This window comes from Triplophysa dalaica, chromosome 20 (assembly GCF_015846415.1).
Source record: "Triplophysa dalaica isolate WHDGS20190420 chromosome 20, ASM1584641v1, whole genome shotgun sequence".
Classification (NCBI taxonomy): Eukaryota; Metazoa; Chordata; class Actinopteri; order Cypriniformes; family Nemacheilidae; genus Triplophysa; species Triplophysa dalaica.
The window spans coordinates 2,414,704-2,703,061 of NC_079561.1; the positions used below are offsets into that span (position 1 = coordinate 2,414,704).

Consider the following 288,358-nt stretch of genomic DNA (forward strand, 5'->3'; position numbering starts at 1 on the left):
ACGAATGGTGTTGATAAAATATTAAGGGTTGAGCTTTAACAAATTGAAAGTACACTTAGATCCATATGTTTTATCGAAGATGAAAATAAAGCAAGAAGCACATTTCAACCAGATTTTTTTCAAAAACACACTTTATTTACAAGGCAGTTAAAAAGGTCTGTATAAAAACGTATGAAAAGTTCAAAATCAATGTAAAAAAGTGTTTGTACTTGAAGCTAATACGAAAAGGCAGCGAATAACAAAAACGTTATTGCTAAATGCATTTGATTGGACACTGCAATCTTAGTATCAAAGGCTGATTGTAAAAACAAGCTAGGTATAAAAGCAACAATCAGTGTTTTAAAAACTAGAATGTAAATCAGATTAGAAATGACATAAAAAAGTGTTTATGAAAAACGATAAAGAAAAGTTTCATGCTCTCAAAGGCAAAATATAACCATTTAAACCCTTGATTAAAATGCTTGGTAAACGTATTTTATATTTAGCACGTACAAAAATTGTTATAAAAAACACTTTTTGTTCTGTTGAAATCTGCATGGTTGATCAAAATTTTGAAATAGTGCTCATACAATAAGACATTGTGGTTTCGATCTTAGACTCTTTTGAAATGGAAACACAACTAAACTTGAAAAAGTACCTCTGTACACTACACATATCACCTAATGTCAGAATTCGGCAAGAATTTTCAAACTTGGCAAAGTGATTGGCATTGGGCACAAATAACAAACAGTCGACTTATCCTCATTTTGGAATACATGTCAGCAGTTTTGTTGACATTATTGAAATACATATTCTCTTTTCAAGGGCAGTTCTGTTTGACACCCACAGATACACGGTACAAATCTGATTTAGTTTTTTGGGGGGGATGTATGATTTTGATAATGCTAGGAGCACACACACTCCTTACAATTAACACACACTTAACAAATAAGAGACGAGCAGGAAGCCCAAATACTGGGGTCAAACACTGACAGATATGCCCACCGTAGTTAATTATTATTCTTAATACAAAATAATAAATTACTGCAAATTGTTCCTTATATTAAAATCCATAAAATTAGAACCCACATAGAAAATTCATTTCCCATATAATACAAAATATTATCATACAAAATACAATATTATTAAAAACGAAATAAAAAAGTAGAAAAACAACATTTCAACATGAATAATGTCTTTGGTTGGTTAAATCAAACGAAAGACGGCACAGCTTAAACGTTGGCAATTAACATCGACTGTGCAGTCTAAAAAATGGCTGTTAGCCTCTCCCAAATTATGTACCATAAGTGTTTTTTTACATCTTCTCAGAATGATTGTCTCGTCTCCACCTCCTCATGTTTTACATGACCAGTGCTCGTGAAGAATAATTGCTGAGGTATTTGTGTGTGGGTTCGGAGGGCATTGCCTGGTCCTCCGCCTTCCCACAAAGCACTTGTTCCCATGTGCTCAGCTGCTGCAAGAGAGGAAAGAGTGAGGAAGTACAGGAGAGAGAAGTAGAGAGATTCAAAGAATACGGTTGGTCAGGTTTTGCATAGCCAACTATCCTGTGTCTAATAAAATTATAATTTTATAATTTTATGGGGCAATCGAGCACCTGCTGCCATAGAGGATCTATAGAAGTTATAATCACTAACTATTTTGCTAATGCAAAACAGCACTATGTTTCAAAGCCACGGAGACTTGAGTGGATATGTAAGGTCGACTGAGGACCTCAACTATTTGAAATGAATATATTGGATCTTGATTTTATTGTCTAACAAAACATCGAAACAAGTGGAATTTATTTTTAAATATAGAAAATTGAAAACAATATATATGACGTATTTATAATGTGCTAGATATTGTGAGCTTATAGAAATTCAATTAAAAAACAATTGAGTATTTTAACTCAAAGTGGTTTTAAAAACTCAACAAACTTTTAGCACCACTTAAATGTGCACCTGTGAGAAAGTTTTTGAGAAAAAGATCAAGATAAGCATCATCGTAAGATGCCACTTGGTTTGATATTAGGTTATACATGCCATAAAATTCAGACATTTTCAAGTGTGACTTGAGTGTCTAAATACGTATTAGAGCCAAGCAGGACGGGTATTGTATATAAGGGTATGACGGTAGATGTGTACCTGCAGAGGGCTTCCCACAGGTTTACGGGGCAAGTGGGCACTTTTGTGTCCACACTCAGTTTTCTCTGCAGCAGAAAGCATGAGCACAGAGCTTGTCAACAGATCCTACAAAAACAGAGAAAAGAAGGGTCAAACATCAGGCAAAAGAAAGGAAATTATCGAAAAACTAACTTTGCTATCATGCTAGCAAATGTGCATAACACGAGGGTACTCACGGGTATGTCATGGCTGGAGCCGTTAGAAGAAAAGAGCTGGGTGTGTAGATCTTGTCCCTCCCACTGTAGACAATGTGACTCCACCTACCAAAACAAATGTAATCCATTACCTACTGCACACAAATGCACCATGCGTGGATTGCTGCGATTTACGCAATGTTGCCCTATTTAAGGCCAAACGTATCATTTGTTCACATTCATCACCCTTGATGTGCCTGAATAAAACAAGTTTGACTGCGAACTGATATTACTAACAAATTCAAACGTACAGCAAGAAAGCTTTTACATTTCGGGCATTTGAATATCACAGGGAGATGTATTCAAATGTTGGAGCACAAAGAGCCCACACGAGCAACTAACCTCCTGTTTGATCTTCTTTAGGGGGGGCTGGTCCAGGTGCACCCCGGTGACACTGATCTCACACTCCTGGGGTTCTTGCTTGATAGTACCGACCACACCGGAGTCCAGTGAAGGGCTGTGAGCCTGGAACAGAAGCAAAACGAAATATTCAATATGCATTTATTTATTTTCAATATATATTTATGTTACATGAGGCCTCAGGGAATCAAAAGAGTCTCACCCTTTTTAGTGGTACGTATTTCGTGTCTTGAATTGTCAGTGCGGACTTGAACGGAGTAGGTGTGCGAGTGGAACACTCCATGATAGTGCGCCTCAGATTTGCGGTCCGGAACCTGAAATGTTACCCATACACAGGCACTTATGAATGATGTAATCGCATTAAGACATGCACAGATCAAGAAGTCTTTTGCTTAGTATGTTTACTGGAAACTGTGTTTACAAATCGTATCGCTAGGACACGTGGCTATGGTACATTCTAACAGAATGGCAAATGCAAAGTGAGCTCAAAGGGCCCTTACAGCTCATTTTCCTTCTGAGGTCGGAGAACAAGGTCATGCTGCAGTGCTTTCTGGGAACAGGCAGGTGAAGGCGTGATAGGTACATTTTGACTGTGTGCATTTGGGCTCACTGAGGCGTTGAAGAACTACAATGGAGAAAAATAACAGCTCGATTAGATGCAAGCTTTCGTTATATTTCAGTACAAGCAAGGAAAGAAAAAATCTTTTTTTCTAGACATAATCTTAGATGTGATATTCTATGATCAGAGGAAAGACGAGCCTCGGAGATGAAATCATTTGCTAAACATGAAATTTACAAATACTGCATACAAAGAAGTCAGAGGAATTAAAAGCATTTGTATGCAGAGAACTGTGTAACCAACATAAAAGCGATTGGTTCGAACCCCAGGGAACACACATACTAACAAAAAAGTATAAAAGACACTTTTGATAAAAGCATCTCCCGAATGCATAAATTAGAGAAGGCAACGCTACATTAAAATATAGAAGTTGATTGACATCACTCTTTTAATAAAACCAACCAAACATAACATAAGCAAAATCAACAGTGCTGATTAAACACCTAATCTCAAGCGCTTTAAAGGGTGTTATAAAAACATATTAAGGTAACATTAACCAGAATAACCGGCCATGAGACGAAGTAACAACCTTTCTCCAACCCACACAATGTAACACCTCATGGGTGCTATAAGTATGGATCTACACTGCAAAAATGACTTTCTGAATTAGTCTTTTTTTCGTGTTTTCCAGTACAAATGTCTAAAAATTCTTGAATCAAGAAGCATTTTCTTGATGAGCAGACTGACCTCAGAAAATAAGTCTCGTTTTTCGTCGAAAAATATGAAATTTCAGTGAACTTGTGCTCAAAACAAGCAAAAAATCTGCCGATGGGGTAAGAAAAATAATCTTGAATTTAGTACCAAGAAAAAGGTAAATGTTAATTTGTTGATGGTTTTAAGCACAATTCACTGAAATGTCATATTTTTTTTTGACTAAAAACAAGACTTATTTTCTAAGGTCAGTTTGCTCATCAAGAAAATGCATCTTGATTCAACAATTTGTAGACGTTTTAACTGGAAAACAAGTGAAAAAAGACTAAGTAAGAAAGTCATTTTTTGCAGTGTAATGACAATGTGACATTTATGAAGCCTACACACGTTGACACATTTGTATTAATGTGCTGTGATTGACCACAAGGTTTAGAAAATCAACACTAATGATGATTAGGTGACTCATTTGGAGAGATTATTGAGCATCATGGGGGTTCTAGGAGTCGGTACCCGAGAAGGAGAAAAAGACAGTTGTCTAAAGGGCGAATGTTTGGGCGTCGAGCAAATGTGTCGACAATGCTGTCAGAGCTGTGGGTGGGCGAGACGCAGCCCGATGAACCCTGATTGGTTTGACCCTTGTCCGTTTTAGGCAACCTCCTATCAGAGTGTATGTTGGCCCAGATAGGCCTCACTGACGGACCATTTCAGGTGTTGGTACGACATACTTTCTGATCTCTTACCGAATCGATGGCGTCGATAAACTCCGGTAAGGAGGAGCTGTTGTCATTGTTAGGGCTGTTTGTGTTGCCATGGGCGCTCTCTTCTGGAAGGCAGCCCTGCTCCAGGGATGGGGCGGGGACGGAGACGGCCACACCCACGGAGCCGTCCGTCAAAGAACCTCGGTGCCATCCACCATAGCTGGTCATGGAGATCTAAAAAAGGCGAGAAAGACAATTTCAGAGAAAGAGAAACTGTGTGTACGCAAGGCATAGAGGCAGAAGTGGAGCGAAATAAAGAGAGGGATGCGTGGAGGAAGAACGGTCCGAGAGAAAAGGAACTTGTCGAGTTGAATGATGTGATGCGTTTGGGAGGGGGTCTGAGTTGCATAAGGAGTTCAACAGAGCTTGTGGTGTGATAAGGGACAATTGCATCATTCAGCCAAGCAGTTAGAATGTGAAATAGACCCCCAGATGCTTCCTCCAATCAATCACACACAAGCACACACACACTCACCGGTAGTGCCTGTTGTCCCTTCAGCTCGTTTTCTGTTGACATCAACAGCATCTCAATCTCCTTCACTCGTTTCTCTTTCTCTGGGTCTTCTTCGCTGTAGTGTCTCTGCATCACGGGAATCAAAACGAATCAGATTAATACAACTCTGCATACAATGTGACGGTGTATTGTGATTCATGTGAATCTTTTGAGACGATTCTCTTAATGAATCAGTTTCAAACTCTGAGGAATTGGATTGAATCGATCTAATAAATGGAAGAATCTTGATTGTACATTAAAGCGGATGAGGCGGCCTTGCTTAATGTCTAGATGGTTATCTGACAATAATATGTTCAAAAATATATAATAGCATTTTTTGGACATCAAAAACAGAACTTTATAGACGGTTTTAGCTGCAACATGTGCCCCAAACCTAATTTCCGGTACCAAAGAATCAATAACTGTCGAGTATGTTGAGTATGGAGTATTTTAATAATTGTGAATTAACATACAATCAAACATGAATATAAATTCAATATGAAATAAATTGTTATATTATAACCAAACACAGGCTGGATTCGCTGAAAATTAACTTTGGGTCAAGCGCGTGCGTCCGATGAAACCGTCTAAGGAAACACCGTATATATAACAAGGTTGTAAATGAAAAAGTAGGATTATCGATGACAACGTTTTCGAAAATGTTTCTTGTAAATCAATGCTGGATTACCTGGATAGCAGCCGTCCCGTGTTGTGGAATGTTCAAGATGTTCAGCTGTAGAGCAAGTGGAAATGGAACCTGTACAATAACATTCATATTAATCTCAATAACTTAGTATGTCCAAGAATATGTTGGTTTTAATAGTTAAACAACGGTTTATTGATCTTACCCGCTGCGAGTCGGACATGTAGTACGGGTACTGACTGCTCATAGAAGAGGGGGGCATGGATGTGCTGCTTGGTGTCTGATTATAACTTAGGAGGTGCGGAGGTTTTGCAAAGCCGTTGTTTAGCGGAGTTGAGCTAGCTTTAGCGGCCAGCTGCAGGTAGCCCTCCTGTTCAACCTTCCGCCGCATGGTGGAGTTCCAGTGGTTCTTTATGGCGTTATCAGTCCTGACAAAACAAATTATGTTAGACCCTCATTTTGCACACATATACGCGGAATAGAAGTAGCATGTCATCTTACCTTCCAGGAAGCAGCTTGGCTATCTCAGCCCAACGGTTTCCAAGTTTCTCATGAGCCTGGTAGATGATCTGATCTTCTTCTTCGGTCCATGAGGTCTTTTTCACCTCAGGGTTCAGGTGGTTGTGCCAACGTTCTCTGCACTGCTTTCCAATCCGACCTTTTAAGTGCTTGGCGATCACAGACCAACGTTTCGGCCCGTACTTCTGAACCAGCTCGATTACCTAAGACCAACAGAGAGAGAGTGAATGTGAGCAAAAGATGTACACGGATGCATAGGAAGGGTACAGAAGATGCCTGCACAAACCCAGTGAGAAAGGGAACTTGTGTTGTGTAAGGATGTTAATACTGCACACAGATACAGATAGTGGCACTGCACAGAATATCAGTGGAATACACCTGCTAATGACGGGTGGGTCATAAAAATGAGCAGAAATGGAGAAACACCTGGTCTCAGGTTAATCATTACAACATGGATCTTCATTCTCCCTCTTAACCAGGTTTTACTTTTTAACTTGTGTTTTGCGTTATGGCATCGTATGCTGTGCTTACCCGTTGGTCTTCTTCTTTAGTCCACGGTCCTTTGATGAGTTCAGGGTTAAGAACCTTCTGCCAGCGATGCTGACATTGAACATCTGTGCGACTCTGTAACACACACACACACAGATGGAAAAATATGGTTAGTATTATTTTTAGGTCCTCTATTTAGTGTGTAACTGAAATGTAGTAAATTGTGTTTATTTTGAAGTTCTCTGCATGAAATTAACAGGTGTTTTGGAAACCCCACCGAGTGATTCAGAAATGAAACAACTACAGTTTCTGATTCATGTTCGTGTGCCGAGGTTTATTTATGCGTTGTGATCTATATCAGGATTTCATCATAATGAATTTACAGTATCCGTGCGTGTCCTCCTTGGGTGTTTGCGTAGTGTATTTTTTACCCAAGACGTTTTTGCGTTTGTGCGTGTGAATTTGTGGATATGTGTGTGTTTGTACATCCGTGTGTGTATGCAGGTGCACAGAGGATTCTGAAACCCTGCCATATCCCCCCCTTTGACTCTGTTCCAAACTAGGCCAACCAATGAGGAATGCCCAATTATGCAAAATTCTCCAAAACGTGCACTCACTTCTACACTACCTGATCCTTTGGCTATTCACATGCAAATGCTTGTATCTAAACAACCACACCTAACATAACCTAACCTAACCCCCTAAAGCCTGAACACACAAGCCGCATGTAAACACACACACACACAAATTAAAACAATCATGGATACAATCTTTCACAAACAGACACTCACGGGCAGAAAGCTGGCGATGACTTTCCAATCTTCTGAACCGTGGAGCTCCACCAGCCTCTTCAACTTCTCGTCCTGTAAAGGCAAAACATTTTAGATCTGAATACATAAATATATAATCGAATAACCAACGCATGCTGCACTCAACACACACATCACAAAAGGTGCAGCACATGAAGTGCGAAGAGGTCTCAGATAAATGAACGTGCTTTTGTATGTAAGAACATTGTTCGAAATCTTAAAAAGGTGATTTGTTATTTCTATCTATAATTGAAACATGGGGTGCAAGACCACAAATTATTGATTTATTAAAATAACAAAAAGTTCCCAAAACATGTTCGCAATAAATTGTGTTCTTTTTATTATCATTTGTGTCAGGTATGTAATAAAAACAAACATACCTCCTCGCGGGTCCAGCGTGTCTTGCCAAGGTGACGTTTTCCTGTCTTGGCATGTGCACCATCATAGTCGTGATCGTAAATCTCCAAATCGTCGTCGTCTTCATCACTGCTGTAAACACTGGAGGAACGATAAAGAGATCAAACAGGGTAGCGTAAGAGGAAGAGACAGAAATGTGGAGGGGGTACAGTAAATAGTGGAAGAGCAAACAGTAAAGGATGAGGAAATAGAAATAAAGGAGTGTGGGAAGACCGAGAGGATCCTCATTAACATGCGGGCATTAGATGTATGTTGTTGACATACATAAAAAACACCCTTTCACCCCCATACATCTATCGCACATTCTAGAAAAATTAAGCGATAACGCTGCCAACATAAAACTATAGTGGATGAACCAGTACAGCCAGAAGGTTAGGGTGCAGGGGGGACTCGCTCAGTGAAACCTGTTCTGATGTTTTTGGTTTCCACAGAAACGGCAAGCGTGTGCGTGGACTGGCACTGTTTCATGATGGAAGCGTGTTCAGACCTGCTCATGTTCTGTCAAAACCATCTCACCTGGCCGGCTCTTAGCCAATCAGGATACAGCACGGGCTGATGAGGAGAACAATGTTCTTTCTGCCTTTGTGCCACAGGTGTATTACCTGTGTTCTCTATATGTGTAAACGCGTATGCGTGTATGTGCATCTGTGTGCATCTGTCTGCTTTTAAACTTTTATGTTTTTCGCCTTTCTGTCTGGCACTTAAATCAAAAGATAAAAGATTACTCACTTCCTTCGCTTTGACGAAGCATTTCGCGAGAAATGTGAAACTCAAAACGCACCTACTCTGCTAAAATAAAAATGTAGTCAAACAGATACAGTTGTAGTTTATTCTCTCTTAGTAGCAGTGTGCACGTGCGACTTCGTATGTTTGTCAAAATTGTATCACAGAATTGTGTCGCTAAAACTTATTTTAATTTATTCAAAAAATAATTCGGTCTGTCGCCTAGTTTGTCGATACAATGCGTTTAACAAACTCTCCGCTTTGTCTTTATAATCGGAGCCCGGACTGCCTCTCAACATTCAAATATGTTTTAATAAATACTTAGAATTTGGGGTTTCTGACATTATGCAAATAGTAGCGGACTGCATGACTGTATTTCTCTACCGCAAGAAGTTTCTTGCTCGCTCGTTTAGTCATTTGCGAGTCATTTGCGGGGCTAAAGCGAACTGTGTAACAAGTGCACAAGTGACAGACGCGTTGCGTGACTTTTCTGGACCCCGCAGCTTCTCTAAATACTTAAAAGTCTTACAAACCGCGAGATATTTTTGCATAATGCTTCTGCTACATGAAATATGAACCTAACGCTATTACAGATATTTTCAACTTTCAGTAATTTTTACATTTCAGCATGGCGTTAAAACGTAATCCATCCCGCTCATACGCAATCGTATTATTATAATCCAGCTATATAAATGAAGTGCGTAAACGCGTTTAAAACAATGAATCACGCGCATTTTAAAGGATTACGCGTAAACACAATGAGATGTATTTGCGATAGGCTGCTGTTTTTCAAGCACACCGCTGTGGCACCATCGCCGCTGTCATTGTGCCTCTCAACCAATGTTTCCGAATCACAATGTGTGTCATTTTTGGGGGGAAGCACCGAACCTCGTCGTAACCTGCCCAGTGAACCAGCAACCGCTATCTGCGCGCCCGGTGCGTGAATTAACATTTAAATGAACGTGAGCGCGATACAGCCGAGCGCGCGCGAGCCGGAGAGCGCACATGCCAGATGTCCACCTGTTCCGCGCGGCGCTGTGCACTGCGCGCCACCACTCGGGGAAATAACTATTCCGCGCTGACAGATGCATGTGGTTCAATAAAAGGCGTGCAATTTTATTAAAAAGCATGCATTTAAGTTACATTTAGTAAATATGATGCTTTCCGGCCAGAACTGTCAAACCTTAAGTATCAACAACCCCATATGGAATGAATGAATATAAGTGCGGCAAAACTTCCCATCTATATATATATATAGATATATATATATGTACATGTATATATTTATTTCTCACCTGTGTCTAGGCCGCCTCGCCATCCCGCTGCTCAAGACGAGGGAAGAGTGATGATGGTGAACACGCTCGGCTCAAAGTTGCTGAAGTGAAGTGCTGTCAGTTCCTACGGTCCACTATGAGGAGGAAGTGCCGATATTAAACTCTCTTGCGTAGTGTGCGATAGTGTAAACAGATCCATCAGACAAAGCTGGGACTGCCTCTCCCTCCCGCTGAATTTGGCGCCTCGGGTCGTGCGCATGCGCAGAGTCAGAACTTCTTGACGCGTCTGAGCGCCTTTGCGCGAAAGAGTCCGCGCTAATCTTCGGCTGTTTTCCCCCAAAAACAATCATATTGTGTTTATGGGTGTTAAAAGGGAGGGAGGGGTGATAGCGCGTTCTTGGAGGACAATGTGGACTTTGATTGGGAGTAAAAGTTTGGCAGAGATGAGGGGTCCGGGTATCCATAGTGTTGGTCCTGCGTTACTGTGCATGCAGGTGTTCACTTAGGGAGACACATAAATTAACTCCGAAAACAAGAAGTTAGTTTTTAATAGTTGAAATTGAACTGGTCTGTTACTTTCTCATGTCATTTTCTTTTTTCTCGACTAGTTTAATCGGATATTCTCTCACTTTCATGCACGCAGCGCAATACTTTCGGTTTCCTTTTGCAGAAATCTACCACCTTTGGGTTACTTATCTTTTCCTTTTGCGACAGGACAGAAGTTACGCAATACAGATCTGGATATTTTTTTCTGGATTGAAAAGTAGTGGAGCTTGTTTAAGTTCACCTACATGTTATACCTGTTGCCATGTGATAGTCTTTGTAATTGCATAATCTTGTAGGTTAACCAGCAAACTCCCTTTCTCTCCGCCACACACCCACATCTGATCGGAGAATTATTGAAGGTTGTGTTCGGCATGTTTTGTTTTTGTCTCTCTCTGGTCGGCGTATTGTGCCCGTCACTTATTATATCGGTCAGGGCGAGCCATTGTTTTTGACCAGTGACGCTCACGTGCTCAGCAGAGCCAGCAGCTCGGGAACGCGCCTCTGTTGTGTCTGCTCGAGAGCGTTTGCATTGCAGAACAAGGAGTTGTAGGGTTAATTTAAAGGAAACACTTTTTATTTTAGTATTTTACTTCCCTATACGATAATTGCTTGAGAGTTATGACTCACACACTGTGGGCCTATATAACACACAAACAGTCAAAATGATCTCACCTTTAGACTACAATCATGGAATTAAAGTGAGAGTTTTTAGCCTATATATTTTAGCGTTGAGGCAATTAACCCTTTAAGGAAGAGAACAGAGAAGTCTTAAATATATCAGACAGCAAAAAGTCATAAACTTATGGAAGTAATAATGAAAACTGCCCAGCTGCAAGCTTCTATGAAGTCACCACTGTTTCTGAGTAAACCGAGTAAACGTTTGAATTGGGGTTTTGGAAGTGCCCAGAGGTGAATGACTTGGATTTTACCACTCTCCACATACCCGCCTCTCAAACTGTAGGGTTCTTCAAACAGACGTTTCTAACATGTGTGTGGAAACATCACAAGGAGAATCATTTAATATTAAATTAATGTGAAAGTGCACAGGTTTCCATTGCATCATGTTTTTAGCTTTTGTGACCTCAGAATATTTTTGAGTATATAGACACACACACACATATTATCTGTGGACAGTCCAGGTGTAATGTTTTGTATATTTTACCCCTAAACCTAAAGATCATAGAAAACTATGCATTTTTAGATTTAAAAAAAATATTGTTCTGTACGATTTATAAGCTTTTTGCCGATGGGGCCCTCAATTTTGGTCCCCCGGTGACACGAGTCCCCATGAGTCGGTGCGCATTCAGTTTTAGGTCCCCACCGGGATTTAAAAATAAGGCAACTACACCCACACACACTTTACTCACAGTGATGCACCGACTGAGTCTGAACTACGTGTTTAAGTTAAGTAAAATTTCTCTTTTGTTGTGTTTGTCTTCTGGCATCTCTCTTCCTCCCATTATACCCAGTCACCCGCATAACCTGTGGGTAACACTTTTTTGAAAGATACAGTGAATGTAAAATCCCTCACCACATCCATACCACACAGAAGGTGAATGGTGGGGCAATGTTTATCTCCTGCATTGGTCTGCCCAAAAACTTCGTCCTTCAAAACGTCTCAATGATAATAACAAGAAAACACAAATTAATTGTGCAAATATGCGTCATGCTCTGAAACTTTCTTTCTGCACGTAGAAAACCCCCTTCCACTGAAAGCCTTTGCAACCCACTGTCTGTCGAGGCTTGCAGGTATATATCTGGGTCACTGTAAGAAAGTGTGAAGCAATGAAGCATCTGTCTATCTGAGGCTTGAGTTTGTTTTTAAGTTAAATTTAGACATGCACTTGAAGTTCTAAATGTCATGTAGATGTGAATGAAACTGTATGAGATTAGTGACTGGTAAAAGCTCTTGTTCTCACTCTCTCTCTTTTTCTCACACACCTAGAACCTATTGTTTCTCTGCACATCTCATACACGCCAACCTAAAGGTCAATAATCGTAGACGAATTAACAGGATACTACTATAGATTGTTTTTTCTCTTCAAATCTCAAATGAAACATGTGTAAAACACGGCCTTCTTATTGGTAGACGTTTGTAAAGATTCCACGTGGACCTGGCCATTATTCAGTATGAGCCACACTGTGAACATACCCAAGAGTCTTAAGTACAGAAAAGATTAAGATCCTAAAAATCTGATACAGCAGGGAGGAGAAAAGAGACTTAAGGTTATTTCCAGGAGTTGGTTGAGCAGCTGCAGAATCTTACACCAAGGACAGATAACCATTACAGGGGATTTTTCCTGCATCTGTGAACCTGATGGTCCAAAGATATTAAACAGGTTATACGGCAATATATGGACTATTTACACATTATCAATCCTTTTATTTGTATTTAAAGAACACAATGCATATTTACACACAATTTTGTTTCCGTTTCTGCCATAACGTCATAGATAAACAAACAATAAACTACTAACCACCACAGTCCTAAAAAGTTAGTTTGTCAGAAAGGCCTCTAAATGGTTTCCTGTGGTCTTTTATATATATATTTATATATATATATATATTGAACAGTGTTTGCTATGCTGAATTGATATGGATAAATATATCAAATTACATTAAACGGTCGAACTTACAGTTATTTAGCATTTCTTTAGCTTTAAATTAAAAACTAAAACCCGTCTTAATTATTCCCATGTCGAGTGAGCTGTTTTACTTACTGCGCATGCGCATCCCTGATGAGCACCAGATGACTGTCAACATGGCGGGTCTGGAGTGAGACGCACGCCTAAACTTTACATTGAGAATTGATTTCTGACTCTATTTATTCTTTTCAAGTGCAAGAAATCCGTCGAACAAAACATGTCCCGCCACAGGAATGTACGAGGGTATAACTACGACGAAGGTAGATACGTAAAATAGTATATAGTCATCGGGTTTTACGCGAAGGGGCCTAAATGTTTCTTAGCTAACGTTAGCTGCTTTATTTAGTAGCCTAGCATGTAGACTTATCAGACTGCTGTCGTGTCACATTCACATAGAAACAGCTGGACATGCACCTGTTCAAATATAACATAACACGTATAATACAATATGTATGAACTTGAAATTAACAAATAATTATTTACATGATATCTATTATGACCAAACATACATAGCCAACATGATACCTTATTTTAATATTGCTGTATTATTTCGTGTTTGTAATTCCGAAGTTTTGTCATTGTATCAAGTATAGCTAATACAAAGTTTGGATGCAGAATGTTTTTTCACTTTAAAGATACATAAATTAATTATTTCTTTCTTTTAGTATTAGCATTTTTGTATGCTGGCAGTATTGTTTGTAAAAGCTGTGTTTGTGTGTCTATCTAATGTTAAGCAAAACGGCGTTTGTCCCCATTAGAGCATTTGTGTTTGTTGTCATAGGTGTTTCAATTGTTTAAACTAGCCTATATGGTTTGAGTATAACAATGTTCTTCATATCTTCCTTGCACAGATTTTGACGATGACGACATGTATGGACAGTCGGTGGAGGATGACTACTGCATTTCACCTGCTACCGGTTTGTGCTGACTTGTGATGTGACTTATTAAATGAGTAAAGATTCTTATAAGCTCACGGGTCATTTATTATCATCCTTCATACATGTGCAAGTTCAACATCCCTTGCATAGTTCACATGTTGTTTATAACTGTATTAGCAGATGCAGTAAGGTGGAATGTTATCAACTATAGTTTTCATGTATTAGATCTTTCATTTTCTTGTTTATATTTGATAATATTGTTATCTCATAGCTGCACAGTTTATCTACTCGCGTCAAGACTCGAGACATGCACGGCAGGTGGAACCGCTGGAGGAGGCAGAGTTTGAGGAAGAGGAGGAGATGCCAACCATCCCCACCATCACAAACACTCTTGACCCTCTAGAACAAGGTATGATTTTACAAACTTGGTTTCTTTGTGCGCATGAACATTTTTGTGTTGATTTGCATATTCATAAGCCTCTTTGTACAGTGATTGCAAGGAGGATGTTATGTCAGGTGACTATATTTGATTATAATTGGATTGTGTTTGGACAGGTCGGTTGTTTTCCTGTTTGGATCACATGAGAGCGGTGCTGGGAGACTCTGTTCCAGACGCCACATTAACACAAGCAGCTTTGAAGTACGACTACGATCCTCAAAGAGCCCTTGACTTCATTCTGTCCGAAGAGAAAACCAATGGGCACACCCCTCCAGCCAGTACCAACCAGAAGCCGGAGCCTACCACCACACCAGTACAAAAGAAAGGTACAGACACACCTCCTTCCATTCATGACGAAACAAAATCACTACACAAAATGAACCTCTTCCGCTTAAAAATACGCCCACTTATAAATATGAAATAATAAAAACACGCTCAACCGCAAAAAAAGACCTTAGAGTTAAAAAGACATGCAATGTTGGTTTGAGGTCTCAAGGGAAAATGCCAAACTCCAGGGTTTTTCCAAAACTGGGGAGAACCTAAAGCTTTCAAACCTGTTTCAGTTTCACATGCCAAAATAGTTTAGTTCTACAATTTAAGCTGCCTTTTAAAATAGAATTTGAGACTTAAACTGTTAACATTTGAGCTAGATTGTGGTTTTCATCATCACTTGATATCATCAGTACTAACATGAGTATAACATATTGCCTTTTTTCTCTCTCTTTCGGCTAACCAATGAACTTGTCCACCAACCTCGCCCTCTCAAAAATTGTCTCTGACTACATTTGGCCATCGCAAGGTAAGGAGCCATATTTGTTTCATCACTCAATAAGACAAAGACTGAAAAAAATACACACTCGACTGGCAAACCCCAGAAACGGGTCCCTGTACCATCTTATAACCTCAGTGATTTGTTAGCCACGTCTGCAACGAACAAGATCAGGACTATTACACAAAATTTCCCCTCTGGTCTGGGGAGCTTGGCTAATAATAGTTTGAAAGCAGTTTCAAGTCAGTCTTTGGAAAAGTCAGTTGAGGGACAATTTTCAGGACAAAATTCACTGGCCCAACTTATAGCTCAGCATGAACAGAAATGTACTAATATCCCACCCCTGGTCTCCTCTACTGGTATCTCACTGGATTACATTATTCCTCTGACTGCCAGTCTCACACGAGGTCCTGAATATCCTACTGGTTCTTGTCCTAATCCAACTGCCCCGCTATCTGCAGCTCAGGGCCCTAGCGTCCCACCCTTGTCTTTGTTTTCTCTTGGTTCTGGTGCAAGTTTCTCTACTGGCGTGTCTTTGGGAACTTCTGCCTCTAGTCTGTGTGTAACATCCAACTCATCTCTTCTCCCCTGCTCGCTTGGTAATCTGACGTTGCAAGACCCTCGGGTATCCACCTCTCTTCCTGTCTCATTGCAAAATTTGAGCTCTGGCTTGCAAAGCAGCAGGCCACTGGGAATACCTCCCAAACTAAACTCCGTCTCCAAGATCCATGGGGTCGAAAATGATGGAGGGGGCCTGTCACTAGCCGACCTTATTCAGAAGCATCAGGGCAGCAGTCCTAAACTGTATGATTCTTTGCCAGGACTCCAAAATACACACAATTTGCACACCAACAACACTCAACCCAATACAAACCTCATAACATGCAAACATCCCCCTCCTGGCTTCTTAGGGACACCGTCCCTTTTTGACCTCATATCCCAACACCAAGCTAATGGGCAGCAACTCCCAGCATGCTCCGCGTCACGTAAAACTAGCCACAGGACAACAAATAGCAAAACTTCTGTGTCTAAGCCCCACCCACTAAGTTTATATCCGAACGTTGACCTTAGCACGCTCATGTCCCAGACATCTCCGAATGCTTCTCCAGGTTACCAAGACAACCACTCACCCACCCACTTGAGTTTTTCCAACATGTCTGCTTGTCACAAAAAACGTGTATGTGCAGACCCGTCCGTGTTTGCATTAGCCATGTGCATACGCGTAGGAAAAGATAAGAGTTTGCCGAAAACTGTGAGACATAAAGCTTTCTTGTATAGCAAGCAGATGGAAAGAGTCAAGGAACGAGTGCAGTGCGGACCCCTCCATCACATCACTCCGTTTTCGTTCGACACGCCCTCTCCGGATGACATAGTCAAAGCGAAACAACGAAGAGCTTTTACTCGGGAATGAGAGAGTCAGTGGATCCCACTTTTTTTACACTTGTCACTAAGTTATGTTTTAAAGGTAAACACTGCAGAACATTTTAAGCTCTGAACTCTGACAAGTCTGATTGGGAAGGTTCAAGTCTTAGGGTTATTTTATGTCCCTCTATTAAAGCATTTAACATTTGAAAACGCTGCCGACATGGGCATAATGCGAGCATGCAGGCAGTTACAATAATATTAAAGGGACAGTTCACCCAAAAATAACAATTCTGTCTTATTTACTCACCCTTTGAGTTGTTCCAAATCTGAATAAATGTCTTAGAAGTCAGTGTTCATTCAGAAGAAAGAAATGTAAACAGATTTAGAACAACTTGATGGTTAGAAAATGAAGACAGAATTTTCATTTTTGGGTGAACGTTCATTTAAGAACATGCTGCACTTTGTTTGATTGTAGACTTGCATTCAAGAGCTGAAATTACCTTATAAATAATGGATGCTGAAGAGCAGTGAAAATATAAAGACCATGACACTTGATGTTAACAAAGGACAGTCTAAATGTATTAATCAAAAAAATGGACTACTCCTGTCTGACTAGTATTATTTTTAAGATTTATTGCTTGCAAATTTTTAATTTTGATGTTTGGTGTACATATTTTCAAGAGCGCAACCTTTTTTATATTTTTGTACTTGATTTTTCTAGTTTCATTATGTTTTGATAAATTAGTGTGAGAATAGAGAGCAGAAGATATAGGAAGACTGAAACGTTTCTGTACAGCTGTTCTGGTGTATTTTGAAATGAGGAGCAGCTCTGGTTTACCACACATACAGAAACGGGAGACATTTGGGTTGGGGGACACCTGGAGTCTTTCCCTTTGCGTCTTTTGACACACCCAGACACAACCCTCCCCCTCCCTCCCCCCTGTGCTGTAAAGGTGCTTTTAAATATTATAATGTTATGTTTACTAAACGATTTTCTACAATGTTCATTTCAATTATCTGCCTCACTTTTTAATTTTTTTTTAAAGCACTGATATTTGTAACTTGTATAGATTCTAAAATAAAACTTTCTTGTTTCATTTCTGAGATTGATGAGGGAATGTGTAACATTGGGGGTAGATGCATGCATGCATGGGTGTGTTAGCTTGTGGTGTGTGTACCACTTACGTTTGTGTACGTTATGGAGACATAAAACAGAGAATCTTTGTGGCCGCATGAAGGTGTTAACACACCCAGAGTGTATTGGATTAGATTTAACTTTGCTTTCATTGTGGTTCACATTTGTAGGCGACACACAAACGCATGCACAGTTCTTAAGTTGGCATTAAAACACACGAAATAAAGAAAATTATTTGGTAGCACTTTCCCTGAAGTATGTATGTATAATGAATTATAAAAGTAGTTTTAAAGCATTTTAATGCACCCTTTAGTGCATTGTAATGTCTTATAAATAATTGTTATTTACAGTTAATACATTATGATCCTTTGCAATATGTTGTTACACTACACATTTTAAATTGGTTATACTTCTTTACAACTACATGTAATGCATTAGAATACACATTATGAAGAATTATAATGCATTTACCCTTTTTAATAACTCTTTAAAGTGCATTTTACATGCTGTTTCAAGGAAAATGTTACCCATAATTCGAAAATTCATCAATTATTTGGGATTATTCTGGATCGGAAAAAGTAAGTAATTTGAGCCAGGAAGGAAGTACAGATTGTAACTAAAGAAGATCCAGTTTTTCTTGATAAATGTTCATTGCATAGTATTAGGACATAAGTGGTTAATTAAAACACTGAGTGTTTGTTTAAGCTCTCCATTGACCTCCATAGTAGAAAAAAATGCTTTAGAAGTTCTGTTGAACACAAAAGAAGATATTCTGACGATTGTAGGAAAGCATGTCATTTTTTTCCACTGTGGTAGCCAGAACTGTTTGGTTACAAGCATTTTTCCAAATATCTTTCTCTGTGTTTATCGGAACAAAGGGGTTTATACGGATTTGGAACAACTTGAGGGTAAGTAAATGATGACAGGATTTTTATTTTTTTTTATTTTCTGTTTAAATGATACAATTGCAGTTTACATCACAAATTTACCTTTACATGGGATAAAGTCAGATGATTCTAAACTGACATTTTCAACAAAACGCAAATGATAAATAGTTATTATAAGCGTTTTTAAAGGTTTTAACACTAATTATTGAATATTTATGTATTGCTTTACCCTTAAAAAAAATACAGATTGCAGCTTTAACTTTATTGCACATATATGTCATAGCGGTTTCTAAGGCAAGCATTACTATGTCTCATGTCATGGGTTAGGGCTTTTTCAAAATGCTTCCCACAACATTTTGTAGCAGCTTGTTGAGGATAGATGTGCTATTTTTTCTTTGCAAACAGACTACCTACTTTCCCTGGTGGGCAATGAAGCGGCTAAGACATCCTATAGACTTGCACTGAAGGAGAGACCCAAGCTATGTACAGGGACCAACATCATAGAGACCACAAGCATATCATAGAAACGCACTAAAACGTGTATTCGGCACGGTGATGGCCAGTTTCGCACATGCTCATTATTAAAAAGAAACAAAACGCTGCTAACTGTAATGATGTTTTAACTGTACAACTTGCGTTTCTTTCTCACTCGCACATGCTTGTTAACTCTCTGTTTGCCGAGCCAAACGTGGGTGGAAAAACACGAAAGCTTGCTGTTGAAAAGCACAGCGTCTTTAACTCCCTCCTTTCTTTTAATTCTCTCTTTCTACCATCTGACCACCTCGAATCTTCTATCCCCTTTTCCCCTCATCTCTTTTTATGCCTTTCTTTCGTCGCCCACACAGGAAAGAGTGACTGGTTTACAGCTGGCCCTGTTACTGCTCTTTGACGTTTTCTCCCTTTTTTGCACTTTGTGGCTTTTGCAGAATCTGTGATATGTCATTGTGCCTGTAATGCGAATGTGCATCACTACATAGATTGGTCAGAGAGCGAAAAAGAGCGAGGTTATTGGCCCGATTATCACATCATCGATAAAGTGTGCTAGTTTCTTTTTCCCTTCTGTAAATTTAGAACGGACACAAAACACTTTATAGTTTCAATTTTATTTAAAAAAGTGGTTCTTACTTAAAAAACTAAGTTATCGTGCAGAACTCGCCAGCACAATGCTAAGGTGTTAAAAGCATTTTCTATGCATTCACCAACCCCTCCCTTAGGTGTCTTGAATATTCATACACAAAATAATACCACATCTTTCCTTAACAAGTCGCATGACTTAAGTTGCATAAACGGTGTAGGATGAGGCCTTTGTCAGCTTGTCTTTCTCTATTTGTGGAAGATTAAATAAGACCGATCAGATCGGATTGTGTGCATGCATCTGTCTGTTCGTGTGATGACCTGTTGCATGTGCCCGTCCGTGAGTGTGAAGCTTTTCAGAAGCATGCATTGTTTTCCAGAGGTGTGTATGGGCTCGGCCGTACGTGTGAAAATCCGTAATACCATAGTAGTTGTTGAGGTGTCATTGTCAAGTGGGGATATCTGAATGGTGGTAGAGAAGTGAATGTGTGGGGATTCCCCGGTCGATATGGGACAACCTAGTCACACTCGGCCCCTTAAAAAATAACAGGTTGTGGAAAAGCAGGGGATGAACGGGTTATCTGATGAAGAGACTAATGTAGGCTGTTTGTGTTTTGGAAAAAAAGTTTTGTTTTTGGTTTCTTTGTTTCATCAGCACCTGTTGCGCTAGCGCCCCCTGATGAATATTAAACATTTTGGCTAATCAGAGTGATAGTGCAGTTGTGCTTTAATGATTTATTTTTTTATCCTAAGTGACAATGCATGCATTTACATCTGTATGAACATGCAGGAGAACATTACATTTTTTGTCACTGTAATTCTGTTGAACACAGACATCCAGGAAGGTTTGATACGTGTAGCACACAAAGGGTCCCTGGGGGTCCAGTTCTCAGGTTTGGAAACGTGTGCACATAGAGATGTGCTTGTTGACTTAACTGCGAGTAAATGAGATCAGGTAGGGTCATGTCGCTCCAGTGTTTGACTAGCCCTGGATCCCGTTTTTCTAGGAAGGGCACATTTACATATCCTGAAGGGTGTGCAGCAGTGTTTTCGCGTGCATTTTTGTGCCTGTTTTTTGTTGTTGTCACAGGTGAATGATGCCCCATAGTAAACATCATTTGACACAGAGTCAACAAAGCTTTCTTGGCACCATTGTTTAGATTTACAATTTCGCCAGACCACTCAAAGTAAAACTAGTTTTAGTGATGAAATTCATCCATCATCTGTGTGTGAGCGCATGGAAAACATTTTTTAACTTTTGATTTTTCTTTGTCTTAATGTTTATTATGACTCTCTTAATTAATGAATTCTGTTGCATTAGATTTTTTTTTAATATTATTGAATTCTGTTTCCTACTTTAGGCTGTCTTTTTTCGAATATCCTTTTAGAAATGACAATTCAAATATTTGTGAAAATGAAAAAAAATTCTGTCATCAATGACATACGGGTGTGAAATAACAAGACGGGGTTTTTCCTGGCTCAAATTTGAGGCGGAGGTGGTGCCATCCTGATCTTGCACACACATTTACGCTTTGACCTATGAAAAGTTCAAATAAAATTAGATTAAAAATGACAATTATTACGATATATAAAACATTACTTTAATTCAATCAAACAGACTTTTTCTTAATCAAATAAAGCTTTTCATCATTTTCAACTAACTTTTCCACAATAGACAAATGAATCAACCAGCCTTACAAAAATGTTTTGAGCAAAGCTCATTCACATCTTGCATTCTCTGTGGTTCACTTTAAATGATTCAATGATCTCCTACATTCGCTAGTGACTGAAAAGTTCAACTCTTTTGCGTCTCAGTGTGCTGATAACGAAACAGCGCCTCCACTGTGGCGTAATGCCACAACTGCATTTACAAATGACAATGTTAAATGCACGCACGCAGTATTTCTTGTGAAGACGGCATCACATTTGACGGAGGCGGCACCACATTTGACGGAGGCAGCCGCCTCCAATTTCTCTATGCAGGATAAACCCTGCAAGAGAGTGAGTAAATGTGGACAGAATCTTCATTTTTCACTTTAATAAAACATATTTTTGATAATTGCACATACTCGCCTTTCTGCATTGTGAGTGCACACAGTTATTTGTTCCTATCTAAGAACATGTTTTTGAATTTGGCAGCGTACGACTTTCTGGTGGCTGTGTCTTAAGATATGTTGCGTGGGTGTGGTTTGTGTGTAAAGTGTTGTTGAGTGTGTTCAGATGGGAGATATTTTGTTGGTGTGGCTTGATTGTCTGTGTGTGTAGGAGGGGGGGGGGGGGGGGGCAGGTGAACTGATATCTATGCTCCCCAGAACTTCCTGTCCCCGTAACAGGTGTGTGTATGTATATGTGTGTGTGAGTCCGTGTTCATCTATGTGCACATAATATCAGTCTACATGTCATTATTTATATTTGTGTATTTAATTACACCAAGCAAATGTACATACAGTTGCATGTAACTATATTTAAAGAAAGATCAAGATCACTGTTTACCCCCGGATGAATTCTCCCTAAGTCTAAAGAGTGCTTCCCCTGGTGTTTTCCCTTCAATGTTCTGCAATGCACCATTTTGGCATGATCTATTCTATAGGTTGCAGTATTTTAACATTAACCCTGTATGTGCTGTTAGTGCACAGTCAGTGTGGGAGTACGACTGACGTGCCGAAGTTAACCCTTTCCTGGCCAGACCGTTCATCGCGCCGAGCGAGATGACTAGCTGTGGCTGTTGCCACCGAAACGGCTCTACTGCTATGACGAGACACTGTGTTCGCGTTAAAGCCATTTACCTTACAGGGACAAAAAGAGCCGTCTCTCATCCTGCGTTTGTTTTTATTTTCCCATCCCCCCAATGAGTTGACTCATGAATTTCAGACAGGTAGCGAAAAAGCGAGGCTCAGCACTGACACACACATCTGCTCGTCTGAAAATGAGTAACGTTTAATACTGTACCAAACAGGAAACCTGCTTTCATGAAATATATGCTGTCACTCATTTTCAAGCAGCCATGAATGTCAGAATGGCACGCCACAAAAATGCTCGGTCATTGCGCATTTTATGTTAAATGTTTACAAAATATTATATTATAAATTCCTTCTCCATTCACTAACTCTTTTCTCAAACATGCATGACTTTCTTTCTTTTGGAGAACACAAATGAAGATATTTTAAAGGACGTTGGTAACCGAACAACTTTGGCCCCCATTGACTTTCATTGTATGGACGCATTTCTCAAAATATCTTCTGTAGTGTTGCACAAAAGAAATAGACGGGTTTTGAATGACATGGGGATGAATAAATGATGATCTTTGTGAACTATCCCCTTGTTGCATAATAGTTGTAAGAAATGGTAATTTCCTTCAGTTTTATAGTACAAAAAGGATGTAAACATTTGCTATACTGAAGTACTAATTTGTCCGTGTTGCAGTTCTCCTTTGCTTTGTTTTTGATGGAAAAACATGTTTTAGTGTATGCATACTGTTCTCTACATTCTAGCCAAAGCACGGGATGCACCAGAAAGTCGAGTCGAAACCGAGGTTGTTCCAAAGGTTGCTCGGATGACTGTATCGGGCAAGAAGCAGACCATGGGCTTTGAAGTGCCAAGGTAAGCAAATCAAAGTAACTTGTTTTGGTTTAGCAAGGTGGATAAAGATCTGGACTCATAACTGGAAGACTGTAGGTTCAAAGCCCGGGACGATTCGTAGTTGTTAATCTATCACCATTGTGCTCTTGAACAGCGTGCAACCCCAGGGTGTTTATTGGGGACTGCCCCTGAAAAAATGTATTGTAAGTTGCTTTGCATGACATTATCAGCTAAATGAGTAGTTGAAGGGATACTCCATACTCTTCATTCACTCACCCTCAAGTTGTTACAAACCTGCATACGTTTCTTTGTGCTGATCAACACAAAGATATTTGTGAAAATGTTAGCAACCGACATGTCTGGGATATCATTGACTACCATAGTAGGAAAAATTATTGTATCGTTTTTGTTCTGTTGAACACAAAATGAGATACTTTGAAGAATTTAGGAAAGCCAACCCTTGGCTGACATTTTGGTACCACTATGGTAGTCAATGATTTCCCAGAAATGTCAGTTGCTAACGTCTTTCCTTATATCTTTCTTTTCCACAGAACAAAGACATTTATCCACGTTTGAAATAATTAATGACAGAGTTTTCATTTTTGGGTGGAGTATCACTTTAAGTAAAGCAATAAAAACCTGTAAATTTATGAAGCTTTCCATCCAATCCGAATCGGAATGCGTTTTATTCATCCAGTGTGCACACAAGCACAATGAATTCGCCGGAAACCCCATTGTAATACTGAACTATCCCTTCTGTATTGTGTGTCCAAATTCTCACTTTGTGCCAATTTCACAGTACAGCGTTTCATTCTCTATAACAGCCCTGTGTTTGCTTGCAATGCATTCTGGGAAAATAGAAAACCACAGAGCTGGCTGGTTTTTGTAGATTAATCTAACACTCACAAACATTAACCCGCAGCCTATCACTCCCTCTCCTTAAGCCACAGACCACACCCGTTGAGCTCAATAAGAAGGGTTTTGGATTTTCTGCAGGTGGGCAAGTCATAGTGCTTTTCTGTTCAGTAGTTTACATAAAGTTTAAATGAGTTTAACCGGTTACTAATTGACTAAGTTTTAACATGATGTGTCCATCTGAAGCTTTGGGCAAAATTTGTTCATTTTGTGAAGCACAAAGAGGTTTTTGTGTAAATCGTTCAAAACATCTCACTTTTAGTCGATGGTATTTATTTGGACAAACAAATAAAGCTAAATCAATAAAAATGGCTTCTTTTCTAACTGAGCTCTCTTTACAACTTACTTTGAAATCAAAGATAACGCTTGCTGTTGTATGTCTGCATAGTGCGGAAGAAAACGGCGTTGTTCCCTCATCAGTCCGAAGAGGGCCGAGCCCAGAGGTCATCGCCCCCCTGCCGGCCACCGAGACCCCAACCAAACCAGCGTGTGTGTCTGAAGACTCCGCCACCCCGAGTCAATCCCGCTCAGCTGGAAAGAGCAAACGACAACTTGACATCCGGGCCGAATTGGAGAAGAGACAAGGAGGAAAGCCGTTGCTCAACCTGGTCGTCATAGGTACCACATCGTCTCTCTCCCTTTACTTGATGTAGTGTGATGCTTGATGTTTAACTGATGGTTTTGTGTTTGCTCAGGTCATGTAGATGCTGGTAAAAGCACACTAATGGGTCATGTGTTATATCTGCTGGGAAATGTTAACAAGAGAACCATGCATAAATATGAGCAGGAGTCCAAGAAAGCTGGCAAGGCGTCTTTCGCCTACGCGTGGGTCCTGGATGAGACGGGAGAGGAGAGAGACAGGTCTGTTTAACACGCATCAAATTAGTTTTTTGTGTAATGAACTAAACCAAATGATGACAATTCGTTCCTCATCTACTTCATCGATCACAGAGGGGTGACCATGGATGTGGGCATGACAAAGTTCGAGACAAACTCGAAGGTTGTAACTCTGATGGATGCGCCTGGACACAAGGACTTCATTCCAAACATGATCACAGGGGCTGCACAGGTACTTCCATCATGACGCCCTTCATTCATCCATTCGTTTCGGCACACGAGGTTTCCGAAGGGAGTGCTATGTCTGCGTATAATTTCCTGTGAAAGTGTCAATGAAACCATCGCATTTCGGATTTGGTGGCTGCCACCACGAGTAGTCTGAATATGAGTGTGTATGTTTAGATTTGGCTGATGCTTACAAATCAAATGAATGAAATTAGTCACCTTGTACGGGCCGGATTTACTCACTTCCTGCTCACGGTATGCTGAGAAAGGGTTTATGGTGGTCAAGAATGTGTGTGAGGGTGTGGCTTGTGGGTGGGCGTCTGATGTTGAATTGAACGTGACTAAGCAATATTGATGTTGAAGTTTGAGATGTTAAATGTTTCTCAAAACTATATTCACAGTATGGTGAGCACTCACTGTATGCATTAAACTTTAAACATTAAGATTGAGATTTTTTTTTACGTAAAATAGATATTATACAAGGGGGGGGGTGAAGACGTTATTTGAAGTAATGATTATATCTGCTGTATTCTTTGTTGCCACGTATTGCTAGGGGTTTAACGATAAATCGTGGTATGACATATCGCAATAGAAAAACTTCACAGTATGTGTCAGCCACCAGTTGCACTGTTTATAGATTTAAATTATCGTCTAAAAACCCTATTGGTTGAGCTGCCAACATGTGACCTACATCAACAAATACAGGGCCCTATTTTAACGATCTAAGTGGGTGGTCTAAAACACACACACAAGGTGCAAATGCACCTTTCCAATCCACTTTTTTTAGTTTAAAGACGGAAAAAATGTCTAAAAGGGTTTGTCTATTCCCCTCTCATGGGCGTGTGAAAACGTGCAGTAAACCAATCAGACTCTCATCTCTCATTCCCTTTATGAGCCAGTTGCGCCCGTGCCATGGCGGATTCTCTATTTATTTACACGGCGGAATTTGAAAGAGCCAAGACTGGACGATTCTACACAATAATATTATTTTACATTGTAATACATTTATTTTTAATATTTGCATGTTTCTGTGCAGCTGCGCGTTCTTCTGTGTCTTATAAACAGAATGTACATGCACTGTGCACCCTGCTAAAGGCACATATTACTAACACACTCTGTATATGACAACGCTCCAACAATGCACCTCAACACAGACCAGCACGCCCATTGGTGCACAAATGTGCGCACATGCATTTGCCATTTAAACAATGTGGCGCAGGACTTGAAAATGAAAACAGTGTCGAGATGAAACTAGCAACTTAACGCATACATCGCGCCTGCTGCCCCATTGCACCAAGTGTGTAATAGAACCCACAGTATTTGTTTTCTCGTAGGGTTTAGCACTCTTTAGATTTCTTAAGACTGTTTTCTTTCAGTGACCGATGTATTCATTTTGTATCCTATTACATATAGAAGGTTTGGTTAAACCTCAAACGTTGTCAGTTTTTTTGTGTATTGCTGAGTGTATTGTTACATTCTTACTGATGACACAAAAATACACGCCTTACCTTTAAAGGGAACAAGAAAAAAGAATATATATTCAGATGTGCTCAAATTTGATGTTACCCCTCCACAATAAACGAAGAATGCACAATTTTCTTTGAATTAACTTCCACCATTGTTTATACCATATTTAATAGAAATCAGACTTAATAATTCAAAACATAATAAATGCGGGTGGTGCGATCAGGGACTGACGTGCCTTCACCTTGGAGTTCAGCTTGTATCTCTTTGGCAGTTATCCTTGGTTCTTTCTCCACCATTCGCACTATCCTTCTGTTCAATCTGTGGTGGATTTTCCTCTTGCAGCCGATTCCTACAATTCCACGGACCTCAAACTTCTTAATAATATTTGCAACTGTTGTCGCAGGAACATCCAGCTGCTTGGAGATGGTCTTGTAGCCTTTATCATGCTCGTCTGTTATTTTCTTTGAGCTCCTCAGACGACTCTATCCTTTGCTTTCTCTGGTCATGTTCAGTGTGGTGCACACAATGATACCAAACAGCACAGTGACTACTTTTCTCTGTTTAGATAGGCTGAATGACTGATTACAAGATTGGATACATGTGTGATATTAAATAAACAAATTAGTTTGAAATATCACTATAATCCTATTATGTTTATGATTATCAAGAAATGTGTCCAGGCCATTTTAGAATATCTTTGTAGAATAAGCAATAATTCGTCTCTATCCACAGCTTCTTTGCTTTATTCTATGACATGCAATTTTTCTTTTAACTACCTGTCAAGTAGAAACCATTAAGTTTTCTTACGAAATTTGTATGTCTACTTCAGTACACTACCTACGATTACGGTTGTGAACATTGATAGGTAGTGCCATTTCATTTTTTGCTTTATAGAAATGCACACGCGTATAAAGTTTGATTGTTTTATGTATGAGCTTGAGGTACTTTCATTGTAACGTGTATGTCTTTGTGTAAATGGTAGGCGGATGTTGCCGCCTTAGTAGTAGATGCCAGCCGTGGGGAGTTTGAGGCCGGGTTTGAGGCAGGTGGGCAGACCCGCGAGCACGGCCTACTGGTCCGATCCCTCGGAGTCACACAGCTTGCCGTCGCTGTCAACAAGATGGACCAGGTGGGTAACCATGGCGACCACAAGAGCACCACGGGAATGTCAATCTTTTTTGATTCATGTCTGAGAACTCTGCAATTGCTTCTCTCCCACCACTCGCATCATGATGAAGTTTTGTGTGTGTGTTGTACAGGTGAATTGGCAGCAGGAGAGGTTCAAGGAAATCGTCTCTAAGCTTGGTCACTTTCTGAAGCAAGCTGGTTTCAAGGTAACGTGGATGTGCGCACTAGGTGGTTCATACGTCTTTCCACTCGTTCATTACTTCCCTTGTTTAATTTTTCCCAGAAATGTCTTGTTTCAGAAGCAGTAGGTGTTACTTTCCTTTAAGTGTATGATCGTCACAGTATTTTGTGTGGAGATATCTGTCTGTGCATTATGATGAAGTGAGATTTTTATCTGATCATCAACGTACTGATCAAATCCAGGTGGAGACTGCAAAAATGTAGTTTTTCAGAACACTTTTTAGATGACATTGTTAAATTAAGCACAGCTACTTTCTCTATATCTATGTACCGTAACTGTGTTTTAATGGAATAAGTTGGCATCCTTTTTCACCCTCGCGTCTTTCCAAACCTATGTTAATAACTTTGTATGAAAAGAAGCTGTGGTCTCATAAAATCTTAAATGATTATAATTTATCACATTCATGGCTAACAACACTTTATACCAGAATTATGCAACACATAAGAAATGAAGAACAAAGTAGGTCACTTTGGATAAAACTTCGGCCAAAATTAATTTTCTTGCTTTGCATATGTCTATGCATATTATTTAGTATGTTCTTAAATATGTTACATTTTATAGAGTTAAAGTACTTGGCTGTAAATGGATGCTTTTGCAAATTTACGGTCTACTATTACACCTCCACAATGGCAACGTTAAAGACAATCATACTTATTCATATTTAGTATCTTTATAAAACTTCTATACTCTGTCCGCAGGATTCTGATGTCTTTTACATCCCTACGAGTGGCCTTTCAGGGGAGAATCTCACTACCAAGAGCAAAGTACCAGAACTTACCTCCTGGTACACTGGACCATGCCTGCTAGAACAGATAGGTGTGTACACATTAAAGTGATGTTTTGGAATGTAAAAAAATTATTTTATAATTATGCATATAAGAATTTATGGATTTTAGGTGTAGTGTAGATCCTTTGAAGACAAGTAACGTTTTGGGATTTTATGGAATGTGAAGGATGTTTTAAAGTTTTTCTTTTATGTATGGAATGATGAATGGGTTTTGAATGTTGGATGAACCATACGAAGCTTAGCAATGCTTCTTGGCAGAGCTAATGGGGAGCCAAACAAAAAACATGTGCTTTGGAACATGGAGTTCGTTGAGGAATATGTAGGGGTGTTTGTGAAGCCTCTGCTGTGATGATTTTCACAGTAGCACTTGTGTCATGATGTTGTGATGTGATTGGCGACTGAGTTGTGAGAATCCTCAGCAGTTTTATTCTGACTCGCAAAAACTTGATAAGGGAAACGGAAAACCTTCAGACTGCTGCATGTTTCTTCATCTCTTGTCCTTTTTCATCTGTTTGCAGATGCGTTTAAACCTCCTCAGAGGTCAGTGGAGAAGCCGTTCAGACTCTGTGTATCAGACGTCTTCAAAGGTCAGCACGGGAACGTCAAAAACGTTTACTGCCGAATGTACTGTATGAGTATTAACACCGTAGATCTATGTGATGAACAAAATTTACTTAAATGCAAACAAAATGGACATAGATTGCTTGCATTTGTATATTTAAAAAAATTAAGCGACGCTTATTTCCTCTCTGGTTACTCATTCATGCCCCCCCACATCATTTATTTTGAATCTAATCTCGCTGTTTTCAGATCTGGGCTCTGGATTCTGTGTGACGGGGAAAATCGAGGCTGGATTTGTTCAGACTGGAGATAAGATGCTGGCCATGCCGCCTAATGAGACCTGCACTGTTAAAGGTAAACACGCATCTGTCAGCATCAGCACCTTCCAGAAATGCACAGGTGTATGGAGCATGTTTACAAGAAATGCGATGGCTCCCCCTGCTGGTCGTTTTACTTGCAGGATCTTTTTTGTTCTCTCAAATAATCTCCTCGGGTTTATTTTGATTTACACCCGATTACTTGTTATGGTTGTGTCGAAGAGATTCTGAATGCAGATTTTTATCTCCGCAGGCATAACTCTCCACGATGAAGCGTTAGATTGGGCAGCTGCCGGTGATCATGTCAGTCTGACTGTAACTGGCATTGATATCATCAAAATAAAGTAAACATGCAATGTGGATTCCAAATACTATATCATGATTATATAATATTTTAGTAATTTGACATGATTGCATATCACTTGATCAAACGTGTTTCTCCAGGCTGTGTCCATTCTCTATGATCAGCATGTATTCAAATCCCCTATTTTGTTCTCTTCATAGTATTGGATGTATATTCTGTAATCCAAAAGAACCAATCAAAGCATGTACGAGATTCCAAGCCAGAATACTCCTATTTAATATAGAAGTTCCCGTTACAAAAGGCTTCCCGGTGAGTCGTTTTTTTATGTAACATATTTCCTCGTTTTTTTATGTGCTGTGTCAATGTTTATGCATTGCGGATGTTGTTGACAGGTTCTGCTGCATTATCAGACAATAAGTGAACCAGCTACTATAAGAAAGTTAGTGAGTATTTTACACAAGAGCAGTGGAGAAGTTCTCAAGAAGAAACCAAAGTAAGTGTTTTAGTAAGTTACTCATCCTTGTGTCGTTCCAAACCTGTAGGATTTTCTTTCTTCTGTAGAACACATAGTTTATGTTATCGGCTATACAATGAAAGAACATACAGTAGTAACCAGGAGATCTCACTTGGTCATGTGCACATCGCTAATGTCCTTCTAAAAACCTCAGATGTCCAAATTCTCTGTTCTTTTTAAAGCAACGCTATAGACCTTTTTGTCACGGGCCCCCCCTTGTGGTTGATAAGCGCAATTGTCTGTTAACAGTTTTCGAAGTAATTTTGCAGTATAAGCTTCCCTGTGGGCAACGCAACACACGTGGATTTGTTTACTAAGCTGATGGAAACCTTATCGCACTCCGACACGAACACACCGTTTTAATAGTTGAATAAATCTCAATACTTGGTTAGATATTTCCAAGACCCAGTGACAAACATAAAGGGTGACTAGTAAGAATTATTTATGGCAAAAAATCACACAATATGGAGATGAACATCAGCAATAGTTAAGTTTCAAGAAAGCAAGGTTTGATCTCAGTGATATACCGTTGGAGCTTATGTCATATATGTGTACATGCATATATAACATCATAATTATGTTGAATGCTACAGAAGAGGAAAAATGTTTTGAACAGACATGAGGGTGATTTGATTGTTTTTAACTTTAAATGAAGCGCACCTTTAATACAGCTGAATAAATGTGGTTTCAATGTTGTACAGATGTTTAAGCAAGGGACAAAATGCAGTGGTGGAGATTCAAACACAAAGACCTGTGGCTCTGGAGCTTTATAAAGATTATAAAGAACTGGGTAGATTCATGCTCAGATATGTGGGTTCAACTATCGCTGCCGGAGTTGTCACTGAGGTATTAAACCGTACAACCCCTCCCATCGGGTACACAATGTTTTGTGCTCTTCAGCGTATTAGATATTGCGTTGAGAAAATGTAAGTGAACATTTATTTTGTTAATATTCCTGAGTCTTATCTTGTAGATCAAAGAGTGAGAGCCAGTTGAAAATGGATCCTTCAGAACGTACCGGACGAAGAGAAGTGCAATTCCCCATCTTAACACACACTTGCAGACACATGGTGTCACATAACCACCGGACCCTATGAGATAAAAAAAGTTCCGGCTCATTTTACAGACAAGTAAACTGTGTAATAATCTCCCTGACATTTCATCTCAAACCGTCCACGCGCACATACATGCAGAATGTTTACCTGCACTTTCCTTCCATTCATCGATCACATCATGATCAAGAACTGAAGCAATTTTCTTTTATGTGATATTTTATTTAGGGATGCTGTAAATGTCAACATTTCGGACTTAAATATGGGCACAAATGATGGACATGTAACCTTGAATCATTGCAACGTTTTTAAATTGAATTAATTAAGGATGTGTACATTAGCGAAGGGAAACCAAGAGAATATATGGAACAGCCGGCTGCCCGCATCACCTCCATCTGTTTCTCATTAGAGATTAACAAGTGTGTAAATAATGCCGGCCGATCCTGTTCAATTCTGGAAAAGTGATGATAAACCAGGGGCATTGAGAAACTCATCCAGGTGTCTGTATACATACAATCATAACTCTAAGGACAGTCAGTCGATCAGTGTACACGAGTCATGTGTTCTTGACATAAATATTAAGGGGTTTTAATTTAAGTTAAATTTGGGTGTGTTGAGGATGAAGTTGTTCGATCCGGGGAAGAGTTCTTCATCTGAAAAATAAACATTTCGATCACTGTGGAAAGCACACGTGTCTGTTTGTTACATGTATGGAATCTCCCAGGCAATATTAATTGCGAAATGCAGAGCAAAGCTGGTTTATAGTATGTGAATGATGTACATTAGTGTAAATACTTGCGAGAGAGCACTACTTATTATTTCCATTACCTACTCAATCACAAACATATCCATTACACAGGGTACATTGTTTTATTGACGTGCAAATGTTGTAACCTGTTTAAAGTGGTCATATGGTGCGAATATGTGTGTCTTTGGTGTGTTGCCCGTGCATGTATTAGACACAAAATATTGCAAAGGTCTGCTCACCCAGACCTGCCTGTAACACCTCGTGTAACCACACCCCCACAAAACGGTGGTATGATTTGACTAAGACCACCCAAATGTATACGCAAGTAAGGTGGGCGTACCTGTCAGTACAATTGCTTTGGAACCTAATGTTCCAAATATGGTAAGAGGCGTTACATTTCCGTCACACGCTTGCAGCAACTGGCCAATCATAGCACACCTCTTTTTTCAGTGCAAAGAGCAAAGAGAAGATGCAAACATGCACTGTTTGTGGAAAATACAGCATTTTTTAACCTTAAATTGTGTATACACATTGCATTTCATCTTAAACAAACAATAATATTCGTTTTAGTCGTGTCATTTGACCCCTTTAAATGTGAGCTAATGAGAGGTTTTCTTAAATGTGTGTAGCAGATATTTTGTACTCCACACCGTGATTCACAAGACTTGAATGTAACTTTAAACGACAATGAAGCACAGATACAAACATTGTTTCCTTTAAGCCTGTCACACATAAATCTTAAGTTCACACTTGGTAAACATATAAGACCCTGTCCACATGAATGCATTTTCCTTTGGCCTTCGTCCACACAGAGATGGAGTTTCATTGTGCTTTTTACAAATTTCACAGTAATTTTACTAATGGATCATCTGTTTAAAACATCCCAGGATAATTGGCTTTAGTTTTCTGAATCAGTGCCTTTTCTCATCCTGTTAATGGTCTGTATAAATGTGAGGTTCTTGCTTGGCTAATTTTCATTGGGGGCTTTCGCACTTGCAGAACGATTTGACGGAAATGCACAGTGTTCGCACCACAGGAACCGGCTAGAATTGTAGTTCAGGAACGCCATTTTGGTTGAAACAAAATTGATGGTTTGTTCCACTATTGTCTTGAGAAATGGATGCTTTTCAGAGGTGCACGTATGAAAGTTTGCCTTTTGAAATGTAGGGACCAAAGTCTCACAGAGTCTCTTGTTATTTTAATGTTTCTCTTGATCAGTAAATGTTTGTTAACTTGGTTACATGTATCTTGATTTCTATATTTACGTTAAACAAATAATTTTTCTTTTTTTGTCAAATAATTTTTTCTAATCCTTCTGGTGTTTTATCAGTCTCAGGGATTCATGGTTTAAGGCTATAAGCTAGTCACAGACTCGAGCTGTCTTAACTAAAAATTACTTGACATTACTTAAAATTGGTCGGTGTAGCCTAATTATTTTGGCTCGGGATGTTTTTCTTTTAGTATATTTATATAAGCGACTTAAATTTAATAAGGCATTGTCCTGTCTTAAACAAGTCTTGTCTGTGAAATTAGGAATTAAATGGAGGATTCTTTTCAAAACTACACTTCAATTCTTGAATCTGAATTGAAATGGGATGATATTGTGTGGGTTTTGTAGAAGACATTTTGTGGCGATGAATTGTGAAATCTTTGCCGTGTTGATTTTTTGTGGCTGTTTTCTGATGATATCGTTTTTTCAGTTTAGAGAAATTGAAAGTCATTTAAAAACCTGTGGTGAGCTCTTGTGAGTCCAAGTGTTGTGAGAATAAGAAATTGGGCCTCTTTTAAAATGAAAGTTTAGATGACTTGTCAGTGACTTTTTTGCAGTATTGTAAGAGCTCTGTGTCTTGCAGTGTGTATCTTACCAAGTAAAGTAGTTGGACTGCCTGTGACAGATGTGTCTGCCCTCTTTGGCTTTTTGGCCTGTCTGTCTGCATCTTCTTCCTAACCCCGGATTATTTTGGGCAAGAGGTGTTCAGGACTTACAAAATATCTTCAACACAATGGACTGCACTGATAATATGACGCATCTATCTGCGTCCACACCTGTAAAAAATATTGTTCCTCATGTCTTTAGGACATTCCTCCAACAGAAACATTGTCCTCTAAAACAACTCTTTCTCCCAAATGAGCATTTTGGTAAAAGCATTTTAAACACTTTATAAGGGTTTCTTGTGGAAGTCTCTATATGTATTTTACTGTAAGTTGGGCTTTGTGAAGAATTGTGTCAGTGTGGGGCAGATACCTAGTCATGTGTTAAACCTGTCCTCCTGTCACGAGCACATACTGTAATGCTTTGTTCACACCGGACGCGAATTAAGCGTATGGCGCGAATAATTACATACAAAGTCAATGCAAAGCTGCATTGCAAAATTTCAACTCGAGCTATCAATTCGCGAAGAGTTTTTGAGGCACTCGCACGAAAATAAGGATTTTCTTTCCTGCGAGTAATAAAGAGCGTGGAACGCGATTGCTTGCGTTTTATCTGAACAAAACACAGCAAAATTATGATTAACCCCAAAATCAGTCATCACCTATGAATTTTTTTTTAAATGGCTACTACAATTTTACACAAGGTGGCAGTATATACTCTGTGTTATTTAATACAAAATGACAGTAATTCATTAATGCTACTGAAGTTATCCACGTTGAGGTACATTCAGTCCTGGATTCAGAACAAGAAGAAACTTTGAATTTAACTACAGTTTAAATTCTGCTTTTATAAATATTTAATTCAGTATGTCCATCAACTATTTTGTGCAAACATTTTAATAATGTACATGTAAAAATAAACACATATGAGCCACAAAGCAACTACTAAATCCTGTGAGCTTCACATCTGCTGAAAGAGCGTGTTCGTGTATACAGCCACTCGCTTGCGTAAGTAGCTATTACAGAAGAGTCTGGTTAAAGCTCAACTGCTGTCGACTGGAATACACACATTGTAGTTTCTCCTTTAGTTTGTAAAACTTTCATTCAGAGTTCTCCATAATGTCTAAAGAATCAAAACACACAAATTATCTAGTGCTGGAAAACTACATCGGAGGGAAGTTTGTGCCATGCGGTAAGCATTTAGACTCCTTCGATCCATCAACTGGAGAGCTTTACTGCAAAGTTCCAGACAGTGGACCAGAGGAGGTGAGACATTTCTCTTGAAACGTATATTTTTCATTTCAATACAAGGATGTAGGCCTAAACAACTTTGACTTATTATTAGTAGTAGTAGTATTACTTCAAGTTTTAATTGTAATCTTGTTTTTGCCAAAGTGTTACCTTTAAGAAATATATAACCAGTTACACCATTACATGGCTGAAGATACAAATTCCAAGTATGGAGTAATAGGTTATGCAAGTCTGCTGAAACAGACTAACTTACCTTTGGACCCATATATTTCTCAACGTAAACAAATTAAAAAGTAGTGGCATGATGCTCAAAGTCCATTTGATAATTATTAAAGGGATACGTCACCCAAAAATGAAACTTCTGTCATCATTTACTCACCTTAGTTTTTCCAAATCTGTATAAATGTCTTTATTCTGATGAGCACAAAGAAAGATATTTGGTAAGCTTGTAACCAGACAGATTTTGAATTTCATGCTTGGAAAAAAACAATGGAAGTCAAAAGTGCCCCAGAACTGTTTGCTGTCCTACATTCTTCAAAATGTCTTCTTTTGTGTTCAACACAACAACAGAAAAGATAATGTTTCATACTATGGGAGTCAAGGGGGGGCAAGATCTGTTTGGTCATAAGCATTCTTCCAAATATCTTTTCTCTGTGTTCATCACAACAACCTTTCATTTTTGGGTGAAGTATCCTTTCAAACGAAACTAAGCAAGAGCTCACACGACAAGAACTTCTCTGAGGTCAGTGGAACAATCAAAAGTCTGGAAATGTGTCCCATCAGTGCAATATTACGCTACATACAGTGTCACCAAAATGGAAGGCAGTTAATAAATCCAGCTTACTTCATAGCCTCAAATAACAAAAACACCAGTTAGATGCAATATCCAACTCAATTTCCCGAATGTTAATACTGTAGGTGGATGCTGCTGTGAAAGCAGCCAAAGACGCATTTCCCGATTGGTCGGCGAAGAGTCCAGCAGAGAGATCTCAAGTGCTGAATAAACTGGCAGACCTGATAGAGGCCCGTCTGGAGGAGTTTGTTCAGGCTGAGTCTAAAGACCAGGGTAACTCTACTGTACCGCACTACAGATTTAATGGATTTAGCACTTAACCCAAACGGAGGGATTAACTTTTCCATCGTAACAGGGTCTTGCATCATCTGTTTATTCTGGACTGGCTGACTGTACATGATCAGTTATCTGTGCATTATGGTACACAAACGCAAAATGAATGAGGCTGTCGATGTAAAAAATGTAATCCTATGTTCCCATCTCTCTCGCTGTCTCAGGAAAGACTGCAACTTTTGCTCGAAATGTGGACATTCCACGTTCAGCGTACAACTTCCGTTTCTTTGCTTCGTCTGTTCTGCATCACCTTACTGAATGCAGTCAGATGGACCACATGGGTTGTCTCAACTACACAATACGCTGTCCTGTAGGAGTGGGTATGTGGGTTTATGCATATTACTTCATCTCAAAATGCGCATAATTTTTTGAAATATAGTTAAAGTAGGAGTTTGCTTCACATTTCTCTCTTAATTTTGAACGGAAAGATGACCAGGACACGATTTTGGGTGTCTTTTCTCTGTAGCTGGTCTTATCAGTCCGTGGAACCTGCCGCTTTATCTCCTGACATGGAAAATTGCCCCGGCTGTTGCTACGGGCAACACAGTGGTGGCCAAACCCAGTGAAATGACCTCGGTCACTGCCTGGATGATGTGTCGGCTGTTGGAGGAAGCCGGTGAGGCCTTTGTGTGTTTATCTGGGTGTGTGACATAAGAAGTTTGCAATATGACATATCCTTATTGAGTGCATGTTTCTATGATACAGGCTTTCCACCTGGAGTGGTTAATATCGTGTTTGGGACGGGCCCATGTGCTGGGGATGCCTTGGTGTCCCATCCTGATGTGCCTCTTATTTCATTTACGGGCAGCACGGCCACAGCAAGACTGATAACCGAGCGTAGCGCACCATATTGTAAGAAACTTTCTTTGGAACTTGGTGGGAAAAATCCTGCTATTATATTTGCTGATGCTGATATGGAGCAATGCATCAGCACTACCATACAATCCAGCTTCTCCAATCAAGTGAGTTTATTCACATGGACCAGTCAGGGTATATTACAACATTTCCGGTGGGCAAATCTGATTGGATGAGAATGGGGTAGTCAATTTCATTCGCGTTAGTTCGTGTTCCTAACAGCATAATATTTTGTTATGTATTTTTATTCACAAAACAGTAGCTCATAAGTCCTGAGTATAGGCTAATTCTAAGTTTGTAAACATTCGGGATGAGCGCGCATCTTGGTTGCAGAAAAACCCGGGAGAGATTATTAACGACTTTATAACGACTAGAGAATTACATGGATACGGTCAACAAAAAAGTTCAGATTTAGAAAGATTATTGAAAACCTTACCTGAATAAAATTAGTCGAGCCTGTTTGTTTAATGACTTGTTTTGCTTAAAATGGCATATTCAACGACGGTATTTCAAAGGAAATAATACCATCATTTTTGCAAATCCGATTCTGACATTCAACAACACAAAAACATGTTTTTGAAGGAATTGTCTCCTCCGTTTCACTCATTGCTGCTTTGTTTCCAGTGTTGTTCTGCAACCAGTATGCGCGCGCAGCCGACAGATACGTAACCGTAACGGCGACTCCAAATTGGTCTGCATTGTGTATAGCCTTCTCAAAAATAGCCCTATATTAAACAAAAAAATTGGCATAAGGATTTTTTTCACTAATATTTGTGGAAACATGAAAACATCTTTTAAATTTGCCTCCTACCGCGAAAATAACCAATCATGACAAATTTGTTGTCAGATGTTAGCGATTAAACCAATCAGCTTCAGCCGCTTTGTCGTTTCATCAGACAAAAGGCTTGTTCGACTTGATGCTGCGCCGCAAGATCCGACAGTCGGATGACATCAACATATCGCGAGAGCGAATCGAATCGAAAAACCATAAAACGTTTGCTTTCGAATCGCTCTCGCGATACTTTGATGGGATCCGCCTGTCAGATCTCGCGGAGCTGCATCAAGATTGAGGCGATGCAACACAACAGGTGAAAGGCAGCTTTTAAAAACACATCGAAATAAAATAACGAAATAAACCTATACGTCCGAAAGATTGAAGGATTTAAAACAATGGACAGGGTCATAAAATACATTCGTGTTAATAACAAATCACAAGACGACATTCTTAAGTAAATTGCTACTTATTTTTATAACGTTAATTACCTTCATTACGTCATTTCTTTATACACTGTCGAAAACGGAAGTGTTGAGTTGGTCATGCAAATAGGCTAAAGTATCTTTATTTTGAAGATATTAACGTTTGTCCTGACTAAGGAAACATAACAGGTATGATAAACTTGTAGTTCTGTTTTCTACCACACCGTGGTGCTCAAACTGCACAATGTGAATACAGCCAGGAAATACTGTTCTATCTCTTCTCGTTTGCTCTCTCTGTGCCATATACATCACAGACACCCATACTGTTGTTATCAAGCGTGTCTTAATTTAATACGTTTTCAAAGTAGAATCATACTTATGTGCTTTAACTTAGGGATGTTGTAATGCTTCATCAATAGGTGAGGTAGGAAGGAATAATTCACCTCTTTCACTTTTTTCTTTCACTCTCTTCCAGGGAGAGATCTGTCTCTGTACCAGCAGAGTTTTTGTTGAAAGGAGTATTTATCCAGAATTTCTTTCTCGCTTTGTGGAGGCAGCTCGGCAGTGGAAAACCGGAGCGCCCTCCGACCCCGCCAACAACAATGGTGCACTCATCAGCAAAGAGCACTTGGAGAAGGTCAGACAACAATCATGAATCTCAATGACATGTTTCTGTATATAACATGTTGTTTGAAAAGTCCTATAAGGTGAAATATCACCCGTCACAAACAGATTTATTGGACTACAGATACAGACAACATGAAATAAAAACATAGAAGCAAACACTGCCAAAATTCACTTTTGCACGACAGATGCGTGTTAAATGTAAAGTCATTCTCTACTGCGAAAATAGACTGAAAATGTTGATCATGACTACTATGGAAATTTCGGTCTAATCAAATATGAATGCTACCTTATTATTCCAGGTTTGTGACTTGAACTTTTTAAATATCCAAATAAAAAAATGGCCAAAGACCAAAATGAGGTGCCTTATACCAATACAACCCAAGTAGACAAAACAAAAATGCTTATTCCAACATTGAGAAAGGTCGCGTGTGGCCAAATCAGTTGCCTTTTTTAGTTAAAAAATATATGTCGTTTCTCATCATCTTTCTGTCCCTTTTTAATGACCACAAACTCCTTCCACAGGTCAAAGGTTACGTTGCTTTAGCGCTGGCAGAGGGTGCTCAGGTGCATTGTGGGGAGGGCGTGGACAAACTTACCCTTCCACAGCGAAATGCGGGTGGCTATTTTATGCTGCCCACCGTCATCTCTGGGGTTACGGATTCTTCCGCCTTGATGCAGGAAGAGATATTTGGACCCGTTACCTGTGTGACACTCTTCGATAAAGAGGAGGAAGTGATATCCCGAGCCAATGGTGTACGCTACGGCTTATCCGCCACGGTGTGGTCCCGAGATGTGGGGCGAGTGCACAGGGTTGCTAGGAAACTGCAAGCTGGGTTAGTGTGGACCAACTGCTGGCTGGTCAGAGACTTAAATCTTCCGTTTGGGGGTATGAAAAGCTCTGGAATTGGTAGAGAAGGTGGAAAAGATTCGTACCACTTCTTTACAGAGGTTAAAGTGATCGCCGTTAAACACTAATCTGGCCTGAAACGTTCACACGCAAGATGAAGTAATGCATGCTGGGAGAGTGAGTCACAATGTCAATAATGTTTTATTGCGAACCTGTGTACAAACTATATAGAGGAAGCATCTGATTTTTGTCTTGGATGGTTGTAAATAAAGTTCAGAATGATAAAACGAAGTGCATCCTTTAATTTTAGAAAAGTGACTTAAAACGATCAAGCATGTGCCATGTAAGGAGACCAGGAGAAAATTTGTGTTGTCCTTACAAGGCTCAAGAGACCTCAGATATGTTTCTGTGTCAACTTCGTCTCTGACGTTCCTCCTAAGGTTCTGTAGGAAAAATAAATATAGACACAAAATAAAGATTGTTGACATGCAGAAAGAGTTTAGGGCTGTAATATTTGTCTGTTCTTAAATTCATAGCTGACTAGGACAAACGTGTAAGATTTTCAAGAAATGTGGAAATTTCCATTTTTTCTCTGGGACACCATATGGGTACGAGACCTAGATTAAGGCTCCAGACTCATGCATGTTACCTTTCTACATCTGGGTGTGTATTAACGTGTCATTTCCAAGAAGTGTCAAAACTGTGACTTTTTCCAAGTGTGGGAAGTGTCTATCTGACACACAAAATCTTTCTACAGCCCACGACTGTTGTGTGCTTCACAAACACGCTGTGCTTCAGAAGCTTCAATAGGATTCAGAACCAGCTGGACCTTAACACTAGTGATAGACACCGTTAGCATGAAACTGACCTCTGAGTTTCACATCTTTGTTCTTGGCTTCTCTGTTCTTGAGGTCAAATTTTCTCATTCTCATTTACTTAAACGTAAGAAATTGAAACAACAAATAGAATCATGAAACTACTTTAAGATATGGTATTATTTGTAGTAGCCTACCCTAAAGTGCTATGTATACACAGTTTATCAAACCGTATAGTTTTACACACCCCTTGCACATTCTGTAAGATGTTTAGCTTTTTTTACAATGAGAATATTGGAATAAAGATCATTATGTTTTGGGGTTTTATGTAATCTATTGCTGCCCTTAGGTAGTTGCATAACAGATATTTGCATATATTCCACAAGAAAAATAACTTATTCATGCACAACCCTCGCTTAAGAGTGCAAACAATCATTAGTGCTTGAGAAAGCAGAGCACAATATTAAAAACTGAAGGTGTAAATGGGATATTTTGTGTCTGGTTATAATCACATAACTCTGTTATTCTATCTTGTGGAATATTTGTCAATATGTCAAACAGCTGCATGCGTTATATTGCATAACACTAAATATTTATGACTGTAAATCTAACAATTTTTAAATGGTATACTTTTAATTTACATTCACTGTCATTGTACTACTTGGTATAAAGAACCATGACACAACCTGTTGTCGTCATTGCACGCCAGGGCCCTTCAAGGTTGCGCCATCATGTTTTGTACAGAGAACCCAACAACAATGAAAACAAATGTTTATCTATGACTAATGTATGGGTCCCATAGCCTTTACAAGGCCTCTGTGGATACCCTGTAAAAAATGAAATGATCAACAAATCTTGGCAACATACAGTTTTTATTTTAATTTAACTTATTAACTAAATTACAACACATCTAAATAGCATTTTCTGAATCATTTGCTTGATGATTTGATGTTTACAGACATGTCACAGGGGCATTTTATGCTGAGAAATCTTTTTTTTTCTTCCGTGAAGCATTAAATACATGCGTGTTTGACAGATTATTATAGATGTGTGTTTCATACACTTAATTTGGTCCATTGTTGATCTTTCGCTGTGTCTAATATTGGACTTCTATAAACCCTTTACAGATTATATGTGAACCTGCACAACAAAACCAGATTTATGGGTAGATTTTTTTTAATCTGAAAGCTGAATAAATAAGATTTCTATGGATGTATGTGTTGTTAGAATAGGACAATATCTGTCTGAGATAAAACCGTTTAAAACTCTGGAATCTGAGAGTGCAAAAAATAAAAATATTGAGAAAATTGCCCTTGAAGTTGTTGATCAGGGGCACTGTGGCAGGCCATCCACTCCCAAAAAGAAAGTTTTTAAATTTTTAAGGTAGGAAATTTACAAAATATCTTCGTAAAACATGATCTTTACTTAATATCCTAACTATTTTTGGCATAAAAGAAAATATCTATAATTTTGACCCATACAATGTATTTTTGTCTTTAACTAAAAATGTTCCCGTGCTCCTCAAGACTGGTTTTGTGATCCAGGGTCACATTTGTAGCCTAGCGCAGGCATTTGATGCATAGCGAGAATGGTTTTAATATTCATTATCATCATAACTTTCACTTTCTATAACTGTGAATGCCCAGCTAAGGGAAAGAACGGCGAAATCTCTTGGAGGGCTCTTGGAGGTAACTGAACCCGGGGCCCTTTGAAGTTATAATCCGTCCCTGCACGCCACAGTATATTTTTGTAAGGATATTGGTCCCTACAGTATAAAAGCTGTTCAAACAGACACAGACATAACAAAAGAGTACGTGTTGGTGTGTGCCAAACTCTGGTGCAGAAAACACAAAATGGCCAATTCAAGAGAAAGTCTAGCTGTGATATCTTGGATCTGTATTGAAAGCTTTTGTCGGTTAATGAGGGGTGTGTTGCCATTTGTGTGAGAAACTAAAGGAAACTTGAATGTGTTCTGTCACGTCTCTGTGCGCTCGTGCTCAAAGGGCGGAGCCCTAATTGGCAGCTTTTATTTTGCTTTGACCACAGGCGATGCCCTTGAACCATCCTGTGCACACACACACATTCATGTATGCAGTTTTGAGGATATCACCCATAATAACCCTGAGCTTATGACCCATCATTCTCATTTGATAGCAAGGCATAATTTCAGAGCCCAGATCATTCATTTAATTTATTCATGTGTGGGGGATTTATGCATTGATTTTCTAGAACAAGGTTAACAAGTGATACATTTTCGTTGATTCAAAATGTTTTTTAAGGGGTGGTCAAAATGAACATGATTATAAAAAAGCAGGCGTCTTTGGCGTGTGTGTGAAAAGAACAGCAGGTCATATCAGGGAATTTTCCGTTGTGGCCTGCGTGGGGAGGTGGGGATCCAGTACTCGGATGAATACTGCTGAGTCGTGAGATGTAATTTAAGTGTAATCAGGTTAAATAAACCCAGGGAAACAGAAGGAGAAATGTAAAATGTCCTGTTTCCCAATCATTCGTCTTGTCTGTGTGACCCAGAAAGAAAACTGTGGATGATCACGTAGCTTCAGCTTGTATAACTTCCTCCAAGTTAATGGAATACGTGTGTTTGTGTGTACCACCCTACCGGTCCACCCTTCTTGCCAACAGAAGATTGGAAAGAGGCGGAGGAGAGAATTAAGGACGGAAGCCGTATGGGTGGGCAGTGACCACTGCTTAAAGCACAGGTGTGGAGGAGCATGTATATACCATTTTGCAAGACGTGAACAAACTGGTCTCCCGTTGTTTTCTTGCTCATGTCATTAGATCATACACAAGATGTTTCTTTCTGAATCTGTGTTAAAAACTGAAACAGGAAGTGATTCTGGACCAGTTTTGTTTGGATCTTGCGAAAGGGTCCATTTAAGTATCTGTACTACATTCGAGTGTATGGTGTAGGTGTTAGAGATGGTCAAATAGGTTACAATAGCTGCACCGTAAATTATAATTTAATGATGATGATACAGGCACTTCAGTGATCTAAAGCAATAATTTTCCGAAATGCATGAATCTATAAAAAGATGTGACTCAGGAACCCACAGATACACTTCAAATGTGTTTTTACCTTTTACAGATCAGGCGTAGAGCTATCAGGCAATTACTGTCCAGAAATAATTGACTTTACTAATAATATGATGCAGTATTTTTAAAACAGTTATGAAACTCATGACTAGGCCTCATGCTTGGCAGATTTCAAATACCTGCTATTCTTAAAATGTTAAACATCACAAATTTGAAATACTTAGTTCCCTTGCCAAACATTGTAAACAATATTTATCTTAAATATATGCTTTTAAAAGGAAATGCTTTTTTTCCAATCAGAAGAATGGACTTTTCTAAAATCACGCTCTCTAGAATGGTTCATGGCGTGAATAAAGGTCACATGACTAGACTGCCGTTTAATAGTCTGTCTCTGTTGGAATGCAAAATTTAATCTGACACAATTTAAATGCCAACAAGTTAATGATTTTGTGTCAAACAAATCAAGCATAAACATTTTCTCAATTTGAGTTGTGTTTGCAAAGCTGTGTGTGTTTCAGTTTTTTGATGTCGTGTGTCTATAAAATAAGTATAAAAGTCGTGTCAGGACCAATCTCATTGAGCCCAATGTTAAATGACATAAAAAACATGTTTACAGCCTGTCTATATATCGTATTTTACCTGTGAGGATAGTATTTTTTTATAACTCACCCATTTAACTTCTATTAAGCCTTAAAATTATTCAAATTAGGCACGTGGCCACTTGAGTGACAAGTTGTCTCAGCAAACCAGGCGCCTCAGCTCTTACCACGTCCAACCTTTTTGCCCATTTTCGATTATACGGGAGTGACACGCGATGACGCAATGACAAGATGGCGATGAGCGTCTCCGCCTACTTTAGGCTTCAATATTACTCTTCGTAAACCTATGCGTGACATCACAGACACTACGTCCATATTTTTGATCTATGGTCAGGACACATTGATTCCTCCCTGTATATACAAGAGTGAGGGCATGTCTCAGTGTTGTATACAACTAACCCGCCCCAACATAATCTTTCTCAGACTGAAATGCATTATTTGTCAGTAAAAATACCATTTTCTAGCACACAGATCGTCTTGTGTGAGCCACAATCCTCAACATGACAACGGCTCTTGTGACATCACTGGGGGTTTTTTGGAGCCCTTTTTGCTGACTAGTGTTTTACCACATATCCAGATGGTCTCGCTCCATGGTATCAACACACAGACACATGATGGTGAAAACTCAGTGTTTCTGTTTTTATCTATGTTAAGGGGATAAAGAGAGAGAATGCTGTTGGAAATAGAAACAAAAGGAAGCTTTCAGAAATTATAATATTAGTTGTTTCACATTATAAAATTATAATTTGAAACTTTCATTGCAGTCTTCAGTGTCTCGGTGGTTTCAATCACAATAGACCGTAATTTTCTTGGAAGATCGATGGAATCTTGTCACAATCCTCAATTTTTTTTTCAATCTCTTTGATGCTTGGAGATCTTTTAAAGATCTTATAAAGAACCCATTTTTGTGATTTTCCTCGCAAATGGCCTCAGCATTACGATGTCATTAACTGGTTTGAGCTCTTTGTTCATTTTTCAGAATGATCATTTGAGGCCTCAACCATCACGAAATCAATGTCATCATTTAGATTACGGTGGTTCGAAACTGTTATGAGACGTGGTAGGCACAGTCGCTCACGTTTAGCATTCAAACTCTGTCAACCAAGCCTCATCTGAGAGCCAATCAGCATCAGGAAATGCATAAACTGAGTTATCGAACCACTCGCAACTCACATACTTTTGTTGAATGGATATTTGTCCCGGAGTGTAAACAATACAAGGATTTATCATATGATGAAATGATAACTTCAATATTATTTACTGTGGCGTATGATCCTTCAAAGAGCATTCACTGAACATAAACTAACAGGAATACAAATTTAATTCTCTCAGTTACGCTCAGAGACTTGTGAAGAAATGCAGGCGGCTGGAGGTGAGGCCTGTCCTCTCTCTGAATTGGTCGACAAGGACACACCTTCCATTTCCTACACAGACACACACACTCGCACAGTGCAAACAGTAGAGGGACTGACCTTGTCCTAGATACTTTGTGCGTCAATGCTTTTATTTACATTCTGTATTGATTTTCTCTGCTCATTGGTTACCACTTGCATCACAACACTGTAGTGATTTACTCATGATCAGTATGCGGGATTAGATAGTTTGTAAAATGTCGTACCTGTGTGACATAACATCATATCACACTAAAGGAGTTCGTTCTTTACTGGTTATGAAATTAGAATAATATCATTGTAAAAATGATGGAAAACTTGAAATAGGGGCTGGAAATTGTGTAATCGCATCAAATCATGTCCAAATATTTGAACTAATCGGTGTCTGTCAACATCTCAGTAGCGGTCAAAGTGGTCATCGTATTCTGTCTTCCTTTAAGAGAATCGTGGTTAGATTTTGCTCTTTTAGGTCAGCTTACCTGACCGAGTTCTCATTTATGTTTTTAGGTATCAGGTTAGGTATCCATCTTTAAGGTAAAATTGAAACAAATGAGACAAATTTTGACCTAGTAGAGTGAAAGGATATAGCAATGAAATAATGTGAATGTGTACAAAAATAGTTAAGGATCAAGTTGTGTAGAGGTTCCTTAAAATCAAAAAAAAGTTTTGATTTTTGTCAGTTTGTGACATCGAGTCTTTATGAAACTTTGCTTTCCACATAACATTGTTGCTGTCTAGGAAAAGTTTATAATTCATTAATAGTTGTTCATTATTGTAGTATTGGCCCCGGTAGGAAGTTCAGAACTAGTACTCTTGACCAGGGTGATGTGATGGATAAAGTATCTTGAAAACTCCATTGTTATGGGTGTGTTTAGGTGTGTCTTTACTGAGACGGAAGGGAGACATCTCCACTCAGAAGACTTCAACTGCGGTTCCCTTGTGTCTGCTTTGTGTTACTGCCTCTTTCGGCCCATTATATTCTTTCCGTCCCAGACAGGCGCCTGTGGCGGCCATTGAGGGCCGTACGCAAGTACATATGTCTTTGTGTGTCCGTATTCAGTGAGCATGCAACAGCTGATTTCCTCTCCTGAACAAAGCGTTCAGAGAAAGCTGCATTTCCTCAGATTCTTCATTGTCTTTCTAACAGCAGATAGATGATTATGACTCCGAGCCACCGCAGGGAAAATTGTAAATTGTCATCAGATGTCAATAGCTAAAAAAGGAAAGTATACTTCTATTGTCATCTGCGCTGAAACATCAAAGCTGATGTTATTCACGTTTTTTGGTGTTCAGATTTCCATCTTCCAGTATTACGAACAAAATGCTATGGAAGGACGAATTTGCATCTGTCCTGGAAATGAAAATTCGGAAGAAGTTTAAAAGTTCAAAGTAAAGTTTAAAAGGTCGTAACCAACGCTATAGTGCGTATGACCTTAATGTGTGTGAATATCTATGTCCCATAACAAAGCTGATATTTGCCTCGTCAGTAGTTTACTCTGCAAACTGAGATTGTCTCATGGAAATAAGACAACAGTGAACAATAGAGACCTTGTTTGACTCAACAACAAGCAGCAGACCAATATGTTGTATAATCAGGCATCCCACAATCAGACGTCAGACTGACAGAGTTATGTCTGATCATACTCAAATTTCTTGCCATTTTATAGGTGTTTTTCCAATGGCTTATGCTATTACGGCGCCATTTATGCAACTTTGAAACTAAACTTTGTCTGTCAAGCAAAGATCAGTATTGTTTGTGTGTTATTGTCATTTTTAAATTCTCCAATACTCTGTTTTGATCTTTTGCTAGTCATTAGGTCTGTCCTTATATTTGTTTGTTTTTATGTTTGGGTGCATCGTCATGCTCCGTGAATTACGTTTGTCACTGGAGTTCACAAACACATGCAGTCACTTCGTCTTCATCTGTACGTGAAAGTTGTTGAAATGTGTGTGTTAAGCTGGAGTATGTGTACCTAAACGTGCGCAAATACACTTATGTAACCTTATGCACAATCTCTGGCGATTTCCCAAAAGTTGTTTTTGTGCCATAGGGGGTTCTGAAGGCTATTGGAGGTCACAAGTATGCACAACCTGTCATATGTGACGGGAAGAGACACTCCATTGGTTCAATCTCAAAGTTAATTATTTACTCAACTTCATGTTATTGCAAATTTATATGACTTTGGAGACACACTTTTAGAAGTTATAGAAGTAAAAACATTGAACGGTTTGGTCTGTTTGTTAAACACAGCTCTCGGAGTGGCTTCAGAAGACTTACAATGTAATGTAGGCCAGTGCTCAATTGAAGGGGGCTGGGGGGCTCCGGGATCCCCCATAAGGCATTAAGGAATAAAAAATTGACTTTGGGGGGTCCCTCAGATATTTGTATTTGAGTAAAAATTATGATGACAAATGTGATTAAATTCATGCAATGGATGCGGTAAATTTGGTGAATTAATTATTTACAATAATTTATATTAAGTTTGTTTATGGGCTAGTTGTCATGTCTCTTTAAATGTGAAACGCCCGCCCCACGTCTAAAGGCCGCTAAGCGCAGGACAGTGAAAGAAGCCTGTTCTTCTTTGTAAGCCTAATAGCATATAGTTATGCATATTAAAATCAAATTTATTGTGTTTTATATCAATTGTATATTGCGAGACTAACCCCCACCAAAAAAAAAGTCTTATGAGGGGGACCCACCATAAGAATTGGTTCAATTCTAGCAATGTTGTAGGCTACACATTTAACAGACCGCTTTTATACCTTTTTATATTTGCTTGATCTTTTTGCAGTTGGACATCATCTTATCACGCCAGTAGAAAAAACCTTCATTAAAATATATTTGCATATTGTTTTAAAACATGACGTAAAGGAAATGATGACAACTTTTTTGTTTCAGGGTGAACTCTCTTAAACAAGCTTATTATTCAGGTAGAAGCACATTCGTATTCTGCTTACAAAGAAGGTTAACCACTAAATGACCCCTGATGTGCTTTGACTCATTACACACAAAAGTCTGATGTTGCATATGTGAGGTTATCAGAGCTCTCATAAATCTGACAATAGACATTCAGCTGTCAAAAGCATCACAATAAGATCCCAGAATAACACACTGTCAAACTTTCTCTCTGCACAATAATAATGAGATGCTAAAAATAAACAATTGTCATTGAGAGAAATGAGAAAGAATGATTTACCAAAGATCTATTTCAGTGTATTACATACATTCTATGACTAACATGTGTGTTTGAGCTATTATTTGGTACTCGTGTGCAAAAGTTTGGCCCAAAAGTCATAAACCACAATGAAAATTTAGGATTTAAAATGTCATTTCATCCTAAAAATAAACAGATTATTGTCAGATTTTTATTTTCTTCGTTTACTCCTTTTGTTTAGTGCATGCTGTCATTTAAGGAAACATTGTTTATTTCATTTTTTAACTCACAATTCAACATCTTAAAGGGATGAAAATTCATTTTCTCACCCTCGAGTTGTTCCAAATCTGTATACATATTTTTGTTCGGATGAGAAAATGATATTTTCGGATCAGAGAATGATATTTGGAAAAACAGTAATAACCAAAATATTATTGGATCCCATTGACTACCATAGTAGGAAAAATTACTTTATTTTACTTTTTTTAACAAAATAAGATATTTTGAAGAATGTAGGATAGCAAACGGTTTGGGGGCACTTTTGACTTCCATTACAATTTTTTGGCTCGTTTTTTCTTGCCTCGTAATCATAGGGGAATGACTTTAGTGCTATATAGAACCTTATTTTGGTACTTCGGCGGTTCCTCAGCGGTTCTTTTGGAAGACTGAGGTGCTATTCAGAACCGCTGAAGAACCATACATGGGCTTCACAGGTTCTTTATACGGAAACGGTGTTATATAGCACCCAGGTCACCCCGAAGAACCTATTCTCCCTGATTTGTAAGTTGCGTTACATGTGTTCATGTGTTAAATAAAAAAGTGTAAGTATAAATGACATCATCATTTCTGCCCCCAAAAAAACATTTTTTACGTTCGTGCAAGTGGTATCAGACTTGGGATGGACCTGTACATCCTTTCTCTCTTTCCTGCTGAGTTGTGAGTATATGTTGTGTGTGACTCTTGACCCTGAGCTGTGCAGTGCAGACAGCCGTCTCCAGCTCCTCTCAGCTACTTCCTGTACATACACACCCCACTTCCTGTCCAGAGAGGAGCTATTTTAAAGCTAGTGAGGACCAGGAATGCCATAAAAGAAGCTAGAGTGGAGACACACTGGCTGTGTGTGTGTGTGTGTGTGTGTGTGAGTGCGTGTGTGCGTGAGAGAGAGAGGAAGGATTTTAATCATCTTTATGGCCATCATGATTGAGGGAATCAGGAGAGCATGAGAACAGTGATCTCACCGTCCTTCCTCAATCCTCTTCTGAAAAGGAAGTTTCATTTTATTATTAGTTGACACAGTATGAATAACTGAGATTTTTTGCAGAAAAGGATTTCATCTTTTATCTCAAAGAAATTATTATTATTTAATATTTCTCAAAAAAGAAATGCGTCTTAAAGACTAAAGAAAGTATTTGAAATACTTTCAGTAGATCAGATGCATGCCACGGCCTTGCAGCATCAGATAAAGATAGCAATTGTCAGTGTTACATAAACCAGAGAATCAGAGACAGAGAGAGAGAGAGAGAGAGAGAGAGAGAGACTGTCTCCTGCTTCACGGCCCTGAGGGCTGGTGGAGGGTTGTTATGTGGTGATGAGGTAACTTGCATCTCTTCATTCACCCCATCTCAGGTTAAGTGAGGATTTTCTCCGGCAGTGAATCACGACAGTAAATCATCTGTTATTAAGACCAGCTTTCAGCCCTAAATCTCTTCTCTCCTCTAGAATTTTACATTTCTTCAATTCATCTTTCAGCTTTAATTTGAGACGGCGAAATAGAATGAACCACGGCACATATATCCTTATAGGAGGAAAAGCTGCTGGCGCTTTATTTAGAAATCAAACCTGGTAGTGGAAGTAGTCTTTAACTCTTGCAACTAATGTAATGTTCAATCAGTGCATAACAAAAAATAGGAGATGATGATGTTGAATGAAGAAAAGTTTCCCTTTTCCGGATGCTGTTGCTGGGATGTGGTTGCTTGGATACCATTCGAAGTGTGTCCTGTATCTTTCTGTGGTCAGACGAGCCGCTTACTATTGGCTTCCTTGATGTCAAGTACCAGCCAATCAGCATGCAGAAAAAGCTCAGGGACGCTTACGCAATGGGGAAAGTGCACACGGCGCGCATACAAATGGTCACAGAGCGCACACAGTCTGAATACTGATCAGACCAGGACACGATTCAGAGCTGCGCTGAATTGGAAATGTTAATTTGAAGCTGCTGTGAAAGAATCAAATAAACAAACTAGCTTTCATTCATTAAAATCAGGTTTTCGGTCTGATTGTATGCGAGTGTGGGTGACAGGGAGAATTGACTTGTGTTTTTATTAGCACATGAATGACCTTTCAAGCCCTCAGTTCATTCATTCATTGTAAACAAACAACTGACAAACTCAGAGAGGTCGTCAAAAATGCAGAAAGCCATTTAATATCCCCTCATCCTCTTAAAATCATGACCAACAGCATTTTGTTTGACACAATGCATAAAATATACCTTTAACTCTTGCATGTTGTTTCGGCCATAATATCACACACTTGTCTATGGAGTTCTGAGACTATACTGAGATTCTGCAGAACAGAAAAGAATATATTTTGAAGAACATCGACGATCGAACAGCACCGGCCCTCATAACTTCCATTGTATGGATGCTAAACCACCGAGACATTTCTCAAAATATCTTATTTTGTGCTCCACAGAAGAAAGAGTCAAATGCCATTTTTAAACAACACGAGGGTGAAAAAATATAAGCGTTTTTATTTTAAGGTGAACCATTACTTTTATTTCAGGCGTGTCTCATCAGATACCGCCTGCTGTATATTTTGGGGGGATTAAAAAGACCGGTGGTGCTGACACTTGGGGAGGCGGCGAAGGGACACTGCATAACAGTTTTCCGATTCTATATAGCTGAAATGCCCTAATCTTGGATCTGCTGAGAGATACAGGGTTTGGGTCTGATTAAACTAGACAGACATTCTCACATCAGCAAATCTGCCCTGACTGTGCGGGTAAAGTCTTGTAGAGTCCCAGCTGTGCATATAAAGTGTGAATCAAATGTAAAACTTGCATGCACACGTTAGCAACCATACACGCTCATTTAAACATTTCAAGATTAAAATGTTATCTAATTAACATCTTATCTTCAAGTGGCGTGTAGTTCCTAACACAGGTGTGTGTGTATGTGTGTGTTGAAGGACACTTTGAGGGGTTGTGGAATGTTATCAGTGCCGCTCTGAACGCCAGGAAGACTTTTTTTAAGTTATGTAACGGTACAATAGCATTCCACACACAGGACAATAAATAACCACAAAGCCTCAGGAAATAACGCAGTGTGTGTTCCTTTACATTCTTAACCTGGTGGTTTAAAATCGCAGTAGCGAAGCAAAACTAGGTTAAGACCATAGACTGTATAAAATAGGTTAAGACCCAACCTCAGGCTCTAAAGGTATAAAGCTGACAAGGAAATGTGAAAGCAACATTTCTCCTTGTACCTGTGTGTGTGAAAGCTCTTGAGAAGATCATAACTTCTATCAGTATGTGCCATTAACATCCTCTCTCAATCTTTGTCACCATTAAGCGCCCGTGGAACGGTTGAATTGGAGGTGGATTTGGACCAAACATACTTGTTTCACTTTGAGAAACCAGGCTGTGTCCTTTGGGATCTCTGCGCTCATATCCAATTCACTTTAACACAAGACGTCTCTTCGACTCAAACTTACTGTTTTCATCTTGGTGACACATCTTTCGCTCTCTCTCTCTGTGTCTGCAGTCTTCTCTTTTGCGCTGTGTTTGTTAAGTATTCTCTTTGGACGGTCTGTCTGGGTAGTGAGGGACTGTCATTAGTCCAGTGTCATTAAGTCAATGGAGACCTTTCCCCAATTTTGGGATGAATTTATAAGTCCTTCTGACTAACATTGGACATAACATACTGTATAACGTGATGTTAAGTGCACACAGAAAAAAAACATATATATAGTCTAAATACATACACACATTCAGCTGCTAAATTTTTTCAAATTATTATTCGTTTTTCTGAATTTACTAGGCTATTTATAGGTATGAAAATTATCAGTTTTGTGACATTCTGTGAACTAACAATATTTCTCAGAAATTTCAAATAAGTGTGCATGTGCATTCTGGCTTTTTGATGATGTGTTTTTGTTTGGGGTCTATGTTCTTTGCTGGCTATCTTGACCAGGACTCTCTGGTGGAAGAGATATCGTATCTCAATGGGAAAAATATATATATATATATTGTATTTGCAGAAAAAAACAACTGGAGAAACAGGTCAAAATAACAGATGCTCTGTATTTTCCAGACCTCAAATACTGCTAAATATTTATAATGAATATTAATAGTAAATCTTCACTTTTAAGCGACACAACAGCAATACTTGTACATGTATTGAGAAAAAGTTCAAAAAACATTTTTTTATGTGATTACCCAGAATTTTATCACTGTTTTCATATGTCTTGCTATAATATCAGTCTTTCACATTGCTATTGTATGTCACTCCTGAGGTTTGATTTAGTTGAAATTTAACAGACACTGGACTGGAATGACAGCAATACATCCAGAAATGCTGATTAAATTAAAATTGAAATGAAAAAAAATCACAAGTGCTGTGTTTTTTTGTTTATTTATTTAAAGCGTCTGTGACCACCAATAAAATGTGATTTTCCTCGCCGTGTCTCCGCTGCTTGAAATCATTCATACTTCCTTTCTTTCCTTCCTCCCTATCTTATCTCACCTTGCTCGCCGTTTGACCTTTTCAGAATTGAGGAGTTTAAAGTCTCCTAGAAAATAAAAGACGCACATTCCTCAAGAGATGCTTGTGTGTGTGACACAGAGAGAGAGAGAGAGGCTCTGTGGAGCAGGATATGTTTATGGCTTAACCTCATGTCATATGTGATATGGTTGCTTTCACGGTCTTAAGCGTGAAATGCACTTACACAGACGCATACACACTGTGTCCGCCATGTGTTGTGCTGTCAGTCAAGGAGTAATCGATTTGTCCCCAATCCTTTGCATTATACATATGCTTTAATTCAAGCAAGACTAGGTTTGGTTTTAATGAGTCTAAATAGAATAATCTATTAGTTAATGAAAGTTTGGGTAGAGCGAGGTTCTCTACAATACTACAAATATGTTCATTTACACTAAATTTGGCAGAAGCTTTTATGCAAAGTGAAAGTATCTGTATTAATCATATGAGCTTACATGTCTAATGTATATACTGTAGGTCTTATTATAGAAGCAAAGCATACAAGGACACGTAGTTTGCCATAGTTTCCCTTATTAAAGCATCGTGGTGTGTCTCGACTGTTTCTACACCCCCGCTCCTCTCGTTCTACCGCAGGAGTTTGAGGAACACTGAATCCTGGGAGATTCAGAATCTCAATGACTCATCATGTTTGAGAATCTGAGGCACTGACACATTCTGGCTTTTCACTTTTCAACTAAAGAATCTATGCTTATCTCACAGTTTCGATCCGTTTCAAACCAGACTGTTGTCTTTTTTGACAAGTACCAGATTTGTATACACCAAAATGTACATAGTGTGATGGTGTAAAGATTACTAGTGTAAATTCCTTTTGCCAATGGCCTTGAAAATACCCAAACACACACACTGGGTACCAAGATGAGCTAATGCATCACTCATCTCTGCTCCTCCCACTCCACCTGTCAACCTTACATTCTTGCCATCTCTCTCTCTCTCTCATTTCATGCTGTTCTTCCTTTCTGTAATTGTGTTTGTGTCAATCTATCTGATTTACTTTTCTCTTAGATACCATTCATTTCATAAAGTGATTTCATACTTTCACAAATAAGTTTATATTCTGTCTTTTTGGGTATTAAAGATTTCCATCATGTGAGCTGAAGCTAAGGATGAGAATAGAGAGAGATTGTGTCCCCAAAGATATCTTGCCTTCACTGTAGCACAGAAAGTCGAAGAGAGAATCATGTTTATTTTATAATGCTTACAATCTTTCTTTAATGTGTGTGGGCCTGTGAAAAGAAACTGAAAGTAGGGGAGAGGAGAGGGGCGAGGAAAGAAAAGAGAATGATTTGATAAATTTGTCAATTGTTATGATTAAACTAAATAGGAAAAATTGAGATTTTTTATACCAACAATGTCAACATCTGGTCCCTGATTTATCTGAAATTTGTCAGAAATTATTAAGATTAAATTATGTTCTAGTTTTATTTTCACATTCATATTTGTAGGAAGAGAGAAAAGATGGTTTGGTTGTTCACTGTGTGCCCGACAGACTTAATTCGTTGGACATTCTGTTGAAGGATAAACTATTCTATAAATAATAAATTCCCTCTGCTACTATGTGCTTTGATTACTTTAAAAAAATGATTTCAGAACATTTTACTTGAGGTACAATAAAATGTGGAGCTCAGACTCAACCATCCGAAATTAAGGTACTTTCCATTTATCAAATCACTAAAACACTGAAGAGTGAAAACATTGCCTTTCTTACAAAAGTTAAAGACCAGGAAAGTTAGAAACCAACCTCTCCTGAATGCAGTTAGGATTGTTTCTATTTACCAAAATGCAACTATTACTTGAAGTACAGCAACAAATTATGCATATGTCGATGTTTATTGGAATTATAAATATTTAAAAACAAGAAGTGTTGTAGTCACCCGACTTATTCTGTATCAGACAGATTGTATGTGACTTCTTTCCCTTTGCAAACTGATGCAATACTTTGATCGCAGTCTTTAATGAAAAATGGAGAGGGTGAGCCGTGAAGCGCATGAATTTGTTTCAATAGCAGTTTATTCCACCACGTCTTCTTGCTCTTTGCGAGTCATTATGGGATTGATTGGACTGAGCAGATACCAAGATCAGTGATGTGCATAATATGAATCTCTTTTGTGTGGGATGAAAGGCTTTTATTCCTTTCTGTCAGGTTGCCTCTTAAATAAGAGAATACAGTCGGCTACAGTAAAGCGAAAGTAAAGGAGACAGATAAGATAGAGAATGCATTTTATCTTTGTGTCACATGCACAATAATGTTGGGTTTGTTTTGTGTGATGTGATGTGGGGTTGAATGCAGGGTCTGAGCTATGAGTCACAGGCACTTGTCATCCACACTAATCAGGTAAATGACCATAGATAGATTTTGCTCAATTATTTTGGCAGCTGTGTTTACATGATGAATAACAATAAGTCAACACACACTTGAAACACTGTGAATATGCCAAAAAGCTCAATTAAAACTAGGCCTTATTTATATTTTCTTGTTTATTTATTTATTTATTTATATTTGCATCAAACAATCTCGTAGGAGTAAAATCCCAATGTTTGTGTATTTAATAACAAATATCTTTTGATTGCCGTATCGCCACAGTTTGGGATTCAGTATTGACAAATACTTTTTAAATTTTTTACTTAAAACTCTTGATTGCTTTCTTGTTTATTATTGCTTGATGTGATATAATATGATATGATATTTCAGATATATTTATTAAATTACCTTACATGTAAAATTAAATACAATTAGATGATATTCAAATAAAATCAAATAAAATAAAATAGAATAAAATCAATTCATTTCAATTCAATTATTCATTTCAATTCAATTTGATAATGAAACAATGCAAATTGTAAAAAAAGTGCTAGAAAAATATTACAGAAATATATTTATTTCTTGACCAAATATTGGAAAGTTGGGTAGGTTGGAGTGTATATCTATTGTGGAAAAATCCCAAATGTCCATTTCATTATGTTAAAGCTCAATAAATATATATAAATAAAAATCTGTGAGACACACACACAGCAGTCTTGAGTCAGAGATGCTGATCTAATGCATCCTTAAGGACTGACTCAGAAGGACAAGGGGAAAGATCTCTTCATCATTATGCCTCTGATTGTGAAGTATTGATTCTCTCCCCGTCTCTCTTCTATCACCTCTCATGTCCTGTGCAGGTGTCTCGCATTTGCTGCTGGGTGATGGGATCCTGTTGACTCATTCACCGCTGAAACCGCTGTTCATTCATAAGTGATTCCTCACAAAGACAATTCAAGTGATATGGTGAGAGAGAAAGGCACACCAGACGCATGAGAGATGCTCTGTGAGCGTGCATGTGTGTTTAATATGTGTCCATTTCTGAAGCTGTTCCTGTAACATCCGTGGTCATGAAAGCATACCTATCAAATACATCAGCCTTCATTCATTCTTCAGCTATCCTTCCATTCAAACAACGAAAGCTCTGGAGAGGGAGGGATTAGAGAGAGAGAGAGAGAGAGAGAGCATCCACTGCTGCAGATATCGGAGGGAGGTGGAGGAGAGAGTCAGAGCATCAGAGCTGCGGGAGGAGAAAGCGTGAGAGACGTACCGAGCGAGAGGGGGTGTGTGTCTCTTCGATTGCAGTAGTCTCTCTCTCACATTGAGAAGGTGTTTGTCCTGATCCATCTCATTATATACATCTCTCTCTCTATCTCACATACACTCTCCGCCGTGGTGCTGCGGATACACAGAGGCACGCTAAGGCATTAGGACGAAGGCACTACATCAGCGCGGTCTCAATATCATCGGTCGGCAGTGACAGTGATAACAACCTGGACCAGAGAGGACAACAACACAGGTATGACCACAGGCACAGATGATGTCATGTAATTCTAGATACAATGAAATTGTCAGGAAGGAGATTGTATATCGTCCATCTGATTTTGTGTCGTATTTCTTCCAGGCGACACGAAAGCCTCCATAATCTTGTTTTTACTTCTCCTGTCCCTCACGGGCATCACGCTGGGGTCCACAGAGTGTGCGGGCCGGCCAGAGGCCATGAAGTTGGTCCACAATGCAGAGAAACAAGCTTTCTCCTTTAAGAAGTGCTCTGCGTTTCAGTTTGTCAAGAGGAAGGTGAGTGCAAATCGGTTGCAGAAGTTAAAGCTTTGCATTGGAGTGTTGTGTGCAATGTTTTCGATGGTGAAATATTTCATTTATATGCAGAGACTATTAGTAAGCCATTTGTGGCTGATGCTGTGGCAGTCATAAAATATTTTGTTTGAGCATGAGGCACTTTGTTTGTTTTGTTTTGTTTTGTACAAATAAACCAGCCTGGAACAGCAACATTTCCTCAACCAATCGCATAAGCTGCATTATCTGGCACCGTCTGTTTGGCTGAAAAATTGGCAAAAAGGTTGTGTATTTATGGGAAGATGAATTTACGGCAAAATCCAAGAAGCCCATAATTGATATTTGCCATGGTTGAAATTTGAACACATCTCAAAATTTCAGTGCAGTGTTTGTTTTGTTTGTAAGCGACGAACTCGCGTGTGTGTGGTTTTGGTTGAAGTCCAGATTCCAGCATATCCAAACACACACACTTGTTTTCTTAGCAGATGGAGTGTCGGGGTGTGACTCGGTGAGAAGGTTTGGTTGGATTATTACGTATTTATGTGTGACTGAGTGAGACAGAAAGAATCTTCTGGAGCGCTAAGGTTGACGTTTGTTTTTTATTGTTTGGCTTGTAGTTTCATTATCCTGTGTGTGTCTGTACACAGTACACACACAGTGATTTATTCTGGTGAAGTCATCAGTTATCCTGCGTTTGGAGTGGCGTGTGTTTGAGTTTACTGAGGTGCTGTCGCCTCACTTTGATTCCTGTAAAGATGATTCACGCTGTCTGTCTGACAATCCACTTCATAACAATGACACTCTAAGATGGCTGGTGCACACAAAGTGAAGCATGCGAGGCAGAACGTGTCAAAAGAGAAGCGGCGAGATGAGACGATATAGAGAAAAGAGAACAGAACGAAGGGATAAGATGAAGACAGAGAAAAGGGGGAGGAGAGGGTCTTTGGAGAGTCTTAGACTACTGTTACACAGTCACAGTGACAATTCTGGTTGAAAAAACTTTGAAAATCCAATCAAAGTGCAGAGAAAGAGGGAGAGGGTGGAGAAGATGAGAGCGGTGAATTGTTGGGATTCGTGACTAGTGTCATTGTAGAGGAAGTGTTATCAATTATTTTGGGATTTTTTGTACCATTACCTCCCTTGTTGCTACAAAAGACCAAAGATTTAATCATGTAGAACTTTGAGATCTTGTGCGGCTGACACGCTGAAAGACATATGACCCCACAGCAGTGTATTTTATTCAATCCTACCGGTGTATGTAAGGTTTTATTAATTTGTTAATAATACTGACACAAGTATGTTGCTTGGAAATTCATTCATCAAATATGAAATTCGTTCCTGACTGTCTGAAACAGAATGATTCAAGGTGTTATTAAGTGACAGATCTATGATAGTCTATTTACATTCATTGTTGACTTTGTGGTATTTGGCCGCAACTAAGCTGCATCTCCCTAAAATATAAACTACAGATTAATGTTTTGTGTTTTGTTTTCAGGTGCGCAGGTGGATGAGAAATCCAAAGGTGAATGTTGAGAAAGTCCAGGCTAAAGGTTTCCTGTCTCCGTGTCCAAAATGTCAAGAAGGGCAAGATCTGTGGTACACGCACTTCCCAGCTCCTTATGGCTGCTCTCACTACAGTCCTGGAGGATGCTATCTGCCACACCCCCCCAGCCCTCTGTGTCAGCCCAGCGCCCCATGCACACCGTGCCAGCCGGACAAAAACAAGACATGCAAGGTCGGGAAACTCTGTGACTTTGGTTTTCTTTGAAACCAAGATCTTAAGTGTGCTATTAGTATACAATCTAATTTTTATGTATTTCTTCAAATTCAATTCTGGAAAAATGTATTTAAGGTTAACTACTGTTAAACTTAAAGCATACTTTAATATTTTTATATGTATATCAAGTACACATTTAAAAAACAGAAAGTGAGCCAATTTAGTCCCAAGGATTGAATTTGTATGCTAACAAGTATGCTAGTAGCAGTAAGCCTACTTATTACATACAGTAATTGAGTTTAATAATGTCTGAATATATACAAATACATTGAACTACAAAGCACTTGCAAATATTTTAATTTTTTGTTTTGTTACACAAAACTGTTTTTAAGTGACTTTTTAGCAGTGCTCGAATTGAACCAAGTCTTATGGGGTCCCCCCATAAGACCTCTTTTGGTGGGGGTCAGTCTCGCAATATACAATTTATATAAAATACACACTATATTTCAGCATATATTTTCAGAACTATATACTACTTTTTTAAAACAGGGCTACGTTTTTGGGCGGGTCGTTTCAAATATAAAGCGACATGAGGACTAGCCCATAAACAAACTTAATATAAATTATTGGGAATAATTAATTTACAAAATTTACAATATCCATAGCATGAATTTAATCACATTTGTCATTATCATTTTTTTGTCAAATAAAAACATCCAAGTGACCCCTAAGTCTATTTGTTAGCTCTTATGGGGGGTCCCGGATCCCCCCTTCAATTCGAGCAATGCTTTTTAGTATTAAACCAAATTTAAATTAATCACATGTTGATTTAAACTCCATTTTAGATCATTTTTTTGCCTGAAAAAAAAGAGATTATATAGAATTGACTTTTCAATAACTTAATGCAATGCTGGCCAGAAAAGAGATGTTTTATAGCTAGGATGTATATACCTTTATGGACAGCTTTCATGTGCCCTCACTGTATAATTACTTACAATCTTGCCTGTATAAGCCACTTCATCATTTATTCATGCATCTATCTATACATTCATCCATCCCGCAGGACTTACAAAAACACTCAAAGTAATATTTTTACCCGTTACGTCTGTTTATTCTGATCCCTCATTATGCATGCTTTTAATCTCAGCATTCCGGGAAGACACATAAAAGGCAGGGCGTGTTGTTCTCTCCATTTAGCAATGCTAAACAGCATCTTGAGCTGGCCTAGGGAGCTGAGACCTCTGTGTCTTGCTATCTCACTTTTGCCCTGATGATTGCTCCACCGCGTTGTCTGATGGGCTCTCGGGGGTTGTGATTATTAGAGAATCGGCTCAGAGGAACGAGTGTGTATTTCAGTCATGCCTACAGAGAGCGAGAGAGGGATCAAACAGGACCGTCTCTGCTTTCTGCATGCAGCTCCTGTGATGTTAGGATTTACTCCAATTGAATCATTTGGACGCTCAGGGATATGAGATTTTCTTAGCATTTTTTACTTTGTTTGTATGATGTTATTTGAGGGAGAGAATGTTAAGCCTCTGCTCTGATGTGGGTTGGATTGTGTTTATTGCTGATAACCTCTTGTCTAGTTATACTTTGCTTCACCACAAAGCGTTCTCAAATAATCAGCTGTATTATTCATGAATTTTGTGTAGAAGCAATATTGGGCGGCTTGTATACAAAGGTTAGGTATGGTTATAAATATATGCCCTTAAACTGAGGTTTCAAGATGAGTAGAGGAAATAGAGAGAGACTGAGAGAGAGAGAGAGAGAGAGAGAGAGAGAGAGATGACACATCATTTTGTGTGCAGTCTCTGTCCTGAGGGTGATGTTATGTAACATTTATCGGGTGAATATGATGGAAACAGACTGAATTCATTCACCAACCGATCCATATCTGAGTCTACTCACTCTCATCCTCTGCCTTCATCATCGCTGTCAGCTCCAGCATCCTTTCAATTATCACTGCTAAATTACAACTGGATGCTTTGAATTCTACAGCCCCTCCAAACCCTGACGACGCATCTATGTTGTATTTCACTCAGTTTGTTGTATCGAAGAAACACCATAAGGTTTTACAGGAAGAATCACCTGGAAAGGACCTTTATTCCTCAACCTGTGAAAATATGGAGTGCGACGGGGGTCGTTCTCGCGCCGTGTGTTGTTTGTGTGCGTGTGAAGCTAATGTGGCATGCAGAAAGATGCAAGGAGCAGGGGGGGGTGCCGATGACTCATCGCTCATGAGGTCTGCGGAGCACACAAATACACACACACGCAGTGAGAGTTTTTATAGCACCCGTTTTCATGGGGTTGAACGTAAAGTTTGATGGACCACATTGCATTCCACAGCAGATGAGGAGGGGGCTGCTTGAGTGTTATGGCCTGTAGCGAGATCTACTGTATGTGCTTGATAAATTGAAGTCTATGGACAATAATTATTGTCTATAAGGATGCTGTCATGGCAAAATACAACGCATCTGATTGGTTCGTACCATCTCCTATGTTTGAACTAATGAAGGTAGAGGATAAACTTAGTCGATATAAAGCATATACACACACTCACAAACATACTCATCTGTTGGAGAAAAAAATGACAAGTGAAATCTCAATTGATTCTCAAGCACATCGATGAGAAAATCTGGAGAGTTTTGGAGATCTGGGCAGTTATGTGAAAGTATCGTAAGACAATAAAATCTGCTCTCAAAAGTCAGAGATTTCAATATGAACGGAAATATTTTTTGAAATTAGATGATTATGTGTATTCTTTTGTTTTCATTTAAAATACATAAAACATACATTGAACTACACATAAATATGGACCTTTTTGACAAGCCTGTGATGATGTGTTGAACAGTCATCAGCATCTAAAAAACCCTCCAAAGTTATTTTATATAAAAAATCTATTTAAAAAACTATGACGACTTCGGTTACTGAGAAACCCGGAAACGTGAAAAAGGTCTGTTGGTTAAAATAATGAGTTTTTTTTTAATACATTTTGAAACTTTTTTTATGTTGTATTAAATGAAATATCAAATAATTTTAAATAACATATTGATTTAAAATACATTTTAAATTTATTTTTACTGCCTGTACAAAAGGCCTTATGGGATTGATCTGTAATTCTGTAAAAACTTCTCTCGCTCTTTTTCCCAAGAGCACTCGCTGCCTTAAAGGGGCAGATGCACAAAATAGCTTTTTAGCTAAAACATATTAAACTAGAGTTCAACATAAATTTCTCTTTAAAATAAAATAGAAAAGAAATAAAGAAATCAAATAATGAATTCACAAAATTAAGGTTACACAATGTTGGCCTAAGATGTGGTCGTTCTGTTGTTCTATTGACATTTATTAAGCCTATTAAGGAATTACAGAATACAATTTTAGACAGTGCTGTTACTTGAGAGCTCCTTGACATCTGAGTCATTGAGGATCAACTTTGAGACATAGATTTTTCCTCTTACAAAACACAACCACAAAAACTCTCTAACGCACTTCTCCCATGCTACGTCCAAAATCTAGGCCGTGTGTCATTAGTTCCATTAAAATCAAAGCTGTTTTAAAGTTTGCCACTGATATTTAAGAGTTTTGACTCCTCTTTTTTAAAGACAAGCAGATTTTCTTCACCCTGCTGAGCTGTCTTGGACTTTGCCTTTAATAGCAATCGTTTTCTCCAGCACAAAACAAAAACAACATTTCTTGCTTATATAAGTCAGTATAATTTTACAGCCTCCAGGCTATCGTATACCCATAGAGCACAACCTTTTTTTATCTGTTTGTTCACGCTTCTCATCTCTGGTATTGCGGGCCTTTGTCCCCTGTGAATCTCTGCTTTGGGTTAATGAGGCCAATGGTTACTAGGTTCTGAGAAACACACACATACCATCCATCCACATAGAACCACTCTCATGAAGACTTTATATTGCGTTTGGTGTCGCTTTCACAAAGACCAGTTTCAGGTTCTTTATCGCTGTATCGGGCCCCAGCGTCTTTCTGTGTTGCAGAACGGTGCTGTTGCATGCTAACTCTGGTGCTGTGCCAGTCAAAAGTTGGCTCACAGCCACGTTCTCTTTCACCTTCCTAGCTGGGACGGCGCTGTCAGCTGCGCAGAAGAGTTGTTTTAAGGGAGTTTGTGACCTTCACCTACTTTATACATTTACTGCTGTCGTGTTGAAGGAGGCAATATATTTACAGTAGACAATATGTTGGGAGTTTGGGATGTAATGTTTATGTTGTGGGAATGGAATTTAATGCCCCGGTTTAGAGCGAGTTTGCTGTTATTATTCTTACTAGATGCAAGGTGTCTGTGCGGTTTCTTTTGGAACGCAAAAAAATATATTTTGAGAAATGTCTCAGTGGTTTGTGTCCATACAATGGAAGTCAATGTTTTTTTGGTTACCAACATTCTACAAAATATCTTCTTTATTGTTCTGCAAAAGAAAGAAAATCATTTTCGACTCAACTTTTCATGACTGTTCGTTTTCGGGCAGACTGTCCTTTTAACAAACAAACATTTAAACACATTTATGTGACAACAAAAGTGAATTGTAACTTTTTTAGTACCCATTCATATAATATAACAAGAACCAAATCATATATATATAGATTCTGCTCACCTGTGCCAAACCTTATTATTGTGGGTGGTTGCCAGGGCATTTCTGTGTGCCTGCTATGGTACAAAGAGCAATATAAAAGCAATTTAGCAACTTCTGTAATAATACGTTGGATTGACTGGAGCTTGTTATTTGATTTCTTGAAAGATCTGGGAACATGGGAACTTCATGTAAGCTGACCCCCCACACCAAGGATGCTATTCTAATCTCTTCATAGAGAGTGAGATTTACTGTCCTTGGCAACGCACACACATACATAAACAGACACAAACACGCACGTAGGCTTTAAAAATGAATGGCTTTGTATTGACATGAAAATCTCTGGTAAACACTGTCTAGAAAACAATAAAATGACTGTGAACTGGCTTGCAAGAGAGATGCCCGCTCACACACTCTTAAGAGTTGAGAAGAGAAAGGAGAGAAGTTGCTGATTCATTATCTTAACATTTTTCTGTAAGTGCACTTACATAATCGCCAGCTTTTGATGTTGAAATATTTGGCACCGGTTGTGTGTCTGTGTGTGCATGCATGCGTGTGCTCAGGACGCTATAAGAAGAAGGTTGCTGCAATTCCAAGATCAGCTTTCTCTGGAATTTTCATTCCCTAAAGATCAAAGTGTGTGTGTGTGTGTGTGTGTTTGTCTGTCTTTTTATGATTATTGTAGACTACAGAATAAGCTTGAGTCTGTGCAATGATGTCATCGCTGACCCTTGAGCGTTTATGAGCAGAATTTCATTAACCCTGATGTTTGACCTTTAAACCCTGAGATGATTTACTTATTTCTCAGCTCTTTACAGTACTGGGAACTGCCCCAGCAGTCCTGAGAAAAGCATATGACTAAAAGTCACTAAAAAGAGGAAGCAAACGGTTTGATTTTATTTTTATGACGTAGGCTGACTCTATTGATGAGGTAGCGTGATTAAAAGGTAGCGGTTTAAGTTCTCAGCCGGTCGGATGTTGGTTCAAACCCCATGCTCACCTCTATTGTGTTTTTTAACAGGTAAGAAAATGGAAGATGCTTAGTAGACATCACAATGATAGCAAAGTGAAAGAGGCGGAGTCAGATGTGCATGTGATCTGTCCCTGGACAATGTCACCTCTACTAGGAAGCCCAGTGCTGCTGGAATGTTGCATCTGCAATGGTCCTTTCATCACTTATGGGAATGAAGAGGCATGGCAACCACGCCAACGCACACAGGTCAGCGCATAAAAACAGACGTCAACTGTCATACAAAACCAAACGTTGGACTGGATAACAAATATCAAACCAAGTGGCATTATTTCAAAGAATGTCACGAACACAAACCAAAGCAGCATATTTCACAAAAAGTTTGTTCGATTTATATCAACAGCATATACAAATATTACAGTGTAGGTTAACAATGTATTCTAATAATAGAATCTGACTTATTTTTAACTTTGTCTTCATTGGTTGTGGGCTAATCTTTCTATTTCCCTTTGAAGTGAAGTTGTGTTTGCTGTTTCGGGAAAACAGATCTGTGAAACAAACACATGGTTTGGGTTTGTAGTGTAGGTGCACGTGCAGAGATATTAATACTCCCGCTTCACGTAGTTGAGCATTCCATTAACTAAGTCTCTAGGGAAGTTACTAAAGCAGTGGATTAAGGTTATTACTCTTTCTCTAACACCCTCTGTTTTTCTTTCTCTCTTTCTCATCTCACACGTAAAAGCAGCACCTTGGGTGCAAAACTGTATGCCAGATGTCACATGCCTTCACTTTTGCTAGCTCTAGATTAATCCAGTCCGTCGGAAAGTCATCATTTAGCTGTGATGTGTGTGAGTTTGTGCCTGCGTGTGATAAAATAATGAGATTCTGAGAGTTTGAAATCCTTCCCGCTGACTCATTTCTTTCAGCAAGTAAATCTGGAGTGCGTTATTGAGGGAGCAAAGCACCACTTTTAATATTGTTATAAATGCAGTTACTTTAAAAAAAAAAAAACATTTGAAAACTAAAGAATAAGAATAGAATGGAACTGAGGTAGGAAACAGGAAGTGACATAATAACTTAAAAAATGAAAGTCCACATCAAACACAGACCGGGTCGTGACAATGGGTCAATAGAGAAATGCAATACTAACACAACAAAAGTGATTCATCTCAAACACATTGCACTTACGTACATTACTCTTTATTTTATTTTTACAGGCAATGGACCTCTACTACCATGGTGACCCTGAGTCTGATTATTGCTGTCCCTCTGACAACAGTAAGTGCTTCTGTCTTTTTTCTCCAGCAGTCTTTTCTTTCTATCTTTCTTTCATTCATTACTTTATTTCTATAGTAAATGTCTTATTAGTCATTGCTATTCTTTCTCATCCTGTTCGAGTTGTTTTTATCCCTCCCTCCCTCTTTCTTTCTTTTTGTGGGTATAAACGAAACTTGTAATCATCTTGAACCACAGGGGCTCATTGTTAAAACCTTAATAAGTATTTTGGGCCAGTGCTTCGAACAGCTGTCCTGGTAAAACCACTCCTCTCCTAAACAAATAAAAACATTGAATATAACCTGCTTGTTCTACAAACTTACAACACATATTTATTACACGTGCATTGTATTGGTTGAACAGCTCTCACATAATGTGGATGAGTGGAAGATTTCAAATAAAATTTCCTAAGCCTGAAGTGTCTGTACATTGCAATATCATGCAAAGGTTATAGTGATATGCTTATCTCAAAAATATGGTACATGGGAAAGTAAATAAATATAATCAATATAGTGCCTTTATCTTATTTACATAAGGTGATATTTCCTACGTTTTCATAGCTCTTTTAACACTGAACCCCGGTCTGAGATATCACACAAAGTTGAAATCGTGTTAGAGTCCGTTTTTCAAGTTTCTTGACACATTTTAAAAAGCATGTCACAAAAAATAATATCATTTGAAAACTTACTCTGTTTCTGAAACTGTTTTCCTTCTTGTCTGATGTCATATAACGTTTTATTAACACTGACTATAGCAGCACCGGCTTTTGATTAATAAAAGACAGATTTAATAACCACCTCAGTAATTTCTTCAAATCTTGAAGAATCTTTCAAAACTATTCATGTTAACATTAACAGCTATTTTACAACAGTTGGCGTTATGTAATCAAAGTTGGAGCAATATTTGACTTTAACAACACATTTCCAAATGAACCATTTCTCTTGCGATACAGCAAAAGGCCTTGGAGGGTGAACTTGACCTTCAGCCTCCATTTGCTGGTTCATAGACTCCTTAAATGGTGACATCAGGGGGGTTAAAGTTGTCCTCTCTACAGTACCTTTAACATCAGAAGAATCTCTCTGTTTCACAAAAGTTTCTTTAGATTATCAAAAAGTAAGAAAGAAATGGTTAATAAAAGAAAAGTCAACTCTTTGGGAAAACAAAACCGGTTCTTCTATGAGATCACTGAGAAGAACCTTTGGAAGCAGAGTGAAGGTGTGGTTGTGTTCTGGTGGGAACAACCACCTTTTAAAATCAAATCAGTTTTCAGTAGATAAGTCACGACCCACCCTACATTTTGTTTCTCATTATAAATGTTCTTTCACTTAAAATTACATAACAGTATAATAGCTTGCTGTAAGATTTAGAAATCTTGTATATGTGTCATGCAGTACAACTCTATGAGTGTAAAATAAGCTTCAGTTGTGGTGCATCTTTAATGTGTGTATTTGTTTGTGTACGTTGTTTGAATCGTTACTCATCCACTAACTTTTTGTGTAAATGATCTCATAAAAGTTATTTTTGGTTGAAGAAAGGTCTGTTGTGATGTATTTATCTTGTTGTGATGAAACTTTATCTTAAGAGGGTCATCAGGTTTACATGTGTGCACGAATGTGTTTGTCTGAGGGAAAATGCATAATGCTGCTAACCTGCATATGATCCAAAACAACATTAGTATGCATTGTGTTTGGGTGCTGTATTCAGTGGTCAGACAGACCTAAAGAGGATTACATTTGACGTAATCCTGACCTCAAACATAAATAAACAAAGTGTTTGGAAGCTTAAGACAGATGCCATGTTGATCTCGGTGTGCTCTTCAGCTTTTTACACTTCCTTCTTACCCAAAGAATGACAGGCAGAGAGGCGAGAATCTGAATGAGAGGAGCACAAGAAGATTTAGAAGTGGGAGAGAATTAAAGGTCTGAGAAATGATCTGACAGCTGGAAGTTATTATGTTTGTAAACCTGTTGTGTGAAAAATGGAGAACTACACAAATAATATGCTGCTGAATGACAGGAGAGAGGACCACTAACCACTATATTTCATGTCAAAACAAAATGTTTTAAAAGTATGACAAAGAACATGGAGAAGCCTGAGGGAAGAAAAATTATATAGTAGCCTAACTTCTCGTCTGCATATATATGAAGATATATATATATTTTTTAAGATAATGCTTAAGAGTGTCTGTAGCTGTATATTTTTTTGCCCTTTTTTAAATTCTCATCCTACACGAATGCTAATGTGTATTGATTGTGTATTATAGTTTTGAACCGTTCATAATGGGATCAAACACGAGTTCTCAAATGAAGAAGAAAATACAAAAAAAAGTTCCAGTATCCAGCACTTTCCTTAAAGCATATAGACTACTGTATAATGCATTATAAATATAAATGTAAAGTTTAATTTATGCCTTGTAATGCATCTTATAATGCATTGTAATGTCTCAATAATAATTGTGTTAATACATTCAGTGCCGGCCCTCTCTATAAGCGAACTAAGCGGCTGCTAAGGGCCTCGCCGCTACTAGGGGGCCCCCAAGAGCACATGAAATTACAGCTTTTTTGTGATATATTCACAAAACACATCCATTTTCTCACGTAGGGCTGTACCAACTATTTTTTCTGTTTTGTGTGTCAAAATTACGTTAAAGAATAAATCATCCTCCAGACTTGTGTGTCTTTAAAATGGGTTTTTTAGGTTGTGGTTAAATTAATTTGTAAAATGAAATCTTTGAGCAATAAAGTCCACAAGCTTTGTACGGTCTGTTCTCAAAATTCAAAGGGACAGTTCACCTAAAATTGTAAGTAATGAAATTATCAAATGTTTTGACAATCACAATACACGTAATGCAAGGTTCATGTGTTGTCGTTTTTATCATATTATACATCGCAAACACATCTAACTAATCAAATTGGGTGTGTTAGGTCTAAACTGTGTGCAAATAATCAAACACTGATAATATAGACTGTATTGGGGCCCAAATAATATTCTGCCTAGGGCCCCTTAAAGGCTTGAACCGGCCCTGAATACATTATAACACATATCAGTTCATTTGGATTTGTATCTGGTATAAATCTGTACAACAACATTTAATGTATTAAACACACATGGATAATTATAAATCGTTACCGAATAGTTTCGTGTTAGTTTGAAATCATTTGCATTCTCTATTGTTGTAAGCATTGCTGAGCATATATACTCAAATAAAGTGCTGTTAAGTGCGGTAACTTTCCTTCGCTCCGGCTGTCGGTTTTATTGAAGTCAACGACATTGAAACAGTGTCACTGTTGGAGGTCTCGGGTAGCTCCGCCCCTCAGATATCCGGTGTTAGACCAGCAGGGATGGAAAACGGCAGAAAAACTCTTTCAGCTCCATACTTCCTCATCGACCGGGTCTGCCGCACTTCTCTTTCATTACTTTCATTACTGACCCTATGAAAGACAAGACTTCACCATTTACGTGTAAGTGAACTTGTTGAATCTCACCGTATAACTCGGAAGGTTTGTGTTCGGGATCTGTTTTTGAATGATGTTTGATGGTGGTCTCCTCATAGTAACTGGACAGTGTGTTAATAAACCCTTGTGCCAGGACATGCGTGGGCAAATGTTACCGGGTTTCAACTCCACCGTTTAATCTGTTTATTCACACTGATAAGAGCTTAAAGTTTATGGAACTCTTGTTTCGGCTCAATAAAGAGGGCGCAAGGGTACGGCATGAGAAGCACTGCACAATAGAAAGGTTTGACTTATGCTTTTTCTCAATAATTTAAATTACATTAATGGAATAAACCTCAGTTATATGTTTTAAAATATATATAATATACGCTGTGAATTGTACGTAACTCTGAGCGTGACTGTGGTTTAAACTTTATCTAAATGAATCACATCCACTTATTTTGTGCACTCTTCATTGGGTTATTACAAAAACGTGTTTTCAATACCAGCTGTATTTGTGTATTTGCTAACACGGACACTAAAAGAGAAAGATTGTTTATCACGCGTGCATGATGCATCTTTACTTGATAGTTTTCGTTTCTATTTAGTTGGTAACTTGTGACTCATGTTTTGTTGTTAAGCTTCATGCGCTCGTGAGTCAGTTCAGAATTCATCATGTAACGTTAATCTCAGAAAGATGCTTTCAAGAATTGTACCTTGAACTTAAAACAGTGTTTGACTTTATGAGTCTTTAAGAGAATTAACTTTCTGAAATGTTATCGTAATCTAAAGAGCATTAGTTCTGAATTAGTTTGCTGGGGCTTTGCATAACTGTCGCAAACGAGGACATTACATGTAAATTTTCCGACATTTCTTGTCCTAAATGACAAGGAAGGAAGGAGTTCAGGAAAAAATGCTTGAATTAAGTTCCTAGATGTGTCAGCTTTTAAAGTCACCGGTCAGTACTTTTCCAGTGAGGACTGAAGTTTGGCTCGAGTCCTGATGCTTTTGTCTCGCTGTCTTGCGTCACGAGGGTTCAAGCGGAGCTTTGGAGAGACGCCACGGAGAGAACCTAAGAATCAATGAATGATGTGCGCTCGTGGATGGCTGTGGCTGTTTTTGGATGCGTTTACCCGTTTGAATGAGTGAAGGGGTTTTCCTGCTTTATCTTGCTATGAGTAAACTGTACTGATAAAGCTTCCTCCCCTCAAGTCATTTGCTGAACATTTTGATGGTACATACAGTACGTGTAGTTCTGCTCTGCTTGCTGGATCATTGAAAATCTTGTTTTCAATTTTAAGAGCAAAGTTTGAGGTGTGACGCGCTCACAGACGTCACTGCTGACTGTGAACTCGAGACTGTCAAATACTCCGATTACGCCCCCCTCAAGGCAAGGCTGCGCGTTGTGGCACGCCCCTCGGCTAGGCCACGTCTCTTAGCGGAACGCGCCTCTAGACTCCTCCTCCGGACTGTTTAATAGTTGGAACAGAAGCGCTCGGAGTTCAGAAGCGCGTTTCGGTTTCGACCTCACAGTGGAAAACTACAGCAATGACCATACAAACGGAGACCGATCTGACCTACTCTAAAACAAGAGGACTAGTCGCTAATCTCAGTGGTAGGCTTTGATTTTAAATGAATGGAGGCACTCGAGCCAACGTCAGTGAAGAGGAAGAATATTAAGTGATGGTTCTTTTAACAGAGTTTTCTTTCTCTTTCACGTGCAGCGTTTATGAAACAGAGAAAGATGGGACTGAACGACTTCATACAGAAACTTTCCGCCAGCTCTTATGCATGCAAGCAGTAAGTTGATGTCTCTTTATTTTATTTATATATTTTGTTAGGGCATGAAGTATGGTAGAATGATATTTATGCTATTACCTAAATACCATGTATAATTTAAAACACTCTGGCATTAGCATCTGACTTTATTAAAGTATCATGGTACATCCATAATGCATTTTATTAGAGAATAGAAAGTATAAAAATGTCTTATCTAAACGTTTTCCAAATACGTGCATGATTAATACATTCACATTTTAATGACCGTCAACGTGTGATCTTTTCTTGCTGTAGTCCTGAGGTTCAGTCCATCTTGAACTTAACACCTCCACAAGATGCCGAGCTGATGAACAGCAACCCTTCCCCACCGGTAAATATTTGCGCATTTGTGTGCGTTATAAATGTTAACAGTGATTTACATAAGAGCCAGATTTGACTTAACATCTCTGTTTCTTCTCCAGCCAAGCCCCTCTCAACAGATAAACCTCGGTCCCTCATCCAACCCCACCGCCAAACCGTCGGACTTCGACTTCCTCAAGGTCATCGGAAAAGGCAGCTTTGGCAAAGTCCTGCTGGCCCGACACCGGAGCGATGAGCTGTTCTATGCCGTTAAGGTTCTGCAAAAGAAGGCTATCCTGAAGAAGAAAGAGGTAACTACTGCCGACTCTAATTCACATCACATGTGCTTCAAGCCCTATCCTATGACCTATAACCTTTCACCTTTCCTTCTCTGATGTTCAGGAGAAACACATCATGTCCGAGCGAAACGTGTTACTGAAGAATGTAAAGCATCCTTTCTTGGTGGGCCTGCATTACTCCTTCCAGACGGCTGATAAACTCTACTTCGTACTGGACTACATCAACGGCGGAGAGGTGTGTGATTTCATTCTCGTTGTGTGTCAAATGTGTTCACGGAGCATTGGCTTAGCAACGCCAAGGTTGTTTACATTCGGACTGGAAAATCCAAACACGCGCTGCAGGAAGAAGAATCGAGTGGGAGGAAAGATGGGAAGACGAGAGAGTGATTAAAAAATAGAATTGTAAACTTTGTAGGAGACAGTGAGGTAGATGCAGACAGAAAAAGGAAATCCTGTCATGAGGAGCGGCTGGGCTCCGAATAGGAAACTCTCCTCAGGAAACGCTTGGGAGGGGAAAGTCTGTGCGAGGGGAGCCAGATTTAGCAGCTGTGGAAGTTTAGGCTCAGTTTAACCGAGATGTCTCTTCGGGTCGGGGCAGTACATTCTCATTTCCTTCCATTGTTTGGTGTCGAAGGGTCCAGAAAGCCTTGATTCATTATGTCATGCGGGATACGGAGCTCATGATCTGTTTTCTTTGTCTCTTTCTGTAGCTGTTTTATCACTTGCAAAGGGAGAGATGTTTTCTGGAGCCGCGTGCACGGTTCTACGCTGCTGAGATCGCGAGCGCTTTGGGGTACTTGCACTCGCTGAACATTGTGTACCGAGACTTGAAGCCGGAGAACATTCTGTTGGATACGCAAGGACACATCATCCTCACCGACTTCGGCCTGTGCAAGGAGAACATAGAACCTAATGGAACGACATCTACGTTTTGCGGAACACCGGAGGTTAGCCCTTTGCTACATTTGATAGAATCTAGTATATCGGTGTGGTCTTTGAAGTCAATAAACTCAATGTTTCTCTGTCGATCTTCCAGTATTTGGCACCTGAGGTGTTGCATAAGCAGCCGTATGACAGGACGGTGGACTGGTGGTGCTTGGGTGCAGTGCTGTATGAAATGTTATATGGCCTGGTGAGTTGGCAAGAATTTTCTTTGCATTACTAAATGCTGATTTACACAATCTCGATAAGTGACGTTTTGCGGTCGTTCCACAGCCTCCCTTCTACAGCCGCAACACAGCAGAAATGTACGATAATATCTTGAACAAGCCGCTGCAGCTCAAACCCAACATATCAAACGCTGCAAGACATCTGCTGGAGGGTCTGCTCCAGAAAGACCGCACCAAGAGACTGGGCTTCACGGATGACTTTGTAAGTGTGTTTTTCATATTTGACGTTTATATTGGTTTGCCTTTTCTCAGCCTTGTATCTAAAACATATTTCTTTTTCACATGTAGACTGAGATCAAGAATCACATGTTCTTTTCTCCAATAAACTGGGATGACCTGAACGCCAAGAAGCTCACGCCTCCTTTCAACCCTAACGTGGTACGTTCCATCACGCTTCTTAGTTGAACTCCATTTATCGCACCACATATGAGAGATGATAAGAACAAGTCATGCTGGCTTATATGAGAGGCGCATTTTATACTCCAGTGATGTAATTTTGACGCTTTTTTTGTTTCAGACTGGACCTAATGACTTGCGGCACTTTGACCCCGAGTTCACCGATGAACCGGTGCCAAATTCCATCGGCTGTTCTCCAGACAGCGCTCTGGTCACGTCCAGCATCACAGGGGCGACCGAGGCCTTCCTGGGTTTCTCTTACGCTCCCGCCATGGATTCCTACCTGTAGCGCCCATCGACGCATCTCATAGACTTAATACCTGTAGCTCATTACCATGGAAACCCTGTCCCATGGAATCTCACATGTAGTGCATCACTATGAGAAAGAAAACCCAGTCTCATTTTAACCCGTCCCCAGGAGGGGGCATTTGCACACGGCGTACGGCAGCTCGAAGCGCCTTTGTTAAAAAGGCTTGAGTTTTACACGTATTACAACAAAAGACTCATCTGCATCGTCCGCATCCAACTGCACGATTTCTCCTCCGCTTTCACTCCAAGTTGTATCAGACTGACAGAAGGTGAAAGATAGAGGGAGAAGATTGATGCTGATGGACTTTTATTATATATTTTTGGCCATCTTACTTTTATAGAAATATGGATGAGTGCGAGATGTTTTGGATGGGTGCGTGTGTTCATCTTAACACCCTTGGTTTCATTTTTCTTTCTAAATCATGCGATCTGGCAGGTCAGTCAGATATAAATATAGTCGTAATGACGCTAAAACCACTGAAATATATCAGCATCTGATGTTAATGTGATTTATCGGTTATGCATCTGGGATCAAAGTTGCACATTTCGTTTTTCATTAACGTTTTAATTTAAAGAGCACTTCCCTAGTTTTTTGTTGTTGTTCTTTTGACTCGAGTGGGAGGTGCTTGAGGCGGGATCTGCTGCTACTGTGTGTAGATAAGCAGCTGGACCAACGAATCAGACGCCTCTGTCTCACCTTAGTCTTCCAGCCTCCTAGGATGGACTGATATGTTCAAGCATCATTCCATTGAATAAGACTGTATTGCTATTTAAGTTCGTTTGTATATTTTATGTGTATGTATTAGTTTTAATGTATATGGAACAAAAAGGTATGCTTATATGTAACAATACATGTACTGTAAAGTTGTCAAATGTTTCAATTATGTGACCTTGTTTGGTTCGCAATAAAACTTTGGTTATTTTCCCCAAACAACCTTTGTGTCTTTTGATCTGAAGAAATTATATAGTTATGAAAGGTACAGCAGCGTATATACACTATGTAGGGCATGTTGCTATGACGACAACATTGGTTACCTCAGCCGGTCAAAAGTTGGACTTTCAGCTGTATGCTGTCAGCAGACAGCTGAAAGTTTGTGCGTCAGTGCTCTCTTACCCAACCAAGTGCTCAAACCACCCGCACATTGAACCCGTCTTTAACCAGACATCATTTGCATTTTTATACAAGCTGTCAATGGTTGTGTGTATTAACTTTGGCTCCAGGAACTGCTTTTCTGAGATAAGTTGTAATTGTCATGGTAAGTTCCTCAGAAAGGCTGGACCTTAGGCCTTAAACTTAGTCATCCATCAAAGAGATGACTTGTCATTTGTTAAAGGTAAACCTTTTCTAAAAAAATTGAAAATAAATGCCACGCAGAATAAATTATTATTTAGAAAATGCACTTTGACTCTAGAATTATTCTGACTGTGACAAAGGTTAATGGATAGAGTTATAAACAACCGCTGTTTATGCAAAAATAAGTACCACAAAGTATTATGGTAATGCATTGTGTTGGCAGTGCAAATGTTGTGGGTTTGAAACCAATGACGCACACATAAGCAGATTCTAATAAAAAAGTGTGTGGATAAAATGCAGTAATGTTAATATATGGAATGGTAAAAATTATATTTAAGTGATTCTTTAATTTAAATGGATTCCTGTGTAAATGAGTACGGCCATCATTTTGTACACCAGAGTCAGACCTCCGCGTCGCACACACGCGCACACGCGCGCTCAAACACACACAGAGGCGCGCATAATGCAATTTAAACTATTTTATTAACTTATGACTGAAAACATGAAGAGAAAATATAAACGAGAAAGGCTTTATTGTGCATTTAGTTGTGGTAAAATGATCAAATACTGTACAGCGCTGTATGTTACCATTTAAAGAGTAAACGCAAATACGCAATGACATCACGCATATGCTAATTAGCACTGCTGGACAGGTCAAACTTTGTCCCTTATTTCATAATGACAAAGTTGACAACCCTACACAATATGTAGGAAAGTACCATCTCGTTTAAAACAACATCCATGCGTCAGCATTTCACAGCGTTAACGTTTTCTTGTAGATTAGCGCCCCCGAGCGTTTGGAAACACGCTCTCGTTTTTTTCAATCTTGTTCTTATACCAAACGTCTCTAGAATATTTAATACTTTTATTCATTATCATCTTCCCACTTATTTTCCACATTTACCAAATCAATCCGCCAAATTGATTTAAAGAGCTATTTGTTTTGCTTTTTGTCGCCTTCGTGTAATTGCACCTCCCTGGCCAGTAGGTGGCACTAAATCCTTGAGAAAACGAGGCTCGTGTTTTTTTTAAATAGTATAAATAATACCCGTCGACCTTTTTCTATCACTTATACAAGCATGTTAATACATTTGCACTGCAGTTCATCACATCTATTAATGTGAACCCTTGAAAAGCCTGTTACTTTGCCACTCACGTAACGTTGGCCTATACATCCCAGCAGTTTACGAATGGTGCCTGCACGTTACACAACCACCCACCACATTATTCAATAAAATTATACATCGTATGAATAATAAACGGTTCCTTATACACAAGATAGGGTTACATACATGAGCGCAACTCTCGCGGTTTTCTGATGTCATAACGGGGACAATCTACGCAAGGGCGCATGAGATCGAATCACTACACAGACTGACAGCGGAAGTGTTTGTATTCCATCCCTTTGTTCACAACTTAACACCTTGAATATACAAACACGTTACGTGAACAAATCACGGCGTATTTTATTTAAAAAAGCACACTTTGCACCGTTCCTGTCGTTCACTGCTGATGTGTTTTGCAAAAAACAAACGAGACACGCAGCTGACAGCATGCGACGCGCCGGCTGTTATAAGTCCGAACCAATGTACCGTGGAAAAGTTAACGCGTTTCAACCTTTACGTCATTACGAAGACACACGCGTTGAAAAGTTGTTCGGTTTCTGCTTACTTCACACTTTCTGATTCTTTGGGTAACGTGGGCGGAGTTTAAGTCGCTGCCGTCCAAAACAAGAAGCGTGTGTCGATCCAACAACGTAACAGTTACTGCCCAGCGGGTGTAGAGACAGAGGACCGGTCAGCTGAGATGATATCATAACGTTAAAGACGCTGAAGAGGTAAAAACGGGACTGTCGCGTCTTTAATGCGCTTGTTTTATGATCTTTAGCGCTTTTACTTGCTTTGCGCCTATACAGTAACAGCACTTAAGATCCAAGATGGTCTATAACTTTGTATTTAGTTATACTTTGATATGTTTACAGCAGAAGATAAGGTCTTCAATGCATGTTAGGTTTGTTGCTTAGTATGAGTTTATTTAACTTGTGTACACATTGTTATTGGTGATGCATTTCATTGCAGATCTTATTAAAAGGTATATTTTGACAAGTGTTCCTAATGGAAAATTATTGTAGAAGTTGACGTAAATGTTGAGATATTTGATTTATTCGTAAGATTTTTATTGCTATCATCATCATGCAAAAACAGCGCAATGTCACCTGAGAGGTGATGAATGAACAAGAAATGTTAAAGAGCTTTTTGTCTTTAAACGCTTCACTTTGATTGTAGTTACATCACAAGAAGGACATGGATGCTTCGGAAGAGTCCATAAGGATGACCTCTGACCCCCAGAGCAAGGCAGCTGTGCAGAGTACAGACGCACACATTCATCTAGTGAAAAGCTCATCTGTGCAGTCAGGTAAGAACAGCAAGTGGATCCGAAACACCACCATGGAATTATAAGGTTCTTTTTGCATTCTGAGTAGCAAATTGAGCCTCATAAAACACATTAAAGTATTGACTTCTTTGATAGAACCTTTATGTTTTCTGAAATACATCCCTTAATGTACACAACGTAACGAAACAACATCTGTAAATGGAAATACATAATGTAAATGTCACAGAATAAGAATAAGTGAATAACTACATTTTGACTAAAATGTCGGATAGAACCTATTTAAAGGTGACGATTGATAGGTGATATTAATACGTTGTGATCTGGAACCATATATATTCCTGTTGCTAAAAAGCGATTCCTGTGGTAAAGCATGGTGCTAGCCACGCCAAGATCATGGGTTCGAGTCCAAAGGAACACAGAAGTTACTGTGTACATTGATTCGACTTTAAATTGTTTGGGAGTTATCTGCCAAATCCATTGTGTTGTAATAATAATAAAAAATAAGTCTCAAGGAATATGTAACTCGTCTATAATTCGTTTACTTATGTCTGTTCCCTCAGGCGTCAGGAGAACATGTCAAGGTTTGTTTTCTGAATGAACGGTATTCATCCTCAGACATGCATTCTTTTATTCTACAGACTTTGAAAATGCAAGAATGATTGGATTTACTTTCTGGAAATAATCAGATTCTCTGAATTCCAAGTCATACATATCTTTTATTTTTAAATCATAACTTATAAAAATGAACATACTTTCATTTATTCAACCTCGTGTTGTTAAAACCAGTATGTCTGTTTTATCTGGGGACACAAAAGAAGATATTTTGAGAAATGTTTTTGTGTCCATACAGTGGAAGTCAATTAGGGCCAGTGTTGGGTGTAAATAGTTACTAAGTAATTAGTTTCTGTCATTAAATTACTTTTCCCTTGTAAAGTAAAGTAAGGGATTACTCTTATTTTTTCTTTAATTTAATTACTTTTGATGTAATTAAACTAAATACTTTGTGTAATATATGTGTGAGCAATAGTGGAATTTACATCAAACGTCTAACTTTAATATGCATGCTTTAATTTATACTTCTCACATTTGTAATACTTTGGTCAGTTAATGAGCGAACTTTATGTAGTTTAATATTATTTATTTGAATGAATTAAGAGCCGTTTCATGTCCATCCTTGAATCACTAAACTAGTCAAGTATAGGATACAGAAAGTAATTACTAATAGGTAATTAAATACTTTTTGGAGAGAGTCATTTGTACAGTAATCTAATAACTCTATTGAATATGTAATTAGTAACTAGTAATTCAATACTTTTTCAAAGTAACTTTCCCAACACTGATGAGGGCCAGTGTTGTTCGGTTGGCGACGTTCTTCAAAATATCTTCTTTTGTGTCCATCAAGGTTATCAGACCGAAATAAGTTTACTATAACACTTCGGCTAAGAGCGTCTACTGACTTCTTAGTGTTATAAAGATGAATTGTAGTTTGTAGTCTGAACAGACGGTAAGGTGCAAAAGTTTTGAGTTATTTTAAACCAAATTACACGGTGTCTTTAAAGCAAAATAACAATTTATTCCAGAGAACTGTGTAATAAAGGTTCTTCTCTCTTTCTCTTTAGGCAATGGTGCGGCGCTGGTGTTGTGTTCTGTATCCGTGGCATGCCTGAGTGGGTTGATGATGGGATACGAGATGAGTCTTATATCTGGAACTTTGCTTCAACTCAGGGACGTTTTGACTCTCTCGTGTCCCCAGCAAGAACAGGTCGTCGGGTCTCTGCTGCTCGGAGCCTTCCTTCTGTCTTTGGTTGGAGGCACCATACTGGACCGCTACGGCCGTCGCTTTTCCATCATCCTGACAGCACTGCTGTGTGTCCTAGGCACCCTTCTGAGCGTGTGTGTAGTGTCTTTCTGGACATTAGTGACCGGGCGAATGTTGGTAGGCATGGCCGTGGCACTTTCGGGCACCGCATCCTGCCTCTACGCGGCCGAAGTGGCACCCGCCACCTGGCGCGGGAGGTGCGTGTGCGTGTACGAGCTCATGGTCGTGTTAGGGATGCTGTTGGGTTTTGGGTTGAGCTGGGCGTTCGCCGGGGTTCCCGACGGGTGGAGATTTACGTTCGGTGGAGTGCTGCTCCCCGCTCTACTGCAGGCCGGCGTCATGCCTCTGTTGCCGATGAGTCCGCGTTTTTTGCTCACTCAGGGACGTGAGAAAGACGCGCACAGCACTCTTCTGCGTCTTCGCGCAGGTATCAAAGGATTGGACGCGGTGGATGAGGAGCTTCGGGCCATTCGCGTGGCCCTGGGGGCGGAGCGTCAACACGGCTTTCTGGACCTCTTCCGTTCGCGTGACAACATGATGCACAGACTTCTTATCGGCGCTGCACTGGTTTTCTTGCAGCAGGCTACCGGACAGCCCAACATTTTGGCGTACGCGTCGGCTGTTCTCAGCAGTGTCGGTTTCCATGGCAACGAGGCAGCGACTCTCGCATCTACAGGGTTTGGGATGGTTAAGGTGGGAGGGACCATTCCCGCTGTGTTTCTGGTGGACAAAGTGGGACCTAAAGCTTTCCTGTGCGTCGGCGCTGTTGTCATGACGTTGGCGACGGCAACGCTGGGGGCGGTTACCATGCAGAGCCACACTCACGTGACTAGCCTATGCACGGGGCCCATTAGTAACTCAAACCTGACTGTTTTGAGGATGGGAGACGAGACTGACATTCAGACATACACTCCGCATGGTTTATACCAGAATGGACAATCCAGTCATAAAAGTAATCATTTTCTCATTAGCATTAATGACACGAAGAGTTGGATTTTGAATCATACGTTCGATCAAAGGACAGCATTACTCAAGCACGCCAGCTCTCATGCTGCTCAGCGTTCAGAGGACGAAGGTTGGAAAATTGCACTTCAATCTGTTTCGGCTAATGAGGTATCGCCCTCTCTGAAATGGATCTCTCTGGTCAGTCTGCTGGTGTATGTAGCTGGATTCTCCATCAGCTTGGGACCGAGTAAGATTAAGCTGTATTGAAAATGAATTTAGAACACAGAAAATTGCGCACATTCTAGAAATAAGACTTATGTACAAAGAGGAAACACTTAATGAAATTGGCAACTAGTCAAGAAGTGAAACATTTCCAGCAATACCAGAATAGAAAAGAGTGCTTTTTGTAGCCTTATATTAATCCTGGGCCTACTGTAAATCTATCCCTGACCTTAAACTTTCTGTGACCTTAATCCTAAATTATGGACAAAACATGTTCCAACATAGTTAGAGATTTAAAATAATTTTGGAGATATTTAAGATGCATAACATAACCCACTCAGTTAACCTAAAAATGAAAATTGTTTCATCATTTACTCAGACTTGCATCATTTTAAGACTGTATGACTGAACACACAAAAAAAGAACATTTGAGAAATGTCTCAATAGTGGCCATTGTTGTTTGGTTACCAAGGATCTTCAAAATATCTACATTCGTGTTCTACAGAAGAAAGCAGGTCATACAGGTTTAGATTGACACAATGGTGAATAAATGATGACAGTTGTTTTATTTTTAGTTGAACTGTTCCTTTAAGATTGGCTTGTATGAGAATTTTTTGCTGTAGGTCACATACTCTCTAAATCTCTCTGTCAATACACAGTAAGCATTTGATATGCAAAGTAAAAAGTGATGTATCCCTTTCAATAGTTGACGTCATTCAAAATATTGTTTATTCAGCAGCACATAGAAACACACACGATAGCACACAAATGCGTAGCCTGTTTAACTAGAAAAGATAGAAACCAGCCATTCAGGTACAAACTATATTAGATAAATGATAAAAACGTTGGATTTACTACTGTTTTTTGCAATTGTGAATGAATTGACAGCTGCTAGTTTGTGCAATTCTATATTATTAATATTTGTATTAATGAAACTCCCTTGTTGCACATTTCCGTCTCTTTTTAACCATATCGATATCTCCCTCTCTCTATTATCCATCTTTAGTGGTACATGTTGTTTTATGTGCCATCTTCCCGACTGGCATCCGTGGAAAGGCCGTGTCTGTCATCTCAGCCTTCAACTGGGCCAACAATTTGCTGATATCAATGACCTTTTTGACCCTGACAGGTAATTCACACATACACAGATCTAAGATCAGTAAAAGCCGTAGGATTTAGTTGCATTATAACAACGCAAAGGTTATTGGTTTCATCCCCAGGGAATAGAGATATTGAATAAATGTACTGTACATTGAATGCAGTGTAGCTGCTTTGCTCTGGCATAAATGTAAATAGAATAAAACAACTAGAATTGAGGTTGTCTCTGTTTGGATTAAGAGGTTAGTTCATCTTTTCACATGGGCTCAACAGGGTGTGTTTGAGGTTTTTTGTACTTATCCAAATAAATATCAAGTAACTGTTATGAGTAATATTTGTCTCTTAATTCCTAGGTACATTGAACCTGTAGGTTGGTTTGTATTAAAGCGTCTTCATTATCGTAAACATAATATTCAGGCAATTAATACTTGTTTTTTCGGCTTTTTAGCCTATTAAAAACTCTTGTGTCTTATATTTGCATAATTTATCTCCCAGGAAATATGAAAATGAAAAAACAACTGATAAAATGTGATACCAAGTGAGGTTGTCTGCCATATTGTTTGACATTATCTTATAAGGAAAGCGATAAACGAAGAGATTTGGATATTTTAAGAACAATGTAAGAGAGCCGCTGCAGGAGTTAAAGGGACAGTACACCCACAAATGTACAAATTCTGTCATCATTTACTCACCCTTGAGTTGTTACAAATCTGTATAAATGTATTTGTTCTGATGAGCACCGAGCAAGATATTTGGACGAATGCTTGTAACCAAACAGTTCTTGGTCGTCATTGACTACCATAGAAAGAAAAATTACAATGGTATTCAAAAGTGCCCCAGAACTAGTTGAAAGTGTTTCTGCTATGGTAGTCAAGGCCATGAACTGTTTGGTTACAAGCATTCCTCCTAATATCTTCCTCCGTGTTCATCAAAAGTAAGAAATTGATACAGATTTGGACAGAATTACATTTTTTGGGTGAACTGTTCCTTTAAGAGTAAGAGCAATGTCTGTTCATCTAGCCACAGATCATTAACTTAACACCGTAAACAATAAGTGTTGTTTTGATAAAGTTACCAGCCTGGAAAAACTTTTGATCAATTATTAATGTTAGAATTTAGCTTACACTTGTTGTTCCCACCGCTTACAGGATGTACTCCAGGATAATATCAGTCTACATTACATAAATACCTTATTAATAGCTGCAGGGTTTGCGTAAACAAAATACATTTTGAAAAAGAATGTATCATCACATGTATTAATAGTTGTAGCATTCCTAAAGACTGAATACTGACCACTTGTCTCAGATTTGTGGGTAGAGGCAACCTGCCAAATGCTCATTTGGCACCTGTGGAGATGCAGAGATGCTTCATGCAGAGATGGAATGAAAAACACAAGCTTACGAACATGCTTATGAACGTGAATGAGTGTTTGTAGTGAAAAGGGAGTTTATAAAGTTGACTTATTGTAATGTTTCGTTCTCATAGAGCGGATCGGCCTGCCTAGCGTGATCTTCTCCTACTCTGCCATGAGCTTCGTGTTGGTGGTGTTTGTGATTGCGTTCGTGCCAGAGACGAAAGGGCGATCGCTGGAACAGATCTCCAAAGAGCTCGCCATGAAGTGAGCACACACACATATTAACTCTACCAACATGCTAATTATAATAACTACATCTGGGCTACCGGTGTACTCTTAACAGACCACTTTTGAACATTTTTATAGATCGAAAGAGCTTATATTATCACAAAGCTTTAACTGAGATTCAAACTTATGTTTAAGAAAATGAAAGCATTATTAACAGGTCTGCGCATGCTCCTGCAACCAGTTCTAGAACTGACACCTGTCGCACACTGCATGCATCTCGGAATTTCTGTGCTAAAGTGCATCACACGATGATAAGATTTGTTTTCAAGAGTCTGCGTTGTTTTGCAGGAATCCTTTGAACATCACACTGCTGTGTCATAGAGGACAGCCGGATCCTAAAACACAGTTCTCGCAGGAGGAAAAAGCCCTTGCGAACATTTGACTTTTCACCTAGATCTATAGTGGAGGAGCAAGAACTTTACAAGAGAGAAAGATTGTTCTTTGTACAGTCAGACAACTTCATGGACAGCCAAACTCATGACTGTACTGATCAAGGTATCTGAGAGGTTGTCATGGAGATGTCATTTAGCACAACAGTATACCTTCCTATGGCATGATGGGTCAATCGAGATCTTAATCAAGAAATTGTATTGATTATTTTTTAAACATTTTTAAGACACTGACAACAATTCACTTCTGTCCTAAATATAATCATGCCATGGTAAGTCAAAGCCAAGATCTGTGGCCTGAGAATTGAGGCCGCGCCCCCCTACTAAAGTTGTGTCTCTCTAGCACAACATGCATTATATGATCAGATTATACCTCTGAAATTAACACATTATGTAAAACAACACAAAATATCTTCATTCAGAAACACACTTGATCTTTGCCAGAACAACAATGCACATGTATAAAATATAAACTTTTTGAATGATTACATATCGTGGCGTCAAGCACTTTAAAACTTTTTTATTGGTTAGCTATTTACAAACCCACAGTGACCAATAGGAATGATTTATGGGAGGGAATCTTGAAATATGGAGATACAAGGTTTCAGCAGCGATATGAGAAATCCTGAATTATATATTTTGCACACATGCAAAAAGTGAGAGACCTAATCAGTTAATATAGGGCTTATTTTATTATAAAATACAAAAAGTTTTCACATATTACATAAACGTGGACCAAAGACTCCTTTTGATCCCAGAGTGTTTCTATCCAACAGCATACACCAGATATACAACATCAGCTGTTTAAATGTGAAGTGTTTGCCCTCTAAATCCAGATGCCTGGTATCATTCAATGAGCCATAAAGATATTACTCAAATCAAATTAGCTAAAAGTTTCAGTAAAATGCGATCTTAAACGTCTGCCAGCTTTAACTTTGGTGTCCATGCATCGTAATACAGTTAGGTCAAGTGTTTATAAACTACACAATGTCTGCAACACAATGTCAATGCACTGATGGTCCTCTTCTGAGCTTTAAGAGGTCGTCATTATTCCGAGTGAGATTCAGACACCAAGGTCAACGTTCAAAGGCATGACTCTGACAACACACGACCCAGACCCGCTTGGACGTGAAATGGCAAAAGCTGCCTTGTAGACACATACAGTACAACAGTTACAAGCCTTAAACGTTCAATGATAAGGTGCTTAATTCAAACCGGTGCCTATGACTGTGGGTGTTCTATGCCGGTGTTTTCCGACACTCAAATAGAAGAGGATAAATCTGCTCCACTGCAGATGCCACAGTCTGCACATTTGGTCCTAAAGAGGTAAAATCACAATAAGTCATGGCATTAAGCTCTTCTTATTCTTATTTCAAAAAGCTTTGTGTTATTTACTATAACATTAAGCAACTTTACAAAATAAATGCAGCATTGAAAATTTTAAGCAACATTGGCATTCATTTTCTTATCTTCTTTTATTATGCCATAGCATGCCTCAAAGGAGTTGTTCACCTTCAAAACTCTGTCATTGTTTACTCACCCTCTTGTCATTTCAAACCTGTATGACTTACTTTCTTCCGCAGAACACAAAAGAAGATATTTTAAAGAGAATGTTGTTAACAGCCCCCCATTCACTTAACAAAAGTGAATGGGGGGCTGTGCTGTTCTGTTACCAACATATCTCTAAATATCTTTTGTGTTCTGCAGAAGAAAGAAACTCTTACAGGTTTGAAACGTCAAGAGGGCGTTTAATGAAAAACTCCCCTTTAAATACAATGTTGGTAAATAATGTCAGAAATATTCTTTATGGTATGTGGATATTAAAGTATTCCGTAAGAGATCTATAGGGATAGGAATTTCCAAATAATTGAGAAGTGATAAAAGATCAAATGATATAAAAGACGTGTATTTACCCGTAACAGTAATATTGCCGGTAGAAAACACTTGTATTGTACTCCTGAGGGTTTTGATCCTGTATGATGCAGCTGGATGGAGTTCAGGTTCATAGCTAAAAATACACACATGCAAAAACACTTGTGAGGCCACTGCTGATATCCAACTACAGAACATGCTGTGCAGTTTGATGAACCAACACTTCATAGGAGATTGCTCAACTCAGAATACACTCTTTCACCACTAGAGAGCGCTGTTCCCCTTCTACTAGCAGTGACTTTTGTTTAACCTTACAAGCAGTGTAATAAATAAAAATGTGTCAAGTTCCTTTTACATTAATGACCTTTAAGGAAAACAAAAAGAAGCTATAAGTATTTCATTTTGAGAATCATCAATTGATATGATTCTCGCACCGATTATTCATTGGACTATTAATAATCTGTTTGCGCAGTCCCTGTTGGACACATATTACTCCCCCGTTTTTAAATGTAATTAAAGTCCCAAGAAACAAGTCAACAAGTGTTTTGTGTAATGGTCGACACATCTAAATGCAGGTATACCTACTATTGAAGTGCATTCGTATAATAAAAATTATAAATAAAAAAATACAGATTTCAAAGTACCAATTTAGAGGACCCTGGAAAAGAACATCAAGTATTACCTGGCAATGGGCCTGTTATTCTTGGTGAACTCAATAAGACGGATCTGAAAAGGCATGGAGCACACTGCCAGCACATTGACTACCTTAAACTCAGAGAACCGCACCTGCAAAATTTAACAAAAAAACTTTCGTAAGTTTTCCAAAGCAGTCTACAAAATCATGAAGTAGTAATAAATTTGTTCAGTCACCTTGAATCCAATCTTCTGCAGACAGCGGGCCAGCCGTCGAGCACCCAATTTGGCCTCCTCCTCACTAAACAAAAACGCATTCAATTTACAAGTTCATTTAAATACCTCAAACGTCATGAGACTAGAAAACAGCACAAACGTTTGTCTGTGCTGCCTGTCATTAGAATTACAAATAATGAGGAGACCTTGTTGCTCCAGTGCAAATGATTTTCCCTGACGACCATATAGTGGCAGTGATACGTGGCTTTCGAAGCTTCATCAGGACTTTCTGAAAAATAAAAAACATCCGCAGAACATAAATGTGCGTTAATGATTGGCCACATACATTGATCTTTTCAGGCAACGCATAATGCTGATATTGATACTAATCTCCTAAACCTAAAGTGCATTCAACTTAAATAATGGATAATAATGCAAAATAAATAAGAGTAATCTTCAAATCTTTGAATATCTAGACATACTCCCACTTCTGGTTTGTAGATTACATTAGTGCCTTCCAGACCGATAGTGCGTAGGTTTAGATGGCATCTGGTTCTGAAGACAGACACAACGTTAGTAATGATGATATCAAGCGCCACATCATTGCTGGGTTCCATGGAGCTGCTTTGTACGTGATGGAAGCTTGACAATCCCTTTACAGATGCATGTCACAATCCAAAGCACAACCTGCAATAACAGATAAACAATGTTTTCAATAGAGCCAAAAGCAACCAATTGATTTTATATTTCATTTATTCAAGTGGCAGATGGCCTTAAGTGAATGCCTTATTAGTACCACACAAATAGTTATAATATAACATGTGTGTGATATATTTAGTCAGGTTTAACTAATAGTAGTGAAATTCTGGGGGGGGGGGTAATGTAATGGTTAAATACTTGACATGGTAACCAAGAGGTAATTGATTAACCTTCATTGTACCCTAAACAAAAGCCCTCACCCTCGGATCTTTTATAGGGTGTGCATCACACAATAGATGTGCAAAAGGGTCATCAACATGCACCAAAGTAAGAAGGCGTCATGTTAGTGTAAAGTGTTCAGATCGTGACTGCTGTGAAATTGTTTCTTCTTTCTCTCTAAAGTGTAAGATTATGACAAAACAATAAGTAACTTCTACCTGCCAAGCATGAAGAAGTTAACATGTTACTCTTGTGTATTAAGCCCAAACAATCGAGCTAATACAACAACGTTCATTCATTTAGCAGGGCACCTTAAACGTCACGTTATGCATTAACACAACGCAAAGACAATTACATTAAGTGGCAATTTAGCCAAGTAATGGTGTTACATTTTTATAAATCCAATATACAAATGTTTTACTAGAGACAGAGTTGTAGTTGTTACTTCAATGTAAACCAAACACACTACGATAATACAACTTTAACTTACTTGACTGATGAGAAGCTTTCAACGTTACGGTCGAAAAATAGTTCTTTTAAAAACGTGGACGGGGAACGAGAATAAAAACTATTGTGTAAAATCAAATGAAGGGTAGGAAGAGCATCACAAGTAAACAAAAGCGTCAGCGCACATACAACACACAACCGGCGATTGTTGTCAACGGTCTCTCAGTTCCTGCGCGAGACGGGAAAACAGTCGGTTTGAAAAGAAAACAGCGCCACGCACAGGACGGGATGACTATAGCGGCTAATGAGAGAACTTCGACTCGAGGTAATTTGTTAATTTTATTGAGTTTACACGTCATCATTTTACACTCACAGCCCATGTTTTAATGTAAATTGTCTTTGGTTGATTTTTTCTTGTGAAGAGATGTTAAAAAGCTTTTTTTAAAATAACGTTACCCTCAAAAAATAGTATATCGTACTATATATGCCCTATTGTAAGCTGTATCGTTTACTATTATTAAAGAAATTTCAAAAACTGAAAAATATCAAACATTTTATTGTTTTGAACGAAGGTGGATGCAGAAAAATGACACTTGACTGGACAATGTATCTCTATGAACAGAACAACACTGGTATTGCGCTTTTTGTACACTAGGGGGTGCGCACATCGCTTTTTTCCCATGAATTTTGACTTAGATAATAACATCTTTAAAAGCATCTGCTCATCTGAGGATTAGATGTTAATTAAACAGTTTCAATGATGTCATAGGAATCTGCATCTTCATTCTCAGTAACAAATGTACATTGTCCATCTGTCTGATTGCATCATCCAGCATTGCACTTATCAAGGTTTCTGTCTGACACCTTTTTTCTGAGATATTATTCGCAGCTTTTCACGGCTGTGTTTATTATGTCCTGTCTCGGCTCCAGGTTTGGGGGTCAGCGGCTTTTGTCCAAAGTGGATACATCTGGACGGAGAACGCTGTTCGTGGACTTTGCGGTTTCTGGAAAGGTGACAACAAACATAAAGTAGCCACTCCAACATGTCTGAGAGAAGAGGATCTAGCTGAGAATTTTCAGCTGTCCGAGTGGACGTTTAACAGTGGCTGAAGATGAGCGCACAAGCGTTTTACTGAATGAACCCAGGGCACATGGTCGCCCGCATTTCATGTTCTGAACTATCGTCCACATTTATGCGGTTATTATCAGTGAGGTCACTAGAAAAAATGCTGTATTCCTTTCATCCGTCCTTCATTTTTCATTCAAATGTGTTTACCAAGCCATTTTGATCGTGCTAATTTGGGCTGGGATGAACTATGCTAAACTCCAGGACCCTTGACTCTTCTCTCTCTCTCTCTTTTTCCAAACTGGACGTTTCCCAAGCAAAACAGCACAATAGCTTCGGAGTGATTCAGTGCTGTTGTTTAGTCCCTCCTTGGTTACCAGATAGGCTTTGTGAAATCTCAAGGGCCTCTCTGGCAGAAACATACCGAAGTAAATAAAATAATTTGTGTGTGGAAAGCCCTGTAGAGATGTCCAGAGCTGTTTACTATAAAGCCTGAGATTTAAAGCAGGTTAGCGCGGTGTCAGACCACAAGCGGCGTCCCCCTCACGCCGCGCCCTCTGCTGTGCAGGAACTTCAGAGTCTTAAGTGTGTTTATAGACTATAAAATAGAACTTAGCATCACTGAAATTCCCTTCCTGAGAGAAATAATGCGCTGTTCATTAAGATAGAAGATACATAAACAGACAGAACAGGCAGAGTAAACACATTCTCCATTACTCCCTGCTTCTCCGTGAGCCCAGCCCTGACCACCGAGCTCCTCTCCAATCTTCTGTTTTCCTATCATCTCGTCTTTGGATGAGAAAATGAACTGCGGCTTTTGCTCTGGTCACCTCCAGAACCATCATTCTCATTTACTGCAGTGGAACTGCTCGGGAGGTCAGATGAAGGAAGTGCTCTTCTTGTTGTGTTAAGTCTTCTTGTAGATCAGATGGTAGTGCACAGCGCTCACAATTCCAGGGTCACGGGTTCAAATCACAGGAAACGTTTTTAATGATGAATTGTATCCTTTGAATATGCTTTAGGTTGCTTTGGATAAAAGCGTCTTTTTAAAATAGCATCAACACTGGCATTGCACAGTGACAAGGATGACGCTTAATTTGCATGTTGCGATAGTTAAGATGACGTTCATGCACAGCAGACGTGGGAAAGGACCGGTTTTGTATGAGAGTGTTTGGGGTTAGATCAAGGGCATGGGATGACTTTATGGGATGATTTGTCCTGGAAACCTTTAAAACCCTTGTAAAAGTAATATCAAATGCATCTGGATGCCTCTCTGTCTTTAGTTCTGAGACAGAGATGCTAAAATGTCATATTAAACAGAACTTGTTCTGTTGGAAGTGTTTCTGAGGGTGATTTGTAAACAAGGAGGGTGGAGCATGCTGTCCATTCCATGTTTACATTGGGCGGACATCACAGAAACCACACACTGAGATTGCAATAATGCATTCTAGGTAATCATGCATATTGGAAAGCCGCCATTTTAGATAGTACATTCTTCATAGATGAGTCTTGCTTTTTCATTCTTATCTCAAGTGTTTTCAGGTAAATACATGAAGTAATGAAGACGTTACTGCTTCCAGTATGAGGCTTTTCTCAGGGCTACCAGAATAAAACCAGGAGTGGAACTGGAACTGGATTTAAACACGTCAACTACAACAGGTCTTGGGAAATGATATGAGAAAATATTTTGTTGCTGTCCTTGCAAAACCTTTGATGTTCAAATTTGCTGTTTTTCTAGAAATGGAAAAAAAACACTTTTTTTTACTTTCAAATGATTTAATACTGTGTTGTTAAGCACTGTGTACTGGTTAGATATTTGCAAAACCCAGTGACAAATATAAAGGGTGACTAGTAATAACTATTTAAAGAAATAAGTTATAATATGGAGTAGAACAGTAGCAGAAAACAGACTAATGTGGTGTAAAAGAATAAATGTTTAAATGCCTTTTGCATTTTATGATAGACATTGTTTAATGAGAGACATATTTTAATGTTTTTCTAGGAAATTATATATGATATATACCTTAAAACACAGAAAATTAAACATGCAATTTTAAAAAACTTGCAGACCTGATTCATATAATAATTCTGTAATTTTTTTAATTATTTTTGAACCCTAACTTGCAAACCTCAAACAAAATCTCAATGTTTTTATTTCAACTCATTTATTAACAATCACCTAATAATTTCTTAGTTTTATGCAAATATATCTTGTAACCCATAAAAATGAATGTGATGTTTCCTGCTATTTTTCAAATAAAGAATCAGTTGTGAAGAATAATGCGGTAAAATCATGGAGAGTGAGTTTTCTGAGATCTAAGTATATTTATCACATCTGAGTGTGGAGGACTGAGAAAGATAAATCGAGATAAAAGAGAAAGTCACGCAATCGTAGTCACACAGAGATGCACACCTGCTCTATCCACTGGTTTATTTTCTACTCGTGATTTAAGGTGGTAGATTTATGAAGACTAGAGTGCCTGGTCTTTCTGCGCTAAGCCGTAAAAAAAGAGAGCTGACATAAGGACAGCGCATGTGTGTGTGTGAGATCCGACTTCACTCATAAACACAGGTCTGGGAACTTCCATGTGTTTACATCATTCATTCTTACCATCTAAATCACACAATTATCATTCACAACTTGAATACTTTTGAATACTTTGCTTATCTAAATCTACAAATTCAATTATATGCAAGTGAATCAGTCATTTCATTCCTTTAATCCCAAAACATTTACATTGAAATATATTTATGTTGTTTTGGAAGACAACACAAGGTCAGATTTTTTACATCTCACCAGCCACATATAATATTGTTTGAATATTTGTGCTGTTTCCAAAAAGCTGTAATTTTTCAATAACAGGAAGAACACTCTTGCCAGAGGAGCTGGCACAGGTGGGGATGGAGGGGAGAAGGTTAGTTGTTGAAGTTGAAGTGCTAGGGTGTTGCTCGTTGGCTGTGTTTGGACTGACAAAGAAAGGCAGCAAAGATGTGTTTATAAAAACGAGTTTCTCTCATCACAAACACCTTTTTTTCCCTTCTCTCTCATTCTCTCATCCAATCCTTGCAATAAATAAACTGATAAAAAGGTGGAAGAGGCCAACTTAGTTGCCATGACGTCAGTCGGGCCCCAGACACTGTGAGTGATGTCACAGCTCTTCCTGACCTCTGCTGTCGCTCAAGATGAAGTGTTTTTATGTTTTGGGGTTCTAAAAAATCTGTTAAAAAAAAGAGAGATTTGGTAAATGCAGCGCATCTTGCACAACATATCAAAATGCTTATTTTTCTGCATTGTGTTTTAGTCACAGTTAAAGAAAAAATGCTATTGATATTGTGCACATAATGCGTGATTGCGGCCATCTGATGCTGAATCTGGATGATTTGTATACAATAACATTGTCAGAGAGTAATCATGACACACAGGAAATGTCACTGGTGGTAGAAATTGTACAAGTTGTCCTATTCTTTGTACTGGAAGTACCAAAATATCTCTGGACTGATTAGCACCAGTAAATGACTGAGGAGGTGAGACAGAACAGATAAGAAGGTGAATGACTGTTTGACCTCAGACACATATGTCACTGTCTACTGTTTTAAAGTGCATACGCTATGAATGTGTGTAGTGTTTTAGTGTGTTGTACTGTTATCTTTTTGAGGTTAACATTTTCACACCAACACAGTTTAGTGAGCACTCAACTCCTCCATTACAACCCTCCCCTCACAAACTTGAAAAGAACTGCTTTTGTGTTTGTACAGAAACACAATGTTTTCGGTCACACAATGTTACTCAAGGAAGTTATAATAGCAACTATTAATAACTATATACTGTAAATATGTGAGGGTGTGTGTAGGGTCATGGGTATATGTGCTGTTGGAAGCAAGGTTACAAAGGTTTTTCTTGCTGTGTAAATGTCATTGTGAGATGAGAAACAGCTCTCTCTTTTACAAGAGGAACAATTTAATGCGTCGTCACATCCCCATTTTCTAGAGTTTTTTTTAGGTAACTTAGATATGTTAAATGGATCATTGGATCATAGGTTTGAATAGATTTGTTTCAATAGATCAAGATATTTATCAAACAAGGTCCAGGTAATTATAATTACAAAGGGTTTACATATTTTGTCTTAATTTAAGCAATATCATAAGCATTTTTCTTTCATTTATGTTCTCCAAACATTTTTTACCTTTTCTTAAAGCAGAAGAATAGCACCTTTTAATAGCGATCACTCATCTGTGTTTCAGTGGTGTTGGGGGGTTAAAAGTTATCTGCACAGCTGTGTATGGATGAGAGAGTGGACATATGCATTAACCCCTCTCAGACACATGTGTGCGTGTGTGTGTGTGTTTGTCTGAAAGAGAGAGAGAGAGAGAGAGAGAGAGAGAGAGAGAGTGAATGAGACGCTGTAGAAAAAAATGACATAAAGGCAGAGCATATATGTTTATTATCTTCAATGATGAGGAAAAGAGATATAGGGACCATCACACTGTCATTAACATGATGGATTGAAAACTCTGCACACACACCAAATATACTCCAACTTTTGCTTCTTGATTCCTTTTAAACACCTCTCTTCTCTGCCAAACCCATTATATATACAAATCAAGAAGGCAATTTAATGGGATTAAATTGACTAATATTTCACAATTCAGAGATAAAACCGGAAGGTACAGGTCATAGCATAAGATGCAAAAACGTACAAATAGACACAGTTTGAGAGACAGTCTGACCTTTGACCCAAAGAGGTTTCCTAAGAAGTGCAGTTCAAACACTAAGCTTGTTTTCTTTCCTCCACAGACACTTGGCCTGAACTCCGTCCACCAACTTGACAGGAAGACTTGACACGTTTTGGAGATGTTAAGCATTTTTGTGCTTGTTTGGAAAAACTCTGACCGGCTGCAGTGTGAGGGAATGTGTGGATGAATCTGATAAACTATGTTTGAAATCTGGCCATAATGCAGATTTACTGCACAAGTTTTCACTGACAGTTATCAAAATATTTGGCAGATGTGCTTCACGGAAACTGAGGTTACACAGAAGACAAACTAATATACTGAGAAACTATGATGTAATTAGTTCAATGCATTTTAAAATCATGTGCCCAAATCAGACATGTGTCGCTTTCTATTCCAAAGTGATCATCCCTATGCCCTACTCCCTTTAAAGAGTAAAGCTCTTGATGTGTAAACTGTGGATAAACCAACACAACTGTATCTCCTAATGTGTCTGTTTAAAATTCACTTGTCAAAGAGAGCAATTAAAACATTGTCATTTTCTCTTTATTTGGAGCGATGTTTTGTCGGGCGTCCCCTTCTCAAAGGCCGCTTCAGAAGGCAATATAACCCGTTTAGAAAGTCCCAATGGTGTTGTTCAATGTCATTGGTGATTTGCCATGAGGCATACGCAAACCATTTTTTGGGAGTTTGACATTCACTTAAAAAAAGAAAGAAAGGGCAACCTATACGTCTAACCTGGGAATTGCAATTTGCAGAATTTTGATTTGTGTGAACGATGTTTTTAAGAGAGAACAGCAGCAATATATGTCTTCAACACGAGTGTCAAACACCGCGTGATCTTTGCAAACTTTATTCATCAGCTAAATTCCGTGTCATGTTTACAGAACGAGAAAAAGATAAAAGGACCATAAAAAGAACCAGAGGAGACATAGGTGTTTATATGTGTGTATGCAGCTCATGTGAACGAAAAAATCGTGCTTGGACTTATTATATATAAATCACTCCGCCGTGACTATCCCAGAGTGTTGACGCTAAATAAAACGTCTCAATCATCAGTCATCGCTCACCTCATCTCTGTATAACAGAGCTTAAATAGCCAGTAATGACTGGAGCCTCAGCTCCAGAGTAAAACAAAATTGTTAGAATGTGTGTGAACGTGGGAAGTGCTGTGGAATAGCTGCAGCTGGTCTCTTGAGAAGCAGACAGACACTTAACACAGAGCTAAACAGGCAATAAACAGAGATACAAATGCAAATATCAGCAATCAAACACCATATTCACAAATATGGTCAAGATGATAAAGATATAGCCAATGGATGGATGAAGGTTAAAGAACACACAGGAGGAGGAGGAAGGGATGACCCCTAATCCTCTACACACTTATGTGTGTGTGATGGGGGCGGGGTTAATTATAAATAAAGTAAACAATGTGTGTTTGTTTTTATTCTTATCATTGTTTTTTTAGGGGAAGGGTTATGTTTTGGCTTAGGGTAGTATATGTAAAACAATTTGTGTTACAGTTAGTTATACCCACATTTTTTTTAAATAAGACTTCCAATCGACTGTCATAACATGTATAATTAGTATGACTGCTTACTGTACATATATGATAAGTTACATTTTATACCACATTGCCGTGTTGCATTGCATTAAACATATTTTACTCAACTGTTTTAAACCAGTACATATTATCCAAGAGAAATATATATATTTTGGCAGGCCTACATAGTTTACAAATATTTTATAAGAGTTGTCAGGATTCCTCAGCTCCCATGTCATCACGGGATAACAAATGCGTCAATGCGACGCGTAAAAATTCGGAGGCCATTTGGAAAGGATTTCGCGCGCGCACGCGTTTTCGCTCTCTTTAATAACAGGAGAGTATTTTATTTCGGTCTTTTTTCACAAATAAATAGCCAACTCGAGTCAACCCCACTCCTTCTCGTGATATAGGCGAACACCCGTAGGCCTATCAATAGTAACGTAATGTCAAATATGGCGATAACTCAAAGTTTTCTTACAGTTGACAAGAACGAGGCAAACGGAAGCTCAAATTTCACTGACAGCGACTGTTTTTGTTTTGTTTATTGCTGAATGTAGAGCGACTGATATGAGCAACTCTGTTGAACGACAAACACCCTCAAAAATCGTAACTTTGGATGACATCTCGCATCTCCATCTCTGTGAGGCACTCGAGCCCAAGACACGCACAGATAACTTACTGTCAGCTCACGTTTGAAAAAAATTAAAGGGTGTTTTTTCTGTTATACAACGATTTTGCCATTTCCTTAACTTACAGTAGGCTATGCAAACGTAATTTAAACGGGATATAAATACACATTTTCTTCTGTGTCAACACAGCATTGACAGAAACATCTCCTTGATCTATTCTGCACTTTGATACTCTCATTTAAGGTACGTGCACACCCCAGGGACCACTTCTCCTTCCTCGTTTTCCTTCCTGTAGTAACATCCTTTTGGAAGACATTAGACCACATTAGACCAACCCCATCTGACAGAGTGGTGAAGGATTTTGAAGTGGCAGTTTTGGGGGGTCAGTGTTTGCTTTCCCCCTTAATCAATATATCTTCAGATTTAGAAGAATTGTAGATTATGCCACAAATTCACACCACTAAAGCCATTTGTCCTGTTCACGAGCTGATGTCTGTTCAACCAAATCTGCTATATTGGCTTCAGGATGCACATGTGATAGTCTTGACCTGCACAAGATAATGTTGCATCATGATTAGGTATCATAGAGGTTTTTCATATGATATTAGGTTTTATTTTTGGCCTATATTAAGCATTTATTTTAAAGCTTTGTATGTTTACCTGTAACATTTTCAAGTTTATAGATGAATTGGCTTCATGCATCTTTAAAGTGATCAACGTATTAATGTTGCTGTTTTGGCCCATATAAATAAAAACTTTTGTATACGGCCTAAGGCTTGATTTAAAATTCTATTTCAGTAATATGTGTCTCTATTTTGAATATGTAAGTTATTTGTGCACCCATTTTAAATGAAACCATATTTTTCAAGTTTGCAAATTGCGCGGAAGAAATAAAATGGAATTTGACGGGAATGGCCTCCCATTAAGGGCTACGGTGGATGGAAATCAGTAAAAAATAAATTAAGTCATGTGTGTTTGTTTGTAAGGAATGGGAGGCAGTCATGTGCAGTATCATAATGTAGGAGTTCGAGACATATTGCATTAGAGGACATCATGTCTTTACTATCACTTCTGTGATAGGGCTTCTCCCCGGCTGGGCCGACAACCGGCGCTCTCTGTGCCCAGTTATCAGCTCCAAGCCGTGAGCTCAGCGCTGCGGAAGCCCCAGAGAGCTCCATCTCAGCCAGTCTGATATCTAAGCTTCCTGGGAGTGGGTCAGAATCAGCCTCTGATTGTTCATTGCGCACATGCAAAACAAACACACACCTCTCATTACCATAAAGTTTGGCATACAGACTCCTTTCTGGTGATAAGAAGGTGTACAGTGTACATGTGGGAGTGTGTTGGCTTGTGCTTGTCAAGCAAGCTACTCTTAATATGAAGCAGTTGAACTGCAATTAAATCCTAAGAAAAAAGTTGTTGGAACAAAGAGAGGGGAGAGGAATTGCTTCATCTATCCAAATCGTTCACAGCATTGCGTCCCATTCTCTTTCGTGCATGCCATTAAATTTTGTTTGTAGACATAAACAAGTGGTGTCAGATTTGTCAAACAGACTGATGGAAGTATGATGCTGGTGTACGAGTGTGTTGTCTGTGTAGTGTTTAAGATATGAGTCACGTTTGCTGAATTTCGAAATGAGCAGCACAGTTTTGTCCAGTTCTCTCATTATACTGCTAATGGGACGACTGGCAAAAACACAGCCACTGGTGTTGGGAAATATCAAGCGTATATAGGAGAGAAAAAAGAGAGCGGAAGAAAGCTTGTAAGTGTTAGTTTATGGGATTAGTCTAGACTGACAGCTGGCTTTTGGAAATGTTTTGTACAGTAGTACACAAAAGTAGATTTTTACATTTTCGAGAAGTGCCTTTTTACTGTGTGTGTGTTGTAGTTTTTTTATTTAGAATTTCAAAACATTTTTATTTCACAATGGTTACCAGGATGCCATGTGATTTCTATGGTGTTCTCCGTGATTGCCAGGTGGTCATTTACTGGCCTTTGATCCTCTTTCTGAATATTTCCCACAACCTGAAAAGCAACATTGGTTCCTGTGAAAATGATGTCTTTGAAGGTCTTTGGAAAAAAACACTTTAGATGCACATATGTGACTCTGGACAACAAAACCAGTCTTATGTAGAACGGGAACATTTCTAGTAATCGCCAAACATACATTGTTGGGGTAAAAAATTAATGATTTTTTCTTTTATGCCAAAAATAATAGTATTTTAAGTAAATATTATGTTCCAGGAAGATATTTTTTTATAATTCCTACCGTAAATGTATAAAAACTTTATTTTTGTGAGTGGCCTCAGATTAACAACTTTAAAGCCGATTTTCTTGTTTTTTTGCACCCTCAGATTCCAGCTTTGTAAACAGTTGTTGTTCCGCCAGACAGTGTCATATCCTAACAAACCATATATCAATAGAAAGCTTATTTCTCCAGCGCTCATATGAGTTAAAAATCTCAATTTCGAAAAATTGACCTTAAGACTTGTTTTGTCATACTGGGTCACATTTCTAGAAAAAGACTATTAAAGATATGTACAAGGACATGTAGTATGTGAGTGTCAAGCGAGCATGTGTTAAAGGTCCAGTGTGTAATACTTTTGGAGGATCTACTTACAGAAATGCAATAAGATATAAATTTGTCTTCAGGGATGTATAAAGACATTACATATTGAAGCGTTATGTTTTAATTACCTTAGATTGAGCTATTTCTATTTACACACACCGCAGGTCCCCTTACATGGAATTACCATGTTGCTTCTACAGTAGGCCTAAATGGACAAACTGGCTCGAAGACGCAACGTGATGACATCACAGTCCTTCAAAAGGGAGGGGAGGATATAGCTGTTGGTTGCAGTTTGCAACTTCATCGCTAGATGCCGCTAAATTTCATGCACTGGACCTTTAAACTGAAGATAGTAGTATGAAAGGCGTGTGGGACACAGGAGGTTTGATACTAATGTTATGCTGGGGAATTTGGGGGTTGTTACATTCTCGTCCTGATGATAACACGCTCTCTGTGGACATGGAATCTTTTAACTTTCTAGTTCATTCTGGCTCTGCTTATTAAGAAATAGAGAGTTTGTCCCTTGTGACTCACACTATAGTACCCGCATGCGTAGAGATTGCCTCCTTCCTTCTAGCTTTTATTCTGCCTCGGTCTTTATCATAATGCACACACGTTTGCTTGTTAGCTAAATGGCGACATACCATAAACATCTATTGTTTTTAAAGCTAATTAAGATGATATTCCTGACCCAAACCCTAATAGGTTTACATTTTTGGAATATAAGAGAGTGTTAACTTTATTTATGGATTAAACAAGTCCCTACTTCTTGGGAAAATGTATCCCCAAGTATGCACACACACACAATCATACTCGTAGTATGAAGTTTCACGCACCTGGTGAGCGCGAGCATGTGTGTGTATGCATAGACTTTTAAGTGATGGGAAGAGGAGCAATAGGTTGAGTGTGATGAAGCCCATGTAAAAGAGAGAGTCGTTTATCTCTGGCCGTGTGAGAGATAGAATGTAAATAACCTCAGCCTCACAAGATCGATTTATCAGACACTCGGCTCAATCTCACAAAACGTCCCATAAACACAGCTTTGGGGCGACCCCACATCTGTCCGAGCGTCCCCACATGCAACTTTAGGATGAACCCAGAGTGTGTCTGTCTTTTATATAAACATATCTTTAAAAGAACTTTCCATTAAGAATTATTAGATCTGGAGATGGATTTGACCTCCTGATTAAGGGGATAAATGATGAAAGTAGTGTTGTCAGCATTTCCAAAGAACAGGTCTGAGAGGAAATGCTGTTTGGGAACATACCATTCTGTTTGATTTCAATTTTTTAATTTCACGTTGAAGTGCAGACCTTTTTTCCGACTGGAAACTTTCATTTTTGCTTCGTTCTTTCGTTTTCTAAAAAATAAAGATAATTCACGATGCCATAGAACAGACATTTTTGTCTTTGGATTTAACATCAAAAGAACATTTGTGTTTAATAAATGCTTCTTTGTAATGGAAAAAATACTTAATAAGTAATATGGTAATTGCATATAGATTTTACTGTCTTTGGATTTTTTTTTTTCTTTAAGACCAAAATGGTCACTGACTGTTGTTGGCCATCCAAGTGCTTGACACTCCTCTGTTTCCTCCAAAGTGGTTTTCATTAAAATAATTATTCTTGAGTTGTAGCTTCTGAAAGGATTTTTCTCTTACAAGTATTCATGTCCGGTGCAGTTGTGCGCTCCCTTAAACTTTGCGACAAGCCAAAACACTCGACTATGGACATTGACCTTGGCCGTTAGAAGCTCCGATGCAGGGGAGTACAGCCGCTCCTAGCTACACAACCCCCCAACACACACCAACACAAGCAACACACATACACAAATACAACCCACACACCCAGCTGCAAGACATCTAGATAATATTCGACAGCTGATCCATTCCAGGTCACTGTCCCTCCCAGACTGCACTTCATGCCCTTCTCCATCTTCTTGCTTGCATCTCGTATCCTACAGGTCAGATGAACAGACAAAAGAAACTATAGCATCCAACCGGTGTGATTGGCCGTCTTATAATTACGTAAATAAAGAAGCTAAATGTTCTTGAACCCACAGATTTTGCTTCTTTGATGTAAACAAAGAAGCTGAATGTTCTCGAACCCACAGATTTGTCTGATATTTGTCCAATTTATCAGATGTGTCAACTTCCACTTTTAAAAACAGAGTTCTTAAGCGGCGTTTAAACCGTACCATCCGTCTATATTAAACAGTTTGTCAGATATAAAGTCTTTCATGAGGTGTTATGTTTTTATTAACTGACTCAACAATGTTTGACCCAACCGAGTCATTTGTATGCTAGCCAGTAAATCTACTTTTTTCTCTTGTTTTGTTATTCTAATTCATCTTTTTTCACCAAGGTTGTCACTTGAAAGTTTTCCTCTCGTGCAGTTTAATTCTGTGCAGAAACGGCCGTTTGTTGGATGCCACGTTGCAGTGCTTGTCGTCGAAGCACATGTAAGATTAAGTGTGTGTGCAGTTGTTGGGATCTGTCATCTTGCGAGTTGAGTGACCACGTCTCTTGGTTGTGTGTGTGTGTAGCTCAGTGTATGGTTTGTGTGTGTGTTGTGTTTTAAAGCTCTAAGTCGGATGCGGACATTTGAGTGTCCAGTTTCTAGCCACCTTTGACCCTTTAGAGCTAATTAGTGATATCCTCTCTAACACCGCTGAGAAAACCTCATTCCATTGGATTCGTACGATCAGGCTTCATTATTCTGGCTGCTGTTCACCTGTTGCTGTCTGTAACCATTTGAACAGACAAACTGAGAGACAAATCTGATGTGCAGTCAGTATTACAAAATACTTCTGAAATGGATGAAAATCATTGTCATGGCATTTATAATACAACAAATGTACCATTATTTTTTTAGGGCTGGAATAATGACATAATAGCTGTGTTACATGTTTATGTTTTAAAGTCATTTTTTATTTTCTCAATTTTTTTTATTGTATTATTATGTTATGTTTTAAACATATTTTTGTGGTTAAGTCTGCAATTATAATACTGATAGATTTAACCCTGAAAGAAGGATGTGCTTGTGTACACTTATGTCATTTCAAAGCTGATATCACACGCTGGGTATGACATCAGCAATTGAGCAAAATAATGTTTAATGTGTGTAACTGCACAGGTGAAAGTTCCTTAATTTATTCAATTAGTATTTAATAACTCCTCAATAATGCACTGTTTTGTTTTTTTGCAATGTAAAATACCTTTGATCATAATGATTAATGCTCCAAATGTGGCTTAAATATGATATATAAAAACGTGACCACTGCACGTCCACACCAGTTCATTTTATACATCCAGTACAATATGGGCTGTTTTGCATTAACCTGTCTGTTTATCTTTCTTCGTTTTAGTGTCAGGAAAGATGAGCTGAACCTGAGTGTGATTGCAGGCTTCAGAAACACTGAGGCTATTTTAAGCACTTCATGTAATGCTGCACTAGGACAGGAGGACAATTAATCTTATATCCTCTCTTTTATTTTCTTTTGACCAGCCCACCCACAAGGGAGGGAGGTGCAGACACATTTACACAGTCTGAGATTTTGTTATCAGTTTATTCTGCTTGTTGTAGAATTAAAACTTGCATCTTAACCAAATCTGATTTGCTCATAAAAGAAATAAGATCCTATTAATTGCCTATTTGTTGTTAAAGCACTATGGCAAGGTCAAAATTCCTTATTCTGCCATTCTTATGTATAGAAAACGTTAGAATAGATAGAGACAGGAACATTTTGCGTGAGGGCATCTCAAGAAAATCATCTCTACCTTTATGGAAATCTCTCGATTTTGCTGCATTTTGTCAAGCGTGCAGGTCTAATCTGTGCGTCACCACTAAGAGCATCATAGGACACTAAAGTGACTGAGGAGAGACCAGATACCCCCGTGTGTGTCGTAGCAATCATCGCCTGATTTAAAACCACTCCTGAGTCGCGTTTAACGTCGCCACTTAGTACCTTGGCACATCGGAATGTTTTGGCTTGAATTAGGAGGTTGTATTAGAGACCGTGTGGGTGCCATAAGCAAAACATGGGTTTGGGGACGCGGAGTATCCATTTCACGTGCCCCTCCGAAGGCGCCAGTGGGCCATTTGAGAAGGTTCTCGTGGGATCCTATTCGAGGGCATCGGTGCTGAAAGCTTCACGGCCTCTCCCGTACGCGATTGCGTGTGGGGTCATCGCTGTACCATCTTAAAAATCCTACTGTACAAGCGCGCGCACAACTGCTATTTCCGGTCAGAGATCCACCATTAAAATCCTGTTATGCCACCTGTCACTTCAAAGGGAACGTGCAGGTGCTTCTTGATTCATAGCGTGGAACACACAAATATTTACATTTGCCTTACACACACACATATATATATATATATATATATATATAGGTCTTCATTTGCATTATAAACTAGCAATTTATTCTTACGTTGCCATTTCCAGCAGATATTGTAGCATATAATACGAAAATATAACAAATTTTACCAAAATGTAGAATGAGTTACAACAGTTTTTTATACGTAACAGCAATACATATTAAGAAATAAACAAATTATTAATATTATGATAAGCCTATTGTTAAAACTTCTATTTTTGTTGTTTTTATTAAACAACTCAAAAGCTTTTAAGGAAAAATCGTTAATTCAAAAATCGTTAGCATGCACTTCTAAGTTTTGCTTATTTAGTGAAATTAGCAGAGAATTATTTGTCAATTTATATAATGAAATATGGCTCTGAATAATTGTTTTGTGTGATTATGCAAAACGAATAAATAGTGTCTCGTTATTATTCTTAAATTATCAATGGCCTGAAAATCAGTGCAAAAAGTGTTAATAATAATAACCACAAATAAATAAGGTTTTGCAGTGAATTTTTCCTACAAATTTAACTAAATCATTTAGTTTTTGCTTCATGCGTGAGAAAATGGAACATAATGTGATTGCACTATTTGTACAGCGTTGGGTCATTATCTCATTTTTATAAACATATTTGAACAGGTTTTAATATCCAAAGGAGCATGTTGTTGCCGCGTGCGGGGGCACGCCCCTAAGCGCGAGAGATAAATGGACCCTTCAGCGTTCGAGTTACGGTCAGCTTCATTACGCGCATGACACAGGACACGTTTCTACTCACAACTCGCATCTTTTCAGATTTTTCTACATAGCTCACCTCATCCACTTTAACATGTCCACCGGTTCCATCAGCGATGTGGATGAATTTCACGAGTCTGAGCTGCTGGATGGTCTTTTGAAATTCGGTTCCGGTAAAGACCCGGGGACATCAAACGAGAGCACAGGGGACAGCTCCAACTGCGAAGGGACTTCGGTTACAGAATTTACAGCAACCGCGGGAAAGCGGCGCAAATCGGCAGCCATGCGTAAATCGGCACCTAACGGTGTGTGCCAAGAAGGCAAGCCGGGACAGAGGAACGCGGCGAACGCGCGCGAGAGGGCGAGGATGCGAGTGTTGAGCAAAGCTTTCTCCCGGTTGAAGACAACTTTACCGTGGGTTCCACCGGACACCAAACTCTCCAAGCTGGACACGCTGCGCCTGGCCTCCAGTTACATCGCTCACCTGCGACAGATACTTGCCAATGACAAATACGAGAATGGCTACATCCATCCTGTCAACTTGGTAAGAAATATGTTTTAATATTTCCTTAAAAAAAATCGCACAACATTGTGACTGCAATTAGTAATCGATTTTTTTTGGTGAGATGCGCGCAAGGATATTCTTTTGCATCCATCTGTACCAACGAAAACATGACTTTCCCAAACAATTTGGCAATGCTTAGAAATCATGAGCGTTCATTTTCACTGTTTTTATCTAGTTTCATAAAAGTGTCTCTCCTTGATTATTTTTTACTTAGCAAAAAAGAGAAGGCCTATCGCTTTAGCCTGTTACCTAGCCTATATGTATATCTTAAAATATTAAATCTTACACCACCAAACAGTATTTTCTCTGTAATTGTGTGTGTTTTCTAATTGTACTGCAGATTGCATTTCATTTAAACCCATTTCTTTTTCTCCACAGACTTGGCCATTTATGGTGGCGGGGAAACCAGAAAACGAGCTTAAAGAAATGCTTACTTCTACACGTTTATGTGGGACTACAGCTTCCTGAGGAACAAATTGGACTTCAAACATGGACCTACTTTACGTATTTTTATCAAAACTTAATAGCCACATCATCTCCTATCTAAACACACGAGTGGGAATAACTGGGGACCAAATCCTCACTCGCATTCCTGTAAAGAGAAATTGCTATCTATTTAATATTCACACCAATGCCTTGCTGGTTCAAGGCAATACAGTGTGGTTTTTATACAGTTGTTTTTTGTATAAATGCTGTCATCACGTTTTTTTTTAGAAAACTTAATAAAACAAAAAGATTTATAAAAGTAAAATAGCTTTGCTTAGTATCAAGATCATCACGCCTTTGCTCTCGGCAGCTGATGGCAAAAAGATGACTGTAAATAAAAATGGCTGATGTTTTATAGTGATTGAAGTGAGAGTTTATTACATTATATAGGCCTATGAATGTATTGGGTTTTGATTTAACACGGACGGATAGTTCATGTTTACTCACTTTGATTTGACCTATGAACCTTGTTATCATTTCGCTCCACCTTTTTCTCTCAAAATCTTCGACGAGGGGACATGTCGACCTGCCTTCAACAGATAACATGATTAATTCCCTTAATCGGAAGAAACGTAAACCTTCTTGTTATCGTGATATATCTGTCATCAGATAAGCATGGCCTTTGCTGTGTTGAAAATAAGAGAAAACGCGTTTACTGACCATTACGCTTTTAGACTCTTACAGCCTTCTCCAAAATACAAAAGGAAATATAATATTTTTCAGACTAAGGGGAATTAAAGAAGTCAGACCAGATAAATGTAGGCTGACGTGGTCTGCGTTTTAGGTCAGTAAATCGCGCGGCTCTTAATCTCGCGGTGGAGTCGTTGTTTAATTTCTCGCGGGGTTGTGACCGTTATGTTTATAGCGCACGGACAGATATTTATGCGTCACTCCTCTGAGGAGCTCGAGCACGAGTTACCCAGAGTTACCGATAATGGGATTCCCGATGCCACATCCACGCCGGGGCCTTACCGCTTAGAAAAACACCGCCCCCGCCACGTAACTGTATTCCACGGTATACTAGTCATCACCGGTCACTCACAGCACTACAGAAAGGCGCGCGGTGAGACGGAACGGTTTGATGGCGCAAGACAATAACAAGCCCGCCGCCATCATCCATCACTCGCTGTTATTGTAAGGAGAGGCTGAAGGGAGACTGAGAGCAAAGGAGGCTCACACACACACACACACATACACATCATTGTGAAATCTGCTGATAAGTATAAAAGTGAGAGATGTTTTTTTTTAATATAGGCGACAACAAGTAGCCTATGTTGAGAAACAATTTAAATATTTGGTATTGCTATTCTTTATCATAATTTGGATGTTGTTATCGGGATTTTATTACGTTGCAAAATTGAATCTAAAATGAACTTGAGTTGCTGCAATTATTTATTGGCAGTTTCACGTCACAGCTGAGAATTTCAAAAATGTTCAGTGTTGTTCTGTATATTTATCTTAGGCCTACATTCTGTACACAAATGACCAAATACGGTCTAAAAACGACCATAACATAATGCTTTGACGTTTTTCTTGTTGCTTTTCGACCGTTGTACAAAATGGCTAAACCTGTGACATTTTCTTTGAAAACTTGGGAGGCAGTACAGAGGATATAAAAATATTTATGTCTCATGCTAATAAGTTGTATAGGGCATCCTTTTCTCACGGGACGCGCTGGAAAACTCGCCACACCTCCTTTCTCTTCTTTCATTCTTAGTTTTCTTTCATCATGTGAAAATGAAAAGGTTTTTTTCGTATAATTTAAAAGGAGTTTCCTTTATTTCCTCTGCGAAGCGCGCGTTCGTCGTCGTACATCAACGGGGATAAGGCAAGTCTCTCCATCATCAGAAGACCACCGCGGAGAACACTGAACGCTGTCCGGGTCAGCCGCGTTCTGCCCGGCAGCGGGAAGAGAGAGAGGAGGCAGGGGAGGGTCGGTCATTAGAAAGATAAAGTGGACCCTAGATTCCCATGCGCTGCGAGAATATGGCTAATTGTTTTGTTGGACGGCTGCCCAAACCTCTTTTTTTATAGTCGTAAAAGTCTCTTGAGAGGGAACATTGGCATGTGGTCTAGACGCACATGCTCTGAAAACTGCCAGATAAGAGTTTGCGTGTGTGTGTCAGTACATGTTTACGATGCATGTAAGAAGTTGGTTTAAGACGGAGTTAAAGTTAAATTACTTGTGTCTGGAGAGTATCTGAGTGGGACATGGTCCGTCATCCTTCACTCATAAACCCTCCTCTTTTCTCCTAATGGTTTAGCCAGTGGCATAACATCTTCGTTAGGAATTATACTTGACATAAAGGGATACATAAACGAGATGAACAAGGCTTTTCAAATGATCCTTTGTGAACTGATGAACAAAGTGAGGTTGAAACGGCATCAATCACGACACAATAGATTTCAGCACCTGGACACTGAACAGCGACTGGTCGAGATAGGCACAAGAACGGCAACATTGAAGAAATATGCATTGAAGTACAGTGCGCACTAGTTTAGAAGATACCAAATTGCACCACAAAGTAGGAAAGTCATGCTTGTAAGTCCTTTTTTATACGAAAATCAGTTATCCTAAATAAGAGTGATGTTTGAGTAGAGGGTCAAACATAAACTATTAGCTAAAGCTCACCCACCAAGCCCTAACATTTTGAGTTGTCATAAATATTTTTTACCTGATTAAATATTACGCAATTTCAGTATTTGCGTCATTTTCATAGTTATGAATTCATATAAATGTCTATATATTACAATTTATATAAATCTCGTTTATAAACATATATTTGAGATATAAGATAGAGAAAAGCATTTATTTGTTTAATGAAAACAGTGTAAAGAAATGACAGGTTGATTAAACACATGGTTGGGTAACATATGGACAACCCTGATTGTTGATTTAAATGAACCTTAACGTCCATATTTTACCAACCATGAATTAGAACAAGCTTTCTTAATGTGGGCATATTTTAATTGCGACCCTTGGACCCAAAAGTCTGTTTTTTAATTGAAGTCTCTGAACTACCAGAACCATCCTGCAGGGGGAGCAGTAAGACAAACGATCTCCTTATGCCTCAAAATGGTGATATAGATTCAAGATTCAAGAAGGCTTTGTTGGCACAATAAAAAACATTTCACTTTGCCCAAGCACAGTAAAATAAAATATGAACACTCTGCACAAATTACAGATAAAAATAAAACAAAAGCATTAACTATCTATATAGACATATCAATATAAACAGAAAAGAGCAGAGTATTGATGAAAGTTCTCAGTGAGTTTGACAGGATCCTTTCATATAATGTCAGTTTGAGTGTGTTGTGTCAGTGTTTTGTTGTGCAGGTTTGAGCTTACTGAGTTTTCTCCATTATGTATGAAATCTTGTTAAAGTATTTGTGTAAGTTTGTAACCTGGGGAAAGGATGTTTCTCTGATGTGTGTATAGTATGGACATGAGATTAAAAGCGCAGCTCTGTTTATAAACATAACTGTGCTGCGTAAAAATGACCACAAGGTGGCAGTAAAACTATAGGCAGGCAAGTATGATGTCTTATGACCCCCTTTTCTGTAAAGTACTGCCAGTTTAAGGCTTTCTCTGGCTAAGTGTGTATGTTTATTCATCTATATAACTGCTACACATTTGTACTTTTATAAAACTAAACCATATACGCTTAGCTAAATGTGCTTAACCACACAACAAACAAAAAAAGGGAAATGTTTGTGTATGCAGTATGTGTTCAGGGAATGTGTCTGGTAAATCAGGGATAAACTACTTCCACTTGAGAAAAATTGACCAACGTGCCTTGAATCCGACCCAGTAGTCCATTGCGCATTACACACACAGACACACACATAGAGTGTCCTTGATCTCGCAAGTGTTTCATTAGAAGCCTGTTTTGAATTGAAGTGAAAATGTGTGTGCAGGGGTGTAAACTATGCCATGATGAAAGTGAAGTGAGTAAACGGCTGAGAGAAGATCACACAAGGTAAATGTTAGACGAACATGAGCGTGTGCGTGTGTACAGGGTGTGAAATGTTTGCCCAGGTGGGGGTGATTAGCGATTGAGAGGTGGTCTAAGAGAGTATTTCACTGCAAATCCTGCGTTGGAGAATAAGCAGGTGTTCATAAATGTACGTTGTTAAACACACCTCTGTATTTTAACGTATTAATGCTCATTTAACCAATGTTTTTCTTTGACCACCCTCGGCCATCATATCCACATCAAGCTGTTACACACGTTCTTCAACTCATGGAAGCGTGTCTGAATCTGAGTGCGTATGTTTCTGCCCAAGTATACACCTCCCTGATCGCCACACACGGATCTAATTAAAGCTGGAATTCCCAAACTAAAGACTGGAATCATTCACCGTCTCGTGATATTCCAGGGTGTCCCCAAACATGTGTGCTGTGTTTGTACGAGAGCATCATGCGTCGAGCCTGCATGTGTTGGGAAGTGCTTGGGCATAAGCCTTGCAAATGTCTGAGTGTGTGTGAGTGTGTGTGTGTGTGAGGGGAATTCTGAAGATAATTGAGAGCGGCTGAGGTCCCCACTCTCCAGCAATGAATGCTGTAATAAGACTGTGTTTGGGCTGAGACAGGGAGAACGTCTGATTTTAGCGTTCCTTTAAACAAAAGTGAACAGTGCTCTCATTCAAAACAGATGGTGAAGGTCAAATTGAGGAAACAGTGACAGGAGCGAGTGAGGGAGAATGAGCGACAGGCAGACGGAGTGAGCGGGATAGTGAGAGGGAGGGAGGACAACAGAGAGACAAATCCAAGGAAAGGGAGAGGGGAAGTGAGGTGAGAGGGAAGGAGGAAAAATGAGAAATCCTCTCTCTCTCTATCCGTTTTGCTGAGCAATCAAGCAGTTAGAAAAATAAACTCAGCTGGACTTGCTGATCCCTCGTGTGATGGGAACGTTTTTCCACTGGACCTGGATAAGCGTGTATAACCCTGATATTACCCAAGAACCTACTAATTATCAGGGTTAAAGCCATGAAGCACGTGCATTGTGTATAACTTGTGCTATTAATGAAAGTGTTTATTAAGACCGTAAGTTACACACAATGACCTGTGCAGTACTCAAGCTAAGTATGAAGTAATTGAGCGCTTCATACTTTGTTCTTTCGGCGCGTCTCCGTTCGTCCACCCGCGGGGCCACGATGCCCTTCCGGAGCGGCCGAGGATCACTTTTCACGCGACACCGGATAACAGTCTCCCTCACGCTATTAATATTTAATCAAGCCGCGCGCCCGCTCCGGACAAATGATTTTTTATTTCTGACGGACGGGCGGCTACGGGCTCGAGTTACACGCGTCGAGCTGCAGCCGGTCGTCTCAGCCAATGGTTGGGCGCAGGAACGAGCCTCGTGCCCGGCGGTCTGCCTGGCACTAAGCAGGTTATACACACCAACGCACGCGCTTACCGCCAAAATCCATCCAGCGTCGTGCTGAAAGGACGTGGACGCGATGGTTTCATTAATTCGGGATTATGGAGACTTTTCGTCTCATTTATATAGTATTAAAGCAAGACTACCTTGTGCCCTTTGTCTGTTCGCTGACATTGGAGATACGTAGTGAAATCTGTGAGACGTAAATTGGCCGTGTTAAAGCCGCCACGACAGTTAACAACTTGCAGATAGTTAGCCATTTTGAGGCCCTAAGGTCAGGCATAATTTTCACAAATTTTCAAGTTTCTTAAAACACTGGGAAATCACTTTACACACGTTTTATATTTAAGATGACAATTTTGTTGGATTTTTGTGAATCAAAATGCACAAACCAAATGTCATAATAGCGGTCCTGTGGCTCGGGGGTTTAGAGCGTGGCGTTAGCAACGCCAAGGTCATGGGTCGATGCCAGGAATTTTACATACATGTCTAATGGGATGTAAGTTGCTTTTAAGTGCATAAATGTAAAATGCAAAAATACATAACAAATGGAAGGAAATGCTCTTAATAAAATAGTTATATATTTTAGTTATTAATAAATAGTTATTATATTTGAATGTACCCATTTATGAGGAATATGAACCATCATTGATGTGACGATTCTGAAAGCGGCATCTACCAGACTATGGAAAATAATGCAAAAGGCTTTAAAACACTTGATCTGAAGTGATTATTTAAACCATCAAATTTAACCATTTTTAATTGTCAAATGATGCTGATTTTAAACATCTCAAACATAGGAAACAAATTCTCTGAGATATAAATATGTGCTGTCTTGATTAATTGCGAGGTGATGTCATCCACACATCTGCCTATCTATCAATTAAACTAAATTTCCCATGATGCCTCGGGAGACACTAAAGGTCACAGCTTAAGCAGGTTTCACTTTACAAATCAATACTGAGAGTTATTGGCCAGGAACGGTAATTTATTAAGTGCCATTTCGGATCCCCCCTGGGTTAGCACACAGCTAGTATAAATATAGCCAAACTCAAATCAAACAGGACTGAATATGCAAAGCTAATCAGATTTTGATGTGATCAAACTATTTATTATTATTCTCTTATACAACGGTTATATGAAACTCTTATACAGTATATTTCAGCAATAGTTTTTAGGTATTACTACCGGTTTACTGTCCTTTCAAAGTCTGTTTGGGTGTGTTATTCACAGCCATGTTTTCTATTGTCTGGTGGTTTCTAGCTTCAGGCATTGGTATGGCTTATTTTGTCCTGCTTCCAAGTGTTCGTTTCACTCACTCTTTTTCTTTGTTTCTGCTCCTTTTTTTCTGAAGCTGTCTGTTTTTGGACGGACCAGGCTGAAAGCAGTTTTTTAATCAGATCATTTACTAAGAGAAACTAGAGACGATCAGGGACGTACGTTCAGCGGCAACACACTGGAGAGTTACGGTATGACCCTTTAGGGCAGTGGTTCTCAAACTTTTTCGTTGTAAGGCCCCCTTTGTGTAGGTTGCATTGCTTTGCGGCCTCCCAAATAAAGATTTATAATCTTAAACTTAGAAATTTAATAACACCAAAAACATATTCAGTTATACGACGCTGGAAAATCTTTAACTTTGGTTACTGGGCTTATTTTTCTGATGTTCGATTGCATAAAATTTATGATAAATTTCTATATTTAAAAATTCTGTGGTACCCCCTGGATCCATCCCAGTTTGAGAACCTCTACTCTGACACTCAACAAAAACATACACCTCTGTGACTTCTGTTCTTAAACGCAGACATAAACACAGTTACAGAATAAGAAATAAAACCTAAAAAACAATATTTATAATGTGCCATTTTGGATGCACTAGTACAGACATGATACAATTGGATGAAAAGAGAGACAGACAGGAAGTGGAAGAGAATGAGACACAATTCTGAAACTGTCTTACACACCTGCTGTCCCTACCTGTGAGCGTGCCTAGCAGCTGTTGAGGTACTCAGGACCGGGATGACCTGCATCGCAGATGGTGCAAGAGTGTTTGTATAAATTTGAGTAATGATTTAACGTACAAGTGTATGAATATATGGTCAGTGGACTTAAGCATTAAGGAGTAATTTTGAGTTTCTCATTCTATGTAATCTCTCCATTCCTTGTTGAATCCAGAATTTTGAAACAATGCCAAGTTTGTACAAATACTTTGTGTGTGTGTCTGTGTGTGAAGGGGACAGGATCATTTTACCCCAAAAATGTGGCAGCTAGACAAAAGCATCCCATCCGGCAGGACCTGAGGGACCAGAGGAGGGAGGGGTTACCACGGCGATGGCAGAATCCAGGAAACTCGAGATGACATAAAAGAATGCATTAACAGAGGGAGAAAGAGAGAGGTAATTCCAATAGGGCAAAAAGAGCTAAAGCAAGTTAATCATTTTGAACTACTGTATGAATAAGAGAGGGTGTGTGTATTCATGTGCATTGTTTGTGCCTGGAATCCCTTGTTTTTTTGGGCGTGTTTTTTGTATGGAAGGTGTAAGATTACTTTAGGCAGATTTTAAACTTTTCCCTGCACATAAGAAACTATGAATCATAGCTACCTACCTATAGACGGTTACAAAGTAACAACATAAACAAACGTTACTGCGCATGTGCGCTTGTGTGGCCTAAACTTAATTTCCGGTTCCCCTCTGCAAATAATTATTTTTATTTTATTCATCTAGTATAAGAACCGTTACTTTCCTGTAGCTCATTGGTAAGAGCAAGGTTGTCGGTTCGATCCCAGGAGATTGCAAATACCTATGTAAAATGTATAGGATAAAGCAATGTAAGTCGCTTTGGATAAAAGCGTCTGCCAAATGCCTAATGAGTGAAATTTAACAAAGGTTTTTTTTTAATACAGTTATTATATAGTACTATATTAAACAAAAACAGATCGGAAGATAACTTCGGGCTAGGCGTGAAATAAAAACAGTGTTTCCGAATAAACGGTCAGTAAGTAAATATTGTTGGGTGGTTAGAGACAGCAGTTCAAGTCAAACTCAGGGAATGCATATGCCTTGGAAAATTATTAGTGAAAGCTATTAAAGAATCCGTTTTAGCTCATGGTGAATTACATAATATGTGCAGAGCTCATTGCTTCTCTGGGAATTCCAAAATAAGTGTATTTACAGAACTGGATTTATTACATAAAGAATGTAATATAGATTTTTTACCTGACATATACCTCATAAAACTTACAGTATTTCAGTTTTCCTATCAGACTTTATTTTCTCGCACAGTCTCGCAAGCATAGAGGAAACTTGAGCTTCTATTAGCTAATGAAAAAATCATTAGCACTCTCATGATAGCATTAGCTATGACCCCCTGAATCAAGGATATGGATTGGTCCTTGTCAGCCAGTTTTAGGTCACACTCACACACACTTTTTCTGTCACAGCCTTGTTAAAGAAGTGAGGGCATTACTTGAAATATGACCCAATGCGCCGGGTGCATCACCGGGGTTAAAACAGTCATCTCTGTCATTATTAGGTCACTTGACTGCAGGAATGGTCTTCAAACTCACAATCGGTTCGAATATAATCGATGTATATGCTGTTCTTCACTAAAAATCTTTTTCAATCTATATCTATCTATATTGCACTTACATACATACGTAAGAGTAGAACCATACACTAGTTTCTGGTGTATTTTTGAGAAGACCACCAAAAATATATGAGCTCTTTTTCCTTGGAAAGGCATTTGTGCATTTGTGTTTTTTTAGATAGGCCCTAATATGTTTTTCCAACATTGTTGTTTTTTGCACTCCGGTTACTTGCTAGTAGCAAATCAATTAAACCTTCCAAAAGAATGATTTGTTGTTGAATCAGACATCACCAGTTTGTAGTTATGGTCGTTGATCAAAGCAGTAGATGTACAACAAAAGTGTTTGTCCAGCAGTCTACTCCTCTGTATGACAAAGTGACTCCCTCTTTGGTCTGTGTGTCAGTGTTGGCGCCAATAGAGCGAGGTTGGTGTTTCTGTTCGCGTACATGTTTAGATGCATGTGTACAATTCAGGGAATGGGCAGTATGTGTTTTTATTATTTAAAATTATCCCTTTTGTTTAAAGCTTCGTAAATTGAGGGGTTGATATCCTTTTTCTTTTTTCCCTTGATCTTTGTTTTTCTAGCATAAATGCACCCACACACATGAAACACAGGAAATAAATTCAGGTGTCAGAAACCAGCAGGGTTGGTTGGTAGACAGTGACCAGTTAAACACTGGGCAGTCAAAGAGAATTACAGATCTTTGTTTAACAAAAGGACTGTATTACAGATCCATCTTCAAAGACAGTGGTAAGAGCATGGCGTTAACAACGGCAAGTTCGTAGGTTCGACCCCAGGGGATTAGACATACTTAGAAACAAATGTAGAGGACAAAGTAAGTCGCTTTGAATAAAATCATCGATGAAGATCATTCTGGCTCTTTTTAGGGAATTCTTTTTTATGAAAATGTATTTAATAATCATTCCATTTTTATGGTGGTATAAAGTGGACGGGATATGGGAGAACCATCTGTGCAAAATGAATAAAGAGGACTTTGGACTAAAGATCCAACAATTGTTCCATATAGAAGAGGCGTGAGAATTATGAAGAGGCTGTTTAAAACTTAAATGCGGTTCTTTCAGTATGTCATATTTGATCTCCAGACACGTTTGGATGTGGGAATCATGAGGTGGATTCCACCAAGTTATTATAATTTTAGACAAGTTTGACAGGTGATGTTAAAAGAATGCGCGGACGTGAAACTAGAGAAGTGAATATAGAAACCTAGAAACTGATTTTGTTTTGCTGAATTAGTTTGAGTCATCATCCTGATGAACTAAAGGGTCAGGGTTTGTCTTCATTCGGTTCCATAAGGCCCACACAAGGCCCATATTTGTCCATTTAATTTCACAGTGACATTTCAGAAATTTTAACGGTCATATTTGCAGGTGCAGGTCATAGGTAATTATGACGCGTGAGATGTGTTCTTTCGGAGCTGATTCAGACCTGTTCACCGTCACTGCCAGTACTGAACTCTAAAGTTGAGAGTAATTTGGGACCTTTCAAACATGAGGTCATTAGCTGCGGAGATATACCACACCTAGAATCCAAATGAAAACATTTCTGTGGATATTCCTGATGGAAGTTTATAATTAAAGCGCGAAACGCTAATTAGTTGGATTATTAAGGCATGTCGAAGGAATGTTCCTCTAATGGAACAAAAAAACTCTGTTTTCACACTCTTTCACTTACTTTCTGATCATCTCCAGCTAATTTAACCCTTGTGTATATTTCCCCTCATGAACTCATTAGTAATAAAAACACGGTGCACGTTTTTACTTGCAGGTTTTGGACAGAAGCACATTGTGTGTGAATTCTATCAGGGGCGAAGTTTCAAGATTGGCAAGTTGTGTGTTATCCTTGGAGATAGCCATTGTTACCAGGACGTTGAAGCCAGGGCCGTGGTCTCAAAGCATGCTGGGAGGAAAGCGCATTCCACTGTGTCCACGTCATTTCGGGGCTTGTGGGTAAAATGACTGTTTTGGTTTTACTTAGTCTGATGATGATTCATTGATTAACAAATTATCAAATTCACTTTTTTACCTTATCACAATGACTGCTCATAAACTTGTAATTGTGGTAACCCACTAATTTGTACATACTCGCAGGACGTGTACACGAATGATGTCATGAGGTCATCAGAGGATAGCTCAATAGTACCACTCGTGAAGTTCTATTGGCAGTCGAAGAAGTGGTTTTGTTCAATACACCAGACTGTTATATAGTGGAATGCATTCAGCAGTCGTTCTAAAAGACATAAAATGTCTCTGAAAAGAGATAGGGATGTACGTTTTTTTCTTTACACAAAAACATACTATAACATTTTAAAATGTATTTATATATGCAGAATTTATTTTAGTGCTGTCAATCGATATAAAAAAAAACTGGTCAGTGCCGATGGCAGTGATCTTACATGTGGGCGGTTTCGCATCGGGCGACCCGGTTTCTATTCCTGTCTCGTTCCCGTCTCCCAAACCCAGCCCTTCTCTCTCCCACTTCGCTTCCTGTCCTCTATCTCACTCAACTGTACAAATAAAGCAAAAATGTCAAAAAAAATCTGATAAATTACACATTTATTCTGTGATTAATCACGATTATTCGCAAATAACATTCATGTTTTAAAATGAACTTTTACATCTTATAATTTCCCATTTAGTCTCCAAATTAATGTGAAAACAACAGATTTCCTTAACAACATCATTTTATGAATGAACGGCAACATTGTGATATTAGTACTGCAACTGATGTCTCTAATTTACGATATTTTCTTTATTTTAACATGAATTATAGCCATTTAAATTTGAAACAGTATAATTGAGAGCTATCATGTCCAACAAGTAGTAAATATACAGAAATTGAATTAAGTTTTCAAAAACTTTACAGACTTCAGTGATCAGAAGAATGACAACATAAACGGATGCTGTGTTATTGGCGTTAAATATTTTAATGTTAATCTGAAGAAAAAAAAGAATCGCATGCGTAAAAGCATTGACGTTAACCTAGTTTATTTCCTAAATAAAACATTCCAATTAATATCAATCAAACTGCAGTTGGTTTGTTTTGATTTAAGCCATACTAACTCCAACATGTAACTAACAAAATAAAACACAATAAAAACATGATAACATAATAAAAATGTTTTCTTTTAAACAGAGTTTTTTTTTCCCATTTTGGAAACAAACTCTTCATATGCACTTGTCTTACCAGAGATGCATATATTACATTTGCCAGTGTGCTTCATGGTCTTGAAACTATTGAGAGGGTGCATGAGCCACATAATGAGTCAGGGTCCTGTTCAGCATCCCCTGGTGTGAAGTAATGCTCTGGCCGTAGAGATATGTTACGTTTTCCTGTTATTAGACAGCCTATTAATTATTACCAGCTATGCCATTGAACGCACATAAAGCATTTATGTCCACAAACATACACCCAAATTCAGCTCTTATTTGGACCGAGCTCAAAAACATGCACAGAACAATTCTATTATACACTACCAAACAGCACACAACTACACATGTTTGTAGCGAATATGGCAAATAAGTACAATTAAATATAGTTCGTCACTGTTGCCTTCGTGTGTGGCGATATAGGAGCGACGGCTGCATCTTTAAGGTGGATGTCAAGCGCTTTATTCATTTAGCACTAGGCTTGCGTTGTGATACTTTAATGGAAAGTCCATGTGTCCATGAGAGGGAGAGAGGTTCTTTAGGTCCAGCCGACATGTTGAGTTAATGGAGGTAATCCTACACCCTAATGAAATAACAATGGTGCTGGACAGAACACGCACGCACACACAGACGCACAGACACAATTCCTCTCTGTCACTCTTGTCTCTCTTTATGTGGCTCTCCGTATGTCTTTCTTTTTCCTCGATTCTCCTATGATCATCTAGTCATATGTGTGGCTGTAGATTAGGGAGTGCCTGACTGAACGTATACATATATGGCCACTGAGCGGAATTAAATTGTCACAGGGTTCATTCACAGAAACTTGCATATCTGAGGACAGGAAAAGTCAGAACGTGATTGGACATTTGCCAAATAACTATCCTTATGAAATACAAATTGTGTTCCTTGATCACTATTTGTTTGCTATGGTAACCCTTCAATGAAGAATGAATTGCTTCAGTTGGATGTAAAGGCTGGCAAATGAAACTCTACACTGCTACTTCCATATATTCATGATTGGACAGAGAATATCCAGTCTCCCTAGCAAAGAACAGAAACTGACACAAATAGTGCTCCCAAAAATAAATTTGGGGTTTCCTGTGGCACAGTGGTTGGAGCATGGCACTAGTAAGGTGCCAAGGTCATGGGTTCGACCCCAGGGGATGGCACATAGTCGGAAACAAATGAATAATGCAACGCAATGTAAGTCGCTTTTTAGACCTGTATGACTTTTTTCTTTTGCAGAACACGAACGAAGATGTTTTCAAGAAAGTTGGTAATCGAACATCTCCGGGACCCGTTCACTTCTGTTATATGGACACAAAACCAATACAAACGGTTGCCATTAAACAACATTCTTTAGAATATCTTCTTTCATGTTGTGAGAGAGCAAGAAAGTCACAAAGGTTTAAAATAATAAATAAGTGCACTGTAAGTCGCTTTGGATAAAAGCGTCTGCCAAATGACTAAATTATAAATTATAAAATTACAATAGGGTGAGTAAATGATGACAGAACTTAAATTTTCCTATGAGCTGCCACTTTAAATCTCATAGGAATACATTTTCTGAGTGAAACAGAAGCATACACAATCTGCTGTATGAGACAACGTTATAAACAAAAATAAACGATTTCCAGATTTAAATACACGTTGAATCCTATACTACAATGTTTACACGAGTGAAAATTGTAAACTAACGAACATGTCAAAAGCAATTCGGTCACTCTCCTTGTCAGTCCGTGCCTTTGTTGATTGCCTGTCTCTCAGAATTCAGTCTTCGGATTGTGAGCGTATTTTTTCTGAGGTCCTCTCTTCAGGTATTAGCAGAATTTATGAGGTGTTAAATATTTCCTTTGTTCACCGAGCACGCAGCTGCTGGAACCATCAGAGCCCTCACGGCCCGGGCTGACTTCATTAGCCTGCTTAAGGAGCCTGTCTCTGGGGCTCAGTGACCACAGTCCTCCCTTGCCTCCCGTCTCAATACTTATCAGGAGTACAGTTACAGCTCTTGAACTATTAATGAAATCTATTAAATGATGTGTTTTCATTACAGTCACCCGGTGATGCGTGAATCACAGTTGGGGAGAAACTATGCATGTTATAATTTACAGCGAGACAGATTACATGAAAAACACATCACACTTTTAAATCATTATACAGACACACGGAGCCAAACAGTAGTAGTCCTAGTAAAATAATAACATCCATATCTGATGCTTTAGATGAAGATTCTACACAACGCTTGTAATTCAAGTGCTTGTTGCACAATGTCTGAGCAACGCAGGTTTATTCATACTCTTTGGGGGAGGGGGCATAAACTGTGGGTCTTCACGCCAGGGTGCCAGATGCAGCCCCGTTCGCGCCCCTCTTGGTGTATTTTTATTCTTTGTTTGACAGGCATCTTCTGGTTATACCGCGTCAGCAGAGTGCAGTGTGCAGCCAAAAGTTCTGCGCAGGTCTATAAATAAGACCCCTCTGAGCTGCACGTTAGCCCCCCAGCCCAAAAAGAACAGCCAACGTGCACTTGCTCCTAAAGACCTTTGTACCACCTTCTTTAATAAGTATCTTTCAACAGTTGGTTTGAATGGTCTTCCATTGGTTTGCTCTTTAAAATAAGTCAAAGAGAGGTGTGTGAGCCTCCCGAAAGTGTTGGAGGAACGTTGTTTATGGAGCCAAATTCTCATGGAACATGTGGAGTTAAGACTGCAGAACAACAGCAACCCCCTGCTAGTACATTCCGCGCAACAGCATGAATTTCTTGTTTTCGTTCTGTAAGTGTGTCAGTCAAAAAAGCATAACATGGCGTTCCAGAGCATCATTTTCTTCTCGGTGTGGGGTCTGGTTTATAAAGACATCATTTGTCTTTCTTTCCCTCGTTGCCCGGGTCGAATTGGTATTTTTGTGGTCGCAAATAATACAGAGCTGATCACTTGGACCAAACTATTAATACGAGTCTCATCCTGGCATCCCCAGCCCTTGCGCTGTGCCCCATTACTAACTTGGGCGCGAGCCAACAGCAGCACCCCGCATGGCAGCTGCGCGCATGCGCATCCTCGAGCGCTCTCGCTCCGTCGCCGTGGAGAACTTTAATAATGAAGTAGACCACGGAGTGCGCGTGTACTCAAGTTAACTTCAGGGGCGTAAATTAACCGGAAAAAATTACGCGCGGTATCTGCACGGCAGAGGCAACGAAGCGCTCCGCGGGGTTTGGGTTATAGCGTCGGTCTGTTGGAGCGTTCCGCTCCGGTGCGAACAGTGAAGCTCTCATGAACTTAGGTAGGACTTCACCGTCAGCCTCACTGACAGCGCGTGCACTGTCTGGCGCGAGCTGTTCCTCGCGCTACACGCAGCTCGAGCACTTGAATATTTTTGGATGAGCATGTCAACACAGCGAATGCAGCGACGCGCACGGACCTACTAAAGAGTTTGGTAATCTTAGGACTGCATAACTCCTAAAAGTAAGTAAGGTAACCATTTTTATGAACTGTCCGTCACTTTTATCGCTCGACAAATATTTAAAAGATTTGTTTTATTGAATATTGATTTGGTAACGGACAATGTGTAAACGCTGTGGGACACCTGCTCGCGCCTGAGACATTAACGTCATTTAAACGCTTTAAGATTATACGAATCGTACAAAGTTTAAGAATCAATTTAGTCGTATCAGTCAGCTATTTCTTATTCCACTTTGCTTATTTAATGGACACCTGTTGCGTTTTAATTATTATGTCGTTTTTAATAGCGCACATTAAAGTGATGTCAATTCTCTATATTGTCGGTTCTGTTTAAAATCTTACGTTTTTCCAAATCGAATTTAAATGTTTGTTATGTTTTCATTTTATTTTGCTTTATATTTGACATGGTGTGGTGATATATATTTAAATCGTTTTCAAATAATATTTGTATTTATTTATGTACTAAATACGTTTTTAATTATGTTGAGTGTCTATTTCTGTGCTCCAGAGGAGAGGGCTCTGAGTTTGGGTGATTCCCGTGTCCGTTTGGATCGCGCGTGCCACGTCCGTTTTCCCATGCACGTGGAGTTTGTGTTTGTATTTGATACGGAGGAAACGGGAATATCATGCCGACACTGAAGCCGCTTCGTTGCCCGTTGGCCATTGGCCGCTTTCTCGCGCTGTCGTCTGTCGATACCAGCTCGGGCCTCAACCCGATACCGGAGAAAGAGACCGGATTAGATTACACACTTAACACGAAATAATTCACACAGGTCTCTCTGCTGGCTGTAATAAAATGGAGTGCATTAGCCAACAATTACATAAGATAACAGTGGAGACCGGTCCTTTAACTATTTTAGGCGTCATTAAAATAGACAAACTTTTGGAAGAATCACAACTAATTAGTGTTAGGCCTGCAGTAAATTGCAGAGAATACATTGCTTTTTATTTTTTATAAGGATTATTTTATTTAAAAGTGGCAAAAAGTTAGACTCATGTCTTAAATACATAAGACTTATGATGAAATAATTATTAGTTTTATTTGCTTTAAACTCTTGATGCATTTATTAGCCTTAAACCAAAAAGGATCTATTTACTAATAATTCACACAAATATTTTAGTCACAATGTTGATTCATTCGGTTATTATATAAAGGGTCACTTGCCATCACCCGACGTGGTTTCACATACTGATCAAACACTGCATAAGTGGCATTAAAAGCATCTGCCCACATTAATTATCTGTTTTTGTCATACATTTGCAGAGGAAGGATAACTGGATTTTGATCACACGTGGGCGAAGGAGAACAAATTAAGGAATGTCATTGAATTTAATGGGCTGGAATAATGAAATCCCCACACTGAACGCATTAAATAAAATATATCCCAAACTCTTCCTCCGATTAAAACCAGTTGTCTCGCTTGTTTATTTATTAATAGGCGTTGTGTTTTGATAGTGGCGGGAGAGCTGATGATTTAAATGGAGGAAAACGAAGGCTTTGGCGTATTTGGCTTTCCTGTGCGTTGCGCGCGTGCCCCGGCTGTGATGGGTCGGGCGCAGAATGCCTCGCGTGCGTTCATTTACGTTTACATTTACGCATTTGCAGACGCTACTTACTTTGTATTATACATTTGTTTAAGCATGTGCTTTCATTCAAGATAATTGCAGCAACTTGTTGTGCCAGTCTTTGTTATTTTGGGAGAACACAATCTAAGTGATAGGCTACATTTACAGTCCGACAGAATATGTCCATTTATATGACATGTTTTCTTAAGAAAAAAACAATATCTGTTTAAGAGAGACAGGAATATTAAATCATGCATAATTGTTTCAGGCAAAACAGTTAAGATGTCTCAATAGTAACAACATCCCATAAAAGTGGTTGAAAGTAGGCCTAATGTTATTTCTTCTGTTTGGCATGTCTGTAGTAGTTCCATTTTGTTAGATTAAAAGTCTAGTAACCAAGTAAACCATTTTAAGTAGCCTAAATAGATTTATATTAGTATAGTCTTATTAAAAATGTTCTGCTAAACTATGATTGCTATTATGGTTTTGCCACGAATGCCATGATGTGTTAAATTGTTGTCTTTCGGCTAAGTATCAAACACATTTCCCGCTAATATAGTACACGGTGTCTTGTTAGGACACTTTATGTGCATCTCACTTGGCTCATAAATTGGCCAAATCATACTTCAATAATGTGAACAAGTTCGTGTGAGGGTTAGGTTTAAGGAACAGAAAATATCCTTAGGCTGCATATAAACATAAGAAGTCTGTGAGGTGTATGTGCGCTTTGAGACAGACCTGTGTCTGTGTGTGTTTGTGTGTGTGTGTGTGTTTGTGTGTGTGAGTTTTGCAGGACAGTAGGCACAGAGGGCACTGAGTGATAACAGTAAAAATCAATGTTGCTCGGCTCATTCTCCTGCCTGAGCATTAAAGGCTAGAATTTCAGAACACAGCTTCACCAAGCAAATGAAAAATTCAAATGATCTGCTCTTCAAACAGTGTCCTTCAACCTCCTCCCCCTCCCTCTCGCTCTCTCTTTCTTATGTCTCATAGAGTCATTGTTTTCATATCAGGCTAATGTTCTGTCCCCTAACTTTAAACCTCATACAAACCTACAGCGTTATTCGATTTTAGACTAAAACGGTATTGGGCAGATTTATATGCATTCGTTTATAAGCCTGAAAATGTATCACTATATTTTAAAAAAAATTCTCTAGTAACAAGTAAAGTAAAATCTGTACACACACATACACACACACAGCACGCACACACACACACACACACAAGCAAGCATACATATCTATTCAGAGACTTCCCATTCACATCTATTGTTCATAAATGTAATGTAATGTGTAATTGATACACCACGCCTCTAAAATACAACTTTTACCATTGTTAGGTTTCAATAAAGAGATTTTAGTTTTATGCATTTGAGCTATTTGTACCCTATCTGACCCTTACAAATGACTTTTGTCACTGTAACCTAATGTTATCATGGTGATTCAGGCACATAAAATCATTTTATGACTTGAATTTTGTGCCTTTTGAAGAGGCCCTTCTTTAAGGTTACCTTGCAAACATTTTTACGTCGACTGTGGAGCAGACACTTTTAGAGAAACTTCATCTCCCCACACTCTGAAACACGCATTTAATGTTTGAAAACACATTACAGGAGCATTTATAAACCACAGGTCTGGTACCTGCTGGAGGACAGGGAATAAAGCTATTCTACTCATCCAAAGCCTTTCAAAGAGTTTCTGAATAAGACTGCTTTTCATTACAGAAGTCTCTGGAGATTTCAAAGCAATTTACAGAAGTTTTAAGCTTTTAAATGATGGGAGAAGGATGGGAAGAGAGAAACATTTGGATGGATAGTCGGGGGTTCTCCACTTTGTGTTGGGGGGGCTTCATAATCACTGCGTCCAAAATTAACTTGCAAATTGTAGATGGACTGACAACATTTACCTGCCAGAAACATTTTTCACTGTCCTTGCATAGAGTAAAATGAAATGACGTCTGTAGATTATAATCGTTTGGTGGTTTGATGCATGCAAAGTGTGTTACGCATGTGTCACCACATGACGTCCTGGAGAAAAGAACGCATTAAAGGTACATTTCCGATGGTAGATTTGTTGTAACAAGCCGCTCTGTTTTCACACACAATTTTCACATGCATTTGGCACTCTGTGAATGTTAATTTTGGTCCCCGGCCCAAATTGTGGTCAGATGTGACTGCTGTCATGCATCACTATGAGTTTGTCTTTTGTGCGTTTATGTGCATTTACGTGTGTGTGTTGCAGTTCTCTGTGCCCATTGTTTAATGTTTACTTCTGTAAACGATATTTACTTCAGCCTATTTGTCCATGATACAGTGAAGTTAGCAGATTTCTGTCTTCCCCTCCTACACACACATACAAAGGGAGACGGAGACAAAGGAGGAGAGACAAAGGGAGATAACTGTTTGTTTATATTTTGTGATTTTAAAGCATCTTCGATTTGCAGGTGTCTGGACTGTTCTTGGGAAAACTGGAAGTTCAACTGATGGAGAATTCACAGGAGCTGAATGACCAGATTGTAAGTGAACATCAACACACTTCAGTTGTAAATGTGTTCTGTATCTATCTTGTTTTTTTCTCCAGAATTTAGCATTACTCCAAAAAATGATTCATACGAATGAGTTTTGTATTCTGTCAGTGTAGACGTGCATAGTAATATAAAGAAGCGTCTTTGGGGTGTTTATTGGTGTACATGTGGACGTGTGCAGGCCACTAAACTCTATCCTGTGCCATGATTGAAAAGTTTGATCTTGTAATTTAAATTGTTAGTGGGTATAAAAATATGTATGGGCCACCCAGGTGTGTACTGGGCAGTGTTTGGTCTTTAATACACAACAGATGTGAGCTGAAGTGTTGAGCACAGTAGCCATATGGCCAGTATGTGTCTCACACACACACGCGCATGCATAAACTTACACGCTACACAATGTTGGAACGCTTTTAGCCTGTCGTCCAATAGTGTCTGCTAGCAGACAATCCATTTCTATTTATTTAAAACTTTCTTTTTCTTTCCAAGTCCCTGGAAAACCATCATAAAACTTCATCTATTATGTTTAGATTTCATTTGAAGATTCGATTAATGATTATAACAGACCTGCTTTTGTGTTGCCACGCTGACATATTGGGGTTGCTCCGGTTTTCCTTTTCTTATGGGCATGTGTACATTTACGAGTGTTTTTATCCGCACGCTTTGGAAAAGACAGCCATCCATAATCCAGAAGAAAGACACAGATCTGGGGTAAATGGAGGAAGATGGAGATTGAGGTGTGGGTGGAGGGGGTATTTTGTGACTCGGGGGATCAATGCTTTTGGTTGTGGAGGAAAAATAGCAGAGGAGTAAAATGAAAAGGGGGTGGGGGGGTTGTGTAGCAGCAGCTTTTTCCTCTGGTGCAGTCTGTGCCCCAAAGCCCCAGAGCAGAGACCACAGACAGAGAGAGAGGACTCAGGTTACACACACTCTCTCACTCCCTAACACACAGATACACACACCGACCGAGAGGAAGAAAGAGAGAAAGAGACAAGGAGATATGAGAAGAATGAAGGGCACTAGATTCATGTGTTTATGCCGTTCTGGCTTAATTTTATGAACATCCACATATAAATGAAAAAAGTAGATGTGAAGAGCATTCAAGCTAATGGAGTGACGTGGTAATCTTTACTCATTTTCAACAGAAATGTCTGTATGTGGGGTATCAAGAGAAAATTCTTTGTTACACATATGTGAACAAAATTACTTTTCACCATTTCATTAACAGTTTTTGAAAATGAAGGCATGTCATGCCACCTGGTTGTGTTGGCATCTGCCTAAATTAAACAGCTTGTACTTAATAACACGTGAAATGTAGGTTTGTAGTATTTTGCCGTCTTAAAGTGATAGTTCACCCAAAAATCGTTTACTCACCCTCTTGAAATTTTGAACCTGTATGTCTGTCTTATGAAGAATGCAAAAGAAGATATTTTGAAGAATGTTTGTAACCGAACAGCAGTGGCACCCGAGAAAACGGTTACCAGTTAACAACATTCTTCAAAATATCTTCTATTGTGTTCTGCGGAAGAAAGCCATACAGGAAATGACAGGAAGGTGAGTAAATAATGACAGAATATTTATTTCGGTTAACTCTCTCTTTAACTGTGTATGTTTATGTGGTTATTTCATTTGTGTTAAGCATTGTTGCCCTTATGTTACTTTTTTTTGAGAAAAAACATCTTTCTGATCTTACATTCGAAGCATACAGATGAAAGCAATAATCCAAAATGCATAGTTTATCTCTAAACTAACTAAACAAATATCTCTGAATTCTCCTCCTCCTCATGGTTATTTGAGCGTTATACCTGTTGCTTGTCTATTTTGCTGCAAATCAAGTCAAATCTTATGGGAGTTGTTAATTTTACGTCATTGTTTTTACTTTTGGAGTAGATGAACACATCAGTAAAAGCAGCATTTTCCATCAACCCTTCATGTACATTCAACTCACCTCATTTTACAGCTTTGTATTATATAGCAAATCAGGGAATAGGTCATGTACTACTGTATGTCCAGCCTTTTGGGTCGAGATGTGGTTGACAGGTTTGGGTCCAGGCTGAGCACATTATTTAACAAGCACAGCGACATCTGGGAAGCAATTCATCATTTAATTAAATGCTGCTGAAACCTGGCCTTTCGTTAATGAGATTAATTTTAATAATTAACGAAAGGCTGACACAAGCACAAGAACTCATGAATAATTAAGCAGCATTTTTTTCTGCCGCAATCAGAGGGGAAGGGAACACTTTAATGCTAGAGTGCTTTTTTATATAAAGTTTCAGCTCATTTCATAAGGTGAACACACACACTCCAGTGCACATGTACAGAGAATTGTTGGTGTAAACACTGGTTGCTGTACAAAGATAGGCGAATCAATGAGCCAATGCAAGAAAAGACGGTGTCGCACAAGAAAGCACGCACAAAAGCACACACATGCACGCACGCATGCACGCTCACTCATTCAAAGCTGTGAAGGTGTGTCTGGCTATAGGGCTTGGCCTGGTGTTCAGTTTCCTTCTGACCCCTTTCCCTTGGCTGAATATAACATTCTAACTTCATACACCGGGTTGACATGGAAACAAAGCAGTCCAACACACCAGCTGAATGATGGTTAATTTAGTGTACTCGATTGATCAAAAACATATTTATTCCAGAAGTCATAGGTCTTTGGGAATACCAAATTTATTGAATGTTGGAATACTCAATTTATCTAATTTTGACGAATATACTGTAATATAATATACAGTGATCTAAAAAACACCAGGACATTTTGGAAAGAGAAGATTAAAATTTTCCCTTAAATTTGTTCTCACATGTTAAGTCATTTTTTTACTTTTTTAAAAGACAGATTGATGCTAAGAGGTATATTGCAGATAGAAGTTGTGTGTGAATTATACAAAAATAATAGTTGAAAGTGCTTTGAACAATTACTTCAGTAGAAAATGTGTGACGTTGAAATTATTATATACAGTATATATTAATCTTTTAAATATATATGTAACCCACAAGCCTGATCTTGTGAAAACTGCACGATCAGATCGGTTTACAATTGATAACCTGAAAAGACGCTGAATGGGCATCCAAGGTTTCTATGTGTGTACGCTTTTTCTAATTTTAGATTCAATTGCTCATTTTCTTGTTGATGTCCTCAGGGAGTTGTCATCTTCCCAGAAAAACAGAACAGCGTGAGCCAATGTCACCTGATCGGAAGACTCTGAAAACACCAGCGTTAGACATGTTGTGTGTGCGCATACCCACAATCCTTTGCCCGGTTGCACTTTTCTATTTCCTTTTTCTTTCTCTCTCTTCCTCTCTTTTTCGCGTTCCCCTGCCTTTAGAGAAGAGTGTTTTAGGGAGGGGACACATCAGATAATCTTACACCTCCCAGGGGCATATGCTGAAATGTGTGTGTGTTGAGGGGCGGGGGGGGCACAGGTAACAATGTATTTTACATGAAAGGAAGAGTATAAAGTTACAGCGCTGATAACCATAATACTGAAAGCGCGGAAAAAGAAAGAGAAAAAGGGGACTGTTTTCGCTCTCTGTATGTGCTTGTGTGTGTGTGAGCTGTTTCTGGGCCCATGAGTCTATGGATGTGTTTGTCACGAGCTTGCAAATAGGCTGAAATAAGGAACTTTTTTAAATGTGAATCATTTCACAGTTTATTTCGTTGATTTTCAAAACCGCGTGCCAAAGAATGACTAATTTCACGTGAAGACTTTCTTTCTCTTTGGAACAACATGAGTGCAAGTAAATGAAGGCGGTATTTTTATTGAATCATCCCTTAAATCCCATCTTTTCACCAGTAGACCTCATCTGGAGTCGGAACATGCCGAGTTACACTCGAACAGTATATTAACCGCTCTAAGAGCACAGATGCTGCTGGACGGGGATGTAGTTACAATCAGAGCCATTGCAAGAGAGAGTCACGTCAACTCCGTTGAGTCCAATGGAAAGGTTTTTCACAGCAATGGCGGTTCATGGAGGTTTTCAATAGTTCCTGGAAGTAACCAGTAACACAATGAGGTGCGGGTAAACTTTTAACCAATTTGAAGACGTAAGTCATTTAATGAATAAAAAAATGCAAGAAATAAAGCTTTAAAAGAAAAAACATAACTTCCTGGAACTATCTGAAGGTTTCATGAATCACGTGACACGCGGAAATTATGAACTTCCTTTGGCACAACACTCTCTCTCAATAGCTCTGGTTACAATCAAATGAAGATTTACAGTAGGTATATCTGACCTTCATCACCCTACATGTGTCTGGCTAATTTGAGGAGACCGTTATCAGGTGTGTCTCTTTCGTAGCACATATAAAAGGCCAAAAAACTATTAATAAGGTATAAACGAAAGTCTCATGTCTTAAAGGGATAGTTCACCCAAAAAGGACAATTCTGTCATTTATTCACCCTCAGGTGGTTTCAAACAAAAATGTCTTTATTCAGTTGAACAGAAAGATGTCAGGAAGAATGTCAGTAAGCAAACAGATCTCATCCCCCATTTACTGCCATAGTAGACAAAATAAATACTATGGGAGTCAATGGGGATGAGACCTATTTGCTTACTGACATTCTTCCAAATATCTTCCTTTGTGTTTCAACCAACAAAGAAATGTATAAGGGTTGAAACAACCTAAGAGTTAGAAAATGCTGTGAGATGATTTCTGTCCAGACGTAAGTGCACAGCGCACATGTGTGTTTTTCAAGAATTTTATTCAACGACCACACGCTACATCTGACATACACATACGTGCATGTGCTCTCACAGGTCCACACGCGTGTTTTCAATTATGACCGCAGATGACTGAGAACTGTGTCAGATGGGAGGGGTGAACTGTGTCAATTGATTGTGAGAAGTTTGTAGACTTTTAAAATTGTGGCACTCTTTCATTACTCTATTCTTTCTGTTTACATAATTCACCGTCAGAGAGAGTGAGAGAGAGACAAAACATTGAAACAAACAAATAGACAGATAGATTGAGTGAGAAAATGGTAAGTAAAAGAGAGAAAGATTTTAAAACCACAAGAACAAATTCAAAGAGAGTCACCTCAGCTGTGGTTTTATTACCACAGGATTGAGACAAATTGAGCATGACAGAGAAACCGTATTGAAACATACTTCCAGGATTGGAAAGAATGCAGAGAGAGATTTAGAGAAGCTTGTCTGTGAAGGTTCTACAACATTTCTAATAGACTGACGTGGGTTTAATGGCAGATGTGACTGTCATTATTCTCAGATATGTTCCTTAAATCCCCTCCTAACACTGCACAAAACTGCTATTTCTGCCAGTTTCATAACTTGTGAGATCTTGAGCACTTAGACAGCAGGGTATTAATCCATGAAGCAAAGTCTTCTGGTAAATGTATATCAGGGATGTGACAGACTAGCTTGTCAGCACAAGTTGTTGGAAGGGGTTAAAAAGTAAGTGGGCTTGTAAACCTATTTATTTTCAGAATAACATTCATTAATGCACAACAAATAAATATATAACGGACTGTGTTTTGCTTCATTCGTTTAGGGTGACTGTACAGTGCACGAGTCCAATTTCCGTTGCAGCTTGTTAAATAATCTAACATTGAAAAACTTTACGTTATTTCTGCAACTTTCTTATTTTGATTCTTCTCGGTGCAATTGATGAAATCAGTGAAACTTTTAATAAAATGCCTATTATGCTTATATGATTAGGCAAGTTTATTTATATAGCACACTTCATACACAATGTTTATTCAAAGTGCTTTACATAAAAATAATCATTTAAAATAATCACAACAATAAACAAAGGAATTTAAAGACCTTTAAAATTGTTAGAAAAAATGGATTCAAAGTTAATTAAAACAGTTGAGAATAAACTGATAATACATGAAATAAAGTGAAGCCAGTTTGGACAAGACACAGCTGTATATGGTCACATTAACCACAACCATTATTCCAGTTCATTAAACAGATTTCATTGAAAAACCGCTGCAGATTGAGAACTGAATGTTTTCTTTATACGCCGGATCAGAAACCAACCCCTATCTCTTGTCCTTCCACAGCTGAAGAAATCTACCACCGATTCGCACGCTCCTGACCCAGTAGACCACAGGTAATTTGAACGCATCTCACCTAGTGTTTCTATGCAGAACGAATATCCAGTAAAATCCATTTAACGTGTTATTTATGAACGTGAATGCCAGCGAACCGTGGGAGCCGAGTGATTTTGTTCACATCAAGACAGAGCGAGAGATAAAAAGAGAGAGGCATGTTAAAGTCATTGTGTGTGAGTGGGTGTAAAGCAGACAGCTTCGCAGTACCTCAATAAAACAAACTGTCTTTTGCTGTCTTGATGTGTGTCTGAGCACCGTCTACCTTGAAATACACTCATACAGATGTTTATGCCATAGAAGCGGTTGTCTATTATCTTTAATCATAATATTACTCTAGTGTTTATGCATGTGTAGGTGTGTGGTTTTGTACGATCATAAATCTGCATCTGCATTTATAAAATGCGGATGATGCTTTTTTAATGACCTGTTTAGTGTCCACACACACTTTATCTAAAGCGATGCATTCATGAGTTCATGTGTTAAAATAATCATTGAAGAGAGGTGAAGGCAAACCGTTTTGGCTTACTGTCCACAATGGAGAACTGGAATTTTAAATGGACTTATGGAAGGGAGTTAACTTTATGGAGGAGCAGAAAGGAACCTTTGTCTTTAATAAAGTGTTGAATATGTCTGTCGCAGGGCCTTGGAGATGCAGGACCTAACAGATCCACAGCACTCGGTGAACAGTGGCACCGACTGCACCTCCAAACTGGATAAGAGCATCCTCAGCAACCACATCACATCCAATGGAACAGGAGGTAAGACAGACCGACAGACGGACGGAAAGAAAGAACAAAACACACAAAAGTAGACGAGTGAAGCAGCGACATATTAGCTGATAAATAGGGTCTTTCAGAACAGGAAATCAGCCTTAGTGAAGTACAGCCCGCGTACAACACTGCATAGTTTCTTACGGTAATTGAAAGCAGGACAGAGTTCTGGTGTGTGATGTCTGGATCGCAGGGATAAAGTGTTTCTTGTTCTGGCGGTTTCGGTTCAGTCCAGAGCGGGTTCGGTGGATTACCGGCGAGATGTTCTAAGCCCGCGGTAACCTCAAAGGTCAAACACACGCTGTCTTCTCTGCCCTTTATCCACTGCATACAGGCGTGATCTTTGTATGGAAACGTTTCGCAGCACTTTCCTGTGCGTGTTTCAGCGGGAGCCCGGCGGTGCACAGAAAACTATTTCCTGCATTTAAACTCTCATTTTCTCTCTGATGTCAACACACACTTACTCGTTGACTCTCTGTTAGAGGAAAACGCTGAACAAACGTTCGAAAAGAAAACATGGAGCGAACATACGCAAGGCTTAATGGACCCTTAACACTCGGTTTGATGTATGGCTCTGACTGTGTGAGGGAAAAGTCGAATCTCGAGACTTTGAGGAGAGATTTGTTGTTGTCGCTGCTGTGAGACCATTCCAAATTTTCAATTAATCAACATTTCTAGACGTATTGTGGCCGTTTATACTTTTTGGACTAAATGCATGTAGAAATATTACTAGTTGTATTGCTTAAAGGGAATATGAACTTTTGTCTTTGCGGTATTTAAGGACTGAAAAAATCCAGAGCATCTTTTCATCTCTGTTGTTTTCATCTGTTTCTCCTGTTTTCATTTCCTGCAAATAAATGAAAATAGAAAGAATATTTGATATTTGGGAGAAATTTTGTTAGTAGTTCACAGAATGAAACGAAAATGATCATTTTGCCTAAACACATGGCTATAAATAGTAAATTATGAAAAATGATAATATCTTTTAGTATGTAAAAATGATTTTTACAAACAAACATTTATTTCCTGTTGTCACACTTGAGATTTATGTATTGAAACATATTCCCTTTAATAGCTTCTTTTCGTTAGTAGCTTTTCAAAAGAATCGTTTGACTGCAGTTAAAGAACTAACAAACTAGCTAATCATAATTTAACGTATCTTCCTTAACACTGATGTTGCGTGTGATCTCGTTTTTGATATGTCGCCGGAATAAAACAATAAAGCGCGACAGAAAAGAAAGCTAATGATTTAAACAGCACGACACACACACACACTGGGACTGTGCTTCTGCCAAAACATCAACATATTCTACATTCTCCTCTGTCTACCTCATCAGCTCACAGCCTAGACTGAATCCCTACACACACGCGCACACATATGCAGTCCTCCCACACAACCACCCACACAGGCACACATCTCCCAACATGAATCCCACTGCTGGTGAAGCCTCATTCATCTTACTTACGAGGACTTTTGTGCTCTCTTTCCCTCACAAACACACAGATTCATAAGAAGTATGAGCCTGTTTCTGTCTGTGCGTAGAACTGTTATAAAGTCTTGAGAGCAAAATATGATTTTGGAAACTTGACTCTTGATTAAGTTGTCATCAAGGTTTTTTTAAATGGACGGATATTATGTCCCATAGCTTTCCTGTAGCTCAGTGGTAAGAGCATTGCGCTAACAACGCAAGGTTGTGGGTTCGATCCCAGGGGATTGCAAATACCTATGTATAAATGTATAGGATAATGCAGTGTAAGTCGCTTTGGGTAAAAGCGTCTGCCAAATGCCCCAATGTAAGTGTAAATGTAAATATCTTTGTAATTCATTAAGGGGGCATAAGGAATGACGGCCATATTGTTTACAAAGGAATTATTGTGAATGTCATTAGAATGCAATTGAATGTAAATGTCAACGACCTTTCAGCAATTATTGTATTTTTTACTGTTTACAAAAAGTAACTTTTTATTTCTCTACACAGTTAAGTTATGTTGCATTTTATAAGAAAAATATCAAACCTACTTGATATTTTGGTATGTAATGCAATTGAACTAATATGTTTTTTGTTTAGCTTGAGTGTCCAATTACGTGTTAGTGCCACTATATGTAGTAAGTTAGCATCTTGTAGCTGGGTAATGTAGTTCACTATACATCTGACTCCGCCCCCATCCTCCCCAGGAGAGAACTTGACAATTCTAAACACAGCTGATTGGCTGCTGGGCTGCAGTACTCCGCCCACTGCCCCAAGTATGAAGAACGATGGTATACTGCATGTGTGTATGGAGTGTGCATTTATGATAGAGCACGTGTGTGTGTTTGCGTGCCGTGTTTTGGACTTTCTGTAGCATTGATTTGAAAATCAAATAGTTTCCTTTTAACTTCAGATTTTGCGAGGTTTGTATTGGAGAATGAAAGTTGATAGCATGTCTCGTCTCTCGATTTCTCTCTTGAAGTTAAATCTGAGCCCCTGAACAGCAGCGAGGCTGTGAGCTCAGCGGGAGACACTGTGCTGGACTCTTACACTGGGTCAGGTAAGACATCCACGCACGCACACATTTAGTCATATGCACTGCATGCAGAATGCCGGCTGTAATCCTGCTTGGGAAGTTGCTGAAAGCTTTGAGCCCTCAATCTTTGTACTGCCCTTGAGCGAACGTCATCAGAGCCTCATACTCTTTATTTAGAGCGATGCGCTCACACATACGCATTGACTGAGAAACCTGCGATCCATGCGCTCCCCTGCAGAGAAGGTTGAGGCCCTTGCTTGAGGTTGACAGTGGAGCGTGATGTCTCTATAGAAAAGATTACGGCATGTTGTTTGTGTGTTTTTGCTTGGGTTTTTTTAATAATGAATGGTTTTGACTATTTTTCTCAAAGAGGGATATGAATAGGGTTTAGCTGAGGAATGAAATGATATCCATAAGAAATATTGTATGTTTTATAGATGATCGATTCATTTAAGTGATGTTTTTTCGAAAATGGCTTAATAGAAAAGGACGTGTTTAGGATGTTTTTTGTGTAAATAGCTGCACAATTAGTGTACCAAAGTGGTGAGCACAGTCTCAGAATTGTGAATATATCTCTTCTTAAACTCTTAAGGAAACTTGTTTCTCAAGAGAAACGTCTGAGAAGGTTCTACATTTTATCGATTTAAGATATAAAAGAAATCCTATTTCTGATGTTTCTTACCTACAGGACAAATCAGGGGAAATGGAGATAAATTATGCCGCGAACGATTGATGTGGAGACGACTGATTTTTACAGAATAGTTCCTGTTATTTTATTTTGGGCCTTTTCGTTCAATTGACTCCAGCTGTTAAGAAAGACTGCCAGCTGTCAATCAAAGCAAGCGTATGTGTGTGTGTGTGTGTTTGGGATCGAATTGAATGTTCTTGGCAAGTGAAGTTGTCATGGAAAACGTCCAGCACACATTTTATTTTATGGTTATGATATGTAATAAAGTACACATTCGGAGGAAGCAAACGACAGCTGACATGCAGCACTGACTGCTGATAAATCCCATTATGGTGTGTGTGCGCGCAAAGATCATTTCTTTATATTTAAGATGGATGTCATTATATTTAAAAATGGCAATTTAATCACAGCGGTGTGCAAGTGCACATTGAAAGCGTGAGATTTTAAATGTTTTGAAACAGTCTTTTTGGATCGTTCTCAGATCATTCTGGGAAAACACGGATCATCAGGTTTCCCACAAACAATTCCTAAAGTACCCCCAAAACCGAGAAATTCTCTAGTTTGAATATATTTTTCAGTTTAGTTACTTTTCACTCGCATTGTTATGCTGAGAATATCATTTATAATCTTTTCTTTGTTTAATGTCTCGTATGTGTAGTTATAAGCAGCAGTGGATTCAGCCCTCGGCCGGCTCACCAGTATTCACCTCCTCTCTACCCCTCAAAGTAAGACACACACACACACTATAACAAACACCCACATCACGATATACATAGAGACACACAGAAACATCTACTTAAACAAAGCTGAATGTTTTGATTTTTGTGTTGTGATTGGCAGGCCTTACCCCCACATCCTGTCTACTCCCGTGGCTCCTCCCATGTCGGCCTACACCGGTCAATCGCAGTTCAGTAGCATGCAGCAGTCGACAGTTTACACGCCGTACTCTCAAACTACTCCGCCTTACAGCCTCTCCACCTATGGTAAATCTTATAGGTTTGTTTACATGGTGAATGACCGCGTGTATAAAACGTTTAGATAAAACACGTGTTTTTGTGCTTATACTGTAGTTTCACATTTGTGATGTATTGTGATGTATGATGACGTCACGTGAAAGAGCCATTAGTACAGGATAAATCCAGTTTAATTGACAGGCACTCTTTCTTGATCTTGAAATACAGATTTGGGAGTGATGTTGCCAGGCATAAAGACAGAGACACAGTCAGCCCTCCAATCAGGGCTCAGCTATAGCCCTGGATTTACCACCCCTCAGCCGGGACAGACTGCCTACTCCCCCTATCAGATGCCTGGTCAGTATGCAAATCACACATTAATACATTTTCCTTTTGGTCCCGTAAGATGTATTTTAAAGAGCACTCGATCCCATTCTTCAAGCTTTAGTTCATTTGTAATGCTGCTGTTAGAGCATCAATAATACCTGCAAAATGATTAAGCTCAAAGTTCAGAGCGAAGCGAGATATTGTCTTATCAAGGACTACAGAGAACGTCTGGATCGGACTACAGCCCTCTACTTCCTGGGTACATGATGTCACTATTCCGAGTGTTTTAAGAACCTCCGCCCCCAAATGAACACGCCAGTACACATGTCATTTCTTTCGCCATAGTAGGAAAAAAAAAAATATTTCTAAGAAAGATTGACGTTTGCACATGCACTAGCACACCTCCTTTACACTTCGATCGATCCAGATGTTTTTAACTGATGAAGTGAAGTTGACGCCATTGTTGCTGTTTATTGATAAAAGTTTATGAATACACGTGCACTGAGAAAGGCACCGACCAATCACAACAGCCTGAAGGAAGCTCGCTGATATGGTATGGGTGGGACATCTTCACACACACTCTAAGCGGGGAACCAATCACGACAGACCTGGTCAGCTTTACCAATCAGAGCGTTTCGGAAGGAGGGACTTTACATAGACGGGAAGAAATCCAGTCGTTTCCTTAGAAGAGGGACAGCGATGAACAATAGACTTGAAATATGTGAAATATAAAAAATATTAAAAAAAAATGAAATTAGAAACATGAACATTCGTTGTTAAACACCCAAAAAAACATCATCAAAGCCTCTAAAACTGCCAAAGACTGCGTCCTTTAAAGTCGAATCAAAGTGAAATCATTTTCAATTTCTTTCTTTCAGCAGGGTCTGGTTTCACAACTTCTCCTGGTCTCTACACATCCAACAACTCCAATCCAGGCAACTTCACCACACAACAGGTATATATACAAACGCACACACACACACACACAAACCAATAACGTCGGAGTTCAACAGAGGACCAGCGCTTTGTTTAAATCAGCCCAGGCCTAAAAGAGCCATTCGCCATCTTTCATCTGAGAGAATTTATGTTTAAGGACTTGCTCTTGATTTTTATGATGGAAAGCTCTGCCAAAGAAAAGGACCGAACGACACTGATGAATTTAACAGTGTAAACAAAGTGCAGTTCTGGCAGTGGTCGCAGTGAAGGAGTGATCTGAAATAAAGTGAAATGAAATGCAAAAGCAGTAGTGGAGTTTTGCTGAGAGTCTTTTTACTGCAGCGTTGGTGTTTTTGAGAGAGCGAGTCAGTGACAGTTTTAAAGTCGTCTCCCGTATGAGAACCTCCTCGGTCTGTACATGTCAAACTCTCTCAAAGACACAAGAGGAGCCGGGGAGTGATAAAAGCTCTCCCATCAAACACAGCTCTGTGTGGATGGGCCAGAAATCTGTTCGACCCGATCCTTTTTCTCTTTTTATTACTCCCAAGATCAACTAAATCTCTCTTTCTTCTTTCATTTGAGAATGTCATAAAACCTGTCCTCTTCAAATATTCTGCTACATGTTCAGAATGTCATAACGTGTACTCTTGAAATATTTTGTTGCATGTGCATTCAGAGAAGATAACAATAGAGGTCTGTTGCCCGACAGGACTTAAATAACGGTTGGGTTTTGGATCGGGTTTGGAATAGATATTCATTTTTATCATTTTAACTTGTTTTCTGTATGCACAGTTTCTTCCCCGAAAGTATCATAGTAATCTCATGTGTGTCCAGAGACATCTCAATAATGTCTTAATGATCTCAGATTTGACATTATTTCAATATGAACTATTGATATATGTGTTATCAAACTATCAAACATTTGTTTTTTCAAAAAACATCTTCTTTCTGTTGTGTTATCATGTTTTATTGCGTATTATTTAATTGTTTTGTTATCACTACCTAATCAAAACAACTCAACTGCAGTTTGATTGATATTAATTGGAATACACAACAAAAAAACACGATTTGGGAAAAAACGGAGATATATTTTTTGGCAAATGAACTCTTCATTTATTAATTCATTTATCATAAATTTATCATGATATAGCTTTGCACTATCCGTTGACACTTTATTTTAAGGGACAATTCTCGGTATTAATAAACCATTAACTATGACTTTTGCCTCAGTAAATTATTAATTTGTTGCTGATTAATAGTTAGTAATGTAGTGTAAAGTTATTTGGTAGGATTAGGGAAGTAGAATATGAGAATTATTATTATTGAGAATCGGTTGTCATTGTTTTCGTGTTTCCTTTTTTAAAAAAAACATCTGAGACAAAGTTGATACTTGCCAAACGTAATAAAGACTTACATTAAGCAATGAAAGTTCAAGAAAATAAATCATAATCCCAGCACATGGGTCGAGTTGTGTTTAGTGTGATTCAAATATAAAGCTTTTGTCATCATTTGTCAACGCATATGTCAACAACACTGTCATCCGTTTGTTTTCCAGCAGGAATATCCCTCCTACACAGCATTCGGGCAGAATCAATATGCTCAGTATTACTCCACATCCTCCTACGGTTCCTACATGACATCTAACAGCTCATTGGATGGCACAAGTTCAGTCTCCACCTATCAGCTGCAAGAATCCACCCCAATTATGACAGGGCAAGACCTGAATCCAGGTGAGCACCAATCGGCATCGATAAATGGGCGAAACATTGAATCGATTGAGGATCCCAAGACATAAAGTATCAACCCGCCAACAGACCAAAGCACCCCCCAGCAACCACATATCAATGTCCTAAAATTCTCAGCAATGCCTTGGCAGCCACCCACAACATCGAAGAATCGCGCCAATGGTTTTGGCTGAGGAAAGCACCACACATTTACTTAAAAACAGCTCAAAATACAACATGTCCTGCTTTCAGTCAAAAAAGTGAAAATTGGCATGGCAGTTTAAAGTTAATCATTCCAACAGAGCAGCTAATCACACATGTGAGAGCTAGAACGGATGTTAGAACACTCTAACTGTTGTAACAGGGCTTTTGGCACGCAGGTTTTGTGTAGTTGTTGATTGTGTTAGATAGGCCGGTGATTAAGGGTGCTTGGGGGATTGTGCAGATTTCTGTGGGGTCCTAGAACTGTTTTCTTCAGTGATTCAGCTTGGCTGCCGTTCAGCAGAGCTCATTACATCCAGTTTTTTTATCAGTTTGACTCACAAACTCGATTCTGTAATGCATCCCAATATCCAGCATTCGGGATGTTTTCTTTTAGACGTGGATTTGGACGCAAACGCTTCCTGAACTCGATTGTTGATAGTTTCACTTAAACGGAAAACATGCAAACTTCATGCTTGACTTCTCCAGTAGGACCAAACATCTGTTTTCAAGCTTCTCTTAGTTCAGCCTCACGAGTGTTTCCTGCTTTCCCGTATTTCAGGTGAGTTCGAGGCGGGACAGAGCCCGTCTACGCCTGTTAAAGAGATGGAAGACAGGGCGTGTCGAGGGGGTGCGGCTAAAGCCAGGGGGCGGGGCAGAAAGAACAACCCCTCGCCACCACCTGACAGTGATCTTGAGGTGTATTTTTATTTACACACACAAACCCGAAGGCTGCGCCCGAAATCGCATATTGTAACACTACGTAGTGAATTTGAATAAGTATCGGCCGTTAAAACAGTACGTTCTATATAGTACGAGTGGAAGTAGTATGAATACGTTTCGGATGTATGTTTTATGGTCATGTGACCCGTATGCTCTTTGACCTATGACACATTGACAACAACCTACACGTTGATAAAAACATAAATAAGTCAAAAGAACTTATTGGCACTTTCATTAAAAATGGACGTCCGCCTTAAAGTTTTCCACTATATTTATTTAATTTACTTGACCGTTGCTCAGCTCCCGTGGCATCATGGGATAGAGAAGTTTCCATCCCATCCACACTCACGAATCTCGGCGGAAGTAGAAGAGTAATTCTCGGCTACTGTTTTTTGCATACTGAGGTTTCGGACATACTATCCATGACGCATTTTCGTACACTATATAGTATGGAAGTAGGCGATTTGGGACGCAGCCACAGACAGATGCTAAAAGCAGAACAATTACAGATGCTCATGTAAACATAATCCTTTGTGTCATCGCTGTTTGTTTACTGAGACATGTGTCTGCATGTTTTTACAGAGGGTGTTTGTTTGGGATCTGGACGAGACGATCATCGTGTTTCACTCGCTCCTCACAGGCTCTTATGCACAGAAATACGGCAAGGTGAGAAAACAGAAGCACGCTGTACAAACAAATAGACTCACATGCATATAAAGAGTTTCAAATCGATTCGATTCTTTTCGAAAAGCATGGACACACTTCTTTCTTGTTTGTTTTAGATTTTAGAGATAGATTATGCTGCACGAAACAAATAAGAAAACTAGATCTTGTGTTTAATTGAGCATCTATTATAAGCATCAGTCAGCGAACAGAGAAATTGCATTCAGCACCGTGACGGCCGGACTCAGACTCGGGAGATGTTGAAGCGTCACACTCCTTCTGACACCTTCCCTCATTTCTTGTCGTTCGGCCGGTGAGAGACATGGAGACAGCTGCGTCTATTCGCGGCTCTGGAGCTATTTCTGCCGTCTCTATGACGATCAAAACCATCCGTTCTTAAGCACTCCCATCAGAGCGATAGTACATGCCGTCACACGCTTACACACACACTTTGACTTATTGAGACATCAGCGCTAAGACTGTGAAATTGCTGTTCAACAAAATTCAGAGGGCAAGGCAGTTCAACAGGACCTGGATTGTTTATTTTAATTTGAAAGAATCACCTCAATTATCATTTTTTTTACGTGTGTTTATGTTACCTCGAAACATTTTCAAACAGTTGAATCATCATTTCCAATCTCTGTCGGAGTTTTGCCGTTAAGTGTGTGTGTTTGTGTGTGCTTTTCTATTCCTGTTCACTGACCCAGCCAATCACATCAGAGCCAACAAACTCCATCACACATGATGATTTTTACAGCTGGGTGCACCCCCCCTTCCGTGTGTGTGTGTGTGTTTGTGTGTGTTTAAGTGTAAGTGTTGCTGATGTTTCGAGACAAATGTAGGGTCTGTCATCATAATGGTGAACTTTATTTTTAAGGTGAATTGACCATTCTACAAAATGTGAAGGAACTTACTAAATTAGGCAGCACATATATTGTAGTATTATTGATATTCCTCAATATTCCTCAATGATATTCCAAACACTTGCATTTAATTTTGTTCTTAGTGTGTGTTTATTGTTGGAGTATTGAAACATTATATTTTTAAAGAAATGTACGATTAAAGTTAGAAAATGTCGACAGTGAAGACAATGTAATAATTGCATGCTTAATAGCTCGTCTTTCTTACATCTAGTTGCCTTTTTAATATTGCGAACGTGACTTTTTTGCAAATGTGTAAGCACAGAATATTATTTTAATTATAGAAGGTTAAATGGGACGCACGCACCTGGCCCGGAGTTAACTTTCGGTCTGTGTTTGGTTATAATATCACAATTTATTTTATATTTTAATTTATATTCATATTTTATTGCATATTAATTGTATTAAATGAACCACATAACAGTAATTGATTCTTTGTGGCCTACCGGCAGTCAAGTTTGGGCTACGTAGCACTTGTTCATGTTGTCGATGCTGAAATTTCTATATAACATAATTTCATTAGCAAAGTGTCTCTAATATAACATAACATAAGCCTAAAACAGATCCTAAAATATTCATACTATTCTTTTTTTGTCCACTGAAATCTCCCTGTGTTGTGTTGCTTTTTTTGACTATGAAGACAAAAAATGATTTCTTACTAAAACATACTTCTGATACTGCAGGACCCTCCTATGGCTGTGACCCTCGGTTTGAGAATGGAGGAGATGATATTTAATCTCGCTGATACTCATTTATTTTTTAACGATTTAGAGGTAAGCACACTCCTTTTTCCTTTGTAGTTGGTGATAAAAGTCTGATCTATCTATATTACTGATTATAAAACAAATTAAATGATTCTTATTTGAACATGTACAAATAAAAAAGATTTCCATGAGGGTTAGGTGCAGGGCATAGATTTGTTAGTAAGTGTTTATGTGATTATGTGGCCCCCTGCTGGTTACACGTGGTAACTCTGTTGTGTGTTCCTGTAGGAATGTGACCAGGTGCACATCGACGACGCCTCATCTGATGATAATGGCCAGGATCTTAGGTGAGTATCACCTGTGTAACAAACTGTGTATCAAATGCACAAGTGTTGCGAATGCTACGAAACATGACTCAATTCATATCGTACGTAAAATGAGACATGTTATTGTTATTATCAACAGTACTTACAGTTTTGCCACTGATGGCTTCCATGCAGCTGCAACAAGTGCAAGTCTGTGCCTAGCAACAGGAGTTAGGGGCGGAGTCGACTGGATGAGGAAGTTAGCATTCCGATACAGAAGAGTGAAGGAGATGTACTGCACATACAAAAACAATGTTGGCGGTAAGATATCGACACGTTTTGTGAATTGGGTGTAACTAGTTAGTGACTGTAATTTAATTACTTGAAAAAGTAAAGTAAGGGATTATTTGTTTTTTCTGTAATTTAATTACAGTTACTGTTACAGTTAAATACTTTATGTAATAAATGTGTGTGCAATAGTGGAATTGACATCAGTCTAACTTTAAAATCCAAGCTTTAATTTATACTTCTCTCTTTGGTCAGTTAATAATACTACTTTATATAGTTTTATATTATTTATTTGAATGAATTAAGAGCTGTTTCATGTATATGCATGAATCACTTAACTAGTCAAGGTTGATATGGAATATAGAAAGGATTAAGTAATAAGTAATTAAATACATTTTTGAGAGAGTCATTTGTACAGTAATCTAATTACACTATTGAATATGTCATTAGTAACTAGTAATTAATTACTTTTTCAGCGTTACTTACCCAACGATGTTCATGAATGAATATAACGTTATCAATATATAACGTAATATTGCTTTATTGTGACTTTCTCAGGGTTGCTGGGGCCGGCTAAGAGGGAGGCTTGGCTTCAGCTACGGGCGGAGGTGGAGGCTCTCACAGACTCCTGGCTTACCACTGCACTCAAGTCCCTGTCAATCATCAGCTCCAGGTATGTCTCTTCTCATAGACATGTGTGTCAAAATCACAATATTTGTTGTGACATCAATTTTTGTCTCTCATGCAGGAGTAACTGCGTTAACGTCTTGGTGACAACGACACAGTTAATACCCGCGTTTGCTAAAGTGTTGTTGTATAGCCTGGGCTCTGTCTTTCCTGTTGAAAACATTTACAGCGCAACCAAAATAGGTGAGTGTTTCGTTTGGACTTGTTTTTTTTGTTGCATTTGAGGGTATCTTAGTGTGTGTACAAGCTTTGGCTCATGTCGTCGCATTAAATCATAAATGAAAGTGGAAAGAGGAGCATTCCTCCTCTCCCCTAATTTGACTTTCTGATCATGCGGACTTGATTCCGATTGGCTGATCAAAGCTATATGTTGATCAACACAAGCCTCTTTATCATAAACAGCTGGACTTCATTCGGGATTTGTAGCAATTTTACGCTACTGTCACGCAACAAACAAATTATAACGTTTTAACTTTTTTGTGCTCAATGCCCGTGATTGATGAGGTTATTATGTAAGTTTGTCTGCAAATGCATCTGTAAAACATTTTGTCGACGGAGACTGTCTCATTCTAATCTAATCGGTCATATTGTGTGACTAGTCCATAACGCTAAGTCGTCTCGTTGAGCCAAAGCACTTCCACAAATGTCATGCTTGTTTAAGTCGTCATGGTAACAGCGAGAACAAAATGTTTGAGAGGTCAAGGTTTGTCTGTGTGTGCCAGAGGGACTGTCAGTTTAAATTCATTTGGTTTTTGGTCAAAATGGAAACATTCCTCCTCGTGCTGCCTTCTCACTACTGCATTTTCAACCTCCTTTTCCCTTTTTTTCCTTCTGCTGTCTTCCATTTTCCCCGTTGGCCCTCACATAACCTTTTTAAATCCTGTGATAAGGACTAATACATTCTCATCGTGCGTGTTGAGGTTGAAGTCTGTGCCTTGTTTCCGCAGGTAAAGAGAGCTGTTTTGAACGTATAGTATCCAGGTTTGGCACTAACGTTACGTATGTTGTGATTGGCGATGGGCGAGATGAGGAGCATGCAGCCAGCCAGGTAAAACCTCACCTTTGACCCCAAACCTCTGACCTGTCACCTTGTTTATGTTGCAGGCAAAGAGAGTTGCTTTGAACGCATAATGCAGAGGTTTGGCAGGAAGGTAGTGTATGTTGTTATTGGGGATGGTGTGGAAGAGGAGCAGGCCGCTGCCAAGGTAACGACCCCCGGGTGACCCCGGAAGCAGTGTGTGACCTCTCAGATTGGACTTCCTGCCTGTGTGTGCTTTAGAGCTTCGAGTAGATCCATCTGAGCTTGTGTGCTTCATTCACTTTTCGTCTGTAGATTAAATATGGATGTCAGTAGCAGCCGCCTTTCCTCTGATAGTCTAAGATCAGCCGCTTTCTCAGATCCCCAGAGTTTCAGAACAGAGCTATTCAGCCGAGGGTCTTCTAAAAAGTCTAATCCGGCCAAACATTTCATCACTTCCTGTGATCAGATGACATAGAACTTCCAGAGCTGTAGACTCCAGCACTGTTGTGATTTTTAGGAAACGATGGGCTGGCAGTCCAGATGAAGACTGATCCTAGTCTTCATCTCAAGGGTATCAAGATTCCCTCGACTCAGATTGTATCCTCATGTCAAACATCAGCAGTGCCTTAAGACCCAGTTGAATACTTTTGTTCTAGAAAACAACTATAAATGCATTTCTGATCAGAGTTTGTGCAGTGTGTGCAAATCAAATGTATATTTTGCAAAACAGAAATGTTTCTATTTCGCAAGACTATACAAAGTGCTGTACCTATGGATTTGTAAAGGGTTTATTTGTGTGTAAATACTTTTTTGTAACATTGTTGTTATCATTAAGGATGCGATAAACTTTACATATAGAGTCAAAATCATTTTTCCTGTTTAGTTATAATATAAACTCTTTATAAACCCTCTCGAGCAAGTACGCCAGTTCAATGCGATTAGTATCAGAGACTGTTTTTATAAATCTGTGTGGTTTGTAATTTTTCATTAAAGTATGCAGAGAACAATTTTAAGAAATATTAACTCAGTTTAGCCAACATGTGAATAGTCGTCTGAAAGAAGGCTTTGCTTTTAGAGTGCTTTAACATGTCTGCATGGATAGTGGAAAATATTCTGTTTCCAAATCTCTGTTTACGGAACATACACATTTACATGCTCACAATCTGTTTCTCCCCGCAGCACAACATGCCCTTCTGGAGAATATCAAGCCACTCTGACCTGCTTGCCCTCCACCAAGCACTGGAGTTTGAGTACCTGTAACACTCAACACCTGTATCATAGGCCCTTTTTTGTACAACTATTTAAGAATAAGAGTACACTGCAGACTCTTTTTAAGCTGTCGTTGTTGTTGTCGTCTTTTTATTTTTTGAGAGAACTCTGGCTTTGGGATAATTCTGCACTGTCTTAAGAAGACTAGGACAGACTGGGAAAATGGGATTGTAATGGTCAAACCAGGCTTGTAAAGAGCTACCTAAGGTCTTACGTCACACACTGCATTTCATGTCTGAATGAGGGGAGTGGAGTATGCATTTTGTTCGTTTGAACAGAATACTTTGACTGCAAGCAGCATATACACTCACTCTTCTGCAGGAACATTTTATTTGTCTATACTATAGACTTCATTGTCTTCATCTCCACAAGTGAAGCTCTGTACTCAATACAAGGATCATTTAGATTAGATTCATAACTCATGTAAATTATTTTACAACTAGCTTAAACACTTAAGAATGCTGTGTGTTTTCACATGGTATTGTTTTGATTGTCTTTTTTGTATTTTTGTTTTGGGCGAAAAGTCTGTATAATTTGTTGTGCCTTATAAAGTTGTGTGTCAGTTTTTATTTTGAGAATGTAGATAAAAATGTAAACTTGATTTTGTCGATTCTCTTTTTTTAAATGTTCCAGAAACTAATGCAAAGTAGGGCTGGTCGGTATGACGGAAAATTTATTTTAACTGTGTTTTCCAGATTTACACCGGTTTCCATGATGGTATTTTAAACCACATTTTCTACTGATTGAGAGAGATACTGCTGATCGACTTAAAATGCCCTTTTATACTGTCATGGGAATGGTATCCCCTATCATAACTGCAAAGTTTAGAATTCCTTAAGTGAATTGCAGGCAAATGAAGCTTCCATACATAATATTTAAGCAAATAAATAAATACCAGGGCTCAAAATTTACTTTTATCCTTAAAGGCACTGGTGCTCCAAACTTCAAGAGTTAGTAGCATCCACCCAGAAATGTAGTTTAAAACAAGATGGTAACAATTGTACCATTATAACATGCATGTGCCTGTTGTGTTTTACATATTCACAATAAACCAAAGGCTTAAATTAGATATGGGAGGAAACCGATCGGATCATGCGGTCAATCCTACTTACTGACCCTTAATCCGATCTTATAGAGAAACCGTTCCAACTAAAAACACATATGCTTTTATGGAGCAGATATGAGGGGAACACAATGGTTCTTTGAAAATGTTTGTTCGCGAGTACATTTAATATAACGTAACTTGCATTTGCTATACTTGTGCAGCAGTTTGCACCATTGCGATGGGAAAGTAGTATGTATGTTACCGATCATGCGTGAGACGCATGAAAACATCCAAACACCTCAATTTAGCGCATGTTTATTTAGCAAAATAATGATAATGTTGTGCTGCGCGGCATAGGAAGACAATCCAGGATTTTTCATTTGAAATGCAAGAGACACTAATGAGTCGAGCAGGATTTACAGCCATTATTGATGGAAAACAATACAAGCATAAACTCATTTTACTAAACTGAAGAAACGCTGAAGAGAAGTTAAAAAAAATATGAACAAGACAAAATTTCATTTTCAATCGATTTTATTTGTTGCTTTACTTCTTGGATTTGAAGTACTCCTCAATGACGTCCTTAGCCTGGGACTCCTTGCCGTAGTCCTAAAAATATGAGAAAACATGGATGTTACTTTCACAGATAGACCCCCTTACGATCAGTTCACCATTAAAAGAAAACCCCAGGGACATTTTGCTTAGCTCAGGAGTCAAAATAAGGTAATGAGCCTTATGTTCAGGCTTTCATTCTGAACATAAAACAAATGCACAGAACTCCTGTCTTTCCACACAAACTTGGTTCTAAAGTACAGATTATATAAACATCCTTTGCCTAAACTTGTAAAACTTAAAGGGAACCCAGTGCATAGAGAGAGATGTATGGCTTAATACGTTGTAACAGCCTCACACTACTAGCATTTGAAACGCAAATTATTCTATTCTTTAAAAAAAGTTACTCATTTTGGCATAAGGAGGCCACCTTGTTCTTTTGCGATGACGTAAAATGGTTGCACACACAGACAGCCAAACTGAACATAGACACACTAATCAGTTCTTCAGTAAATATAGGATCCAATAAATAAAATATATGTATATATCATTAAATGCTAATATAAAGACACTATTTGGTGTATTTTCATACATTTTAATATTGTTGGTCAGAAACATACATACTAACCACCCAAAATCATTTCAAATGCATTATATACATAATGTTTTAGACATTATAAAATGTATATTATACAGATTTTAAAATTTTAATGTTGATTTATCCACGTTATTGTCTCCTGACGGGTTAATATTTACATGTGCTCTAATACAGAATAAATAACCAAACTTCATGCGTTTATCAGTTTATTCTCATAGATCCACGTAGATCCACCTGGTCTGTGGAAAATAACGCGTCATTTCATTTATCATACCGCACTTAACCAAGCCCCCAGAAACAAAAGGGTGTTAGATTGTTTGAAAACACTAGTCTTAACGTTTTACCCCAAAACGCAAGCACAATTCACCCGGACTATGCAGAGCTCTTTACTGATACTGAACGCTGTCTTTTATGGCAGGCTGACTTTTGTCAAGAGGACATACCCCACCTACTGTCTCTGTATTTATACATCCGATCTTCAGTTGGACTTCTCATACTTCACTGTTATATATGGAAACGTGTGCGCTTCGTGGTATTATTAAGAGAACGGGTTTACATTCAAACCATTTGACATCAAGGATTTGACGCAAAAAGGCAGCCTCAGAGTCAAATATTTCAAAGTTTATGAATACTGTGACAGCTACACTATTTTAATATGACATTTATAGAGTCAATGACATTGTGAATACATTAAACCATACATCTCTATACGAACGGTTTCTTTTAAAAGGCACGAGATGATCCTTAGCACAAAATGTTTTGTCTCAGTTAACGTTTAAAAACAACCACTGGATAAAACAAATAAAAAACAGGCTGTGGATACAGATTTTACAGGCGGAAACCCACCTTGATGACCACACAGCTGCAGCCCACAACCTTACGGGGTTTGCCCTCTCTGTCGATCTTACACAGACCAACCCACTCGCCAAGCTTCTTGTTGTCATCAACCTGTAGAGGTAGACAAAGATTTTTCATTTTTCTGCAAGTCTCTTTTAAACCCAAATAAAGGGTTTCCCGGCAGTATTTATGAGAAAACACTGCATGTGGGTTTACAAGGTAATAAAGAAATCTGGATTAAACCATTATACGTTTCCAGATCATTTGAAGATGACAAAGTGACCCGAAACAATACACAGTTGTAAAACCAGTTTTGTACTGGTCCACATTATATTAACACGCATACCTTGATGAGATTGATCTGATGCTCAGCACAGAGCGCCTCAACCAGCTTGACATACATGGGCTCGTCACAGTTTGCAGCCAGGACGCAAAGATGAGCCTGACGCCTAAAAAGACAAAAGTTTGTGTTGAGCCTTCAAACTTCGTAATAGCCACGACTGACCACATCAAAAGCATCTCAGACAGAATTTAGGTGACGATGGCAGTTATCCTCAGAGACATCAGTAGAGGGAGCCAAATTATCATCATAGATACTCAACACTGTATGATGGACACACATAAAGCGATTCTTACTTGTCTAGTGCCTTAGCGGCCTCACGGATACCGCGGGCGAGACCGTCGTGGATGAGTGCGGTCTTTAGCACCTCGGGCAGGGCGGTGTTGACATCCATCACACCTCCGGCAGCTATGCTGTGGGATCGGGATAAAACATGTTATCGGGGTGTAAAGAGGGAAACAACAGGTGCACGTGTCTTTAACCTCAGGCTTTCAGATGGTGTTTCTCACCCATGATAAGAGTGAAGGGGTATCCGACAAAAGAAAGAAAAATCATCATTGCCGAGGTAAAATGAGAGCTTAACGAACACTAGCAGATATTTAACTACATGCATTTAATACAAACACAACCGCTGTAGAAATAAATAGGGTTCATAGTTCTGTGAACTAAATTTAAACTCTCTTAAGTAAATAGTTGAGTGTTGCTGAACCGTCAAGAACTACAAACATGCTTACCCTTCCTCGGCCATTGTAGATTAGGGATGGATGGGAGCTTTAAATTTCTGAAATGAAGGCAAAAGATGAACGATATATTAATATCCATGTCTTCGGATGTACTTCTTAACATTTTGATAGAAGGATGGCTGATATTTAAGACAGATTCTGTCAGTGATCATAAAATCATCGCCTACCTTCCCTCAGATTGTGGGTAAAGAGAACGTCATACCGTCGACAACATTGTTTTAAGCGGAAAAGGACCCATAGGCGTCTATCTCCCTGCCTGTAGGAAAGGCGCGTCACTTTTATATTTGAAGTTTAATTAATTACACATGCTTCTATTCGTTTCTTAATTGCTTTTTTACACTTTATATTTTAGAAAATGTTTTAGAGACCGACGTTTTAACACTTTTTAGATCTAGCCGAGGGCACAGAAATGGAATGCAGCGCTAGATGGCGCTGTCTAAAGCGTATTTTATTTGGGCATAATTTGTGTATTCCTGTACAGAACATTTAACACGTATTTGGAAAGATGTTTAGTTGCATAATTAACAAGATACCGAACCAAGTGTCAAACAAATAAATAAATATTGTTCAATTAGGACAATTATTTTAGGCCTATTTTAGGCCATGCAAGATGTCTTACAGGGGAAGCGGCTGTAGTTCATCACAACATTATGGACTATGGACATTAAAGTTTGAACCGAGATTCCAATATCTTTTTGTCATAGGTTTTTAGAGTATTCTAAATTCTTAATCCCTGATAAAATTAGGGAATGACATGAAACACAATCTAATGCAATAACATTTTATGTGAAGTGTCTTAATATTTTTAGGGCCACTCATTTTTGTAATAGAATTTTGCCTTTACACCAGATTTATATGTCGGATATTGTACTATTGTTTTTCATAGTTAAATGCTTAATTCAGTTATTGTTATTATTGTCATTTTAACAAAATAAATCAAAATCAGTTTCTTGTGCATTTAAGTAATTTCACATAGATTTGTCAGCACTATGACTGAACTAGGGTCACAATTGTCAGATTTTCAGATTTTCACTACATGATTATAGTGCCCTAAAGAACTTATAATCATGATATTTATATAAATGTTCATCTCTTATTTTCAAATCTTAAAATAAGTAAAGAAACACACCTACTATGGTGGAATGTATACCAGATACTGGCACTTGATTACCTGTATGTTTGGTATTATCATGATTTTAATGCTTCGTTTAAAAATACCACAATAATTGTCAGTACAGGTATGTATGTTGCGACACCCCTAGACTGAGTATAAACAAAATCAAATATCCCCTAGGCAAGCTTAGGCATGCCACACGGATGCTTGTGCAGTGTTGTGTTGTGTGTGTGCTCATGTTAGACTGATGAAAAGGTGGAGCTATTGCTGAACTTTGTCAAAACTTGCTTACCTGGTCTTTGAGTTGGCAGTGTGTGCTGTTGTATTAAACATCCAGACGGACTACATAAAGCCATTTATTTTTTTCATCACTTATCACGTCAAACCAGGATTTCAGAAGATGTCCGTCACAGTTTACTTCACCAGTGTTAGTGGCTCTAGAGAGGTGTGTGAATGTATATTGTTTCTATGCATTAACTTGACTTGGAATGGCGTGAATGCGATGCTTTGTGTCTGCTTTTTGTTTGGGTTTTGTTACCATTGTTGCTTTATTGTTGCACCCGTTACAGTGGTGAGCCTAAAATAAATAAAATGTCTTCTCTGTCATGTAAAGCAAGTGTCTAAAGGAATGTCTTTAGAATAGAGACAGATGAAGACTCATAATTGAGGGAATTCAAAGATGATGCTTTAGATTTTGTTAGTGTATTTAAGAAAGAGAAGCAGAGAAAGCATTCTGAATAAACCACATAAACGCACATTTTTAAAGGTTCATTTATTCATCTCTTCCTCAAGGTGAAGCAACAACAGTCCGAGATTTTCCAGTTCCTGGACTCAAAGAAAATTAAATACTTTACTGAGGACATCTCACAGAGCCCAGAAAAGAAAGAGGAGATGAGAAAGAAAGTGGGAAACCAGTCAGCAATGCCACCTCAGGTCTTTAATGGTGGAAAATACTGTGGGGTGAGTGCCATACATACACTCTCTGAATTTTGTCTCTTCTACCAGCTGTAGACATGAGAGCAGGGGGGGATGCACATAAAAACAAAGTTTTAAAAACTGACATATAAAATCAAATCAAATAATGTTACCAAGTTTACCAAGTAGACCTTTCATAATAATGAGCCTGTAACAATTCCCCATTATGGGAAATTCACAAGGTTCAAAGCTATAATTTAAAGGTCAGGGCACTGTGTTGGTTTTTGCTAAAATTGTTTTGGCCACTGTATCATTAGGGGCCACATAACCTTAAAAAGGTAATGTTGCTTCATAAGAAAAGGGTGTGATATTTGTAGTGTATAGTAATGCTATTAATCATGTTGTACAAACAACACTTGAAATGTAAACATACATAAAGCACAGGAGACCAGTTGGTCTTGTTAAGTTATTTTTTCAAACACACCCTTTAAAACATTCCCTATGAACAACACCTTTCAGAGCTTGTAATACTGGTTAATCATTAGCTATACACTTTCTACTGTCAGTTTTCACACAATTAAACAGATTTACATTGTACATATACTTTACATATACTGAAATATTGAGTGCATTTCATTGACAAAATTGTTAACCCTTACTCCTGGCGTTTTAAGATTTAACGCTTGATTTGACCAATTTTGACTATCTAATTCGAAAATCTAATTTTTCAAAGAAGGAAACGATTACAAAAGCACTGTTTATTTTCAATAGTATGTTTTGTTTTAATCATGGTTTATTTTTATAGGACTATCAAAAGTTTTTTGATGCAATTGAGGAAGGGAAGGCAGAAGCCTTTTTCAAACTCTGAGTGTGGACTGCAACTCCTCAGCTCCCGAATGCTTGTATTTTGGGAACATCTTAATATGCCAAGAAAATATGTATTTTGCACTGTTAAAGAAATTAAGATTTTATATTAAATAGACTTGAAAATTGATGAATGCAATAAATATAACATGTTCAGGCTGATTGGATGACATGTTAAATGGTTAAAAAATATTGCAGCCTAGTCTTTACCAGGCCGCTAGGGTGCAGTAGTGTCTATTTTACACACCTTCACAAGTTAGTCATGTATACAAATATGTTCTACAAATAAATGTTCAAACAAATGCATTTATTCCTGTTATTTGTAAACTGCATCCACCCTCTTTATTTGTAATAAAATCATGAGCAGCAAGCATCTGTATCTATTTATAGACCAACATTTTCCCACGATGTCAAGGCTTACAAACAATGCAAAGTGTGATTTCATCCACTACTAAAATATATGAATGCTTGCAACACACTGACTAGAAACATCATAAGCAAGAAGCAAATGAATTTACATTATCACAAATTAGATTTATTGTATTTTTATTTGTTCATTTACATTGTGAAAGTAAACAATAACTTCATATGTACACTTTTGCTAGTTAAAGTATCGTATTAAAAAGGAATGATTCAATTTAACAGTACGTGTAGCATAAAACAAAATGGCTTATGTGAAGTGTGCATGAGAGAGAGAGAGCATAAATTCAGTGCTTATTTATGTGGAATCATTTAATGAATGGATGGGTCATCATAATGAATTGTAGAAAAAAACACCATAAAATAGAAAGAAGATTGTGTGTAAACATAAAGCATAAAAAACTTTCAGTGTAAACCAATTATTTTCCACAGTGATTCAGGACATAAGTGCTGCTTGTGAATATGAGCTACAGAAAGCGGTTTGCTTGACGTTGGGGCAGGCCCGGCTCCACGGGGGGGCTTTGCCGACCCTATCAGAAGCTTTGCCCACCCTATCAGAAGCTTTGCCCACCCTATCAGAAGCTTTGCCCACCCTATCAGAAGCTTTGCCCACCCTGCCTCCACCCAGAGCCGTTGAGAGAGAGGATCCGTGAACCGGCGTTGCTGTGAAAAAAACTTTTCCATTGGAGTTGGCACGGTCTCTTAACAGACAATCACAAAATTATTGCGATATTCAAGTCAGCTCCAGATATTTTTCTTTTGTCCCTTTCTTTGGGCAAAAGGGTCTTAGCTCATTCACTTATACTTTATATATATATATATATATATATATATATATATATATATATTACCCCCCCTCCGCCCACCTGGAAAATCCCTTGGCCCACCTTTCATCTAATATCTGGAGCCGGGCCTGAGTTGAGGCATCACCGTGTGCAATGTGCTACATGCCAAATATTAACATACCCTGAGAAGAAATGAAACATGTTAACAGAGAATCAAAGAGAAAAAGATTAATAAAGAGAAATGATAAGAGTTCTTTGTACTTTCGATCCACAGAAAAAAGGCTGGTGACTGTTGCAGGAACTAAAGCCCAAATCATGAAGAGTAACAGGCTTGAAATCATGAACCAAAGCACTGAAATGTCAGTATAAACAGAGAAAACACTGAGCAGATCTTAACGTAAGTTAAGTAACGTTATTTCCTGTTTCAAGGGAGAGTTTTGGCTTCTGATCTGAACTCATTTCTTTTCAAATAACAACAAAGATTGAGGAATGCTTCTCCACATTTCTTTTCTGCTGTCTGTTTGATCTCCTTATTATTAAACATCACACAAACAGTTTACAATTCACCAAAACACACAACTCATATTTATCATCCTTTCAGCAAATGCACAAATTCAACACATGCTTTAAGTAGGTTTGGAAATTAACTCTAGATGCTCATGCATACAAATACACTGAGTTCACTTCCTTCATTGTGTTATGAATTGTACATCAGGCATTTAATGCAACATATGTGCGACAACTAAAACAATAACTAAAAACATGTATAAATAATTCACTGGGTCCTTAGGGAACATCTGTAACCTGCACATGTATGTTTATAAGGGTAGAAGTTTCCTAGGAAAAGCTGGACCAGAGGGCTGAGTGTGTTTTGCAAAAGCATTGCTGGCAGTAAGGGCTCCAAACCAGAGGAAGAGCATTACATCACAAAAGATGAGGCAATACCGAAGTAGTTCAGTACGAGAAACGTCAATCTAGGATTCATAGTCCTATAGAGAGTAAAATTACATTGCATTACATTTATCAGTTTTCCATAATCTCAAACAAGCATGCATATGGTTTAAGTGTAAAAACCAAACAGTATATTTCTAACATCTCATATGAAAAACCTTTCAGGTGGAAAGGAATTGTGCCTGCGAGTGGTTGTAACTGTACCTTCACCGAGGGCTGAGAGCTCAGTCGAAGAAATGAGGACACTGTATTGGTCTCTTTAGACTGGAAGAAATCTTCATAGTCCTGCAAAATAACAAAAGGGAATCAGAGCCTGGAAAAATATCTGTAAATTTTGTTCTCATTTATAACAACATGTCATATTAAAAGGAACTAAAAGGCACATTTCCTCTTAGATGTGTCAAATGTGCCTTGCTCTCCATTAGTGTCAGATAGTTAATCATTCTGACATGTTCTAGAGGATGAGGATTTGCAGTTCTGATTGGCTAAGAGAGATTCTGGGGCGGGGTTTGAGAGTTTCTAGGATTACTGTGAGATTAGATCAGGGCACTCGGTAAATCCCAACATTACTGCCATGAGTCATTCACGACCTCACACAAACAAATCACAGCGAGTGCTTCTTCCATTCCAATTAACATCATAACGCATGGTGTGTGTAACTGACTCACCGAGTGTGTGTATGTGTGTGTTTGTGTGATAGGGTCACACTGACATAACTGTACACTACAATTTACATGCAAAATATTAAATAATCATATACAATAATAACTGGCATTTACAATAATAACTGACATTTACAATAATAAATATACATTAGATATATCACGCTTGAAAGTAATTGGTTGAAAAATGTAGGTTGGCCCAATGCTGGTAGTCAAAGATGCCCCAGAACGGTTTGCTTTCCTAAATTCTTCAAATTATCTCAATTTGTGTTCATGAAAATGATAGGTAGTCAATGATGTCCCAGAGCTATTTTTTCCCCCCAAATATCTTCCTTTGTGTTCATCAGAACTAAGACATTTATACAGGTTTGGAAGAACTTAAGGGGGAGTAAATGGTGAGAGATTTTTTTTTTTGGTGAACTGTACCTTTAAGGATTAGTTGCTAATTTAACATACTTAATGCACACTTACACCACAGTAGTCGTCTCCATTGAAGATCTGGGGAGGCAGGGGATTGCCCTTTTCAGGTTGTTTCTTTTCAGGAATGTTCTGGTACATCCACAGCCTCTGATCCTCAAGCATGGTGATATCGACCTCTTCAAAGTTGATCCGGTTAGACTCTAGGAAGCCCACGACGGCCTGCTGATGCTTCTTTACCTGAGAAATCACAAATGAAGTTCTTTGATAATTTCCAGTACATAAGGTTTCTCATGGATTTGAATTTGGTAATGGTTCAATATTTATAAGTACAGTTTGTTTTCATATGTGTCCATGTCCATACTGAAAGCACACAGATGGCAAGCGCAGCAGTTCTGTTCTGGCTTCCCATTTGCCAGAAGAAACAGAATAAAATGTTTTAGGATAATCAACCAAAACAAAATGTGTCTACCCTGAAGCCAAGACTACATGTATACAAACACTTCAAATAATGGATAAGCATTATGTAATCCATTAGTTTAAGGTAATGCACTGTATGTCCACACATTATCTTTAGACTCCTTGACTGATACTTAAAGATCCAACGTGTAATTCTTTGAGAATGTATTGACAGAAATGCAATATAATATTCATAACTATGTCTTCAGAAGTGTTTGCACATAATGAAGCGCTATGTTTGTATTAACTTAAAATGAGCTATTTCTAAAAAAAATTGAGTGACTGTATAGAGACATTTATCCACATTGTGGAAAAGAACAGATGGACTAAAAAAAGATCCTATTTTAGATTACCTCTCTCTCTCTTTCCCTCTCTCTCTCTCTCTCTCTCTCACACACACTCACACACTTTGCTGATTTTGCTGGGTGCTGCCCGCAGAGCTGTTCGGCTGAATTCTGTCACTGTGGTGAATATAAACACACACACACCTGTGTGCATGGATTAAGCAAAGCAGTAATGCGTAAATCTCATGTGTGTTTGATTAAAAGACAGAATCTATGTCTAAAAGCAGTTCTCTATTAAACATTAAGCGGAGGCCGTGCCTTAAAAGCTCTATAAAACTCCTGTTCAGATAAACACAGAGCGGGACAATAGCTGTTTTAGCGTTGTGTAGATCCCTGGACAGCTTTACAATGCAGCTATTGTCTCTTCGGAAGGACTGAGGACTTTGTCATTCTCTGTCTATACGATTCATTATAAGAAGTCTACTTCTGAATGCCTGCTTAAACTTGTTAGGGAGTGGAATTTGAACATGATGTAAAATGTGATCAAAATTTTTGGTATGCTGCTTAACTATCAAGATTTTTGCCCAGACCGACTGATTACTCTGTGAATGGCATAATGCCCATCTATCATGTTTGCTCCCCCAGTCTGACCTAAATGCATGGGTCAAACAGATGAAAATGGATATGCTAGACAAAAAAATGTGAATTTTACTTTTTTAGGGGTCAAGCCATGTTCTTAGTGCATTTCGGCTTTATTTTATACTTGGTTTTCAAAATCTGATCGTCTGACATGTCCAAAACTTTAAAATATTTCCAATTTGGCCATTGTTGGGCCTGACCCGTGATTGCTGCTTGCAGCTATATTTATTGTAGTTATTGTTTTAAGTAAACAAATTTTGATGCTCAAATGTAATGCTTTTTGATAAAACCTTTTTTTATACAATACTATTTTAAATAAATATACATAAAAAGATATTATTGACTAAACAAATAAATTAACCTATGTGAGGTGCCATCTGTGTTTTGTATGAATGATCACAATGCCTTCTTACCAATCCAACGTTCTTAGCACTGAAATGGATGTATTACCATCTCATTCCTGACCTTAACTGACAGGAAAGCACTCACTATGTTCTCTTTCTGGCCACTGCACGCATGTATAAGCATAAAACAGTGGGAGGTGAATTAGCTTAATGAGTGGAAAAGGTTAGTCGGGGTAAAACCTTTACAATCCCACACTGACCAAAGCTTTGTAAATTAATGTGAATCAGAGCGCAGTTGTGTGCCTGTTAGTACTGACGACTTGATGGATTGTGGGTAACTCTCACATACATGCATTAGATCCTAAAATCTGCTTTGTCATCTGAACACTGCACAGCAAAGATTACAGATCTCTCTTTAAATACAGCACTCACTCGACAAACACAAACATGCGCATCATTACACACAAGAAACATAACTTACATATAACAAACACATATGTTGACCGTGCACAAACACACACGGATCTGTCCTAACTATGCCTTGTTTATTATTACAGAAGAGGCCTTTTTTCATCCACACAGAAGAATATAACCTGGAGGACTGGTTATAATACAGCAGTGTGTGTGTTCAGATGATGGAGTTTCAAAAATATCCTTTTTGGGAAAACAAGTCTGGGTTTTGTAAAAATAAGGAGATAGCGGAAATCAGTGCATAACTCATTTATACCATTACATCATTCTTTTTCTATTAGGGTACGGCAGCGAAAGTAATATACACACACTTTATCTCTATATCAGAACTGTAAAACACACAATGAGTCACTGTCCAAACACACACACATTTCAGCTACCAAAGGCACAGGCGGAATGACATTAAACACTAGAGAAAATAAACACAACCGCCACTCCTTTTGCTCGCTCGATCTTCTGATCACCTCATTTAAAGATCAAAATATCTATGTCACCTGACCACCTAAAGGCTGAAATATAATCCTGTTACATCTTTGATCTGAATGGATCCGGACATTTCTTTGGCTTTCCTGGGAGACTGCATGACCAACAACTGGTGTTGCTGTTGGCATTGGGTTGGTTTTAAACATGCACTTTGTTCAATAGGCATCAGTTTTGGATTATAATAAAACACAAACCACATTATCAGATAATCATGAGATAACTTGTATTAGATAAAAATATAATGGTGAGTATTTAGATGAACTGAAATTTTATTTGGGTGACTTTGGTTATAAAACTACAGCATTTTAGATGGTTAATAATCTCATAATTTCGTCATAATAGCCTATTATCCATGGGTATTGTTTGAAAATAATAACAAAAGTATTGTTATTGTCAAAATGCTTACAGCCTAAGCAAAGTTATTTAGTATTTATCTTCCCACAATAGACAAGCTCAAATATATAAACATTTCCTTTACAGAATAGTTATAGCTACAGCTATGATTGAATTAGGTGTCAAGACCGTTAATATAGACATCAATGTGCGATTTCGAGCTGACTTCAGTTTAACAACGAACAAAACTGCGTGTTGTTAAAACACAAGTCCCTTTACTCACCGCGACAGAGCCGGACGAGGACGCGACATACACCCTGATGACCATTATAATCCTCACTTGCCTTTCGAGAAGGATTAAAGGCGAGCAAATGATGCGCTCTCCCGTTTATAGACTTCTCTGGACCTGAAGTGACGTCTACGTCACCCTTTGAAATCAAAGTGAGTGCGCGCACCTCTTATGCTGTAATAATGAAGCCGCGCTCGCTCCATCAGTGCACTTCTCTCCCCAATCGGGAGCGCTTATCTTTTAGCTCCAGCTCAAAGACTTGAATCATGGGAAATGTAGTTTTATCACCTACAGTAATGTAAGGGTTTAAATTGTCAACATTGTGTGGTTTGATGCAAAGGAAGCACTGTTTCGACTTGAGAAGAAATATTTGCTAAATTAAAGGGTTTTGAAATCGGCTGCATGTAGATTTTTAAATTGACAGACAATGCAAATGTTCTTGTTATACAAAATTAGTTGATTTTATCCTCGGGTCACTCTCAAGAATTTAACTTCCTTGTCTGGAAAAGCATCCATAGAGAATCTTTTTTAGATAAAGAAGTATCATGGCATTTTGTTAGATTATTGCCTGTTTTCTCGTGTTAAAAAAAATTCTCAACGTGTTATGTAATATGAGGGTATAGAACAAAGGCCTAAATCTACCAGATTAACCCAAAATGCCTGAATATATACTGTTTAGGTCAAAAACTGTTGTTACTTATTGTCACTACACTGATTATTAATCTTATTAGCTGTGTTGAGTTTACAAAAAAGTTTATTTACAAAAGAATTATAATAAATGTTTATAAATGTTGAAATAGAACAGAATATTTTTATTGTCATTGTACAGCAGTTTCTCTTTGAGATGTTGTAAAATCAGTAAACTGCTTTATCAGTTTTACTTAAACAACATTTGACCCACTGACTTTCATTTTTTAATACAATTATTAATACATTTCTCTTAATGTCTTCACCTGTGTTTCAAAGAAGAATGAGGCATAAACATGTTTTGAAGAAGGCTAGATGATGACTATTTTATTTTTGTGGTAACTATATTCCTTTAAATCGTGAGGAGCTGGTATTACTTGCGTATTCACAGTGCATTCAGGTGATTTTACTCGAGTAAGATACACATTCTTCAACATAATAAACTATAGCAACGTAATACAATTACTCAGACATCACTATAGCTCAACAAGTGCTAAAGACAGGGGCGGCGCACGTTGCCATGGCGAAGCGTCACTATGACACCGCGAGCAGAAGGCGAGGCGAGGATTCGGATGTTTCTCCAACTCCTCCAGTAGCACATATTCATCAGAAAAGCCACCATCTCCCCCTTAATCGACGTCAGATTTCGCTATATTTTGAGTCGGACAACTAAACAATCTTATATTTCCTTTCATCCAATGGAAAAGCGTTTCTCCGTCTGTACATTTGAGCGTTCTCCTAGTTGCACGACATAATCCCAGTTAGTCATGTTACGTTAGCTAGCTAGCGAGTCGTTAATCGAGCAACACCATCGTCAACATCCCCAAGAAACAGACAAGATAAGATATGGAGACGGAAGGTTAGAAGAACCAAAACCGAGTAAGTACTTCTGCAAATGATCTCAATCGAGTCGTGTCGTTGCGGCGATTTTGAACAACAGAAACCGGGTCACTGTTAAGTGAGTGAAGAAGAAACCGCAGCTCGTGCATATTTTTCTTTCGTAGATGTTTGTTCACTGTGACATGCACCGTGTATTTGCGAATATTTGCAAAGCATGAGATGTGTAGAAGTGCGTGAAATTGTTTTGTTATAAATGAAGACGTGTCTAAGTTTTGTATATTGAACAACCGGACAACTGCATTTCGTTGTGCTTCCATGACGACCGTTTGTTATGATTTGTCAACAACAGTTTCTATTTTCCATGTTTTATATATTTTTTAGGATCTAATAGTTCCTGCTGTGCTGGTTTGTGACAATTATGGAAACCAGAACTGACGGGAAACTGTTACTTTGTAACGGGTACCAATGCGCACGCATTTGTTCTTGTCCTGTCAGGTGCAGATGGTATAATCCTGTAGTTTCCCACATTCGTTAGAAGTTTATTTCATTTAAATGCCTGATAACAGTGATATCGTTTGCTATTGTTTTGGCCTCATTGTACATGACCTAATACAGTTATGTACAATCTTACTTACATTGTAAAATAACGGTATAGCGTGGTGACACATTTTATATGCTCTCCTACTTGTAGGTCGCTTTGGATAAAAGCAAATTAATTGAATAAATTTCAATGTACTAGTCTAAAACTGTGATCAAAAGAGTCGTTTTATACTGTATCTATATCGACGACATCAGATGTTTTATAATCTTAAATATTTGCTCTTTGTTGTACATAGATCGAATTCCCCAAGTTATCCAATTACCAGTTTGAGTAAAGGCTAATTTAACAGTAGGCCACTTGTGTTGTTTATACACTGTTAGTTTAGATTTATTATTTGTGGGAAGATTCGTGTGAAACTCAATGTATTCATTATGTCATTTTTATTTTTTAAATGTCCACACACCTCGGCTTCTTTCACTTTCATAGTGCTATTGGTATTACATTCTTTAATTCTTGAAAATGAAGAATTGATCGAGACATCTCAGTGGATACCAAAATGTGCATTTTAACCAAAGTGTGAGGAGAAAGGTGAGGCGGTAGTTGAATGCGTTTACCATACCATTAGGGAGTGAATGATATTATTGCCAGCTTACAAAGGAGAGACTGAATCTCCATGGTGATGTAGAACCAGAGAGGTTATCACGATTGTGCAGATTCAAGGACTGAAAGAAGGAGGACTTGTAAGTGGCCTTACAAAATGAAAATAAATTTAGCTTATTATGTTAAAAGAAAAGAGTCTTTTGTAGCAATTTTGTGTCTCGCAGGCCAGTACCACTTTGTTGGTATTGACACTTGGAGACTAATCCACAACTGAACCTTATATGCAAACAACACTTTCCTCTTCCAAAAACATAAACTTATTTCATGAAACTTTGTCTTGTTTTGCATGATGCTATATCTCAATGGCTTGTGTTTGTGAATTGCTCATCCATGCTGAAATAATGATGATGTTCCTCATTTTATGGCTGAGTGCAGTGACAGTATCTGTGAATATGTGAGAGTTCGCTTGGTTGGACATTCCATCGCAAACCTCAATACTAGCTGTGAAATAATGATGTGCTACCGTGTTATAGTGGTGCCACAAAAATAATATTGATGCAAATTTTCAGCCTCCTAGATGGCATGAGTGAATGTTTGTTGTAAAGCTCTTCAGCAGCCCACACACACGCACATTTTTTAATTCGGTTCCATTACATCCTACTGAATTACATCTCAACCACACAGCTCTTCCAGCTCCAATTTGCACACATAGCCTGTCACAGAGACAGTGCTTTTTTCTATTTGTGTGTTTGCATGTATGTGTGCTGCTTATTAATTTTGGGAGAACCACCTTTATCAGTGGCACATTCTGTCTTGTCTCAAGCCAATGTTTTCTCCACCGTTGTAGACCGAAGACATGGAGTTACATGAGGATTATCAGGAATCAAAGCACAGCCCATTGTCCCATCTTAGTGATGGGAAGGTCTCCAAATCATCTCCGCAATCTGAGAAACAGGATAAATACCGGAAAGACGTAGAGGGCTCGTCAGGGGGTCGTGTATTGACCAGAACGCGAGATCCGGATCGAGATCGATGTTCGGATGGAGAGCGCAGCAGTGCCTCTTTCTACTCTGATGATGATTATGAAAATGTCTCGCACTCTGACCAGTCTCTCTCGCCACGGTCCTTATCTCCATCACCACATAGAAGAGGAAGATCTAGACGTGTGTCCGGCAGCCCCTTACATCGAGCAGGTACACACACACTATAACATATGTAACACCTTATTATTATGTGCAATGCGCGGATATAATTGTGTGCTGTGTAAGAAACATATATATCACAAACAAATGCATCATATTGTTGAAGTGCCTTGTTTACCTCTCCTGTGCTCCAATGTTACTACACTATACTTGTAAGTCCTCATCATCACAAATTCATCAGCAATCCAGAAGGTCAAACCGTTTGCGTGTGTCTTCTGAAGCACATGAAATCAGTCACTTTTCTATTCCCCCCAATTATATAATTATCACGATGATACTTATCATCAGCATCCTAATTTCTGATCATGTTTCTTCAGTATTTGATTGCTGAGATTCAAGCCCAAGATCTAATGATGGGAGGCATTGTGTTCTTACCAACACATACCTAGTCATTCTTGCTCATTCAGTCTTTCCATTAGACAAACATTATTGTTGTCAATAACATGGGTCATTTTTCACCCAAAAATTTAAAACAAATAATAGTATTAAATATATTGATATATTATGATGATTATACATGTATACCATGCTTGGTTATTTTAATGACACATTTTTCTTTTAATTGTATATACAATTAGGGTTTGGTAATGGAAAATCAAATCCAAGGTTTGGAATCGGATACTTGATCTATAATTTTAATTGCTTTTATTAATTGATATCTCTGTGAAAGCTCGTACACCGTGTCTACACCGGACGCGGGATGGGATTGTCGCGTTCCGCCGCATCCAGTGTGGACAAAATTTAAAATTACAATGGGTTCTAATGAGTTCTTTTGTCGCGTTCTTCTTTCTTTTGTTTTTACCATAGTAACCTTTGTTTAACTATGGTATTTGTTTTAAAGCACCTTAACCACAAAAGTGATATAGTACTACAGTTAAGCCATGATATTTGTAGTTAAACTTTGGGAATACAAACGGTAATAAATCAGACAACTCATGGTTAATATTTGTATATATACACAAAATAGTGCTCATAAATACACATAAATTTTTACAAACCAGTCAATAAGCAGACTAAAATTTTCACAACTTTGGAATCGAAACTGGGAATTGATAAGAATTAGCCTAGGATAAGCCTAGGAGAATGTGCATTTGAAAGGTTTTCATTAAAATATCACAATGCAATCTGTGTTCTAAAAAATGCTATTTTTTCCTTACAGGAAATCTAATTTCAAACAATTCTTTATAAATTCTTCATAATTTTCGTTTGATTTTGAGGTGAAAAATGACCATGACTTGTTTTGATGACATCGCTCTTAAACAGACCTAAACATCTTTTTAAATAACATTTTGTCTTGCAATACCATCATTGACCAGCAGATTGCACAAGAGATATTTACAGTAAAAGCTCTAAATGAATTGAACCCTGCTTAATATTTGATAACTGTCAGTGAAATGATATGGATACCTTAAAATGAACATTTAGGCAAAGTATATACTTAAGCAAAGCATTAGAAATATTTGTTTGGAAATATAACATCCCTATGAGTATTCATTAAAAAGTGTACTTTGTTCTACATATATATCCTTTCTTTAGTTGTGAGTAAAGGTGTGTCACGCCACCCTCCACCCCATTCCCATAATCCTCAGCAGCAATCAAGAGGCATGCGGTCCCACAGTCTAAATAAAGATGCACCATCCAAAGATGTTGACCCGGTAACCAAGCGAATGCTGTCTGCACGTCTGCTTAAGATCAACGAACTAAAGAACGCATTGTCTGAGCTGCGGCTACATGCGGATGAGCTGCAGCGGGAGAACCGTTTGCTGCGGCAGCTGCAGCTCAGACAGGAGAAAGCACTGCATCGCTACAATGACACCGATAGCGAGATCTCGCAGCTGCTGTCTCGCCACAACAACGAAACTCACGTGCTGCGAGAGAGGCTACGACGAAGTCAGACGAACCAGCGAGTAGCTGAGGGCAGCCTCAGAGAGAGGGATGCTCAGCTCCAGCGCTGTCGAAATCAGGTACAGAAGCTACAACATCTCGTCGATGACCAAAATCTTGGAGAACGGGAAGAACTCTCCCAGAAATTTGTGTATGCTCAAGCCAAATTGCAAGAGAGTGAATGCAGAGTTAAGGTACCGCACCAAAAACATTACGTTACTGGCATGCATGATTGATTCTATATTTATATAAGTGTTTTGCATGACACACATATGTGTGCACTATATGTTGTTAGGAGTTGGAGAAGAACATGGAGTTGAGCAGCGGAAGCTTTCAAAGGCACCTGACTTATGAGAGGAGAAGAACTCACGAGGCTCAACAGCAAGTTAAAGCACTACAGGAGGAAGTGGAGAGACTGTGCACTAAACTGAAGGTACCACTGACGCAAGTTACTCCGATGCATTTTTTGGGTGTTGAATTATAAACCCATTATACAATGTTAAATCTGTTGTATCTTTTGTCAGGAGAAAGAAAAGGAGCTTGACGCAAGGAACATCTACGCTAACAGGATGGTGAAAGCGTCTTCCAAGAAAGAAGCAGATCATGCCAGTAGCCGGAAAGGTACAGCGTGTTGATAGGCTGAGGCTGGTCTCATTACACAGTTGTGCTTATGCACATTCTCCCAGGGCCTTCTTAGAAGCTTAAACATTCAGTCCATAATTACCACTAGCACACAGATAATGACTCCATAACAAACATCTTCCTATGGTGATAATATTCCCATGTGCTTTAGGGTCACCTCCAACTTTACATTTTCAAATGCATAGATAATTACACTTAAAAGGTTGCAGTCTTGTATGATGACAATTTCTATTATGTTTATTTTTAAGATGTATGTGGTATGTGTTGTAAACACACGCTTTTTTTGCCTGTTTTGTGTGTGTGTGTGTTTTTTTAAGCGTCCAACACAACAAGCACTAAAGCTGTACAGACTGAAGAAAGGACCCTCTCGTTGGATTTTCCCTCGCCTCCTCCAGCTCTTACCAGTGGTCTCCCACATGACATCCAAACCGATGATTACCTCTCTCTAAAGGCACGTATAGTTCACTATAAAAAACGGTGTTTTTCTGTTTTAAAGGGATACTTCACCCAAAAATTCTGTTATCATTAACTCACCTTAGTTGTTCCAAATCTGTATACATTTCTTTGTTCTGATAAACACAGAGAAAGATATTTGGAAGAATGCTTATAACCAGACAGATTTTGCACCCCATTAATTACCAAAGTAGGAAAAAATACAATGGACCGGTAGTCAACAGTGCACCAGAACTGTTTGCTGTCCTACATTCTTCAAAATGTATTATTTAGTGTTCAACAGGTCAAAAAAATAATTAATACTATCGTAGTCAATGGAGGCCGAAGGTGAGTAAACCTAGTTATGTATTTAGTAGGACATCATCAGAAGGATCCATAAAATAGGCCCTTGCTAATAAAATTTTATGATATTTCAGAGAGTTATCTTCTTTCATTTAGTTCTCTGTCATAATTGCTGTTTCTTCTTCCTTTTTGAAAGATTGATTTATAATCTCTCTTAATCTCATTCTCTTTTATCACATATCGATCATTCAGTCATCTCACATACCCATGAATTCCTGTGTTCATTCATATCTGAATCCTTTTTAATCATTCATTTCCAGGTTCAAAAGCCTACTGAGCATCGCAGGGTAAGAAAGTTTGGGCTCTGATACCTGTTTTTCTATTTCCCAGCATGCAACACTTTTGCCAGTCTTATACCTAGTCCTGTTGTTTTGGGTCTATGCAAGACACTAGACTGAAGTTCACATGCTGGCTCCCAATAAGAACCTTCACATCTCCACACGTCATTGATTTAGTATTGCTGCATGAAGCACTTACCTCTTAACCTCCAAGTCTTAATCAGCAGAAGAGCACTAGTCACCTGGCTGATGAGTTTGATTGTAACGCATGAGGGTTTCTGAACATAATTCAGAATAAGGTATCTAGAACACATTGCGAGTGCAGGCTTATTTAGCTTAGTTTTTTTTTTAGCATGTTTTATTTACAGTAATGGACGTCGAGGATCTTGTGCATTCTATAGGTTAGTCAGCTAACATAATAACATATAATGCTACATGTCTTCTTATATTCTGGTGCTCTCTTATCCAGCTGTGTCTCCTGCTCCGTTGTTCCTCTGCAATTTTTTCATCAGACAGATTTATGTTCATTGTAAAATTTATATTGAAGTCCTTTGAGGCCATTTTACTCAGGTCTATAATTTACTTGTGGTATTAAAAAAGAGAGACGATGGCGTGATATGAGTTCTATTTAAGCAGCCGCTGTATGTTTACATGGACAAGGGTAAAATGTACTATTTAGTGGTCATCATACAAAGTCCTCAATGTCTCTGTGGACTAATCACAATGAAGTATTATTGATCATAAAAAAGTAAGCAAATAGTGTTCGTTCTTTGTGTCCATTGTGTCATTTTGTTTATTTCTCTAATATATAAGCAGGATCAGCAAGGCAGAGACCAGAAGCACAGAGACGCAAAGGAGTGGGAGATCCAAACATTTTGGAGAGAGAGGGAGAAGGAAAGAGAGATTGAATTTGCAATGCAACAGACGAGAGAGAAGGAGAAAGAAAAATACATTCATGACATGGAAAGAGAAACAGAACTGTTGACGGACAAAGAGAAACAAATACAAAGACTAGATCAACAGTCCAGCTCACACGACAAGAACGCAAAGGGCCTCAGAAATGGTAAGAACTTGTCAATGATAAAAATTTGCACATCTTATTAAAAGTTCAAGATACTTTGATAAAAATATAAAAAAAATTGAAATAAAAATGCAAAGCTTCATCTTCATATTTTAATACAGGCCTTGACAGAGATGAAGAGGATTGGAGGATTGGTCTGTCTAAATCTCGAAAGGAAGAAGAAAGCAGGAGGCAGCGTGAACCTGAAGAAGAAGAATTTAAAGCCAGAAATCAGGAGATCCAGGCCGCCAATCAAGAACAAGTTGAGGAGGAACGTCAACGCAAAGAGCAGCTGTTAGCTAAAATGCGTGAGATTGACATGCAGACACAAGGCCAGGACTCCGACTTCTTCTCAGACGACACAGGAAGTGTCCGCTCTCCCCCACGATCGTCCGAGCAACGCAAACAGAACGGTATTTTCAAACTCACAGACCCAGATGAAACAGCAAACACATTTGGTAGCAGAAAAAGGGAGGCCGGTATCCGAGCACAGCGACCGAGCGAAGATCTGGACCTGGCCTTTGGCAGCTATGCCCCGTCTTTTGGGAAACCCGCCTTACGTACAGGTTTGACCTCACGCAACACAAATCAAAACTCAAATCCAGAGCCACCTCGAGAATTGGACGGAGGGTTGGAACTGGGAGGTGTAGTCAAAGAGAAGAAATCCAATCTCATGCAGCAGCTTTTCGGGTCCAATGCAGCTCCACCTCCTTCAGAAGCATCCAGCAAGATGGAGGTCCTGAGCCCCCCGGTATCAGCCCAACTCCATTCAGGAGCAGTGAGTGGACGAAAGAGGGACACAGACACACCAATGGGTCTAAACATGGGTTCTCTCCCCAACAATAGGAGCACTCTTCAAGTCTCTGAGAGCCGGCCCGCAGTCAGGGCCATTACATCATTTGATGATGACATAGAGGAAGTGACCCTCTAAATAGGGCGTCTTTATATAACAGTTGCACATGGCAGAATCAGTTTCTTGAGAACAGGAAGAGATTTCAAATACCTCAGATACTTGCTTGTGTACTCCCTTTTGAAGCCAGCCCTGATTAAACGATGTTTAATTTCCGTACATGACACGTCTATTTATTTTCTTTTATTGCACTGAGTGAAATCTTGTTTAAAAATGTTTCACTTTTTTGTGGTAAAGTATTCGAAAGGTTCTAAAATAGTAACATTCTTTTCGCCAAATGTGAGAACAAAAAAGGTCACTGGCTGGTAAATTTATTGGAAACTGAAACAAAATATGCATTTTAAGATGAGCTGAGAATAATAGTCTGACCCTAGCTGATCTACACAATTCAGATCAAAGAAATCGAAATCGAAATCGCTGGTAGATCTTCCAGAATCACTCGCTGCAAATATTGGACCCAGTTTTTGTTGTTTAATAGTCATGAAAAAGTGCAGACTACATAGAAAGCTACTTCTACGTAATAATGTATCAGGACTCTCTCAGAAACATTTATAAGTATAGACAGAAGGTTGCTTTAGCATGGTGAACACATTTTCAGGGCTTTATTTGCTTTGTGGTAGTTTTGTTTGAGATTCAGAACAAAGATATCTTGTTCAAGATTCAGTTTGTGTGTCTTGCAAGGAAAAGGTCTGCATTTTCAGTCCTGATATGACTGTGGTGAAGCTCTGCCCTCTCACAGAGAAACTCTGTGGCTTGGCTGACTCAGGTTTAAGCTGAATCTTCACTGAACCAGTCCTCCCACACAGTTTTTAAAGTTTCTTTCTTACAGTAGATTAAGTGTCAATTATTTTACATGACAAAGGAGAGAGTTAAAGATCTAGCCTGAGTATGTGTTTTTTGTTAAAAGAACAAGCCAAATATTGAGAAGCTTTGACTTTCTTTTAAATTCTCAGTGTGTAGTGTGTGTTGTGTTACATGTATCACGTTTTAATTGTTAGATGTATAGCATATGATAGATATTTATTTGGATTTTTTTCATGCTCTGTAAAGCACAGGCTTGTGAATGTAAAAACATCCGTAGAGTTTTATCTGTGAGATTTGGTCAGGTGTTCTCAAAGTTGAACTTTTTGTGAAGAGATTGGAGACTTTTCAAATTCCCCTAAAATTGTAATGATTTGTTTTGTATTTATAAAGCTCCTCAGGGTTCCACTATAGTGTTCGACCACCTATAAACGTTTAAACAATGTGTCTGTTTTTTCTCATTTGCTGTGACCTTTAACGCTGGGTGACCTTTAAAGGGACAATTCGATCATCATTTATTCACCCTCGAGTTGTTACAAATCTTTAGGAAAAATGACAATGGTAGTCAAAAGAGGCCTAGAACTGTTTGCTTACATGGTTAATAAAATCTTCCGTGGTGTTGAATACAACAAATAAATGTTACTCAGTGGTTGCCAAGAACTATTTGGTTAAAAGCATTTTTCCAAATATCTTTCTCTGGGTTCATCAGAACAAAGAATGTTGGAATAACTTGAGCGTAAGTAAATGAAGATAGAATTTTCATTTTTGGTTGAACTGTTCCTTTAAGGAGTAAAGTCCTGCTGTGTTTTCAATTTCGTATTTTTTTTTAAATAGCACAAATATATATATTTGTATGACTTTGGACAAGGTCTTGCACTCCCTTAGCATTTAAATAGTACTCGATGGGTTTTTGTTTTGTCCGAGAATTCTCACTTTAGAAAATCACAAATTCACTGTATAATATCTGAATTGAGCGTTGATCCTGCATTTACATTTCTCCACCTCGTTCCTTCTTAAGTCCTCACTGTGAAAATAATGTTGGTTAAAAAAATAAGATATCTGGTTAACTTAAAATGTTGTGTTAATTCAACTAAAAAATGTGAGTCAACTCAACGAGTTTATTCAACTGAAGAATTAATTGAGTTGACCAATATTGTTAAGTTGAATTAGCTTTTAGTTAATCATTTTTAAGTTGAACCAACAACAAATAATGTTTATATAGCTCTAAATGGTTTTGTTCTGATAGCAAATTCCATTTTTTGTAGAATGACAACTTGAAGTGAATTATGTGTATTTATTTTTATGGTTAGTATGTCTACTAACCTGTTATCTGACTTTGTAAATTATTCAGATTTAAATAAGTGATCCTCTTCAATAATTATAATACAATTTTTTTTGGTTTATGGGTCCTTTTTTTATCTCTTTCACAAGCTTTTAATAGAGGGCTGTCTGAAATAAGAGCATTGGAACATGCAAGATCATTTGTTCATGAGGGATCTCCACAATGAGACTCATAGATATGCAATCCCCCAAAATATACCTTTTGGTACATATGCGTCCTCTTTCAGGATCAGGAAACTTCTGATTGTCTGCTCTTGAGTGGCAACAAGGTTCCAGAGATACATGTGTGTTGCTAAGCATTGTAGATTGTTGGCCATTGTAAAGTTACTATAGAATGTCATTCATTGTGAGGTTGTGGCAGAGATGTGGCCATTATGAGGTCATTGTGGAGAGATGCTATTGTGAGCTTTTGGTTCTGTGCATTTTGCCATGAAATCACATGACTGTCACATGTAAATCAGTTACATCATTGTTGAATAAGTAGGTGGCTAGTGTGAGTCTTTATATACTGTAAAGAAACCAGTCAAAGCATGTCTGTTGTGGCCCAAGAATATTGTCTGTAGGAATATGTTCTCCTTTTTAGGCCTTTTTTAAGGGTTTTCTTATTGTAATACACAATCAAGTGATACATGTGATTTATTTATTATTAAAATGTTCATCTATTCTGGTTAATATTTTAAAAATATGTTGTATTTCAGTAATTTATTTGATTTCCTTTAGATAAAAAGCGAACAGCAAAAATATCAACATGGTAATTTCACAACGCCAAATTCATTTTGGTCCTAAAAACAACTTTTATGTGTTCTTTTTCTTTTGATCATGGGGTTATTTGTTATCAGTGCATTTTATGAGACTCTTTCGATCATAAAATGATTGTATAATTTTAGGGTCATACCTTACAGAAAGCATTACATGAGGCTAAACGGTTTTGCTAAGCAATGGCATACGTTTCCCATACAGCCGAGCGTGTGGTGTCAAGCGTCTATTGGTTTGTCGTCACTCTACCCCGACCCCCCCCTCACGCGGACCTTTAAACCCATCCAATACAAAGCGGCCAAATTTGCATACAGAAAGCGCGTAACCAACGAGGGCGACGTGCTGAAAAGCTTTCCAAAAGCCACACCAATGCCTGCGCGCGTTGTATTAACATATTTGATCCCTACACCAATGGCTTCGATGAACGGCGGGTAAGTATGCAAAAAACTGACCAATGGCAAGAGACGAGGGTAGAGTCTGAGGTCTGCATATTATTAACATGTTATTACAAGAGGTGTTTTAGATATTGATCCCGTGTTCCGTGGTAGTTAAACTCACTCCCCCACCTTACAGGTTCGTACCTGCTTATACACTTAAATAAAGGAAAGTCGAAGGAATCCTTGCAAAAATGCCCAAGAGGAAGGTAAGTCGCTTTGTGTTATATTTTATTCCCACAATGCTCGATTCTCCATTCTTTTTTGTAAATAGCGGCTCGCGTTTCAGCGAGGGAAACGCGTGCAGCGTCGAGCAGGTAAGCCGCGGATCAAGTTTTTAAAAGCGCGCGTTCGCGCCGCGTCCTTCTCTAATCCGCCGTTGGCGATTTGAAATCCCGCAAAAGCAAACGTTACATCGGTCATCTTTACATTCGATCAACGTCGCACTTGCCGATTTCCTCCATGATAGTTGGCGGTTTAATCGCACGATGTGTCTTTTCGCAGTGAAGTCGCCACTTCGTGCGCACTTGTGTTGAATGTCACTTTGCGGTGATGCTTCAGCCGCCCTCAGTATAAACCAAATCAGAGCGCTCCGCTCTCGCCAAATGCGAATGCCCGATGCTCGGAAACGTCCATTTTAAGTTGTCTGCTTTCTGTTAGCTCACTTTCGTCGATCGATAGAGGTCCCCATTATTTTCGTAGAGCCATGTTTTAACCGACAGACTCTTCCTCCACCCCCATTGCGGAGCGGCAGACCCGTATGTAACCGACCGGTTTGTCAGTCACACTCAACTCTTTCTCGCCAAGAGCCCATTGTGATGTTTAGACAATGCAAACATCGCGAAACTAGAGAAGAAACGAAAGTTTCCAGAACGGAAAACTAATCTTAAATGTAAAAGTTTGTATTTGGAGCAGGCAAACGACGCTCTTAACCATCCACAGACCACCAACCTCTGTCCAACATCAATGGGGGTCGTCGTCTAAGGGCTCAGAGGGGTTTCTGTGCCCTTTGTTTTTTTTTTGATTACACGAAGTTGTTGGGTTTACAATCTTGGTTTATAGGACAAATGTGCTTTTGAGAAACACACTAAAGCCTAAGTTTCTCTAAGGGTAGTGTCGGCATAATAATGAATTGTAAGGTACTATATAAACACTCTACGCGAACAGGGTACAAAATAAGGGCCTGAAATGTATTTCCCCCCTTTTTTCAACAAAGAATCAGTGCGTTTCCTTCAGGAAGTATTGGCCATTTCTTTGAGAATATATTTTGTTTGTAGTTATATATATTTATTTGTTAACTTAACTAAATAGTTAACTTGCATAAGTAAAATGTGTGAAATTATTTTCAGTAATCTATAAAACATTGCTAACTACTTTAGGATGTAATTTTACTATGTAGTTACTGATCAATTTATTTTTCTCCTAAACTGAAGAAAAACATTTGATTATATATTTATAGATTGATAATTGTAGTCAAATTTGTAATTACAATTTTATATACTTTTTTCAATGAAACTGTGCTTTTGCTTTTTTGTCATTGTTTTGGGAAAATCATGCTATTAAAGCTGCATATGAAACGTGGGGTACGCATAATTATTATGCTTTCGTTATTAAAATTTGGTTAAAACTTAGATTGACGACATTTTACTACAATCAATTGCATATCGGTGCAAAACATTACAAATAAGGCAAATGCACACATCAGTGGCCTATGTAACATGTTAATGTGGTTAAAGCCATCTGTTGATGTTTAAGAAGTTTGTCTTTCTGTCTGTAAAAAGCTTTAGATATGAGTTCATCCAGATGTGTTAAACATTCAACAAATATATATACACATGTACAAATTTCGTATGTTTTCTGTGCTTCCTTAGTCACCTGAGGGAGCAGAGGCTAAAGAAGCCACCAAAGTTACAAAGCATGAGGTAAACCATTTATTCAACTACCTTTTTTCATTATTTAACCACAAACGGTGTAATTGAATCCTTGTAAAGGTAAAAAATTAGCTATAACCATGAAATTAATCTTTTCAAGTGTAACTTTCTGCCGCCTCATAATGTTGCTTTTCCTTTCAGCCCACTCGGAGGTCAGAGCGTCTTTCCTCAGTAAGTGTGTCTACACTCTTTCCATATGTCCAAGTGTCATTTGCATGTTTTCTGAAAAGGTTATTGAGTGCAAACCCCTCGTACGAGCTAATCTGTCATTAAAAATGGGCAATTTCTAACAAATGCCTTCTAGGTGTGCTATAGGTTTATCTGTATCCATATGAATCATTTTGTAATACATTTAAATATTTTAATACAACAAACTTCTATCTGTTTTTTTTGTTGAAAGAATACAAGTGGGTGGCAGAAAATTCTTGACATCATTTGCCATAAGCAAAGAAAATGTTCATGCTTTCTGGAAGTTTACTTCGGGCACCAATGCAGTTTACCATCGATTGTGCACTTTGTATCGTCTGTTTTTTAGTCTTGTTTTTTACTTTCTTCATCCTGTTGTCTTTTTTCAACCTACAGAAACCGGGTACTGCTAAGTCTGACCCAAAATCCAAAAAGACAGCTGCCAAGGTAACAACTCTCTCCCTCTTTCTATACAACATCTCGCGCACGTTTTGTTTTTTTGCATGTGCTTTGCATTGTGCATACGTTCTTTTCCTGCTCGTATGAAAGTATGTTGAACAGCTGGTATAGTTTGTTTGTATATTGAGAGAGAGAGCTTAGTGTAAGAACTGGTAATATCAGGTTCTAGCCAATGTATTTTTAAGCAATACGTGGTTTAGTACAGAATTATTTTACTGATTGTTGTCTAAGTGATCCTGTTTGTGTTCAATGCACAGAAGCCAGCCAATGACAAAGCAGTAAAGGAGAAGAAGGGCGGAGCCAAAGGGAAGAAGGAGGAGAAAGAGCCTGCGCCCACCGCAAATGGGGAGACCAAGCCAGAAGAGGTGTGTTAGCTAGATTGCTTATACCATTGTGTAGCATTATAAGTATTATTAAAACTTTATGAATGTTTGACTATTTAAGAAGCAGGAATATGTGTATGACCTTACTAGAGATAAGAATGGGATTCGTAGGTCAAAGTCATAAATAACTTTTACCAGAGCGCACTTTAGGCAGAATCACAATGTTTTACACAAACAAATGAACATGTTTGCTCTTAGCTCACTGTTTAACCATCTACGGGGACAATGAAGCCCAAGTCACCCTTATCTAGTAATATGTTACATGAAAAGCAAAAGCAATGCAATTGTAAAGATATAAAACTGGTGTTTTAATTTAATATTATGTTAATTATTGAATGCATTAGAAAAGAAGAATGTTACAATTGTATTGTTTCTGTTTATATTAAAGGGATAGTACACCTTCAAGATCAAAAATCTGTCATTATTTACACGCCCTCTTGTCATTTCAAACTTTCTTCTGCAGAACCCATTTATTTAGAAAAATGCTGGTAACAGAAAAGCGTTGGTCACTATTGACTTGCATTGGTTTTGTGTCCATACAATAGAAGTCAATGGGGACCAACGGTTTTTGGTTACCAACATTTTTCATGATATCTACTTTTGTGTTTTGTTGAAGAACGAAAATCACACAGGTTTAAAATAACAACAGGGAGACTAAATGATGACAGAAAACGGATACATTATTATTGGGCAAGAGTTTGCACATGCAGTACATGTCATAATTTTAAGTCATTTACTGAATTTAAAACATTTTACTGAATTTAAAACATTAATGAGACATCAAAAGCAATAAAAACCATAGCATAGCTTCCTCTCTAAGAGATTTGAAGGGTCCTCCAACACATTGTAATGCTTTTGATTTAAGATGCACTAAAATGATGATTGTGTGTGTGTGAATTGTTGAATGTTAAAATAGAATAATTGTGACAACATCCACAGACAATATCAGTGTAAGAAATTGCTATAAAACAACTTAAGTCCCGATTCACATTTTGCATGTGAAAACGCATGCAAAATGCGCCTCTTTCTCTCTTGAACTGACCTGTGGCGCGTGCGCGGCACTCCGAAAAGTTTCACTATTTCCAAAGAACGAATATGCGTGGGTAAAAGACAGGAAATGTGAATCGGGTCTAAAGGTGTAGTTCACCCAAAAGTAAAAAAAATCATAATGCATTAATCTCCATGTCATTTAAAACCAGTATCTGACTTTCTTCTGTGTGTAACAGAAAAAGAAGATATTTTGAGACATGTCTCAGTTGTTTATACACTGGAAGCTTGAGGGGGCCGATTGTTGTTTGCTTATCAACCTTTATCTTCCTTTGTTTTCTGCAGAAGAAAGAATACATTTTATTTTTGATAACATTGCTCCCTTTTTTATGTTATATTTATTACAAAATGCATCATCCCATAACTGCAATGCCAAATCTTTCTATAAATTTTTTTATTTAATTATCTGTGACTTTTTTAAGAAAGTGGTTAGTCAACATCACCATAAGTCCTTATTATAGTTACCTAATATCGTACATATTTTTTTTTTTTACCCTTTAAGGTGAACAGGAAACATTTTTTTATTGTTTAAACCGCTGTTGACAATATTTTATCAAACCGTATCTAATTATCATTTCCTGTATCCTTTCAAACACCTGCATGTGAATGAACCCCTAACACAAACACAGATTTGCGTATCACGCTCATCTGTCAGTGTTTCATCATGGAGAAGTTCCGCCCCCTCCTTCCTGTCCATCCGAGGGCAGAGTGAGACTGTTAGAGTAAAGGGTATGATAGTTTGAAGAGTGCAGTGTGTATCTGGCGTATTTAATATGCTTTAGAGTATTTTGTCCTGCTAGGACGTGTGGTGTTGATATTTTTTGAAATTAATAAAATGATAGATCTTGATATCCACTATGAGGTAAGTGGTGGCTATTTATATGTATTTGTCTTGCACTAACACCGTGGCTTTGGTTCCATCTGTATGATTTCACATCATCGTGTAACAAATAAGAAAAACTGAATTAATCATTTCAAAACACTGTTCATTACAATAAGTAGTCATACTTTCTTTCTGTCTCTCTTGTGCTTTTTCTCTGTATAGGAAACTGAGACACCTGAGGCGGAGGAAAAAGAGTGAAGGAGATTTGTTTTCTGGAATAACAAAGAACATTTTTTATTCCTATTAAGTATTTTGTAAAACGCAACTTTTTTTAGACTTATCGTACTAGATTTCCTTAGCTTACACTCGCACTCCCTACTGAAGCACCATACCTGTCTCCTTCTCTTTCATCTGACAGAAGGATATAATCATTTTAAGAAAAGGCAACAGTTTTTCTTGAACGTTTCACCAGCAGGTCGCCTGCCAAATGAAGCCACTTGGAATATGTCAAATCCTGTAATGTAAAACTATCTGATTCATCTTTGCCCACCATAGTATAACTTTTAGTTTCATGCATGTGGTTACACAAATGTATGCCTTTGGCGTGTATAGTCTTTTAGTCTTGTCATTTAATTGGTTGAATTCTTTAAAGAATGGAAATATGGAGAAAGCAGGGATGAGAGATTTACATAGTAATGCCCAAATTCCTGCTTTTTATCTCCTTTGTAGCATCATGAGATTTGAGTGTGTAAAACAGCTGATTTAAACAACCCTTAACAGTTGCATACATCCATAGCAATAAACAAGCGGTGCTTTAAGCTAGACGGTTAGAAAAATGCTACAACAGAATCTCAGACATATGTAAAAGTACATCTATCTAGTTTGAGGTACTATGTAAAATGTTTTCAAATAAAAGATGAATGAAAGGTCAGTAGAGTCTTTTGTGATTGATTTTTACTTGTTGATTCTAATAGTCTGCATGTACCACAATGAATCATGTCATTATTCTGACAGAAACAAAAGCTAGTGGTCCTCAAACATTGTTGTTGTAAGGCCCCCTTTGTCGAAAGTCCATCGCTTTGCACCCCGCCCCCCAAATAAAGACTTGTAATCTAAAACTTGGAATTTTAATAAACCAAAAACACATTGGCCTGGCTTCACAGATGAGGCTTAAAGTGATAGTTCACCCAAAAATGAAAATTCTATTATCATTGACCCACCCTCGTGTAATTTTATACCTCCATAAATTACTTTGCTCTAATGAACACAAAGATATTTGGAAGAATGTTAGCAATTTTTGGTTCCGTGACATCATTGACTGCCATAGTAGGAAAAATTAAATGGCAGTTTGTTTTTCTTAATTCTTCAAATAACTCACTTTATGTTCAACAAAACAGTATAAAGAAAATGTCGTACTATAGTAGTGGATGATGTCAAGGAACTGAAAATTGCTTACAGTCTTACAAATATATTTCTCTGTGTATTAACAGAACAAAGACATTTAAAAAGTTTTGAAACATACCTGAGGGTGAGTAAATGATGACAGATTTTTCATTTTTGGGTGAACTAGCCATTTAAGACTAGTTCCAGACTAAAATGAATGTGTGTCTGACTGAATATAACGTGCCCAGAAATATCTTATCAATGCCATTGTTTTGTCTTGAGATGCACACCAGTAATGTATTTTTTGTAAAAGAGACATAAATATCTTAGGCATAATCCTGTATTAAGATAAACTGTGTCTGCGCAACCGGGCTATTAAGTTATACAATGCTGGAACATAAATTATTTTAAACTAAATAATACATTTCTATTCTAATTTATAATATGTGACCTTGGACAACAAAACTTAAAGGTAAATTTTTCAAAATTGAGATTTTTGCATCATCTGAAAGCTGCATAAATAGGCGTTCTATTGACATATTGTTTGTTAGAATAGGGCAATATTTGACCGAGATAAAGCTATTTAAAACTCTGGAATCTGAGGGTGCAAAAAAATCTCAACACAAAAAGGCCATCCACTCACAAAAAATAAGTTTTTATATTTTTATCGTAGGAAATTTACTAAATATCTTCATAGAACATCATCTTTACTTAATATCCTAATGATTTTTGGCATACAAGAAAAATAGATCATTTTGACCCATACAATGTATTTTCGCTATTACTACAAATGTTCTCATGCTACTTAAGACTGGTTTTGTGATCCAGAGTCACAAATACCACAACATCTGTGGTCCCCTGGATCCATCTTTGGCCCACAGCCCCAGTTTGAAACACTCCTCTAAGCGCTCCAGTTTTGGTGGAGTTTGTGTTTTAAACATTGTAGAAAGCTCTTGAGGGCCCGAGGTGGTCGGTCTAAAGCTACAAAAGCCTTTCAGTGAAGTTCTTTATACACAGACACATGTGACCCCAGTACACGCACACACTCACTAAATACAACTGCTGATGTCAGAAAGTGAAAGGTCAGCAATGCTACTGGGAGGCAGGAACTGAGAAGAGGAAATGGACGGACTGTCCTCATTGGTCGCGTCTGCTGTCTTTTTGAAAACCACAGCCAATAAAACAAAAGTTAAGATTTCCATCCATTAAATCACACAAGATGCTCTTTTGGACATTGTCGAAAATGCTGGCATAACAGAGATAATCAGGTTTTACACAAACTCGTGGAGCTTGAGGGCATGCTGGCATCATTAAATCATAAAGGGGATCAAAAACCACATACTGAGAAATTCTACTTATAACATATAATTCAAGTTCAGTCATTAATTCTGTATCTAGATTAAAACAGTATGAATTTATTAAAAGTATAAGGCATAGCTCCATGCTCGATGCCAAGTCTAAATGGGCCCTTTTGTATGAAATAACAGAAAAAAACATGCAATACATTCTTACCGTTCGGGTCACTTGAGTGAAAGGTTTCCCTTGACCTTTTGAAATAGGTTTCTAAACAAGTAGGCCCTATATACATTGTGCAAACATGTTTGTTATTTTTAAGTTTTTTTTTTTTTTTAATGGATGACTTGTACTGAATAATTCTGAAAAGGCAGCCAGTATAAGTCTGAACATCACCACAGTCCATCAATAACGCCAGAAGTTGACTGACAGTCAAAAAAGTACATTTCTGCAGTTTCCTGGCAAAAGGTGACTCTACTGAAGGTGATTCAATATATTGGGGTTTAATAAAACGTTAGTCACAAAATAATCCCCTTTGTTACAGTGTTATTACACAGTTTTGATGAACTGACTACTGAAGAAGAATCGGACTATGCTCATGCCAAATGTAATCAACTGTGGCCGTGTAGGTATCGATTATTTAAAAAGCAGTCCCTTTTGGTAAAAATATTTCGTTTGGACATAATCTGAGGTAAACATCACTAACTTCATATATTTACCCTTATGACCTTTGACCAATGTTTGGCCTTCTGTATATAATCTGAGATGGTGTCCTGACCTCCAGTGGCAAGAAAAAAATACTGCATTTGATTTATCATTGAATGCAAAAAGAGTTATTTCATTTTATAATCTCTCCTTTAATATTTTAGATGTGTTTTAGTGTATAGTTTTAAGATTCAAAAGAAAATAACTGTATTGTTTTTATTCTATCTGAATCTATTACGTTTTGTGATGATTCAGCCATTTAGAGTAAGATCGGCACAATTTCATATGAATGCGATGAGTTGCATCAGTAGCCCTGGAGCCAATGCAACCATATTCCCAGTTCTTGATGGTTTCTTAAGTGCCTGACTGTGTTTCCCTAAACATACACTGTGTAAGTAAAGAAAATTATACTTCACTATGTTGATAAGTGTATGCAGAAATAAAATTGTTAAATTAAAGACACATAGTAGTAGTGCTACTTCTATGTTTTCATGCACAAAAAACCCAGGAGGTAGGCTAGTTAGCTCATGCACTCACATACAGACCAAAAAATGTTATTAGTGAAATTCATTAGATTTCTTTTACACTTTAGACTCATCCACAGAATCTGGTTGACATTTAAAAAATAACTAGAGATCCGATACACAGTATCAGTCAAAATAGTTTAAAAACAGGGCCGATATATCCTGTCAATCAGAAGAGGGCAATTCAGTGAATTTGTGCTCTGTGCATAAAACTTTTAGAAACATGACCAGTCTGTTGTTTTATCAATTAATTACATTCAGAAAGTTAAGAAATGTTAATTTATTGTTCAGAATTTAGTTAATGCAGGTTAATATAACGTCATACTATCTCAGATATGGCTCTTAATAATCGGCAATTGGTGTAGAATTTGGTACCCATGCATCTTTAAAAGAAAACAAACCTTTACTCATACACACACAGTGCACCTGTAAAATATATTAAAATGATATGAACACTATGAAAAAGTTAGTTAATATATATATATAGTAGGCCTGTCAAACAATTAATAGCGATTAATCGGAACCAGAATAAAAGTCTGAGTTTACATAATGTATGTCTGTGTACTGTGCATATCAATTTTGTATAAATAAACAAATACATGTTCACAAACATGTACAGTATATCATAGAAAATGTTAACATTTATTTATATTTGCCAATAATTGTAATAATATGTAAATTTTAATTAATATTAAAATGTATTTTTCTTAAATAAATGCATGTTTTTATAAATACAAAATTAATATGCACAGTACACAGACATACAGTATGTTGACCCAAACTTTTATTCTGGATGCGATTTATCGCTTAATAATCGTTTGACAGCCCTACTATATATATATATATATGTGTCTTTACACTTATTCGAACACCATTAGTATAGTTTGTCACAATTACGATGACACCAGGCCACCTTACTTTCCACAATAGGGTGTTCTATTGCATTATATTAACTTAATAAACTAATCAAGCTGAAAGTTCAGCCTCCTGAGATGTATGCCTTCAATGTAAATTAGGTCGTGTTTATTATTTAGCACTGATGACCTGCCAAGGGACCAAATTCAGATGATATACTACAGAAAATTATTCTTTCTCAGTATGCCTCATAATTGTCACCCATAACAACACTGACCTCTCTGATATTAAACTGTTTAAAGAATTTTAGACCCCGAGAAAAGAAACTACAGTGCAAACCTTCAACTGGCCTGTGTTCTTATTTTTACTGTTATTTGAATGCAGTTATCTACCAGACACAAATAATAATAAATCTGTATGATACTGTTGTGTGATGTATAGACTTTCGTGGGAAAGGCAAATACAATTTTCCATTTTGTGTAATTTTCTTTTACACATGCTATAACCAGACATGCATGCTGTTCCTTTATTTAAAGGACCTAATATAAAAATGATGTACGTCACTGTTGCCTTATTTTCTTCTTGTTGCCATTGTATTCCCGAAACTTAGATGGTTTAATTCATTACATTCTCCTTGTTTACAACCCTTCCCCCATTTTACTGCCCGCTCGCTTTTGAGAAAGAAATGGAGGACTTCCCGATCCATATTACAACCGATAGGGGGTGGGTTCTTTGGGATCAGTCTGCTTTGAGATTCCTGCAATTCCATTGAATTTACTGATCTTTTGTCGACTTTACAACCTCACAAAAACAGTGTTAGCAACTGGATGTTTGATAGTAAGCCTCGATATACTGTCGTGTGGAAAGCATGCGCGGTGTGTGAGATCCGTAGCTTCGCTGCAAGGTCGACAGACTGTTCGAGATATAAAAGGCGCCATTAAAGCTCAAATTCCGGGGTTGTAAGCATAACAACAAGCATAATGCAGCCTAAATTAATACTTAGAAGCACGCGCAAATGAGTCAACATTGCGTTAAATCGTCTCTTCTTTTCCACTTCAGTATTAGCATCGTAGTCTCCCTCACAGTCCGTAGGTACGAGACCGTGCATTGTGTATTCCTGCGCAGAGGGGTTGTGCTTTTTGGAGGGAGGAGGGGGTATGGAGCGTAAACCGAAACGCAAAATATTTACGAAGATCCCTGAGGTACATGAAACTCGATGTTTTAAAAAGATCGTTTATCGCAAACGCTCCAAAGCGCGGATCGTTCGTCCGAATCCATCCGTGGCACGTTGCGTCTGAAGGGGGACTGTTTCGCGAGAGCGCGGAAAGCTACACCGAAGCGCCGGATCTACTTTCTGTGTGCTGGGTGAATGGAGGCGCAGCTCTTCCTGGTGAACAAACACTGACAACTATAGGGCAGCCGAGCCCAGCGATACCCGCTTCCCAGAACGGCCACACACACCTTCTCCTTCACCCCCAAAACAACCCTAAACATGGCTGCTGAGCGTAAACACGTCGCGCAGCTGAAATCGGGTGAGTAAACAGTATTTTGAAAGGTACATATATACATCTGCCGTTCCACCACGTCCTTCTTCAAAGCTAATGTAGCTCATGTATTCTCCCCCATCTCGCAGAACTGTACTTCCTAATAGCCCGATTTTTAGAAGCGGGACCTTGTCAGAACGCGGCAGAGGTGGGTGATATTGTCATATAAGATCCTAAACAACATTTGTGGAGAAGATCGAACGATTAAATGGTGTTTTTGTGCCTTTTTCAGACCTTGATACGGGAGGTTCAAGAGAAGGAGGTGAGCAGCGCAAGACCTACTCGCGTCGCATCTCACTGCGCTGTACTTTAAGCTGATCGTTTTAACGCAGATATCACATTTATTGCTTAAAAACACAAATCCGAGAACTGGAAATTAAGCAAATGATGATGTCGTTGTTTTTCCGTTGCAGTTGCTGCCCAAAAGAATCGACTGGACTGGCAAAGAACACCCAGGGAGTTACGAAAATTTGGTAAGGGATCCCTATAACAGAGAGGAAACTTTTTAGAGAGCAAAATAAGAAATTGAATTTCCCGCAATTTTTAAATCGGGAAAAAACTTAATCCGAACGCACGGGGAAAAACCCAACCTCGGGGATAGAAACGAGCGTCGACGAGTAAACCCAGAGGCTGGCTTGACCTCGGGGGTGTGAGTTGGGTCACCGTGGTGTCGGTAAGGTTGTAATAGATGTTAAATTTGATGTAGAAATGAAGAGACGTCATGAATGTTGTGCTGTGTGAGGGGAAGGGAGCGGAGGGAGGAGGGACCAGTGCGCCAGAGTGAAAGCGGGGCGGTGTGGAGGCGCTCTGCCTCATGTAATACAACCATAGTCAGGGTAAATACACAGTTTACCTCAGTTTATAATACTTAAAGGAAGGTTTTTGAGCAGGAAGCAACGCCGGAGACCTAAGAGGGACCTGGAAGGGCAACGGGATTTTTTAAGTGGCCGCTCTGCGATGTGTTTTCGGGGGGAATTATTTTCAAGACATGTTTAAGACACAGGCCGGTAGAACAAATCAGAGGTACCTCGAAATAAGTACGTATTGATTAATTTATTAATTACAAAATCTGGAAAGGTAAATAAATAATTAATTGGCCTATTTACGTTCTTCAATAGCTCGCTATTCCGTGCGGGGATGTCACTCGGGAAGAGAATTTTATTCAGCGTTTGGAGTGCTGAGATATCTTTATTTTACAACTTTATGCGCTTTTGATCCAGCCCATGTTATGGCCAGCCCCCAACATCTAGCGGTTGTGTAACTAATAGAGACAACTGTCTGTTAATCACACACACTGATGCCGACACAGTGTGCTCCGTCGTGTGTCTCCCACGATGAAATGCGGACACGTTGTAGCGTTAATCGGGAAGATTGTATCCGCGGTTTGCGCGGTTGTCTCGCGGCGGATCTCTCGCGCAGCTACGCCGCTGGAACGCACGTATTACGGCGTCTGTTTTCCTGGTCATTATATCGGGTGAATGTGCGTTTTGTGTATGAATACGACTGTTTGTAAATAATTCGACGGCCGTGTGAAGATGTTAAAGCTCGTGTGAAGATGTTAAAGCTCATGCCGTGGATAGAAAGAAGACCCCCACACGACTCGACCGCCTGGTGTTGGCGCTGTCAATTAGTTTTTTTTGTCACGTCTCGAGTCCCTTCATCAGTATGTTAATGAACAGAGCAATCTGCATTAATTATCATTGTTCTTTAAGTATAATTTAATAAAAATAATATTTAGGATTGTTACACAATTTAAACATCGTTAATATATTAAACATCATATCATGTATTTAAATAAAAATGTTCACATGTATAAATTACTACAAATTAATAATCACGTTGAGACATGTAATAACAAAAGCAATGAGACAATATGTAAAATAAGAAATAAGATAACAAAACTTGTATGATACGTGTATAATGTAGCCTATCTGTTCTTCACTTTTAAAATCACAAGTTAAGCGTTGTGTGATGTTTGTTCGCCTCTGCGTGTGTGTGTGTAGACAATGGTTTGTGTGACGACCAATAGGATGAGGCTAAATGCAATTAAAGCCACATTAATTACTGACCAAGCGATCTGCTGAACTATCGTTGTTTATAAGTATAATTTAATAAAAATAATATTTAGTAATGTTACACAATTGTATCATTGTTAATATATATTGAACATCATATCATGTATTTAAATAAAAATGTACTTAATTACTACAAATTCATAACCACGCATGAGACAATATTAACAAAGCAATAACACATTATGTAAAATAAGAAATAATGTACGTGTATAATATAGCTGTTCTGCACTTTTAAAATCACAAGCTAAGCGTTGTGTGATCGTTTGTTCGTCTCTCTGTGTTTGTGTGTGTGTGTGGAATATGGGAGTGTGACGACCAATAGGATGACGCTAAATGCAATTAAAGCCACATTAATTACTGACAGTGTTGAAGCTGGATCTGCTGAACATGCTTGATAAAGGAGATGCCCGCGTGGGGGAAAGAACATTTACATTCGTATTTTATGTGTAGATTAGATTCATGTCAGGGGAAAAATTTATATAGGTGAAAAAAAGGCTTTTGTGAGTCTAGTAAAGAAAATTAAAGTGGCTGAAGATGATAATTATGCTTTGTGTAAATGTTCGTCAGATTGTTTTTTTTTGTTTTCATTTCAATACATTGTAAAGTGATTTAATAAATGTTAATTCATGGGCAGTGCATACTTTTGATTAGAACGTTTTACACGATTCATTAAAACACATAATTTGTATCAATTTTAATAAAGTAAAATAATGCATCAATCAATTATTTAATGGTGATACTATAAAAAATACAATAATTCAGCCCACATTGCACACATTAAGGATGTATAAGATGATCTTGCAATAACAACATCATGTTTCTGTGTGTGTTTATCTCTGTGTGTTTAAAGGTCAAATTGTACAGTCACATTTCTCCAGATCACCTGTTACAGGTGTGTGAACGAGTGAGCCCTCTTTTAGATAGGGAAGTGCCAGCCAGCGTACCGGGTGTTAACTCGCTGCTGGGAGCTGGACGTCAGTCTGTGTTGCGTACCAACAAGAGTGAGTGTCTCTCTCTGCCCCCCCTCCCCTCCTTTATGTCTAATTGTGCATTCAAGTCATGAGCGCACAGGTACACCGCCATAAAATCAATTACCAGTCGGAAACTGGAGTTTTTTTTATCATGGTAGAGGTTCATATTGATTATAAGTTGTAATTGTAAATTTTCGGTATAATGTAGTTTGCATGCATTTTGTGTAGTTTTGATAAAGAATAAAAAGCCTGAAAATACTACTCATTTGGCTATTAGCTCAGACCAAACTGCCCCATACATTTTTCTATAAAGCAAATTTATATTACTTTTGGCAGAATTTATATCTATATTATTCACTTAAATGCTATATTTTTAATATTTCCAAATAGCATTGAGTTTAACAGTGTATGCAATGGGATGTAGTAATGTTGTTTTTACCAATTTATTAATTAGACATATAAAATAGTAATATGAACATGATGAGCACATCCAATACTATCATTAAAAAAATCTTGTTTTACTTAATATATGTGGATGTGTTTTCTACATTAATCCCAGTTTGTTTATGTCTGGCTAGAGATTCCATCTCTGCCGTGTATATTTAATGACGGTCCCACGTGTTTGTTGGCAGGTTGTAAGCACGTGGTATGGAAAGGGTCTGCCCTCGCAGCCCTGCATTGTGGCAGGCCACCCGAGCCGCCAATCATCTACGGAAGCCCACCCAGTATTGGTAGGTGCACTTCTCATTGGTTCTGCTGTTAATGTATTCCACTAGAAACATCAACATGCATCCAGATGTTAATAATCCTACATTTTTTCTTGTAAAATGTATTTTCTCATGATGTTTTTTAAACACTTGTATGCTCCAGTGGAGACAATAAACAGTCGGAGGCTGAATGGCTCTTATCGGTTGGGTCAGCTGGTGCCTACAGCTGTTTACCAACATATGAAGATGCACAAGAGAATTCTGGGACACCTGTCATCAGTGTACTGTGTCACCTTCGATCGCACTGGCCGCCGCATCTTCACAGTAAGACATCTGGTTTTGTATTTGTGTGCATGATTGTCTTGTAAAAAATGTTTGGTAACACTTCAGTAAAGGGGGCAATTCTCACAGTTAACTAGTTGTTGTTAGCATGCCTATTATTGACATATTGGCTGTTTATTAGTACTTATAAAGCACATATTCTGCATGACTTTATTCTACATACCTAATCCTACCCAATACCTTAACATAACAACTACATTACTTACTATAAATAAGCAACAAATTAAGTGTTTATTGGGGACAAAGTCGTACCTAATGGTTTGTTAATAGCGAGAATTTACCCCTTTTCTGAAATGTGACCAAAGTTTTAATCTGCTTGAAATCATGCAGTACAATGGGATTAAAAAGTTTGGTCCCCCTTTGCATTGGGTAGAGTTGTTTTTCCATTAAGTTTAGTATTACATGCCCTTTTGGAATTGTAGTCTGTTTGTTCTTGTACCATATGACTGTGTTGAATAATTGTAAGTTTTTTTTTATTTATTTAAGTATTAATTTAAATATGAGTTTTTTGAGGAAGTTTATCAAAAAAGAAAATGGCTTTAAATAATAAACTATTTAAAATAAATTAAATGTGTTCCAGATTTGCAGTTGCACGTAAAAGAGTCTTTAAATGAGCTTTTACTGTAATATTTAAATAAATAAAAGAAAAATAGTTTGTGTTGCAGGCTTAATGTAATGAGCATATTTGTTACAATATAGATCAATTGTTGGAGTTCTTAGCATTTGATCCATTGGCATTGAGAGAAGTCAAAATGTTTGAAACATCTGTACATTTGGCCGTTGTGGAATGTTAAAAGGCATTTGAAAGGATGCTGCTATACATTTAATGGGCTGTTAAAATGTTTAAATAATGGAATACTTGAGGTCAAGAGCTTTAAAATGATAACATACCCAGATGAATAGTATAGTCCGAGATTACTGGATGGAAATTGAAAGAATTTATTATGGCTGTTGTTTTAAGATATCGGTTCTGGGTTTGAAGGATTTTGAAGGCACACTTTTCTTGTATTTTTCCAATACATTTAAAGATGATTAAATGCATTTGTTGTGGTTTCCTCTTGTACTATTTTACAGTTTTCATTTAAAAGTTCAATTGCTGGATAGTTTTGATGTGTTCTTGTGACTGATGATCATGTACAAAAAGTGTGTTTACTTGCACTTCCAGTGGCATTCAGAGGTCTATTAAGAATTCAGAAGAATTGTTTCTGCATTTTTTAATTAAATACAATTAACTATGCTCATTGGTACTAGGCTGATAATGCAACTTGTCATAAAAAATTTTTAAATGTAGAAAAATAACTTCTTAGTATTTGGTATGTCCCTGTTTTACTTTAAGGACAGTGTGCACTTGAGATGGCACGGACCCAATGATTTATGTTATCCATGTCCGATTTAAGAATGATCCAAACAGCATCTTGTGCTTTGATGAATGCATGAGTGTCTGACCTTTAAAGAATGAATACAACAAATTTTGTTACACTTAGTTAATGATCCTAAAATTACAGATTCTTGAATATTTGGTCTTTGATTTTCTTCTTTTTTTCTTTCCTAAAACTTAGTTTAAATGAAATAATGACATTCATTTGAGACATTTTGGACGTCACTGCACATCCTTCATGGATTTTCAATGAGTTGCTTAATTCTTTCAATTTTGTGGGACACTGGAAACACATTCTCTTTTCCTAGTGACCTAAAGGGATATTTTTAGACAGACAGTCTTTCTGATCTTGTAACAGAAACAGATAATATTTTGACTGGGATTATTGGATAAGTGTCGAGGTTAAAGGTCGTTAACATGTTCCGTCTGGACAAGGCAAGCAAACAGTTGCTCCGTGACATCAATCCTCTCTCTACAGTATTTGAAAGATTCTGTTAATCGGCGTGTGACTCACGCTTTCTCAGTATTTGTCAGAGCTGTAGTTTTTTTAAGAGTACTGAGTGTATTTTGCTGATGTGTGTTTTGAAGTGTGCACATTTGGGTTCCATTTTACCCTGCAAGTTTTTAATGCTCCAAAAATGGCTGAGCAGCAAGGATTACCCCCCCCCGTTCTCTCTCTTTTTTCTCTCTCTCCCTCTCTTACACACACACTCTCTTATTCTCTTTGTCTTTTCCATTTTCGATCTCGGTCTCTCCGTATTTCTCCTTCCTCTCTCTTCTCTTCTCTCTCCAGGCGTAGGGGGTGTGTCTGTCCATGCACATTGGAAAAACGTGTTTCTTTTGCGTATTTGGCTGCAAGCCAAGAATAAAATCATCTCTTTCTTATTCCTGAGCTATTAGCCGGTGTGTCATTGGCATTCCGACCGTGTTTAACAGATCTTTGTTAAACACGGTCATCTCCGCATGCCGCTCGGGGATCATTTTTCTTTGCACAATTTGATATGCATGTGCGGCCTGCTGGAAATCAATGTTATTAACACAATAATTCCCGTGTTTCTGGAAACAACAGTGATGTTGTATTCATATTCAACATTACAAATCAAAAGGAAAATGGAAAGGAGGTTTTTGCAAAACAGCATCTTCCAATATAGCTGTGAATGAAGGATTGGGTTCAAGTTGCTCTTGCTCCTTTATGGTTCTGTCATGGAATGACACAAGCAACACACATACACTCACACACATGCACGCACACACGCACGCACACACACACACACACACACACACACACACACTGGATTTTAGGTTAACAGTATTTTTGATTCACCTGGTAAATTCAGATGGGACTTGCATGTAATCTAAGTAAAGCCTATTATTTCTCAAATGATGTTTGAAGAAACTTTAATAGTTTATTTTTGCGATGAGAAGTTGAAATGATATAATTCTCAGTTCACTAAACACTTTATCATTAATCACCTTGTAATCATGATGGATTAAAATGTTAAAATTCACGATTCGATAAAAAAGGATATTCTTGTTCTTTTTTTAAAGAAAATAATAATTTACATTATATAATAATGTTTATGTTTTTCTTAAGTGTTTTTATTTTAGCCCAGAAATGAGTAAATTACATTTAAAAGTCATTGAACAGGAAACAACGCATCATACCGTCAGAATTAGTTTCCTATTTCTAATGGTTTATTATCTTGCCGTCTTTAATGTTTCTAAAATTATTAAACAACTTCTGTGGCCTGCCTCTGAGGCCTGAGGGAAATTGTTTTGCTTTGGCATGTTTCAGACGTTGCTTCAGGCATGTTTCTTGACTTAAGCTAGTTATATTGTAAATTTTCGATAACATTTTTACAGATTTTATTTGAAATGAAATATTCTAGCTTTAAAGGCTTACTTCAGGCGTTATGATGTCTGATTTTGGCACGGGTTACCAGGTGTGTATTATGTCCTCAGGGTTCGGACGACTGCTTGGTGAAAATCTGGGCGACGGACAACGGGCGTTTGCTGGCGACACTAAGAGGTCACGCAGCAGAGATTTCCGACATGGCTGTGAATTATGAGAACACACTGCTGGCGGCCGGCAGCTGTGATAAAATGATCAGAGTGTGGTGCTTGCAGACCGCGGCCCCGCTGGCGGTACTAGAGGGCCACGCGGCATCCATCACCTCGCTACAGGTGAACAACACGGTTACCTTTCCAATTTTATGTTTGCAATAAACACAACCAAGCGTGCATCGATATAGGCATTCATACACTCAATCACATACATCATCGTACTTATAGTATTAGGACATTTTAGTGTGTTTCTGATATTTGTGTATGTGTGTAGTTTTCTCCGCTTTGCAGTGGCAATAAGAGGTTCCTGTCATCCACTGGAGCTGACGGCACCATCTGTTTCTGGCAGTGGGACGCACGCACACTCAAATTCGGGTGAATTTTGTTCGTTCTCTCTCATCTGTGAGGATTTAGGAAGAAGATGTTTTCATGCTATTCCGAGTATATGAAGATCTTTTTGTTTAGCTGAATTGATGACCCTTTTTGTCAACCCAACATTAAAGGGGAACAGCAAAAAAACAGTTAAAATACTTTTTTAAACCCAATATCCAGAGATGTTTATCAGTAAGCCATTTTAAGAAAATCTGTTTGTGGATAGCATCCATTTGATGCCTTTAATGATGCATAAATGGCTCAACAAGTGTCATGAATAACTGTTTAGAGCAGTATTTCTCCCACTCGTTGTGTTTTACTCAAAAGTCACTGACTGCAGCTGTAATGTGTCAGAGGAGAAATGTACCCGGTTGCAACTCCTTCAGGGCTCCAGACAAAGTAGGAGCACTGTAGCCCCTGCTGAAATATTTAGGAGCTCATGCAAAAAATATAGGGGCACACCTCATATCAGCCTGCCTGCAATGCGATTACTCAATTCTTTTACCCAAAATAACTGTATTACTGATACTGACAAATGAGTTACTTGATGACAGCAGGTTTGGTTCTGCTTTTTTAAAAAGAGACAGAGTCTACAGCGAAGCTTTGTTTTTGATTGGTGCTAAACAGAGAGACCGTATTCTGAATTCATTTGAACCAACAGACATTGTGCTTGTCAAAAAGGAAATATTTAAATCTTACACATTAAAGCAAAATTAATTCGGGACAGTTTCCATCATGTTCACACAACCCATGTAAATATAACGTAAAATAAAACTTAACAAGAGCATTCGCCTGTCGTTCGTTCTCGCTGTGAATGGATTTGAAATGATCCAGCGCTCAAACACATAAATGACGTTTCCTGCAGTCCTCCGCGGTTTGTTTTGTTTTAAACGTCTCATATATCAAACAATTCGTCCTCGGGTTCAAGAAATCTGTCACAGCAAACAGCGACTCACATTGTGTGTGTGTAGTTGGTTATGACGACCAGGATTGTGTGGGTCCGCGGCAGCGGGAAACGTGAGTGACCTGCGCAATTGACTATAACACACAGCATGCACAGGTGACGGGCTCTCGTTCTACTCGTCTTACCACATTTAATAACAAATAGAAGAAATGTCAAACTTGCAGGTCGCACATAAGCGAGTACTTAAAAAATGCTTGCACTACCTCAAAATCTAGTCGCAAAATGCAACCATTCAGTCGCAGTCTGGAGCCCTGCCCTGAGGGTAAGAAAACCCTTTATAATGTTACAGTTAGAATTGGGGGATTTCTTACTGACACAGATTTCTACCCGGGTTTTTTCTCCATGTATTCATTATTGGAGTTTTGGTTCCTTGCCACTGTGCCATGTTGGCTTATCTTCTGCAAATTCCATTAACGTTGGTTTATTGGGATGGTCCTTTCTGTTTGTACTCTTTACACAAATGTTCCTCTTCTGAGTTTTTTTTTCACGTAAAGTTCATTTGAAACAATGCAACATTGTAAAAAGCTCTATATTATTAAACCTGACTTGACTTTCTGTGTGTGTTATGTGTGCAGGCAGCGGCCTAGTAAATTTATCGAGCGACCCAGACCGGGTGTCCAGATGATCTGTTCCTCTTTCAGTGCAGGTAGGCCAAAAGTGTCAAACCTCAAGCTCCAAATGCTCCATTTGAACAGGTGCCCTTTATCATTCACATATACTCAGTCCTGTGACATTGTGAACGTTTCAACAATCACCTTGTAGTAAAACTTGTGTGCACTAGGACAGATTTATTTTTTGAGAGTCCTTTAAGAAATTAGATGGTGAATGTCCATTATCATGAAGCTATATGTGTGTATTCTCTTGATTTCAGCGGAATATTTCTATTGTTCTGAACGCTAATTGTGGATTATAGAGACATTGTGGATGTTTTGGGTTTAATTTTTTTTTGCTAAGTGAGTCTATAAATATCCTGTTGTCAGACAGATATCTCTTACTGTCTCTTCCTAAAAAGAGCTTTGTAGAACTGCAGAAGCTCTTTAAATAAACACACTACATCACGTAAGGGTGAACATTTTTTTCCTTTTCTTTCTTTGTTATAACACAACCTGCATTTATCTGAACTTTTTTTTTGTGGCCATTTTTTGCCCACATACAGGCAGTTGGGTAGGTGACAAAACAGCACCTTGATTACTATGGTGTGACAGCAAAATTTTGAAAACACACTGTTAATAATATATATTTTTAGTATTAATAAGATTTGTATTTATAATATAAATTAAGGGAGATTTATCTTCATTCTTAGTTATTTTCTAAGTTTGTGCTATCACACCATCGGACACATGTGCGCTTTACTTATCAACTACCCAATTACAATTGAGTAGAGATGGCTATCGTTAAGATTTTATCGATATCGATACTGCTTATCGATACCGGTACTTATAAATACTGTTATCGATACTACGCTCTATAATTTGAGGCAAAAACACATGATGTGAAAAGATTTTAAAGATTTAAAGATTATTTTCTACAGCTGAGCTTTAGAACTCTAGTTTACAAATGCTTTTGAGCAAACAGAAAATGCCAAAAAAATGTGTTCCTTAGCATACCACTTACGGCACTTAGCATGTGCTTATTATTTTTTTCCTTACTGATCTGCTAAATTTAAGTGCTTTAAATATACTCTGTGGCCGAATTATTCATAACAATTTTATAACTTGTTCTCAAATTAAGGACTTTTATTTTGACGGGTTGCCCTCTTTCACTCGTAAACACGCAAAACAAGCATACTACAAAAACATTGTGAAAATCCCTAGATATCCCTAGATATCACACATACGTTGAGCAAACTTCGGCCATTCAGACATCATTCAGGGATGGAAAATGACTGCGCCTCTAATTCGCCATTTAACACCCAAATACACAGAGATAAAATAACGCAAGTATCGATAACAGTATCGTTTGTCATGAAGCTTATCGATACTCTGCTATCGACACAATTATATTCCGGCCAAAAAAAGTACCGATTCTCGGTACCCATCCCTACAATTGAGTGGTGGTTAATGCCAGATTTTGCGTAAAAAAGATGACGAAATCTTTGTTTATGTCTGTTTGCACAAGAGTGTTTATTGAGAGTGCTGATGTAATTTATGTAATATTGATATTTCAGGCGGGATGTTCCTGGCGACAGGCAGCACTGATCACATCATTAGGGTTTATTACTTTGGAGGTGGACAACCAGAGAAGATATCTGAACTGGAGTCTCATACTGTAAGTAATGTTTGAGTGGCTTGTGTGTGTTTGTTTGAATCAAGCTGCAACCTTCCGATCTCTCTCACGAAGCATTCATGAAAGTGAGTTATACAGCAATTCATCGACTGGCCGCTAGAGACTGGCTCCAAAAGAGAGCACAATCTCATTGAGATTTTCATTGAGAAGTTTTCAATGATTACAGCCTGTTACAAATAATTATTTCTTTCTATATAGGTTATTTTACCCTTCATGACATAACTTAAATTAAGCCATAAAATTCAGCAAATTAGGTGCGTGGCCACTTGAGTGACAGGTGGTTTCAGCAGCCAGGTGACTCAGCTCCAACCATGTCCCTCTTCCTTGCCTATTTTCGATTGGCCACTTTAAGCTTCAAAATAGCTGCTCAGGAACCTACGGGTGACGTCAAGGACACAATGTCCATATTTTACACAGTCTATGGTTTGAATCAAAACTAAGTATCTACATGTAACTGAAGCTAATATGTGACCAGTAGTTCAGAAAAATGTGACAAATCATTTAAAATGTGTTAATGTTAGAAAGTAAAGTGGAGGACAGAAGATTTATTTATGTTTGGACAAACACCCTGTTTTTGAATCAGGCTTGTGACATGTTTAAGTCCTCTTATATAATATATTTATAAGTCCTCTTCTATAATATATACAGTTTATATTATAAAATACAACATTTTAAAATAAATAGTTATTTCATATGTTGTAATTGTTATACACGAATCCTACATGAATTATAATTAATTTTTAATAATTTGTTGCTGAAACTGTAAACAAGAGTGCTGTTGTACTCAATTTCAGCATGGCTGTAATGCGCTTGTAGAAGGTAAACAAGACCCAAATATATATAAAATATATATATCATACGGAGCAAACAAAAATACTACCAATATTTATAAAATACATAACAATACATATAGATAGAATACAGAATTCAGGCAAAATATTACACAAAGACCACAGCATCTACAAACATTTAGACATTTAGTTCGTGCCATCTATCTTAAAAATATGTATTACAGTTTGCAAGTGTGTCTATGTCTGTATTGATGTATTGTGTATGTGTACATATTGATTTTTTGAATGGACCCATTTCTATTCTCCGTGCATCTTTTAGTGTTTCCAAATTCATTATTATTTTGAGACGCTCCTCATGTTTTTTAATGACTTGTTTTTCATCTTTCCTCAGGATAAAGTCGACAGCATCCAGTTCTCCCATGGTGGAGACAGGTGAGCAACACTGGCTCTTTTTCCTGTGTGTGTGAGAGAGAGTGTGCGTTTCACGTTTGTGGGATATATGAACCCTCATATAATTATGATGAGCTGATGTTGTCAGCACAAAAAATAACCTGGTTCCCAACACGCTTGTCGGGTGCTTACGAAACTAACCAAAAGACACCATACATGAATCTTGATGCACAAAATCTCCGTATGCTTAGACGAGAGACGGAGCACATACCAGCTCTTTGTTCAGCATCTGCAAGCTTCTTTATCTTTTTCAGTCACTCTAATTTAATGAGCAAATGTTTTCGTAATGGGGGAATGGGAAAGAGAGTGTGTGAGTGTAATAAGATGGAGAAGTCTGTAACAGGTCCCCGAGGAATTAAAGAGATGGATGTTCACATGGGCTGATTTTTTACTGTATGAGACAGCATTCTGTATCAAATATAAGTAAAGAAATCTCGCCAATCGATACTGCAGTACACTGTCAAAAAGATGAAAACCGTGTGACTAGACAAGATATCACACAGCATCTTCTACACAATACACAATGTACAGTTTGTGTAATGCAGTGTAATACACTTGGACTTACTAATAGAGCTTTACAGTTATATACTCTGACTCCTTTACAGCGCTTCACTTCCTCAAAGTAATAAAGACTAACATTATTGCAAATTCATAAGCTCACAGAAAATTGCACCTGGTTACATAACCTCACTATCATATAGAGTAATAGATTTGCACATCAAAGCAATTCTCACCTTTATGGAGTAACGCGCATTGAAACTGTCAAAAGGCTTAAAAAGGAAAACATACGTTACGAACGACCCGAGATTTTTTGAGGTCGACTATTATGTAACAAAAGTCGCCTTGACTAGTCGATGACGTCTTTAATAAATAATTTACGTTTATTTGTATAAACGCGGGCTGCAGGAGAATGGCGGGACTCCTGCAAAATATCCTCTAACTATATATAGTATCTAAATTCAAATACACTGTTGTTCATCTATTGCACAAAAGCAACAACAACTAAACTAAAATATAACAGTTTTAAAGCACATATGACGCAGCTTGGCATTCTCTATAGATAAAACGACAAAAAAATGTGTTGATTTTGTTTGTGACGCTTATCATAGCAGACTTAGAAATGCACAGCAGCCAATATGAGAAACATTTTTATCTATTCTGATTCTTTCATGTTTTATTAAACGGGGAACAAGTACAAAAATAGCAGAAGATATTAAAATATCTGCGTGTAGAAACAAGCGCACTGAAATGTAACACTGGGTTCACACCAAACGCTGATTAAGCGTTTTGAGCGAGTAAATCACATACAAAGTCAATGCAAAGACGCATCCAGACGCGTACTCGCTGCAGGCGGTGAGAATGACACGAATCGACAGGCACGACAATATCGTCTTCTGCAAAGGTTTAAAATATTTGTCTACTAATCGATTAGTTCGTGCAACCCCTGTTATAGAGCAGTAAACCGGAGCAACTGCTTCCTTCTGACTTCTTCACATATTTTTTAACACAAACACAAAAATGATAACGCAAATACATATACACAGTATTTTATTACCATATTTAGCAAAAACATTGGTAAAAGGATTTTATAGCGGAATGCACATACACATTAACAAGCTGGTTTGCACTGATAACTCACAAATAGATTTTTGCACATGGAAAACGTGTGAAAAGACACAGCAGTGAGTAATAGACTTTTTAACGATGTAACAGTGCTTTTTTACCTAAGGGAAACAAATAAAATGATAAAAATATCATGAACTCTTTAATACTTTGTAAAAGAGACTTAAAACACATAGAACAGCCACATTTATTATACTGTACAAAAATAGAAAGTTTGAAAATGGGTTTCAGCTCAATTAAATGTGACAAAAAGTGTTCTAAATTGATCTATGATGTATACATTTATATCAATATATATTTTTTATGATATATCTCTTGTGACTGATATATTTAGGTGAAAAATTTTAGTGGTGAAATTTTTAGTGCACAACTCTCTGAAGTAATATGATAATATGAAGTGCTCAGAAATTTGTCTTTCTTTATAGCTAAAAGTTCTTGGTTGTGTTTGTTTTTATTAATTATCAGCTTTGTTTTTAGATTTGATATTGCGTTTTCAGATCTGTAATTGTGATTTTTTCCTGTAAGTTGTGTTATTAGTCTGTGAAATGTTGTTTTGTTTTTCACTCCACGGCCAGCATGCAAATCTGAGCTTAGTATGTGGCATTGAGTTCTGTTATGAAATGTTAGTGGCGATGTGTGAAATTCGAGTCAAATCAGAACGTATTCAAAACATATTTATTTTCTTCTTTTTAATCTTCTTTTTGTCTGACAAAACAATTGAGGTAACAAAGAGTGTTTCTTTCTTACAGGTCAGCCTTTTGAGGCTATGTTCTTAGATCTGCATGATAGATTATTATTATAGATGCATATATAAACATAAGTAGCCTACATGAATTGTGTGTGTTTAGGTTTGTGAGTGGCAGTCGAGATGGTACGGCTCGGATATGGCAGCTGCAGCAACAAGACTGGAGGAGTATTTTACTGGACATGGCCACCAAACTACCTGGGTATGGAAACATTCATCTCTATGTTAAATACATTTTCCAATAATGTTACTCTTTTTGCGTAACAATTGATTGTTAGCACGTATTTGCTATGGAGTCCTGTGAGGTAAAAAGATGCTTACCGCACAGGAGCCACCAAACTGCACTATTGTATGGCAAGCTTGGTCGCTTTAAACTCAACGAATAGATTCAAATTTAATTTGGAAAGTTGATTGTTGTCCTAACCCAATAAAAAAATAACCAAACAAAGTCAATGAAGTTTATTTCTGGCAGAATTGAGATGGAATTTAGCCTTGCTTAAAATGTGTAACAAACTTGAGACAGACCACTGAAGAAAGTGTCCAAATTGGAGCTGTGGATTTAAATTTTTGTATTAAAGGGATGGTTCATCCATAAATGAAAATAATGTTGTCATGTACTCGCGCTTATGCCATTAGAAAACTGTATAGATTGCTTGTGCCTTTCCCGTCTTCTAATATACAAGTGTGCATCACGTTCCGCTTGCTCTTTAAACTGTGTTTTTTCTCTCTTTCAGCAAGTACAATCCGCCTCCCTTAGAGGACAAAGTGACCAAACTCAAGGTCACCATGGTGGCGTGGGATTGCCATGACAACACAGTCATCACGGCTGCCAACAACCTGACGTTGAAAGTGTGGAACTCCTACACGGGACATCTCATTCATGTCCTGATGGTAAGAGTGTGCCGATGTCAGCAGGTTGAAAAAAAGGCCGTTTTTTTCAGACTCATGAGAATCATGTGATCATGTGTACTCTGACAGGGGCACGAGGACGAGGTGTTTGTGCTGGAGCCACATCCTTTTGATTCCAGAGTGCTGTTCTCTGCCGGGCATGATGGGAATGCCATTGTGTGGGATTTGGGAAGAGGAGTCAAAATACGTTCTTTTTTCAACATGGTGAGCAAAACAGCTACTCTTACACCAAAATGTTATATTGTGGAAATTTATATTGATTTTGTGTATCGTGGTTTGTATGAACGATTTGGAATTAAAGTTTATTTGTGACCCTGGACAATAAAAACAGTCTTATGGGTCCATTTTTAAAAATTGAGATGTTTACATAATCTGAAAGATGAATTAATAAAATTGAATAATATTGAGAAAATTGCTTTTGAAGTTGTTTATCATAGGCAATGTGACAGGCCATCCATTCCCAAAAATAAAGTTTTTATATATTTAAGGTAGGAAATGTACAAAATATCTTCATAGAACATGATCTTTACTTAATATCCTACATAAAAGAAAAATCTATCATTTTGACCCAAACACTGTATATTTATCTTTTACTGAAAATGTTCCCGTGCTACTTAAGACTGGTTTTGTGATCCAGGGTCACATTTACCCGTATTACAAAGCCTGTCCAAAATCCAAACACTAAAAAGACATATTATAAAATCATACAGGCCACACCACATTATTTATTACAGGTTTGATCTAAACAGATCCATGTAAATATGGTTACCCCCTGAATGTGACCTCTCTCTGCCCCATCTCCCTCTCGCAACATTGTACCAACAGGCTCTTTGTAAATTGATTTATGTTTGACTTCCTGTGTTTGTTTGAACATATCCACGCTTCCCTTAAATGTGTTTCTTATCAGCAATGCCTTTGATTTATAGCTGGGTTACTAACGTTCTCTCTATATAATGTGTGTGTAGATCGAAGGTCAGGGTCACGGCGCAGTGTTTGACTGTAAATGTTCTCCAGACGGGCAGCACTTTGCTTGCACAGACTCACATGGTCACCTGCTCATCTTTGGCTTTGGGTCTAGCAGCAGATATGACAAGGTATTGAAGCTATACATAATACATACAGTAAACATCTGGACACAAATGAAGATATTTTGAAGAACGTTGAAAACCAAACAACATTGAACCCCATTGACTTCCATTGCATGAACGAAAAAACACTGTGACATTTCTCAAAATATCACATCTTTTTTGGTCTCACAGCAGAAGGAGTCATATACAGGTTTACACCCACCTGAGGGGGAATAAATGATGACATAACTTTAGGGTGAACTTTCCCTTTAAGTTTACATTTTGTTTCTGAATCTATCTGTTTCGATCTGATCTCTAGATCGCAGATCAGATGTTCTTCCACACCGATTACCGGCCGCTGATCCGTGACGCCCATAACTTCGTCCTGGACGAACAGACCCAGCAGGCGCCCCACCTCATGCCCCCGCCCTTCCTGGTCGACGTGGACGGGAACCCTCACCATCCGCGCTTCCAGAGGCTGGTTCCCGGCAGAGAGAACTGCAGAGAGGAGCAACTTATACCCCAGATGGGCCTCACGTCGTCGGGTAGGAAACGCTCATGAGCAAACAGACACTTACATTAATAATGATCCTTCTGTTTACACTAACAACGTTTACAAACACACAATCTACAATCTGTCACCGAGCACTGATGAAGTGTCTCTGTTATTATGCTTTTCTCTCATAGGGCTGAATCAGGTGGTTAGTCAGCAGGCTGCAGAAGGTTCTAGTCCTCTTGATAGTATGATTCAGAGACTGCAGCAAGAGCAGGACCAGAGGCTGGGCTCTGACGGGAGATCCAACAGAGGTGGAGCACATTTACTCAAACAGAGGGTTTACTAGATCAAAAGAAGGGTGGGGATGTATCAAATATTGATTGTGTATAGAATTTGCGGCAGATATTAAATAATTTAATTTTTTTATTTACTAATTTAAAAGAAACAGATAATTCCCAATTATAATATTTAAAATGATTAAGACAATGAATCAGTGTCCTTCTCTTTTACAAATGTGTATAATGTGAAAAAAAATTGAACTGAAGACTACTGAAGTGCCTTGAAATGAACAGCTTTGTGTCCAAATTTTAATGTAATTTCCACCGAAACAGAAAATTAGGGCGGGGCATATTGAGTGAACTTTACTTTACCTCTCCGTCTGGAATTTTATTTAAAGGGGTCATACGACGCTGAAACATGTTTTTCTGTGTCTTTGGTGTGTTGCCCCTGCATGTTTTAGACACGTAAAATTGCACAAATCAAAGTGTCGGAACAAAAGATGCATCTATCTAAGAGCGAATGCTCACCCAGACCTGCCTGAAATTCCTTGTGTAACCACACCCCCACAAATCTACATCAGTTTGTTGTATAATTTGACTAAGAATGCACAAATGTATACACAAGTATAAGGTGGGTGTACCTGTCAGTACAATTGCTTTGGATCCTGATGTTCCAAATATGGTAAGAGGCGTTACATTTCCGTCACACGCTTGCAGTATTCGACCCATCACTACGCACTGGTTAACTGGCCAATCATAGCACATCTCGCTTTTCAGAGCGATGAGCTTTTTTCAAAACCTGTTTTTCAGAGAGGCTGGACAAACATGTACGGTATATGGAAAGTAAAGCGACCCCTTTAATAAGATGCTCAAGTGCAAAATATGTCAAAAGATATATAAATATTGGTGGAAGTGAAGGACTGAAGTCTTGAATATAGACATTTTCTAAAAGTAAAATTTTGTTTATGTTGTCAAATCTAGTTTATAGAGACATATTCACACTAAAAGCCAAAAAGACTTCAATTTTGACTTCGTGGAAAGAATGATTATAATACTGTTGATAATAGCAGCGATGATGTCATGTCTGCTTTGTGTGTGTAGGATCGGTCAGTTCCCCCACAGAGGTCTCTTCTCCACCTAACGTGGGACTCAGACGCAGCGGTCAGATCGAAGGCGTTCGTCAGATGCACAGTAACGCCCCCCGCAGTCAGATCGCCACCGAGAGAGACCTGGTGGCCTGGAGCCGAAGGGTCCTCGTACCCGAACTATCACCAGCCGTTGCCTGGTAAGACACACACACAAACATTGCACGTTACCTCATTTGTAAGTCGCTTTGCATAAAACCGTCTGCTAAATGACTAAATGTAAATATCTTTTCGACTCACATGATAATATACACACAGGCTGTGTTTGGCTATCAATACCAGTTTGGACGTTTAATGTTGTTTCCAGTCTGATGTTGATGAAGTGGTGCTGACACTCCTACATGAATGTTTGTGAATGCAGTAAGCGGGAGGTGTGGCGTACGGCTAAAGGAGAGGAGGAGATCAACATCTACAGATCTGAGAGGAGGAGACGCAGCATACACAGCCAGTACCACAGAGAAAACCGGGTAAAACAAAAAAACGATAGACACAGAAAATGGAGAACAGTTCCACTTGTTTTGTGGTTAAAAGGTGTATGTTTAGTTGACGCCGTACCCAAAAATCAAAACAAGTTGAAACCCTTTACTTCGAAAGTCATTCATTTACAAGCCATTAATTCAAAGATTTTGACCATTTCAAAAGATTGTGTAGTCTGCAAGGAAATACTTCCCTTTGCCACTGTGTAAAATTGAAAATATGCTTTTATTTAAAGCTGGAAATAAATTAGTTTAGGTTTAAATTCCATCAAATTTATTTTAAATGTTTTTGTCTTGTTGCTGTTTAACAAGCAAATATTAATGCGACATGTGTTCTGATGTTTGTATATTTCATACAGCACGCTGTGGAAAATTCCACAGAGGAGGGGCGGCGTCACCAGGGCAACCAGCACAACTACCACACGCGCCTGGCGGTGGAGGAGACGAGTCGTCAGAGTGAACCCAATGAAGAGGAGCACAGCGCATCAGAGGTGCTAACAGATGTACTGTCCCTTTAAGAAACACTTACAAAACTAAAACTAGCTTCACTTTCCATGATGGTGGTCTTGTTTAGCACCATTGTGTGTGAAGTCTTCCATCTGTAGTGTTAAAATCTCTGTTAGAAGTGTGAGTGAGTTATAATGTGTTTAGTGTATTGACATCAAATCTTTAGGCTTCTGTCACAAATTTTAGTATTAACAAGTAACATTTCAAGATTATGTTGAAATCATTTTTACGCATGATTTATAAATTTGGCTAAATATAAATTATAAATTTGAATAGAGGAAAAGAAAAGTCATAAGGACCATTCCAAATTACAAATACATTTCTAGGTGTAATGTGGTCATTCCTGTCCAGTGTCTGGTAACTTTCAACATAATCAAACCTCAGGAGTGACATAAAGTCACCCAATAGCAATGTGAAAGACTGACAACATGAAGAGACATGTGAAAACTGATCAAATTTCAGGTTATCACAAAAAATATTTTTCATATTTCCTAAATGCTGGTAGAAATATTAATGCTGTATTGCTTAAAAGCGAATATTAACTTTTTCTTAGCAAAATTTGAGGTCTGAAAAAATACAGAGCATCCTAAATGTTATTTTGACCTCTTTCTCCGGTTTTCATTTTCTGTAAATAAATGCAAATAGAAACATTTTCTATATTCGTAGTAGTACAGCGTAGAATAAAACAAAAAATAACATTTTACCTTAACACATACCTATAAATAGTAAATAAAAAAACAGAAGATTGTCTTGTTGTTCTAGGATTTGTGAGTCAGGAAAGTTGTTTTTGTTATTTGATTTTAATTGCTTTTGTCACTTGATTGTACATATACAGGACTTTTACTTGAGTTGTCCTGAGTCGTCTAAACAAAATCTGATCAAAATACTGATACATAAATTAGCAAAAATACAAAGACAAATAAACAACATGTCTACCCCACTGCTGCAAACAGAAATCCATAGTTTTTGGTCTCTGGTGTTTTTTAGGGAGAGGCAGATCAAAGACCTCCGAGCAGAGAGTCGTCAGATGAGGAGAGAGAAGTAAAAGAACCCTGGCCTGATGATAACAGCAGCTCCAGGTGAGTGATCATGACCTTCAGACCTCACGTGACACATCTGAGCTCCTGATACACACCATCACACATATATTCTGTCTCACATCTGAGCGTGTACATTCACAGCGACTACTCCAGCGATTACTCCGACTGGACGGCAGATGCCGGTATTAACCTTGAACCGCCCAAGAAGACCAGCGTGAAGAAAAAGAAGAAGAATGCCAGCAGCTCAGAGGAGGATAGAGAGAAGAAGAAAGACTCCAAGAAGGACAGGAGGAAAGAAAAGCAAGACAAAGATGAAGTGCTACCAAAGAAGAAGACGCCAAAGGAAAAGCGGAAGGTCAGTGGTTTTTTGGGTAGAAATATCATATAAGTGTATGTACATATATTTATGTTTACGATATATTTTTTAAGTAATTACATAGACCGTTTCAACGACAACAACATAAATAAACGTTACATGGCCCACATTTAACTTCCGGTACACATCTGGAAAGAATCAATAACTGTCGAGTAATTTTATTGTAATTTAACAGAATTAGCGTACAACAAAATATGAATATAAATGAAATATAAAAAATTATATTATAACCATGACAGACCGGAAGTTAACTTCGGACCATGCACATTGATTGATTCAATCGCATTTTTTCCCACATTATTTAATATTATTTACAGTTTTAACATGTTTTTGATGACGTTATATCAACTTTACATTAATAAAATATAACATATTAGGAGATTTTGCATTTTGAAAAATTTCAGATGGAAATGCCTCCACTTTACGTATTCTATTTTATGACCTTGACTTTGTACTAGAGCTCTTTTTTTTATCTCAGCTCTGATTCGCTGTGTTTATATTTTAGAGGATACCTGAACTCCAGAACCAGGGTTTGACATTAGAGGAATGGTTACCATCTCCCTGGATCACCGACACCATGCCACGAAGATGCCCTTTCACCCCACAGATGGGCGATGAGGTGAAAAACATTTGCTCGCACAGCAGTCTGCTAAAGCACATTTAATACGTAAACGTTTGTTTTGAGGATGCTTCGTGGAATTATCAACATGTCTCTAATGTTAAACTGTTTGTTGTGTTCAAAAGCTATATTATTTTCGTCAAGGCCATGAAGCTTACGTGGAGATGGCAAAGAAAAACAAGATCTTCAGTATAAATCCTAAAAAACAGCCCTGGCACAAGCTGGAGCTCAGGGTAATTCTGATTTCCAGTCGTAAGTTTTGCTGTTTGTCACAATGTGACTGCTCAATAAACGTGGTGATAATGTGGATTTGTGCTATAGGAGCAGGAGCTGTTGAAAATCGTTGGCATTAAATATGAGGTTGGTTTGCCTACCCTGTGCTGTCTGAAGATGGCCTTCCTGGATCCGGACAGCGGCAAATTAACGGGCGGCTCTTTCTCCATGAAGTGAGTCACGATGACCTATTCATGATGGTCCTTCAGTAGCTTTTAACCTGCCGCTCACCGACTCATCTCTATTTCTGTCTCAGATACCATGACATGCCTGACGTCATTGATTTCCTGGTACTCCGTCAGCAGTTCGATAACGCAAGACAGAGGAACTGGATGATAGGTCAGTGTGTGATGTTTGTTTATTTTCGTGTGTTTATGTAATTGTGTCTGACTGTAAATGAATCTTTCTTGTCAGGTGACCGTTTCCGGTCGGTGATAGATGACGCTTGGTGGTTCGGTACGATCGAGAGTCAGGAGCCTTATCAAGCTGAATATCCAGACTCTCTGTTCCAATGCTACAACGTCTGGTTAGTTCATGACACGCTTACGGAAAATTATGCAAAATATTGTCGAAGCCATAAGCAATAAGCAGATTTTGTCTTAACCAACCACGTATGAAACGTCAAATATATTGTGATGTAATATAGAAAGATATTTTATTGGTCAGAGCAGCAGGTTCGTTTCAGTGATGACAGAAAAATGACTTTGTCATGACTGGTTAGGCGAGAACATTAGTAGTATATAATATCTAATGCTTGTTGTTATTATGTTTTATTACGTATATTAACAAAATGGTGAATTTAATATGCCTTCAAGTTTTTCCGGCTGTAATGGCTGTGTAACTTTACTGCCCTTTGGCGGTTTAGTTTGAAGTGTTTAAATAGAGAAGATAAAGTGAATGTGTGAGATGTATTAACAGTAACAGTAAGTGACATCATATGTGTTTTACAGTTGGGATAATGGGGACACAGAAAAGATGAGCCCATGGGATATGGAGGACATTCCCAATGAAGGTTTGTGTTCATCTTCATCTTCAGCACACTCCTCTAAAACACAGATTAATCAAAACTGATCCTATAGATTCAAATGAATCGTGATTCATTTAGTGAGGGGTGCAGATGTGTTTTAGGTTCATTAGGGATTGGATATTATGAATTTTGGTTTCATGATTTTTAGATGTTTCAAGGAAAAAAAATTGAACCATAAATAGTCCTGATTTAAGTTTCGTTACGAGGAAATGAGGAAACTTGATTGAATAAAGGATTCCTGTTTTCATTGAAAAATATGTGACCAGCAGTACAGTTTAAGTTAATAGTTTTAAGTATTTGGTTTCTCGTTCTTTCGATTATGATGATGTTTCTGTCAAAAAAATGACATTAAAGACCTCTTTGAATGACGTAAACAATGCTGTTTCAACGCTGGTCCAAAATAACTTCTAAAAATATATATATACAAGAAAATACTAATATTAAATTAATAAAAGCTGAAGTGCACCGGAAGCACAATTTATATTGTTTCATTTATTTTTAAAATTAGCTTTTATTTTTAGACTTTTTGTTTTGTGTTAATTTTTGTTAAAGTTTTTTCAATTTTGGTGTTTATTTCAAATGTTGCTTTACAAGATTAATAATTATTTTTTATATATATAATTTTACTGCATTAAACTTACTTCATTTTTTTTGAGACAACATTTAGTTAAGTTTTTACAATAATGATATTTCGATATTTAATTTCAATGAACAGAAACGTTTTCAAAGTTTTAATTTTGGTACACTAAAATAAGCTTGACCGGACGTGCTTCTAGGCCATGTTGCAAAGTGGTTTAAAAATCTCTCATCGTTCTGGGATGTAGTAAACATGATTATTATCTTCGCAAGCACATTTTAGTAATAGAAAAACAGCTCCGATTTCCAGAGCACTCGCACACACACTCACGCTCAAACATGTTAGTTGTTATGGCAACTATCAAAGTGTTCTTTAGTTCATATGGGATTGTTTTTACCAACATTAGTGAGTAGTTGGTCACCCCACCTCTTTCTCTCTTTCTCTCTCTGTGTAGCAGTGTTTCCAGATGAATTGGGTCTAAGTGTTCCTCTAACTGAAGAAGAGCAGAAGGCATTACTGCACAAGCCCCTTGAAGGAGAGTGGGGCACACGTACACGGGATGAAGAATGTGAACGCATCATCAGGGGCATCAACCAGCTTTGCACTTTGGGTGTGACATAAATGACTGAAGCAAACATGCTGTCTTTATTTTTTGATGGAACATACAGCCTGGCTCTGATATTGTTGTGACCGGTTCTGTTTCTCCTCCAGATGTGGCTACACCGTTTGAATTGCCTGTCGACTTGCAGGCATATCCAACATACTGCACTGTGGTTGCTTACGTCACAGATCTGAGCACTATACGACAGAGACTGGAAAACCGTTTTTACAGGTCAGCTTGTGCACACGCATTCAGACACGAAGCAGCAAATTTATGAACACTTATGGGGGAATGTGGAGATTTGAGTTACATCTAGTGGTGAGGTTGCAAATTTCAACCAACGGCTCACTGCACCCCTCTCTTTCGAAGCACCATGCTCTGTAGAGCATTTTGTCCCTGTAGGGATACTGTAGAAACAACATGACGAATGTCATGAAAGGGGACCGCCGTGTGTATAGATAGAAAAGGCCTTTTCGCACTTTCAGTTTTTGACTTCCGCATCATTCGTCGCAGGGTAAACGATGTTCCGGTTACAGCAGTATCCAAGTCTGAAAAGACTGTATGGATTAAATGCCTTTGTATAAATAATGTAAACAAACTTAATACCTTTATTACCACCTGTTTAAAGTTAAGTTCTTAATTTTAAAACACCCCGCAGCTAAGAGGGGGTAGAGCACTGCATTTCAGCCCATATTTTACCACGTAGCTCACACGTGGATCGGGCCTCGGGTCTGTTTAAGAAAAATACGTCAAATAAACAGATAAACGCAGAGATATAAATTTTCATATTTAATATATATTAAAGTCGCAAAAAATAACAGTACAGATAAACTTAAGTAGCTTAAATGACACAAGCGCATTGTATTACAATGGGATTTAACTTGAAGGGGAAATTGCTTTACTCTGCGGTGACGTTTAGGTCTTTATACACCTATGATAAATATTATATTGCATTTCTGTCAATACATCCTCTAAAAAACCACACACTGGACCCTTAATATATTTCAGCTCATAGACGAACTTCAACACATATATATTTAACCTGCTAATGATCTTTTCTCAGGCGAATGTCGTCACTGATGTGGGAGGTACGTTACATTGAACACAACGCTCAAACCTTCAATGAACCAGGTGCGTTCATTGTCCGAACTGCCAAATTCGTGTCAGACCTATTGCTGCAATTTATCAAGTAAGTCTTGACTGTCTAAGTATCACAAAGAAACTTGATATTGCCTTGAAATGACTGATCTGGATATATGTGAGAAATTATGCATGTTTGACTCCTGCTCGACTGCTTTTCCTGATGTTCCGCAGGGACCAAAGTTGTACAGACATTATTCCGCTCTATAACAGTATGAAGAAAAACGCTTTCTCAGATTCAAGTGATGTAAGTGTCATTGATGTACACTCATTGGACACACACTCACATTATCAAATATGAAGGAGAATTGCGCAGATGCGCATAACCAGCAATGCTTAATATGACTTATTTTACTTTTTATGAAACCATAGGATGAAGACGAAGATGAGGATGAGGAGCATGAGGCACCCTGTACGTCTACCCGCAATAAGAAGGTACGACTTATCCTTGTCATTGGATATGCATGGTAGGCAGTACAATGAACAGGCCATGGCTCAATGATGTAACACCTGGCTAATAGTGAGTTTTTGTCGCGTTGTAGAGCCAGCAACAGCCCATCCTGAGGAGTCTGCGGAGTAAGCCGTCCTCAGACCCGCAGGCCTGGAAGGGGCGCTGTAGAGAACTGCTGGAGCTCATCTTTCAGTGTGAAGATTCAGAGCCTTTCAGACAACCTGTGGATCTGGAAGAGTATCCGGTAACAGTCACATGTGGTCAAGACACACAAACAAACACACAATGAAATAAATAATCAATTGTAGTTTTCATGTTTAGCATCAGGTGGAAATTATCAGGGCCTGGCTCTTGAGGCAACATTTTTCTAAAGGATAGATTCATATATCATATATGTAGTATTAACACAATTTTTTTTATGTTTATTGTAATTACAGGTATTTTGTGACATCCTTAAACTGTAGATTTGTTATGTCTGAAGTAATCTTTACTTATAACACAAACTGAAAAACAAATGTTAGTCTGAAAGTGATATTACTGACACATTTCTGTTTTTAAGCTATTTTTTTCTGTCTCTTAGGACTACTTAGACATTGTGGAGACTCCTATGGACTTTGAAACAGTTTTGAACCGTCTGTTAGCGGGAGAGTATGACACACCCATGGATCTTTGTATAGATGTACGTCTCATCTTCAGCAACTCCAAAGCTTACACACCCAGCAAAAAGTCCAGGGTATGAAATCTCCTCATCTTAAAATCTATATGTCGTTCCATGTTGCACTTTGATCCTATTTTTTTACATTGGTTAATTTACTTTATTTATCAATATTTCCCATAACTTAACCTGTATAGCAAGGCGCTAGCAATGCCAAGGTCATGGATTTGATTCCCAGATATCACAGATGCTGATAATTCTTACATTCACCAATGTATAAGCCACTTTGGTTAAAAACATCCGCCAAAGGCAAACATGAAAATGTGATCATTGTCTGTTTTTGTTTGCTTGTGTGTGTGCGCCCTTGTGTATACAGATCTATAGCATGAGTCTGCGGCTATCTGCTCTGTTTGAAGAGCATATCGGTTCAATCTTGACTGTATTCAAAGCTGCTCAAAGTCTGCAGAGCAAGCGGTTCACTCGACAGCGCCTGCACACGAAGCGATTGACCAGACAGTCTGTGAAGAGGAGGAGGAGCTCATCTCCTTCAAGTTCCGCATCTAGGTACAGATCGTATCTGATTGGTTGTTGCAATGTATTGGGCTCTAGGATTGGCCACTAATCCTGTATCATGTAATGTTTCCTCAAATAAGTAAAATCAATATGTGACTGCTCATACATAGCTTATACAGTGTGAACAAACAATAAATATTTCTATTATTATTTTAGTTACTGCTTAGCAATGTCCGAGTACCACTGCACCTTACTATTGTCATGACGGGTTTTGCGCAAGCATTCTTTCACATTTTCTCATGAAATGGATGAAATGTGAGTTGGAAACATGGATTAAGTTTCCCAATGTGGACTTTTTTCTGATTTGCAGTCCGGAAAGGAAGAGGCGGGTCTCCTCCCGTGCTCCGCCCCAATCTGACAATGCAACTCCACCCAATCCCGCTGGACCTTCCCGACCTCCATCATTACGACAAACGCTTCCGCAAATCAACGGAAAGGCGGAGACTCCTGCTGCCCCTGGACGGACACGTAGCTCTGCCCGTTTCGGACCCCAAATCCCAGAACCCCAAGCTGCGCAGTCAGCTCCTCCTCCACCCACCCACAGCAAAGCAACAGAGCCCTCATCCAGAGTTCTGCGCACTCAAAACTCTCACTCCATTAATGCCTCCAAAGAGCCCGAGACCTCTGCCACCTCCCATAGCAATGAGGGCGGAGCCAGAGAGTCACGGAGGAAGCTTCGGACACCTGTTAAACTCACATCAGGTATGTCTGCGCAGTTCTGCTCAAACCTTAATGGGTTTGATTCGTGGTCTCACAAATTATGTTTTATGTTTATTATCTCTTTCTTAGCTCCAGTTGATCGCAGCTCTCCTCAGAACAGCGTGCATCTGAATGGCCACACGAGTCAAGTGACTATGGGAGAAGTAAGAAGGGGGCGGGGCAGACCCCGATTAGAAGCAGAGATAAGGACCGTGGTAGAGCCAGTCCCCTCACCCCCACCCTCTGCCAAAAAGAGAGGGAGGAAAAGCAAGAAAGAGCTTGAGGCCCTACAAAGAAACTCCTCCCATGAGGAGGAGCTTGCTCTGTCTACTGGTGATGAGGGCGGGGCTTCTTCTACAGCCCTGGACAGCAGCCTTTCTGATTCAGGTGTGGTCACTCCGGAGAACCATAGACCACGAGGAAGGCCACGACTGATGAAAACAACCGAGCCACCCCCACATACTCCAGCTCCGTCGAGCCCCAAAACACTTAGAAGGAGCAGTCGACGAGGCCAGGAAGAGGCCACGCCCCCCACCCCTGGCCCCGCATTGAGGGAGGAGCCAGACATTTACACAGGGGATGATAGTAGCTCGAAAGGAGCAATGAGAACGCGTAACCAGGGCCGAAGGACAGCCTTCTATAACGAGGAAGACTCTGAGGAAGAACAGAGACAGCTTTTGTTTGAGGATGCCTCCATTACGTTTGGCACGTCGAGCAAGGGAAGAGTCCGCAAGCTCACCGAAAAGGCCAAAGCCAACCTCATCGGCTGGTAACCAGGCCAACTTTGTATGTCCATTGTGACATAAGCCCTATCCCGCCCCACTGTTACATCACATTACATTGGGGAGGGGAAGCATTCCTGCTGCTATTAGACTGTCGTGATTATCTGAATCTTTGATTCGGACTCTAAATGGATTCTTAGATTTTGAATCATTGTCTTTTAGGGTGACTTTACTGGGCATTTTCTGTCCTCGAAAGGGTCACCGCCCCTTATCAAAGCCCCCCCACACCTTTTACATTTCTTTCACAGAAAAACCACAAATGCAGTTAAGTACTGATTATCATATGCACTATTTGAATGCCAGTGAAGATAGTTACGTAGACAGTCTTATACGAATCCAAATACCTGATTTCATCTCTCAAGAAAGCACTTATTTGAGAGTGGTTGAGTGTATATGTGTGTGTGCGAAAACTTAAGCTCGTACTCTGTTTTGTCTCCTTTATTGTTAATTTCATGCGTTGTTTTTACACGGATGTTGCTAAGAGAAACAAATCAAACACTTCTTCAAAAAAATCTATTTTTACCAGAATGTTCAGAGTGCTTGTGTTAGTGGCTGTGGAGCGAGATTGGAGTGCAGAGAGAAGGACCACATGAGATGCTTTCTTCTGTTTCGTCTATCAATGTCTTTCTCTGTACGTAAAAAAAACAGATCAGTGGCAGTGATGATTCTCGCATGTTTTTATATAATTAGCAATACCTTGTGCCTTTTCATACTATCAATACATCATGGTTCCTTACTCCCAGTGTGTGTGTGTGTGCGACTGTGTGTGTGTGCGTGCTTGCATTTGATGCTTCAGTGTATTGATTCATTCAGTACAAATGTGTGTAAGTGATCTGTTGCTGGGGTAAAGATTAGTGAGCATCATATATTCCCACTAGTTCATGCCATTTGCAGTTTTTGAAGTATGTAATAATAGTGACATCTTCCCTCTGCGCCCATTATAAAGACAGTGCTGCTATGATTTTTGGGTTTCCCAGAATGCACTGTGATCCCACGTATATCTCTAATGATGACTCGAAAAGTATTTGGACACTTTTTAAATGTAATTTTTTTAAGGTATTTTAAGGTATTACTTCACTTGATTTTTGGTCCCAAGATTTTATTACTCTTGACGAAATCAACAGATTTGATGTGATTTATGTGTAGTTATTGATAGCAGTGTATAGTTCATCCCGAAAAAGTGGTATTTGTTTTTTTTTAGTTGCACTGGTAGTCCTGAAGTGTCCTGGATGTTACGACATGTTTTTTCACACACATGCAGAGAAATGCCCAATAAAAATTTGTTTAACAATAGATTTGAATTACATTTTCTTTCACCAAACCGGCACGTGTTCTTTCAGGACACTTGAAATAACTTATTTTATAATGCATTTGTGTCCTTTTGAAGCTGGAGAAAAGGATCCCAATTAACTTCTCTCTTAACCAGAAAACCTCAAAGGCCACTTTTTTTAAATATGCAATTTGTCTTTAATGTATAGTGAATACATTTTCAAAACCATTATACGGAAAACTTTTGCATTAGCATTTTTAGTTTGTGTTGGATTATGATTGAATAGAAACGTTCCCAAATTAGTGTGTATTGTTTTCTGACAGACATTAAAAATGTAAAAATATTACAGAATCATAGTACATTATTGTGATATATTATATTGCGGTAGGCATAATATAATATATCAACCCAGTCCTACACATGTGGACATGTTCCTCCAGGTTTGAGAACCAAAAAGTGTCCAAATACTTTTTGAGCCCACGGTACACTCCTAAAAACCACTATTAATAGATTTGTGACCCTGCCTGTGAAAACCAAAGCTTTTGTATTTTACTGTTTCTACATAAAATTATCCTACATATTGTAAATTACATTCTGTAGAAATATAACCGTTGTCTTTGAAAAATCATAGTTGTTAAAAAATTTTAAATGTTATCTTACAGTTAGATTATGAGACTTAAGCCTGGTTTTCAAAAGCAGGGTCATGTTTTAATGCATATATAGAAGACTGCGTGGGCTTATTGTTTCAATATTTTACCATTTAGCCATACAACATGACTCTTTCTCTGTAATTTGGTCAAATTGTGAATTACTGTAGAACTGCACATTTCGTCAGAAAGAGGATCACATTGACACACTGTTGGATATTTTACGTTCTCTTAAGAAGAACACTTTCATCTGATGCATTGACAGGGCAGCGAATGACACAAGAGGCAGTATGCATGTCGTATTCTGTGTTTTGAATGTGCCTTGACTTTTTGTGTGTATGTACATGTGTAAGCAAAGAGAATATGTTTGGTATTGTGTCCCACTTCTGTGTCCGGACCCCTATATATAAAAATGAAATACATATATCATATAGTCTCTTTTTATAAGGGATGTGGATAGATGGATGACATTCAGCCGGGTTTGTTGCCAAGTGAAATGTTCTTACATATTCTCAGCAGTTGTGGTCTGGGTCATTCATATATTTAAAGTGAACAGAACTAATCCGGCCCATTGCTTTAAAACTGGTTCATGAACCAAAGCCTATTGAATGTGTGTGGTTGGGGTGTTGAAGTATGCAGCTGTGAATATATGCAGTGAATGCATGTCTGCGTGATTTTAAAATCTGTATGCGTGTGTTTATGTACATGCCCCATTGAGCTAGTGTTTATAATCTGTTGCTACATGAAAACTGTATTATATCAGATTCATGACCCCTCTGTTATTACCATACTGAACAGGAAGTGTCGCAGACATTAATGGATTATAAAAAGATGTTGGACGGGCTTTTAGAAAGGAGATCAAAGATGGATGCATGTTAGTATATTCTCTGGTCTTTTAAATCTGAAGGTACGATCACGTCGTGGGATCGGGGTCTTGTTTTTCCTTATGCGGTCTTGTATCCTCAGACTGTGAGAGGTCTTTCTATGTTAGTTTGTATACTTTTATATAAAGGAAAGTGTAAATAAAAACGTTAAATAGAATGTGTGTGTAGGGTGTACTGCTGTCACATTAGTTCATACTGATATTTTAAGGAAATAAACATTTGTGTTTGCACATATTGCCTCGTTCTTAAATATGTTCTTTTAAATCCTTTGCATTGGCTTCTTGTGTTTTCCAATTTGACAAGAAATTAGATATTTATTTTCAATCAATTTGCAGCAATGTGGTGACTAGGACTAGTCAATCTCAAGTAAACATGAAGCTTAAATGACCGTCACCGTTTGGTTGTAGTCAACAATATCGTGTAGAACAGCGCCTTCTTTTGGGCGTAAATTGGAACTGCGTCTGACAAATCAAAAGTTATTATATATTATTAATGTATAAAAGTATTGCCAAAAATAACACAGTGGTATAATGATTTTAAAAAAAGTTCAGCGACCCTGCTGACAAAAAACATGTTTTGAATGGTTTACATTATACATATCATTATCAATTACTAATATGAAACAAATCTGTATTCTGATAAATGAATTTTCAGTGAGTGAATTTCAGGATGGAACAGGAGTGTTTACACCCAGAAAGCAGGGTTAACTTACCACCAAATTTACCTTAAAGTTTTTGGAAGCTTAAAGTTTTTGACTGTAAAACAACGTTTTCTTTTTAGTTTTTTTTTCAGAGAAGACTTAAATCAGCATCAGTGTATAAGGTGCGATATAAAATATAAAACTTAAAGCGCTATTAATTAATGATTTAGTTTAGTATATGAATATTTTAAATATATGCATTATTTTTATACTATACTATTTAAAGCATATTCTCATCTTTGTTACATAAAGTGTAGATTTGTTGAGATGTTTGTTACTGTTATTTTATCGCGTCTACCATGATATTTTACCAAAATTGTGTTTTGTGTATTTGATCACATTGCTAATTTTGAAGGCAGTATATACAAAAAATGGTTCCTTCTCTGTATGTTCCTTAAAAATCTACCTTTATTTGGTTTTCTGAAAACTGACTTTGCATTGTTTCAGCTTTATTTGCAACAACTGTGGATGTAGTCATATTAATGGAGACCATTTTAATTCTAGAAACTACTACATTGGTCATAATTTTGGAAAAATTGTGTAATGCTTTTCAGTACAGTACACTATGTATGATATTTAATTTGCAGCATAGCATGAAAGTCTGCTGGGACAGTCATATGTCCAATATATCATGTAGCCTATATCCCTTTCAAATACACATACATTGTGTTTTTTTGTTAATTTCTATTGACTTTGTTTGCTAAAAGGCCTTGGCTTTCCAAATGTTAAAAGAGGTGGAAACGGCCTATCCTGAAAGGCCACTCGGAGTTAAAATACGTCACTATTAACATCCTTTAACTGTTGGAAATTGTAAGGTGTGTATATTTATCCAGTGATATTTGGAAATGTTTTATTAAACCTAATTCAAATTATACACAGTATTTAATTTAAATGCATACAGTTCAACAACATCTCACATTATTTCATTTAAAGATTATTTCATTTTAAAAGGTTAAATAATAACCTTTAAAATAAGATGAGCTGTGAATGCTTAATTGCTGAGAATGGAAATGTTATTGTAATATTGCTGTAAAATTATAATGTAATAAACGTTATCTGTGCTTTCACGCCCACTTGACGCTCTCAAAAACACACACGTGCGCAGACAACCCCTACAATTTAGTAATGATTCCTTAAAATTACCCTGGAGAATAAGTTGCTATGGTTCTTGCATACCCTGAAAGTTACCTCTGATATGGAACCGAAAGTTGAGGTTATCTGCTAACTAACCCTTAAACCTACCCGGGTATATCGCATTACCAGCTGGAAGACCCCCAGTTCCGCTTCAAAATGTAAAGGGTCCCCATCTGTTATCCACCTAAATTGCCTCCAAACGCTTTCATACATAAGTATAGCGTCAGTAGGATTACAGCATCTATAGTTCCATTAGAATGTATGCGTTGGCCATGATTTTAGCACAGACTTATAGTCTTAATGGAAAGAATACTTAAACAAACAAATTGCTTGTTGCGTCCGCCCCTGACGTGGCTGCACGAGATGCGCGCAGAACTACTCTCGTGGGGCGCAGCTATTGGACGCGCGCAGTTTAGTAAAGTTGAACTTTGAGGCGCAGGTGCCAAACCGAAACTTCCCGCAAGTATGTAAATATAATACACAAGCCTTTCAAGGCCATTCTTTCGCCTTAACGAGCCTTATTTGAGATAGCTTTTTTAAGTGAAAACACTTACCCTGACGATAGTGAATTGGGAGAAAGTTTACTCACAGTCTCCTCTTTGAAGAAGGTAAGATAAATTCAAATGTGCACGTGAGTAAATTACACGTTTCCTGAATTGCGGTAATATCATGTTTTTTAGGTTGCTTGTGGGTGCGTCGTGTAGGCTAACTGCTGACTTTTAATAACACGTTAACTGTAATTGTTTCCTGACTGACATCTTATCCATTTTTACGTTATAATGAATTTACTTTGTAATGTTGTTGTCGGACAGGTAAAGTGATGCCTCAAATTACGTCAGCTGTCATCCTTCAGTTAACTCTTCTTCTGTCAGCGCTACCTGCGCAGTATATCATATCCAGATGGACGAGCGGTAATGCTGTGCAACGCGACCAAGCCACTCAGAGGTAAACACACAAGTTTGTTTTAGTCTTTTCGTGGGGACTTGGGGTTTACCTACTGACCTACTGGTATTTTCTAAACCACATCCCTTAATCTAACCCTAATAGAAAACGTCAGATACTGTGTATCATTTAGAATGCTTATTAATCAGTTTCCCTCACTGGGAGCTGTGGAGCTGTATAACCTGTGTGAGTACCAGATCTCTTAACCACAAGTCTTTCAGTTACGTCACATTGTTTTGTTGATTTTTTTTCAAAATGTTTTGTCGATTGAGGAAGAAATGTTACATCATTTACACTTAGCAGTTTAAACAGTGCAAGTGACAATGGCATAAAGACAAACGGTGATGATGTCATAAATGCTGTCAGTGCCAGTGATGATGTCATACATACTGCCAGTAATGATGTAATAAAGATTTCAGGTGTCATAAAGACGATGTCATAAAGACTGCTAGTGATGATGTCATTAAGACGGTCAGTGTCATAAAGACAATGTCATTAAGACTGCCTGTGATGATGTCATCAAGACGGTCAGTGTCATAAAGACAATGTCATTAAGACTGCCTGTGATGATGTCACAAAAATGGTCAGTGTCATAAAGACAATGTCATAAAGACTGCCTGTGATGATGTCATTTAGACTGCCAGTGATGATGTCACAAAGACGGTCAGTGTCATAAAGACAATGTCATAAAGACTGCCTATGATGATGTCATTAAGACTGCCAGTGATGATGTCACAAAGACGGTCAGTGTCATAAAGACAATGTCATAAAGACTGCCTGTGATGATGTCATAAAGACTGCCTGGGATGATGTCACAAAGACGGTCAGTGTCATAAAGACAATGTCATAAAGACTGCCTGTGATGATGTCATAAAGACGGCCAGTGGCAGTGATGATGTCATAAATAGTGCCAGTGGTGGTGTCACAAAGCCTAATCATAAAGAGATGATGTAATGACATCATCACTTAATGAGTCATGATGTCATTAAGTCAGCCAGTGATGATGTCATTATTGCCAGTTATGTCATGCCAGTGACAATGTCATAAAGACTGCCAGTGATGATGTCATAAAGACTGCCAGTGATTATGTCATAAATACTGCCAGTGATGATGTCATAAAGACTGCCAGTGATTATGTCATAAATACTGCCAGTGATGATGTCATAAAGACGGCCAGTGCATAATTTATTGAAAAAAGTGTTTTATGCATCCTGCTCCTTCTACAAAAGCAATATCTAGAAAATTTCTCAAGTGCCTAAAAACCATTGAGCTGGAGACTGTCCACTCCTTCTCAGCTTTTCACATTGCCAGTCAATACATTTTTTTGAATTGTTGCAAAAGTGTCCTTTTAGGTATTTTTGGTCAGCGCACACCCCTGTCATGAGGTATCCATTTGGCATGCTTTTGTATGTTAGGTATAGCATGTCACACTGTTGTCACGGCTTCAAAGTGAATCTACTCATTTGATTTTTGGAATCATATATTTATTTCTTATTTAGAATTCTAGACACATGGGTGCTCTTGAGAAAAAACTACTTAAACACGGCGGCTTGGGTTGACTGGCTAAATTCCTGGATTCCTAAACTACTGTAAGAGTAGACAAACTTCTATTTTGCAAACATACTAGATCATTCAGACGCTCATTATTCCTCTCATGTCACAACAGATCCTTTGAAGAGGAAGTCGATCCACAGCAAACCATGGAAGAGGCGCTCAGAATTGAGCTTTTCATGCATGACAATGAGCATGGATATTTCGCAGGTGCTATGTTTAATAATTCTGTGGTATTTTAATGTAATAGATTTAACTACACTATGAAGAAATTAGTAACAATAAATTGTTTTGTTTCGCAAAAAAAAATATCTGTGGTTAGTCTCAAAGGAACCACGAAGTCCCAGGCCATCATATGTGTTGCACCGTGTGGGTCAAGTCGTCATAGAAAAGCAGAATGGAATGCTGGGGGTGATAGTGGGCTGGGATGTAGGACTCCGAGCTCCCCCGGAGTGGACGAAGAGAAAGAAATACACAGACTCAGAGGTACAGAAGCACATGATCAGTATTACAACATTAAATGTTCAAACATCATTTTCTAAAATGACAGCAACAGAAGGTCTTGAAAAGGTAAAAGCTGAATGTTTATTTGTTTGTGTAGTTAGAGAGGGCCTTGGACACTCCTCATTACAGAATTCTGTTCAGTGGACCGGATTCTTCATCAATACTGATTGGATATATTCCACAGAATAACATACAGCTCATTAAAGGCTTTAAGGTGATATTCTTGACACCAATAATAGTCATTTTTACATTTTACTTAAATTTAACTAATAATGTTTAGACACCCTACTAATCAGTTTTTTTATGTTTGTGTTTGTGTCTTGGATGTATGATTATTTGTGCCACAGCCGGATATTCCTACTCTAGAACAATATTTTTCACAGTTCGATGGGGAAAGGTTTGTTATGGAGGAATGGTTAGAAGAGATATACCCTCAAGACTGAATGAGCAACAAAACAAAGCTTTAAAAGGAATCTGCACTTGGAAACATACATGAACTCTTCTTTCATATATTGTCAGGGCGATGCTTTTTAAATGTCCCATTAGAAGATCAAAACCCATGAAGACTGACTTGGAAATATTAGATAGATTACTTGATATAGCCTATTTATTTTGATAAGCACAACAAAAGGATTATTTCTGTTCAGGGAATGTCGTAAAACAACAGTATTGATAAAAGATAAACAGTGTTTAAAGTAAAAACATACATAAACAGATTACTTTTTACTTGTGTATTTTATCTTTTTATCTTTTTTTTCATTGTCCCATAATGCATTGTGAACCTGAATCGTGTAGGGCTAAACACTGATCGTATAAAACAAACAGCGAAATATAGCTGCAAGCAGCAATTATGTGGTCAAGCCCAACCTCAGCCAAAAGTGTAATATTCTGGACACGTCATATGATCAAATTTTGAAAAACAAGTTTAAGAACCCAGGGAAAAGCAACTAGTACAAAGAAAATTGCTTATAACTTTGGACTACTAGGTGGCGCTGTCACCAAACTTTGATGAGGCAGACAAGATGTGCCAGTGATAATGCATACACAAAAGTGTCGAGAAGATACAGTCACTTGACCCTTTTCGGAGCTTGCCTTAGAATTTGTTGATGCTGTATACGAGAACCATTGTATCAATCACAAATCTTCTGATAACTTTCTTGTCAGTAGTCTCCAGATGCTAACAAAATTTCACACAAATCTGACAAGGAGGTGTTTTCTATATAATTTACTATGGCGGACAGGATGTATGGCGGAAAATGACAACTCGGCTTGAGCCAACAAATATACAAATGTGAATTAAATACCATTATGTTGATTATTTCATATGTTATAAGCATTTTAATCAATTTCTTTATATCCCTGGCCTATAACTTTACAAGTCTCTCAGAACTTGACCTTGATGAACCATATGCGTTATGTTATTGTGTACATAAATACTGAATTTTATGACAAAATTCAAAACGGGCGACGCCCACAATGTATGAATTTATGAATGAGGAACATTCGGTATGGTTGGACTTGACATGCATCAAGGAATCAAACAAGACCACTCTTATGATTAACACCAAAGAGTTCAAAAGTTATCAGCAAAAATAGCATTTTCTATATGTCTGGACCAGTAGGTGGCGCTGTGCCGAAACTGTGTAGGTTACCTCAACTCATGACTGCGTTGACATGTACCAAGTTTCGTATCGATACACAAAAGTTTGGCGAAGATACAACATCAAATCCATTTTGTCGTGCTCGTTGTCACATTCGTAGACACGCTGTACGAGAACGGATTGGCCTATCGAAAGTATTCTATTAACTTTTGTCTGCATTGTCTGATGATGCCAAGCAAATTTCGTTAAATCGGGCTTATAACCGTCTAGAAGTACAAAAAAGTAGGTTTTAAAAAAATTCAATATGGAGGGAGCACTTTCATTGTGGAAAATTACGTCATATAGTGCATCGGCATGAGCCAATGGGTCAGAGGAAAATAAAATTTGTTTATATAATGAACGGTTCAAAAGTTATGATATATGCTTCAAAAGTTACATGGAAGTTTGGAGTACTGGTGGCGCTACGGAGTTTGGGTTATAGACTCCCAGGTGAATGACACACGCGGTCGTCACGTGCTCTGGAACAGGTAAGTGTGTTTTGCTTAAAGCGGCAGTTTCTTTTGGATCGAAAGTCAATATGACATTTCAAATGACATTTTAGTTCTCAAAATCTTATTTTTATCTGCAGGTGGTTGTGGATATTTTGATTTGTTTGTGTTTGCGCTGGAGTAAGTTGGTTATTACCTGGAGAGCTGTAAAATGCCGTTTGGTTTGCATTAACACGCAGAATATGTTTTACTCCAAAAGCTTCACAAAGTCTTTACACTTATGTAACTTATATTGGAGAAAGTTGCCACTTAATTAAGGATTTGAAATAAGGAAACGAATGACAACATGTACCTTTCTAATAATACATTAAGGCGTAGAATTAGGGCTGCAACGACGCGTCGACGTCGTTGATTACGTTGATTGCGCGTCGGATTAAAATGCTATTTGAATATTCTTATTTTTCATCACTTCTTATTTAACGTTTCTTCACTTCATCTGTAATGATTTTATAATATACAGAAAATATAAATAATCATTTGTATGTGTTTTTTAATCCTTGTTCACTCAGATCGCAAGCATGTTTAAATATTTAAAGTATACACACCGGATGTCCGGATCGCGTTTTACGCTCTGCTCACATCACCATATTAAAATGTTTCAAAACCGGTGAGCCACAATATTCGTTAACATTACTTACATTAGGTATACAAATACCAATGTGATATTAAATTATTAACAATAATTCATTTACCATAACTTGTTCGGAGCGGTTGTTATAAGTACATTCATATTCGTTTGTTAAAAATATATTTAATGCCAATTTCAACAACTTGAAACACAATTTGTTAATGACTTTGAGTTTAACATAAGACTTGAAACATTTTTCCATACCTAAAAGCCAAAATGTTTAAGAGCCTGTAAATAAATTCGCACATGTGCTTTTTTTTATTGAAACGCTTTGTGATTCTTTACCTTAGTTTAAATAAATAGGCCTACATTATTAATGGATGCAAATGCAATACAAAGCTAAACAAGATTGACACCGACTGTGAATGACAAAGAAAACAATATTTAAATGCAATATTAAATACAGTGCTTCAGTACATTAAAAACATTAAATAAAACTACTTAATTAAAAGAAGATGGTGCTTTTAATGTATTCAAGGATTAAAATGTTAAAACAACATTTATTTATGAAATGTAGTGGAGTAAAAAGTAGGCTATGATATGCTTTATAATGTAAAAAATACTGGAATTTATTATTTAGTGGAAAATTTGCCAAAGGATTAATAGAGTAATCCACAAAAATCTTTATCAGATTAGTCTATAAAACCATTGTTAGATTAGTTGACTAATTGACAAAAATAATCGTTCGATTATTTGACAATAAAATGATAGTTAGTTGCAGCCCTACTTAAAATGTATTCTTTGTTGGCCTGTAAGAATGAACAATCTGAAACCAAGCACATAATGCACTTATTAGACAAATAAATGGCAGTTTGGTATCTTGGATTTACTATCCGGTCTTATTGAAAGTTCCCCATTGACTGCTATTCATTTGCGGTAAATCATGGTATTTCAAAAATGAGTACTTAGATCTCTTGTTTGTTTTAAAATGAGAAACTTTTGAGGTTTGGTTGATTGTTACATTCTGCAACCAGCAAGAGTCTGTTGGGTTGTCTTTGTCGTCGTCTTAGATTATTAGTTGCTCTAGCGTAATTCCAAAATCACAATGTGTGAGATTCACAGGTTCGTTTGTGTGAGATTTTACTTAGACAATCACATTGATAAAGCATCTTAGAAAAAAAAATATCATTATCTAATTCCGAACAAAACGTCACAGTTTTCTTCTGTTTCTATCCTTCGGTCGTAATTCAAAAGTCACAAACACACGTGACGATGCTGAGAATAATGTGACTCCAGCTTTCTGATGTAGCGTTAGAGGCGTCCCAGTAACATCATCCTGGCTATTTGTCCATTCTCGTGATTCCTCCTCTCGTACAAGCAGTGGTCGTCCCAGAGCTTGTCCCAGAATGCAACACGCCTCGCTGGCTTTCAACCGGGCATTGTCAACAGCTTGCAAACACACTTGCCGCCTGCAAAAAATACCATAAAAGTGCATTGGTTTCATTACAGGCCCATACATTTGTTTTCAAATGACAAAGCTGTGATCAGGCTTTTTACACAAAAATTGACATTGTGTGTGCCATGTTATGAAGGAATAGGTAGTAAAGACATTGTAGGAAACTATGATGCCTGTATACACAAAATAAATGTGTGCTGGTAAACTTACCTTAACAGATTGAGGCTTTCAGTGCTGTGTGTGTAGTGGGGGTTACCAACACACACACTTTTGTCGAGTTTTTCAATGCAAACTGAGCGCACATCTTGCATGGTCTCAAAGTTTGAAAACACCACATGCACCTATACAGTAATGTTAAAAAGTAAGCCAGGATAACATACATTGAACTTTAATAGGAGCATTAAACAAATACAATTTATCCATCTCACCTCAGCCTGCATGTGGAAGAGCTCTTCCTCTCTTTGCAAATGCTTGTCTACAGTGATGTTTTCTTCCTGTTCAGAAGATTAAATTGCGCTAAAAAGATTAAATCTCATTTCCGGAAGTCACAATTTAAACGCAGATAGAAGAATAGAGACATATTTATGTTAAAAAGCACCACAGAAAGACTGAATATGTTCATGCAGAAAAGTTAACGACACGCGTAGACTCATGAGCTCAAATATGAGAAATATATAAAAAAAATTAAAATGTCATTTTCACCTTAACATCATTCTGTCTAACAGTCTGTAGGATATAATCCAGTCTTCTGGAAACGCTATTAGTCACATCGTTAACATTTTCTTTACTGTTCTTGACGGTGATGACAACGGTAGCCCGGTCCGGAAGACAGGATAACTCCGCACAGCCCGTGACCTGAACGACTCTGACGTTACTTTGAGGATGTAAAGAGTTTTGATTGGAGACGTGATGAAATATTGATTCGTTCCCGTGTCCGTGGACATCCTCACCAGACGGTAAAAGTGTAGCATAGACACGAGACGGACTGCGCGCCATGTTAGTAAACCATCGAGACGCTATGGCAACGTTTCCACTAGTGCATGCCGGGAAATGGTGTTTTAGCCGATTTTGATGGCGTCACAGTAATGTGACCGTGATTTTTTTTTTATTACGAAATGACCATGGATTTATTTATTTAGAAAATTATTTTTTAGCTAGAAATTATTCAGAGCAAAGTATTCTACTATAATAACAATATGAATTCCTATTGTGAATGATTAATACAACCATGTGATAAAACACTTTAAAAATAAATAAGAAATCAGTTATGAGAAATACAATAAAACTTACATTTTACACATCTCTTACATTTGTAATGTTTACTAGAAATGCGAGAACTGTTTTAAAACAATTCCAAACAGCTTATTGACAGAAGAGGGCAGCAGAGAACAACTAGCTAAGAGGCAAGTTTGAATTTTGTTTGACAGCATACACCAATAAATCCTAATTTTGCTAGTTTTTCCTCATTGTTTTTATTATCTTAAATCATTACACCAATTTTTTGTGACTAAAAAATAAGCTAAGAATGTAAAAAAACAGTATGGCGCTGACTCACTAAGCGTAACGATTGTTGCTGTTTGTTTGTATATTTGTATATTTTTTCCTTTTAATAATTGTTGAAGGATATTCGATTTCCAAAGATAAAAGATGATTTATTTGAATATTATTTACCCGTTTATAATTTCTACTTATTTGCCTTACATTTAGATAATGCAAAACATTTGAATAATTTTGCATTATTATGTACATAATATATAACCTTTAAAGGTATTGTTAAAGTTCCAACTAACTGTAATGGGAGGAGCTGTTTTTATTACATCATATTCTTATTGCTTAATTCTCATGACTGAAAATTGGAACTCTATCTTATTTCATGCTATCTTTTTATTAACAATACATAGGATTCGCATGATTGAAAAATATATATTTTAAATTCTATTATTATATTATGTAAAATAGCGAAAGTCAAAGACAGGCTACAGGACTGTTTGTTTGCATTACTCTCCGTATTAAACTGTGAACCCCTCTTTCTAATCTTGCCTCTGAACATGCGTAGGACATATTTGTTGATATTGTCTCGGGTTACGCATATTTCTACATTAGCTTTGTGAAACTGTTTATCTGATGATGTGTCTTTGCCAAGATCCATGCAATTGGTTCTTTTATTTGCTTAGCCGTGGTGGCTTTGACTCTGGACCTCGGCCACGCTGTTGAAGGAAGGAATATTTAATGTTCAAGCTGGGATGTTGGGTGCAGACGTGGGCTTTGGAGACACTGTGATCGCTTCAAACGAACTGATAAGCGATCCGATAAGTTGAGTAGGCCTACGGAAGCGCAGCAGTCGAGATGTGGACACACGGCACATACAAGCCAATTCCCAGGAAGTAAAGAACAACATAAACTCTGTGTCCCCCTCTCTCTGTGGCTCACATTGATAAAAACATCGCTTTAATGTGTCAATGTCAATCTGTGTCACTTATTAATCCTTTTATAGAGGAACAAATATGCACAATTATTTAATTGAAGCCCTATTCCCTTTTCATTTAAATATTTCGGATTTGATGCTTTGATCACTTTTACCCCATTCATATTTTGAAATCACAAGCTAGGCCTAAGTAAATCCACCACCAATGGTTTCAGTAATTCGATTTTCATCAGAGATCACCTGCGCAGTCCACCTGTCTACGATGTCATGTGACACCTCTGTCCACCTGACCTTTCTCTCAATGATTGGCAGTGCTAGGTCTCAAAAGGGCACGCTTGCTGTGAACCCTGGGAAAATACGTTTCGACTTCTCTTTAGTTCTCCTGGACATGATTACAAACTTCAGCAGGGGAGAAGGGCTGATTCTGCTCGGGGGCATGAATGTGCGGATGCGTTTGTGTCTTTTCCAATGTGATGTCTGTCTGTCTATCCTACTAGCACATTCTGAGCTTAAGATTTTATGACTTTCTCTGTTTCCAATAAACATCTTCTATAAACCAGCTCTCCCAGTGCTTAATGGAACATGTCATTCAAACAAGGCACATAAACAAAAGATCAATTTTCACTTATATTGCGAATGATGTGCATAGACAGTACATTTACATTTACGCATTTGGCAGACGCTTTTATCCAAAGCGACTTACATTGCTTTTATCCTATACATTTTACTTAGATATTTGCAACGCAATGCTCTTACCACTGAGCTACAGGAAAGCAAAATAGACATATTTTGCTTCAAGGGTGTAATTTTGAAAACATAATATTTGTTCATTTTTTTAAAGTTTATGTTGCAGTTTGCTTCAAAGACGTACACAATACTCTAAACAGGATTGAGTTTGTTTTTTCTAGGTTCATTAAACCCCAGTTATTCTTATTACATGCTACAATATGTTTTTTTTTCTATTTGTCATGCAGTCCGTTGATATGTAAAGAAACAATGTTGCATTTCTTGCAGTATATGTCAATCATGTCGACCTGTCAGTCATGAGTCAATATGATTATTTATCCAGTTCTGCCTCATTAGAGCTGGTTTGTTAAAGCCTCACCTTCGGTTCTGACCCACAGGCCTCTCTGGTGAGGGCCATTGCTGAGTCTCCTCTGTGCAGGCTGCTGTAAGGACCTTTTACTATTGGGTTTTTGAATGGCTTAAGATCTATAAACTTGTTTTTTTTTAGGAAGCATTCAGGGTTCTGTTTCTAGTATATGCTCTTTTGTGTTCTCTCTCTTTCTTTCTCTCTCGGACGCTGTTTCAGTCTCACTTATTCAGAAATGTGTATTTTAAAGGCTGCTTGGATTTCAGAGCTCTATTAAAAGTTCAAAGCTGCAGTTTACTGCTGTAACAAGAGCTACTACTGATCCTAACACTCGGCTAATGAGAGCGAGCCAGCTGACCCAAACCAGCCCCCCAAAACTGTGGCCTGTGGCACCCGTACATGAACGTGTCTTTATGAATGTAAAGACCGTGTGAGAGTTTCATTTCTTCTACCTCGCGTATCAATATTCATCGTCTGAAAGGCTTCAGTTGTAAATCGCCGCAGCACTACTCCGTCTCTCCAAATCTAAAGCTGATTTTTATTGTCATATAAGCCCTTGGTACATTTTAAACACACAAACAATCCAGTGTGTGTTGTGGTAGGATTTTCATCAACAATAGTTTTACGCTCCATTATTCCAGTTCCCATTTATAAGATATGTCAATTATTGTTTGCAGAGCCTTTGGGGATTGTTCTTCTGAGCTCCGGAGCGCCACAAACAAACAAACAAACGCATCCGAAGAGGCCAGTGATTATTTGGCAGCACTTTTGGAAGTTGATAAGATGAGAACCATGTGATCTGACTGGCCCCGATTCTGTTGGGAAAAATTGAGCGTGACCCGCCGAGTGAGGAATGGAATTAAAGAGGCGGTGTGAGATTCTCCGGGCTCATAACCTCATGAGGCTGGTTCACCACACTGCCCCTTTTTATGCGATTATTAAATATAATAATAGAACACATGTGAAGTCATCTGGGCTGAACGCAACTCTTTACTCTTTACGACAATGCTATTTTTAATACTCAAATTGATTTTACTTACTACAGCGAGTTTGGTACACTTGAAATAGATAAATGTTTATTAATGTAGAGCTTTTGTATCTTAAACTTGCCGTATACATAGACTACATTTAAAATAATTCAATTCTATGAGAATGAATCGTTCATATACAGTAAGCCAAATTTTTTTACCTTCGTTGTTATTTAAAGATTATATTAACGTGTAAACTTGAACGTTAAATCTCTAATAAACCTCCAAACAGAACTAAACTGCATTAAATTATCATCCTTCCAGAGCGAATCCCCTCTGTGCTCATTCACAAGCTAGCATTCATTTTACAACCACATTTCCCTCCCTCGGCCAAAAATGTCCATTTCCTCTCATTTAAACACTTTGGGTTTAAACCTGATTGAGAGATTGGCTCTACGGGCAGTACCACGAGCCGAGGCGGGCCAACAGTGTGCTGTTCAGGGATCAGATCAAGCTTTAGGCCAGATTTCCTAAGCCAAGATGGCGCCCCTGTAGTAGTAACGCGACTCTACTGGGGTCTCATTTAAGCAGGCCCGGTGCTGTGTAATGGATCTGGCTGAAGCATAGAGGATGAGCCATGATATTTCTGCCCACAGATTGAAAATGTGAAGGGGAGAGTGTGTGTGAGTGAGCCGTGGCAGTGGTGTATAATAACAGAGTCTAGGAGGGAGATTAATGTGTGGAGTTATTGGTGTAATGATGGGCTCCGTTCAAACTCGCTGGCCTTCTGCTTCCAACAGATGAAATTAATGAAGTACCTATTCACATCCAGCATGCATGGGAGACTGAATAGACAGGAAAATAGCCTTGTGTGTGTGTGTGTTTGTACTTTGTGTTGTTGAGGTTGCAGTAACGGGTGGTGCATTTCAGACAGAGCTTGACGCTTTGAAATGCATGGATCGAAGTCAGGATAAAAAAAGTTAATATTTATATAAAAAGTTTTTACATTATACATTTACATACTTTACAGATCCGTGTGGAAATGTATTCGAGTGTAAAAGTGAAGTGGGAGGGTTATAAATTTGCATCTTTAAATGTGTTCAAGACATGGATGTGTTGTGTGGGGTGCAGGGAGCATAATGCAGGTCAGTCAGGTGTTGACAGAAATGCGTTCTCCCCCAATACACAGCTAATACTCTACCCGTCAAAACGCGGAAAGGTTCTCCCTTCAGTCTTAGAACTGTTATGTGTCAGCTGACCCCAACTGGAGGCCGACTCTCAAAAGAATGATTGGCAGCTGGATGCTGAGACCGAATTAAAAGCAGTTGGGTCCACAGAAAGAGAAACAAGAGTAGTTGACGGGAGAGGGATAAAAAAACACTGATACGGTATTGTTAACATTTTTCTCAGTCAACATTTCAACATTATGTTTGTTTTTACTGGGAGAGCAAAAAAGTGTTAACTTAAAGCACAATAGGTTAAATTGGAGTGTTAAAGCGAGTTACGGTAAGCTCTATCAACAACACGTTTGGCAAAATATCTGAGGATGTATGACAAGGCAATACACATTAAAATAAAGGATCTATTATTCTCTGTAAAATTGTAAAGAATAATTTATAAAAGTGCTTTGCAAAAAACACAAGCTTCACATTACTGCTTTTAAACCCTGTGGAATGCTTGCCCTGTTAACTTCCAATGTCGGCGAGTTACTGTAAAAAACACTTTTACAGAAGCCAAAACTATTTTCTGTTGTAATCGGCATGTTGCCAAATGTTGTCACTAGAGCTTGACTTTTTTTGAACCCTTTAACTTTATTGTTTCTTCATCGACAGGATCTTTAACTATTTACACTTTCAGAAAAATAATGGTACTTTACGGTGCCATATAAGAAGCGTTTTTGGCTGAATGCTTTCATAAACATTTTTCCTAAACAGCTTTCCTGTGGCTCAGTGGTTAGAATATGGCGCTAGTAACGCCAACGTCATGGGTTCATTCCCAGAGGATTGTACATACTTAGAAACTAATGTATAGTACAATGCAATCTATAAATGCAATCAATAAAAACGTTTACCAAATGTCAATTTAAATAAAGAACTGTAAAATAAAAGAACTTCTTTGTGGTGAACATGGGTTCTTAAGATTAAAAAAAAGGTAGAGTTCTTAAGAACCTAGGTAAATGGTTCTTTGAGGAACCAAAAATGTTTTTATGTGACATCACTGTGAAGAATCTTTTGTAGCACTTTTATTTTAAAGAGTGTATGGTGCTTTTAATTGCCTTCCTCTCAGGTAAAGTTGAGACCCTCAAATATCAGGTTTGGTGAATACAATCATACAGACTTTGAGTGTGTGGAACATGGCCAGCCATGCTTAGCAGACGTTTTAAACGGCCGAGGTGCAAATCTACTGCCCATGCGCCAAACGGGTGTCAATTTTTCCTTGGCTGACTGGCGGACTAACGGATCAATAAAGTTAATTTAAAACATTCACACTCTGCCATCTGAAATCAACCATTTAATGACTCTCTGTTCCAGTAAAACTGCAAAAGGGCCCTTCAGATTTACAGCAACAATAAGAGTGAAGAGAAGAGAGAAGGGAGAAACAGTCGCCAAATAGAGTTGGAAAATTCGAGCGTAAGAAGACAAAGAAAGGAAACTTTGGCGCTTTATTTTGTAGACCAAGTGGTTTAATACCTCATTATTGACACTGAAGTAACCAATGTGGATGAAAGGCTTAACGTCAGGCTCTGATAGCTAGTATTCACAGATCAAATGTTTATGGATATGTCTTTATATTCTGTAATGGTGAGGTGTATCATTTCTACCGCATCAGCAAACTAAATTCGGATAGTTTGTTCTGAATACTCCCATCTGCTATTGGTTGTCCAAACATATAGTCCTACCTACTTACACCATACTGTGTTGCCATGTTGGGATAAATTTAAGTTTGTTTTTCCTACGTGTGCTAGTGCACATGTATCTGGCATGTTAACACCTCATGTCTATACAATAATAATAATAAATTTTATTTATAAAGCACTTTACATTTTAAGGAAAATCTCAAAGTGCTAAATGCTCAAATTGGACATTGTTTGATAAAAAAAAGCAAAATAAATGGCTTCACTACATGTCAACACCACCAACTGCCCGTTCTTGATTCTTTAAAATCATCTACATTGCTTTGACAAGATCTGTCTAGCAGTCGTAATCTTGACTTTCCTCCCAAAGCTGCTATGGCTTTCCATTGACCCTTCGTACTCGAGTTTTTGTGCCCGGAACAGACACAGTTTGCTGGTTCTATTCTTTTCCCCTCTGGGTGATCACCCCCTGGAGAAGACCTTACCTCCAGTGAACTCCTTTCCTAATACCGAAGACCACGCGACATGCACCATAAACACTCGTTACACCATCCGTCCTACACAAAAACACCCCGCTCGCACATATTCACTACAGGACCTCTGGGAGACGAGCATTCATCATCCTCCTCAACATACCGGAGATGAGCCTCTGCTAATACACACCACCCGATGACTGGTTGACGTTTATGAAGCGAAACGACAGAACTTCCCGTTTTCACCTTGACAATTAAATTAGCCGAACGAGGGACGGGAGGAGGAAAAGAAGTCGAAAGATGGATGAAATCATCTTGCTCTCTCCCTTTTTTACAGTGATGTTTTATTTTGGCTTTACATTTAGAGGAAAATCCGTTTAACAGCTGTGGCTCTTTTTAGGAGATCTTGAGTTTTCAAAGATTGCATTAACATTTGTCTTTGTTTTATGTGTCAGCAGAAGAGAAGTGGAGTTTCATAACAAGGGGGCATGAAATCGATTTGATTCGGGGGCTTTCTCCTCCTCGCTCTTTCATTCTTTCTCTCCCTCTCTCTCTCCCTCTCTGTCTCTCTCTCCCTCTCTCTCTCAAGCCACGAAAATAATGCGTCTATTTCCATTGCATTTAATTCTCTTAATGCAATATTCCACATGCCTTCTCGCTGACAGCACACATCTCCGCTCTGACAAATGTGTGTTTGGTCTGTCACAGGTTTATTTGAAGAGTCTTTACAACGTTCTAACTGCGGTTTGGAAGTGTATGTAGACTACAAGTGTGCTGTTGTCTTGGTAATTTGGTTTAATTTGATAACCGTTTGGCAGATTTGTCGGGGCTTAGTCACAGCAGCTGTGTCTGGCCTGTATATTTTGGATAAATCATGGGAAATGCACACCAGGTTTATTTATGCCACCACGCCGGACACTTCCAACAAAGCATCAGATTGTGATTATAAACAGAATTAATAAAAGCAGCAGGCTTGCTTTCAGCTAATACCGCAAATCATTTTCTTAATCTGTATTCTTGTCTTAAACATCCTTTAAATAATAATGGGGACACAAAATTGCAGATTGTGAGATAGTATGGCTTGTTTTAAGAGAGACAATTAAATTGAAGTTTATTTTTCTAACCTCACTGGCAAAGTGTTTCTTCTGGGGGGTGCCTCAGGGCTCAGTTTTCGGACCGCTGCTCTTTTCCATATACATAACATCTCTAGGTTCTGTCATTTGGAAACATGGCTTTTCCTATCACATGTATGCGAATTGTGCACAACTCTACTTGTCATTTCAGCCAGACGATCTGACTGTTTCGGCACGCATCTCAGAATGCCTGAGTGACATTTCACTCTGGATGAAGAACCATCACCTGCGTCTGAACCTTGCAAAAACAGAACTGCTTGTAATCCTGGCCGACATAAAAATTCATTACAACCTCTTTATTCAATAACGCTCATCAACCATCACACCTTCATGAACGGCCAGAAACCTGGGAGTGAAAATCGATGATCAGCTTAACTTCACGGATCATGTTTCCTGCACTACCCGGTCCTCTAGATTCATCCCTTACAACATCAGGAAAATTAGACCTTTCCTGTCCGAGCATGCTACGCAAGTCCTATTCCAGGCTCTTGTCCGGTCCAGGCTGGACTGTTGCAATGCAATACTGGCAGGACACCCAGCTTGCAAAGCCAAACCTCTACAGATGATCCAGAATACTGCGGCAAGAGTGGTCTATAATGAACCAAAGAGAGCACACATCACTCCTCTCTTTATTAAGTTACATTGGTCTATATATAGTCGCTCGCATCAAATTCAAAGCTCTGCTCTTGGCCTACAAGACCACCACTGGTTGGCACCCCATATGTTTACTCGCTAATACAGACTTATGTATCCCGCCAGATCCCTACGCTCCGCAAATGAACAACATCTTGAAGTGCCATCCCAAAAAATGAAAAAATCTTCCACATTTGTGAAATAATCTGCTCGCTGCTACAAGATCAGCAGATTCTGTATCCATCTTTAAGAATCGACTGAAAACACATCTCTTCCGTCAACACCTGACCGATTAGTTCGGACTTCTATTTCTAATCTTTTTATCCTAAATACAAAAAAGGTCCTTAGCTTTGTATACTATGGTAGGTTATATGAGGTCAGTTTTTATGCACTTTTTGTTGGCCTTATGTTGTTCCAGTTGCTTCTATTGTTTAACTCATTTGTAAGTCGCTTTGGATGAAAGCCTCTGCTAAATGTAAATCTGATTTTGAATTAAACACAAGACAAATTATTTGTCAATTGGGCATGAAAAATCGCGTTTCGTAAAATATGCTATATTATGCATAGAAATTTTACCTTTTTTTATTTTATTGAAAAAAAAGACAAGAAAATAAGTTTGTTGATGTCCAACTATCATTATCAAATCTATAATTTGCTCAAAGGCCTAAAGCACATGTCCAGTGTAAACGTCAATGAACATTATATAAGACGCTTTGTGTTGAAAATAAAATTAAATCCAAGTGCAGCCAAAGAGTGAACGGAGATTTTAACCAGACTCCAGCATCTGTTTCTCATTACAATCCAACTCGCTCTAGTTTTCAACATTAAGCTTCAAATCATCTGTTTCTTTCAGTTTGTCTCGGTGCGACTGGACAACTGAAAGAAATCAGGACATTGAGTCTCAGACTGTATTTAATAATGACAGTGAACGGTAGAATGAAAAGCTGGAGGCTTTTGTGTTGTTGACTAATTTACAATAGCTTTTATTTATAAACACTAAGTCATACTCAGTTATTCGTCTTTTTCTGCTTCTCGAGCCGAAAACCCCTTCGGAATCTCATCTCATCGTCTGTGAACTTATACATACAGTATGCAAGAGTGTCAGTGTGTTTGTGTGTGGTCTGAGATGATGATTGGTTCTGTCATTCTGTGTGGGAAGTCGACTCGCCCCTTGTTTCCTTTTGCCCCATCACTCTCGATTCTGACCATACTACCCCTTTTCACTTCCCCTTTTAATACCTTTTTCAAAAAAAATCTTGCACACACATTCTCAGAGAAGCAGCACACAATAGAAATAATATTTTTATGGAGCGTTTAAAGACTAACTTGAACCCGCCGTGTCCCAAAACAGATGGAGCAACCATCTTAAAAAGTGTGCAGGATCAGAAACATCAGCAAAAGATACTTCAAAGACACCTTAACCTTAGACATCTGATTTAACAAGCATCTGAGGAGGAAGGTCTCATTACAGGCACATACGCTCTCACATACTCTGCCACCAGAGCTGCCATTTGTTTTTTTGTGCTCTTTCGGTCCTTTTGAATGACCTGTGACCTCGGCTATCCACACCATTTGGTGCCGGTGTACTGGGGGTCCCAACGCTTGGACACACACATACTCTCACACTGTCAGAATTTACAGAACGCTCCAATATTGTCAATGCCTATGACAGAAGATGTCCCAGAAGCATATTTAATTTTTTTAAAGAGAGTTTCTCAGCATTTAAAGAGAGTTTCTCAGCATTGTTTTGTCGAAATATCTACTAATAAAAAACACATTTGAAGATCTTTGAGGCAAAAAAACAAATTTGACAATTGTATACTTCTTGGCACATTTTTCTTTTAAGAGAATCTCAGAATTCGGAGCTTTAAAGGGATTTTATCCAAAATCCCTTTAAGGTACAAATATGTCTATATTTATTATCAGTATGTACCTTGAAGGTGCTAAGATGCACTCTTTAAGGGATATTCCACCCAAGAATGAAAATTCTGTCATGACTTACTCGGTATACATTTTTTTGTTTGGTTTGAAATCTCAGAATTCAAAACCTTAAAGGGTTAGTTCAACTACAAATTTAAATTAATTTATCGTTCACTCACCCTCATGTCATTTCAAATCTGTATGACTTTCTTTCTTCGGCAGAACACAAAAGAAGATATTTCGAAGAATGTCGGTAACCAAACAACACTGGCTCTCTTCGACGTCCATTGTATGGACACAAAACCACAGAGACATTTCTCAAAATATCTTCTTTTGTGTTCCACAGGGAAAAAAAGAGTGGGTGTGATTGAACTATCCCTTAAGCTTTATACTGTATATTTGGCTTCTCATAAGGCATCAACATGATTTCATTTAATCTTTTTACTGCCCTACACACTTTGTCTGCCTTGTTTTGTCCTACACACAGTTCATGCGTCTTTATGTCTCACATGTGGTTTTGTGTCTCCAGTATGTGCTCGTGCTGCTGTGGGTCTGACTTTTGTGTAGTTATGTTTTGCCTCGTACGGTGGCAGGTGCGTAAGGCCGAATGCCCTTCTGGAGGGATAGAGGAACGTACGTACACACACATAAAGGGAAGCTTTGATATATTATACCAGGGAAATCGGAGGGAGGTAAAGTCAAGCTTAGTGTTCGCAAACACACACACACATTGTCATAGTCCAGCTCTGATCTGATTCTGTTGGATGTTTTTAGAGCTCACACTCACTTCCCTGTAAACATACCCACGGTTCCTGTGGTGACGGGCCGCTTTGACGGACCGCCAGAAGAGGTCCTCGCTGTCTTCACGGATACAGAGAACAGCGGGACACACGCACATACGTGCGCACACACGTGCACTCTTTCACATGTGGCCTCAGTGTGTGTGCGTGATCGCCATGGATACAGAGCAGGTCCCATTATATAGCTCTACCGCTGCTGGAGATATAAAATCAAATCCCATTTAAACACCTGGAAGAAAGAGAGAGAGAGAGAGAGAGAGAGAGAGAGGGCACACCCTTATGATTAAGCAGCTGGCTGGTGCAGGGTTTGCCACGGTCCACTGAACACACAAAATCCACACATACTCACTCTATACTCAACAAGTTTATGAGAGAGAGACTTATTGACAGTTTCACTATACAGAGTGTGGGAACAGCAGACGAACAGAGAGAACAGCCGAGTGGAGGATGAGAAGGGGCAGGGACGAAAATTGAACCTTCAATTTAATATTTGAAGAACAAAGACTTCGTGTTAGAATGATGTATGAGTGTTTCTTCTAGCTTTGGGTATTTTATGTGTCTCATGTATCTCAAGCATGCTTTTTACAGACTGAATGTAGTGTCATTACAAAATTATTGCACTAACCTTAAAAATGGTATTTGGGGAAAACTGTACTTGAATGTTGCTTTTAATAGTTATAGTTATAATATAGTCTACTTAATATATTTATTTGAATTAGAAAAGAAACTAGCGTTCGGTAAAAATGTAATAAAAGGCAAAGAATTAAAGTAAAAAGTGCTGGTGAATTGATGTTATGAAACGTCAATTCTATTATCAGGCCAAAATATTTCTTTTATCTGGATATCCTTAAAGGGACAGCTCACCCAAAAATAAAAAAAATTGTCATTTACTCACCACCGAGTGGTTCCAAATCTGTAAACATTTCCTTGTTCTGATGAACACTGAAAGACATTTGGAAGAACGATTGTAACCAAACAGTTATTGGCCACAATGGTAGTCAAAAGTGCCCAAGAACTGTTTGCCTTCCTCTTTTTGTGTTCATCAGAACAAAGAGATTTACAAAGCATTTTTTCCTACTACGGTAGTCAATGGTGGCCAAGGACTGTTTGCTTAAGCATTCTTCTAAATATATTTTGTCAATCAGAACAAAGAAATTCATACAGATTTGGAACAACTCGAGGGTAAGTATATGAAGACAGAATTTTCATTTTTGGGTCAACTGTTCCTTTAATGCTTTTCACTAGAATAAGTAAATAATGTTTCAAATTTTCTGCCGATCACATGACAGGGGTATTGATAGGTTGTATTTGGCTCCGACCGGCCTCGCGTTGACTCTGTCCTCCTGCTTTCTAGCACTCGTTTCGTCCTCTTTCCACCCCGCACGTGCCCCTCCAGTTGCGGCTGTTAGACATATGGAGAGAATTGAGGGAAGTCGAAAATAAAATAAAAAATGTGAAATTAAACGTGTGAGCAGAGCTCTCTCCTCGGGGCAGGGTAGACCTCTGCTGGCTCTCAGATCACACAAAACCTCTTTAACAACAGCAAAAGAGTCGCATTTAAAGTACGGCAGCGAAATACTTTGATACGTTTATTTCTTCATACCAGTAGACTGATAAAATACGCTTTTTACTAGTTTAGGAATAAGCGAATAAAAATAAAAGGATTGATTTGTGGCTTTGTACTGAGTGCATGACCCGCCTATGCAGTTTGGGGAAGAACTTCATTGAGAATCAGTGATCATGAAAATATGTTTCAGTAAAAACTGATGATCAGCATATTTCAGCAAGTTAAACTTGTATCCTACAATGCAACACTATTTACAAACTTATAACCAAAATGCTTGTGAAGTGACATGTCGCTGGGGGGATGTATCGAGCACAGAAATACTCCGTAATACGCCCAACTCGTTTTTTGACAAGTTGACCATGTTAAGCATAGGAAGACGGCACGTTTAACATTATAAAGAAGTCAGAATGCATGACACGCTGTTGCAGCACCCCTTTAAAGAAACCAAATGCTAATAATCTACATGCTAACAGATGATAAGAGAAATAAGAACTTAACAGCAGCCCTCACATCTACAGGTGGGTGAGTTGTGTGTGAGAGGTTAGGCCATGTTCTCTGTATATCAGTTTTAAACACACACGCAGACTCGCAGGCAATCTGCGGTTTCTCAGCAGGATGCTGAGATTATTTTATCACTGCAGGATTCCGGGACATTCCTGCTGGACTTCCGAGCGTCGGTGGGATAAAAGCATAAGCGAATCCCACCGCTTCGACTAGTATTTCACTCCCCGGGCAACGCTTCTGTTTGGCCAACAGGCTCCGGTCCCGGGGCCGCTGGTGAGAGGCAGATTCAGAGGTCCTCAGTGTATTTATAGCCATTTCCCAACATCGCTGTGCTTCTCCAGCACAATACATACACATTCACACTCCAGAGCACCGAACACACACTCACAGAAACCCCAAAACTTTACAAACACTTTCGAAAGAGTGAAAAGATGAGGAGAAAAATACTGCGGTGTGTGTCTTTGTCAGAGTGTGTTGTTTGGAGACCGGAAGACAGTGAGACTGAAATGGTGAGAAATTCTGAAAAGCTCAGTGGGCTTCTACAATAACAGTATGAAGGTTTTGGGGCCTCTGATCATTCTCCATTTGCACATCAGCCCTTTTCAACTGGGTAAAGTGAGTCTGCTTCAAAGACACAGCGCAGATGAATAGAAGCACACACGGAGACCGCTGACCCAGCAGTATCAAGCAGAACAACACTGTACTTCACCTCTGACTCAGACTAGTACGGTCCTGCCAAATGCAGCTTGGATCTAATTCAGGGCAATTGTGGGAATTCAAGTTGATTAGATTTATACTCTCTAATTAATTTTATTTCAATGATCTTTTCCAATCGAATAATAGATATTCGATTGAATGCCAATATTCTATTCTATTCTGGTCTGGTCTATTCCATTCCGGTCTATTCTGGTTTATTCTGGTCTGGTCTGGTCTGGTCTCTATTCTATCTATTCTATTCTATTTTATTTCATTCAAGTCTAGTCTCATTTATTCTATTATATTATATTCTGGTCTGGTCTTTATTCTATTCTGTTCTGGTCTATTCCATTCCGGTCTAGTCTTTATTCTATTCTATTCTATTCTCATCTATTTCATTTCATTACATTCCGGTCTGGTCTGGTTTATTCTATTCTGGTCTTTATTCTATTCCATTCTGGCATGGTTTATTCTATTCTGGTCTGGTCTGTTCTGTTCTATTTTGGTCTAGTTTAGTCTGGTTTATTCTATTCAGTTCTGGTCTGGTCTGGTCTGGTTTATTCTATTCTGGTCTGGTCTGGTCTATTCTATTTTGGTCTAGTTTAGTCTGGTTTATTTTATTCTGTTCTGGTCTGGTCTAGTCTGGTTTATTCTATTCTATTCTGGTCTGGTCTGGTCTGGTCTGGTCTGGTCTGGTCTGGTCTATTCTGTTCTGCTCTGCTCTACTCTAGTGTAGTCTAGTCTAGTCTAGTCTAGTCTAGTCTGGTTTATTCTATTCTGGTCTGTTTTTTATTCTATTCTATTTTATTCTATTCCTTTCTTCTTTTGTAATCCGAATTATACATGCTATTAAAGCAATGTCTTGTTAAGATCAGTGCTCAAAACAGTTTTTCCTACAATCACTTTTTATTGCTCAAAGTTGTGATATAATGACATTATTTGTCAATAAGCCATGGGTCTTTAGTTGTGTGTCCTGTGCTTGATGCTGTTAAATAATGGCATTGTAGCATGGTACTATCGTAGTAGATTATTTTCGATTTACTTTCTTCTTTCTTACTTTCTTCTGTTTTTTTTTTTATGTACAATAGAAGTGAATAGGTACATACATATAGATAGGACTTTGGTGTCTTGAATGGCTTAAATGGCTGCCCAAAGGCATTGCAAACATGGTTGCTGAGTGCACTAACATCCCTAGAGGGTCATTGGATTTATGTTATGTTTTACATTTAGGCACATTTATTCAAAGCAACTTACAAGAAGCCACATATCATAGGACGGCAATAACTCTGGCAGTATTCTTGAAGTGGATGCGCTTTACTCTGGCATTATTCTAGAAAGCATCTTTCAGCTGCAAGCATGTACACAAGCACACAAACATATCTTTGCAAGTACAAAAGGTATCAGAATTATATAATATTCAATATAAAATAATACAGACCTGCGAAATGAAATAGATCATCCAAGATTTAAACATCATCTCTGAGTCCTTCACACACACAAACACACACACTCAGAACGAGTGTGGCCAGGCTTGGTCAAAGTGACACATAGTAAAGTTTTACAGGTGCAGTGAGGCGGGTAATTGGTGTGTTAATTCGTCCACGAGCGATCAGTGCAGTCTAATGAAATTTCCACTGGTGTTCTCTTACATCCTGCGGGTCAGGAGGCAACTTCCTGTTTGATAAGAAACGCTTTAAAGAGCGCGAAGAAGGAGAGAGGGAGAGCGAGAAGGCCACAGTTTGACTTTCAGCTGTGCTGGACTGGGTTGAGGCTAAAGGGGATGGATGGAATTTCATTTTGCCGCTAACCACCCGCATAACTACCTACATACCCACACATGCTTTTGCACAGTTCATGCTTTTCGGACCCTTATCTCTGTGCCGCAGGGCACAAAAGAGACCCCGTGTGACCGTCTGTGTGAATCAGTTAGAGTCCGACCAATTAACAGTGCAGGTGGACAAACCCACCCGAGGGCTTGGCGTGCAGGCACCACCTGCCTCACAGACACGCAGAACTCTGGCGGTGAGAGTTTTTTAGGTTGACCGGTTTTATGTTGAAATTGGACTTGTCACCCAATCGCTAATGGAAAGTATATGGACTGTGTTGGTTGTGTATGTGTGTGATCATCTGAGAGGAGTTGAGAGGCTCCTGTTGAGAAGACATATGTGTAGGAGACTGACCTTTCACCCTTGACCTTTGGATGGAATTCACAGACACACGCACTCTCATTCCAGCTGCTGAGAGAAGAGCATCACCGCTGCTTAAATAGTATTTCTGATGGGTTTTTTAACATGCGCCGGTGTTTCTGCTTATGTTTATTCGCATTTGGCGGTGCTCTGGAAAATATTGCATCATCTGTTTAGCCATTTACACGCTTGCGCGTTTTTATGAGTCCACATGTAACTGTGCTGCTGCTGTAATGGCTAATATGGCTTTGCATTCAAGGGTGTAGTGTTGAAAAGCTGTCGTTCCTGTGTTATCGTTCAGATTGTGTGATATGCCGGCCATTCCTACATGCACACACTGTTAACTGCTATAGTCAATGATAACTGCTACAGTCAATGATTTTGGCATGTATGGAGTCAAAATTTACCAGATTTGCTTTCCCCGCCGGGATGAAGCTTTATTGGAGTCACTTTCCATCTCTCTTTCCACTCACCGTCTCGCTCACTAACAGAGGTTTTATATAAATATGATGGAGATATCATGTGTGTGATCACGCCAAGTGGGACAGTAGTTCAGGTGAAATGGTTAACTACACACACTTGGCACACACCATTTTGGTAAAACGGTCGATATATTTGTTGTATTTGGGCAATTCCAGCGTTATGGACGTGACATTTTGCATTAAGGACGTGACATTAAAATGCTCAGAGAATGAAATTGTTAAGATTTTATTGAACCATCTGTTTATATTTTACTGAACCCTTGTTGTTGTGATAGAGTCTAAACATCAAAAAGTGTCAGTCTATGAAAAAAATATATATAAAAAAAAGGGAAATAAACATGCAACAAAAAAAGGACGCGTTTTTTGAGAGACCATACACTTTGTAAGATTTCTGTAAAATAAAATGCACAATCCTGAAGCAATAATACCCAATGTATGGAGAAGGGATGCCTTTTTATAGAACATTAAATAGCTACTTTATATTCGTTTTCATGTGTCCATTTATGAGGAATATGTAACGTTATGGATGTGACAATCCTGAAAATGGCACTTTCCTGACTATGAAAAATCATGCACTAAAAATAAAACAAATACTTTACAAATTTAAAGAGAGATCTCTGTTAAAATCCTGTGCTGTTAGCATAGTAAGAACCGCTGTTAAAAGCATACTTTTTTCGTATTAAGGTTGACATTTTCACGGAATTGCCCATTTGTTTTTGCAACCTAATTAAAATATTTGAATTGTAATTTATAATATTAATTTAAAATGATTAATTAATGTATTTATTTATGTAGAGTATTATCTCTTATAGAACATATTTTAGCCTTATTAGAATTAATGTGTTATATGGGAGAAAACTGAAGGGACTCAAAATATAATTTCTAAACACAAGGGGGAGACAGGCACCATTGTCTTAGGTTCTATCTATTTCACAAATACTCAGCATTATTGATTTCAATGTCTTATACACATGGTTTGATTGGAAAAAATATATAAATACTGGAATGAATACTGTAGTCACATTTAACTTTAAAAATGTTTTTACATTATAAACACATTTATAATGTGTTTTAACATCATAGATCATTTTTTTACATAATTAATAAAGCCAGTACATTAAATATAACAATCCTTTTTTTTGTATATTTAAAGACTTTATTTTATATTCTTATTCCTATTTTAAAGGACCAAGATGGAAACTAAATTGAGATTTACAGTTTGCTTTGAGAATTCATAAATATAAAACAGTTTCTTTTCCTGGGTTCTGTTTTAGGAGGAAACGCAGTTCTACAATATAACAAACACAAGAGAGTTCTCCTTCATCTGAAACTTCATTAAATGAAGGCGGTTTAAAACGGGCCGAAAAAGCAAAAAGGAACATGAGGTTGCGTTTGAAGACTGACTGTTAAAATGTTTGGGATATTTTTCACTGCGTTGGACTCAAAAATATCCTTAACCAAAAGCCACATTCTACGAAAAGCTTTTAAACGGTAGAGAAATCAAACATTTGCAAAAACATGGAAACATAATCATGCTAATCATAAAACCAGGACCAAAACGTCAATCAGTTCTTTTTGAAGATCAGCTCTAAAACAGTCTATTTCATAGTAATTGTAAGTAGTGTTTTCAGCCTCCTACATTTTTGTTATTAGTTGTTTAGGTATCATGTTTCTCTTTTTAATATAAAAAGGAAGAATTCATTACAATACTTGCACAGGCTCAGAAGTTGTTGGTCTTTCCTCCTATTTTTTCAGTTCTTTTACTAAATCTCCAATGATAATAAATGGGATTTTCTTATTTTAATTAATTGTCCACATAATGCTAATCACTTCTGTTTTGGTAAGGCAACAGAAAAAGCTTGAAGTCATGTTTAAAATGTCTGGAAATAGCTTTAACATTGTAAATTGTTTCAAAGAAATTCTGGTTGTCAGATATTATTAGTTCTTTTTATAATAACTGAATTGACTAATATTGAAGGATACAGCAGTCAAATTGTCCTGTTTGCTTGTCTTTTTTGATGGTCACTCAAAGTTTTGTTTCTATAATTTTACTGGACAGAATTGGGTATACACTGGCCCTGCAGGGCTGTTTGGAAATTGTGTGTCTCTGTGTGTAGTGAAAGAAAGCAAGAAAGACACAAAGTGTATGTTTGTGCAGATTGTTCAAAGCCACAGACTAAATAACAAATATTGGAGAGACAGGGTGAGACCTCATAGACACATAAGCACACACACGTTTAGTTTCTAAACAGGAACATGTCATACCAGATTTGTGTTGTTTTTATACTCGGTTGATTTGACTAACTAATCTTAACTCTATAGCTGAATTTATTGGTTTTCTTCTATTTTTAGAATGAAGAGAAATGCTTTATATTTATGTATACATCTCTATATATTTATTGTACATGTCTCTGGATTATTTAAAATTTATATCACAGTCTGGACATGCAGAAATACCCTATAGTTTTATTATTTATAATGTTAGACATAACATAACAATACGATGAGAAATTACCAACAGGCTTGCTTTATTAAATCCGTACCACCCTTACACACAGACACACTCTTTAAGCCTCCTTCTGATAATGTATGTTATATGATTTAAGTCGGATTGCTGTATAAATACTTTCACATCAAAGTGGTCCATTTATAGTGTGCTTTGGGTCAGCAGCTTCTGGTTTATTGTCGAGAAGAGCATTGTCTTGTATGCACACCATGGAAAAATTGAATACATTGGGTTCTCTGACAGTGAGGCGCTGACTTTATTAGTTAAAGGATTAATAAAATACCTGCAGTCAGCGTCATAAATGCCTGGACGTATCTCACCCACTTCAGTCTAAAACTTTTCAACTCAACCTGCTCCCTCCACTCTCAGTCTGCAGCGGGTCTCTGCTGAAGATTACGTCACCATAAAACTGAATCAAAAAGATCACCCAGAAATAAAAAATATTTTTATACTTGATTTGCTCTGTTGTCACGCAACAAAAAATATTTTGAAAAAAGTCTCAGCAGTTTTGTGTCCATACAATGTTACCATCATTCTTCAGAATATGTTTAAGCCTATATTGAAAGTGTGCGTTTAACACTAGGATAAACGAATACACTAGAAAAGTGTTAAATTTGCACTGGCCAGATTGCACATCTTGAAATCAAGAGCAGGTTGATTCATGAAAGGACCCCAGAGGAACAGAGCAGAGAACAACTTGTGATTTTGTTGTGGAACGTAATTGTAAAGTCTTATACCGAACTATTATATTTGTAATATAGGCTATAATGAAATGTATGTGTAAAACTAAGGATTCCTATGACCCCCCTGCGCCCAGTGTTCTTGCTTAAACTGGATGATAATGGATTGTTTCTGGCTCTAGACAGCAGAGGGGAATGTTGTAATAGTGATAATGTTAATCTGGTGGGTGGATTGGGGGTAATTGTAGATGATTTGCAGATGACAAAAAGAAAGGAGGAAAAAATCTGATGTTGAAAACAGCACAGAACCAATGATGTCATTTTGAGGCTGTAATCTCGCTTTGTTGTAGAAAGAGACGTTAACTCCTCAGACGTTTTATCTGCTTTTATACCAGAAAGTCTCTCCCTAATTCTCTTTGATAAAGGATGAATTCGGTCATGACTGCATCAGTGTTTTTGAGTACGTGTGTGTGGTCTGCTGTGGCATGGCCGTGATGGTAAAGCCATCCGAGAGGGTGTGACGGTGACATACTACAGAGAGGTGAAGGGGTGATAAAGGATGAGCCTTAATTAGCCATTTAATGGGTTTCACACCCTCCAACATGAACACACATAAAGTACACTTACTTACTTGTCCTTTCAACATTTGAATTTTAGACTGGGTCTTAATGGCATTTAATAATTTAACATATCTTGGTTTGTTGCATATAAGTGTAAAAATTAAATAAAAAATAGTTGTCGATGTAGTCTTTTTTTGAACTTTGCTGTGTTCATCAATCTATCCGTCATTCGCTCTGTTTTATTATATTAATAGGTAAGTCTTGTCATTCATTTTTAAAAACCCATCTTAAAGCTTTAAAATGTTATTTATGCTACCACATTTATACTACCAACCTCTAAACATCTAACAGTTAATGTGCGAATGATACACACATATTTTGGAGAAGGCCATCTGTGCATTTACAAGACTTTTGAGAGACATATATATCACAACACAGGTCCATACTGTGTGCCATGTAGATCTGGTTTAAGATTTCTCCTTTTACAGTGTGTGTATATGAGTATGTGGTTGTTTAAGTTCTTACTAATGAAATCCATAATAGGCCTCTCTTTACTGCATATTTCTGCTGTCTTTATGTGGTCACTGTTCCACTTTATAATCTGCCTGGTTATTTTGAAGTATAAACTTGGTAACACAGGCATAGTGCCATTAACAAATGGCACCACTTGCTCTCATTTTCTCTCTGGTTTAGAATAGAAACGCTAACGTGTTAAAAGACGCCTTTTCCCTACGGATGCAATTAAAAACCTAAAAAAAGGAAATGCCGGCTTTTCGCTATTCCAAAACAGGGACATGTTTGCATCCGAGTGTGTGCTTGTTAAGGGAAAAATCCTGAACATAAATGCGTTTTACACGGTTTTCCTAGTAATTCAGTCAGATATGTTTCAATTGTCAATCTCAATTTAAAAAAAATAAAAAATATATAGAATGAGAAGTCTTTCCTTCATCTTTATTACCACGTATGATTAGAGCTGCTTAATTATGACAAAAAATATAATAACTGCAATATTGAGATATTAATAACTCATTTAACTTTTGAAACAAGAAATTCTTTTAAACTTAGTTTCATAGTCATTTGAAACAAAAAAGTTTTTAAAATCTGGAATGTGGCACAATAATCATTTTCCTTGAATTTTTTTGTAGTCGTTCCTGGCCAAAATTGATGATTACGATTAATTTTCAATTAATTGCACAGCCCTATTTATGAGAATGCCTTTTATAAATCTGTATGAAACTCAATGAGATTTTTTTCATTCGTTAATTGAAGTAGTTTTTATGGGCTTATAATTCATTTACATAGCTTTCCTGTAGCTCAGTGGTTAGAGCATGGTGCTAGCAACACCAACGTCATTGGTTCCATCCCAGGACCAGAACCTTTAACATTTACATTTACGCATTTGGCTTTTATCCAAAGCGACTAACATCACGGTTTGTGGTGAAAATAGGTTGAAAAAGATGGATTTTTAAAGATTCTTTGTGGTTCTTTGTGGAACCAAATATGGTTCTTCTATGTCATCACTGTGAATAGCTTTTCAAGCACCTTTATTTTTATTTATAAGTGTGGAGTTGTGTTTGTGGGTTATAGTGCCTTGATGGAGGAACTTTTGAGAACATGACACGGCGACTACAAACAAAAAATCTGTTTTGTGCACTGGGCATTACATGTTTTACAGGCCGTATCGCTTTAGATAATTCCTCGTAAATACCCTTGAACGTCAATGAAAGAATGAAGTATTGCACAGAAGCCGTGTAGACCTTCAGACCTAGACGTTTCAGTCTGACAACTTCCACCTGGTTGCTTATCTTCAAATGCTCTATTCTCGTGATTTTATTTCATATAGAAATAAACCAGAGATGAGTTTCCAGACCTACATGTACAAGTTTTCCACACTGTGTAATGATAACGTTTGATACTCAACAATCTACAGTTTTGAGTCTCTGGGGCGCCCTTCTTGATCACTTATTCATACCCCTACAGTATGTTCCAGTAAACCTCTCTCTGTTCTTGTCCATTGAATTCTAAAAGAATGATGTCATAAATACACATTTATGCAAACAGTGTGGCTTTCCGCTAGTATGCTGTGTAGGAGCAACTGATTCATAAATAAATATGCTACATATAATGCTTACAGTATATATGCCCACTACAGAACACAACCAGGAGGGAACACTACCAAGCAAACTACTTGAATATATCATATGTGACCCCGAATTACAAAACCAGTCTTAAGTACTAAACTCTTTGTAAGTCACTTTGGATAAAATCGTCTGCTAAACATCTAAATTTAAATGTAAGGAGCACGTGAACATTTTTAGGAAAAGACAAAAATACATTGTATCGGTCAAGATTATTGTTTTTTCTTTTATGCCAAAAATCATTAGGATATTAAGTAAAGATCATCTTCCATGAATATATTTTGTACATTTCCTACCTTAAATATATAAAAACTTTATTTTTGGGTGAGGATGGCCTGCCACAGTGCCTCAGATTAACAACTTCATATGCAATTTTCTCAATATTTGTTTTTTTTCGCACTCTCAGATTGTAGAGTATTAAATGGTTGTATCTCACCCAGATATCGTCCTATTCTAACCACTCACGCATCAATATAAAGCTTATTTATTCCTCTTTCAGATTTATAGAAATCTCAATTTCGAAAAATTGACCCATTAGACTGGTTTTGTTGTGTAGGGTCACATATATTAAGATCACTCGGATCATGTTTGTGCCCAAACTAGTACAGACTCGGGTCTCATATAAACATATAACTCATACAAAGCGTGTGTTTGTGACAGAAAACAGCCACGCTACGATATGGATGCACTCTCTCTCTGTGTGATAATGGTTGACATCTCCCTCACATAAAAAGATAGTGTAGGGTGACAAATGAATGTTTCAAGGCTGTCTGGAGACGTTTAAATGATCATACACAGCGGTGAGACTGACGGGCGTGATAACAGAGCGAGTGGCGCTTTCACGCTGCACGAATTCTTCCGTGTTTGATGCTCTTTGAGAGACACGCTGAAAGGCGTCCGTGTGTGTGTGTTAATGTGCTTGTTGACCTCGCTGTCAGTCTCAAGAGTGTGTTTAAGTGTGTGCGTGGCTTGTTGCTGAAAGACTCAAGAGGGTTTTGAGTGAGTGTGGAACGAGCACAAACCAATCCACAACGTGTATGCATGCGGCAAGAATAAAGCAGGACGAAGTCTTGTTGTGTCATTATCTAATGAATTAAACACATTTGAGACATGACACCGTGGACTGTGTAGAAGAAATAGTCCGGTGGACACTAAACGTTCAGAGACGGATGAGTACATCATGTCCGAGGTCATTTCATTTTGCTCTTGCGTTTTACAGTCTTGAGAATACTTTGGCGAGCGAGACGCCAATACGAGCTGAAAAATTAAATAAAACAGGATGAGAGAGAGAGCGAGCGAGAGAGCGCCAGAGACCACCCTTTTTGTTTCCTGATGGCTTTCACAGATGTTAAACACCAACCGCTCACTCAGAGCACTTTATTAGCGCCTGATGCCTTTTTAGAGCATAAAAACGGCTCATACGCGCACACACTTTCTCCTCTTTTCTGTCACCGTCTCTTCATTCATCTTTTTCTTTCGCACAAACCCGCAAACGCTCATACTTACTCTGGCCGAAGTACAGTAGGCCTACTCACAGAGTGACTTTTTTTAATATAGAGCCGTGTTCCCTTCTCCAGAGATGAGAGGCGGATTAAAACATGCTGTGTCATTAAGGTCTGTGAGAAACATTTCAAGGTTTGGTTTCCTTAAGTGTGAGAGAGAGAGAGAGAGAAAGTGAGCATTAGTGGTTATGTGTGTGTGACATCTTCATGCCTAATGTACGTTTTTCCTCAAAACAGTAAAATAATGAATTCCATCATGTTGGGCTCAGACGTACAGTGGGTTGTGATGTTTTTCATGTATGTAATTGTCTGTGCGCGTATGCGTGTTTGTGGCTTGGGGTTCTCATGAAGCCGAACTAATGCGGCTCTGTTGTAAATCACACTAATAAGGGCGCTCGCTCTTTTCTCTCGTTCTCCATCCCTCGTTCCCCCTCTCCTCCGCCGGCCAATAAATAACCTCCAGCCTGGCTGTGGATGCAGCGTTTGCACTACAAAGGTTCGCCATCCCATAATTTCTGAGTAATGATGCCTGAAAAAGGTAGGAGGGCCCGCTAGTATCAGCGAACAAATGCCATAAATGTGATGGATGGAGTGGAGGCGTCGGCTTATACCTCCGTCTTCCACTTTCCTTATCACTAGCTCCTGCTGCTTTTCCGGTTCTCCTTCCTGATTATCGTTTACATTCGTTTTGGTTTCCTCTTAGGATCCGCCCACCATTGGCACGCTGCCATCGGGACAAGAATCTGAGGGAATGTTCTCATCTCGCGTCTCGTGATGTCATAAAGTACCGGCGCCACTTCCCGCTCCACTTATCGGGGTGATATAGAGATGTCTTCCTTGCGGAGGAGGAGAAGAGGAAGATGATGTTTACGGGGGAAGGTTTTGACAGGGTCTGGTGTGTGTACGGTCCTCGATACGGGGCTGTTGATTTTGCGTGCGTAATGAATGAGCGAGCTTCTGATGAAGTTGCGGTGTGTGTCAGAGGTCACTGGTATCTTTGGCCTCCAAAACACCCTGAGAAACTTCCTCCTCAGACCTCCTCCTCCACAGTCCAACAGCTTCAGCCTCCTTTCTCTCAGATTTCATCTAGTGGAAGCATTATTCTTCGAAAAAGTAATCGTGTTTACAGTGTGTACGTTCGCTAGCGGCCAAAAATGGAATGGCACTTCATGTGCCAAAACAAGGTCTACTTGTGTATGCGAGTTGATGTGATAAATTTGCTTGTGTTTATTGTTGTGTGCATGTGTTTATGCGTGTGTGCGCTGTGCTCTTGCATATCCGTGTGGACTTTAATGTGTTTGTTTCCGCCACTCAGGTTTCAGCTAATAAACTTCAGGAAGTTAATGTAGTGTTAATCCAGGTGCTTCTGAACAGGCGGCCGTTGCGTTTTTCTCAAGTCACAATCTTAACCTCATTAGTCAGAGAAAACCTCTTACCTACCACAACCGCAGAGAAAATACCAGTTCTCCCGTAAGCCCAGGTAATTAGTATGTCTCTCTCTCTCTCTCTCTTTGTATGTTTAAGTGGTCTTCAGTGGTCATAAATGTGCTGTTGATTTGGTTACTTCCTGAGACAATGGCAAAATTGTTTTATGTGCTGTTCAATTAGCAGCTGCTGCTGGACTGCTCCATCTGGACTCCTTTATGCTGGGAGAGTGATGAGGAGAGAGGAAAGTTAAAAGCCACAAAGTCCATGATGGAGAAAGAAATGACGGGGTGGTGTAGAAGGAGAGATTGTTTGCTGTCCCCAATCTCTGACCCTTAAAAATGGGGAGGGCAATTTCAAACTCTCCTCTTTTATTAACTCTTCAAAAATGTTTCCCAAACCTTATCAGGATAAGACACAGCACTTGAAGGTGTGAGCGTGAATTGCATGAAAAATTGAAATTGAAAAAACTATTTGAATCTATTTAACGCTAAATTCTTATATTTAGAAAATGATTCCTATAGAAAGTATACTTTAAAGAAATGCAATAAAGCAAAATGGTAAGCGCTTTAGAAATAAACTTGACTATTGTAGTTTGGGATTTTGCCTTGTGTTTGTAGTTATTTCTGTAGACATGCGTAGCTCTCAAAACTATTGGAAAACCCCAAAAATATTTAAAGTCAAACAAAGTAGTGACTGTTATGAAATTCTATGCTTCGCAGTTGGTCTCAGTTGCCATGACTGTGTCGTTGACTTACACCAATCTTTGTTCCTGTGGGGTATAAATATAAGTTTGCATGCATGTAAATTACTGTTGTCCATCACCACGAAGCTTTCCGCAGAAAAATGACGCATGAATGTTGAACAACTCCGATTTGGTAAGAGATATTAGGAAAAAATACATAAACAGTTAGGAGTGGCACAGAGTTGAGTACAAAGTTGCCAGAACATTATAGGGATTTTGTCTCGACATGGAGTGAGGAAGATGGAGAGAGAGACAAAGGGAAATGTAGAGGTCATAGTTTATGAGTCTATGGTTCGGCCAAATAACCTGAACCATCAATGTCAATAAACTCTTAAGAGAAAGTTGCACCAATAAAGCTATTAGGGAATATTTTAAATGACATTGGATTTCTGTGTTGTGGTCGAATGAACTTTTGGTTATCATTTCTTTTTCAATTAAGACAAATGCATGTTTTCACTCCATGTAAAATGTTAAAAAAATATTGGTGAATAACCTCGCTCAAGATTATATGGGCAATTCCAGCGTCATGGACGTGACATAAAAATGCTCAGAGAATGAATTTGTTACGATTATATTGAACAATCTGTTTATATTTTACCGAACCCTTGTTGATAGTCTACACATCAAAAAATGTCAGTCAATGAAAAAAATCCATTTAATAAAATGAAATAAACATCCGTTATGGATGTGACAAAAATAAAACGTGTTTTTGGGAGAGGATAAACGTTGTAGGATTTCTGTAAAATAAAATGCACAACCCTGAAGCAATAATGAATGGAGAAGGGATGCCTTTTTATAGAACGTAAAATAGTTATTTTCATTTTATTGTGTCCATTTATGAGGAATATGTAGCGTTATGGATGGAGGACCTGACAATGAAAAATCATGCACTAAAATAAAGCATATGCTTTACAAATTTGAAGAGAGATCTCACATGGGTGTTTGAACCACCAAATCTTAAAATCTGTGCTGTTACCAAAGTAAAAAATGCTTGTTTTTTTTAAAGACATTTTCACGTAATTGCGCAAATGTCTTTTTCAGTTAAAGCATTACATTTCTTCTTTAACCCCAGTTATGTTCTTCTATGTGACTACTTCTTGGAAAACTCACTATGAGCTTTGCACAATTACATTGTGGCATTGTTGTCCAGATTTCTGACTGAGTTTACTCAAACTCTGCCAAATCTGATGACTTTATATAGATTTTCTCTTCGACTCAGGGCTCTGGATGGACCATTCAAAAATACAAATGTAATGTTTCCAAGCCGTTGCTTCATAGCTGTTGATGTATTTTGTCTCAGTGATTGACATAAACATTTTCTTTTGATCTTGACTCCTTCCATGTTTCTGTTTCCTTATGTTAGAAATGGACTCAAAGCAGTGTCTGCTTGGGTGTACCTGTATTTGCAATTTGCCTTTGCAATTTGGACAAAGAACTAAACATTAAAATCATCAGGCTATACGAAAGTTTATTCTAAAAGGTTTCAGGTTTTGCCAATTAACTTCTAACAAACTCCAGGCGTGATTTAATAGTTGTTCTTTGAAGTGGTTTTCTTTCAGCTGTTCCCTGAAAATGACCGAATGTGTGAGATTGTTTTTCCCAACTTTCATATTCAGCTGTACAATTTGATAGAACGACCTGTAAATGCCCTGTTTTTTAATTTGGTGACCATTTTTGATAATGGCCTCTATGCTTTTTTTAGGAAGCTGCAAACAACTGCTAATCGCTTTTTGTCACCTTTTTTTTAAATACTTTTTTGCTTTCAGGACTACAGGCATTGAATGTTTTGAGCAATTTACCAACTTGAATTTCAAATGATTAATGTGGTCTGTGTTCAAAGTATAACATTTGTGTGATCTCTTAATTGATGAAATACGAATTTACATTCTTAAAAGATTATTAAAATAGAAAAGCAGTATCATGAATACATTAATGATGAATATACTGGACCTTATAAATATTGTTTTTTTTAGAATAGAACAGTGTGTACTTCTGTCAACCAAGGCAGTTTAAAACATGTGTTTCTGTAGCTCACTTACGTTAGCAGTGCAAAGGTTGTGGGTTCAACACCGAGGGAACACACACACTGATGAAAAATGTATAGCTTGAATGCACTGTAAGTCGCTTTAGATAAAAGCATCTGCCAAATGCATGAACGTAACATAATGAAATGTAAACACACACAAATGTAGCCTGACTTTTGATGTTTTCAGGCAAAACGAAGTTATGCATGTCTTTCAGTGGTTTTGTGCACCTGGAATTTTAGCGCTGTATGTCAGAAACTGTGATATTGTATGACTGATTAACAAAACAGAGGGAGTATATTACGCATTTGTATATGTAAACAAAGCTGTGCTTGATTCGCACTTGGTAACATTGTTGACTCGGACAAAATCATAAAAAATGTGTTTGTTGCTTAACACGGAGACAAATCATATCAATTAAGGGGTGGATATTGACCATAAACAGTAAATGATATAGGTTAGTAAGTTATTTGGATTGATGTCCTGTCTAAAATATAAAACCTATGACCCTAAGTTTCATTTGTTTTGCTAGGCACAGTAGACAGGTTATGTTCTTTTTCAGGGTGTTTTCCTGCCAGTTTCAGCAACCGAATTCTTTTAAACTGTCGCAATATCGTTCAGATTAACATTGTTATGGTTCATTCATTTTCAGATGGCAACATATCTGATTGTAGTCTTTCAAACGTGCATACTGTATTCTCATTTCCCACACCGTTAGGCCACACAAACACAACCTATGTTTGTGTGCTTGTTAAATAACAAATTCACATTTGAATTAAGCACGTTTTCTTTTCTCAGATTTGGTTTGTGTACTTCGGTCTTACCGATGCTTAACTACGTGTGCTCGTATATCTGTGAAGATGAGTCCCCTTGATAATTTCCGCATGGAATGTGCGAGCAGACGCTGTCATCGCCCGTTGCCGTGGCACCTCCAGAGCACAGTGTTTTCCTTAGCGATAGCGTTATTTTGACTAGTCCGTGGTTTCGGAGATGGATGTAGGAATGGCAGGGTAGACGCATGAAGGGATGAAGGGCGATTCTGTTTTCTTTTCTGTGAACGTATTATAGGGGGTGGGCCTGATGACATATAGAACAAGCAGACCACGCAGAATCTGAGAAATTAAGGAATTGCTTTTTTTAGATTGATCCGCTGCCGACCACTGTTATGTCTTTTTTAACCTGAAGATATTCCGGCAGGTTCGTAACGTGATGTAAATACACATTCCCAACAGAGCAACACACTGCTTGTGCCCTGACCTTTAACCTCTGACCTCAGAGATCAACGTGGGGTGTCAGCACTGTCTCGACATTTCTCTGCTTGAATGAAGCGGGCTGCGTTGTGATCACCCACTCGCACAAACACATAAACAGATAGTCATTTAAAACAGTGTTTTATTACGTTTGCTTGCGATGCAAAAGTGTGTCAAGTTATTTCTCTGATGTGTTGAACGTTGCCATCTAGATTAAATTAGCTATGCCATAAAGGTCCCGGGTAGTTAAAACACTAATTTTAGTTTAGGGCATCTAAAAACTGCCTGATTGTAAATATCCTCTACCACAGTGCTTAGATCTTCAGTAATGACACAACATATGTGGTAACAATACAGTGTAAGCCTACCAGTCTGTCATTACAGTTTATGAAAGAACTGAACCTGTGGCTCTTTATGGCCAAACCTCGGTGTCCATCAAAGGTCCCTCTTTGGCACTGGACATATAGACATACTGTATGTATAAATAAACAAATATATATATATATATATATATATATACAGGCGTATAGAACATTCCAACTTCAGTGACAAAGGACCTAGAAAACAACTGTGCTATTTTCTACTGTACTCTTTTTTTGTCTTTGCAATTTGTCAGACAAAGCTGGGCTTCGGGTTGCACAGAAGCACTTAAAAAGCACAGTGCTGCAAAAAAATTTAATGTCTATTCAAATGTCCCCAAATTTGCTATATTATATTTAAAATGTGCCATTCTAAAAATGTCTGCTCAGTGAAATGTGAATAAATTCTTATTGTATAGAATCTTAAAATAGCAATGCCATAGAAGAACCATTTCTGGTTCCCCAGCTAAGGTTCTTAAAGTCCCCGCGAACCGAAAGTTAGGATCATTTTTACTTCAGTATTCTGACACATTTCTGATTATGTTGTGAACTTTTTACATGGTAAATATTATATTCATAGAAAAACGTTTGCAAATTCTGTACGTGATTGCAATTTGTTTTTGTTAGAAATGGAGAATTAGAAATGTCAGAAATCTTGGTTGCTTATAAACAACAAAAAGAATGATAAGCTGTTAAAATGTATGGAGATATTTTTTTCAAAAAAAATAATTCCCCCGCCTCTACCATACACTGTTTTATTTGATTATAAATTATGTTTTTTTGTTTTGATTGGTTTTGATTGGTATCACCAAATCTGAAATGTGATAGACCTATGTAGTTGGGGAGAAGTTGTTGTATTATTGTGCAGGTTATGCGTTTAAATTCAATTAATTTCTGTGGAGACGGTTTCATCTGAGGCACACTTCTGGCCTGAAGTTAACTTTCAGTCTGTGTTTGTTGATCGGCCTGGCTAGCGGCTAATAATATCACTATTTATATTTTATAAATATGAATTTATATGGCTATTTTATTGTATAATATGTGTATTAACTATATAAATGGGATGTTTACCGGTAGTTAAGTGTGGACCACAAAAGTGTGCATGTGCAGTCACGTTTATGTTGTTTCTTTGAAAGCGTCTACTGGTGCAACTAGTTTATTGATCTATAGATTGATATCATGCCAAAACCAATATGACCAGCTTCTTAAAGACCTGTGAACAAGCGGGCCAGAGAATGAGACATAGAGATAAGAAGGGCCAAAGGGGCAAGGAGTGGACTGTGTGATTTGTAGGAAGTAATAAAGCTGGTGTATGTGCCGTGTTGTTTTAGTGTGATAGAGCAGAGTAGGGCAGACTCCCACTGCTGGAATGTTCGATACACACACTCACGCTTTATCTTTAAAACACAGTGAGACACACAATACAGATGGTTTAGCAACAGGTAACGTGGGAGCTGTTGCATCAGGTGTAAATTAAAGCTGGGTCATGTGTAGGCAGATTCACACACTGACAGGGGTCACACACAAGCCACACACGTTGCAAAAGTTCCTTGTTAACGTCAGTCTGAAGTGTTGTTTAACTGTGTTGTTTTTTTCACGCAAACGTTGATATAAAGGTCCAGTGTATGACATTTAGCATCATCTAGCAGTGAAGGTTGAGAATTGCAACCAAAGGAGCTCTACGGTGGCTGACACAGGAATAAAATGTTGGCTTGTTTTAAACAGTTTGTCCATTTAGGGCGACACTCAACATAGCGAATTCCGTGTAAGGGGACCCGTTGTGTATGTAGATTGAAATTAGCTGATTCTAAGTGAATAAAAACGCTTCAATATTCACTTTTCAGTCTTTATACACCAGTCTGAAGATGTAGTTATGTATCTCTGTCAATAGATCCTCAAAAAAATGACACAAACCACCTTTGAATTTCCAAAATAATTCTATTGACGAAAAGCTTGCATGTGGATTGCGGTGACAACAGATATCTTGCTTTGGAAACGTGTAGATGTAAATTACAAAAAAGATGTACAATCCTGTAAATCCAGTATTTTTATCAAATCAGATTTAAACATATTTCTGAGCATTTATAGCAGTGTTTTACCGGAAAATGTGCACGTATGTTGTCCCAGAGGTGGAACTGTGTGAGAAGCGTGTATTTTGTGTGTGTATAAGACGTGTGATGAAACGGTCTCTTGTGGAGACTTGCGTTGTGGATCGTTGAGTTTGTGATGGAAGGTGTTCATGAGGAATTTACATTAGCACCGAGAGAAAATAAACTAAGCACATGGTACAAACATACACACACACCAGAGAAAAAGAGGAGTGAGGGTGAAGGACAGAGAGAGACAGAAATTGAGAGAGAAATGGGGAATAGCGGGAACAGGGTAGAAAAGGGAGAGAAATTTCAAGAGTTTGGAAAGAGAAGTGGTAGAGTTTTGCATATTTTTTTTGCACAGTTTTTTATTTTCTCTCTCTCTTTTTGTACATAATGACACGGTTGGAAGTTTTTCCATTGTTTTATGGGTTTCTATAAGCATTTGTACCTGTATAAACACATTTTTCTTTTTGAGACCAAAGGAGACCGCAAAGAACTACTAAAATATCTACGACTGTATATTTATGGAAATGAAATGGAAAAATAACTTTGATGCAGATGTGCATGCATTTGTATTTGTGGTTGTGCATACAGAATCAACACGTTTGTGTGCATGTGTGTGTGTGTGAGAGTTGTGTAGTTTGTAATTGTGTGTCCCTGTACAAACAGCAATTTTTCCACCCCACTTGCAGCAGCAAGTCTCAAGCTTTAAGACACATGTTCCATTTTATTTCAATTACACCTTCAGAATTCCCCTTCCAATTCCCCTAATACAGTCCTGCTCCTAGGCATCACTAGTTGCCCATGGCAATGGTATATTGGCCGTTGCCCCCGGCGGTGAGCTATTGGGCGTTTCAGAGCTCTATGCTACATTTGCACTGCTTGGAGCCAGCAAAAAGGGAAGGAGGTCGTCATGGGAACCAGGCACGCTCAGTTAGCCCAGACTGCTGACTGAGATCTCCTCACTGGTCTCTATGACCTAGTAAAATTATACACAGTTGCCTCTTGGCCTATAGGCAGCTACCAGTCCGGGCACAAATATAAAGATGTGAAGCAATAACCCGATATTTTGTAGTCCCAAGATTAAGATGTTTCGCCATCCTAAAATGGGATATTGATGAGATTTTGGGTTTGTTATTAAGTTCATTAAGTTCAGCTACTACCATAAAATGTACACGTTTATTACGGCGAACGCTCGAGAACTAAGGTCCAATGCAAACATCTAAGTGTCAGCTAAGGATATTTTGTTTGTGTTTGATAAATTAACAGGAAAGTTTGAGGTTTGACCATTTCTAGGCAATGTAGATATTTTTCTTTCCAGTGGAACGTTGAAACATTTGACTTTACCAGCAAAATATGAGCCATATTTACAGGCTAAAAGACTGAAAATGGTGTTGAGAACCAAATGTTTCTTGAAGTTTTAGTTAAGAGAACAATTTATGAATTTTGACTGTTTAGTTACACAACCACAGCGTTTTGGTAACCCTTAACCATGCACCAACCTTTAAAGCTCCAGTGTGTCATTTTTAGGAGAATCTATTGACAGAAATGCAATATAATAAACATAACTATGTCTCTATAGAGGTGTATAAAGACCGAACATAATGAAATTTATGTTTTTATTATCTTAGAATGAGCTATTTCCATCTTCATTAACTGCGGGTCCCCTTACATGGAATTCGCCATCTTGTTTCTACAGGAGCTCTAAACGGACAAACTGCTCTACAGAGCGCGTTTCGTAAATACGATATCTCCTTCGACAAAGAAGGAAAACGTGATGACATCATACTTCTGTTTCACAGACTGTATTGCTTTGAAATAGAGGAGTGGAGTGAGCCGTTGGTTGCAATTTTGCAACCTCACCTATAGATGGCACTACAATTCATACACTGGACCTTGACGGCACAACAAACCATTGCCCAACTTTCATTTCTCATTGATTGTCTTAACAGTCCCGCCTCCAACTCACTCCATTGGCTGAGTCACACGTTGACATATTGTACAGCTCAAACAAACACAACATTGTTTTAAAAGCACTGCAGTGTTTACACCTCTGGAGAAGTCAACCTACATAGAGGTTACAACCTACAAAGGGTTACATAGAGATTTCTACGGACATTAGTCTGGAATAGAATAACATATATTTATCCATAAGAAAAAATCACACACCTTTAAGATAATTAAGATTAAATCTCAGATAACTTAACAGGTTGTACAAATTTGACTTTGGCTTTGGTGCGAACAGATCGCCTGTCTTGAATTAGGAGCCCAGGTGTATTGATTTCTCATCCCGCAGTATCTGATGTCACATTCGCGGCGTTGAACTGTGAGTCTCTCATCTACCAGCATGACCACTAACAGTAATGGTGAGGACATGCATTCCAGCTGCACCAGAGAGACCAACTTTATGGTAGCTCTATCAATCGGCTCATTCCTCCTTTCTCCTCGAAGAGGCCCACTTTATCATGGTTGGTTAGTGCCATCGAAGCCATTTATCATGTTGTTTCTGACAAAGCAGAAGCCTTTAGGAAGCTGCCAATCAATGCATTCAAACACATCACAGACAGGAAAACTCAAATAACGGTTTATAAACGTAAGCAGTAGTGCTGTTGTTGCATATAATGCAAGTTTTGCGGTACCAACCAAACTCTTTTGGCGTTTCAAACATGAACATAAGCAAAAAAACACTGTCAAGGTCAAACCAAGTAAAGACATTTTAACAATGGTACCAGAAGATGTGCCTTGGATTAACGTTTTCATCATGCATTTAAAAAATTTAATATTTAATGTTACACATAAACTTTCTCCACTCGTATTTTATTCAACTTTGTCAGATGTTTCTCAATGTGTTTTCTTTTAAGTCGATGCGATCGCTTATCAGTGGAAATAAGAAGTCACCCCTCCCCTCGCCCCCAGTGTCATCCAATCAGAGGACAGATCCTCTTTCTGATTGTTCTGGCTTACTGCACACATCAGTAAGTGTAGAAATGCAAGAGAACAGAAGTACGAGACCTGGATAAGGGTGAGAAGTGAGTGAGTGTGTGTGTAAATGAGGGTTTATAGGGGTGTGAATGAGATATATCTTCTGATTAGGATTGGATAGAGGCGCCACTGTTTGTCATTCCGGATCCCTGCAGTTCAAAGCCGGGATAAGGGGTGTTGACAAGCAAGAGAAGGATGTGTTGCCGGTGCTTGCTTGCGTGTGTTTGTTTGTGTTCACTGGTTGCGGTTTGACTTTGTTACCTTGATATGGTGCTTTATTAAAGACACACAAACGGTCAAACCCTTGTCTCTCGTGTCTCTCGTTCACTCACACATGTTTTTGTGGTATCTTTTTAATAGTTCCTTACCAGCTGTCGGATTCTCCAGGTACCAGTAATGATCAAACCAATAAAACCCTCCAGTAAAACCAGTAACCTGCTCTTTTCAACCCCACTGGCCTTTAACATTTACACAAATCATCTGTAGATTCAGAACACTCCAGATTCAATAACCAGATTGTGGAAGCACTTGTGTGAAAATGACAGATTTTAAAACTTCTAAATGGATAACGTGAGTACTGTAACTGGAATGCAAGAACATATAAGACTGTGAATTTACATGATTGTTATCGTTTAATTCTCACATTTATTTGTACGTCATTTACAGACATATACAGTATGGACTTCCGATGGAACTTGAAAGTCTGAGTTTGACTGCTTAGAAGTTTCATGAATATTTTCAGAATTTTCAATGACACTTTGATTTATGTACGTACCAATTAAAAAAGTTAACTATGTAAAGTACTTCGAGTTACCCTTAGTTATGAAGCGTTATAAAAAAAATGCCATGCGCGTTTCTTAATCACTTATCAAGTGAATAAATATAAAGTTATAAATATATATATGTTAACTCTATTACAGAAAGTTTTTTTGACATTCTCATGTCATGCTAGAAAAGATGGATTGAATCATGACTACTTTGGAAGTAACTGTTAGCTCGAGTGCTCACAAGATAAAACACGGTTGAACGGTTGAACAGATGAGCGACTTGTGTAGGTGTTTGTTTGTGTGCATGTATGTACGAATATGTTGTGTGTATGTAGAGAGTTATCTGAACCGCGGTAAACTCCGGAAAAACCTTACAGCTGCAAAAGATACTCCCTGCTATTCCAACATGCCTGTGTTACAGATAAGACATACTTCTTACTGTGAGTGTGTGACTGTGAGAAAACATGTATATACAACATGTGTTAGCAACTATCCTAGATAAAGCTGCATGCATGCAAAATAAATACACAGAATATTTGGATTATTTGCCACATGCTGTTCAAACGAATTATGCCTTAGAAGCAACCAGCAAAATAAGATTCCGTAGAGATGCAAAGTGTCGTAAATCTCAAGATATCGTCTTTAACGGTTTGTGTGTCCAAGTATAAACACTCTTTTATGATAAACAGTCAAATTTGGTATGTGTATGTGTACAAGTGTGTGTCTGTGTGTCACTGGTCCCAGTCTCTCCATTAGGCCTGTTGGAGCCTGCAGAGGGTGCAAATCGGCCTGTAGCACTGATAAGCTGTTCATGATTGGTTGAGACTGTGTGCGGGTAAAGCTGTCATCTGTTACACTTGTGCGGTTTGCTCATCTAACAGATCTTAGGATCCGCAAAGTGGATGCATTCCTCAAACGCCGTACCCATCAAAATCTTGTCGCATCAGATCCAATTTGTGGTTACTCATGAGCTCATTTTTGAGAAACAGAATTCTAGAGACACGTTTAACTTTACTGTACTACATTTTTGAGTAAACACTATTGTTTAATTAGTATTAATAAAAAATTACTACAAATTTTGTTGCCCAAAAAGTGTATTTAAAACATAAAATGAAATAAAACTGTTATAGAATCGAACCAAAATTTATACAGACAGCTTCAACATTTCTCTCATTATCATTGTTTATTTGTTACAGTTTAGAAAATGCTAATAAAATATGACAAGAACTTCGAGTTATACTTTGTCAGAACAAATTCATCTTGATAATATTAGATAACCTAAGTAGAAGGCTGAATCCTTGTCAGCTGTTAAAACTAAGTACACAAGTAGAGAATACCAATTTAGGGCAAGAAATTACCAAGCAAGGCTTCATTTTGTTCAGTCTGAGGTGGAAAATGGTCCCATTAGCAATTAAAGAAAAAGCAGTGAATCAAGCTTCTGAATAATTTGTTTTATAAACAAAAAAATTGATGTACAATTAATATATCACAGTTTACTTTATTTTGCCACCCTCACCTACATAAATGAACAACCGTGTCCTGCACCCACCAGTAAAAAAAATCTAAAATGATATCTAGTTTCTGAATGTTTGGTTTCACTGTATGTGACTGGGTAAATAAATTGTTTACTTTAAAACAATACACATTAACATTAAAAAGCCTCTAGTATTGCTGAATTTAGATGTTCCATATTGTCACATTATTGTTTTGTGTTATTTTGTAAATAGTTTTTTTTTGTCAGAATAATTGCAATGCAATGGAGGAAAGTCGACTCTTTTGCTTGTGTTTAAATTTCTCTTTCCGGTCTGCATAGGTCCGCTTCCTCCTAGTTAAATCAAAACAAAATTTGGAACTCAAAGCCCCTCTTCCTCTACTTGCAGTCACAATATACCAGAGCATGTTTTCACAACGGCGCTCGCACATACACAGGGATTAGGAAATAATCCGTGCTTGTGTCTGACCTCTGGGGTCACCAGCACATCCGGCTACCAGTAATAATGATGTTACTCGCCCCTGTCTCTCTCGCTCACAAAAAACTGTGTTTCTTATAAGCACCTTGTGTCTTGTTGCCCGTTAAATATTAAAGCATTCTTCAAACTTCAAACAAACGTGTGTGTTAGAAGAACCAAAAATGTATCAAATAAAACTTGATATTTGTTTTTATTGTATTTCTATTTACTTTCTTTAGCTAATTCGCCAAGGTTTATGCGAAAATGCATCTATTTTTTTTAATGGACACCAAAAGAAAGGTGCTTTTATATCATTTAAAAGCGCTTAAACGAGTACTGTACATTTATTTATTTAAAGTAATTGTATATAGCTGTATATAATTAAGGATGGATTTAAATGGGCCGAACATCCATACAGTATATCTCACTGTGTATGTTTGTATTCACCTGGCTGTAATTTTGGTTTGTTTAGCTAGATTTAACCGGAACAGATGGGACTGGAAAAAGGGATTGATTTTCTAATCCTCACATTGATTGTTGTTACAGTGGATTGAATTTGTACAGTACAGGCTCTGTACTATGCGAGAAAGACAGTGTGTGTGTGCACATTATAGCGGGAGTCCTGGGGGACATTTCTTATCCTCTTTCACTACTGTTCAGTGTGTGCCTTCTTGACAGTCTCTTGGATTACGGCTGATTTAAATGTAAACTGCTCAACTCACACACATGCACACAAACAACACAGATTTACACAGTGGGACTTTTAAAGAGGCCGAACAATCGTCTCTCTGTTCAGGTTGAGAAGTATCTTTTAAAATGTGTGTACAAAACATTTCTCTTTGTGTATGTTGTCATTCCATTCTGTGTGCATGTGTTTCTATAAATCGATGGTTCTCAGTAGGCATCTCTGAAATAATAAACACACATGTACACACATGCCAGATCATGACAACATAAACGGATTCTCATTTTGGGTTCAGTGACAGTTTAATCTCTGATATCTGTGGTTTGAGGGCTATAGTTGCATAAATTATTGACTTATAAAAATATTTGAGTAACATTTTACAAGTATGTTAAATGTGCTAATATTAATACACGGATAAAGTGTCATTTACTGACAACGAATGACATTTTATATGGTTGGTGTAAATAAATAAAAAATGTTCATTAAACCTTAACTTAAGTTGTACTTTTAAAGTATCCAATGAAATCATACTTCTTGTAAATGGATAAAAAAAATATTTTCAGCTTAGTGCTCATACAGCTATAAGTAAGCCATGGATGGGCTTACTATCTTTACTTTAGACATCTCTAAAAAAGTGTAAACACTGTGGCTTTATGGGGATTTCAACATTTGTTTGAACAGCTCAAAATAACATTTGTGGCGTGACTTTCTGCTTATCGAGCAATGATAGACAGATGTAGTTAGTTGTTCAATATTGCAAATAATACACTTCATCGTTCACTTGAGAATTTAATAAATGTAACAAAAAAGTTTAACACTGACATTTAAAACAGTTGATGATAATAAAGGGACGATCCTGAATATTAAACTACATCTCTCATTTCATCCTGTAAGGCTTAGTGCTGATTGGCTACTGGAACATTATCTGGCGCCCAACTCTGCTGTGATTGGTTGTCGCGTTCACAGAGTTGTCAGAAGAGGTGTTGATTGATTGACAGCTCTGAAGGCTGCTGGCTGCATGGGTGGCCGTGTTGATCCTTTCAGATGTAAACAAAACCGCAACCAATCAGATCGCAGTTTGAACTCCGGGGACTCTGTGTTACACAAAGCAAGACCTGTGAGACACAGACACACACACATACCCATCTTCTTATTATGAGTATGGAAGCATGGTAGAAGAAGACATCTGGGGGCTTAAATTTGGTTGTTAAGAATAGTTTGTGTATATAGACGTGTGTGTGCACGTGTGTGTGTGTGTGTGCATACGTATATGTGTTTGAGTTTGCAGTTCGTTGATGTATCTGTCATGGGAGAGTGGACTCTAGTCCAGGAACCCCCGGATGAAGCTAGGGGGACTCTGCACTCTTCTCAAAAACCTAAATAAACCAAGATTTCCTCACTGCCCACCAGAGAGAAAGCCAGAGAGAGAGACGTACATCTTAGTGACCCTCTGCATAGTTTGCCCAAAAAGGCTTTTTCTATGGTTTTGTTGTCCTTTGTATCGGTTTCATCATCAGACTTGGTGCAGTAAAGACTTGGCACATTGCAATAAATAACTGTTCAGTCACAATGTGTGTTGCATTAGTTGTCGTGAGTTATTCAGCTATTGTCATTGCTGTGTGCAGTGGTGACATACCATGCGGGACAGATTTAATGAGGTGTTATTTTTGAGAGGTGAGAAAGACATCCTGCTCTTCTTGTCAGTGCGTGTTTCTGTGTGATTGTTGGAGGCGGGTAAGGGCACTAGATGGCATGAGTGACCTTGAGCTTGTTTTAACCACGAAGGTGTAAAGTGATTGGTCACTTATATCTTTGTTTGTGCGTGTGTGTATTCATATCACTATGTCCTTGCCCTGTTAAGGAATGCAAGAGTCAAAGGTCACAGTCCATATATTCAGAATGCTTTGCATCAGGACACCCACTTATTTAGAGGTGAGAAGCTTAAAATTGTTGCACCTTCTCGACATCAGATGTCCTATAGAATTCATAGCCGCCTTTCATTTTTATTTTGTTATGTTTGTTTTCTACTGTGTTTTTTTGACATTGATTTTGGTTTTCATAAACATTTGATCTGACAATTAACAGTTTGCTGTGTTGCATGCACTGTTATTTCCTTAAGAAATGAAATGAATGTTTCATGTTGATCAGTAAACTGTAAAATAATCATTGGGAATGAGTTGTCTTGTGTTTCTGCACTTTCCAAACGTTGTCAACATACTTTCACACTACTCCGACCTCGCAACTGATGTCTCAAATGTTTTTCACGATAACAAAGAATGTTAGTATCCACAGATACCACGTACAAAAATACATGTTTACAAATAGACACACTCGACTGTTCCAACTCACATCGTTGAGATTTAAGAAACATCTTGCAACAGAATATTTCATATAAAAATGATTTTACCAATCATCTATACCGGGAGCCTCCCACTTTCCCTCATTCACCTCTTTCCACCCTTTCTGACATGGACTCTCGCATGGACCCCTCCTCCTACGCTTTTCTGACGGGTTGAAATAGTGATCATGGTTGCCGTTTCATCGGCTCTTTGCACTTCGCACTTCTATTAAGATTGATGATGTGCTGTGCTATAAATGACAGTGCTAAGTCTGGCCATAGCATTAAGGAGGGGATTGAACGGGGAGGGTGGGTGCCAGCCCTCCGCATTCTGCTGCTAATGGGATGAGAAAAGTTGGATGTATGTGCGGGGGACTGTCAATATTTTTGCTGTGTGAATGCTACCTTTACTCTTAACTAACCATTTTTTGACCCTTTCTTCTTATTGGACTTGGATAGCCAGATGTTTGACTATCGGGATAAGATCTGGTCTAGACTGACAACACAATTTTAGGCCAGTGATGGTTAGTGGTCTATGGGCTTGCCATCTGAAACCGGTACGTTGTAGGAACATAAATTGAATGTTATTGCCATAACGCAAATAGATTCTGTTATAACAGTCCAATGAAAAGTTCTGATAGGGATTGTAATACGAAGTGGTAAACATTAAAAAACACTTCACACCTGTTACTGTGGCTAGCATGTGAGCGCTGACTGAGGGGTCACCTTTGGTTAGGCTAAGTTGAATTTAGTTATGATTTACGTATCAGCTTATCTTTAACCAAGCCGAAGATCATTTAGACGCCTGGCAAGATACGGAAAAGACGTATATAGAAGATATCGGTTTCCCGGACACGTACACATTTATGCAACCTCATACATGCAAAAGTTGAATTTTTAAGGATTTGCTAGGCTACGGAGAGGAATGAGAAACACAACTTTTACCTACGGTTTAATCAGAGTCAAATATGGCCATAGATCAACCCACAGCATAGCTAGATATGAGGTTCTGAAAACAGTGTTGAACAGAACTCATTAATCAGACGGATGGTGGGATTTGATGACAAAGATTAAATGAACGTAAGAGACACCAGTCAGCTTCACATTACTGCAACTGTCATCAAATACTCCCCGGGCCATTAACGGGTCACGAAGGCCCTCGACTTCAACAAGAGGCTCTCGCCCCCCACACGCATATATATGAGCCACCAGCAGCACAACTCAACCCAGGGCGACACAGGTGCTCTTCCTGGGGTATCTAGAGTATGTCAGTGGACACACACATACTCTCGGACCACTTGTTCTATTTACACTTGCTGGAAATTCCACATCTAAATGTTGTTGCTTAAATAGTTTTATAATCTATATAACGCTCATCAATCAAACCCTAGAATGTATATTTACAAAATAAGGCTTCAATAAATATACATGACGCTAATGCGACGGTAGCCACAATACAACGGCGCCAGTGCGCTTACCACACACCCGCTATAGGTGGAGAGAGAGAGATAGTGCCAATTCAGAGGGTGAGGATTATGATTGAGTGGAGGGCATGATTGACAAGGGCCATTTGGAGGGAATCTGGCCAGGACACCGGGGTTACACCCCTACTTTTTTACGAGAAGTGCCATGGGATTTTTAATGACCACGAGTCAGGACCTCAGTTTAATGTCTCATCCGAAGGACAGTATAGCTTTTTATTCTAGTAATCGTATGATTTTGCACGATTTAAAACATACAAATGTATACAATTTAGCCAAATCGTTCAATAGTTACGAATTCCTGTGAGATAAGGTTGAAAAATAAAGGTGGCTGTGCAACAAATTTAAAAAGTATAGAAAGTAACCAGTGCAATTTTACAAATTATTTCATATAAGAGCATACACCAAAACATAAGAACATCATCTTTTATAGGAAAAAGGAGGCAACAGTACAAACTAAAATACATTTTTTATCATATTTTTTTTTTAAGGGGCAATACCAGCGTTATGCATGTTATGCATGTAAAAATGCTCAGAGAATGAATTTGTTACAAATATATTGAACCATCTGTTTATATTTTACTGAACCCTTGTTAATAGAGTCTAAATATGAAAAAAAAATAATTCTATGAAAAAAAATGTAAATAAAGGGAAATAAACATGACGTTATGGATGTGACAAAGGGACACGGTTTTTGGGAAACGAAAAACTTTTTATGATTTCTGTAAAATAAAATGCAAAATCCCGAATCAATGAAACCCAATCAATGGAGAAGGGATGACTCTTTATAGAATATCAAATAGTCACTTTATATTAATTTTGATGTGTCCATTTATGAGGAATATATAGCGTGGATGTGACAATCCTGAAAATGGCTCTTACCTGACTATGAAAAATCATGCATTAAAAATAAAACAAATGCTTTACAAATTTGAAGAGAGATCTTACATGGGCATCTGAACCACCAAATGTTAAAATCTGTGCTCTTACCAAAGTAAAAACGTTGGTAAAAACTTACTGTCTTAGTACCTGCTAATGCAAAACTTCCACAAGTTGCACAATGATAATAATAAAAATGTTTGACATAAACTTTTTAGAATCATGTAGCAATGCCATAATTTTTTGATATGCAAATACATTTCATTAATTTAGCAACAAATTATTTTTTCTTATTCTAACCATTAGTTTTCTGTGCCAATTTATAGACACTTACCCGTTTCATGTCTAGTCACGAATGCTCACCCACAACACAGAGCCAGAAATAAAACATGGATTTCTAAAAACTACATCTACTGTTCAGAGTTTGTATTAGTCATAAGTTATGCAGAACATGTTCCTCACTAAAATAAACTGTGACTATTAGTGGGTATTAAAGTCAAATGTCAGACCATGTTGGATTATGTAATGTACCGGGAGACACTTGGATGAATATATGTGCAGCACATGGTTGTGATGTGGCCTCTGCTGCACTGATGGAAATAAGACTTGCTTTCTTCCCAAAACCATAATGGACGCATGAGGACCTGTTAAAGACGAATGAATTATTCATGATTTGTGTGAAATGTCAGGCATAATGTTCTATATATAAAGTTGTTTTGTGGTTTAAGTGACTCAGGCTCTGAAGTTATGCTGCTTTGAATGTGTTCAACATATGTGCAAATGTATAAAGATGTATTAAAGAGCATTTAAAATATGAAGAGTTCAATTGCGAACAGATAACTCCATTTTTAACATTTTCAAAAATCATGTTTTTTTATTGTGCATTAAAAAGTAGTTTCAAATAAAACTGCAGTTGTGTATAGTTTTAGTTAAAGGTGCTGTGTGTACGTTTTTGGAGGATCTATTGGCAGAAAGCAATATAATATACATAACTACAATATGAAGCGTTATACTTTACATAATGAAGCGTTATATCTTTATTATCTTAGAATGACCTATTTCTATCTACATACACAGCGGGTCCCCTTACATGTTGTTTCTACAGTAGACTAAATGGGACAAACGTGTTTTGTAAATCTCCTTCAAACCTGTGGAAACGTGACGTCATCTTAGTTCTGTGTCACCCACCGTAGTGCTTCGAAAGGGAGGGGGTAGGGATGAAGATACACTGGACCTTTTAACTAATATTAAATGAAAAATACAGCGAACACAATAAAAACATGATAGCACATGATAACACAACATGATTTTGGACATTTTTAATTTAGCCTATGTTAATATTAATTCATATTATTTTTACTGTATAATAATTGTGTTAAATAAACGATTTGTTAAATGTTGTTATGTGTTCATTTGATCAAATTAACAATTTGTTGAATGGGTCCTGGTCGCGTTTAAAGAAACAGTATTTTACGTTGACATCTAGTGGTTGAGCCTGGTATCGCAGTCTAAATTCTAAATATTGGAGAGACACGTTTAGCCAAGAAACGGTTCTCGGTTTCTTTTGCTTGTTATCAGAAATGATCTAGTCACTCCACTGTGAATGTGTATCGGAAGTCAAGGGCATTCCAAGAACGTGCGGATGCGCAGTAACGTTTCTTTATGTTGTCACCTTGAAAGTGTATATACAACCTATCTGTATTCCATGCTTTATCAGTTAGGAACACTGACAAATGGTAGTATCAGTACAAAGTCAGATGATGTAAAAACTCTATATGGTTCAAACTGAAGGATTTGGTGTAGGGTTATGAATTGGCTCTGAGTAGTGCTGGGCACAAAGTGACTGAAACACAATCCCTTATGCCAGTTTGTAGACATGAGCTCCTTGGCAAAATAGTGGTGACTGTACACAAGCTATATCAGCCAGTACATCGGAATTTCACCTGTAGCCGAGTTGTAACTTTATGCCTGGATATGAAAATCATAAAAAATAAACAAGCTCTCTCTCTCTCTCTCTGTGTGTGTGTGTGCACACGTGTGTTAATATGTAATATGTTTCACATATCTACTGATAATGAGCCAGTAATCCAAGGGGTGTGTATATAAGGTTATGGTTGTATGTGTGGTTTGCCAACCATGGGGTCTGTCACCTGTTAGTCGGATACAGCAAGCCAACCATTCCTGTGTTCTAAAATAAAAAGTACTCAACAACCTTCTCTCTCTGCATATGTTGTGTGTCTGTCACCTTCAGTCTGTGACAGGTGTCTTGCTAGTTCTGAAGTGCAGAACGCATGCTGTGGGTCAAACCAGCCCATGAGCTAGTTCCATAGCGCCACAAGACTGCTAGTAAAAATAATCCTACTATTTATGTATTATATAAAGTTGTAAAATAAAAACACTTTACCCATTCTGTTATTAGGTATCTAAATAAGATGTTTAATGTGAAAAAATTCAGAAACTCAATGTGAAACTCTCGCTCTCTCTCTCCCTGAAACCTAACCATATTGCAAGTGCATGAAGACGATCCGTGTTATTTCACACTCGTTTATGGTTTTCACATAAACAGCATAATGTTGCTAACATGTTATATCTCTCGGGAGCAAATGCGCTCTCTTTTTACTTTTAGCTCTACAAATTTAACAGTTTACACTGTTTCACTGGTTTTGTCACCAAAACAACATTGACACCTAATGTCTTCTCATGCATCAGTGTTTTGCTTGCATGCGTGTGTGCACCTCGGAGCCCCTGGTGGTATTTTTGATTTGTTAGGCATTCAGAACCTTTGCCTGACCCCAAGAGAACTCATCCAAGCCTCTGATGCTGAAACACACAAATGCACAAACAAACACGAAACTCCTCCGTTATCCTTTACCATATTGATATTTTTTATTTGGCTCAAATATCGTCCTTTCTCAGGCCGACCAAACATGGAGAAAGTATCTGTTGTGGCCATCACTTATAAAGCAAGTATTTATATTTGCCATAGTGTAAGTGCAAGTGAAATCTTTACACAGTATTAATAATATTCATCTTCATATTCGTGAAGAATTACATTAAAAAGACAGGTCTACAGGAAAAACTAAAGAAGTGATTTTTACGGTCCTTGGATCCCGCACAGTAAGAGAGAGCTGACCGGGAATCAGCACGTATCTCATGGCATGACTATAATCCTTTTGCAGAATCCCATTGGTTGTATTTATAAAGTGTGAGAATTATCATCCTGGATCAGATTACCTTCTGCCCCGTCCGTTCCAAGACACCAGACAGCAGTGCTGATCCAGCAAAAGCCCTTCACTTTGGAGAGAATTTGTAAACACCAGGCCACATTTCCTTATTCCAACCCTAATCCAGTTTCAGATTAAACCACATTAACAGCTGTGGATGCTGGTTGGATGTATTTGAGGTGAAAACCTCAACAAGTCAAATGTCTGTCAAACATTCAATAGGTGATTGTCAGCATAGCGGCCACTTTCATTTCTACAAGTACTTTGAATGTAACAATTATTTTTTAAACCTGCTTTTCTTGATTGATAATTACTCCTTTGTGACATAATTTATTGTTTTTTTGGCTCCCCTACACTCATTTTAAGTGCCAAAACTAGTTTAATTGTCCATTAGAAGCTGGGAAGGAGAGACTCACGTTTGTTGAACTCCTGTTTGTGCCGTAAAACCATGTGTGCATGTGGAAAAGCATGGGTGTTTAAAGCATTTTTACATTTCAGGCACTTCTCTTACCCTGATGTCCAATAACGGTCAATTCTGTATACAGTTCATCAGAACGACTATTTAAAATATCCTCGATTTAAAATCTGTGCACAATACATAACAGAGATTGCGGACTTCTCACAATTGTCTTTTTCTCTATATGCCACTGTCTTTTTTTCTTTGTGATATCCTTTAGCGAGGGTGACATGTCCAACAGGTTATAAATTATGACATTGGAGAAAACGTTCTCATCACTTGTCTATAAAGTCCATCGGAGAGGTTTTGTTCTTCATGGTTCACAGTTCAAGCCATGTGTGCCGTTACCTGGGAGGCGGAGCTTGTCAACCCCAAAGTCCTCGAGTCAAAAAGATTCTGTTGACTACTACTGAGCATGTGAAGACCATCCACAGTGGATAAAAGTTGTCTGTCCGTCAACGTTCCGCTAGGGGAGGAGCCTAGGAATGAACTTTGTGTGGCGGCGGCCTTTTCCGGGCTGGTGGCCAGTCGGGGAGAAGTGGAAAAGTTGTAACCGTAGAGACCATATGGACTGTGCAGGCGGAATCCGTTGTAAGATCCTTGTGTGCTTTGATTGGTGGAAAAGGCATTATGAGTATGGCTGGGCATTAGGTACTGAAGCTGGGAGGTTGTGCTCGGCATGCTGTGGATCTGGATTGGCAGGCCGCTTTGTGCGCACGAGAAAGCCTCGCTCTCAGGCCCATAAGTGGAGCCTCTTGTAGTGGAAAAGGCATCTGCTCCGGGACTAGCCAATCGACTGTAGGATTCTGCAGAGAGAGGCGGGGCATAGCGATGAAGTGGGTGGCTTGTTCGACTGCAGGCGGAGTAATCGCAAACAGGCCCCGGCCCAGAAGCTAGGTGGAAAGTAGGGGAAGAGCATGCGGATGAGGACAGCAGATGCGCTGAGGACCCGACCACACCGTGGGAAGGAGCTGCACCTGTAAACGATAGTACACAATGTCAAAAAAATATATACGTGCACACACATAAAACTCTAAAAATGTGTGAATCTTCCATAGTGTAAAGTTTGTTTCATGCTGCCAGGCATTTTTATAGATCCAATCATTTCCAACTGAGAAAAACAAGTGCTGTGCTATATTTCCTCCACTGAATATCCTTTCTATAATATGCACTCTCTATAATGCCAGATCAAGGAATTGTTGGGAATTACATTTCTTGTTGACTTCAATTGTCTTCAGCATGAATTAATCCATTAAACAAACAAACTCAAAAACAAAGAGTCTAATCTGGGAAGGAACATACACATACTGTATGTAGTACCTTGTTTGGTGAGTCCAGGAATGTCCTCAAATGTCAGAGTCCTGAGTGAGGGCCTCCAAAATGCGTATGACTCAACCAAAGCCTCTAGGCCCATCCTGCAACACGTAACCCTTTTTGCTCAATACATGTTTAATGTCACCTATCCATTAAATACAATATACAGTCATGCCACATACAAATACAGAACAAAAGGAGGCAGTTGTGATTCAGTAAATTTCCTAGTAAATTGCTCTCGATTCAGTTAGCAGCAAAGTCCCCCAGCTGGCTAACCTTTCCAACAGCGCGTCCAAAACTGGCAGCCATCTTAGCGTTAGGCTCTTTCCTTATCAGTATATATTTAGGCAGTAAAGTAGAGCAGGTAATGAAGAACATAAAGTGTGTGTGTGTGTGTGACGGCAGGGCTATAATTATTTTCACATAGCTTTATCGCTGGGATCAGACGTAGAGTGCAGGAAGCCACAGTTAAAGCTTTACGAGGAGAGAGAAAGAAATGAGAGGGGGGTATTTTCTTGCTTTTTCTGGAAGTAATGGTGGTGCTGGGTGCTCCTTGTTAGCGTGGACATTACCCCACCCCCTCCGCAGTACCACTCAGGCGATAATTCACACAAGATGCCTCGACTTGTTTCGGTCCCAGTTTTATCAGCCCCACCACTTGAACTATCAAGTGTCCGAGTTTGTTTAGCAAACTGCTTTAACTTTTCCTGTAACACTGAGCCACGGGGCTGGACCCGAGTGCTCTACGAGCCCTCACGGAGTGATGGAGAAGTGGATGTATGTGGTCTAATGTGATTTAGCGGGGTGTTAAAAACTTTCTCGTTTAAAAATAATGAGCGGGGTAAAACCTCCCCACTGAGTTCTCGAGCTTTATAATGCACTGCCTTCATTTCCTGTTTGCACGTTTGGTATTTATTTTCCTCGTTTTACGTGAAGACGGAGGTTTTTTTTATCTGGCCATTTATTTTATTTTTTTGTGCATGGAGTAACGGCTTTTAACGTGACGCTGCATTTATGTTTATTTTGTCTGGACGTCACTGGAATGTTGGTGGTATTTTCTGTTTGGTTAAAGACGTCTTTCCCTTTTGGATAAACAATTCTCTGGTAATCCTTTATTATTGTCTGAATGTTCTGAAATAACAGTGACATCAGAAGAAGCAGAAAATGAGAACGAACGAAAACCTTTTCATTGCACATAAAAAATATTGAGAAAAGTAACGGTGAGTGTAATTTCTGGAGCAAAATAAAATGTAGAACTGACTGATTTAGAATTAGTAAAGCATTTCACAGGATAAATATGAGTAACACAGATCTGTATACAATAACATCTATAATATACTGTAACTATTTACCTGTTTCTTCCCGAGTCTCTGAAGCCTTTTGCAAATGGATTCCTGTCGATTTTCAGTCTTGTTATCTGTAAAACACACAAAACACATTTTCCTTACTGACCCAAAGCCTGTGATGCCAAATTCCCTGACCTAGTACCAGTGACCCGTAGCCCACAATTCAATGTGTGTGGGATTATTTTTTATAAGCTTTTCTGCTTCTGTGTGTGTGTGTTTGTTTGAGAGAGACACGGCATGTGTGTTGTGTTTTAATAAACCCAGACAAATGGATGACATAATTACTCAAATTTAGAACATGATAAGATTTCTAGCTGTGACGTATCTAAACACACATTCTGGTACAAATCTGTGTCAGCAAACAAAACCCTAAAGAAAAAACGAAATAACGTCGAAATTTATATTTAACTGTTGGAATATTAAAAGCATCTATCACTACAAAACCACAGGGACCATAATAATGTCAAACAATGTTGACAGTATTTCATATACAGTAAATTAGTTTTTATTAAGAAAATTTCAACTTTTTAAAATGAAGGCCCGAAGCAAGATTGTCCTCGGGGTTAATAAAACCCACAATTGCAATCCGTCCATCGCTTCTGAACCAAAGTCCCAAGAATGTCAATAAATATCCCTAAATAAACACATATGTAACTCGTTTTTTTTTATAAATAAATTGCGCTTTATGGGGTGCTGCATACTCTGTCCTTCTCTAATGCTTTGATCTGTGAGCGCAGAGCGAGAGCTCTCAAAACCCGGCTGCCCTTAGGCAATTTGTTTAATTATTTTAATAATATATCATGTAAATCAATCAAAAATAATAGTAAAATGTAAACTTGGTTATTTGACCTTAAAAGAAAGTTCAGCAAGTTTCTTATAGAGAAAAGTGTTGTAACTATACAATAGCTGAAGTAAGACTCTGTGAGCAGCTCAATGCTAAAAAAGGTTCTTTGTATAAAGGCCAACCAAATGAGTTTTTATGCAAAAAACTAATTATGCACTTTTGCTTGCATCTTTCTTATAATGCAATAGTGTTTTTTAATATCAATGACATTTCTGTTGAAATCATTTCAATTATATTAACACATCAAAGCTTTTCCTCAAACTATTTTAATTTCTCTCTGGAGCATTTACTGTACATAGACCTCAAGACCAGTTGAGCCCGGCATGCTTTGACTTATCTAAATAAATATACTTTTCTTATGACAGATACGCTTTCTTTTCATGTGCATTTGTTATATAAAATCCAAGCTGCAATAATACAACCCAATAAAGTGAAAAGGCACTGAGGCCTACAATTTTCATTTCATTTAACTTCGAGCCAGTCTGACCCCCGGTTGCTGATATTATGATTTGCCAAACCATGCACTGGACCATTATGAGAGAATGTGTTGCGTTGAAAGTTACCTGTTGATTTTGGTAAGCAGTCACTGTTGTGAAGACAGTTTCAGGAAAGGAGAAAGACTTGACACCGTCCCCGGTGGGAACTGCCTTAACGGGCGAGAGTTCTTCCCCGCACTCCTTACGGATGACGTGGACACGGGGCTGGTACTTGTGCATGGAGTGCAGAATGATCTGGAAAACATTACATCGCGCATCCGTGTTTAGAGTGGGAAACTGAGGAATTACCAAAGCAGTTTTCTACCTCAATAAAAACACACATGCCTCCATTTTCAAAGGCCAAATAGCGCTTTAACAGCCTCGCCCTGGGGATGCTTTCAATTGAGTTTGTTTACAACCCTCAACATTACAACATGCTTGGGCCTTTAAAATAATACAGCAAAACAAAATGCACGCCGGGCGACAATAGCTTGCATGTGTGTATGAGATGCATGAAAAGAGATGTCTAATTATAACAACAATTCATGTCTGGATCACAAAAGGAAATTATGAAGGTCTGCTAAGGAGCTGATAAAAGTCTGCCCTGTCCCGTTTTCCCTATAAAATAGCTAGTTTTATTTAGCAACATTTTTTGCATATATAAATGAAAAAGTTCTTACATGGCCTTGGTCGTCCAGCTCGTTATTGGTCAGTTTCAGTTTGTCGAAGCTTATGACTTGACGCATCCACGTCTCACCGGACGCAGGAGAATCGGGATGAATGTAGACTCGAGGCGGGACCGGAGAATCTGCGTTTCCCGCAACCATCCACTTTGAGCTGTGGTACACGTACCTTTAAAAAGCAGATATAAAATAAATTTCACACCGCTGTAGAAAATGTTTAGATGCTCCGGGAGGTCCGATATAAATTAACACGCTATGAATTTGTTTTGAGCGCAGTTGTCGCGTGACCTTCGTGTCACGGAGGTCACGCGCCCAAAAGGGCATCGCAAAAGGCTGAGGTGAACATGTCTTGAAGTGCCATTTGTGGAGATTGTTAGTCCAAAATGTTCATTTTTGGAACACTGACTGTTTCGGTCATTTGTTCGGCCCAACTGGTATGAATGTATTGAGAATACACTGCTCACCTGTACCGTTTGTTGTCGACAGGAACAATATCCATTGCGATATAATACTGCTGATGAGGATCTAGGCCTGTAATCTTAACCCGCATTGCGGGAAACATCCGCCTGGAATAAAAATATTAAATTAATCTTCACGTTATACTTTTTTTATTCAAGCAAAATGCAAAAAAACCTTCGATCATTTTTACTTGTATAAATTAGCCGACCGTGTTGTGATATATATTTTAAAACTATAGCGTCGCATAATTGATTTAAGTCAATTTTAACATTGCTTTGGTTATAGGCATATTTTTAATAAATGCGTTTTGGATGCAAAAATAAAAGGCTACTGTTTTATTGTAGGCTAGGCTATTACAAATAAAACTTGATTTTGACAACTTTAAATATAATCTTTATAGGCTTTTTTGCGTATGGCTAAAAAACACTTTTTGTTTTATTCCTGCAATTTAATTTATTTTATTATTCAACATTATAATGCTGTGTAAGGTGTGTGTTGGTGATGCACCTGCCGGCTTTAGTGATGATCATTTCGGTTCCTATCTCGTGGAATCTCTTCCATAGGTCTGAGCCCTGCAGGTCCACGCGCATCTCCTCCCCAGAGCTCGTGCCTGATTGTCCGAGGACAGTGGAGCCTTGCGATGCCGATTGTGGGCTATCCAGCAACACGTCTTCAGAATCCGCTAAACAGAAATAGGTAATCTTACATAAAACATTGTTTGAGTAACAGTTAAACTGCCGCCCTATAACATGCCTTTTTGTTTCACTTAATTTATGGTAATCACATTTTAATAAATCAGACAGTGCTGCATTTATTCAAGTATAAATAAAGTAGGCGATAATCTCACCAGTCTGATGGTAAATTGAGAAATATTTTAATTTCAAGATGGGCACAGGTTGGTGGAAGAACTTTTTAAGCATCAAAACAAAACTTCGAATTAATTTACTAGTACATTTAATTCCTTTTGTATCACAACACGTATTTGTATTTACGCTTTCGTGATTGCGAGGTAATTTGAGTGTTTATGATTGTGGCCAGACTCATAAACACAGAATAGCTAAATCACTCGCTCAGTACCCATATTTATGAGACTCATAAGCTATTTTGCTTCACTGAATCATCTTTTTTGACAACGCTTGGCAGAAGAAATTACAAATTTACGGAGGTATTTATTATATAAGTAATGTATTTCTTTTTGTATCATGTCAATGACATTTCCGTATTTATTTTATATCGTATTTAAAAATATAATATCGGCTATTAATTTAAAGAAATCAATGAATAACAGTCTCTATTTTCAGTGCGCATGTTCAGCTTCTTTTAGTGGACCAGTTACTCCCCCAGTTCAGGTTTGTTTTCCCCCTTAAAAATGCATAACCACGTTATTCTTTAATGGCAGATTGTACATGTCAAAAACACAGTTACTTACGGGATTCGTCGCTAGGGCAGTCTATCTCGCAACTTCTTGAGCAAGTTCTCCCACCCTCGGCTTGCGAACTCTCTGTCAGGTTCGCCACCTCGTTTTCTTCCTCAAAACCGTTTTCGTTGTCCTCATCCAACTTTCTTTTTTTCTCCGTGCCAATGAGCGCTTCCACTGAAAATGCGTGCGCCTTGAGGCTCATCGTACAGGGTGACCGTCGTTTCTCAGCCATGGTTACCAACCGAGGATCGTCCGAGATGTTTCGTGCAGAAAGAGAGAGAGAGAAGTTCACCAGAAGTGCATTCGCAACAGCACTTAATATAGCATTCCGTTAGTTAGAATAGTCCGTCTCAGTAGCTAACTAGCGCGGGCCAGGTGACGTTACAAAGCTTTCCAGGCCAAAGACCCTGAAAATGAAGCGACAGTCTATTTGAAACAGTCGCATCGGTCTGTCAACGCGCGCGGACACCGAGGCAGTGTCATGGATTCGTTAAAGTGCCAATAACAGGGTATGAGAGGGGCGGGGCTACTGCACGTCAATCATGCACGGTTTCTGCCAATAGGCACGCGAGGTTTCATCCCCTCGTGGAGAGCGTTCCGCCCATATGTGGTGAAGCGCCCTGACTGAATGAATCATCTGGAGCTCACTGAACTCCAGTCATGCTCACGGCATTGCGATCATTCTCACACTGCGGCTGCAAATGCTCCACATGCTTCCGCATTACCTCCCCACCAGCCCACGAGAGCCAATCAGGTAGAATTATTATCAAATCTACGCCTGTACCTGCGCGAGGCCGGAATTATTCAACCCAGTTATAAACCATGTCAAATTAACCCGACGTGGGACTTGGAGATACGGTTCCTCAAAACCCAAGAAGCACAGATTTTTACAACTAGACACAATTTCCTGGTACTATAAATTCCCTAAACAAATACTTGCTACCATATATCATTCTATTATTGTTAAAATGATTGACAGAATGTTTTTTTTAAATAAAGAAATAATAAACAGTATAGAGACAAAATCTAAAATATGTGAATTTGGTGGGAAAACAATTTTAGTATTAAATTGTTTTTATATTAATATTTTAAAAGCCATTTGACTTTTGGAGAGTTTGGAAGCGTTTTGCTCGTCCATTTGGAGAAGTCGTGACCGTTGCCACGCGCATTTGAGGACATATGGGGTTGACTTTCTGTAGTGTCGGTCATCGAGTAAAATTTAAAAGATTATAAAATGTATAGCTAATATTTGAGAGAGCATGCACAAGACGTCATTTTACAAAACGCACACGTGTATGTTTTTCAGAAAAAACATTTTCCGCTTTGTAGTACTATTTGTAGGACATAGCATGCATTAGTTCATCGTAAATAAACTGTAGCCGAGCCTATTTGATTTATTATGTTCGTTAGAACTACATGCATGGAACGGGAAACTGGCATGTAATGGCATTTAACACAGTTTTGTTATTTATTATATTCGCTTACTATATTTAATTTAAAAAAACACCCTGGTGCTCTATCCTCATTTCATAGTCGTTTAATGCGACCGATTAGGACTAAAGCACATTGTATACATCATCATTTGTGGAATTTGCGTCCGATGATTTACAAGTTGAAATAACATTCAACTGTATCGTTGCCCTAAGGATAATCACATATAAAATTCATATTAAGTGGTCGCCTAAACGTGGTAGAACAGAGCTGTGCACGCACATTTTGCATGAAGTAACTGCGGAATATTTGAAAAATCTAATAAAACTAATCTGATTAGGTAAAAAATCATTAATAATTGTAATTATTTAAGAAGAATGAATTATTACAATTTAGTAAATTATATTTAATAGTGAATACAATTAAACTCCCAAAAGATATCAGCAACATTCTACATGATATTTTAGAAACCAAATCCACAATACGAGTAATGCATTTTACCTTACGGAAATTTTTTTTTCCTTCGAAATAAATGGTAACTATTGTAAACAACATTTTTTGTTGTAATTAACCATAACTATTACTATATTTGTTAACAATATGCATTTAAAGATAAATGTATTAATTAAACTCTCTATTGCACTTATTTGAACATCTAAGAACACACAATTTGATTTTTACCAATAATGTTAATATATAATGTTATTGTGAGTTTACTATGGTGACTGTTCATATTATCATAAAAGCATTGAGGGAAATAAATTACTACAATTTATGCTACGAATATTAAATGAAATATTGCGCTTAAATTAAGATTAATAAAATACAATTTCTTTGCGATTTAAGAAGGGTGTATTTTGAAATTTCTTCTCTTTAGATTGGCTTATGCTTACGCGTAGTTGATTTTCAGTTCTGAGTCACATGACATGAGTCAACGAAATTAAATATATATATATATTGTACTGTTACTGATTCTGTTCAATACTCGATTCGGACTCTATGTAATGTAAATGAGAGCAGTGCGTTATTTGCTTACTGAATAATTGGTGCAATAAGCCAGGAGAACATTTTAGTAACATCTCCCTAAAATTGGATTTCAGACTTACGGTTTGCAGTTCCTTTCCTATTTTATGACATTACACATATGGTGGTCATGCATTTTAAGCATACTTTCGTTTTTAATTGAACTGAAACACATTTAATGCATGATTGCTCTCCGTGCACGCGGATGACACGCGCCTATAATGAGGGGCCTTGTATTTCATAATAACCCAATTTACCTGCACATGTAATTCAGAGAAAACATTTTCATAGGCCTAAATTTTCATCCCGCTGTGGGGAATTAACAGACCTTTGTGTAATTAACTCCACTGTGAACTAAATGTAGACTAATTCACAGCTTAATTTACCTGATTTTTTTTATTCAGTTGACAAACGAATGCAACAGTCAACAGACATCATTAAAAGTGTAAAATACTTTTTTCAGGTCGGAATCATAAGGGAAACCGAGAAACAGTCACGAAATTTGATTCATTGATGCTGTCAAAAGCCTACCTCAAGTAGGCCTATTGCATGAGGATGCACTCACGTGTCCAACGCGTTTGTTTGCTAATCGTTGCCTTGTAACCTCTGGCTTTGCTGGACGCAAACCCTCAAGGCTGGTTAAAGTCTGGGCACCATATTGTTAACAGTTATTTTGCTAGTGCTAATGGCCGCGTGGCAGCCGGCCAAGGGCTTTATAGCGGAAGTGGCAGCGCGAGGAACACTGGTATAAGGGAGGAAGAAAAATCGTTAAGAAAAAAAGGCCTTTGAAAGAAGGGCAGGACAAACCCCGTTGCGTCGTTGTGTATGTCGGCTATTTAAGGAAAAGAAAGATATCGGAACCGTTTGCCAGTCTGAGGGCACCGATGCGTCCTGGCGAATATAAGCAAATCAATCCGGAATGAAATGGCATACGCTTAACCACCCGTAACCCACAAACCCATTCATAAAGTTAATCTTCCCGTAAAAATGCGGCATTTCTTAACGTGCACCATCTACACTGATGTATTTACCGTATTTATGACAGTTTTTATGAGGCGGTGCGGACACAGACGCCGACACACATTCACACAAAGTATTTACGTTGGATTTCCGCGCCAGGCGTTACGACCTGTCACGCGAGAGCGCAGAAACATACACGTGGGCAGAGGTCAACTTTGTTTGTATGTGAGTATTATTAAAGGGAAGGAAGCATCGTTGACTGTCAAAATAGTAGGCTGTTCCAGACAGAAAAGTAAAAGGAAGTTAATACAATAGGCCACTGTATGTCATTTTAGGACGCACAAGAAATCACTGTCATAGTTAATAAACACAGATAGGGTGTCATGACAATTTTAGAGCTCCGTGTGAATTTTCTTAATTGTATTGTTTTAGCAAGTATTTATTGAAACATTGTGAAAGGCATATAACAAATTTACGGTAATTCTTTGTGATCCTTAGCTCAGGTTGTAAATTACAGAAGAAAATACAGTATGTTTTACAGGCCAACATATCAAACCGGTTATCTGCAAACAAATTGTACATTAAAGGATACTATTCAATTTTGTTATATTGTTAACCAAATCATGTGATTCAAAACCCTTCTTATTTAATACATTTCTTTTAATAGTGTGCTTGTAGACTTTCAAAAATCTGCAGTATATTTTTAACAAAATTACTTTTATAACAATTTTTTTGTAAACTTTTTAATGTAACTTAATTCTCCACATACTTTTTATGTTGCTGATTTAATAATTGAACAATGAAAGTCTTGATAACAATTCGGTAAGCTCTCAAACATTTAAAAAACACAATCACAACAATAGCACACACACAAAGTGTGCATGATATGGGTACGCATCTTTTATTTTGATAATATGTTTATTAATTTATCTGTGATTTATTTTTTCTTGATCCTATATAGTGAGGCATTTGTGTATTTTGTGGTGGTGATGTAGTGGAGGAGAGAATTGGTGAAAGCACTTTTGGAAATCACATGACAGTGTTTTGTGTTGTTTTAAGGGTGGTGTTATTTAACTTTGAAAGCAGTGATGTTGGATGTTTGCTATGTAAAACCTGTTAAACTAATATAAAAATTAATTAGCTATAAAAGCTCATCAATGCATTCAATTAAGCAAAAAGGGAAAAATGGACTAATAAATAAAAAATTGGGTGTGTTTTAATTAAAACGAGTATTATTAATTATGTTATTTAAGTAACAGTAGATTTCTGTAAATTTGTACTTGATTTTGTGCTTGTCAATACTAAATTATATCCACTACAATATAAATTAAAATAAAAACATTTCTAATTTATGTTGCTAAAGAGCTAAGAACACACTGATGGGTCTGTGGTGGGGTATAAAAGGTATGACAAACGCTGTTTTAAGGAAAGCTTAATGAACCGTTGCAGAGAAACTTTATGTGTTGTTAATGAAGAATGTGGTGGTAGTTACTCACCTTTGCCTCTAGAGGGTGATGTAAGGGTTTCTCACTCTGAAGACCCACAGCAGGGAGTATGAACATCACTCAGAGGGTCCTCAAAATCTTTTGGGACAACATTAGCGCCGGACGGATGAAGTACCAGAAAACGGCCCCCTCCAACAGAGCGAAGGGAAAAGAGGAAGTGTTGAATAGAGAATGGGAAAGAGATCGTAGGTCAGATTTGTGGGGGAGAGGAGAATAAGATGAAAAGTTGGAGAAAAAAGAATAAAGCTGCGAAACAGAGCTGACAGGTGTTGTTTCTAGGAACTCAACTCTCTTGAGAAGTGATAGCGAGAACGATTTCAATCCAAAAGCAATAAAATCATGAACGAGGGACCTTTTGAGAGGAAACAAGTGGGAAAAGGAATGATCAGGGAGAAAAACACAAAATATACTCAGATCAAGTTGATGGCTCGTACAGGCATTGAATTTAGGATATTGCAATCTGAAAATGAATGGAATGCAACTGAGATGCAGTAAAAAGTTTTAATGTCACCACTGACATATATAAATGATGAAATGTTTCATTGAACTTTAGTTAAAGATAATCTATGTTATTTTATTAAACCGTTCTCCAATTGAATATTTTGAAGTCAATTACATTTCAAGATCTACTTAAGTTGTAATAATGGAAACCTATTTATGAACTCTCAAAGCAAAATATTAATCTGCATTTTCGGCACCTCTTGTTAACTGTGGGTTGTTTTTTCCAGGGATAAAGGAATCTGGAAAGTGGAAATGAGAATGCAGAGATAGTGGAAAGAGGTATGAGCAAGAGCAACATCATCCTTAAAATTCTTAACAAACGAATCAGCATGCACACACGCCCCACACACTGCGAGTCTTATTTTAGACGTTTTAGAGCATGTAATTGAATGTAACGGTATACTGCTGGCCTCAGGGAAGAGGCGTCAGCAAATTAATACCAAAGACTTCATAATGCTTGTACACACATGTTTTTTGTGTGTATTTTTCCGTCAATCTTTCTTTCCACACACACACACACACACATACATACAAACACACATTCTCTTGTCCCGTGCACTTCGGTACCCCCCGGACCAAGTATGTTTCTAATACTGATATCTGTGTATAGGACTAATAGAATTATACTGCCTCAGATGTGCTCTACGAATTTGTGGACACCTGCAAAAACACCACAAGGACCTACTGAAAATATCCACACTGTCAGACTGCCGCAGGGCAGCCCTATTCCGGGACCTGGACTGTTTGATATTTTATGAATGGAGGGGAGGATGAGAGGGAGTGAGGAAAGTGAGAGAGAGATCACGTGCATGCTTATGTACACACCAACATTGTTTTCTCTTCCTAAGGGTTGTCATCGGAAGAGCTTTCGCACAGAGCACACATTAAGAGCTCAGATATGAAACACTTCAAGGAATCTGATTGAATACCCGATATCCCAATAACACATGAATCCCTGGCAGATGTGAGTGTGTGTTATATTTGACATTGTGAGCACTTTGTGAGTTGCGAGGACTTGAAGATGATCAGTTTTAGTGATCGCTGAATTAATCGGATGACTATGAAATGTGAGTTTTTTTTTATTGTGAGTCGCCTGTGTTTGCAAAAGAAAGAAACACATGTCGGGAGAGCACGTGCCCATACAATTATTTGTATCTATTATTTAACAAGTTAAAGTGTTTTTCAAAACGTTGGGGCAGCAATCATCCATTTACATCTTCTGCTGATTTTTTTACATGAAAATTATTTATATTGCTGTCATTGCTGTCAGGTACTTTTGCAATTTGCTTCGCAGTCTTGCACACTGTGCTGCATCATTTAAAGCATGTTTGGTAATATTACAATGTTAAAGCAATTTTTTAATTAATACAAACAGGTTATATATGAAGAGAAACAGTGGCGTGAGTGAGGATGTCAGTATATGATGAAAGCTGACCATGTATGTTCAGATTAGAAATCATAAAGAGAAGAAATCGAATGCAGAATGTAAAACGTTAATGTTGTAAACTGCTTTACCTCTATCTGTTCTTGTTTCTTGCCCTGTTTTTCTCTCTTCCGGTTTTATATGCCTCTTTATTCCCTTTCCTGCTGCTCAAAGCCAACCACCATGAAACCACTGCCACATTAGAACCTTTAACTGGCTTAAGCAGGCCCAGCACTGGCACCGTACTGGCACAGATACCCAAATGCTGTTTCTAATCTGTGTCGCCCCATCACACCCCTTATCACTGTCAACCATGTTTAATCATCCTTCAGCCAATCAGCTGTCATCACAGACAACCTTTAAGAGACCCCATTAAACTACATTTCAGTTTCCTTTTCATGCTAATCCAAGATGTGCTCTTTAAACTTTTCTTCTCTCCTTCGCGAAAGCTTTTTTCAAAGCAGGCACATGCAGTCACAGTTTAGAGTTGCTGTTTATTGGGTTGTGTGCTCCGAATGATTGGAACATTCAGGGATGGAATGGCGTCGTAAAGACCAGCTGGACTGGCATGATTTTGAGGTTCTATAAGAATGAAGTCATCGGACGGCATGAGACGACACATTTCTGCAGGGTCCTTTCATAAGGCCGGAGGAACGTGTGTTGCTGTCCTGTGCGTTCAAAAATACCCCCAGCCTCCACAAAATGCACAAACACGCATCATTTTACTCCATATGGTCACTCCTGTTAACCTTCTCTTTTCAATGATGCCATCAGTTAATCAGCCAGAACGCCAGTTCAAACGCATTGATCTCAACATGTGGTCAAAAATAAGGGCTTCTCTACTTGTCAGCCAAACCAGAGCATTTAAACTTTTAATTAGCGAGACCAAAAGCAAGAATCCAGCACTCCAAGTGTCTGCGTGTGTGTTTGTGCGCTCATATGTGTACCACCATGTGCTTTGTAGTGTGTTCTTTTTCTCTCTACATGTTAGAAATGTAAAGAATGTAAGAAACGTAATTTTAAGAGTGCAATAAGTGTCTCAGAAGGAAATAATCGGATCAGAGTTGCAACAGGTGTATGTGATTATTCTCAGGTCTGACCGCAGTCATTAGTAGCTGCATTTGAAATCGAATAAAAGGGAGAAAGAAATGAAGTATGCATGACATAAGAGTATACGAGAGGAAGGCTGTGTAAGAAAGTTTGAGAAAGACAAAGCAACTTTTTCATCTTTTCAGAACACAGATGATGTGAGGTCATCGCCAAATGTTTATAAACAAGCACAGCAGGACATAAGACAAAACAAGCTGTCATGTAAGTTTGTGTTTTTGATTTTGTATACTATATAACTTGAGTTGTAAGTGTTTTTAATTGAAATATATTGTATATTGTAGGAGTATCCGTGCATGCGTGCGTGTGTTATTCAGCACTAACTGCCTGTGGTGAGCGCTCACTAATTACTTTCTTAAAACGTTTGAAGTTTTGACAGCTATATAACAACTAAATAACTATTTGCACATCTGTGTCTGTAGAGCCAACACGTTTGAATTCGTAAACAGCCATTTAGCGCACAATTGACAATTCCGACTCACGCCGAATGGCTTCTCAGACATCTTCAGGCTGGGAGGCCGGGCCCAAAAGTTCTGTTTGCAATTAAAAATCTGGCCATCTTAATGCATATTTATGTCAACAAATTGATGACAGAGTTTTGACAAAATAAAAGCCCCATCGTTACATTGAGAACCATTGGCATATTGCTTGTCTAAACCAATTTAATCCGCCGCGTTAAAAACACAAAGCAGGCTTTTTCCACAGCGCTCGGTTCCTGCCAAATCTATGTACGCCTCAACACAAGCACTTACAAGGAAAAAATACCCGTCAAATCCGCTCCGCATGGGCCGAGGCAAACTTGGTGAAATAGACAATTTTGTTTAGACAACATAAAAGCGGTAATGTGATCTAACATAACGGTAACCCTCGTGTAAACACGGAGAAATATTTCGTGACAACACGGACGTGTGTTAAATGCGCCGCTTGAATACTAATGTCAGCGAAAAGTATTTTTAAAACAGCACAGGCCAAAACTGTAGGCATGTGTTTAAATGATCCATTTGAAAGTGTCAGGGTCAATCAAAATTAGCTTTTATTTATTTCTCGAATTTGGGCCTCCACTGCCCGTATCCAACAGTTTCTCAGACCACCATTTTTAGATGTTTGGCACAGTCGTGATCGCCATAGCGACGGGCATAAATAGTTGTACTGAAGAGCTTCAAAACAAGCCAGACTAATTACAGCAATATAAGTGTTGAGTTTTTCGTATTTTAATGCTCCAGTGTGAAATTTCTCGGAGGATCTATTGACAGAAATGCAATATAATATACAGAACGATGTCTTCAGGGGTGTATAAAGAGCTTACATATTGAAGCATTATGTTTTTTCACGTTTGAATGAGCTATTTCTATCTACATACTCCGCGGGTCCCCTTACATGAAATTCACCATTTTGTTTCTACAGTAGCCCTAAAGGGACAAACTGCTCTACAGAGCGCATTTCGTAAATACTTTATTTCCCTCATCTAATGGGAAAAATGCGACGATTTCTTTGTCCTGTACGAGCCACCGTAGTGCTTCGAAAGGGAGGTTTGGAGTGAGCTGTTGGTTGCTCTAAATGCCGCTAAGATATCCATATTGCTCCTTTAACTCATCTTTGGTTAAATAGTGTAATGTTATATGGTGGATTCACCGATTATTGTCTTGCTTTTTTCGCCACACTGCATTGGTAATGTGGTCTGGACATAATTCATATTATATTGAACCTGTGGACAGACTCTCAGCAGTGAGGGCGATTATTTTATCCCCGTGATTATTTAATAAATCAATTCGCTGGAGAATAAGGCAGGGTTTATGGAAGCCACATTGTAAAACAAACGGTCTCATTGCAGTCTCACGGCCCTGTGGTGAGGGTTCAGGATCTGCGCTGAAATATAATAGAGAGTTGTGGTTCCGTCCTCTTATTCATATCACACTGAGGTCTTAACTTTAAAGGCTACAGGAAGTCTACGGTGGCTCTGTGGGGACAAATGTAATTTGCATTGAAAGCCAATGGGTTATCGTGGAGCGAGGAGATTTGATTTATGAAGCAAAACAGTTGCCAGACAGTTTGGGTTTGCAGTGTGGCTTCACATTTTGCCGTTCCGGAGTGCTGACGATTCGTTTGTTACTGATTATGTCTGCTTATAAAGCCGTTGTTGTTTACCTCTGCATATTTTGGGCATGATCCACTTATGTCTTCCCATCTGAGGTCTGTGTGTATAGTGTAGTGCCCTAATTTGCTGTGACATTTGTTTGTGTTGTGTATTATGTTTGGAGGAAAGTGTTTCCCCTGCGAACGAAAAATAATCATTGTAATGTCAAACATCAGGATTTTTGCACTCTTCTGTCCCTCTTCTCAAAGCAAGAGACACAGATCTGTAATGACATGCTTGAAGACACAGTCACCTCATGCTGGCTGTGTGGCGCCACCATCAGACATATAGTGGGATGTCAGCCCATAAATGAATTTTACAAATAAATCCATTCATTCCCAGATCCGCTTGTCCTCTACAGGGTGGCGGACACATAAATCTTGTTTAGGTGATCTTGTTTATGCTTAAAATGCATCAAATAAAATACAGTGAATACTTGAATTCTGAAACCACTTACGAAAATGCTTCAGTTTTGAATTGAATTGTCATGTCGCCTCATACCAGCTGGATTGTGTAAATTTGCAAAATCTGAAGATTGATGTTATCCCAGCATGATTTGATGATGTTCCAGAGAACATATTGTACTATGGAAGTAAAAGTTACACAAAGGGAAAAAAGGAGAAATGATTACAAACTAGTTTAAGGGATGGTTCACCCTAAAATTAAAATTATTTTTACTCACTTTCATGTCATTTCAAATCTGTATGAAAGAACACTTCAGAAGATGTTTTGAAGAATGTTGGTAACAAACAAACTTCCATTGT

The 288,358-nt window shown here is 38.3% G+C and overlaps 17 protein-coding genes and 2 non-coding genes across 41 annotated transcripts; 11 read left to right on the forward strand and 8 right to left on the reverse strand.

The window, feature by feature from the left end:
* Window positions 1–1,099: 1,099 nt before the first annotated feature.
* myb (v-myb avian myeloblastosis viral oncogene homolog) lies at window positions 1,100–10,329 on the reverse strand. 2 transcript variants are annotated; one of them, XM_056732655.1, is made up of 15 exons: window positions 10,133–10,329; window positions 8,078–8,195; window positions 7,680–7,751; window positions 6,931–7,023; window positions 6,382–6,602; window positions 6,086–6,308; window positions 5,926–5,994; window positions 5,220–5,324; window positions 4,727–4,918; window positions 3,217–3,341; window positions 2,919–3,030; window positions 2,699–2,821; window positions 2,339–2,422; window positions 2,124–2,228; window positions 1,100–1,450 (listed from the first exon to the last, which is right to left on the reverse strand). In XM_056732655.1, exons 1-15 carry the CDS (start codon window positions 10,153–10,155, stop codon window positions 1,340–1,342), a joined length of 1,776 nt encoding a protein of 591 aa, XP_056588633.1. In that variant the 5' UTR covers window positions 10,156–10,329; the 3' UTR covers window positions 1,100–1,339. The 2 variants fall into 2 exon arrangements, with proteins under 2 accessions (XP_056588633.1, XP_056588632.1); XM_056732654.1 differs by having other exon boundaries at window positions 1,100–1,453; window positions 10,133–10,327.
* Window positions 10,330–13,415: 3,086 nt separating this feature from the next.
* hbs1l (HBS1-like translational GTPase) lies at window positions 13,416–32,464 on the forward strand. 3 transcript variants are annotated; one of them, XM_056732630.1, is made up of 18 exons: window positions 13,416–13,562; window positions 14,154–14,219; window positions 14,452–14,589; window positions 14,736–14,945; window positions 23,341–23,449; window positions 24,732–24,961; window positions 25,039–25,204; window positions 25,295–25,412; window positions 27,855–28,001; window positions 28,132–28,206; window positions 28,940–29,057; window positions 29,547–29,615; window positions 29,839–29,943; window positions 30,160–30,250; window positions 30,411–30,519; window positions 30,603–30,703; window positions 31,426–31,599; window positions 31,698–32,464. In XM_056732630.1, the coding sequence occupies exons 1-18, from the start codon at window positions 13,520–13,522 to the stop codon at window positions 31,819–31,821; spliced, it is 2,193 nt and encodes a 730-aa protein (XP_056588608.1). In that variant the 5' UTR covers window positions 13,416–13,519; the 3' UTR covers window positions 31,822–32,464. The 3 variants fall into 3 exon arrangements, with proteins under 3 accessions (XP_056588608.1, XP_056588609.1, XP_056588610.1); XM_056732631.1 differs by having other exon boundaries at window positions 31,426–31,570; XM_056732632.1 differs by lacking the exons at window positions 23,341–23,449; window positions 24,732–24,961; window positions 25,039–25,204; ... (9 more) ...; window positions 31,426–31,599; window positions 31,698–32,464 and adding an exon at window positions 15,424–17,850.
* Window positions 32,465–35,390: 2,926 nt separating this feature from the next.
* On the forward strand, window positions 35,391–41,435 carry aldh8a1 (aldehyde dehydrogenase 8 family, member A1). The gene is made up of 7 exons (XM_056732663.1): window positions 35,391–35,662; window positions 36,566–36,713; window positions 36,938–37,093; window positions 37,240–37,389; window positions 37,479–37,735; window positions 39,301–39,462; window positions 39,975–41,435. The coding sequence occupies exons 1-7, from the start codon at window positions 35,516–35,518 to the stop codon at window positions 40,425–40,427; spliced, it is 1,473 nt and encodes a 490-aa protein (XP_056588641.1). The 5' UTR covers window positions 35,391–35,515; the 3' UTR covers window positions 40,428–41,435.
* A 16,216-nt stretch (window positions 41,436–57,651) lies between these two features.
* On the forward strand, window positions 57,652–75,388 carry sgk1 (serum/glucocorticoid regulated kinase 1). 6 transcript variants are annotated; one of them, XM_056732647.1, is made up of 14 exons: window positions 57,652–57,906; window positions 58,012–58,184; window positions 59,677–59,916; window positions 65,506–65,703; window positions 66,672–66,732; window positions 71,888–71,963; window positions 72,237–72,312; window positions 72,404–72,592; window positions 72,684–72,815; window positions 73,291–73,527; window positions 73,617–73,712; window positions 73,796–73,951; window positions 74,038–74,127; window positions 74,267–75,388. In XM_056732647.1, exons 2-14 carry the CDS (start codon window positions 58,107–58,109, stop codon window positions 74,432–74,434), a joined length of 1,797 nt encoding a protein of 598 aa, XP_056588625.1. In that variant the 5' UTR covers window positions 57,652–57,906; window positions 58,012–58,106; the 3' UTR covers window positions 74,435–75,388. The 6 variants fall into 6 exon arrangements, with proteins under 6 accessions (XP_056588625.1, XP_056588626.1, XP_056588627.1 ...); XM_056732648.1 differs by lacking the exon at window positions 65,506–65,703 and having other exon boundaries at window positions 57,655–57,906; XM_056732649.1 differs by lacking the exons at window positions 57,652–57,906; window positions 58,012–58,184 and having other exon boundaries at window positions 59,837–59,916; window positions 65,612–65,703.
* A 1,730-nt stretch (window positions 75,389–77,118) lies between these two features.
* Window positions 77,119–84,747, forward strand: slc2a12 (solute carrier family 2 member 12). Its single transcript, XM_056732646.1, has 6 exons — window positions 77,119–77,585; window positions 78,034–78,163; window positions 79,762–81,153; window positions 82,135–82,257; window positions 83,712–83,844; window positions 84,157–84,747. Exons 2-6 carry the CDS (start codon window positions 78,052–78,054, stop codon window positions 84,248–84,250), a joined length of 1,854 nt encoding a protein of 617 aa, XP_056588624.1. The 5' UTR covers window positions 77,119–77,585; window positions 78,034–78,051; the 3' UTR covers window positions 84,251–84,747.
* A 179-nt stretch (window positions 84,748–84,926) lies between these two features.
* tbpl1 (TBP-like 1) lies at window positions 84,927–88,552 on the reverse strand. The gene is made up of 7 exons (XM_056732681.1): window positions 88,387–88,552; window positions 87,461–87,665; window positions 87,185–87,267; window positions 87,000–87,063; window positions 86,812–86,915; window positions 86,171–86,265; window positions 84,927–85,575 (listed from the first exon to the last, which is right to left on the reverse strand). Exons 2-7 carry the CDS (start codon window positions 87,593–87,595, stop codon window positions 85,496–85,498), a joined length of 561 nt encoding a protein of 186 aa, XP_056588659.1. The 5' UTR covers window positions 87,596–87,665; window positions 88,387–88,552; the 3' UTR covers window positions 84,927–85,495.
* A 15,442-nt stretch (window positions 88,553–103,994) lies between these two features.
* Window positions 103,995–105,387, forward strand: tcf21 (transcription factor 21). Its single transcript, XM_056732684.1, has 2 exons — window positions 103,995–104,519; window positions 104,919–105,387. The coding sequence occupies exons 1-2, from the start codon at window positions 104,070–104,072 to the stop codon at window positions 105,006–105,008; spliced, it is 540 nt and encodes a 179-aa protein (XP_056588662.1). The 5' UTR covers window positions 103,995–104,069; the 3' UTR covers window positions 105,009–105,387.
* A 5,326-nt stretch (window positions 105,388–110,713) lies between these two features.
* Window positions 110,714–146,078, forward strand: eya4 (EYA transcriptional coactivator and phosphatase 4). 10 transcript variants are annotated; one of them, XM_056732637.1, is made up of 23 exons: window positions 110,714–110,909; window positions 111,765–111,879; window positions 112,641–112,803; window positions 115,782–115,963; window positions 124,627–124,698; window positions 130,743–130,792; window positions 131,433–131,551; window positions 133,740–133,808; window positions 134,015–134,092; window positions 135,415–135,481; window positions 135,597–135,739; window positions 135,938–136,066; window positions 136,915–136,991; window positions 138,528–138,702; window positions 139,460–139,596; window positions 140,203–140,286; window positions 141,887–141,976; window positions 142,196–142,254; window positions 142,373–142,533; window positions 143,059–143,173; window positions 143,249–143,370; window positions 144,292–144,392; window positions 145,388–146,078. In XM_056732637.1, exons 5-23 carry the CDS (start codon window positions 124,666–124,668, stop codon window positions 145,466–145,468), a joined length of 1,890 nt encoding a protein of 629 aa, XP_056588615.1. In that variant the 5' UTR covers window positions 110,714–110,909; window positions 111,765–111,879; window positions 112,641–112,803; window positions 115,782–115,963; window positions 124,627–124,665; the 3' UTR covers window positions 145,469–146,078. The 10 variants fall into 10 exon arrangements, with proteins under 10 accessions (XP_056588615.1, XP_056588614.1, XP_056588613.1 ...); XM_056732636.1 differs by lacking the exons at window positions 110,714–110,909; window positions 111,765–111,879; window positions 112,641–112,803; window positions 115,782–115,963; window positions 144,292–144,392 and adding exons at window positions 120,265–120,621; window positions 144,135–144,235; XM_056732635.1 differs by lacking the exons at window positions 110,714–110,909; window positions 111,765–111,879; window positions 112,641–112,803; window positions 115,782–115,963 and adding an exon at window positions 120,265–120,621.
* Window positions 146,079–147,038: 960 nt separating this feature from the next.
* rps12 (ribosomal protein S12) lies at window positions 147,039–149,742 on the reverse strand. Its single transcript, XM_056732690.1, has 5 exons — window positions 149,584–149,742; window positions 149,146–149,262; window positions 148,856–148,958; window positions 148,519–148,620; window positions 147,039–147,131 (listed from the first exon to the last, which is right to left on the reverse strand). The coding sequence occupies exons 1-5, from the start codon at window positions 149,595–149,597 to the stop codon at window positions 147,069–147,071; spliced, it is 399 nt and encodes a 132-aa protein (XP_056588668.1). The 5' UTR covers window positions 149,598–149,742; the 3' UTR covers window positions 147,039–147,068.
* LOC130409872 (small nucleolar RNA SNORD100) lies at window positions 149,024–149,107 on the reverse strand. The gene has a single exon (XR_008904937.1). It is a non-coding gene; the product is annotated as a small nucleolar RNA SNORD100 (small nucleolar RNA).
* LOC130409868 (small nucleolar RNA SNORD101) lies at window positions 149,336–149,411 on the reverse strand. The gene has a single exon (XR_008904933.1). It is a non-coding gene; the product is annotated as a small nucleolar RNA SNORD101 (small nucleolar RNA).
* A 1,246-nt stretch (window positions 149,743–150,988) lies between the features above and the next one.
* zgc:153284 (uncharacterized protein LOC751696 homolog) lies at window positions 150,989–152,856 on the forward strand. The gene is made up of 3 exons (XM_056732695.1): window positions 150,989–151,151; window positions 151,499–151,666; window positions 152,427–152,856. The coding sequence occupies exons 1-3, from the start codon at window positions 151,107–151,109 to the stop codon at window positions 152,487–152,489; spliced, it is 276 nt and encodes a 91-aa protein (XP_056588673.1). The 5' UTR covers window positions 150,989–151,106; the 3' UTR covers window positions 152,490–152,856.
* Window positions 152,857–152,998: 142 nt separating this feature from the next.
* sh3bgrl2 (SH3 domain binding glutamate-rich protein like 2) lies at window positions 152,999–159,227 on the reverse strand. The gene is made up of 4 exons (XM_056732691.1): window positions 159,017–159,227; window positions 155,775–155,960; window positions 154,846–154,926; window positions 152,999–154,679 (listed from the first exon to the last, which is right to left on the reverse strand). Exons 1-4 carry the CDS (start codon window positions 159,059–159,061, stop codon window positions 154,665–154,667), a joined length of 327 nt encoding a protein of 108 aa, XP_056588669.1. The 5' UTR covers window positions 159,062–159,227; the 3' UTR covers window positions 152,999–154,664.
* An 864-nt stretch (window positions 159,228–160,091) lies between these two features.
* lca5 (lebercilin LCA5) lies at window positions 160,092–168,620 on the forward strand. 3 transcript variants are annotated; one of them, XM_056732623.1, is made up of 9 exons: window positions 160,092–160,588; window positions 162,538–162,883; window positions 164,429–164,970; window positions 165,072–165,209; window positions 165,301–165,397; window positions 165,736–165,869; window positions 166,474–166,500; window positions 167,305–167,554; window positions 167,674–168,620. In XM_056732623.1, the coding sequence occupies exons 2-9, from the start codon at window positions 162,547–162,549 to the stop codon at window positions 168,480–168,482; spliced, it is 2,334 nt and encodes a 777-aa protein (XP_056588601.1). In that variant the 5' UTR covers window positions 160,092–160,588; window positions 162,538–162,546; the 3' UTR covers window positions 168,483–168,620. The 3 variants fall into 3 exon arrangements, with proteins under 3 accessions (XP_056588601.1, XP_056588602.1, XP_056588603.1); XM_056732624.1 differs by having other exon boundaries at window positions 160,093–160,588; window positions 167,308–167,554; XM_056732625.1 differs by lacking the exon at window positions 166,474–166,500 and having other exon boundaries at window positions 160,094–160,588; window positions 167,308–167,554.
* Window positions 168,621–171,842: 3,222 nt separating this feature from the next.
* On the forward strand, window positions 171,843–177,553 carry hmgn3 (high mobility group nucleosomal binding domain 3). Of its 2 annotated transcripts, none has more exons than XM_056732694.1 (6): window positions 171,843–172,002; window positions 173,665–173,715; window positions 173,866–173,895; window positions 174,307–174,357; window positions 174,627–174,734; window positions 176,429–176,557. In XM_056732694.1, the coding sequence occupies exons 1-6, from the start codon at window positions 171,988–171,990 to the stop codon at window positions 176,540–176,542; spliced, it is 369 nt and encodes a 122-aa protein (XP_056588672.1). In that variant the 5' UTR covers window positions 171,843–171,987; the 3' UTR covers window positions 176,543–176,557. The 2 variants fall into 2 exon arrangements, with proteins under 2 accessions (XP_056588672.1, XP_056588671.1); XM_056732693.1 differs by lacking the exon at window positions 176,429–176,557 and adding an exon at window positions 176,845–177,553 and having other exon boundaries at window positions 171,844–172,002.
* Window positions 177,554–181,966: 4,413 nt separating this feature from the next.
* Window positions 181,967–214,416, forward strand: phip (pleckstrin homology domain interacting protein). 3 transcript variants are annotated; one of them, XM_056732614.1, is made up of 39 exons: window positions 181,967–182,914; window positions 183,016–183,074; window positions 183,159–183,188; window positions 183,340–183,399; window positions 185,852–186,002; window positions 186,605–186,703; window positions 186,843–187,003; window positions 190,362–190,583; window positions 190,738–190,838; window positions 192,375–192,445; window positions 193,967–194,067; window positions 195,268–195,308; window positions 197,798–197,896; window positions 198,429–198,585; window positions 198,673–198,807; window positions 199,569–199,697; window positions 199,990–200,215; window positions 200,358–200,477; window positions 201,546–201,729; window positions 201,951–202,056; window positions 202,425–202,568; window positions 203,560–203,651; window positions 203,754–203,967; window positions 204,494–204,607; window positions 204,733–204,840; window positions 204,929–205,053; window positions 205,137–205,219; window positions 205,295–205,406; window positions 205,831–205,892; window positions 206,939–207,094; window positions 207,196–207,316; window positions 208,149–208,274; window positions 208,400–208,472; window positions 208,598–208,660; window positions 208,768–208,920; window positions 209,257–209,409; window positions 209,708–209,895; window positions 210,215–210,606; window positions 210,694–214,416. In XM_056732614.1, the coding sequence occupies exons 1-39, from the start codon at window positions 182,875–182,877 to the stop codon at window positions 211,374–211,376; spliced, it is 5,454 nt and encodes a 1,817-aa protein (XP_056588592.1). In that variant the 5' UTR covers window positions 181,967–182,874; the 3' UTR covers window positions 211,377–214,416. The 3 variants fall into 3 exon arrangements, with proteins under 3 accessions (XP_056588592.1, XP_056588593.1, XP_056588594.1); XM_056732615.1 differs by having other exon boundaries at window positions 206,942–207,094; XM_056732616.1 differs by having other exon boundaries at window positions 202,425–202,556.
* Window positions 214,417–216,451: 2,035 nt separating this feature from the next.
* Window positions 216,452–219,733, forward strand: si:dkey-261l7.2 (uncharacterized protein LOC569751 homolog). Its single transcript, XM_056732680.1, has 7 exons — window positions 216,452–216,628; window positions 216,833–216,965; window positions 218,462–218,551; window positions 218,629–218,723; window positions 218,836–218,999; window positions 219,115–219,231; window positions 219,365–219,733. Exons 2-7 carry the CDS (start codon window positions 216,841–216,843, stop codon window positions 219,458–219,460), a joined length of 687 nt encoding a protein of 228 aa, XP_056588658.1. The 5' UTR covers window positions 216,452–216,628; window positions 216,833–216,840; the 3' UTR covers window positions 219,461–219,733.
* A 2,588-nt stretch (window positions 219,734–222,321) lies between these two features.
* Window positions 222,322–224,191, reverse strand: irak1bp1 (interleukin-1 receptor-associated kinase 1 binding protein 1). The gene is made up of 4 exons (XM_056732675.1): window positions 223,893–224,191; window positions 223,619–223,684; window positions 223,401–223,531; window positions 222,322–223,203 (listed from the first exon to the last, which is right to left on the reverse strand). The coding sequence occupies exons 1-4, from the start codon at window positions 224,184–224,186 to the stop codon at window positions 222,945–222,947; spliced, it is 750 nt and encodes a 249-aa protein (XP_056588653.1). The 5' UTR covers window positions 224,187–224,191; the 3' UTR covers window positions 222,322–222,944.
* A 45,977-nt stretch (window positions 224,192–270,168) lies between these two features.
* On the reverse strand, window positions 270,169–279,366 carry tbx18 (T-box transcription factor 18). The gene is made up of 8 exons (XM_056732660.1): window positions 277,520–279,366; window positions 276,598–276,772; window positions 276,096–276,197; window positions 275,629–275,800; window positions 275,036–275,203; window positions 273,635–273,699; window positions 272,289–272,383; window positions 270,169–271,945 (listed from the first exon to the last, which is right to left on the reverse strand). The coding sequence occupies exons 1-8, from the start codon at window positions 277,740–277,742 to the stop codon at window positions 271,296–271,298; spliced, it is 1,650 nt and encodes a 549-aa protein (XP_056588638.1). The 5' UTR covers window positions 277,743–279,366; the 3' UTR covers window positions 270,169–271,295.
* Between the last annotated feature and the right edge of the window lie 8,992 nt (window positions 279,367–288,358).

Bases quoted from the DNA above. Each gene is read 5' to 3' on its own strand.
- zgc:153284 (XM_056732695.1), top strand. From the start codon at position 151,107: ATGTCCGTCACAGTTTACTTCACCAGTGTTAGTGGCTCTAGAGAG. The intron at 151,152-151,498 runs GTGTGTGAATGT...CTCTTCCTCAAG, and splicing joins GTGTTAGTGGCTCTAGAGAG to GTGAAGCAACAACAGTCCGA. The intron at 151,667-152,426 runs GTGAGTGCCATA...TTATTTTTATAG, and splicing joins ATGGTGGAAAATACTGTGGG to GACTATCAAAAGTTTTTTGA.
- hbs1l (XM_056732630.1), top strand. From the start codon at position 13,520: ATGTCCCGCCACAGGAATGTACGAGGGTATAACTACGACGAAG. The intron at 25,413-27,854 runs GTACTTCCATCA...TGTAAATGGTAG, and splicing joins TGATCACAGGGGCTGCACAG to GCGGATGTTGCCGCCTTAGT. The intron at 30,704-31,425 runs GTAAGTGTTTTA...AATGTTGTACAG, and splicing joins GTTCTCAAGAAGAAACCAAA to ATGTTTAAGCAAGGGACAAA.
- tcf21 (XM_056732684.1), top strand. From the start codon at position 104,070: ATGTCCACCGGTTCCATCAGCGATGTGGATGAATTTCACGAGTCTGAG. The intron at 104,520-104,918 runs GTAAGAAATATG...TTTTCTCCACAG, and splicing joins ACATCCATCCTGTCAACTTG to ACTTGGCCATTTATGGTGGC.
- tbx18 (XM_056732660.1), bottom strand. From the start codon at position 277,742: ATGGCTGAGAAACGACGGTCACCCTGTACGATGAGCCTCAAGGCGCAC. The intron at 276,198-276,597 runs GTGCATCACCAA...TTTTTATTCCAG, and splicing joins ATCATCACTAAAGCCGGCAG to GCGGATGTTTCCCGCAATGC. The intron at 275,204-275,628 runs GTAAGAACTTTT...AATGTTTTCCAG, and splicing joins AGCTGGACGACCAAGGCCAT to ATCATTCTGCACTCCATGCA.
- phip (XM_056732614.1), top strand. From the start codon at position 182,875: ATGGCTGCTGAGCGTAAACACGTCGCGCAGCTGAAATCGG. The intron at 190,584-190,737 runs GTGAACAACACG...GTATGTGTGTAG, and splicing joins CATCCATCACCTCGCTACAG to TTTTCTCCGCTTTGCAGTGG. The intron at 208,473-208,597 runs GTAAGTGTCATT...ATGAAACCATAG, and splicing joins CTTTCTCAGATTCAAGTGAT to GATGAAGACGAAGATGAGGA.
- hmgn3 (XM_056732694.1), top strand. The intron at 173,896-174,306 runs GTAAGTGTGTCT...TTCAACCTACAG, and splicing joins GGTCAGAGCGTCTTTCCTCA to AAACCGGGTACTGCTAAGTC. The intron at 174,735-176,428 runs GTGTGTTAGCTA...ACACAAACACAG, and splicing joins GGGAGACCAAGCCAGAAGAG to ATTTGCGTATCACGCTCATC.
- myb (XM_056732654.1), bottom strand. From the start codon at position 10,155: ATGGCGAGGCGGCCTAGACACAG. The intron at 4,919-5,219 runs GTGAGTGTGTGT...CGCCTTTTTTAG, and splicing joins AGGGACAACAGGCACTACCG to ATCTCCATGACCAGCTATGG. The intron at 3,031-3,216 runs GTAAGGGCCCTT...GTAACATTTCAG, and splicing joins CCTCAGAAGGAAAATGAGCT to GTTCCGGACCGCAAATCTGA.
- sh3bgrl2 (XM_056732691.1), bottom strand. From the start codon at position 159,061: ATGGTCATCAGGGTGTATGTCGCGTCCTCGTCCGGCTCTGTCGCG. The intron at 155,961-159,016 runs GTGAGTAAAGGG...GTGATTTCTCAG, and splicing joins CCTCGTCCGGCTCTGTCGCG to GTAAAGAAGCATCAGCAGGC. The intron at 154,927-155,774 runs GTAAGTGTGCAT...GTTATTTTGCAG, and splicing joins ATGGAGACGACTACTGTGGT to GACTATGAAGATTTCTTCCA.
- sgk1 (XM_056732647.1), top strand. From the start codon at position 58,107: ATGAAGTTGGTCCACAATGCAGAGAAACAAGCTTTCTCCTTTAAGAAG. The intron at 66,733-71,887 runs GTAAGTGCTTCT...TTTCACGTGCAG, and splicing joins TTGCTGTCCCTCTGACAACA to CGTTTATGAAACAGAGAAAG. The intron at 71,964-72,236 runs GTAAGTTGATGT...TTCTTGCTGTAG, and splicing joins AGCTCTTATGCATGCAAGCA to TCCTGAGGTTCAGTCCATCT.
- rps12 (XM_056732690.1), bottom strand. The intron at 148,959-149,145 runs GTAAGAATCGCT...TTGTCTTTTTAG, and splicing joins GCCGCTAAGGCACTAGACAA to GCGTCAGGCTCATCTTTGCG. The intron at 148,621-148,855 runs GTATGCGTGTTA...CTACCTCTACAG, and splicing joins ATCAGATCAATCTCATCAAG to GTTGATGACAACAAGAAGCT.
- irak1bp1 (XM_056732675.1), bottom strand. From the start codon at position 224,186: ATGGCGCGCAGTCCGTCTCGTGTCTATGCTACACTTTTACCGTCTGGT. The intron at 223,532-223,618 runs GTGAGATGGATA...ATTACTGTATAG, and splicing joins TCTTCCACATGCAGGCTGAG to GTGCATGTGGTGTTTTCAAA. The intron at 223,204-223,400 runs GTAAGTTTACCA...TATTTTTTGCAG, and splicing joins GAAAGCCTCAATCTGTTAAG to GCGGCAAGTGTGTTTGCAAG.
- aldh8a1 (XM_056732663.1), top strand. From the start codon at position 35,516: ATGTCTAAAGAATCAAAACACACAAATTATCTAGTGCTGGAAAACTAC. The intron at 35,663-36,565 runs GTGAGACATTTC...TTAATACTGTAG, and splicing joins CAGACAGTGGACCAGAGGAG to GTGGATGCTGCTGTGAAAGC. The intron at 37,736-39,300 runs GTGAGTTTATTC...ACTCTCTTCCAG, and splicing joins AATCCAGCTTCTCCAATCAA to GGAGAGATCTGTCTCTGTAC.
- si:dkey-261l7.2 (XM_056732680.1), top strand. From the start codon at position 216,841: ATGCCTCAAATTACGTCAGCTGTCATCCTTCAGTTAACTCTTCTTCTG. The intron at 218,552-218,628 runs GTAAGAGTAGAC...ATGTCACAACAG, and splicing joins TCCTGGATTCCTAAACTACT to ATCCTTTGAAGAGGAAGTCG. The intron at 218,724-218,835 runs GTGCTATGTTTA...ATCTGTGGTTAG, and splicing joins TGAGCATGGATATTTCGCAG to TCTCAAAGGAACCACGAAGT.
- eya4 (XM_056732637.1), top strand. From the start codon at position 124,666: ATGGAGAATTCACAGGAGCTGAATGACCAGATT. The intron at 138,703-139,459 runs GTGAGCACCAAT...CCCGTATTTCAG, and splicing joins AGGGCAAGACCTGAATCCAG to GTGAGTTCGAGGCGGGACAG. The intron at 143,371-144,291 runs GTGAGTGTTTCG...TTTATGTTGCAG, and splicing joins TTACAGCGCAACCAAAATAG to GCAAAGAGAGTTGCTTTGAA.
- lca5 (XM_056732623.1), top strand. From the start codon at position 162,547: ATGGAGTTACATGAGGATTATCAGGAATCAAAGCACAGCCCATTGTCC. The intron at 165,398-165,735 runs GTACAGCGTGTT...TGTTTTTTTAAG, and splicing joins TCATGCCAGTAGCCGGAAAG to CGTCCAACACAACAAGCACT. The intron at 166,501-167,304 runs GTAAGAAAGTTT...CTAATATATAAG, and splicing joins AGCCTACTGAGCATCGCAGG to CAGGATCAGCAAGGCAGAGA.
- tbpl1 (XM_056732681.1), bottom strand. From the start codon at position 87,595: ATGGAACCCAGCAATGATGTGGCGCTTGATATCATCATTACTAACGTT. The intron at 87,268-87,460 runs GTATGTCTAGAT...TTTATTTTTCAG, and splicing joins TCTACAAACCAGAAGTGGGA to AAAGTCCTGATGAAGCTTCG. The intron at 85,576-86,170 runs GTAAATACACGT...TTACCTCTTTAG, and splicing joins CGGCAATATTACTGTTACGG to GACCAAATGTGCAGACTGTG.
- slc2a12 (XM_056732646.1), top strand. From the start codon at position 78,052: ATGGATGCTTCGGAAGAGTCCATAAGGATGACCTCTGACCCCCAGAGC. The intron at 81,154-82,134 runs GTAAGATTAAGC...ATCCATCTTTAG, and splicing joins CTCCATCAGCTTGGGACCGA to TGGTACATGTTGTTTTATGT. The intron at 83,845-84,156 runs GTGAGCACACAC...GTTGTTTTGCAG, and splicing joins TCCAAAGAGCTCGCCATGAA to GAATCCTTTGAACATCACAC.